General features: G+C 29.2%; 9 protein-coding genes and 1 long non-coding RNA gene across 27 annotated transcripts; 4 read left to right on the top strand and 6 right to left on the bottom strand.

The window, feature by feature from the left end:
* Positions 1–16,172: 16,172 nt before the first annotated feature.
* On the top strand, positions 16,173–93,897 carry LOC132934486 (CD151 antigen). Of its 2 annotated transcripts, none has more exons than XM_061000786.1 (7): positions 16,173–16,325; positions 59,728–59,814; positions 60,410–60,601; positions 90,354–90,524; positions 90,604–90,699; positions 90,851–90,985; positions 91,325–93,897. In XM_061000786.1, the coding sequence occupies exons 1-7, from the start codon at positions 16,209–16,211 to the stop codon at positions 91,370–91,372; spliced, it is 846 nt and encodes a 281-aa protein (XP_060856769.1). In that variant the 5' UTR covers positions 16,173–16,208; the 3' UTR covers positions 91,373–93,897. The 2 variants fall into 2 exon arrangements, with proteins under 2 accessions (XP_060856769.1, XP_060856770.1); XM_061000787.1 differs by lacking the exon at positions 16,173–16,325 and adding an exon at positions 18,749–18,978.
* LOC132934484 (uncharacterized) lies at positions 68,666–72,622 on the top strand. Its single transcript, XM_061000784.1, has 7 exons — positions 68,666–70,762; positions 70,828–70,938; positions 70,997–71,307; positions 71,361–71,670; positions 71,748–71,852; positions 71,909–72,383; positions 72,446–72,622. Exons 1-7 carry the CDS (start codon positions 68,917–68,919, stop codon positions 72,513–72,515), a joined length of 3,228 nt encoding a protein of 1,075 aa, XP_060856767.1. The 5' UTR covers positions 68,666–68,916; the 3' UTR covers positions 72,516–72,622.
* Positions 79,337–80,814, bottom strand: LOC132934485 (uncharacterized). Its single transcript, XM_061000785.1, has 3 exons — positions 79,656–80,814; positions 79,530–79,592; positions 79,337–79,471 (listed from the first exon to the last, which is right to left on the bottom strand). Exons 1-3 carry the CDS (start codon positions 80,355–80,357, stop codon positions 79,385–79,387), a joined length of 852 nt encoding a protein of 283 aa, XP_060856768.1. The 5' UTR covers positions 80,358–80,814; the 3' UTR covers positions 79,337–79,384.
* LOC132934488 (uncharacterized) lies at positions 82,658–83,765 on the bottom strand. Its single transcript, XM_061000788.1, has one exon. It carries the CDS (start codon positions 83,494–83,496, stop codon positions 82,780–82,782), a length of 717 nt encoding a protein of 238 aa, XP_060856771.1. The 5' UTR covers positions 83,497–83,765; the 3' UTR covers positions 82,658–82,779.
* Positions 93,898–95,767: 1,870 nt separating the features above from the next.
* LOC132933672 (uncharacterized) lies at positions 95,768–105,377 on the bottom strand. 6 transcript variants are annotated; one of them, XR_009662920.1, is made up of 8 exons: positions 101,370–101,614; positions 100,496–100,597; positions 100,185–100,423; positions 100,024–100,107; positions 99,103–99,367; positions 97,186–97,316; positions 96,992–97,111; positions 95,779–96,890 (listed from the first exon to the last, which is right to left on the bottom strand). It is a non-coding gene; the product is annotated as an uncharacterized LOC132933672 (long non-coding RNA). The 6 variants fall into 6 exon arrangements; XR_009662919.1 differs by having other exon boundaries at positions 95,780–96,890; positions 99,031–99,367; XR_009662922.1 differs by lacking the exon at positions 101,370–101,614 and adding an exon at positions 101,828–105,377 and having other exon boundaries at positions 95,768–96,890; positions 97,186–99,367.
* A 2,467-nt stretch (positions 105,378–107,844) lies between these two features.
* LOC132933669 (ribonuclease P protein subunit p30-like) lies at positions 107,845–120,112 on the bottom strand. The gene is made up of 8 exons (XM_060999950.1): positions 119,615–120,112; positions 113,170–113,318; positions 111,868–111,942; positions 111,707–111,775; positions 108,764–108,958; positions 108,640–108,707; positions 108,047–108,126; positions 107,845–107,981 (listed from the first exon to the last, which is right to left on the bottom strand). Exons 1-8 carry the CDS (start codon positions 119,688–119,690, stop codon positions 107,923–107,925), a joined length of 771 nt encoding a protein of 256 aa, XP_060855933.1. The 5' UTR covers positions 119,691–120,112; the 3' UTR covers positions 107,845–107,922.
* Positions 108,966–111,687, bottom strand: LOC132933671 (uncharacterized). The gene is made up of 2 exons (XM_060999951.1): positions 109,859–111,687; positions 108,966–109,793 (listed from the first exon to the last, which is right to left on the bottom strand). Exons 1-2 carry the CDS (start codon positions 109,862–109,864, stop codon positions 109,476–109,478), a joined length of 324 nt encoding a protein of 107 aa, XP_060855934.1. The 5' UTR covers positions 109,865–111,687; the 3' UTR covers positions 108,966–109,475.
* Positions 119,971–124,908, top strand: LOC132933668 (ubiquitin fusion degradation protein 1 homolog). 10 transcript variants are annotated; one of them, XM_060999939.1, is made up of 7 exons: positions 119,971–120,107; positions 120,464–120,543; positions 120,680–120,782; positions 120,860–120,974; positions 121,037–121,191; positions 122,543–123,100; positions 124,129–124,908. In XM_060999939.1, the coding sequence occupies exons 3-7, from the start codon at positions 120,780–120,782 to the stop codon at positions 124,201–124,203; spliced, it is 906 nt and encodes a 301-aa protein (XP_060855922.1). In that variant the 5' UTR covers positions 119,971–120,107; positions 120,464–120,543; positions 120,680–120,779; the 3' UTR covers positions 124,204–124,908. The 10 variants fall into 10 exon arrangements, with proteins under 10 accessions (XP_060855922.1, XP_060855926.1, XP_060855925.1 ...); XM_060999943.1 differs by having other exon boundaries at positions 120,624–120,782; XM_060999942.1 differs by having other exon boundaries at positions 120,613–120,782.
* A 5,890-nt stretch (positions 124,909–130,798) lies between these two features.
* On the bottom strand, positions 130,799–249,644 carry LOC132934327 (serine/threonine-protein kinase BRSK2). Of its 3 annotated transcripts, XM_061000622.1 has the most exons (16): positions 248,932–249,644; positions 216,068–216,162; positions 203,821–203,906; positions 199,465–199,605; positions 187,291–187,441; positions 185,455–185,670; positions 183,707–183,906; positions 182,825–183,040; positions 179,269–179,394; positions 178,992–179,194; positions 178,734–178,853; positions 178,081–178,250; positions 137,277–137,457; positions 136,980–137,152; positions 136,497–136,559; positions 133,656–133,797 (listed from the first exon to the last, which is right to left on the bottom strand). In XM_061000622.1, exons 1-15 carry the CDS (start codon positions 249,026–249,028, stop codon positions 136,518–136,520), a joined length of 2,217 nt encoding a protein of 738 aa, XP_060856605.1. In that variant the 5' UTR covers positions 249,029–249,644; the 3' UTR covers positions 133,656–133,797; positions 136,497–136,517. The 3 variants fall into 3 exon arrangements, with proteins under 3 accessions (XP_060856604.1, XP_060856606.1, XP_060856605.1); XM_061000621.1 differs by lacking the exon at positions 136,497–136,559 and having other exon boundaries at positions 130,799–133,797; XM_061000623.1 differs by lacking the exon at positions 136,497–136,559 and having other exon boundaries at positions 133,629–133,783.
* Positions 189,956–193,692, top strand: LOC132934992 (zinc finger MYM-type protein 1-like). Its single transcript, XM_061001426.1, has 8 exons — positions 189,956–190,644; positions 190,744–190,917; positions 191,127–191,309; positions 191,433–191,676; positions 191,765–191,960; positions 192,047–192,374; positions 192,445–192,697; positions 192,897–193,692. Exons 1-8 carry the CDS (start codon positions 190,567–190,569, stop codon positions 192,944–192,946), a joined length of 1,506 nt encoding a protein of 501 aa, XP_060857409.1. The 5' UTR covers positions 189,956–190,566; the 3' UTR covers positions 192,947–193,692.
* Positions 249,645–288,358: the final 38,714 nt, after the last annotated feature.

Genomic DNA, 288,358 nt, shown 5'->3' with positions numbered 1-288,358 from the left:
CAAATATTTGTTGAATCCAATTTTGATTTTTCTTTGTCCAGGCGTTTGAAACTGTAAGCGTCATCAGCATTTTTAATATGCTTATCACGCTCATTAATTAAATTTATTTTGATTTCAGCATTTTGTTCCATTTAAATTCTCATTTTAAACGAATCACATTTGTGACAGGTGTCGGCTTTTCTCACTTTAAAAGATAAATTGGTAGTTTTAAATTCTCTTTCATATATTGTTCTTCCAACTGGTTCAGATGTTGTCAACCGGTATAATTCGTACATTTTTTTTAAGATTAAGATGAGATGCTAAATACTTTTTATTATTTGTTTTACGTGTATAATGGCTTTCGTATGCTGGGAATGAAAGAATATGTTTATGTACATCTATGATAGCAGCTTCAGTTTTTTTATTTGGTGAAGGTCCAAGTCCTCGTTGATCTTTTTTTGCTATACCTGTAACTGAAAATTTGTGTACTTGTTTTCTAGAACTGTTCTAACAAATTTTTCTTTCTCGTCTAAAGTGATTAAAAAACATTTTTTGCAACATTTTTTACGATTACCATCAATAGTAAAGTAGTAATGATAAGTAACATTTCTTTCTTTTAATGATGTGTCGACTCTTTTTCTTGTAACTACAGTTTTTGTTTTAGTTACTGCTGCAGCGATATAGTCTAGTCTTCTTGTATTACAACCAAGACTCCAATACTCATTAAAAAATAGTATTTTTATGAGGTTCTAACCAACTTTTACAATTCAAGCGACATTCTTGTAAAGGCTTTTCATTAGAACGACCAGGTATACTTTTACCTTTTGCAGTAACATAAGGTAATCCTTTTTGACGGTTTGTTGTGCGTAACTTTCTAATTTTTCTTCCAAAAGGTTTATCAGTATTAATATGTTCATTAGCTTGTGTCACTATGTCATCTTCACTATCTAAAAAATATGATAATTCATTAAATTATAGTTTGTAGTTTATTTAATATTATAATTATTTAAATACCTACCTGTAGTATTATGGAATGGTGCCTCTTGCAATGAGCCATCATGTACTTCATAATCTAATAAATTAATTTTGATATGATATAAAAACTAATCTAATAAATTGAGATTACTTAAATTCAGTTTTACAAAACATATTTATAATTATTTATATTTACCTATGTCAGCCTGAATAGTTTCTTCAGGAGATACTCTGGTATCATCACATAATACTATTGGTTGGTCTGGACCTAATTTTAATGTTAAAAAAATTACTGAAACATACTGATCAAGACTTGACTAAGACCAATCAAGTACTTAAATACCATTAAATTAAGTATTTTAAATATTATTCAAATACTTTTAACATTTATTTTTACATTTTTTATAATAGCAAAATACTAAAAATAAGTATAATAATAGTAGAACTATTATTATTACTTTTAAATAAAATATTTTTACTAAAATATTATGTTTCATAACTTTTTAAATCATTTTTCATAACTTTATATAACTATTTCAAATTAACTACTCTCTTTATTATTATTGTGCTTGATATATTGTATCTTAATAAAACTATTTTTATACTCACTTAAGTTGTTTAAAAGTGTTAAAGTTCCTCCTTCTAAATTATCTTGTAGAAAACCTATTATCAATAATTAAAAATACATAAGTACATTTTCAATAATTTTCTTTTTCATAATAGGTACCTACTCAAAATGGTGTGATCATAATATTATTATCATCATAATTTAATTTTGGCTTTACAGCATGAAATTATATTTTAAATTGTAAAAATAAAATTTAAATCACTATTAGAGGATTCGTTGACCATATTACTTATAAATGAGTCTTGCATTAATGTATGAATTTCATCTTCATGCCCTGATAAATCTGATTCATTTGATACATATGGTTGTAAATTTGGATTAAAGTCTTTATCATTGTCAGTGTCATCCACAGAAGTATCTGTTAATAATAATTTTTTGAATTGTAATAATTATTATAATTTAATAGATAAGTATGATTTAAGTATGTTGTACTTTACCTGAATCATCTGAGAATATTCTGTTTTTCCTGTTGTAGTGTTGATTGCTGTCTATTAAGTATAACACTAATATTAATTTAATTTGTTATTATTATAATTTTATTATTTATAATATTACCTGGTTTACAATGCTTTGAAGAACTAGTCATATCGACCATTTGAATAGTTCTTTTCCTCATTTTGTTGTTTTTAACTCAAAAAAAAGGTTCAGTTCAAAACCAGAGTTATTAAATAAATCAAAATTAACCATAAAAATGTCAAGTGTCAACAATAAACTAATATTGGAACGCAAACTCATTATCATTCTATCAAAAGAATGAAATATAGACAAAAATAAATTGTTTTTTCTTATAAATAACTCTATGTAAGTACCACGGCAATGGCCAAATATTATTTTTTTTTCTGTTGGTATAACTGCCGTTTAAACTTATCATATAATATTATTATGAGAGATTAAATTCTGTAATCATTAATACCGATTATAATATTAAATTTTTATAGTAATAAATTAATTTTTATCATTGACTTATGCCATTTTTACATGAGATATAATATTACACTACAAAAGGCGTAAGTCATATTAAGCCTTATGTACCTGAGCAATAAAATGGTATAAATGGCATAAGTCAACATACGCCTTTTCTACCGAACGTAGAAACGATCATGTTGAGATATGCTCTATTTATTTTTTCAATAATATAAGTAATATTCGTCACTGACTTATGCCAATTGGACCAACAAAATCAGCAAAAATCAAGCTTTAAATCTACGGAAAAAAATTTTTTTGTGAAAAATTGACTTTCTACCCGGGACCAAAGATTTAAATTATTATTATAAATGTATAAACCATTTTTAATTTTTATTATATTGTTTATAATTTATGTATTTATTTATTACTTATTACCTTATACCTACTATACCTAAACCATGAAAACACAATATATAATTATTAATTATTAATATTTCGTTGGTTTCAACTATTAAACTATGCCTACAAATTTTATATTTCAGACATTCAGGTATAAGTAGTATATTAATAAAAGGTGGGCAATTTAATGAAAATAATTAAGTCTGGCTAGTTAAGTTAATTCAATTAAATTGCTTTCAGGCTTCAGTTAAATTTAAAAATTAACAAAAAAAAAAAAATTAACTTAACTCATTGAAAAAAATTAATTTTTTTTTCAAGTTATAAATTGCACTAGAATTAAATCTACTTATATAATAGTTATGAAATAGGTGAATAGATAAACAAAATTCGAGCGTAGCGAGAAAAAAATTTTTGGTAGGTGGCCTGGATAAATTTTAAACTCCCGGCCTGGATTTGGTTCCCACTCCGCCCCTGGTGAATGCTTGGTATTCAATCTATGATAATTATTAATCCAAGTAAGTTACATAAATGTTAAATATTAAGATTTTTACAATTTAAAATTTGTTTTAACTTTTAAATATTTGTTCTCAAATGATAATTAATTCTTATTAAATATTTAAATTATAACATCGAAAATTAAATAACTATTAAATGTTGGATAAAGTTTTAATTTTAAATATTTAAATTAAAATAAAAGTTTAATATTGATAGAATAACTTTCATTGACAAATGCTGTGTGGGTACGGATGCCCAAATGGAAATTCTAGCCAACTAGGCGTTCAAACTAGGCCTTTTTTAAAATTATTTTCAAAAAATGTTTTAACATGATCAAAAAAAATAGAAAACTTAATACAAGGTTCTTCGTAAGCTTTGTTTATGGTAATTTTAAAAAAAGGTGGCGTGAATTCGCAATAATTGTTATCAGTGTCTGAAGTTCGAATTTTGATCGAATTGAAAAATGTATTTTGCTGTAGGTACCTACTTATAAATTATGAAATCCAACAAAATAATTAAATTATTTGTAGGGTAACTTCACCAGTGAATGAACATTTTACGTGTTATTATTTGATCCCTCACTTCATAAAATCATTAAAAATACAATTTTTTGGCTGTATATTTAATAATGATTTTAAAATTCTTATTAAGAATTTTAATTTTAGTTTATATACTGAAATTGTAATATATTTGTAAAAACATTTTATTAATTTAAGTATAATTACATAAATCTGATTTACCAATGAATGAACACTAATATTTTGGGAATGAACATTCAAATTCCAATGAATGAACAGATAGGTATTTTAAAATAAAAATATTTGAAAACAACTTAAAGAATTTTAATTTTATTTCTTCTGAAGGTTACCTACCTTATTTAAAATTTAAAAATTTAAAACAAAATTAAAAATTATAAAACCGAACTAAAAATTATAAAACAGAATATATTTATAACAGTTAATAGCTATTAGGTAATTAACAAATAAGAAATTCTAATCTTAAAAATACGTTGTACCTATCACAAACTTAAAATTAAATAACTATGGGTAATAACTGGTACTGTCCTGGGTAGTTAGATTATATCTTTAGTAACTAGGTAACTGCTTTGGTAACTATTTTGTTTTTCTCAACTCTGTTATTTCAGGTACACAGAATATTTTTTCTTCCGCGTTCACTAAAGAGGGCTGTTCGATTTTCTGTATAATTGAACTTGTAGGGTACCACAACACATCTTTGATTTCTGGCCACTTCCACTCTGCTTCAACCATAACCATTGCACTTATTTCATACATTTGTATTTTTTTTTTTACTTTTCTAATTATACCGGGAAAATATTCTTTTTCATACTCAATAATAACATAGTCTCCGACTTTATAATCACATAAAATATAGTTTGTATTTTTCTTAAATTTTTTTGGCGGAACTACAGGTTCAGATTCAGAGTCAGATGTAGAATCGTTATCATTACTTTCCTTTTCATTTGCTGCAATTTGTTTTTCTTCGGCAAGTTTTTGTTTTTGTATTCTTATTTCTCGTCTTTTTTTAATTGCTTCTTCCTTTTATTTTTTCTCGGTTTCTTTTTCTTCTTGAATGTTTCTCCACTGTTCAGAAGTTATGGCATAAGGTACAGGAGGTTTACTATTTTTTTTGTTAGGATTGATCATTTCAGCACTTGTTGGCCACGGCATATGTTTTAGCTATAAGTCATCTAAACTAGTACTAACCTCCGTATAGCAATTTCCATTGGTTTCCTGTAGATCTAGTTCATTTGTCACATTTTTGTCGGTTGAATATGTAACTTGTGTTTCTGGGGTTATATTCAATGGATCAATATCGCTAGTGTTGTATAATATACCATCAATTTCAATTGGAATGTCTAAAATGTTTAAGTTTGATAACGAAATATCGGAATTTGATAGCATATTCTCGATTAGTTGTTCCACTGGCTCTGTATTACATTCAATCATTCCTATTCTTTCATCACATATATTTAAAAGTTGTTCTAAATAATTTGGCTCTTTTTCCAAATTATTTTTACCCATGTTTGCTTCTAATAAATAGAGTAAAGTTTTTTTTGTGGTGATAAAATCAGACTTTGTCGGTACCCAAGATGAAGATGCTACTGGTTGTTCATTGCTATTTAAGCTATCGTGTTCACTATTATTACTGCAGACCTCTTTAAAACGATTAGAAATGCATTTGTTGTAATTTACGGCATCAGGATTGAATGGGTATAGACCACAAACACGAAAACTATTTATAATAGATTCAATAGTAATATTATCAAATGCTTTTTTAAATAGTGTTCCGAAATTAGATTTAGTTATAATTTTCGCGTGTCTATTAAAGCGTTCTTCATCATTATCTTTTTTATTTTCACGAACAACATTTTTCCAAAATGATTTTAATGGCTTGAATATTGATACATCACATGGTTGAAGAATGTGTGTGGCATTTGGTGGTAGACAAAAAATGTGTATTTCTTTTTTAACACAATACTCAGATAGTTCTAGACTAAGGTGACTTTTATGCCCGTCAAGAAAAAGTAACACAGGAAATTTAACTTGTCTTTGATCCAGATTATGATAGAGAGAATTAGCAATATATTCGAAAAATGCAGGTGAAACCATCCAACCGCTATCAGAACGACCTATGACATAGTTTTCGGGTAATGTACTTGCAATTAATTTTGGTATCCTTTTATAGGGGAACATTATCAATGGTGGAAATTTATAGCCATCTGCGGAAAAAGTGCATAATACTGTTATACATTCTTTTTCTGAACCTCCACATATTTCGTAAAAATCTGGCATTTTTTTAGGACATGTTTGCATGCCTGTTTCATCACAATTGATAATTCTAGCAGGGTCATCAAATATATCCGTACAATTTTGTTCAGTTATAAACTTTTGAACCTCACAAAACCCTTCCCTTATCTTTTCTTCAGTGACTGCAGCACGAGCTTTCGATATAATTTCGGTATTTCGTTTGGTTATTTCACTATGTCTTTTCAAAAACAGCTCAAACCATTTAGAGCCAGGACGATTATTTGTAAAGGGATTAGGTCTTTTACATGCATTTAAAACAAGTTGAACAGAATCCTTTACTTCCTCTGGATGAACCGGAAATCCAACTTTAGCAGTGCTAACTATCCAGTTTACTATTCTAGTCTCTTCTTCGCAAGTTAAAACGGTTTTTGGCCCTAATTGACGACTTAAAGGTACTTTTTTATTTATTTTGTTACTCAGGATACTCTTGGGAATATTATACAATTGAGATGCTTTATTTAAAGACAAATCTTTACTATTCACTGCATTTATAGCTACTAACAAATCATTTTCAGTGTAATTAAATCTGCAATATTTTTTTTTTTGCTACTGGATCCATTTTAAACTAACCTCTAGGTATATCTGCCTACAAATTAAAAAAGAGACAAAATTTAAAAATGATTATATATATATATATATATATATATAAATAGCTACCTAATCAAAATTATTAATTACCAATAAATAATTATTCATAAATTATAAATTTTGAGCAGGCGTGTTCATTCATTGGAAAACGTAATCGTAATGATATTCCAATGAATGAACACCCTGTTCAATAACTGGCTAATCATCATATACAATTCTTTGTGCGAACACGCAAAAAAACAGTCAAAAAATATTTAAATCATTAATTTGAATGCAAATTCAAACTCTACGGATACAATACTACAAAATGGTATACTATTTCTTACCTTTAGTATTCAATTAACGGTAAATAATTACGTTTATTTGATAACAAGTTTCGATAATCCTTATAAGAAACGTTGATATGTGAAAGTGATAAAAATTGGAGGGAAAAAAAGTAATATCATTATTTCCCAAGGATTATTGCCAAAGTCGGTCGCACAGTGTTGCCATCTTTGAATATTTATTTATATATTTAAATTATCGGTTTATATTAAACCACTATGTACACTTAGTTATAACAAATAATTGCACAAGGTGTTCATTCATTGGTATTGTTCATTCACTGGTGAAATCACCCTATATACCTATTTTATTGTTTTACCTAAAAGTTTTCTAAAGTGATGCTAAAACTTTTAAATTTTACTTTGTTATTACCAACTAAGTATTAATAATCAAATTAATTATAGATGTATTTTGTATAGTATTAAATATTGTTCAATTAACAGTTAATAAAATAACTACTTGTCTAAATACAAACATTTATAAAATTAATTTTAATTATTGTTATTTATTAGTAAGAATGATAAATTTTATTAAAGATAAGCTATTATTTTATTTTACCATGGTTTTCGTAGACAGCACTTTATGATAACAACAGTATCAAAAATAAAATAACATGGACATTAACTAAGCTCATAATATGTATTCATACATTAACATTCATGAAATATGGCTAAATAAACAACTAACAACTAGGTACCTAACTCATTATATATTGGCTATTATTATACTTTATGATTTGTTTAAGAAAATTCAAAATAATAGTTAGTTGTAAATATTAAATACTGTTCACTGTTACCTACTGGCTACTAGCACACAAGCGAATTACTCTCAAATCACTCCGGAATAGATTTTTACCGGTTATCACTGATAACCAGACACTCAAACTGAGCTTACATACAAAAAAAAAATTTTATTTTATATGATTATTTTTATTAATTTTTCTGCTCACAAGATATTGCACACAAATAATGAAATAATTATTATAATATTTATAATTTATATATTATCATTCTTGATTAAAATATTTGTGAAACTTTAACAATAACGCTATTTCGAAATTGGTATCAGACATGGAACCCTTCTTCTGCTAAAAACCTGTCCTCCTGCACTAAACAAACGTTCAACATGAGCTGATGGTAGGCTGCTTTCAATGTTATTGGCAAATCTTCTGGAGATTTTATGTTATGGTTCAATAAATAATCAGAAACTATTTTTTTGTAAATCATAATTATTCTGGGATTCTTGCAAGTCATCTTCAAAAAGCAAAAAATCATCATCCTCCATCACAATTTGATTTGACAAATCATTTTGAACCAAAGGTTGTGAAGAAATATATGTACTGTCTGCATCCTCAGTACAAGTTTTTAAAGTTTCAACCAACTTTTCTCTAATACTTGTTTTCCTTCTGAGCTGGCCCAGTTCAACTTATAAAATTTAAATATTGAGAGCAACATAAATTTGTTATAACAATACAGAAAAATAGTGTAAAAGGAATAGTAAATTGTTGACAACACGGCCCTCACTATAGTCGACAGACGAATGCCTGCTTTTAAATTTTACAGTACCAAGTTTGTCAGGTCATTTAAATATAGACTATTTATTAAGTATTATTATTATTCGTTCCAGACATCAGCTGATTTTTAATAATAAATAATAATCCACCCGGTTTTAGTAAATACAATGGGTCACTCTCTCACTCCCAGCAAAATTATTCTTATCATTTCCATGAATGAATATAAATATAACAAACAACAAATTTTAATTAAAACTGACAGTTTACAAACGTATATGGGGTATTGGATTTGGATAATATATGTTTTTCTTTTCTAAATAATAATTACCCGCATGGCACTAATCTTTAATATCTAGACATTCTATATTCTGTGAATAAGAAATAATATAAAATATTATTCTTTATTTCTCATAAGTCGTTTCGTATATTTTGACATTTTAGCTTATTTTGACATTCGTTGTTCCATTAATTATTAGCATTGTTTAAATATACAGTAACTATAATATTATAGTATATTTAATCAATGGTAGGTCTTTACTTGTATTTAAATACGTTAATTTAAAATCCAGACATAGTGCGGAACACTTCGACAGTCTATAATATTTAGAATACTCGATACCTACATAATAATATATAGCAGAATAATTTATATTTAACATAATAATTATTGTTATTATCATTTTTTTTTACTACACAAAATGCTATAATAAATCTTTGGGGTTCGTACAAAGAAAAAAAATAACTTAACGTGACTATAAAATAAATTAACCCGTTAAGTTAGAAGTTACTTTAAAAAAAAGGTGGATAAGTGGATGTCGCTCTGCTGTACAGTAGGTTACAAGTGGGTCACTGTAATGGATGGTGTTAAATTTGAATTCAATGATATAATATCATTGTATAAAAAAAACGATTCTGAGCGAAAATGGTCTGTCAGCCTATGATATTACCAAGTATATTTGATGATATTATTGTGAATAAAGTAATTTATATATAACCTATTTACGCGGTGCCATGTTTTAAATTTTAAATCCTTAGCCATAAAAGTTAAACATTTTATACATTTTTAACTACAAAACAATTAGAAAATTATAAATTTGATAAATGTTGTCAAAATTTGAACTTTAAATACTTATAAAAAAAAATTGTGCCTAGGTATTTTTAATATTTTTCAACTGCTACTAGAACGAAATATCAGGAGCCTTATATTAAATTTTCACGCTTTTTTACCCAACAAATAAAATTTTATTGATATTTATAGAAAAAAAAACTAAAAAAATTGAAAACTGACAATGTCCGTAAAAGGTTCAAAAAGAGTCAAAATATTTTCAAAATGTTATGGTATATAGAAAATGCTAATATAAACATTCAGTGAAATTTTCAAGTATCTACAGTCATTCGTTTTTTAATTACAATAAAATAAGAAAATTGTTACATGAGAAATCGAGTGAATATCAAATGTTGTAAAAATATAAATATCAGACGCTCATAAAAATTTAATTTAAGTTTCTTGTAGATATTTTTTTTTTTGATAAAGGTAGACAAACTTATGAGTAATCTTATATTACATTTTAAATCTTAGATTTAAAAAGAAAAATTTTTATGAATTCTCAACTCAAAATAATTTGCTAATTTTCGTGATTTTTCAGTATTTTGTCAAAATTTGAACTTTAAATGCTTATAAATAAAAACTGTGACTAAGGATTTTTAATTTTTTTTATCTGCATTTGAAACAATAACCTAGGAACCTTCTATTAAATTTTCAAACTTTTTTACTCAACAGATAAAATTTTATTGATATTTATAGAAAAAAAAACCTAAAAATATTGAAAACTGACAATGTCCGTAAACAGCTCAAAAAGAGTCAAAATATTTTGTAAATTTTATGGTGTGTAGAAAATGCTAATATAAATATTCAGTCAAAATGTCATGTCCCTACGGTCATTTGTTTTAGAGTTACACCAAAAACCAAAATCGATTTTCTCAAAAACAGATTTTGCGTAAAAATTCCCGTTTTTCCTTAATTTTTCTTTTGTTTTTCACGTCGCTTTTGAAAACTACTGGGAAATTTTTACTTTTGTCCCCCCAAAGTACCAACTTGATTCACTTTTCTATCAAAAAAGTTACTGTTGAAGAAAATCCAAGCACTTTTACTGTCCTAAAAGGTGATGACAGACACAAAAATAAAAAAAAAAACACACATCATTGTAAAATCAATACATTCATCGCTTCGCTCAGAATCTAAAAAGTAACTGGTTAAGATAGAAGTTACTTCTTAGAAGAAAAGTAACTCGTTAAGTAACTTAGCTTCAACTTTTTAACTCGTTAATGCCCAGCCTTGTTTAACTGTACAAATTATGATATAATAATAAATTAATAGCTATACAGTAAATTATAGGCATAGAAGAAACGAAGGGTCTACATTGGCATTTGACATCATACGTGTAATAGGCTCATTTTAAAGGTAATTAGTGGAGGCGAAAGGAACATAAAAAGGAGAAACCGATCGGATTATATTAATTAGATGAGCATTTTAGTAATTATTGATAATTTTAGTTTTATAGCTCTATATTGTATTATTTAATTGCATGATTTTTAAATAATACTAACACTATAATATTATAATAAATAAACAAACAAACAAAAAACTATGTATTTATATTATATTGATATTTTAATTATGTGAGAAATGTGTCTAATCAATTGTTATTATTTAATGAATTTATTTTTCAAAATCTAACGCATGGGCCCATAGTGTGGCCCATTATCTTGAAGAATAAATAAAAAATAATAAATGTATAGCGTAAAAAATCTTACAGACAACAAAAAATAAATGTATGTACTTATACCCACAAAACTATAAAATAATAATTTCTTCGCTCGATTCAGTTAAAAATAATACTGAAATTGATTTAAGAAAATGATATAACAAATGTAAAATTAAATATTATGCATCAATAAATAAATTATGTTAAAATAAAAATAACCGTCCCAATTGTGATTTGTACTATAGGCTATAATTAGTTACAATACATTATAATAAGTAGGTACGTCTATCCACGTATTCATAGGCGTGTTTGCGGGAGGTGCCGGGTGGGCACTGTGCCGGCAGACTGTGCCTCCAACAAAATCATGCCAGGATAAAAAAAAAGTTGTGCGGTGTGTACCCTGCAGTACCTATAGATTTTGATTAATTGTAATTTTTTTAGTACACATTTATTAATTAGTGATTATAATATTATGTTCATCATATAATGGTTTTATCAGCTGAAAATATTCATTAACCGATTATAATTTCAAAAATGATTTTAGATATTTTACGACCTGTTAAAATAATTTAAATTTAGTCAGATACTCAAAATATTTATTACTGATTAGTTAATAGTTTTACAATTTGTATGTTGTTTACCTTGTATAATGGATGGGAAAAAAGTATTTTTATTGTTTTGACAATGGTTATACTTTTTGATCATAATTAAAAAATACTCCTACCATTGTGAATTTTGTAACATAAAAAATGAATGTCTATTCATTTCTAAAAAAATAATAGGTCTCACAATTTAAAAATTTGTTGTGCCCCCTCGGCCACCAAAGTTTGAACACGCCTATGCACGTATTATCCATTTAGTCCCATATAGGTGTTTTATTTTACTGCAAAAGTATGAAAAGCAAAAATATTCCCCAAGAATTTTATTTTAGCAACATACTTTTAAATATCCAAACATATTCTTCATGGACAACTAATAAACTGAAGAAAATTTGAAAAAAATGCGTGTGTTAAAAATAGCCGACTATTTGGTGGAAAATAATTATTTATTTATTTGAAGCTTTTAAAGGGGGCAAAGAACTTTTAACAAGTATGAATACCGCTGGTCACGCTGTGGTTGGATTGATCGTCCGGGTCTAAACGGACCGTTGTTGGGCTACCAAAAAACGTAAACACTAGATATTTAACTGCTAAAAACGTTATATAGTCATTTGCTTGTCAACGTATATCAGCATAGGACGTTTTTTGCAGAGCTGCTTTATTCATAAATATCCATAATATTTTAGGTAAGTAGGTACATTATGTTACTTTGATAACAAATAAAAAAAAATCGCATTTATAATAGGTATATTTATACATTATTTCAATGAGCTGTACTACGTATATTTACATATTTATTTTTATGTACCTATTGGATTTATACATTTTTTAATTAATTTGAATCGTTAATAGTTTTTAATAATACTAGATAAATATATTAAATTATAATATTTAATTTAGTTTTTTTTATTTTTAAAGATTACTTAAAACTGTTTGAAATAATTCTAAAATATGTTTTCTCTAAAAGTTTTATGGTAGAATGTTAATATTAAAAATAAATAATAATACAAAAACCGGGGAAGACGCTCTGCTGTATAGTAAGACGTATCGAGTGGACTTCGGTAATTATTGTGTAGGTGGTAGGTCACTGTAATGGATAAGTTAGATAGGTAAATTTGAATTTAATAATAAATCATTGCATACAAAAAATGATTCTGAGCGGAGATGACAATAGTAATTTAAACTAATTTTTGTCCAAATATGTTACATAGTAGGTACATATTATAAATCAATTATTATATTAAGTTGTTATATTAAGTTATAAGTATTCCGGTGTAAGTACCGTAGAACGGTGTGCATATGTTCATAGTATAAATAGATTAAAATGAATCATTGTTTTTAGTGAATAATAATATAATTTATATAGGTAAAAAACTTTAAAGTTTTTACGAAAAAAAAAACAATATTTTGAACTGTAATACAATTTGTAATTTTTAGTTTGAATAACCAATTTTGTTGAAATATCTAGAACGAAAATTTGTATTTATTAGACTTTTAGGTTATTGTAAGGGTAACTTATGAGAAATCTATTTATTACAATTATTTTCAATTTTAATAACTCAAATTTGAAAATATTTTTAGCATCATTGACTATAATAAATTGTATTTTAGGTATAATATATATTATTTAAATAATCATTTTTTTGTGTGTTAACGTTTTAGTATAAATAAGAATTATTGAGAAACATATCAGATGATAAACTTGAATATTTTATAACGTAGATATTTTCAAATAAGAAATTTTACTTATCAGCAGTAAAAACGATATAATCGAACAGAGCATAAAAAATGCATTAGTCACTGTCAACTGTTTTGAATTTTTATTAATGTCGACTCTAATTTTAAACAATACTTCATAGAGAAAGGATATAGATTATTGTTTTCTAAGGTCTACATTCAAATTTAGTTTGTTCCAGCAAGAAATATTTGCTTCAAGGGTACCTACTCACCATTCCAAGCCTATTTCATTGTTAAATGGGGTACCAAATAAGATTTAAAAACTACTAAAACCTTGTGATTTGTAACTGCATGGCTGCACCTAACGATAAATACACCGGGTTTAATACATTTATTATATGTGCGACTGCTCAATAAAATAGCACTTAATAATATGTAATATATTATTAAGATAAATATGTGATAATCATTTGTATAAATTGTAATAATTTCAGTAAACATATGACGGTATTTGATAGTTCTAGTAAAATAAATTATAATGATAATAACTAATAACATACCTAAATAATATTCATAATAGGTACCTAACTAATAACGACTGTATTAGGTATAACTTGCTGGTTTTTGTTATTTTAGATTCTGAGCGGAGTGTTGAATAAATTAGTTTTACATGGATGTGTGTGTGTATGTGTTTTTATTTTGTGTTTCATCTCCTTTGGCGTATATAGCACACATTTTCGGGGGTACCTATTTATGTCCTCCATAATATTAATTTTAAAAAGGTGGCCAAGTCGGTACCGGTCTGCTGAACAGTAGGTGTCTTGTGAATCACTATAATGGATGGGTATGTTAATTTTGAATTCAATGATATAAAATTATTGTATACGAAAAACGATTCTGAGAGAAGACAGGTCCGTCAACCAATATTACTAAATATATTTTATGATATTAAAGCTATTTAAGTAATTTGTTTTACTATTAGACATTAGTAATACAATAAATTGAATTAGTTTTTTTCAAAAAAATTATATTTAAAAACGTCATTGTGTGTAAAAAATATAATAATATAGGTACTTTAAAAGTTTCAAGTAGGTACCCACAAATAATATTTTTAAATTACAACAAAACAACTCAAATCGTATTTGACTTTTAAATATATAATTTCGTTAAATATTGAACGTGAAATATCTGTAAAATAAACTGTGTTTATATATTTATTTTAGATTTTTTGGTTACAGTAAAACTGTTTATGAGAAACCTTGTTTTAAATTTTCAAATTTAAGCTATAGAAATTAAACATTTTATACATTTTTTTCTATTTAATTGTGTCAATGAATTTTTAAACTGATATTATAACAACTTATGCGAAACCTTGTATTACATTTTTTGACCGAGCAGATTTATCCACAATACTTAATTGAAAAATCTTAAATAAATCCAAAATTTATCATGCTTATAAACAGCACAAAACGAATCCAAATATTTTGAAAAATGTATCATGTATGGAAACATAGCATATCAACATATTATAGTAAAAATTTGAAGTGGGTACTGTAATATTTTTTGTCGAAAATTAAAATCACCATTTTTCCATAAGTTTTTCCCGACGCTTTTGAAAAGTATTTGGAATATTTAATTACAACCACTCAAATAAATCACTAGTTTCACTATTATTTCGATTATAATGTCCATAAACAGCTCAAAACATGTCGAAATATTTTGAATATTTTATGGTGTATAGCAAATGCTAATACAAATGTTCATTGAAAATGTCATGCATGTATGGTCATTTGTTTTAGAGTTACGCCAAAAAACCAAAGTCGATTTAGTCGAATTCCGCTTTTGCGTAAAAATTCCCGTTTTTCCTTAATTTTTATGTTTTTTTTCCCGGCTCTTTTGAAAATTATTGGGAATTTTAAAATAAAAACACACATCATCGTAAATTCAATACATTCATCGCTCTACCCCCACCAAATACCAACTAGGTTCTTTGTTTACACAATCTTTAGATTATGGTTATCGACTTAGCATTTATAATAAAATCATAATTTCATTTTTTTTTTAAGTTTAAAAAGATATAAAGCAGTTTTCTCCACTTTACTCAATACTTTTCCCCCCATAATTCACACAATCTAAGACGATCAAGGAAGCTAGACATTTAATAATACCATCAACTTTATACAAGTACACTATATTAATAGAAATTACTAATATTACTTGTCCCCACTTTTCGCATGTTTTTCAACTAGACAGCAGGTACTTACTGCTTTGTGCTTAGTGCGTAATTCATGTAACAATATAATGTTAATAAAATAGGTATAGTTATATAATATATTTGTTATTTGTAATTACCCATAACCTATATAAATATCAAATTATTTAAACTATTTTCAACATAATTAATATATAATATTATAACAGGTTATTACCTATTAAATAATAAAATATAATAATAGTCGTATGGATAATATTTTAATTATTCGTTTAAAATTTAGCGTACTTTGGAAGGAAGCCCGGATATTGGCTATTAATATGAGTGCAAAAGGAGAAAAAGAAAAAAACGCCGAAAAAACCCTTCAATTGGAAATCTTAGAGCAACCGGAAGAAAACAATAATGAAGTAGAGGTTTCCAATGACGACGAACGTTGTGTAAGTACAATAAATAAACCTTTACATCATTTTCATATTCCACTTTGCTTATTCTTGTACAATGGCAATTATCATAATCTTTAAATATTAAATACTATATACGATGCCAGTTAATTATTTGCCTATTATACCTAGTTATATACTTATATAACTCAAAGAATACTATATTAATATGTTTAAAAATATATTTATTTTATCATTTCTAAATTATGACGATAGTATCGAAATCTTTATTTATTCTTATTGTTCTTATTTATAATTTGTTGTCCTCGTTGCACGAAAATGTAAATAGAAAATATACATATATAGCCATATAGGTAGGTAGTAATTATGTTTTTTTATCGGTCACGTAAAATCGTTTTTAGCGTATATTATAAACGGCATCACAATGGTCACCATGGGAAATTATCAATTTTCAATAGGTGTTTTAGATTTAATCGAACATGATAATTATATAACTACAAAACATATTATAATATAGTTGTAACTCGTTACTTGTAGCTTATAAGACTTACCTAAATTATTAGTTTATTACACTATTACAAAGTATATTCCATAGCGCATTTCATCATCACGCAGGTTAGTCGTTAGTATGTCTTAGGTACAATATATATTCAGTGCCTACTGCCTATATTAACTAAATATTAATTAGTAAGCAATGAATCACTGTATAGGTAAATAAATTCATGAATATACTATGCCTTTGCCGTTTTCCAAACCAAGTAAAAACAAAAATATTGTTTTATTGCTACGGTTTAACTTGATAAAAAAACAAAAAAAACTTAAGTAAAAATATTTTTACAAATAATTCAAATTCGTAATAATACTAATAATAAACCTACTATACCTCGTAATTAGTATAATATCTTTTATTGTCTTAATTTTGACCACGTTGCTCAGTCGTGTAGATTCAGATTAAACATGCAGACATTTTTATGAGTTGACAAATCAGCATCTTTTCTACGTACTTGCACATCTGTAAACAAATTAATTAATAAGGAAGTGTACCTAAATAATAATATGCACTGTACATATTATATACATGCCTTATATATATACATTGCCTCTAATCTATGACACATACATTTTTTGTAAATGTATAGTAAACATCAGAAATTGAGTAAAACAGTAGGTATATTATCTACTATATAATATATAGAACTCATATTAATAACTACAATACTAATAAACATGCAAATATTTTTGTACGAGTGGGGATTGTCGAATTCCACTTGGGTTAAAATCAATAATCGATAGGTACATAAGTATTATGTTTGTAGTCTAACTATACTTTATTTTCAATAAATGATTCTTAGTCGGTAAAATGTTGATGTTATAACAAACATATATATTTCCTAAATATGCGTTGTTATTTTACTGTATCATGCTTAATTTGATACATTTTAAATTGTTTTGACATAACTGACAAAAACCCAAATATCTACCAATGATACTTTGCAACATAAATCGTTATTACTCTTAATAATCTTTACAATGTTCAAGTGGGAGAAAAATTCGTGCAAACAAAATAACTAAAAAATACAAATAAATATTTGTTTGCACTTTTAGTCAGCTATTAGAATTAATATCTCAGCCGAAGTCGACTGATCAACCTGAGTGAAATTTCAACATTACCGTTTTTGAACCCAAGTGTAATATTATTGGATTCAAGTTTGAAATACCTATAGGTATATGGAGGCCGGGTCAAGCGAATTAATAAAGTACCTATAATTTATAAATAATTATAACAGTTAAACTAGGTACCTACCTAATCCATTGTCCATATAATAACGTTATAAGGTTGTACAGACTTGTATATAGATTCAATGGCTAATAAATAATTATACAATCCATATTATGTGCAGTAACGTTTACCTATATTCCTTAATGCACGTATTACATACCTATATAATGTATAACTGCACGAAACGATACCTACAGCGGAGTAATGACCAAACAACGAATAATATAAATAATTAGCCATCGATTACAATATTTATAAATAGTGTTATGTGCTTAAAATCCAAGGCCGTAACCGAAAAAAAAATTTGGGGAGGGTCAAAATTTTGTAATATGAATACCGGACACTTATCATTTTTACGTTCAAAATATAAAAACTCTCGTTCTACTTTTAAAAATTTCAGTGGGGGCCCTGGATCCCCTCTCCCCTTAGTTACGGCCTCGGTGAAATCCAGGCCCCAGACCTCGTTACATTTTAAGCCACCGGTAAAATATTAATACGAAAATATTATTTTGTTATTCGACAAAATCTAAAAACCGGAAAACGAATTTCCATTTTTCGTTTCGCGGCGGTAAGTTTGCGAATAATATTAGGCTGGTCGGCGGCGGTGACTGCGGTGCCTGATGGAGTGAAGGTGAGAGTGTGTGCGGTGACGGTGGAGGCGGCGTTAGGTGTTGGCCTCAGCGGACGACGCGCCAGTCGTCCATCCGACATGACCGCATGCGCGTATTCTTGTGCTCGTCAAACCTTCGCCGCCGCCGCTGTCGTCGTTCCGCTCACGTTCAGCCACCGCTGCCGATAACTCGTCGCTGGCGCGTTTCGTGTGTTTGTTTGGTGCACGCTGTATATACCAACGCCGGGGAGATTTTCCGCATGCTGTAACGTCACAAGTCGGTTTTTTTTTCACACGAGGTATATACACCGTTCACATGCACATATTATACCTATATACACATCACTACATTAATTATGATAACATTATGTAATACTCACCTATATAATAATATTATATTTGTGTTAAGTCAACTTCAAAGCAAAACTTTTCACTTTACTACAGTTAGTCTGATGAATTTAAAATCTTGTCTAGTGTAAGACGTACCCGAAATAACATAGGTTTTCCCGGTGATAATTTAAAAAATAATACGTTAAATTAAAATCATGTTTAGAATAGTATAATTTTAAGACATCTATATCAACATCATGGTTAAAATGTACTACTAACTTATAACTTACTATCTACATTGTTTTATTCGATTTTCTTTTTGAGGGGGGGGGGGGGGTGTTGGGTTTGTCGGGGGCTGCAATATTGTATAACCGAATCACAATACTCTCGATGTATAGAAGTTTTATTGTACTTATGTGTATGGAATTTGAAGATTTTTTTAAGTAGATACTCAACTGCAGTCGGTCTTTTCGTGATGGCGCATTAAATATATCTATACAACAGACATCAACGTCAATAATTAGGTTCCATAATACTAATATATAATCCTATTATAATACTACTATACTAATATCGATATAGGTACATGTAGGTTCCTAGGTTTTGGTACCTTTCCCGATATAGGTACAGTTAGTCTAATAGGGGTCCATTCACTCGGACATTAAAGGCCCATAATGCACACTGCACACCCTTATGCTCACCTATTTTTTCACTTTAATTTAATACATATATATATATATAGGTATATAGTTGTGCCTTTAAATCACTTGTACATATTTAAAAAGTCCCGATAGTCCTGTGATTCTCAGTAGGCATTTATTTTATTTCCTTGTCGATAAACTTTAATATAACCTAAATCCATAGGTGTGAATAGCGCTTGACAGCGTTTTGAACGAACAAAAACAATTAGTATTTCAATTGTTTTTAATCTATATACCGGCTCAAGACATGCACATTTTTTATAATAGGTATTTTGAATGTTGTACACTTGTTTGTATATTGTATACCTAATACATATTTTATTAAATATTTTTTAACTTATTGATATAGGCACCTATCCCATTGTCTTAAAATTATTCTAGCGATGAAATATCAAAGAAATAACAATAGTATATAAATAAATTCACACGAACCATAAAATATTCTTTAAGAAGTATTTATCAATCAAATATCAAGCATGAGACATGAATTAATCGAAAATCTACGTGTAGGAAGTAGGTTTTCTCTTAAACTTACAATTATTGTATATTCTGTCAAACCATAAATGCAATCAACTAATTTAATTCCACGTGTAATATCCATATTATTATTGAAAATTGTATTTAAAAAAAAAAACTTACTTATATCATAGGTACCAACTATACAAATATGTATTACTTGGTTTTCCTAGCTAATGTTTTTTTAGTCTATTTGTCTATAACCAAACGATTTTTACAAAATTCTAAAATATCGAGTATCGAATTGTACAGAGTTTGTCCACGTTTTTATGAGCTTTCCGAAGCTTTTGGAAAATCTAATACAGAAACTTTTTAGAGAAATTAAGAGATTCAACTTAACTAGATTTCAACTAGTTCTTTTCAAAGTAGTTTTTGAATGTGTTTATTATCATTGTTTTTAAAGTGAATAACATAGAATTAATAATAGATACCCGCCCAGTGCTGCACAGATCTTGTTTTTATTTTAATGAAATAACAGACTTATTGAATCTATTGAATGACAATATAATGAAAATTGCAATTTTAAATAAAACTTTAATAGTTGGCATAAGTATTAAATATCAATGTATTTTTATTATACAATCTATTTTGTATACTTCAATAACTTCTATCAAATATCATTAAATATTGTTTAACCTTCGTAGTTATCACACCTTGTCGAAAAAACAGTTGTTAATATTTCAATAATATCTGTTACATAATTATTATGAAGTATGATTTAATAACTATTAACTCTTAAGAATTCATAAAAATAGATGTATGGTTTATTTTATGCATATTTGGAATCATAATAATAATTTTTAATTTGTTTTTTGAACAAAGTATTTTATTATAAAAGGTAAAGACAAATAAATTATTATAGTAACATGTGCATGGGTCGATAAATAGATTATTTAAAATTATAACCACCTATTAAATTGTAAATGATTGCATTGAACACTAAAATTTGTCCATCTACATCATTACATTTGTAACGAGTACTTACAATTTATTTTAACGATCACTTTTACTTTTCATTACCATCTGATAACATGACATTGTAGGTAGGATATAAACTACGTACATTTTATTACAATGCACGAGAGTATGAGACACACCTGATGCTGTGTTTAAATGTCATATTATATTGTAATGATATTTACAACGCTCATAGTTAATACTTCTAAAACTTTTCACTACTGCTGGATAATCTCATAGGTAGATATAATAATTATTTTCATGATTCATTACTAGTAATTGTTTTTACATGAAAATTAAATAAAGAATTATAATTTTATTACGGAAATATAATATATAAATTTAAAAATTATAATTTCAATTGATTTGAAAAATTGGCAGTAATTTATTAATATAGTATAAAATAATTTCATAATATTTGTTTATTTACTTAGCTATACAATATTGAATGTCTTTAACATTTCATTTACTATATCATATGTACGCAATACATAAAATTATAAGTTATACGATGTAAACGTGTCAATAAAAACATGAATAGAATAATAAAATAAATTTTTATTAGGTCATAATATGTCATAATATATTGCACCTCTACTTATTCATTCAGTTATTCATCCAAGATTTATACAAAATATTTTTAATAAAATATTACACCTATTAATTAATTAATATTTTACAAATATTGCAAAAATTAATATTGTAGTTCGTACATGTTTCATAATAGTTTATATTTAGGTATACATCTTATTTTAATAATAAGATCACCAACGTTGGTAAAATACTAAGCTCTGTAAAGATAATTACTTACTACAATGGTACAGACGTCTAATGTATTTTTATGAACGTTTATTATTTCTGTACACTAATTTTCATAGATATAATTAATAAATAATAATCAATTGACGATTGGGATAGGTAAATAAACAATCACTAAACATTTAATGAATCAATAGTGAGCTAATGGTCCCTTAAACATAATCTAGTGGCCCATGATTGTTCCATTAAAATATAGTGACCTACTAAGTTAATCAACTTTTTAAGGAACCTGGCATAACACGGACCCTCAAAGCAGGATAGTCAGTTATTTATTTATTTTTGTGTTGGAGGGGGTGATACATGAAAACCATTTTAAGAGGGTGCATCGGTAAAAAATATTTCAATGTCTTAATATCTTATTTTTAAGAAAGTTATTAGTGTTTATTATTTTTATTAATTAGTTATTTAATAACTTTCTTAAAATGTAAAATATTAAAAAATAATGCTTCTGACAAAACGCAGAGTTCTTATGCAGCTATACGTTTATAATAGGTAGGTACATCAACAATAGTTTAAACATTTTAAACACGTATGCATATCCTGTACATTTTGTAATCACACGTTGTGGATTTAAACCTTTATAATATAGAGGAAACAAAAATTAAACCAATGAATAAATAACTTTTAAAATTTGTGAATGTTTGATCTAGATTGAGAAATATTTAATTATATTATTTTCAATATATTAAGTCGTAATATGAAACATGTCGTTTACTCGTGTAGTACCTTGATTATACAGACATACAGTTGTTCCTAATTATTATTATAATATTATAAATTATAATTTATTCATGGAATTGTATTATTATTTTATTATTATTCTTAATCGCATAGGACAATATTACTACACGATTAGGTTATGTGTATAGCCGTGCATAAGCTATGTATATGTTATGAGGTTCGCCGAACGTTTGGATTATATCACCTATATGTTTACCTTGTCCTTTGGACCATGAAATATTTTCACTGTTTTATATATTAGTCATTAGAATATAAATCAGAATAGACCGCAGAATGCAAAGACCTTCGTCCTGAATGAAGTCTATACTTGTAGAATAGTATAGGCTATTTAGCTATACTAATGTAGATGCACATTGCGACAGCGACGTGACGCATACACCACTCAAACATAATGCATAATATGGTGTCCACCTATGAAAACGTGCAGGGATAAAATAATCGTTTATTGTATTCGGTCGCATAGTTCAGCGATGTGGGTAATTAAATGCTGTTTATACTCACAAGTTATTACTGTCTATAGTCAGATATAATGTAGTAGTAGTATGAGAACGTATAAATATTTAAAATTAATTTTCCAATTATCAAGGCTGGGTAATTCGATCGATTGTTCTAACGCGTTAAGTTGAGGTAAAATAAAAACAGTATTAAATATTAAAAGAACAATAAAACAATTGAAACCTGATGAAAAATAACGCCATGTAGGTGCACTGTTGTAATATCAATATGTAGACAATTATCTGTGAAATAAAAACATATTTAATTGGTAAAAAGTAACTAAGTTTTTTAAAATTATTATTTAAAATTAAAATTATAATATAGGAGAAAAATTACTAGTTTTGTAACTCCTATATGACTTATATAAAATCAAATTTAACTTTTAAACTTCTTAATGTTCAGTCCTGATATTTATTAAATATTATCATACAATAATATTTATACTTTTCTATTTTATTAGTATTTGAGATAAAACTCAACATAATATTGAAATTAATATTTGACGACATAGATTAAATTAAAACTATTATTTCCATTTACTATTTGTTATATTATACTATACCTACCTGTATAAACTTGTTCAGTTGTAAATGTTAATATAACAATAAAATTGTTGTGTATATTTAATAATAATTACAATAGATTTTTTTACGCGTTGAAAATAAAACCATTATTTAAGAATGCACCATTAGTGATCCAATTATTTATATCCGATATCTAAAATGGCAATAGGGTAGAGACTTTCAGAACTCCTTTTTATTTCAAAGTGGTTTTAGGTTAGTAGATAAGTTGCTAGTTTTGCTATATACTACTTCACTGCTAATAAACTGGTAATCAATTTATGGCGAAAATGAACATTATTAATTATTATCGATCATACTAACATACAATAATGTATCATTAGCTTGCTTGAATATTTTTAAATAAGGTTTGTATCAAGAAAATATGATTAAACGTAATAATTTCTTCACATAGTTGATTATTAAATAATAAGTACCTAGGTACTATAATTCCGTTTTTGTATATGTGTTTATTTAAATCTTAATTATTAATTGATGCGTCAATTAATAACATACTTGTACAAGTATATTATATAGGTACACATATTTTCAATAAATTGTCTAATTATTTAAACTTTTACACATTATAATATTAGTCATTAGGGTATATTTATTTATTATAAAAATGTATTGTTTACAGACAAGTAATTGTTTTTAAACGGCTTGCTTATGAATGTTGTGTAATTTCAGCATAAAAAAAACCGGTAAGTGGATGTCGCTCTACTGTACAGTAGGTTACAAGTGGGTCATTGTATAATGAATCGTATTAAACTTGAATTCAAAGATATAATATCATTGTATAAGAAAAACGATTCTGAGCGGAGGCGGTTTGTTAGTCTGGATATTTTATACTGTTATTATTTATTGTATCATGTAAGTTGAATTAATATTATAATATTATTATTTGTTAATCGTTTCTATGGTAATAAATAAAGCGTTAGAATTAAAATCCTATTTTTAGCGATTTTTCGTAATTTTTCGGTGGTTTTTCCCAGGGCATTAAATAACTATTGATAAAATCGAAAATGACCTCTTTAAAGTACCATCTTGATCCAATTTTCTAAAAGATAAGGTACTATATGTTGAAATCAAAGCACTCCTTCTGGTAGACATTTTGTATACAGGATATTAAAAAAAAATAAAAATAAAAATAAACACCATTGTAAAACCACTAGCTTCCTCATCGCTTCGCTCAGAATCTAAAACTAACAAATAATAATTATAAATAAATTGTATATAATATAACATAATATGTACCTATATCAACTATAAATTATAAAATATATCAAATTATACAAAGAAATAATAGTTTTCATAACAATATTGTACCTATGACAACTTTTTTTTACGAAGGTGTTATTTAGTAGATAGGTACCTACTGATTGACATGTAATGCATTTTTTCAGTGATGCTGATGCAGAACATGCTTGACACATTAATACGACAATAATAGGTCCGATTGGACAGTCATTCTTTAATAGTAATATTTTGATGTATAGGCACCTGCCTATTCCTACCTATATTTAATACAATTTATCGGATATAAGTTTTGTATATATGAAGATACCAGTTTTATGAACTGAAAAACTGTTATTATTACTAGTTATAGAACCAAGCAAAAGCAAAACTTCAACTATATTTTTACAAATATATTAACATATTACGTTCGCTATATGATAAAAAGCATTGAACTTTTTGTGTTTTATAATATGTATATATACATATTATATTATTATCTACTACATACCGGTGTTTTAGAAAATGTTACTGTTTGACGTGGTATATATTTAAACCGTAATCCTATAATAGTAACAATATTATTCATTGTATTATATTATACAGCGGAACCTCGGTATCTCGAACTCCAGTATCTCAATGTTTCTATATATGTTGGTATCGAATTTTTTTTCTGGTCTCTTGAGACTTCAAGATACCGATGTTTTTTTTTCTGGTTTCTTGAGATATCGATATACCGAGGTTCCACTGTATTTGTACAGTAAAGTCTCTAAATACAGGACACTCTCAGTCGCTGCAATGTTGTCCGCTTTTCGGAGGTGTCCACCGTTAAGAGGGTTCAGTTTGTAGTTTGTTCCCAAAAAAGTCCACTTTTTTGAGATACCCGATATTTAGATGTCTAATTTGGGGAGGTGGTTTCCACTGTAGGTATATAAAATTTTTCTCCTTTTTATAACATAATATCTTTTAGTAAACTGAGTTATTTAGGCACTGCCATTAACAAACATGCAATAATAAAGGATAAATACTTATACTAACACTTAGCACATTTATATATTCATAATGTTTCATTTTTCACCATACAATTAAAACAATAAATTTACAAATAATATTTTCTAATATTTCGAAAAGACTAGTGCAGTTCATTTTAACTTAGGCCTCGAGAACGTAATATTATTTATTACTTATTAGTCAAGTACTCTTAAATTTTAAATAAATTGTCAACGACTGAATACGAAATACGAATGCATTTTCTGTATAAACGATGTAATTTACACAAATTCCTACGCGTAAAGGAGTAAAGGACAAATAATTAGCGTCTGTATTGTTGGCAATACTATTTCATTTATGATATATTGTATAATATCATAGGTAGGTACGTATGTGTCTGTAGTCATTGTTATAAACCAAACGTCATGTTAAATTCCGTGGTATTACCAACATTTTTATTTCTCTGTTTTCCAAAATATTTTGATACTAAGGTAAAGTATAATTTATACTTTATGAAAAAAAAAGTGCGTTGAATATGTAGGTATATTGTATAGGTCAGGTAATTTAATTTTAATATTATAATAATTTATCAGTTATCGCATTTGTACAGTCGCCTCGACACGAAGTGTCCGAACACCGGAATTCTTACAGATGAATCATTTCATTTGTCCGTTTTTCAATAATAATTACGACTATATCCGTGACGTATAGACGAGATATTTTTAATTTTCCAAGAAATCCGTTGAAATGTTACCACGTACGTGGTACTACATATATAGCCATATAGGTATCTATATCTCGAGTTAATAATACTTAATATTGAGTATCGAATTATGTTGTTATGCACTGTACCTACCTACCAAGGTACTTATTAGTAATAAAATTGATAACTTTTCTTTAAATCCTAGACATTCCCCCCACCCGCCTACTTAATCATTCTACCAACCACCTGATGACGCTCTAAGACAGTAGAAATGTTATTACTTTATTAGACATACCTATTAATTTCTAGTTAAATGCACTGAATGTAAAAGAAATAACATTTTTTATTGACGTAAAACAGTTCTATAACTTTACTATTTAAAATTTCTATTTCGAGTTAAGGTAAACCTAAAAATTCTACCAATTAACTTTAACGATACTAAGCCCTCCGCTGTAGTAATTAATTTTACTTTAGTATACAGTAATAAACAGAGCGTGGATTTGTATGGATTTGCATATTTCTTCTGGTTCATCGTATAATATATAATATATATTATACGATCAATTATGTTATATTTAAGCACCACATTTGTTTTTTGGCGTATAGAGATTGAAAATAATATTACCTATGGAACTTTTTAGCGCATATTTCGAATTTAAAAAAAGATTGTCGTAAGCAGAAAAAAAAATTTTAATTTTACGGTGGAACCCACTGTTACGATATATTTAATGGTATTTAACGGTACGGACATCGGGACGTCATGCATATAGTTGCTGCAAAAAAATCTTTGTTTCCGCCAAATACGCGTATTTAATACGTTAAAACCGACTTGAGTAAGTAGTTAAATTAGTGGTTAAAAGCGTAGCGCGAGACATTTGACTTCTGAGTAATGTGGAAATAATAAAACAACATTATCTTGCTTAAAAAAAAATTGAGCGCATAATATTATAATATTTTAGTGAATATTTGAAATTTTTAATACATTATATATTTGTATTTTCATATTTTAGTGCCTACATATAAATCCACGCCCTAGATCAATAAATAGTGATTTTATGAAATAATTTATTAGAAAGTAGAAACCAAGCATTATTGACTGCGGGAAATATTCAGCGTCTTACTGAAATTGGAGGCTCATTTTTCGAATTCGGGGACTACGCCTGCAGCTAGTAACTTTGGTAGGTACACTGAATAATACTTATAACTAAAGTGTTATATTATTAAGTGTATTATTATAAATATAACTCGTATGCAGTCATATCAATACAATTTCTACTGCAGTACGGTTGAAAGTATTATGTCTGGAAGGGATTGTGTGACTCCCCTTTCGATTTTCTTACATACCTATAATTATCCTAATATTATTTTTTCACACATGTATTTTATACGCTTCTCAGCTCTCTTTGGTCGTTGCCCACAAAATTGTATGAGCAGTTAGTATAGGTACACCGTAGACGTGAGCATCGGTGCATAGGTGTCCGTTGTCATTCGTCACTCGTTGTTGCTGCAGCAGAGAATCGCGATTTCGAAACCCAGAGTCATCGTCTCTTTATAATATATTATAGAGACTCGACTGTTTAGACGTCTACTGTACGGTTGTCTAATATTTCGTTTCTATCACGTTTTATCGACGGAGGCTAGTGTATAGAATATAGGGGAGGGATGACGAACGTTTAACACTATCGTTCGGTCATCTGAAGGTCTCCGAGATGACGTTTATAAGGTATATTTAATATATAATATATATATGTATACATTTAACCTGCCTATTATATTTTTTCATTTTTATTAGTCGGCGTTGTCCGCGGGCGGTTCAGTTTTTTTCGATATCTGCAGCAGATTGGCACGGCCGACGTCACCTTGAGCAATATATTTCGTACCTATGTGTATACACGAGTGCACTGTGTAGATATATACTTTTTCCTTTTTCTTACAATTGAACCTAGTGGGTTTTTTTTTTTGCGACATATCTAAGATTCGCATACGATAATAACAATGATCATTTTATTATCATTAACACGATGAATAATATTATGGGTCGTAATTATATTGTATTATACATAGGTAGGTAAGTATATAATATTATATCAGTGTTAATGATGAATGTAATTCATCATTTAATCAAATGATGGTTACGTACAGAGAGAGGTACGTCTATTCTCTACGGGACAACTAAAAGTATTAAGTTTTTTCCTATACGGTCTAATATGTAAAGGTGTATTTGAATCCGAATTATAGTAATTAATATTTATATACAAGGCGTGTATAAAAATATTTTACAGATAAATGGTCAAAAGTAACTTTTGGGAAGTTCCTTACAAAATCAACCGCTTAAAATGAACTTTTAAAAAATATTCTCAAAGTTACGAGTTAGGTTATGTTATAGCCTAACCATTGTCAGAGTGACCTGAAATCGTCCAGATCCGTATAATACCATACTTATAAGTCTATGGACTGTGGCCATTATATACACAGTATTATGTTTAAATATATTTTAGGTAATAACTAATAAGTATATAGAAATTGAATTATAGATTTTATTGTTCAATATTAAGTCGCATGTTTTTTATTTCAGATTCTGGGTGAAGCTAGGAAAGTATTGATTTTATAATGATGGTGTTTTGATTTGAGTCCTGTGAAAAATTGTCCTAAGTTTAATGTAATATAACGTAATATATATAACCAATAACCATAATATCAAATATTCGATTTTTTTCCCCTAGTTTTCTTATAAGTGTAATAAAAATATAATGTTATAATATATTAATATGTGAATAATAATATATAGTATAGTAAGAATAATATTAAATAAATAGAAAACTTTTGGATAGCACGCTGCGTGTTCTTAACCAAACTCATCACAACAAGCGAAACAATTTTTAATTAAGTTTGAAAAATTTAAATATAGGATCTTATTATCTTAACACAATTTTAATTACAATATAAAAACTAATGTCCACAATAACCTAGAATTGAAATCAGAGTAGGTATTCTAAGTATAGGCTTAATTTTATCGGGAATATAATTAGGTCTAAATCTTGAAATAATTATACAGCTTCCAATCGCCTTAACCAAAAGTTTTTCTTGAGTTTTACTTATCACTTAAGTCTTTAATAAAATTCATAGACGATACTTTCGTAAGGGAGGGCCGTGTTTGCGCCTAAATACCGTATATGCGCCTGTATGCAAAAACCTCGATTGCGCTTAATAAAATTAAAATACGTTAAATACTTATTTGCGCCTAGTTAGGTTACAAATAAATAAATTTGGCAACATTGCAGTAAAACTTAAATTTCTCGTCCCACTTTTTCAGACTTCGAACTGACAGAATAAAATTTATTGAATTATTCTGGTGTGGTTAAAAATTTGTCTTTACTGTTCTGTTGTGTAGTTATTATTTTTTATTGTACCTATTATATTTTTAATAAATTTAAATTTAAATTTTTCTTCACTGTTCTGTTACGTCGTTGTTATTTCTTATGTAGGCACCTATTATATTTTTAATAAAATAAAATTTAATTATTTAAATTTTTCACGTTACTTTGACTTTGTTACTTATATTTTTTATGAAGATAATTGTTGATGTTGATGTATCTCTTAATTCGTTGATAACCTGCTGTTTTTTTATAACTGCTTTATTATAAGTAAATCTTTAAAATTGTTACTCGCACCTTTTGCTAATATAATTTTATTTTCTGTCATTTTTGAAACAAAAATACACAAAACTGAAATGTGTAATTAAGTGAAGTACAGCGACGACTGACTATCTACGATCGAGATTTTAGAAATACCGCCGTATATCGAGTATCGACTATGTAGGTAATAAAAATTATCTATAGCAAAGATAAAAAGTTAGATAAGATTAAAGATAAGTACTTATCCTATGAAGGTATATCGAGTCACGACTGATATAAAAATTAAATTTCTCAATATTTCACAGTGGTTCAAAAATGAAAATAGTTGGAAAAACGTTGTTGCCAAATTTATTTATTTGTAACGTAATGGGCGCAAACAAGTATTTTAACGTATTTTAAGCGCAATCGAGGTTTTTTCGTGTATGCGCAAATACGGCATTTAGGCGCAAGCACAGTCCACCCTTTCGTAAGTATCTACCAACCTACCTACCTACTTATGTTATATTAATTATGATATTTATATTTATTTGAGTTAACGGAACAACAATGAGGTTAACCGACTAATATACTGGTAGAATATAATTTATGAGTACTGACCATACTTTAGAAGTACTTTTATAATGACAGTTTATTTTTTTAAATTTCACTCGATCAATCAACAATTTATTATAAATCATAGTAGGTATAGGTACACAAAATGAATATCTATGTAGAAATATTATATAGCACCGTGAATAAATAATAATATATTTACCAATCTATTAATATTAATATACCATTATATATTAAATATAGGTACTCTAAAAATCAATCAATTTAAATGTAATTAATAAACGCAATAATTATAATATACTGTGGTACCTATACAATGTAAGTACATACTTATGGTATATAGAACAACTTCTTCGTCTGTATACACTTGACGATAGTTAGAAAATAAATTATGTAGGTACCGAAAACGCTGTCGGCGGGCGATTTTTTGTTTTTGGAATATTGTAGGTACCTAAGCTTCTAAGTACAACGGATCTGAAACTGTCCACCGTCACTTCCCCTGCAGCTGTACATTCAAAGACAGCCTTGGACCCGCTTCTGCTGCAGATATAGATCATAGAACACACATTGTTGTATGTATACGTATTTATTATTATATACACCACAGTTGATGACCAGCAAGACCCCAGAGTGTGTGAGGGGGGGGAGATGATGACGAGGGGGTCTCGAGGAGTACATACGCGGGGGCACAGGAGATCGACTTTCTCGCGCCGAATGTGATATAATATTGTAACACTGCACGCCGCGAAATGGAATTGCGGTCAAGGTCGTCACCGTCCACCATTGGATTCGTCCGGCGCGCGAGTTTCCCATACATAATATATAATATAATGCACGTCATGTGACACATACCGGAGGAGCGTAATAGTATAATATATGAGATATTATATATAATAATATATTATTAATAACATACATTTTCCAATACCAACTACTTATAATCTATATGACCGCATGTACTAATAATGGCCAGTTATTATGTGTATTGTCCACGAAACAAAATAATATTCAGGCATTATTATATTTAAATGCCTATATTTTAGATCGCAAATAAACGATAAACTCAATTTACTGTAAGGCACTAAGATTTATTTCACTGCAATTGTTGGGAATTTCGAATTATTAAAAGTTTCAAAATTGTATTTAAATCCGTCATCCGCAGGGTTGTTATGTTTAAAACACGCTGTTTTAAACAATTAACAAAATATTGTGTTTTAAGCATGACAACCCTGCGGATGACGTTTTTTGTTTTTTTTTTCAGAAATGAAAAAATTCACTAATTCTGGTCATCCGTAAATCTGTTATCAGAGTTTGAATCTATAATTCGTAATCCTATGGTCAGGTTTGTGTAACAAACAAAACTGAGGAAATCCAAAGAATATTCCTTTGTATGATTACTCATAATAAAAGTTTGCAAAGTATTGTTTTCTTGGTAAAATGGGTATTGTGGAATTGAGTCACTAGCAAATAGGCGCACAATGGCCGATGTAAAATTAATATAATATATATTATTCTAAATGCTTATATATTTATATACTTATAATTTATATATGTATTATATATTAGGTATATATGCTAATATAACTTTATTAATACGAAATATTCGAATGTCCCGAATTATTAGAAAACATTGTTATTTGTCCCTATCTTTACGTCAAAGTCTCTGGCTTTCCATCAAAGCGTAGATGTATGTTAAATAATAAATTGTCCAACAAATCGTTAACGACTTTGATTTTTTCCATGACTCTGTATGGTCATTATACTTTTTTGTACCCATTACATATTGAGTGTATTTTATTAAAAATAATTGCTTAATAATTAATATTATCATAATATATTGTATTGTAGATACCTATATTATAATGTATAATTTATATTCTAAAATTATGTCATTTTATTTAATTTAATTTAATTATAATTTTAAACTGTTTATTTCTGTACTTGTACTCTTTGCGGGGTGTTAATAAATAAATAAATCTAAGTGCGCATACACTTCAATACAACTCATCTTCAATTTACTTACTCAATTTACAATTATAAAATACTCATATAGCTTGTACTTTAAATTTAATTTGAAAACAAATGTTATGGTATATTATGGAAATATTATGATTTAGTAAGACGGGCGAGTGTAACGTATTATTATACTAGGTACACCTAACCTAACCTAACCTACCTATCTGGCTATCTCTATAAGTAGGTATTTAGATATATAATAATTTATCAGACATCGGGCTGTAATCGAATAGTAGATACTTTTAACAACGTTGTACTTAATAATTTAACTAAACATATTATTTTAATACCTACTACTCCATTGCTTACTGAAAAAGTTGACATTTACATAGGTATATGATTTTTGTCAACATGCCTAAAATATGTTTATAAGTAATCTGAAGTAAACTATAAAATATTATAGTATGTGATGGAGACCAAATAAAATAAAATAATTATTGAGTATTGGAGCCCCCCCCCCTTAACATATTCCCCTGTAAGTCACGTTTGGGGCTTATCGTTTGTATTAACCACTATCATTGCGTTGTATGATGTTGTGGTGTGGTGTGTGATTTTGGTAGGAGTACCTACGATTATAAAATTAAGTGTAATATGTGGTGCTTGACTGGGATTCTAATTTTATAATCACGTTGTTTGTGAAACCATAGTTTTATTTAAATGTATTTCATTATAATTTAGCTTAAAAATAAAAATCTAACGTTTAATGTCCAACTGTTATTTAGGTATAGCAGTGTACGTAAGCTATCTATCATAGGTATTATTTCTTAATTAATGTTCATACAAACGTACCTATATACATCTAAAGTTGAAATAATTCGGTTATTATTTCAAATATATTGTTGAAAACCCGAGCATTTTATTTCCCGAAATTTTTCATAAAATAGATCGTATTTGATTTGATTAACTGTACCAAATAATAATGTGACAAATCATCATCAAATCACATCAAGATTTTTCGATCATTTTGTACAAAATAAAATAGTAGTAAGTATGGGACAAAGTAACGAACGTATGTTGTAAACCGTTAACATTATTTGTCGTGGACTTGCAGTGCCTTATACTCTTCATGTTGATTACATAAGACGCAGTACTTGTATCAAAATTATGGTGGTCAGCAAACGTATGCAATAATCGTTTTCAAAAAAAATTACGAATAGGAAAAAAAAACATTCGTTGACTTTGGCACGAGCACTCGCGATGCCCTGTACAACCTGCCAATACCTACCCCAAGTAGAATTTAATTAATTTTTTCCATCTTTTTACCTATACCATATCTGCAGGTATTCGCGTGACCATCGCCAATAATATAACGTGGTTACCGAAATCCGCATGGGCAATAACAACACACGTAATTTCATAACACACATTTATATTATGTTCATGTCGGCATACGTCACGAGTCACGACCGACTAGCTGTATATTATATTATATGTGTTTATGTACACCGACACTGTATAATAATGTACTTATAGGTTTCGTCATCGTATACCGCGCAAATACAATTTTATGTGTTGTGTTACATAGTTAGGTACGACTGTCGATGTACATCTCGAAACGTGTCCTTGCAATCGAGACGAAAGTCCCAAAAAATGTAATCGTAATCTAAAAAATACCTATATAATAATATGGTCACGTCCGAGAAAACAAAACACATCTCAAATTTTCTCAAAAATAAAGTTTTTATATGAAAAAGTTCAGAAACTCCTTTTAGTCATCAATGCAAAAATATCACGAAAAAAAAACAACCATAATAGTATGTTAGGTTAAGTTAAGACTCAAAATGTAATAATTTTTTTACTTCTCTGAAAAATTAGTAAACCATAGATAGGTATGTGTGTATACGTCGACGTATAACGATATATCATAAAACATATCTGCCCCGGCTAAACGGTCAGGCAACCGTAGCATTGATTAAATAAACTTAATTAATCAATTAATTATATATTTAATCAATGACCGTAAGATTATTATAATAAAATGTGTGCGATTGACGATATAATATCGGCGTGGCTAGGAGAAAAAAATGCCTGAACTCTGCGAAATGTTGATAATTTTTGTCTATATTATATTATTATTACGTTTAAGAATCGAATCGATACATTGCGTAAAAGTTAACAATTAATTATACTACAATGGCTGTCCAGTATAACTACTGCGGACAACAGCATGTAAAAATAACAACCTTTAATAATTTACCTTTGTTTAAAGGCCGAGTTTACTTGTCGTGTTTTTCTTACATATTATACCTTAGTCTTAGTGTATAATATATTTTAATATTATTCATTATTGATCGTCCGTGCAGTGGAATGAACCCGACCCAAGGCTCTCGCCGAAATCCAAAACGTTTATATATATATAGAATCGGTCAAATTACACAGTTTTATTTATTCATATAATATTATTTTGTTTTCTAATTTCGATAATTCGTTGAGTACCTACAATTAACAATACAATACAATGAGTTATATAATATTAAATGTTAGCAGAATACATATCAAATAATGTTATATATATATATGATGATGATGAGAATAATTACCTACCTACCTACGCATTTAACACGTCGAAGGCGCACTCGTTTAAAACGTAAACAAACTCTTATTGTGCAGTAAGTGTGTGAATTACAAACAATATGACATGGCCGACATATACCTACACATATTATTATAATATATGTATTTATCATATAAAAGAAAGTCAACGGTAACATACCTATATCATTTTAAACAAATGTTTTTTAACGAGCACTTGAACGTGTTTTTTTTCTTCCCAGCGAAAATGTCGACATCATCAAAATAATTATTATTCGTGTGCAGTGTGAAGTTTGTATTAGCCACAGCACTCGGACACATATGAAACCAAACATAATTATACGCACTTACGTATTATATCACGGTGAACGGTGTGTCCGTTTACCTGTACCTAACATGTAGACCTATTAGGTATTAACTTTTGTTATTTAACATTTTTGTGAAAAGTCTATGATGTCACTACAAGGCACAACAAGACACAAGCCCTACGCCTAATCAGCGGATACCAGCCCTCCTCCTATTATTATGAAAATATGCGCTGAACGGTAAACCACTATAACAATAATAATTGCCGGGAATCTCTGCAGAGAGTGTATAGTAATAATAATATATTATTAACTATTAAGTCATCTAATGGCTGTGTGCCAAATATGTCATCGTCGGAGATGGTAAGAGAGCGCGCGGGTAACCGCTGCAATATTATTATGCCGATAATATAATATTATTATACAACGAAAAAACAAATAACAATCAATAATTAAAAAGAAAAGAAAAATAAATTATGACCGAAGGGCGAAGAAGTTACGCGTGTGATAACAACACGATTTGTATAATAATAATTATAATAATAATAATAATTGTATACACAGGTTTATAATAATAATAATAAATATAAAATGATAATAGCACAGATATAATAAGTGGCCGTGCCGGTACTTTCATTATGTAAGAAAATATAAAATGATAATGATGGAAATAAAAATCTCAATTATAATTTTCGACGCTGTGAAATTGCCAACACACGCTCATTGTTAACGGCCAATGGGATATTTTTCAACCACGACGCAATGTTATAATAATCGTGTAAAATCACCGCCCTCTGACCCGAAGACCGCGTGCTCTGTAGGTATGCAGATATCTGCGTGACTGCGTATTATAGGTGTTAAGTGTTCAATAATTGTTATTATTAAAATAACGTGGATGAAAAGAAGCGACAACAGCCGATTGTCATTTTTATGCGTTTAAAAATGCGAACAATTCGGTGCAAGAGGAAGAATGTAAGATAAAGAATAATAATATATTCCTATACAACAGTGGTGACCCCAGACTTCCCCACCTCCCCCCAACAATCATGTCTCTGGAACCGCCCCTTCTATACAACGTACGTATAAAAAATCGGTCTATAGGTCTATATAGTATAGGCAGCTATAGTGTATAAGATCCATGGTTCTCAAATGGTTATAGTTAGTAAATGATCTAATATCGCTTGTTTCGATTCCAAAGTATTACCTGTATAACGCTGATTTAATTTAATATAAAAGGTTCTATAATTTGCTTTATAAGGTTAAATATTTATATATAGGTGATTAGGTGAGATTATAATAATAAAGTACAATATTGAGACCAACGAATACCACGTAATATTATATAATATTAATATAACTAGAGCACATTATCATTTGCGATTCGCATACATTTTCTTCGTGTAGATTTTCTTCATTTTATGTAATTTATACCACGAACCGTTTGATCTATAGTATAAAGTTAATAACAATGATATAAATATATAGTTTATACCTTATTATAAATTATTATAATAAAATATTAATAACATAATAATTAATGCAATATTTTCGGAAAAATAACAGCATTTTTGGAGGTCGATAAATTTATTTTATGAGTGTCTGAAGTTTAAATGTTGACGAAATTAAAATATATTTAAGCGTAAAAACCGAATATCGCTTAACGATTTTCTTATTCTGTAGTGATTAAAAAACAAATAACTGTAGAAAGTTAAAATTTTCAACAAATTATCCATCAAATTACCTATGTCTAGTAAGGCTTGAAAATTAAATACAAAGTAGGTAAGTAGTTATTACTTATTAGTTTATAACTGAAATCTAAAAATCTTCAAGGAATATTATATTTTTTTGTAGACATATTTGAAGTTGAGAGATATAATTGGGGGTAAACCTTTCCAACTTCCAGTAATTTTCAATATAATCGGGTAAAAATAACAAACACAAAGTAAAACATGAGCATAATAATAAAAAACGAAATTCATTAAAATTACGAAAGTATCTAAATTATTTGATTGCCATAGAGATAAAGTTGTAACTTAAATAACTTATTTCTTTCCTAATTCAATACCGAAAGGACAACCTCTGGCGGTCGTTGGATTCTATCAAGTTTCCCTCGACTCAGCCAGCGGTTTATTGATACGTGATTGGATGGGTAACCGTTTTTTACTTGTCGTTTTTTTTTAATTTTTTTTTATACAATTTTTGTTTATTTGTTAGTAAAAAATGTCGGATAATGTAGATAATTTCATTAAAATAACAATTTTTATCAACACTTGAAATTTAAAATGACTACAAATAGCATTGCCCAAGTAAAAAAAATATACGTTAATATTTGTGAAAAATTACATGATCCTTATTTTTATATAATTTCAAAATCCTTATGTATAATATTTATGGGATATAAATATAATTTAAATGTAATTGGATGGGTGACCGTTTTGATTGTCGTTTTTTTTTTTATTTTTCAATTTTTGTTTATTTGTTAGTAAAAAATATCTGATAATGTAGGTAATTTCATTAAAATAATAATTTTTTTCAACACTTGAAATTTAAAATGCCTACAAATAGCATTGCCCAAGTAAAAAAAACATACGTAGTGTCACAATATTTGTGTTCACAATAACCCTTATTTTTATATAATTTTAAAGCCCTTATGTATAATATTTATGGGATATAAATATAATTTACATACTTTCGTAGTTTTAATGGTATTTTTTTTCGTATAGGTTAATAACTCCTGTTTTTCACGCTGTTTTTGTTTTTAAATTTGTTACATAAATAATTTTAAGCTATATATTAAAAGCATTTTAAATTTACTAATTTTTTTAATTATTTTTTATGATTATTGATAAAAATTGTTATGCTGAAAGCTTGGAAATTTAATACATGTTTCCCGATATAAGTTTATCTAATAGATATTAAAAATATTATAATTATAATCTATACGCACAATTCTTTTTTATAAGCGTTTGAAGTTCAACTTTTGCAATTTTTCGAAATATTTTGCAAATGTATAAAATATTTTATTTGTATATAGCTAAAGATTTAAAATTTAATTTAAGGTTCCTCACAAGTAGTTTTTACTGAAACCCAAAAAGTTAAAAAATAGGTATATCCTAATCACGATTTTGTTTAGTAGACATTTCATTTTCAAATTTCACGAAATATTAGATATTTAAACAAAGAATAATGATTTTAGTTGTTTTGTTGTAATTCAAAAATTGTATTTGGGGGGACTTGAAACTTTTACGTACATTTTTATATTTTATATACACACAAATACACAATGATATTTTCTAATGCATTTTTTTGCGACCAACGAATACTACGTAATATTATATAATATTATCATTTGCGATTCGCATACATTTTCTTCATGTTCATCTAGGATGTTACGCTAAGTGACTTTACATTAAATTATTCACACCGTTGTGATTAAATATACGATAGGTACCAAGTACACTTTACGTTACTATTTAGCATATTTTGATAAAACATATTATTCAGTTATTAGACATTTTTATGAATAATTGAATATCATATTTAATTTGTTGAGTATATTTTGGCCCATATACTTGTCGACAAATTTTGAAATTTATAGTACCTAACTACATTAATTTAATATAAATCCATTGAAGAAAAAATTCTTAATTATAGTAATTACCTAATCTATGAATAATTTTTCATAGAAAAAAAAATTATTTGGGTACAAGCACCTTTAAAATGTTGTCTGTTTTAAATAAATATTTAAGATAAATGCATCAATTTTTTTATAAATTTCGTATTATAAAATATAAGTAACAATGTATCGCTCCTATTCGAATGTGTAAAAGTAGTAAAATATACTACTATGATAAATTTACCTATGTTTAATTCATTTATAGTTGACTTACACTCTGTAATAATATTGTTGAATACCTTATCCTTAATCGAATAATAATATTAATCCAATATAATAACATTATGTACAAGAACCTTAGAACTAGGTACTATGTCTATATTATAGTGTATATGAGATTTTATAATTTTTCTATAAATTTAAAAATGTCCTCATCTTGTACGGCTTGAATTGCATCTTGCCCTTTCAGTTATTATCTCCAACTTCCAAGTATATTCCGTGAAATATGAATCCATGAAATTTCGGTCCGATCCCCTTCGTTTTTTTACTAACACATTTCGCTCTTCCTCATTCGCTCAACGTTCTGTCCCGCTGATAGGATTAAAACAATTATATTTGTGATTCACAGTACCTACTTATTCAATATTATATTTAAAGTCTTATTTCTATATCCTATAATCGCCTTTAGTCTCATTATACAGTATAAAATCGGATACCCTCGAGACTCGAGTGGATGGAGGATTTTTTTTCGGGCCTTTGTGGGGCGGTTTACGTACCGCAATAGAACAATAAATAATTATATAACACGCTAACTGCAGTGCAGTATTTATATAATATTATATTATACCTATAGGTACTTGTAATATTTCGTATTTGTATCGAATTGAAATTAAAACATGACCCGTCGTGGTCGTCGCCGCGTTCTATGTCTCGACAATAATATCATAATAATATATATACAGTAACCTACCTATATTTATAATATAATATTATATCATTATTCATTATGTACACATTATACTGCGTTGCGCTCCACCGCGCGACACAGCCGAGACCTTCGAATTCCTTATAGTTGCAGTACCGCTGGTGCAGCAGTTGTGGAACTTACGATCTCGACGTTAAGGCTATATCGTACATTAAACATAATATGAATACGGCATTCCTATCTTCACTAAACATACACTTTTAGACAAACATCACTGAGAGAGAAACAAAGGTTCTCACTCGCACAGAATCTTCTGAGCAATAATGAAAGAAACATTTTAAAGAAGAAAGAAATGAGATGTAGAGCGATGTCACGGTTAAGAATTTTATCAGTAGTTGTATTGGCTCGCAGTTTTGTAAACAATGCCTCATCCATACGTTATTAATATCTGTACTATCATCGCAAAGGTATTATAATATTATATTTTCGTCATAACTTATTCATAATATACGAAAACATAATATAATATAATAAGCGCACTAAAATAAAATAATGCGATACTCAGTGGGCTGAATGAAATACGAATCCGTTGTAAATAGTAAAATAATCTTATATTTAGTAACTTTTATATATCTTATTTATAAAGTTTGGACGTAGATAAATGTAATAAATATGAAAAAGTAAAATTTCATATTATGTAACATTATGAAGACAATTTATTAAACATTTATAATTTTTAATGTTTTCACTTTTTTTTGCCCTAAAGGCCCAAAACCTTAACCTCGATATTATTTAAATTAATCGAAAAAAAAACTAAACATTTTCTTTGCACAATAATTATTGATTGCGTATCATAAAAAAATCCATCTTGGACCGCTTTTTCTCTTTGTCTATTATTATTACCAAACTATAATAATTATATAGCAGTATAGCACTATGTTAAATGAAAAGTCGTAAAATATTCGTAAAACAAATGTGAACGTAAAAAATGTGATTCTCTATAATGGACTCATTTTGAATTGGATCAATAATTATTTACTGTCCGATTACCACTTATTAGATTACCACACTCATGCATGCCGATCGCTGTTCCATGTCTATATAAACTGGTTTGCTTTTATATATTGTCCATTGTAAACTTTTTTTTCAATTGCCAACTATTCTCGATACCTATAAACTATAAGCTAAATGAACTACTTTAATACGCAAAATGTAGTTCATGTCATAAAACTGGTTCGCTAAAATGTCCACGTGAAACCAACCATTGAACTATATAGGTACATTATCGTAAACAAGAATTTGGACAGCTACAGTTTCTGACGTAATGTATTTGTTATACTAGATTCGAATCACGGTAACATTCACCATACCCGTCACACATATTGTATTATGTTAATGATTAAAACTAATATCAACAATATTTATATATTCAGGGATAATGTTCACCTATCGCCTTCACACGCGAAAATATTCGTTTGTTCATAAGCGTCAAGCAAATATCAACGATAAAAATATACGATTTCAGGTATTTTATAGGATTTATAGTAAGTCATAGCCCATGAGACATAAATCTAATATTTCACCGCATAGTAAAAACTAAAAAATTATTCATAGGTTCATAGCATACGGCGTATAATGTATTCTTAATCACTAGAATAAAACAAAACAGTTTATTAATTGTTTGAAAAATTAATATGTATTATTATTATATATTATGACATTATGTGTTAAATAATAGTGTAACGTCTTCGAAAATTAATTTTATCGAAAAAGTAGTAATGCCGACGAAATGTCTATATCATTGTCTTTGGACAGGTGCATACAATTTCTACAAGTGCGATGATTTCTAAAATGTCGATATCCATTGTATCTGTTTATGTTTGGTCTACAACACGGCACACGCTATTGTGTATATTATTTCTTTGTGTTTTACTATTTTAGTGTTTAATGTATAAATTGTATACTTTAACAGATAAAAGCCACAACACCAACCAAATATAGTACGTAAAACGATTAATACCCTATGTGTGAAAATGTAAATATAACGATGTTCAACACGTGTTGCGAAATAGATTAAAAACTACAATGTAAACCATAATATGATACTATATAGCGTGTGATGAACCAACAACGATGCGTATTATTCAATATTCAGATTAGAAGACAATTATTGTGCAAAGAAGTGGGTGGAGTGACGTGAAGTTGCTAGTCGTGGGTATAATATCTAACCTACGAACAATAATTATTATTCTATGCTGTTGACTTCGTTTTCGTGAGAGCGTATTATATTCATCCGATCGTTCCAGCTAGAATCGACCGACTGTTTTTCATAAATAGGAACAGTACCTATACCTATATAAAAGTAATAGTGACTATTGAAATTTGTATTGTTTTTAACCCAGGATTATTCATTTATACGAAGCTACGATTGAAAATTCAGACTTGTACCTATTTACATACATTATAATGAGTACTTATTGTACTCACTACTCATAGTATTAGTGTAATATTACCTATATACAAGAAGATTCTTATAATGGTTAATAACACTCATCATCACGAAATATATTAACGTTTTCTTGTACAATTATAGTTTATATTGTTTATTATTAGCACTAATCACGTTTTTTAGTTTTTGTTTGATTTCACATTCCGAATCAGAATATTTTTCTGAGGATTTATGTACCTAAGTATCTAGTATATATATATTTTATATATATAAGTATATTCATACTTCAAAAATTAATGCGTTATACTTATAATAGTTATAACTTATAAGTATGGGTGTTTACTGTTATAGAAGCTACATCTAGTGACCTTCAGTGTATATACCTAATAAGTATAATATACTATACCTACGTCAACATTTCATATCCACTTTGAAATCACTCTTTCATTCACTTATCTAATTCGTGAAAATAACTTTTTACAACGCAATATGGACATTATTTTTACCTTTCGACTTTGGTGAAATGTTGTGTTATCTCTTTTTTTAGAATTTGAGAGAAGCAATTATTAATGTAGATATTCCTATTAAATTTGTATTGATGTGTATATTTTTTGTGTCTGAAGACACTTTAATAGAAGAAAAAAATTCGATAAGATTTAAATTTTAATCATTTAACACAAGGTTCTTCACGTAATTCTTCGACAAATCATAAAGTATATTTTTTATAGACATTTAGAGTTCAAATTTGGACAAAATTAGATATTAAAATATAGATTTTAGTTATTTTGCAGTAATTCAAAAATATTTTTTAGGAAATTTGAAACTTTTATGTAGGTACTTACTATATATTATTATGTTTTATACGGTGAGTAATTTAGATTTATTTTATGCAATTTATACCACGAACCGTTTGATCTATAGTATGCACTCAAAAGTTAATAACAATGATATAAATATATAGTTTATACCTTATTATAAATTATTAGATAAAGTTTTAACTTAAATAACCTATTTCTTTCACATTTCAATACCGAAAGGACAACCTCTGGCGGTCGTTGGATTCTATCAAGTTTCCCTCGACTCAGCCAGCGGTTTATTGCTACGTGATTGGATGGGTAACCGTTTTTTACTTGTCGTTTTTTTTAATTTTTTTTTATACAATTTTTGTTTATTTTTTAGTAAAAAATGTGGGATAATGTAGGTAATTTCATTAAAATAACAATTTTTATCAACACTTGAAATTTAAAATGACTACAAATAACATTGCTCAAGTAAAAAAAGCATACGTATTGTCACAATATTTGTGTTCACAATAACCCTTATTTTTATATAATTTCAAAACCCTTATGTATAATATTTATGGGATATAAATATAATTTACATACTTTCGTAGTTTTATTGAATTTAGTATTTTTTTTTCGTATAGGTTAATAACCCCTGTTTTCACGCTGTTTTTGTTTTTAAATTTGTTACATAAATAATTTTAAGCTATTTATTATAAGCATTTTAAATTTTCTAATTTTTTAAATTATTTTATATGATTATTGATAAAAATTGTTATGCTTTGTAAAAAAGCTTCGAAATTTAATACTTGATTCCCAATATAAGTTTATCTAAAAGAAATTAAAAATATTATAATTATAATCTATACGCACAATTCTTTTTTATAAGTGTTTTTACTGAAACCCAAAAAGTTAAAAAATAGGTATATCCTAATCACGATTTTGTTTAGTAGACATTTCATTTTCAAATTTCACGAAATATTAGATATTTAAACAAAGAATAACGATTTTAGTTGTTTTGTTGTAATTCAAAAATTGTATTCAGGGGGACTTGAAACTTTTACGTACATTTTTATATTTTATATACACACAAATAAACTATGATATTTTCTAATGCATTTTTTTCGTCAAAAACTCAATCAACCTACCATGTTACTAATAGTAAAACCCTCTAATAGCAATATAAATATATCATAAATTCATAAAATATATTTAATAATATAAATGGACCATAATCTTTATCAATTATAATTATATAAGCGCATTTTTTATTAGTCATAATTTTTCTAGAATTTATTTATTCAATACAAAAATTATTACTTACTTCATTATATAAAATAATAAAAAACAAATTTTTATGACGTATATTATACATAAAAATAAAAATAAAAATTTACTTTGATAACATGATATATTTTATTTATTATTATTTATTTTTACAAGGTTGAAAGTTACGACAACAACAATTACACAACATTTTTATTTCATTAAACATGCATATCTTAATTTTTGACAGGGGTTTTTTTATTTACGAGAACAAGGAGAAAAAAACCTTGTCCATCTGTTGTGGATACTATAATATAGAGTCTCACAAATAGTGAAGAAATATGACGAATTATCTGTCCAACATAACCTCATCATAGACTCGTTAAAACATTTCTCACAATTTTTCAAACAATCCCCTTTTCCATTCTTTATGATTCCATATTTAGTCCTAACGCTTATAATATCATTTATTTTTATTAATTTTTATTTCGGCATTTGGAACAGTAAAAATACTTTATATAGATGTAACAAATTGAAATGTTGAAAAAAAATAACGATTTTTGTTTTAATAAATATTATTTTTAGGTAATTGAAACTTTTCAATAATATTGTTTACTAAACACAATTAAATTCTAAAAATATTTAGATTAATTTTAAGTTATTTTACTGTGAATATTTACACTATTCTACAGTACATCGATATTGGTGTATTAGTTAATAACAGCAAAGTTATATTATATGTAAGTACAACATAATATGAGATTTGTTTTTGTCAAAAATTAGTTTAACCTGCCGTAATATAAAAAATAAATTACCAGTATAGCATTATAAATACTCAAAATATCCTTAGAAATTATAGGCCGACTCTGCAGTTCAGAATCGTTTTTTCGTGTACCTATATACTGCGCGATTTATTAATGAATTCAAATTTAACACATCTATTAAAATGACCTACCTACTCAATGAAGTGGTACACTCGGCACTTACCATAAAGTATAATCTGCTAGACGGGCTGATTTTTTTTATAAACTGTATTAATAAAGTAGTCAAACTAATGTAATTAAAAAAAAATAGCGTGGAAAATGCACACGTTTATACCTCACAAATTTCACCGTTATCACCATTGTATATATTGGTTCCTCCTACAGGTACTTCAATATAAATTTAATGTATAATAATATTATGTTCCTTTGTAAAATTCACTGTCGGCGTCGATGGAGCAATTATAAATACACGGACACGCGTCGGGTAACGATTATCGTTTCATTAATGCGTGTAGTACCTATGCACGTAAGTATATATTTTTATTGTGGGTACTTACTTGTACTTTAAAAAGTTTAGGCGCTCCTCCGGAAGCAAAGCGTAAAATACTTTTACTTGTATGCGAACACAACGCGTGACCCTGACGGTGGCCTGCTGACTCGGCGAACCGATAGATTTGATTGTTTCTGCCCTGCAGCAATATAATAATATTATGAGACATTACGACGTTTTTATATATATTTTTTTTCGTTTTGATTCGGTTTTTCGAGCCGCGGCGACGACAATAGCTATTAGGTACTTATTATTATATAGAGAGACCTGCACCGTCGTCCCAAGGACTCTCTCGTGCGGTCGTTTGGCTTTTATATTAGATATTATTATTACGCCCATATAATATACACTACACTCATTATTATAGGTTACGATATTAAACTCAAAGTGTAGGCGAGTTAGAGCGAGTGACTTGGCATAAAATATACATTCGAAATATATATATAAATAGATTGTGCGTGATATCCGGCCGGCCGTCAAACCCTGTATTGACTATATTGGCATAATATTCGTTAGCGTACTTTCGGGATGGGGTCACGTGAGACATTTGAAAATGGCGTTTGACACCTGTAAACTAATTCTATTCAAATGTCTTCCAAGTATAAAAATCTAGGGCATTAATTATTGTTTACTTTGAAACGGTACCTAAGAACAAACTTCTTCCCTTACCCATCGCACATATCAGTCATCAGACATTGTCTGTTGTCAAATAATATTAAACGTGCGAAACGTCAAAGTTATTTTTAAAAACTGCGGCAGTCTTAATATATATATATATATATATATATAACAATTACCGTTTAATAAAAATATGTTAAAAAAATAATATAAACATTGTAAATTAACTTTTTTGTAAGCATTGTGGGGTAGAGATTTTTAAAAAAGTTGCTCAAACCATAAAGACCATTTCGATAAGGTCATAAAGGCATTACATTAGTACCCATATAAGTATAATGCTATATTGCATTATTGCCGGTGGGATACATAATATAGGTAATAATATGCATGCGAGTGCAGTATAGTATGGTAATCATAACACAATATACACACCTACGTCGTCAACAGACCATTTTGAAAGACTTGTGCGGCCGAACGGATACCAACATTTTATACTGCAGCTATAAATTATAATATTATAATAATCCAACATCGGCAAGGATACAATAATAACGGTCCATCGCGGTGCTGACATAGGTTTATTTGTTATTCAACAATAAAATATATTATTAGTGTTCGTCGACTTATCGTACAACGAAAATACACACATGCACGTGTATACAGAACGTCTGAGGTGCCGTACACGATAACTATAAAATATCTGCATACATATTATTGTTGTATGTACCTACCTATCCACATCCTGATAGAATACTTAAAAACTGACTACTTGCTTATCCATATAATATTTGAATATTTTTATGGAGACCAATAATCCAACTTTTGAATTTATTCACATAAAACGGTTCATTAATATAATATAATTTGACTGACTTAAAATGTTCGTATAACATACTATAAACACGAAAACGATAATAATAAAAAGGTTTATATTTCGAATTTCGATAAATCAAAAACAAATAATTGCAGTACCTACCTAACTGTGGTACTATACAGTAGTCAACAATAACTTTCCAAAATTAGTAGGCATAGTCGTCCTGCCTTAATATTATTGTATTGTAACAAATAATATTATTGTAAACACTGCACGCGCGATAGACGATGAGTACTATAAGCTATACAACACGCTAATAAAGCTGCATGCATAGGAAAAAATATAAAAACACAGCAATTTCGCTCTGAGGTGTGGCTAGAGTGACATCGTTTTTTAAGTATACGTAATTGAACAATAATCGTTAACATTTTGAAAGTTGTCATACGAATTCATAAAAATTACGAATGTATTAAAATAATATTGGTGTGAGACATTTTCAAAAATTCCATATGGGTGGGGCCAACGTGATGTAAGTATATATTTAAAGGTGAGTTGACCATACGCTAGGCAGACATTTAATGATCTCAGTCCTCGGGATATAAAATTAGCCAATTAATATGGTCTGATTGTCTAACGCAGGCATGTAAAACACGCGGCCCCCGGCTCGTTTTTTATGGCCCGTGGATATTAATGAACAGTTGATCATATACAAAAATTTAACATTAATAATAAACAAAAATATTATTTATGGTTAGAATTTCATTAAAATTTTTCTTTTTAAATCTAAAATTTGAAAAAGTAATACAAGATTCCTCATAAGTTTGTCTACCCTTATCATAAAAAAAAAGTCTACAAGAAAGTCAAATTACATTTTTATGAGCGTTTAAAGTTCATATTTTTACAACATTGGATATTCAATCGATTTCTCATGTAGCGATTTACTTATTTTGTTGTAATTCACAAACGAACTGTAAATACATAAAAATGTTTATATTTTTATTGTCCATACACCGTGAAATTTTCAAAATATTTTGACTTGTATTGAGCTGTAAACGAAAATTTTCAATTTTCAATTTTTTTTAGTTTTTTTTGTATTTGTTGGGTAAAAAAGCGTGAAAAATTAATACAGGGCTCCTGATATATTGCTACAATAGTAGTTCAAAATATTATAAATGCATACGCACAATTTTTTTATAACCATTTAAAGTTCAATTTTTGACAACATTTATTTAATTTTAAATTTTAAAATGATTTTGTAGTTGTATTTTGTAGTCTAAAATGTTCAACTTTTATGGCTAAGGATTAAAAATTTAAAACAAGGTTCCACGTAAGTAAGATATTGTATCTCCAAAATATAAAAACACAGTTTTTTATATAGTCATTTTTTGTACAAATTTGAATGAAATTACATATTAAATAACCAAGAATAACGATTTTAGTTATTTTGCTGTAATTTTATAATAATAATTCAACTTACCGGCTACCGTATTAATAATAAGTAATAACAATATAGGTATAAACATAATATAAAATATCGACATTGACAAATCGTCTCCGCTCAGAATCGTTTTTATTATATCATTGAATTCAAATTTAATACCATCCATTATACAGTGACCTAACCTACTGTACAGCAGAGCGACATCCGCTTACACACCTTTTTTTTTGTAATTAAATAAATTAAAGTAATAAATTAAATTCAAAATTTGAGTTTGAGTTCAACGTGCCTGGTCTAGCGAGTTCCTCGAAACAGTCGGTCAGTTAGGGTCCTCGTCGCTCGTCTGTATCGCCGTATGTATTTTAGTTTCTCCAGAAACACAAATCGCATTAGCACCGCCGTTGAATAATAACTAATTAAATTCGATTTGCCTTGTATACCTATTACACACTATAGGTACCGATGAACTTTCTAATAAGAAGTTGCTGAACTGCCCGAACTTATTTTGAGCAAAATTAAAGATTACCTAATTATGAAATCGATTTTATTGTATAAATTATCCATATAATATTTTACAATTTGTAGAATGGATAAATACAGTATAATATAATATAGGTACGTAATAAAATTACGTAAACAATAATAAATAATAAATAATAATGTACAACATATTATTATATTTAAATTCATGGGCACGTCAGTACGTGACACGTATTATAATGTAATACAAATTACGCATGTAATTAATCTAATTATTAGGTAGGTATATATTTATTATAAGCAATTTACAAATTATAACACTTTATTTTACTAACACAATATATTTGATAATGTAGTAAAAACTATATAAAATAAAGTATTTTAAATAATGTCTATGCTTAGATTTTTAAATACGTGAAATGGATATGGTTTCATTTTCACGATCCACACTGGGTAGTGGGTAGGTACAAAAGGTTCCGGGTAAGGAAAATTATTTTCTGTTCGGCTCCAGTTGGTAATTTTAATGAGACTCGACTTGTATTATTATCCTATTTTAGTTGGTAATATATACATTCGCAAACTATTTTATATGGTAATAAACTTAAGACTAATAACTAATAACTTGTAATATATTATGTAATAAAAATTTTCATACCTAAATAAAATTATTTTTTTTGTGACAAAAATATTGTCGTATCGAATCACGTGACGTAAACATTTATGTTTTGAAGGTATATATTTTAATATTTTAAAATAAAATAAGCATTAGAACATAAAGTCAAGTTTAATATTACGAGAACTCTATATTTTATTATTAGGCTATAAAACCTTTTTCGTGAAAATAGGCTATGTATAAATGTATAATAAAATAAGGTATGATGCAGTTTTCATACATGGCTGACGAACAAATTATCCATGTGAAAAGACCAAAAACAGAAAAATCAGGTCCATCGTGGACATTTTCACTAACTTGTATCTAAACGTATACATATGAAATACCATCACACAATTTTTATGATACATAATATATTATGTAAATTGTTAATATGTAATATATATAATGTATAAATTAGTTGTTAATATTAGTTGGAGATTAGCACAACGTAATATAATATATATATATATTGTAAACGTTCACCATTCATCGTCGTGACGTTTGTTCAAATATAAACAATGCACCTACCCACAATGCAATAAAAGTGAACGTGGCAATGAAAATGCTGTATGACATAAACGAACTACGATTTTTTTCTAATATTTCAAGGATTCGAGCGGTGATTGCAAACGCGCAAGACTTTTATCAGCGTATTTTATTTAATTGATTCTATCTTAATGATTAAATAGATATTGTTTTAATATAATGTGCCTACTCTCTACAGCCTACTATACCTAGTTGTATTGTTTTTATGGTGTTCATAACTGTAATAGCGTGAAATACCTAATAATATGAATAAGGTTTTATACCTAGGTATGTAATATATTAATAATAATATATTAAATTACGTTTATTTTAAATTTAAATTATAGCTATTTTTAACACAAGCCATTTTTGTCTTGGTCAAGGTAATCGTCTTGCTTAAGACACTTAAATTTTCAAGAGTTATCGAATTTGAAGTGATGTGTTAATTTTGTAAATTTAATATAATTATGTTTCTCAGTGAAATTGCACTTTCCTACTTTCGATATTTGACGTCTGAAGGATGTCTAAACTCTAAAGCACGTGATTTATGTCTTAGTGATGCATACAATGGAGGTTCTATGCTCGATATTTAGTCCAAGCTGTTGATTTTAAACCTACGGGACAGTAAAGTGTACTGATAGATATTATAACTATATGTATTGTATAAGTTGTGACTTTGATTTTGCTACAAAAGTTCAATTTCATACTATTTCACTGGTAATATAATCAATCACTGGACACTGGACAGTTTATGTACGATTATTAATGTATTAACGAAATAATATTATGTAATACCATGCGAATAAACGTTAAATAATAATACTATTATAGTCGATTGCAACAATTTATACTTAGCCACTTAGGAACTAATAATATTTGCACGCACGCACGTATAAATAATTCGTATCGTAAATACCAATAATATACAGTGTATCACGAAAACTGGGTACACTTATAACTCAATTACCAATATTACTCAGTACCCTATACATATTTTAGATTTCTGTCTGCGAAAGATTGATGATCCAATAGTCTAGTTTCGTGTCCAGCAAACAGAACTCAAAAACGTGCAGATGGTACCATGAGGTTGACGAGTAGTAAATTGAACTATTTAGTGTACCCTGAAGTTTGTGCGGACACACTGTTTATATATATATATATATATATATATATATATATATATTAACGTATTATATATTTTTATTAATTGCCATATTTCGTACCTACTCCCCAATTTATGAATTGTTTATAATAACTGTTCTATATAAATTGTATGCATATTTAAAACAGTCGATTGGTTTCGTAAATGTTTGCAAATTGTGTGTAACGTGTTTGAAAAATTCATCAGATGTCAAATTTCCACGCCTTTTAATTTAATTATTTTTGTACTGATTAATGCTTGAATTACACAACCAAACGATTCTGTAATGGACTCGCCATGTACCAACATGGGCATTTTTTGATTTCGTATTTTTTTTTATTGTGTGCCTTTTAAGAGACAGCTAGATTCATAATAAATTAGTACGTTGGCAGGTTGTATACTTGCACAGTGTAAGCTGTTAAGTATAAATTATTTGAATTTCCCAATGTTAATGTCCCTAATACGGCACTTGCTAAAAACTTGGCACTTTTCGTCATTCAAACTATTTTTTTTAGTTCGTTAAACATACACATGACATACTCATACAGTCATACTGTATATAATATTAATGTATCTTTGTAAACATATTTTATATTAATCTTAAATTATTATTTATTCTTTATCAGACAATCTTATATATAGTTTTTGTTATGTTTTACATTAATAATTGTAAAACAGAGACAACACATGCGGGTGCAACGTCCTCTTAAATTACAAGTACCTACAATAATGGCTTATGTATAAATAATAAATATTAATTGCCTACTTATACACGGTGATTCTTTTATCACGAAACACTCATTATTTAGAAAAGTAAATTAATGTTTTTGAAAATATTTTTTACATCGTTTCAAGTTGTTAAAAAACAACGTTTTTACTAAAAAATTAAATTTTTAAATATTTTTATCCTTATATTTTTTTAAGTTTTTTAATTTTTTGAATGACAACATAAAGTTTTAATTTCATATTCCAAAGCAGAATATTTGGAGTGGAGTGGTACGGGGTTACCCCGAAAAATGTTTGTCCGCTCACTACTCTGCTTGTCTAAATTTTAAATACTTATAAGTTATAACTCATAAACTACTCGTCCTAAATTCAATTTTTATGTATCAAAATACTTAAAAATATTCTGCTTTGGAATATAAAAATTAAAACTCTATGTTGACATTCAAAAAATTAAAAACTTTAAAAATAAAAATATAAAAATATTTAAAAATATATTTTTTTAATAAAAAGTTGTTTTTTAACAACTTGAAACTATGTAAAAAATATTTTCTAAACACTTTTTGAAATAATGAGTGTTTCATGATAAAAGAATCAGCCTGTATATCTATATTTTAAGTATACAATTTTAGGTATAAGCTATAAGCGTTTCACATTCTATATAATAAATAATAGTAGGTTAACGAGACATTTAAAAAAATGTTTAACGTTTTTAAAAATATATTTACATAATTTTAAGTCGTTAAAAACATAATTTTTCTAAAAAATAAATATATATTTATCCTTTTTATTTTTTTTAACATTTTTTAGATGCAACATCATTTTTAATTCCTTATTTCTAAGCAGAATATTTTTTGGAGTACTTTGAAACAAAAAAATCGAATTTTGGACGATCAGTTAATGAGTTATAAGTATTTAAGGTTTAGATCATTTATTTATAACTGATCGTTCAAAATTTGATTTTTTTGTATCAAAGTACTATAATTTTTTTAATAATGAGTGTCTCGTTAAATGGATCACCCACTATTAATTATTATATTTAATGTGGAACGCTTACCTATATAGCTTATACCCAATTGATAATTTTTTTTTTTAAATTGTTGTTAAAGATTACAAAGTATAGTATAATATATAATATTTTTTTAATAAAATAAAAATAATAAATAATACCTATATAATATGCATTGTGAAATTATGTTTTGAACTCAACGATATTACAAAAATTAAGCGCGTAAATTAAATCGAAAAAGTAACGAGATGACCTATAGAAAAAAACAAGTAACTTGGTGGTGCTTTTTAATAATAATAATTTTAAGCGCATACTGCACACGGATTGGTCTATAATTCTAACCATTGTTGTTACCAAAATGTAACTATTAGGCGGCTCACGTACGTTTCCCCAGCCCTCCACATATCAACTTTCGTGAATTTTCTTTTGCCAATATTTAGTACGTTATTTGTTTGGATTTGTTTGACTCGAATCAGAATTTGTTTGACATCAGGTACCCTGGAAAACTCAATTTTCCCATGGAGGGCTGAGGAAACGTTTCCCCAGCCCCCCTCATAAGTAAATAATGGACTTTCTAGGATTTTTCTTTTGCCAATATTTAGTATGTTATTTGTTTGAATTTGTTTGGACTGAATCAGAATTTGTTCGACATTGGGTACCCCCAAAAACTAAATTTCCCTGTGGGGCTTATAATTTGTTTAAATTGTATGTTAAATAAATTCAAATTCAATTCAATTTGACCTTTTAGGGCAGGAGTCACTCAGAATTGGATTTACATCTAATACTTAGTACGTAATTAGTTTGTCAGCATGATATATTTTTTTTATTACTCAATACATATTATTTTTATTAAACCTGAATTTTTAACAAATTTAGAATATTTGTTAACAATTGTCATTAAATTGAATTTTTTTTATAAAATATGATTTTTTTAATTAAACATTATTTTTATTAAAGTTTTTTTTATCAATTATAGATTTTAAATTATGGATTTCTTACCAAATAAATTTCTTATATTAAGATTCTATTCAAATTGTTTATATTAAATAGAGATTATTTATCAAAATTGATTTTTTTATCAAATAAGGATCAAATGAATAACTGGAAAAAAATATCTGTTACACACTCCTATGTTATGGTATTTTTAGTTATAGTTACCTAGTATATTTAACAAAATTATGTTCATTAGTATTTTTATACCACTTATAGGTTACATGGATAGGTTATAAGGATAAAATTCCATACATTAAGATTTTTTATTCCATTTAGATTCTTTTTATTATATAAAAATGCATTTTTTTTATTAAATATATTTTGTATATAAAATATTAATTTTTTATCAAACTAAAAAATTTTATAACAGATTTTTTATTGAGTTTTATCTAACAGAATTTTTCGTAAGATTTTTATTCAATTTACATTTTTAAAAATAGAGATTATTTATCAAAATTGATTTTTTTTTATTAAATGAATATTTGATAAAAAATCTATTGAATAAAAAAAATTATCTAAATGGAATAAAAAACTTTAAAATAAGGAATTTATTTGGTAAAAAATATATATTTATTAAAAAACTTAAATTTTTTTTTAAAAAATGTAAATTGAAAAAAATCTTACTAAAAATTCTGTTTAATAAATATCAACAAAAAAATCTATTATAAAATTTTTTTAGTTTGATAAAAAATCAATATTTTACATAATAAATATATTTAATAAAAAAAATGCATATATTATGTAATAAGAAGAATCTAAATAGAATAAAGAATCTTAATGTAAGGAATTATATCCTTTTAACCCATCCATGTAACCTATAAGTGGTACAAAAATACTAATAAACACAATCTTGTTAAATATACTAGGTAACTATAACTAAAAATACCATAACATAGAATTGTGTAGCACATATATTTTTTCCAGTTATTCCATTTAGATTTTTTTTTATTAAACAGATTTTTTATCAAGTATTTATTTGATAAAAAAATTCAATTTTGATAAATAATCTTTATTTAATAAAAAACAATTTGAATAGAATCTTAAAATAAGAAATTTTTTTGGTAAAAAGGTTTGGGGGGTTGGGGAAACGTTTCCTCAGCCCCCCACGGGAAAATTGAATTTTCCGGGGTACCTGATGTCAAACAAAATCTGATTCTGGTCAAACGAATTCAAACTAATAACGTACTAAATATTGGCAAAAGAAATTTCACGAAAATTGATATGTGGGGGGCTGGGGAAACGTACGTAGGCGGCTCTCAACTATACACATTTGCCGTGTACACGAAAAATGTTCAGCTATGTCCAACAACACGGTATCGTGGTTAATCGCGTGGTAACTTAACCTAACCAACCAATCACAGCAAAAGATTTGTATACAGGTACATGCGTACGTGTATAGTGGAAACCCACCTTTAGGTACGACGATTCACGATACCAATGATACCATAACACACATACCTATATTATTATCTACCCGATCCTGGGTTCTGATGTTGCATTAACTGTATTAAATATTTATAAATTCTACATACCTAGTTTAATTAAATGATGTCTAATTTATTTATTATTTTTAATGTAGGACGTAGATACATTTACCTTTACGTAATAAACTACAGGGGAAATCCATTGTAACGACATCGGTTCTTACGTCGGCACTGATGTGTGATAATGCGACTAAACTATGACAGTAATATTTTCTTACTATTTCAATGTTAAAGTACACATATAGGTACGGTTATAACTTAAAGTGATTACGCTATAAGTAACGACGAAAGTAATTTAACAGCTGTATTATATTATATAATATAATTATTATTGTTTTTGATCACGTAAATACCTATAACGTAGTCAATAATTCATCAGTAATCCGATAAGCATAATTTAAGAATTTAGGTAATAATAATAAAGATAATGGAGTTGATGTATCGCTTCGTCTTTTATTTAAGTTTAAGTTGGCCAGTTTAATTAACAAATGTGAAAAGAAAGTAACCAAAATATTAGTTTATATGTTTCCAAAATTTGTTAGATACTTTTATTACATCATACCGCTTTTGACGACCAATTTTTCTGGCCCCTTAAAAGTTAAAAATTGTTACAACTGTTTTCCACGGAATAATTGGTACTTTAAACGTGGCGCAGGATACATTGCCGATTGTCCGTAATTATTGGATTCCTATAGTAGTATATAGTGACTAATTATTATACTATTCAAAAGCGGATATCTATAGTTATTAAAAGAGGGAAGATAGAAATATACACATACCTGCAAGACACAAGTCATATTAATATATTAATCAAACACTGGTAATGATTTAAAGTGATATATCATAAAACCATATACCAAAAAAATATAGAAATTAGTAGGTACCTATATATTGTAATAAGTATACTATTATGTCCCCTTTTAATGTCTTTTAATTTAACTATTACTAATAAACGAGAAACGTATCTTTGAATTATATAGTATCTAAAAGGGATCTTCAGTCCCTTACCACTACTTGTATCTATCACTTGTTTCCACCACTTGATAACTCGAGAAGTTGTGTTATACTTCCGGCTTATCAAGTAGATAGGTAACGGAAGTTGATGACGTGTTTTTAATCGATGCGAAATTGTAGCGTATCTCTCATTATTAGATTCATAGTTAGTCTACGTTTTACAGGCTAGCCCCTGTAAATTACCATTGCACGATCGTCGACCAATACAGAACGGTGTTAATATTAATTATTTCAATAAATTCAAAGACCTCGAGGGGGCCATGAAAACGGTCTAGTAATTCTTTTTCTCGTTAAAACGTGTGACGCGGAAGACCGTCGTCGTCGTCAATTCGTCATTGCAGTCGTCGATTCGCGGCGCGGCACGAACTGTAATACTATTTTATACTTAATGGCTAACGCCGCTTTCTTGAGGAATGTCCCTGAACGTTATAATAATATTATTGTTGCTGAAGATCATGTTTTTATTTTTTTCTAACTTTGTTCGATGGAAAACCAAATAATCAACCGACCCGACAAACCTTGGAATTTCACAAAATATTACGTCTTTACTCGAGTGTATAGAGATAGGTACATGTCATTTATTACAAACATTATTAATATTAACTTTGAATCATATCGAAAAAGGTTAATTTAATCTGTTCCCTAAGTAGTACGGACACACTCCAATTGCCTCCGGATTATTCCTCGTTAATCCGGAGGCAATTTGAGTACCGTGGTTTTATTTTTTAAATGGTTAATAGAATTCCCACTTGATTTCAAAACTATCTATTGCTTACTTAATTTCCTCCCACATTACTACATTAGGTGACCTTTATTCTAGATTTTCCTGCGATCAATTTAACAAATCTATAGTTTAATTATATTGTTTCGCAATTCACTTTAAATATTGATTTCATATAGGTATAATCAAGCAAACCTCGTTATGTACTAAATGTAATTAATTATTATAACTAGAAACTCATCAGGTTATATAGTTATTCTATAGGCAGGTATATATTTTATACATATTATAATTTTAACTCAAATGAAAGCTGTGTTATTAATTAAGCTGTACATGGATTTTTCATACACGTCAGTCGTTTTGTCATTTGCTAGATTTTTTATGTAAACCAAACTTAAATCCGTACCAACTTAATTTCCAACAACAATCATTTATCGACGTCCGATTACGATGTAGGTAAAAAAGGTATAATATAATGTAGTACTTACCTTGAATGTGGTACCTATAGTGTTGTATGCCACTGTTACTATTGTATCTGTGGTTAGAATATCGTTACACTTACAAGAATTAATCGAATTAATGCTTAACGATATATTACATGAATTATTTGTTATAAACTTATAAAATATATAGGCATGTCGTATGTGTATATAATGTATAGGTACTTAGAAAATACATAAGTTAATGAGTTTATTTCATAACACTTTTATCAATGACATTTAACCTAAATAAAAAGTTTAACTAACAAGGCACATAATATAATACTATAAAATAGTTATTACAAGTAGACAATGTCGTAACAAAAAATGTATTTTTGAGATGTAAATAGGAGTTACTGCATTTCATAGGTTGAAATGCTTTTCAGATTACCTATCTACTAACTGGTGAAATTCACCAAATTTTACCGACTTACCCGCAAGTTAGGTACCTGCACTTTAGAAAAAACTTTTCCTACCTACCACAAACATGAATAGCTAAAAATATATTTTTTACAATAAATGGGTAGTTTAAAACATGATATTACGTATATCGTATTTTAAAATGTAATAACAAATAAAAAAATTAAAATTAAATAAGCATCACTGTTAACCTTATCAAACAATATTTAGTACCTACTTAAAAAATTAACCATACCTCTTCTTTTATGATCATCACTTGTATCTACCATTTTGAAAAATGATATACATTTTGCTAGTCCTTTTAAAAATTATGAGAAGTTAGTTCATTTGAATAAACCCAATAAACTATTAACTATAGTTTGGTAAATATTTAAATTATAGATATGAACATAAATATAATATCAAACAGTTTTCAATTATATATTTTTACCTTGGGGGGTCGAGGTAATTGACCTCATAACAGAAAGTCATTGTTCGAAACAGTTGTGAACATTTTATCAAATTACCTATTTAAAAAAATAATTACTATCTATAACGGTTTATATATATATATAATAATATTATATTGATCGTACAATTAATTTATTACTGGACATAGTTTTACCCAAAGGTCAGAATTAGATTAGTACTACAAATAAAAAAATTGTGATTTACCTAAACATTTTAATAAATAATAAATGTACCAAATGAGTTCCACTGCATCAAGTGACAATCTGACAACTAAAATATATTCTTAAGGGTACGCCAGTGCAATATTTGTTTTGTCTCTCAGACAGTCGGATCCGTGTGAAACTCACGTGAAATTGTCTTTGTTTTTTAGTAATAATTGTAGATCAACAGCATCTAATACCTATTACAACAATTATAGAGAAGAATATTAAAATAAAACATTGAAATTATGTATGGTTAAATTACCCAAATACACAAACAAAAATTAAACTATATTATATCCCTTAATTGAATACCTATATATACCTTAATACCTTACTTATTTATTTATTTGTGACATGTCAATTTTCATATACATATTATGATTGCATCAATAACAGATATTTATAATTGTGTAATGATTTTATATTTATTAAATTCAACAGGAATCCAAAATGGGGTTCGGTTCTAAAGATGAGTGGTGTGGATCCATCGTCAAGTACAGCATGTTTTTGTCCAATTTTATCATATTCGTAAGTAACAAATTATTAATTTTGGTTAGAAATTACAATAATGTTATTGAACGAACTATAAATTTGTTACTTTCAGTAAGTATTTTATTATACACTCTTAAGTATGACTTAAGTTAAAGGTAATTATGTATGCTTTTTTGAAGAAAAAATCAAATTGCAAAAATAAGACAACGTTTGTAATAGTGATAAAAATTTTAATGAAGATTCCTATTTATTTTGGTTTTGATTGATACAACTTCTGATATCACGTTATTGTGTTGTAATAAAAAAATTAATTAAAGTTTGAAATTTGCTCTCGAAAATTGAGTTACACCAATATTAATTCAAAATATTTAATTCTATAAAAAACTGAAATTAAATATTAACATAATAAGAATAATATTAATTTCTGTGTTCATTATACAAATTAATATTTTTTATTTTTTTAATATTCATATCTAAATACCTATTTAATACAATATGTCTACTGCACCTCATTAAATTAAAAACCAATCTAATAATTATACATTTATATTATAATATATAGTGTAATACTGTAATATACTTGATTATAGTCTATAGAAAATATTAAAATTAAAATTGTATTTGTTTGCAGATTGGAGGCATCGTATTGGTGGCCATATCAGTGTATACGCTGTACGACAAGTCTTTCATCAAAGAGCTATTGGGCACCAACTTGTTCACAGGTGCCGTGTATATATTAATCGTGGCGGGCATTTTGCTGTCACTTCTGTCATTTTTGGGGTGCGCCGGAGCCGTCAAAGAAGTCAAGTGCATGCTACTGACGGTATGAAAAATAGTCTCTTATAATTAAGACGCACACACCTTTTGGTTTTCAAAAAAATAAAAATAAAAACTTGTGAGGAACCACAAATCAGATTTAGAAATTCTAAATGTAATATACCTATACCTTATTCCTAGCATAATAAGTTATTATGAAGTTTTATTAGTTATTACTTATTAATAATAACTATAATAACACTTTATAATATTTATTTTAATGGTTGGTCAGTTATAGCTGAGAGGTGCCATCACCTATATTGTTTATTTACCCATACGAGTTAGTAATATATATTAATTTATATATTAATATTTAAAAATATTAAAAATACATATAGGCACAATTTTTTTTATAAGCATTTAAAGTTTCAATTTTGAAGAAAGTAGTATGTATTAGTATGTTCTAAATACTGAGCCCTTGAGCCTTGAGCCTTAAGCCCTTGAGCCTTGCTCGTCCGCTGGCCCTTCTCATCACTCGCGTACGTCCGCGACGTTACCCCACCCCACATCCCGCATCCTGCATCCCACCGCCGCCGCCTGATCCGCTACGTGTGTGACGTATATTTACCCCTCCACCTGAACCCGTATCACGTGACCGATACATATTTTGTATATTTACCCCCACCTCCCCACTACCTTACGATCCGTTATGTGAACTACATATATTTTATCAGTTATCAATAGGGAACGGATTTTATTGTAATAAAAAAATCAAAATATGTACATAAATATGTAATTATTTTTATCGAAATATGTAAAAAAAATATTAAAATATGTAAAAAAAATTTAAAAAAGTATATCGAAAAAACGTATTAGTAGATATTAAAAATTACAAAAAAAATATTTTATAAAAGAAAGTAATACAAACGACGTAGGTATATAAAACTAGTATTATTCTGGAACATAACAATGCGAAACAACATATTGTTGAAGGTTTGCAAATGAAAAATTGCGACGGTTTGGTCGGAGAATACTCTTATATTGACTAAACGACCGTTCTACGTCAACAGATGTGATCGGGGCGTAATTCATATTCACTATATCAGTAGGAGTGAATTCAATGTCCAGAGAGCCCTGTTGATTTTTACCAATTAAAATATCTCTGATAATTTTAATTGTTTGAAATCCAGAATTTTTTCCAATGATATCGGCAAATTTATTTTTGACGATTTCTCCCATGTGCCCTTGAGTTTTTTCTAATTTATCTGCTGATTTTTCTACAATGCTAATACTTTCTATCAAAGACATGTTTTTAGTTTCCAATTGTTTAATTGTCTGAATCAAAAAACAAAAATTTGCAGAAATGTATGTCAAGTTGTTTTTTAAATTGATATTTTGCATCAGTGAATTTGCTTTTTCTATAGCTGCAGCCGATTCAGTATCGAAATTTAAAATAACATTTTTTATTTTGTCAAAATGATCGCAATAGTATTGGACGGCTTCAAGCCACGTACCCCATCTTGTTATAATAGGTTCAGGAGGTAAATTAAGATCTGGATACATTTCTTTAAATTTTGAAACACGACTTGGCGCTTTTAAGAATATTTTTTTAATGGTCGCTATTAATTGATCAACCTCGGAATAATTGCATCTTATTGTTTCTGAGACACGGTGAAAGCCATGTACTAAACATGTCAAATGAACCAGTTTAGGGTAAAATGCTGTTAAAATACTACCAGCTTTAACCATATAAGGTGCAGCATCGGTCAAAAATAAAAATACGTTTTCATATTTTACACCATTTGGCCATAATAAGTTCATAGAATCATTAAATAATTTAGTAATAGTTTTATTATTGCATTTTTCTAAATGCACACAATTTAAAAGAAATGATTTAGTAGGCTCAGAACATAGTTTGCCGATGATTACATTACCAATATACCTGGCCTCTGCATCTGTCGATTCATCAATTGAAACTCATATTGGTCCATCTTGAATAAACTGTCTAATTGATTTTAATGTTTCCTCGTAAATTATACTAACATAATTCTTTCGGATGGTACTTTCATCTGGAATTTGTTGGCCGGTATATTTTTCTAAAAAATCTGTGAATTCTCGATTTTTTAGTTTGAAAATAGGAATATCCGCGCGAATTAACATACGACACAAATCGGTATTAAAAGCTGACAAATTATTAGAAGACGTAGATGGCTCTGAACTCAGAAAATTTTGTTGAAATTTTTTTTTACGATCTCTATTTTGTTGGTGCTTAGATGTAGATATATGCTGAGTAACTGAATAACGCTGATTTATTGATACTGCCTTTTCACAGCATGAACAGAATAATATTTCTCCATCACTTTTAAATGTCTCGTTAGGAAACTCTTTTAAATAAAAATTCGCTTTTGATTTCGATTTCACAACTTTTGGCATCTTAAAAATTAGAAACTAGACGTCAACTAGTACACGAGATTTCGCGTAAAAACTACGAATGCTACTAAAAACGATTGTCGAGTATGTAGGTACCACTTCCTTATTTTATATTTATATCGTCCGGCATTACCAAGATCGACATTAACTGAACTAGTTCTAATCTGTGGTATCACCCGTATTAGACAATACGCGGTAAACCAACTATCGCCTTACCCTCGTATTCTCTAGTTAATGACACTCTCTAAAGTTAATTAGAATGGCACTGTTAACTCGTTGAGGTACGATGGTAGGCGCTTGTCAATTCTTAGTTCGTTCCTATCTAGTTAAAATGACTCAAAGATTACATATACCTTGGCACTATTCAGTTTAATAAAACTTCATTGACACATAGTACGTATATCCCGGCGCTGTTCCTATAAAAGGTAAGAACGTAAGCATGACTAAAATAATGTTCAACTCGGGTTTTCAGGTCGGAAACACTTTTATTGTATTAAAACAAACATAAATAAAACACTTAGCAAATTCAGATCGCCTAGCCCGTACTACGATCGGCGTTTCACACGCACGTCGTAGTTACGTCCTCGCCGAATCACTCAGCGACAACGGGGGCCGTGCCTGCGCGTATGGCGGTGTTATATAGAAAATATTATTGTCACCTCAGCACATTATTGCTTCGCTGGCCTGACCTATGTCAATAATTTACAATTTGAAATATTCCCACCTATATTACATATATATTAAATAATATTATTTTGACGACTGTCTATAATATACGACAAATCTATATAGTGGCATGCCACGTGCCGGAAATAAGTACGTAAATGCCATTTAGATAACGATAACATTTGGTGGTCGTCAAAAATTATTAATCTTGTTAATTTAGACGAAGCAGATAATGTTTAAAGTCGTCGAAAATTAAAAATCACTAAAATACATCGTCCGGTATTTCCAAGATCGTACGTAGGTACGTAAATGTCATTTAGATAACGTATAATATTTGGTCGTCGGAAGGAAAAAATCAAAAATTACTAAAATATGTACAAAATATGTATTTATTTACCAAATATGTAAAAATATGTATTTATACCAAAATATGTAAAAATATGTAAAATAAATTTGGGTTTATTTTAATTAGAATGATCTAAATCGTACACATTTTTTATCAGATTAAAAATATCTCATTTCAATAAAAATATGTATTTACAATAAAATCCGTTCCCTAGTTATCAATTACACATTTATCCTGTAGACTCTTAGATATTATACTTAACAACAACAACAAATTAAAATACCTATTATTGGAATAACACATTAATAACCAATATATACTAAAAAATACCTTAATCGCTTACAAACAATAATAATTAAGTAAATATAGTATTATTGAATAACACATTAATAACCAAAGTAGGATAAAAAAGAGAGTTCTGGAACCCCAGCCTGCTGGCTCAGCCCTATACCTGATTGCTCAACCCGCGAAACCCGTTGCTCAACCCATATACATCTATACACCTCTGCTCAACCCATATCACATACGTACACGACATTCCCCCGCTACCCCGCTCTTCATATACCCCCACCACCAATCACGCACTTGTACGATATTCCCCCCGCCACTCTTCCCTATCAATTAGCCGCGGAAAATAATTTAAAAATTTTTTTGCCGAACCGGGATTCGAACTCGAACAGGTCGCTTCCCATACGACAACCACACCACTGCGCAACTTACTCGCTTATGATTACAAGTTATATTCTATCTCATTTAACTGGTGTTTACGACAATCGTTCACATACGTACGAGATGTATAATTTCCCCCACCACCACCACAGCCACTATACCTTACAAAGGGTCGCCGCGAACGCGCGCGAGCCCGCCACCGCGTTATCAGTTATCACAGTGACTTGAACATATAATATTCTACTGATATTTCTAACAATAAACATTCAACACACTGATATCATTATTTTGAAATATGACTCGCCCAACTGAATTTTTCCGGTGAGTACCACTAGTTTTTTTTATATAAATTATTCTGATACCTATTTTTTATAGGACTATGATATCAAACGAAATCGTATATCCATCCTCCTCCGAAGATGAAGAAGAAGAATATAGATCACCCATAGTATCATTAGCACTGACAATGGATGCATATCAATTACAGGATATTATGTGTTTTTATTTAAAATTAGCGAAAACTCACATTGAATATTTTAACCTTAATAATCATGAGGATCCATTTATTTTTGACATTAAATTGGTGAGACAGGTTAATAATTTTATTTCAACTAACAATGTACACGAAAATTTATTATGGTGCGAGAGAACCAATTGTCATAATAATTTCATTGCTACGACTCGTAAAATTATTAGAAAGTTGAGATTTAACCCCCTGTCAATAGCTTTAGGAATAGCCCGCACAACACGCGTATTACCGATAATTAGAGCAAATTATTTTTGTTATACATTTAAAGAGTTAACTTATATATTATATGTCACAAATCTAAATAAAAATGAAACGGAATTGATTTTAACATTATATTTAGAAACAAAATACGTCACAGAGACTGACGACTGGTTGGAACATACCACGAAATATTTCTGTAGTAGGATTAATAACCGTTGCCAGACAATCTTCAATTTTATGAACCCAAATAAAATTATGTTAAGTTCTGAAAAAAAACTTTTCCAACAGTATACAGGTCAACCGTCAACCATGCTAGGTATAATAAGAGAATTTAAAAAATGCGAAACTTGTGGGCGCCGCCTACAGATATGGGTAGGAACGAGTGAGTTAAAAAAAATGCAAGGTTTTATGCGTGTAGACTTAGATGCAGCAGAAATAGAATTATTAACGTCTCGAATATTTAACATGATAAGTGAATTGTAGATAAGTAAACGATGTTTATACAGATACTAATAAACGCTTATTTATAACTATTTACCACGCTTTTTTTTTTCTCCCCTTACGTATTTACATATTTATAATATTCAGGTATATATATATATATATATATCAACTTGAATACGTTTGTATTAAGCTAAGTACCAAAAATGTCTCGTATTTATTTCAAATGGAACATATCATATGGGAAGTACTCGAGATGAATAACGTGTGTAATACGACCTAAAGTTTTGCTACAGGTATACAATATTTCTATTTTCCTAGGACGTGCAATATACATAGCCAAAAATAGTGGTGCACATGAATTAGAGATTTATTTGAAAAACATGTATCCAAACACATCCTACACACCTGATAGGAAAATGTGCTATACCATACAACTGATACTATACACCACTAGTTTGTTGTCTAGAGGTTTAAGATCTTCCTCCGCATTAATATATATAGTAATAATTTAAAAAAAATGTGTGATCTCAACAGTTCATGAACTATTACTAGGTTTGTATCTATGTTTGATAAATGAAGGTGTTAACATAAGGAATCTCTTATTGTATTATTATTATTACATTTGTATGATAATACTGTTTCTCATCAAAAACATATCTTTCGAACTCGAATTAGTCGTATCCAGAGCTTCTCGTCGACTGTTCAATACGAGAACCTACACGAAACTTAACACTATGGACGCTGATTCGAGTAAGTATCATTATTTTTTAATATTTATATTATTTATATTTTTAAGAATTTTATTTTTAATTTTTTTATAGTCTTAGAAGTAATTGAGAGGTATTTCCGTACCTCTCTAGAAAGTTTAATGACACCTCACTGTGAGGTGCCATTAAACAATCACCGACATTTTAATGAAAATTGTTTTGCATGCAAGGAAAAAAAAAAAAAATTCCATACCATGTACCACATGTCGCGGAGACCCGAGTGGCGTGACTTTGTTTGGGGTAAATTTAATTTAGATTTGAGCTCGAATTTAAATTTTATTAAGTATGAATTAGTTAGATATTCTATTTGTGACTTTGAATATTTTTTCCGTAAAATATTTCAACAAACATATGAATTACAATGCGACCGTGGTCACCGGATCTGGAACAATAATCTGTTATACGGAAGTGTGATATGGCCACAAGGTATAATAAGACAATATTGGGCGGGTGTATTATTAAAAATTAGACGATGTAGGGATTACAATATAAAACATTTAGAATTAAGAGAGACGACTGTGGGAACAAATTATTGGGGGCTTTTACTGTACAAAATTTTAGAATTAAAATGTAGACCTAACTTAGATAGTATTATTAATAATTTAGAATATTTAGATTTAGCTGTAAATAATGTAAATAGTCATGCACATATTAATAGTGATAATAATAATTTAGCATATAATTTAGATGTAGAATTAGGTAATTTAAGTTTTAACAGTTTATTAAATTTAAGGGAGTTTACATTCGGGTCAAATCGCTTCGAAAACTGGAATAATGGCTATCCGAATTGAACCTAATTATGGTTTTTTTTTTTATGTCTAGTTCCTAAATATATTTCCTTGCATGCAATTTGTATACCGCATCTAGAAAAGGTAACTATACAATCTTTCATTATACGTTTAAACTCGATTTTATAGTATTTTTAAAACAGGCGGCTTGAACACTCTACCATAAGGATATTAACACACCCGATATATACAATAAACCGACGACCCTGTATTGCATTGTATAACTAGTATCGGTGGTGGCAGCGGCGGCGGCGGCGGCGGCGGCGGCGGAGGCGGCAGGTCTTAGGTAGGGATTTTTTGAATGAATGAATGAATAGTCGCTATTCATTACTCCCCGTAGTTGATGATATTTTGTCGTACCATATTAACCTATATCTCTCTCGATCGCTCTGTGTCAATACTACGCATGTAATATTATCATAATATAACGTTTTAATTTTTCTTGTTCATTTATTTTAAAATGTTTAAATGCGAGCAATGTTTTTTGAAATTCGTATACAAGTCAAATTTGATCGCTCACCGAAAAACACATCTCGAAATGTTTAAATGTCGACAATGTCCTTCGGAATTCACTTTAAAACGTAATCTAACTAGACACGAAAAAAATCACAACGCCGAGCGTATCCCGTGTATTAGGTGTGGTATTACGTTCAGTTATAAGGCCAGTCTCAATAAACATTTGAAAAATGCTCATGGTATGTATTTTTGTATCCACTTTAAATATTTATTATTATTATATTTCAAATGTTTTATCAGGTATAGTACAAATCGCGCCACACGTTTTTGTACCAGACTTACAGCCTGGTCCATCATCCGTTCGTAAAGATTGCGTATCAACTGCACGAGATAAACAAAACGTTCGCTTATCACCCATTCAAGATAACGCGAGGGACGAATTGACGAGTAACGCGAATGAATGCTGGGAGGTTCTAGACGACATTGATCTTTTCGGACAAAATGATCGCTTATCACCAGAACGAGATAACACGATGGACGAATTTTGGAGTAACGTGAATGACGCTGAATGCTTGGAAGTTCTAGACACCGTTGAGAATCTCGGACTTTATGATTCTCAAGGTTAGCATTTTTTTTTTTTTTATAAGCGTGCTATAAACTAATTAGTTTTTTTTTTTAAAAATAAAAGATTCATACACTACGCTCGTTAATGGCAAACGTGTCTCCAGTGCAAATACAACGTCGGCTGTTAGGCTAAAAAAATTACGTTTAAATCTCGTAAAGTCTTCGGGATTTACACAAATCTCTACATCATCTAATCATACAATTACCTGGTATTACGTGAAAAATACCAACAATATTCAAAACTATATCTACTTTCTTGATTCGATTAAATCCGAACTAATCAATTTACTAAAATCAATTGTGAGTAAAAATCCGATCAAGTTTAATTTAAAGCTTGAGGCGACATATAATATACCGAATGTGGAATATTCATCGGAAAACCGTGCTTTTAAAACATCGGCTAAGGCGATTTTCTGTGATACCGGAGTACAGGAAATTGTCGAAGAGGCATTCGCTAAATTAATGAAAGAGCAAGACGAGTATACAAGCAAGGGTAGTGGTTTCACATTACAATGTATAGATGGTTTAATGTTAGGTGTGTATAAATATAAACCTATAGGCGGCTCATCATACATACAACTACCAGGCGCAATAGAAAATAAAAAAGCTGTGATTAATCCGCAGAACTTAGACTCACAATGCTTCAAATGGGCGATCCTAGCAAAACATGTTACAGGAAATAATAAACATCGTGTTGGTGATAATTATTTTAAACACCAAGAAAAATATAATTTTACAAATCTATCATTTCCAACACCACTAAATCAGATTAAAATTTTTGAAAAAAATAATCCAAACGTCTCTGTCAATGTTTACGGTATCGATAAACAATTTCAACCACCGAAATTTCCGGAATATAAAGTATTTCCACTAAGAGTAGTACATGAAGAAAAACCCGATCACTTCGATCTTTTACTAATTTCAGACCAGGACGATAACACACACTATAGTTACATCTCTAATTTTTCAAGACTCATTAGCACTCTAAAAACCAAACATAATGGGCAGTTAATTTTCTGCAAACGGTGCTTTACATCATTCGATAAACAACAATACAAATATAAATTAAACGGAGTTGCAGGACTTGAACAACATAAATTAATATGTGGGGAACACAAGCCCATACTACCTCAGTTACCTGAACCCGGATCAATACTCGAGTTTACTGCATGGGATAAAACGCAACGTCATCCTATAGTAATTTACGCGGATTTCGAAGCAATTCTAAAGAAAAGTGATGAGAAAATTGGAGAAAAAACAACAGCTTTTCAAGAACACGAGCCCATGAGCTATGGGTTTATGGTTAAAGCAAATGAAGAAATACCAGTGGAACTGCTTGAAAAATTCGGAATTCCGACATCGCCTGTAATTTACCGTGGAAATGAAAATAATAAAGACGTGGCGAGACATTTTATAGATAGTATTGTGAATATAGGTCAAAAAATTGAAAAACTACTCAAAACAAACACCCCTATAATTTTCACTATTGAACAGCGGAGAACACATGAAACATGTAATACTTGTAATTTATGCAAAACCAAATTTTCTCATGAAAATCATAAAGTGGCTGATCATTGTCATTTATCAGGGAAATTTAGACAGTCATTATGCAATACGTGTAATCTTAAACTTCAAACACCTAACTTCGTACCAGTATTTTTTCATAATTTATCAAATTATGATGCACATTTTATTGTCACTCGTCTCGGGTATGATACAAACTCTATCTCGGTAATACCAAACAGCGAAGAAAAATTTATTACGTTTTCAAAATACATTAGCAACTTCTTCACATTAAGATTTATCGACACACTAAGATTTATGGCCTCCAGTTTATCAACACTTTCAAAAAATTTAATTACACCAGGATTTGAAAAGTTTAGAGACAGTGCAAAACATTTTTCTACACAAGATTTACCACTAGTTACTCGTAAGGGGGTATACCCGTATGACTACACAGATGAATGGGATAAGCTTGAAGAAACCAGTTTACCGGCGAAAAAATATTTTTACAGTACATTGGACGAATCACATATAAAACATGAGGATTTTGAGCATGCAAATACAGTTTGGAATCATTTCAACTGTCAAACACTCGGGGAATACTCTGATCTTTATTTAAAAATCGACGTGCTGCTGCTGACTGATGTGTTTGAAAATTTCCGAGATCTCTGTATAAGAACTTACCATCTGGACCCATCATTTTACTACACAGCACCGGGATTTAGTTTTGACTGTATGCTGAAATACACGGGTCAACAACTTGAACTGATTTCGGATTATGATATTTTGTTAATGTTCGAGAAAGGTGAGGTCAGGTTATTTATTAAAAAAATAAAAAATAATGTGATAAAATATCTGTTTTTATTATAGGAATTCGTGGCGGCTTGACCCAGGCGAGCATGAGATATGCAAAGGCGAATAATGAAAAGACACCAGATTATGATCCAACACAACCAAAATCATGGCTTGTTTATCAGGATTGTGAGTATAATGTTATATTTAATTTAATATTAAATTTATTATATTACTTAAATTGCAGGTAACAACTTGTACGGTTACGCAATGTCACAATTCATGCCATACGGAGGATTTAAGTGGGTTGAGCCGAAACTAGAGGGTCTAAATGATTTAAACGATAGATCACCAATCGGGCGGATGTATGAGGTCGATATATCATATCCAAAAGAACTTCACGACAAGCATAATGATCTGCCATTCCTACCGAAAAATAGTATTCCACCTGGTTCAAAAGTTAAAAAACTTATGGCGACTTTAGAATCGAAGAAAAACTATGTGATTCATTATCGGAACCTGCAGCAGGCTATAGCCAACGGACTCGTTGTGGAAAAAGTAGCATATTTATTTTATTTATTTTATTTATTGCATATTTTGTTTTATTGTAGGTTCACAGAGTTGTGCAGTTTAATCAGTCGGACTGGCTTAAAAAATACATAGAATTAAACACTGAGATGCGGAAAAAAGCGAGGAACGACTTTGAAAAGGATTTCTTCAAACTCTTAAACAATGCCGTTTTTGGAAAAACCATGGAATCTTTAAGGAAACGTTTTAAAATGGAGCTTGTTTGTAGTGAAAAACGTTTGCAAAAACTTATAAATCTTACTACATTCAAACACTGTACTACGTATGACGAAACCCTCAACGCTGTCTCATTAGAAAACAAAATTATCATGTTTAACAAGCCAATATATATAGGTAAATATTATATATATATATATACAACTAATTTACTATTATCAAACATATTTTAATATTTTTTTAATTTTCACCAGGTTTTGCAGTGTTGGAAATTTCCAAGACCGTCATGTATGATTATCATTATAACGTTATGCAGGCTCATTATAGGGATAAAATTGAGCTCATGTATACTGATACAGGTAAATGTTTTCAAACTATACTAATTTTCATATATTAATTTATATTGTAATTTTAGATTCACTGGTATACTATATTCAAACCGATGATTTTTACAAAGACCTGGAGAATAATTCCAATTTACTCGATCGAATGGATACATCAGACTTACCACAAGATCATCCATGTTACATTGCTGAGCGAAAGAAAATCCCTGGTTTGTTTTCCGATGAAACAAATTCAGAGGTTATGACGCATTTTTGTGGGCTCAGAGCAAAGTCTTATTCATATAAGATCAATGGCAAGGAGAAGATCAGGGCGAAAGGAATCCGCGGGCATGTAGTCAGAAACCATATGAATTTCAACGATCATTATCGCTGTCTGTTTGGTGATACAACTTTGGATGTGATGACGGAGAATGTCTCTATCCGGTCGTTCAATCATCGATTGAAGACTATTAAATCAACCAAATTAACTTATAATAGTTTCGATGACAAGAGGGTTATACTTGAGGATCAAATACATACCTTGGCTCACGGTCACTACTCTATAGAGTGAGTTAGAAATAATTGTATATTTTAATTTATTGTACTTTAAATATTTCTGAATTGTATAGGGACACCAGAACACTAGAGCAAGCAGAAGCCGAATTAATACAACTTCCGGAAGCCGAGATAGACAGATAGTTTTTTTTTTTTTATTTATTATAGATGATTTGTTTTTATATTGTAAAATATCACTGTAGATATTATTATTATTTTTTTTTTTATTTTGTAAAATATCTCTGTAGATATTATGTGGATATTATATTTATTATTATTATTATTATTATTGAATTGATTCTAGTTAGGATAGGATAGGATAGTATAGGATAGGATAGTATAGTATAAAGAAATAACTCATTGATATAAAAAAAATAAATAAATATGATATTTATTTTTACAAATTATTTACAAACCATTTTCTTAGGCTAAATACTTTATAAAATGAACATTGTTTAGGATTGAAATCCATATGAAAAATACAGCATGGTAAAGTTTCTTCATCACATATTTGGTCTAGTGGAGGGCACCCCATGTCGTCAATATTGATGATCCCGATGTGAGGAATATACTCTAAAAGAAGTTGTTTTTTCTGATCGCCTTTAACGTATATGAAACTGAACTTTAGTGAATTCAGTACTCTACCTAGTTCTTCATACTCAACATCCCCATATTCCAAAGATAGTTTGTGATAATTACGCTCCAACCACTTGTTAGTTTTCCGACTCTTGTTATCCTGTATTGATTTTGAATTTTTAAAAATCCAATGTTGAGTGGCCCATGTTTCTACATCTACTATAGACATTTCTTTTATCATGTATTTATTATCCCTCCCGAGAATGCAATGGAAATCAATGATGGCAGTAGACATAATTATTATTTGGACGACAGTACTTCAGGAATTTGTTTCAACTTGTCTGTATTTTCTTTGATATTTTGTAACAATGCTTTGATTTTTATAAGGTGCTCTTGTATATCATCACACGTTAATTGAAGTGTTTCAACTTGTTCTTCTTGTGTTTGAATAGACTTATGATTTTCCTCGAGTAAATTTCCAAATTTATCTAGTCTTATACAATATGATTTGATGGTTTGTTCGAGATTTGTTACAAATTTTCTCGTTTCACCAGCCTGTGAACATCCGAACACGTTCATACCTAGAGCTCGACTGATGCTATTTTCTAATGTCACTAGTATTTATCCAACTATTGTGCGTATTATCAAACCCTAGCCATTTTACGAACATCTGTTTTCCCTTCCTACGGATAATTTTCTCGACTAAATAATCGTTTGGGAGATTGGTCTTTTGAATTTCTTCAGAGTAGAAACAACCTAAAATCGGGTTTCCTGTATAATCTTGTAGTTGATAAGTAGTGGGGGATGTCTTGTTTATTTTGGTTATTTTAAATATTTCTGTGGACCAGCTCGGTAGATAACCTTTTGTAAATACCCCTTTATATATACTGATACGGACGTTATCACCAATGTTAAATTTAATTTTTCCATTAAGAATCGGACGTTGCTTTAATTTTACCGAAGAAGGATTGTTATCAGCCTGTCTGGGTGTCATAGATATTGTTCTGTGTTTTGAATTATTATATTCATTAATCATAGATTGTAAAATAGAAACCCATTCATGTGTTCCTCGTGCAGTGAACTCCCTATACATTTTTTCTTTAATTGATCTGTTAAGACGTTCAACGATACAGGCCTTCGTTGTACTATACGTAGAATATTTATGTATATTGTGTTTCTTCATCAACGCATCGAATGTCGCATTGTAAAATTCTTTACCGTTATCGACCTGTAATAGTTTTGGCGAGCGCTTGAGTAGTATTTTTGACATTGCATTTGAAACTTCTTTAGCCGTTTTCGACTTTAAAGGTATAGCGAAAGAGTATTTCGTGTAACAATCTATGATAGTTAGAAAATATTTATAGCCTTTATTCTTTTTAGAATAAGGTATCATTTCCACCAAGTCTGCCTGCCATAGATCGTTTTTACCATACACATTAACTCTTCGCCTTGTATAATTTTTTCTTGCTGGTTTGTGTAGTTCGTTTGCTATATCGCGTTTAGACATTTGGAATTCGTTTTATTAAACCCGTTTCATACAATTCTTCGTAAATTGAAAGTATTTCATTGGAAAGCCCTGTATTACCGGCAGCTTGTGAGGCTAAAAGAAGTCGTAACCTATCAACCAACTCGTTTGGATCATTCCAATATACTAAATTATGCGCTTGTAATTTCACACCCGAACCCGAGGTGAATAGCTTGCTAATAATTTGCTCATACTTTGTACCACCCTTCCTAATTTTTGTCCCGTCCTGTGTTAAATGTGCCGAAGTATGAATCAGTATTTCTTTATACGTATTTAAGTCATTAGCGGAGTATTGCATTGGATATCTGGAGCACAATAACTCGCTAAGCCCCTGTGTCAGTGGATAAGAGTTTTCTCTCACAACTATTGCACCGTTTTTAAATTGTATTACTTCTGTACCTAATTTGATAATGCCATTAGAATATTTTTTTGGGCCATATACTTTATCTTTTTCTTGGTCTTCTAATTTACGAAAATTTGTAAACCGGTTGTCGGATGCGTTGGAAACCATATCATTATCGACTTTGGAAGTCTGTAATTTGTTCAGAGGTTCGATTATTGGCTGAAGTGTTTGTGATACAAAAGATTGAATATCAGCTTTTCCATGTTTTAATGCAATATACTTACGTTTAATATTTTCTTTAGCTTTAATCAATTCTCCGAGTACCTCACCTTTAGACGACATATTTGTGAATGAAGTGTCTTATAAAAAAACAATAGTTTATATAACAACGAATGTATCAAATCCGTGACGATAGCGACCATTGTCACGTTCACTGTCTTTGTTTATGACAATAAATTCAAATCCTCCTTTACACCAACATGAAGTACAAAAGTTTTTAAACTCGGGATATGACACATCACCAGAGCAATGTTCGTTGTAAACATGCTTTAGGTTTGTCTCGTCTTGTTTAAATAAAACAATAAAATTTGCGTTATCACGTAAAAGTTGTTTAGGTACTTTTGAATAACTCTGAGCCAAATAGAAAACATCTACTAAATTATGGCGGCCTCTGGAAAAGTAAGTCCTTGCAATCTTCTGGTTTTCAGTAATAATATCATCGAAAATAAACACAGAGTTTGGTAAAGCTTTTTCAGGTTCGATAACTTGCTCGTTTTCGTAGAACGTGAATAATTGTATTCCATTAATACCTGATAAAATATCACTCAATAATTTATACTTTGGTTGATCCAATGTTTTTGAATATATGTATACGTTGTGAAATCGTATACCATTTATATGTGTTAATAATGTGAATATTAAATTAGTTTTCCCACAGCCTGAAGGGCCCATGATAAGCGCTCTAATCGTATTAGGTAGAAGCACACCATGTCTTTGTTTTTTATACGAAGTAGGTGGGTCCACGTTTTCAACTGTGAGTTGTATATCTTGTTTAATGAATTTCATTTTTTAAATAAATATCCCTGTAACACTAAGAGCGTAATCAGTACACGATGTCACTCGCTCGAAGAAAGACCAAGAATAAAGGTGCTGGTCTTATAAACACGCTTATAAATAAATTACCATTAGAGCTTCACGTACCTGGTGAGAGTAAATACACGTATATTAACGTGGTAATAGTAATAATAAAAATAATATTTCTTTATAGGTTATCAATATTGTGGACCTGGCACAAATTTGAAAAAACGATTAGCTCGCGGAGATAAAGGGGTAAATCCTTTAGACACTGCGTGTAGAGAACACGATATTGCATACGATCTTAGTAACTCTATCACAGATCGCAACGAGGCCGATTATATATTAGAGCAACGAGCCTGGGATAGGTTCAAGTCTAAAGATTCGAGTTTAAAAGAAAAGGCTGTAGCTTGGGGCGTGACTACCGCCATGAAAGTGAAACGTAAAATCGGGGCTGGATGTGGGTTTAAAGCAGCCATCAGAGCAGCTAAAAACGTAATAAAGAAAAATATCGGTGAAAAAAACCTGATGAAATTAAGTAAAAAGTGTATAACCGTCGCACGAAAAACATTCAAAAATAAAAAGACTAAAGTTCCAAGGGTTATATCAATACCAAAAAAGGGTGGAGTGTTGCCGTTAATCCCGATTTTCGCCGGTTTATCAGCACTAGGAGCACTGAGTGGCGGTGTTGCCAACGTTGTCAAGGTTGCGAATGAATTTAAAAGAAATACGCAATCTCATTTGGGCGGCGGATTATACATCGCGCCGTATAAAGGTAACTCGTATAAAATCGGATCAAGTCTATATCTTGCACCATATAAAAGTGGAGGGGATTTGAAAACGAAAAAAACTAGAAAAACTAAAAAAAATAAAAAAAACTAATAACTACGTTACCCAGAAGAGCGCTGTACGATTTCGAACTTATAAAATTTGCACGTTTGAATAAAATACCTCATTTCATCGGCGTGTTTACTCGAGATAGGTTACCCGTACGTCGTAAACGAGTAGAATCAGCGATTGTTAACTTGGATACGGAAAACGGTACAGGTACTCACTGGGTAGCGTATAGAAAAATCGGAAATCAAGTTGAATATTATGACAGTTTTGGAAATTTACCACCTCCATTAGAAGTACAACGATATTTTCACGGATGTGACATAAATTTCAATTACAGCAGAGAGCAGAAATATAATACTACAAACTGTGGACACTTGTGTTTAAAATTTTTATCATGTATACGATAACGTTAAACGGGAACTCGAGTGAATTGTCATGCGACATTTTTCCACCGCTAGAAGTAGAAAGCACAGCACAAATATGTCTTTTGAGTCTACAGACAAATAATTCGATACCGAACATTGAACCCGGTTGCAATACTATCGGTTTCCGTAATATGATTGGACAAAGAGAGGAAGTTATTATACCCACAGGCTCGTATGAGTTTGAAAATTTAGAGACTGTTATAAAAAAAAATATGCCCGATTATATCGACTGGTTTGAATTAAAAGCAGACAATACCACATTAAAGTGTATAGTCTCGTGTAGTCATGACGTAGACTTATCAGTTGAGAATAGTATAGCGAAGTTATTGGGTTTTAGAAATTATTTATACACTTCTGGTATTAATCATGAATCTGAAAGTACAGTTAAGATAATGAAAATCAATAGTATAAAAGTAGAGTGCAACTTGATTACTGGTTCATTCTGTGATGGAGCACCGAGCCAGATCATACATGAACTTTATCCAACTGTCCCACCAGGTTATAAAATCATCGAAGTACCTAGACATCTAGTTTTTTATGCTCTCAATACGACTTCAATATCTAGAGTATACATCGTGTTAAAAGATCAGAACGATTGTCTAATAAATCTGCGCGGTGAACCAATTACAATTCGATTACAAATAACGAGTGGAAATGGCATTAAAGTTTAATATAAAAAGATCTACAATCAAAAAACCAGTTAGTTTACCGACTGTCGTGAAGAAGTCAACATCTAGACCGAAAAAAGGCGAGATCAAGCTCACGAAAAATAATTTAAATTTTCTACGTTCGTTGCAAGTATAAAAAATAATTATGGACGACTCGTATTTAGACGTTGGGGTCGATTATGTCGATGAGTGTAAAATAACACAAAAGCATTATCATTCGTTCACTCCATACTCAAACATGTCTTTATCGAATAACGATGAAATTAGGATAAGTGTTTTAAATATGGATGCATACACTCTACCATGCGAAAGCTATATTTATATAGAGGGGAGAGTAAATAAACCGTCCGATGCAGTGGGAGATGTACGTTTTTCAAATAATGGATTGGCATTTTTATTCTCCGAAATGCGCTATGAAATAAACGGAATAGAAATTCAAAAATTAAAAACACCTGGAGTTGCATCTTGCTTGAAAGCATATTGTTCGTATACTCCAAACGATTTGAATACGTTGGAGAACGCTGCTTGGGACTCGGCGATGGATGGTGAAGATAATAAAAACTTTATGAGCAACAATGTATTTACCGGGTGTATCCCTCTAAAACATTTATTCGGATTTTGTGAAGACTATAAAAAAATATTACTTAATTGTAATCAACAGCTGATTTTAAATCGCGCATCTACCGACCTGGATGCGATACACGTTGTTGGCGAGGGCGCAACCGAAGCAGTCTCAAAAAATAGAAAAATTACAATTGAACTTACTAGGGTGGTGTGGAAAATGCCTATTATCAGAGTTAGTGATAAAGAAAAATTAAGGTTGATAAAAGTGGTAGATTCGTGTAAAACACTATCATGTGCGTTCAGAACCTGGGATCTCTGCGAATATCCTATTCTCCCTAGAAATACCTCACATTCGTGGACGGTAAAGTCCAGCAACTTGTTAGAAAAACCGAGGTTTGTGTTATTCGGATTACAAACAGATCGAAAAAAAAATATTGAAATAGACGCTGGACGCTTTGATCACTGTCAACTAAAAAATCTTAAGGTTCACTTAAATTCTGAAGTGTATCCATATGAAGACTTTCGTGCTGATTTTAAAAATAATACAACTAGTATACTGTATAAGGCCTATGCAGACTTTCAAAAATCATATTATGAGAAAGAGTATAGTGAACCTTTATTGTCAAAACATATTTTTCAAAACTATTCACCAATCATCGTTGTTGATTTATCGTGTCAAAACGATAATGTGAAGTCGTCAACCGTAGACCTACGTATTGAATTTGAAACTGATACCGTTATTCCGGAAAAAACTACAGCGTATTGCTTAATATTACATGACCAGATTATAAATTATAGCCCGTTTAGTGGCGAAGTTAGAAAATTGTAAAAATGTATATAATTTTTTTTTTTTCCTCTTATGTAAAATATTGTAACCTTATGCTAAATATATATATATATATATTGTAACCTTATCATTATTAATAAATAAAAAAAACTTGTTTTTAAATATCACGCTTGTTTTTATTTTACACAATAAGAAAAATAATAATACAGAAAAATTAATTATATTGTGGTCCAAATGGCCCATCGTTTTCCGAACGTCCTTCCTGAATGTTTTCGAGGTGGCTCTCTTGTGCTGGATTTCCCTGTAATTTTTTTTTTTTAATTAAAATATGTTATGTCGGATTTAAAAATGATTATTACCTGCGGATATGAACTGAAGTACGATTGTGGTGAAAAAGCTATGGAACACTCGTCATTGTATCCCTGTAAATAAAAAATATTTTATTAACATAACATAATATAAGCTAAAAGGAAAATTGCTAGTACCTCATATTTTTTTATTTTCTCCATCCATTTTTGAACGATCGAATCAGTTGCATATAATTTTAGTTGATTTGTGAAAATGTAGTCGTTCTCGCCAATAACATGTATTGAAAGATAATTATTATCGATGTTCCTCACATGAGTTCTCATATCAGTCTTAGAATTTTCTAACGCTACGTTTGATTTTAAGAATGAAGCGATTAGATCAATTTGGTGTATTACAATCGGTTTAATTATAATAGATTTTCTATTGATAATCTCAAAAATGGTGTATTCTAAATCTTGTAAGGTCAAAAGATCCGTTCGATTTAACAGAACACGACATCCGTCTTGAATTTTTGATTCTAAAACAAGTGTGTTCTCCGAGTGATATGTCATACTAGACATTGAAATTACGTCGTTATCCAAAAATAAATTTCGTTTGTATTTTTCTGGACGATCGAGTATGAATGATAGAATGTTCCCCATAAGTCTGAATATACTTTGTAGAAAATCGATAGGAATATTTACATACCGCGAAGATGTTATAATATGAATCACGGTTTTGAATTCATCGGTAGGATCTAACCCAATGTTTAAAAATTTACGAGCTGTGAAGTCGATGGTTAGATTACTGCAATCGATGAGCTTGGGTGGTGGTGACGGTGGAGTATATTTAAAAGTTTTCTTGTAAATATCTGCCATATTTTCGATTGGACCAGCCATTTTAATTTTAAACACTGAAAAATAATTATGATTTAAACGTTGAATACGAGACGAGCACACGGGCGGAGTAGACACTCGGAGCGATGTAGACACTTGGAATGATGAAGAGCGACTGATTTTATGAAGTGTAACTGTGTTCTTAGACGATTATATTAAATATTAATTGGTGGGGGGACATCGAATAGTCCCTACAGAGTTATCGTGGTAATGCATGCAGCTACAGGTCTGTTAACGCTGATGATGTTTACAAAGGAATGTGCCTTTATGTGTGTGTGTGTGTTTTAATATTAATGTATGCTATGCAGGAAGCTACATGTTCGTTAAAGTTGTTTACGTTTACAAACGGTAAACATTTTTGTAATAATTCTCGAATGCCATGCGTGCGAAAACATTTAAAGATTATGCTAACGTCAATGTGATAACTGATAACATAGATATGATAACGCGGTGGCGGGCTCGCGGCGGCCCTTTGTAAGGTGTAGCGTTGGTGGTGTTGGTGGTGGTGGTGGTGGGGGGGGGGAAATTATAGAATGTTTATTGTTAGAAATATCAGTGGAATATTATATGTAAACTATATTATAATATATGTATGTATGTGTGTTTGTACGTAAGTGCGTATGTAGGTATTTATAGATGTGATAACTGAAAACATAGGTATGATAACGCGGTGGCGGGCTCGCGCGCGTTCGCGGCGGCCCTTTGTAAGGTATAGTGGCTGTGGTGGTGGTGGGGGAAATTATACATCTCGTACGTATGTGAACGATTGTCGTAAACACCAGTTAAATGAGATAGAATATAACTTGTAATCATAAGCGAGTAAGTTGCGCAGTGGTGTGGTTGTCGTATGGGAAGCGACCTGTTCGAGTTCGAATCCCGGTTCGGCAAAAAAATTTTTAAATTATTTTCCGCGGCTAATTGATAGGGAAGAGTGGCGGGGGGAATATCGTACAAGTGCGTGATTGGTGGTGGGGGTATATGAAGAGCGGGGTAGCGGGGGAATGTCGTGTACGTATGTGATATGGGTTGAGCAGAGGTGTATAGATGTATATGGGTTGAGCAACGGGTTTCGCGGGTTGAGCAATCAGGTATAGGGCTGAGCCAGCAGGCTGGGGTTCCAGAACTCTCTTTTTTATCCTACTAACCAATATAATATACTAAAAAATGTCTTAATCACTTACACGTTAGACTCTTAGATAGCTTAATATTATATCTCCTACCAATTAATGGACCCATCCACACCCATCTTGCCTCCGTATGAGCCGACATTCATTCAGTCTGTTCTCAGTCTTACACAATTGTAATTCTCCTCTACGTTTCTACCAGTCTCATAAATTGTTCGGTGCTTATAATTTTTTCAAGTCTTATATTATTTTATAGTGTTTATTATTTTTCCGAGTCTTTTAAAATTTAAAGTGTTTTTTACTTTTTAAAATCATTTTTAAAACATGGTTGGTTCAATCACCGACAACGCTACATTATACAACGAGAAGAAGGCTTTCGCGTACGTTCCTCCATCACCACCGGCTAACCTCATCGAGTCTACCTGCTACACGTTGGACTTCACGGCGAGAAAATTTTTACTTGTCGGTATCGATCCGACAGAACAACTTCAAACAGTTGTTCTCTTATTAACATCATCACGTTATGTGAAAATAAGTACAGATTTTCTAAGACGGATATTCTCACTTATGGGTAACGTACTATCATTTATATTAGACACGCCGCAAAAGTATAAGCGAACCACATTTCTCGAAACCGATGCTTATAAAATATCGAGTATGGTGTATAACGGTTCAAACGTTCTGGTAATTGAATCCAAGACTGAAGACGGGTGTAGAGTGTTATTAAGTCGTTCAGGTTTAATAAAACTCCAGGGATTAGAATGGTGTATTACTGCTAGTATTAATGAAAAAGAAGAAAAAATAAAACCAGTAATTATTAAGCAAATTAGTGATTATTGCGAGTATTTGATGGAAAAATGCTTGCAATCGGATTCACTGCACAACAATTTGAGGGAAATGGAAATTTTCATTATATAAATTAATATTATATAACGCGTATATAACGTGAATATTTTAAAAATTACTTTAGCTATAGCTTTCTGTTTACTTGATGTATCGTTGTCTGGAGAATAGTTTGGTGATATCGCTGAATACTCGTACTGTAACTAAAATTAAAAATAAAACTTGTTTAAATATGTTTGTACATAATATTATATTTATGAATTACCTTAACTAAATCATTATCCTCCAACGGATTAATTTCATCACAAGCATTGCATTCTTGAGACAATCTGGACATTTCATCCATTACTGTTGAATAGCTGGGTGATAAAGATGACAGCAATTTGAAATTCTTATCATATACCTAAAATAAAAATAAGTGTAATTTAATATTTTATATACGTAATAATATTATATTTTTAAATTACCACTTCTGAGTTTTGTACGTTCCGATGAGCCATACAAAGTTCGGCCAATTGTGTAGTCGCAAACATTTTAATTTGACCGAGGTTAGGTGTCTTCTTACTCTGTCTGACTTCAACGTTCCGAATGAAAATTTCCATTTCCCTCAAATTGTTGGGCGGTGAATCCGATTGCAAGCATTTTTCCATCAAATACTCGCAATAATCACTAATTTGCTTAATAATTACTGGTTTTATTTTTTCTTCTTTTTCATTAATACTAGCAGTAATACACCATTCTAATCCCTGGAGTTTTATTAAACCTGAACGACTTAATAAAACTCTACACCCGTCTTCAGTCTTGGATTCAATTACCAGAACGTTTGAACCGTTATACACCATATTCGATATTTTATAAGCATCGGTTTCGAGAAATGTGGTTCGCTTATACTTTTGCGGCGTGTCTAATATAAATGATAGTACGTTACCCATAAGTGAGAATATCCGTCTTAGAAAATCTGTACTTATTTTCACATAACGTGATGATGTTAATAAGAGAACAACTGTTTGAAGTTGTTCTGTCGGATCGATACCGACAAGTAAAAATTTTCTCGCCGTGAAGTCCAACGTGTAGCAGGTAGACTCGATGAGGTTAGCCGGTGGTGATGGAGGAACGTACGCGAAAGCCTTCTTCTCGTTGTATAATGTAGCGTTGTCGGTGATTGAACCAACCATGTTTTAAAAATGATTTTAAAAAGTAAAAAACACTTTAAATTTTAAAAGACTCGGAAAAATAATAAACACTATAAAATAATATAAGACTTGAAAAAATTATAAGCACCGAACAATTTATGAGACTGGTAGAAACGTAGAGGAGAATTACAATTGTGTAAGACTGAGAACAGACTGAATGAATGTCGGCTCATACGGAGGCAAGATGGGTGTGGATGGGTCCATTAATTGGTAGGAGATATAATATTAAGCTATCTAAGAGTCTAACGTGTAAGTGATTAAGACATTTTTTAGTATATTATATTGGTTATTAATGTGTTATTCAATAATACTATATTTACTTAATTATTATTGTTTGTAAGCGATTAAGGTATTTTTTAGTATATATTGGTTATTAATGTGTTATTCCAATAATAGGTATTTTAATTTGTAGGAGATATAATATTAAGCTATCTATGAGTCTAACGTGTAAATGATTAAGACATTGTTTAGTATATTATATCAGTTATTATTGTGTTATTCAATAATAGATATTTTAATTTGTTGTTGTTGTTAAGTATAATATCTAAGAGTCTACAATATGTCTGCGATTATTATGTTATTCACTAATAGGTATTTGTTAGGTATGATAGCATTTCGTGGGAAGGTACAGATTTCATTATGTATATCAGTTATTATTGTGTTATTCACTAATAGATATTTTAATTTGTTGTTGTTGTTAAATATAATATAAAAGAGTCTACAGGATAAATGTGTAATTGATAACTGATAAAATATATGTAGCTCACATAACGGATCGTAAGGTAGTGGGGAGGTGGGTGTAAATATACAAAATATGTATCGGTCACGTGATACGGGTTCAGGTGGAGGGGTAAATATACGTCACACACGTAGCGGATCAGGCGGCGGCGGTGGGATGCAGGATGCGGGATGTGGGGTGGGGTAACGTCGCGTACGTACGCGAGTGATGAGAAGGGCCAGCGGACGAGCAAGGCTCAAGGCTCAAGGGCTCAGTATTTAGAACATACTAATACTGAAGAAATATATCAAATTGAGAATTTACAAATTATTAATTGTTAAAAATGTATAAAATATTCAACTTATATAGCTAAGGATTAAAAATTATACAAATTAATATTTAAACGAATTTACGAATTTTGACATTCAATATAAAACTATTTACCTATACCTACCTAGTACCTAGTTTTTAAAAGCACCGGAAAAAAAAGCATAAAAATTAAGAAAAAACGAGAATTTTTACGCAAAATTGGTTTTTCACAAAATAAATTTTGGTTTTTGGTGTGTGACATCCACTTACCCACCTTTTTTTTACAAACAAACATACAAAAATTGTATGAAAAAAAATTAAAAATTACGACGAGAATAACGGTCACCCATCCAACAACATGGCATAAAACCGCTGGCTGAGCCGGAGGAATCTTGATAGAATCCCACGACCGCCAGAAGTTGTCCTTTCGGTGAATAAATTGAAAATAAATATATTATTTAACTTGAAATGTTATCCTTATAGTAGTAATATAATTTCGTAATTTTAATCAATTTTGTAATTTTATTCATGATATATAATATTCCCGTTTTACTCCGTTTTTTTGTTATTTAACCCGATTATATTAAAAATTACTGGTCATTTTTACATTTAATCTCTAACTAGATCTTTGAACTTCAAATATATTATGTTTATAAAAAAAATATATAATATTTCTTGTAGATTTTTAGATTTCAGTAATAAACTAATTACTAACTCCTATTATGTACCTATAATAAATTATACTTCATAATTATATGAGTTGGTTATGAGGAGCTTTGTACCTATATTTAATTTAAAATTTAAAATTCCCAATAGTTCTCAAAAGCGCCGGGAAGAACAACATACAAATTAAGGAAAAACGGGAATTTTTACGCAAAATCTGTTTTCCAAAAAATCGATTTTGGTTTTTGGTGTAACTCTAAGACAAATGAACGTATCTGAAATTTTCACTGGTCGTTTATATTTGCTTTTTCTATACACGATAAAATTTTAAAAATATTTATATTTGTTTTGAACTGTTTAGGAACATTTTCTGTTTCCAATTTTATTAGCCATTTTTTCTATGAATGTCTATAAAACTTTATTTGTTGGATAAAAAAGCTTGAAAATTTAATACAAGGCTCCTACTATATTGTTACAATGACATTTGAAAAATATTAAAAATCCTTAGTTACAGTTTTTATTTATAAGCATTTAAAGTTCAAATCTTGACAAAATACTGAAAAATCACGAAAATTAGCAAATTATTTCAAGTTCAGAATAAAAAAAAATTTTTTTTTAAATCTAAGATCAAAAAAAAATCTCTACAAACAAATCAAATTAAATTTTTGAGTGTTTGAAGTTCATATTTTTAGTGATTTTCTTATTTTGTTGTAAATCAAAAACGAATAACCTTAGACATTTGAAATGTATATCATATGTTTATTTATCAATTCCTATACTTGATAAAATTTAAAAAATATTTTGACTTGATTTGGGCTGTTCACGGACAATTTGAAATTTCAATTTTTTTAGTTTTATTTTCCATAAAATTGTATTTGTTGGGCCAAAAAAGTATCAACAATTTACAAGGCTCCTAATATATTGTTACAATAGTAGTTTAAAAATATTAAAAATGCATATAGGCACAATTTTTTTTATAAGCATTTAAAGTTTCAATTTCGAAGAAATATGTCAAATTGAGAATTTACAAATTATTAATTGTTAAAAATGTATAAAATGTTCAACTTATATAGCTAAGGATTACAAATTTAAAACAAAGTTCCATGAAAGTAATTAATTTCGATACCAAAAAATCTAAAAAATACATCTTCACAGTTCATTTTCATAGTTATTTTAAGTTCAAATTTGGACGAAATTACATATTAAAGAACCAAGAATAACTCTTTTAGTTATTTTGTTGTATTTTTATAATATTAATTCAACTGACCGGTTACCGTACTGATAATAAGTAATAACAATATAAATATAAAATAAAATATCCACACTGACAAACCGTCACCGCTGAGAATCGTTTTTCGTATACAATGATATTACATCATTGAATTCAAATTTAATACCATCCATTATACAGTGACCCACTTGAAACCTACTGTACAGCGGAGCTACATCCACTTACCCGCTTATCTAGTACGTTATGATACATAAAAGTAAAAACGATAATAACCATAAGTATATGAGTTGCGATTTTTTGAGTAGTGAGTATTTAATATAGGTACTAATGAGTCATTAGTGATAAATAATAAGTACCTATAATGACACATTTATTTGTAAAATGATAATGATGATATTTTTTTTTTTTTACATTTTTAAAATAATGTACGATTACGATTACGAAAATTGTTAACGTAAATTGGATTTTGGAATACCCATGAACAAAAAATAGTATACAAACAAATGTACAATTTATATCAAATATTAGTGTGAGACTAATGTGAGTGGTTATATTAGCCAATAGGTATGTTAGTTATATACTCAATACTCATATAATATATTACCGTTACACATACTATATTTAATTTATTCTGTGGTATGACAGTGATAGATAGTAAGTATACAACAGAATACATTTAATCAGAATGGACACTCGAATGTCAGGAAAGCCTAGAATTAGATGTAAACAAAAACCAGCCATCATTCCTTTTTAGAGCTTAATTCGTTTTGATACTTATCAAATTAAAATAATAAATTGTTGTGTATTTTAGTGGATAATGTTGTACCTATATATAAAAGTAAAAGAAAAATATATGAAATAAAAAACGGTTGCCCATCCAAATCATTATTCTTTGTTTAAATATCTAATTTCCTCAAAATTTGAAAATGTAATGTCTATTAAACAAAATCGTAATTATGATATACCTAATTTTTAACTTTTTGGGTCTCAGTAATAACAACGTATGAGTTATGAGGAACCTTAAATTAAATTTTAAAGCCTTATAGCTAAAAAAATCAAATATTTCATACATTTTTAAACACAAAATAATTTGCAAAATTGCAAAAATTGAATTTTTGGTTTTTGGCTTAACTCTTAAAAAAGTGACTGTAGATACATTTCATTTTCACTGAATGTTTGTAATGGCAATTTCTATACAGCATAACATATTTTGACTCATGTTGAGTCAGTATGCTTATAAACATTTTCGATTATTATAAGTTTTTTTTAAAAATTAATGTTGTTAAAAAATTTTTTGCTAGGTGAAAAAACTTGATAAAATGTCCCTCATAAGTTCTTTTAAGTGGAAATTAAAAGAAAAGTTGAGCATAAATCCACAATACTTTTTTTATCAGCGTCGAAGTTCAAATGTTGACAACATTCGTAATAATCGTGAACATTTGCAAATTATTTTGAGTTAGAAATGCATAAAATAATTTCTTTTTATATCTAAAATGTTAAAACTGAATACCAGATTCCTCATAAGTTTGTCTACATTAATCAAAAAAAAAAGTACTGGAAAGATTCACTAGATTTCTCATGTAGCGGTTTTCTTAACTTGTTGTAATTCAAAAACGAATAATTGTAGATACATGAAATTACACCATATGTTTATTTTATCATTTTCTATCATTTACAAATATTTTTCTATAATTAAATGTCAATACAATTAATAATTGTTGGGTGAAAAAGTTGTAACTTAAATACAAAACTCATACATTGTTACAATATCAGTTCAAAAATATTAAAAATATATAGGCAAGATTTTTTTATAAGCATTCAAAGTTCAAATTTCGACAAAATGTATCGTATTGTAAATTTACAAATAATTTTGCAGTTAAAAATGTATAATATGTTAAATTTTTATAGTTAAAGATTAAATTTGAAATAAGGTTCCACGTTAGTAGTTCATACTGTAACCAAAAAATCTAAAAAATGTATTAACATAGTTTTTTTTATAGTTTTTTGAAGTTCAAGTTTGGACGAAATTAGATATTTAAATGAAGAAGAACGATTTTAGTTTTGTGCTATAATTTAAAAATATTATTCATAGGTGCTTGAAACTTCTGAAGTATATTGGTATATACAAATAATAATAATTCAATTTACTGTCTACTGCATTAATAATAATAGTTTAAATATAATATAAAATATTCTTGGCTGACAAACCAATCTCCGCTCAGAATCGTTTTTGGCATACAATAATGTTTTATTATTGATTTCAAATTCAACACCATCCATTATTATAATTGATATTAATTATACTAATTCATTATGACTCACTTGTCACCTACTGTACTGTTCTAAATTGATTTTTATAGAAAAAAAAACTAAAATAATCAAATATGTCGACGTGATTATAATGATTATATTATATAGCTAAACAATATTTCAAATATTTCAAAAATTGGATCATGTATTATAGATAATGGTAAACCTATACTATATTATTATTCATTGTTATACATTTCATATATCTACGGTTATTCGTTTAACGTTTTTGAGTTACACCAAAAACAAAATTGATAAAAAACTGATTTTACATAAAGATTCCCGTTTATCCATTTGATACCGACCGTTTTTAAGGAGTTAAATATAGGCAATTTTATATGTACAATACTTGTGTGAGACACTGTAGGTCGTGTAATGGGTGCGTAGAAAGTCATAATTAAGGCGCGTTCAGACGTAGTGGTTATTTCTGTGTGGCATTTGTTTTTCGATTATTACCTTCAGCATAATATGCATGCACCTGTCAATAACGTACTGCACGAATATTAATTTCACGTGTTTTTATTTTTTAAGTATTTAAATCTTTTGCTAATCATATTAACTTATTTATCCGATAAAATTTCTGAAAACATATTTGAATTTCTCATGTAATTGACTTGATAACGACATTCTTGCATTTTTCAAATTAATTTTTCTATTTTTCTATTTAAAAATCTAAAAAAGGGGTAGAGTTCTTCAGTTAAAAATGGAATGTTTTCAAATAAACATCATGACAAATCAAATATGTTTTCAGAAATGTTATCCAATTACTAGGATAGAAAATAAGGTACAACGAGCATAAGATATTATGGATATATTATGGTAAAAAATACCGTCGAGAACGAATCCCCTTAATTTTTTTTTCTTCATTGTTTTGATTTTTTGAAGAATACTGGACATTTTTAATTTTGATCTTCCAAAAGTACTGACTAGATCTAATGTTCTATCAGAAACAACCATCAAAGTTGAAGATCGAAACATTTTTTCTACTATATATCGTGTTACAAATAAAACCATACATCATTGTAAAATCATTTCATAAATCGTTCCGCTCAAAATCTAAAATTAATATAAGGAACCTTGTATTACATTTTCAAGATTTTTACTCACAAACAAAAATGTTATCATACATACATTGAATAAAAAGACTGATAAAAGTAAAACAATTAAAATGTCTAATATATTGATATGTATAATATATTATATTATATGCTAATATGTACTTGGTGAATATTTAATTCGATCATGAATTAAAACGAAAAAAACAAAATTTTTGTGTCAAAAACTATTAGTGTAATTATGTATGTGTTTTTGTTAGTTTTTCCTATTATTAAAAAAATATCTGTGATTTTTTTACTGCCCCCCCCCCTCCCTCCTCTGGTAAAGTAGATACCAACAATTTTATTGAGGTCTTTTATAAAATTAAAGAGGGCTAGAAACATTTAGGACCTTAGGGGGCTTAGCCAGCCCTAGTAACGGAATAAATTGTAAAAGTAAATTTTGATACAGCTGATATATAGTAGTTATATAGGTATATCATACTGTCTAAAATATTATAGTATAATATACCTATTGAAATTATTTATTCATTTTCGTTGTATTGTCCTATAGTATTTCATAATTCTGTTCATTATATTCATCGTGATGCTCGTTGGAGGGATATTATGTTACGTGTTCAGGCAAAGGGTGCAGACGACTATGCAACAAGAGATGCTCAGGACCATAAGGTTTTACGGCGATGACCGCGCCATAACCAGAGCGTGGGACGACCTCCAAGAAGGAGTAAGTCGAGATCGGATAAACATCGGCTACGTTTCCGTTTTTGTGTACGACATATTTTATATCCTTTTTCTCGTTTCAGCTACACTGTTGTGGAGTCACGGGCTACGATGACTGGAGGCAGCACAGGATCGGCGGAGTCATTCCCAGCAGCTGTTGTCAAGAGATCAACGGAAAGGTGAGTGTTACGTGTATTATAGTGTATCATGTAAATGTGTTCAAAATGAACCATTATATTAAAATAAAACAATGCATCCCTTGGCCCTCTCTCATCATAATTATACACATATATTATAACTGGTGACATAATCATGACCACTTGTTAATAGAAACAACCGTGCAATCTGAGTTTCCAAGCGAGCCTACAGATATACAATACCGGCTGTCTGAACGTGACCACTGCTTTCATGAAGGACCACGCGACTACTGTCGGAACTGTTGGTATAGCCGTGTCACTGTTTCTAGTACGTATATAATATTTTAATATTTAAACACATAGTGCATAAATAATATACATACAGAGTCGTTTTAGTTATGCAATATGTATAATTACATATTTCAACAAGTCACATATTATAAGCGAACGTGGGGCAAAGTGGACACATTTATGTTTTATAGGTTATAGGTACCTAAACTCAAGAAATAGGTACATGATAAATACTTTAAACTGATGAATTTATCACCGATTTATGACAAATGTATAATCGTATATTTAGAAATAATGTTATTGTTGTAATGATACTTCTACTATTCCTTTATAAGAAGCAAATGTAATTTACCGTTACATATTTATTTTGTTTCAGCTTTTCGGATTGGCATTTTCGTGTGCTTTGTTCATGATGATCGTTTAGAGTGGTAGATGAAATGTACAGATAAGCAAAGAGTTCAACGCCGTGGATAACAATTTTTAAATAGCCATTTAAGTAGGGAAACAAAGGTCATATAAATTATTTTCAACGCATTTGCCATTATCAACCGAATTGTCGTAGTCGATTATCTAGCGACAGTATAATAATATATACATAATATAGGTATTTATAATATCATCGACGTAGGTCTGAGACAAAATAATAAAAATTCAGCAATTTAATTTGCATAAAAATATATAGGCACATAATATTAAATACTATTTAGTTAATTAATTTACGTTAAAAACGAAAGAAAAATAATAGGTAGATGATACAAGTGGTTGATGTATATTTATAATATACTAAACCTAAACATGTCATAGGCGTACACAAAAAAGATCCTTTTTCCGGGTAGGTACGCACCCGTTGGACGTGATTTTAAGCGTTTAAATTCTGGTAGAAAAATATATACTTACAAATATTTTGTAAAACGTTTAATTTAAAAATTAACTTACTTTACTTTACTTAATAAAAATTAAAACCTTAAACCACACTCTATAAGCGGAATATAATATTATGAATTATGATTATATAAAATATATAAAAACCAAGGCTGGGTATTAATGAGTTAAAAAGTTAATTTTAAGTTAACTTTTTAACTTAACTAGTTACTTTTGGCTTTTCATTAACTTAACTGTTAACTTACTAAATTTCTTTCTTAATTAACGTGATATTAACGAGTTAATTTTTCATTTTAAGAAGTAAGTTAAGTTAATTTATTTTGTTTTTAATTTTATAATATTTCACTATTTCAGTCTATTTCGTTTTCATGACAAAAAATATGTATCGTAAATTGTTTAAAGTTAAAAATGTGTGTCATTCGAATCTAACTTATATGGAAATACTGTATGAAGTATTAACACTATGTCCTATAATTTAGTTTTGGTTTGGAAAAAAATTAAATACGCTAGCGTTGTATAAACAAATTAACTTTTTTTTAACTTAATAAAAATTTAACAAAAAGTGTGTATTAACTTTTAACTTAACTGAGTTAGCATATATAGTTAAATTAACTTTTAACTTTTTGTTATTGGTGCATATTAACTTAACTTAACTGAGTTAAAAAAAATCATTAACTTGCCCAGCCTTGATAAAAACCAATTACTTTTCTAGTTTCACGTAAGACACATGAACACGTTATCAGTCACACCTTCACTGAGAATATCAGAACCACACAGTAGGAACATGCGTCTTGACATTTTTTATATGATTTCAATAATCAGTAAGGTGATCGCCGTATTCCACTTGTCTTAATTAAGTATTTTAATCTTTATAGTTCGGATATAGTATGGACTTCGACATCCCAAGTTCTAACTCTATTAATGTCCATTAAATTTTGTTTGTACTCGAAGACAAAAATGCATTATGGTTTTTATTTATCTTTACTATAGATACACTCAGCTGTACATCCCTTGCGCACGCCTAAACGCATGTAATATATTATTATGTATACTTACTTCCCTAATAGTATGGCGTATACATATAATAAAGATTTAAAAATTAATATTATTCAACATAAATCAATCGCAATTTCGCTCGGCGTTCATATTATAATATAACTATAATACCTTACCTACCCATTTGTATACAAATCGGCTAGGTATCAATAGTTTTTTCTACACAGGCCAAAATGGTACTTACTTGCCATTTGGGCAATTAAGTATACATTATAAACACAAATGCAATGGTAATCCACGTTTAACTAGCTACTCTTATGCTGTAGTAGATTTTTGTGGTTTTTGAAGAGAAGAAATGTAATTAAACATAAACTGAAAACGTTTTTGCGCCATTTCCAGTTGCCACATCTTGTCCATTTACATTAGATACATATCAATTATAATTTATAATCACGTAATATTATTATGTTATAGGTTTATTATCACTTTGGTAATACCTCTGGCAGCATCATTGTTCTTTTACATATGCATCATAATAATATTCTATTTTAATACCTAATACATAATTTGCATTCGTGACTTATCTAGTTTAGTTTTTCGGATATATTTTTATTAATTGTGTTTACGAGTAAGATATCGTACCTGTTGTTTTTATATGGGTATTTATCTAAGTAATAATTAATATACCTTTTAAAAATTATAATTTTATTTGCCGATGTAGTAAGAGGTATAGCCGTAAGCTATGCATGTATTAATTATTTGTATATATATTCCCATTTTATGACGTTTTATTCGATTAATATTTTTGTGCAACTTAAATATTTTTACATCATCGCGGAGAAAAACTATGTATTTCATCCGTAGGTAAATGCCTAATTAACACACAATAGATTGTAATTGTCAAATATCAGTACACTATATTTTACCATGTCTATAATATGTATACCTACCTAAAATAATGTTGTTATTCATTCTTGTAATTTGTAAATTATTTATTAGTTATAACTTATAACGTACATTTAAAATAAATGATATATATTATATTATATATATATAAAACATACAAAAACATTGCGTGTCTTGATTTTTATTTATATTGACAACAGTGTTGTACTGTTGTATGATAATATGACTCACAGCAAAACCAAATCATTAGGTAGCCTGACTACCATATATGTATAATGTATAGGTATAGCCATATTATTATTACATTTATGTCTACTTATTGTTTTTAGATGCGTGTAACTTTTTTTATAAAATGAAAGCAACGATACAATAGGTAAAACACCTATATCGACCCCTCCTCGTGGTGTGTATCTACATATATTATAATTAATTCTGTAATTATTGTGAGGGACAACTATACTGTTATACTGTTAACTATATTGTTGTCGATGATATGATTATAATTATAATGTAGGGTTTATATTATTATTGTATTTATGATTGTTATTTACAGTGAAATTAGAAATTGGAAATTAATTAGAATTTAGAACAAATCCACCAAGTCTCTAAATCTCTAAATCATCTCAATATACAAAAATAATGTATAGTACAAATTTCTAGAAAAAAAAATAATAAATAGTTTTTTACAGCTTAGTGTATTATAAGAGTGGTTGAATTAAACTCTAAAATTACTGTATTCAACACTTTTTTTGGTTTTGCATGCCGTATTTGTGAATTCTTAATGATTGTAAATCAGACAAATGTGAAGTCCAAAACTAATAATTTAAAGTTCTTTTGTGAAGTTAGTAAACTTTGGCAGACTCGTGGCCCACTGTACGTATTGCCAATTGACAATAACTTTATATACGTATATATACATATACAATAACTGGATCAATGCATTAGTGATTTGTATGCAAATTATATGCATGTATAAGGATTTATAAATGTATAGTATTAATACATATTAAAGTGGGTTTTTCAATGCTTTGGAAAAGTTTGAAGCTCACTGAGATTTTTTTGAATAAATGTGTACCTTAAAAGTACACAATATTGTTAGCTTTATTTTTGCAGGTATACAATTTTTAAAATACCTATTAGGTTTAATATAAGCGTATAGCCTCTGCAACAAATATTTAATTAGCTTTCAAAAATGCCAGAACTCCAGCTCTTCCACTAACATCAAGGCTTAGTTATGTCTATGAAGGGAGTGAGAATCCCCATCATGGTACGATACAGAAAATTTCTTTGGCAGGTTAATGAGATGCACTGAAGCTAGCCTAATTTTAGTTCTTATTATACAATAGTTATGTTAATTAATTGGAAAGACAGTAGCACTAATTCCAAATATTACGCAGATATTGCAGTGAAGTTTTGAAATATGAGTTGCTTTCATTCATTCAAAAATGTTAATTCAACCAATGTCAACATTATTTTTTTCTTCATATTATAAATAAATATATCTACAAAATAACTATTTTCAGGTTAGGTAAAAAAAAAATTTAAGACCATGATGGTAAAAGAAAGGATCATTATACAACATTAAAAATCCTATACCACAATATCCATATATTTTGAATTAGTGCTGTAGACTTTCCAATTAATTAACATACAGTAGGTATAATAAAATGCTTATTTTTATGAAACAGTATAGGTATTACATACCTTAAAATCTGGGCATTTACTTAACATAAAAGTTTGAGTTTATTACTAAAACATGAGTAATTTATTGTAGCCTCTGGGTTAACTTAAAATCAATGTGTTTTTTATATAGTCAATTAATAAATAAAGTTTTTAGTTTTCATTAGGTATATAATAAATATTTAGGTAGATAATGATTTAGAAACTATTATTTATGTGATTAATAAACATATCAATATTTTGTGTTGAAATACAAATAATACATAAAGAAACGTTGTTTTAAATTTTCAATTAATAGTTATAAAAATTCAGTCTTATAAATTTTTAACTACAAAAACATTTTTAAATTTTCAATTTGATTAAAGTTGTCAAAAATTGAACTTTAAATGCATAAAAAAAATTGTACTTATGTTTTTTTAAAATTTTTTATCTGCTATACCAGGAGCCTTGTATTTAATTTTCACGCTTTTGTATCCAACAAATAAAATTTTATTGATATTTATAGAAAAAAAAAACTAAAAAAATTGAAAATTAAAAATTTTCATAAACAGCTCACAATTTTGAAAATTGTATAGTGTATAGAAAATTCTAATATAAATATTCAATGAAAATTTTATGTATCTACGGTTTTAGAGTTAAACCAAAAACCAAAATCTATTTTGCATAAAAATTCCCCTTTCTTTTAATTTTTTATTTGGTTTTTCTCTGGGTTTTTGAAAACCTTTCGGAATTTTGACCTCCCGAATGCACTAACAAGGTACTGTTGAAAAAAATCAGAGCAGTTTTATTGCCCCAAACAGCAAGATTAACAAAATAAGTAAAAAATAAAAATCACAAAAATTTGCAAATTATTTTGAATAGGAAATTCATAAAATTTATTTTTTTAAATCAATGACTTGAACATTTAATACAAGATTTCTCATAAGTTTGTCTATTGTTATCAAAAGAAAATTTTTACCCGAGACTTAAATTAAATTTTTTTACAGATATTTTAAATTAAAATTTGGACGAAATTACACAAACCAAGAATTACAATTTTAGTTATTTTGTTGTAATATTATTTGTGAATATATGAAACTTTTTGAGTATATTATTATATTTTATACACAATGAAATTTTCAAATGTAATTTTTTTGGCAAAAATGAATTTAACCTAATGAAGTAGATACTAAAATTAATTACTTTAACCACAGTAATATCATACAATATACCTAATTAGTAATATTATAAGCTGACAGACTGTCTTCGCTTTAAAATTTGCGTTGATGTTTAGACTATAGGAGTTAAAAACCCTATTATCCACTTTACATCATCTCGATCATTTGTCATTTTTTTTAAAAATAATTTTATTGTAAAATATAAAAAAGATTCACTCGTTCCACATGGTAATCAGCTTAATTCATTAAATTTTGACAATGATAGCCAATTTGATGTTACATTTCATATAATCGCCATGATTAGACAAATATTGGAAATACCTAAAAAAAATTAAATAGTAATAATAATTCATGATTTCTAAAATAAGTTATTTAATAAAAAAAAAATATTAATAGGTTTGTAATAATCCAAGTTCACGCACAGCTTGAAGTACATTGTTCAAGTTAGATTGTCCTTCCTGCAGTATTTGAGTTGCTAGTTTTCATAGTGTCAACGCAATATAGTAAATTATAACAGTATTCTGAAAAGCGACCCTCTGAGCCTGATAATAATTATAATGACGTTAAATATACCTTAATTATATACAACATGTATAAAACATAAACATATACTTACTTTCAAAAATACAGTATTAGCATCTTTGAATTGTCCAACTCTTACTCTTATAATATGCACTTCCAAGATATTGTAGAACATCAACATTGTCTTATATATAATATATATAATATATTTATATAATATTCATACTAAAAATAAAAACATTTAATAAAATCATGATAATCTACATTCATAATATAAATATAAATAAAATATTATTTACTAAATATTTGTATTTATATACATATTAGACTATCTGGAATAATTTACCATTTGAATACCACTAATATATTGTTTTTGTTCAATGTACCCATGTGCAATATTCAACCAGACATCAGAAAAGGTTGTAGTAACTTTTGTGGCTCGAGTAAATTTAATACATTTTTAGCCTACTTTATAAGATTTGGGTGAGCCGAAACACGGCCTTAATAAACAAAAAAAAATAAGAAATAAGAAATAAGAATATTAAATTTATATTTTTTCTACAAAGTACAAATTTTATAAATTAAACAAGAGGCATCCAAATAAGTATGAGAAGAATTTATAAATAATAAATAAGAATACTAAGTTTATATTTTCTCTATAAAGTATAAATTCTATAAATTGAACAAGAGGCTTCCAAATAAGTATGAGAAGAATTTAATTAACAAACTACAAAATCCAAGAGAATAATATTACAGACAAATTATAGAAATAATAGATTTTAATCATCTGAAGATTTTAACAAAGAATGGCTCTTTAGGAAGCTTATACTCATAAAAAAATATACTTAAATTATATACGTGGGAGTCCACATACATATAAACTCAAATGAATCATAAAATTATCTAATATAGCCGAGGGCAATAAAAATAGTTTCGACTTATGTACCTCGAGTATCGAGTTATATACCTAAAACACAATAAGTTTAAACAGTTCAAGGGGCAACAAAAAAATTTGAGTTATCGAGACTGAGCTGTTCATAAATGTATAGATAATAACAATATCCCACAGAATAGTAATCAAAATTTTGAAATATAGTTTTTAAAGTTTGTTATAAGAAAAAAATTATCATCAATAACCATTATGTCAAGAAAATAAATTTGACTATGAAAATCCATCGCCTCATCTGATCATCAAATCAAGTACCTAATTTACATATTATTGTGACATAGGATATATATTTAAAAATTGTATATAATACTAATCCCCATGTATATATATATATATAAAATAATAATAAAATGTTCAATTTAACTATTATAGGTTTTAATGCTTTAAAATGCTGATAATGAAGATTATCTACTAAAATTGTTATTATGTACATGAAGCTGTTATGTATATTTATAAAACTATCTTAACATTGTTGTGCATTTATTAAACACCATTACAGTTTGTAATCAACCCTTTAACAACTTACTTATCAGTATGTAGTGCATTAGTTATAAAAAATGCTAACCATAGCTAAAAAGAATGACCACAAGTGGGTTTCCTATAACCTATAGCTAAAATCTCAACTATCCAAATATACAAATGGTGAAAAATATAAGATTGATAATATTTGTATGCATTAAATTGACTGACCTTAATTGTACCCTGCATAATTCAAGACTAATAATAAAGTTGACAATTGTTAATAGCTTTGTAAATATTCTATAATAAAAAAAAGAAATATCGGAAAGGTGAAGTACCACTAAGATATAAGAATCATTCACTAAGAAGAAATTTCTAGTAATTAAAGACCTCAGTAAGCCCCAGATTTGTGTACCCTTAATTTTCTAAAATAATGTATTTATAAATTTGACTATATTTTAATAACATTCTTACTGAAATTAAATTATAAAAAAGAAAAAACTGATATTCTCCTAGTTAGTAAAATAGTACCTTTTTGAAATGTTGTAAAGTAATTTTTTGAAGGCAAGTAAAATAAATAGAAATTTAATTCAATTTTATTACTGATCAACTCCATTAGCATCCCAAATATTTTTTGGATCATGCTTCAATGCTTTTGTATCAATATAGCCAAACCTTGATGTTTTTTAATTAGGTCTTTCTTTCTATTTGGTTGTTGTAAAGTTTGCAACCAAATATGTATGCAAGTTTCCAAGTAATGACCAGGCATTGGGATGGACATTATCAATACGTAGTATTTCTGTAAAACAATTAGAAGCTTCACAAATATGGTTTCGATTTTGAGCCATATATCCCAAATGCAAATAACCTGTAACATACAATTCAACATTATGGCAGTTTCTATAGTAAAATAAAATCTAATATTCAGTTTGTAATCGATGTAATTAGGATGCTAGTTTAAGATTTATTTATTTATTTATTAGAGCGCAAGACATAAATAATATTAACATATACAATATGTTTACAAGTTTAGTACAATGTCGCTTAGATAATGTAAATAGTTGAAGTAAAAAATCGAAATAGTTTAAATGGTTATTTCAGTAGTTAAGAATGCAATTTATAGAACTATTTAGGACAACATTTGGCGTACAGGTTTAAATGTGGAATGTATTTTATGTTCATCAGTGGGACACAAAAATTTATCTTCTTTAGCAGTTTGGGACACATTATTTTACCGTTTAGTAAATTGTAAAGAAATATAACATCATTATAATCACATTGAGATAAGAGCGGTGAAAGACCACAATTCATTTCAACAAAAGAAATTGGTTGACCATTCATGTGGCATTTGTTGGCAATAAAACGTAGGAATTGTCTTGGACTTTTTCAATTTTATCGACTAAGTCTACTCGGAACGATAAACGTGCTTTTTCTATATTTCCCAGTTTCAAGAAACAATGTCCCAGACCCAATCAACAGGATAATTGGGGTTAAAACTCAATAATTTTTTTATAATACTCTTACCTAGATGATAGGTTCAATACAAAGTTGAACTGAATTTCAGCCTGGTCAATTTTATCACCTTCTAATAAATAAAAATAAATGATTCTGTAAAATGTAAAAATCTATAAATTTCACATGTTATTTTTAAAATATTTAGGGACTAGTAACAAACATATCCTTACCACATACTACATAATTATTCTGTCGGCTGTTGTATATAGTTCAGTTGGCTTAGCAAAGAGTTTGCAAGGTATATCTTTATTCTTATGCCATTGGCTGTCTGTACACAATATGCTGCTAACATATCTAGAGCTCTTATTTGGTATTTATCACTGTCTTTATACAATAAACTTGAATTACTGTGTGATAACTCCAATAACTTAACAAAAGCAACTAGAATGTCTATTTTGTAATATTCCAACTAAAAAAGTTTAAAAATATGAATAAAAAATTATTTTATACTCATGTTAACAATTTTTATAGAACATCATACTGCTAAATTGACCCATATAATATGTAAATTTGAATGTTCAGATTTTGAAATTTCACGGAGCTCATAAAATTCTGGCAGCTGATTTGTTTGTATTTCAGTGACCTAAAAAAAAAGGTAAATTAGTGATTATTAATTTTAAATCACAGTAGGTACACCTTCACAGATTCAATATTATGTTATTCTATTTACACTGTGTAAATGGAAGTTTAAATTGGTAGTTAAAATATATGTAGTGAAAGTGTCATCAACCCAGTTATAGTTAGGTACATAAAATATTAAAGGTCAAATCTTCAAGCTTATGGTTTTTAATTACTTGGTTATTTATAAGTACACCGTTGTTCTGTTTATTGTTAAGTAACATTTTCAATTTATAGTGAAAACATTAATGATTAGTAGGTACCCAATGTATTAAAAAATATATTAATAGTTATTAAATGATGAAATATCAAATTATTATCGTTGTTTTAATTTTAAGTAATTGATAACTAAAAAACCGTGTTCAGAAAATTGTATTTAATTCAAATTATTTAGCTAATAAAATTTAACTGTGAATAATCTATGACCCTGTTGAATTAAAATTTGAATCGTTTATCGAGGAGTCGCGTCTCGGACACATGTAAAATACCCTAATGACGAAGACAATGCTCGTTGCTCAATAAGTATAGGTACCTCATTCGTGTACCATATTGGTACCTGTTTCAATCGGGTTAACCATGTTTGTTACAACAAAGGTCAACAAACAGAACGCAAACTACACAACGACCGCAGGCGAAAATTTGGATTTAGCAAACTAGGGATAGTGTAAAACGCAAGTCTCGCGAATACTAGAATGACCAGAATTCCGAAAAAAAACACGAACACACTCGCAACTTACGAAAACGGCTCCCGCCCTCGGACAGTCTCGGCCATTGCTCGCATCGCCGTCTAATTGTCTAAATGTTGCTCGGTGTACGCCATGATTTAAAGACATGACTATATAAATATTATTTTAATTTAATCAGTCATATTCTAGGTTACACAATGCAGCACAATTTTAAATGACAAAATATAGTTTCTCACGACCCGGACGCCCGGCGTTTATCCTAGATTACCGACAGATAGTACTATCTTAAATCGTGATTACGGCCTGCGGGAAGCGGAAATTTATCAATGTAGTTAACCAATGTATATTTTCACAATAGATAATAATATATTTTTTTTAATTTCACTATACTTACCCAATATCTTTAATCGGGCCTAATATATAATTAATATGTACACTTAGAGCGGTAGCTTTTTTTGGGGATAAACTGTGAGCATCAACCTGGAGAACCATACAATTTTTATACGTACCTATCTATACGTAACCTGTATAGCTGTGTACAGTAGCGACACCAGATTTTTTGTCTTGAGTGGGCCGAGCTGGGGCTACCGATTTAAAGGGAGGGCCAGTGGCGTAACCACCACCACACAGTGAGTAGACCGGATTGTATCAAAACCCTGTACAGACACGTCGCACACAAAAACTAATCTTATAAATTTTAAAATATTATGATGTAATTCTAAGCAAATATACTTCGAAATCATACAGGGTGGGCCAGCCGGGGGCCGAGAAAATTTTATGGTACCTCGTGGCCTACCCCTGGCTGTATATAATCTTAAGAAGATGTCAGAGCACTATTTTTTTTTTCTCTTTCTGGCCCACGCGCCACATAGAAAAAACGCATTAACGCAAAATCATTTTTTCAATGTTCTTAAGTAATCTTAGAGTAAAATCACCCATTACAAAAAAGATTTCTGAGGGAATGACATATCGATTTTATATTTTATTGTTATTTGACTTTGTATTCGACTTTCAAAAGAAACAAAAAATGTTGAAATTGTAAACTATGTTTAAATTGTTTTGAGCAGTTGGCTATCAGTACTCCGTAATCGCGCGTGTTTTTTAATTTAAATTCAATGCATTCCAATAATAAAAATACTTCACCTCAAGACCTCAACCTTCCTGACACTTCAAAGAAAAGAACTTGCAGTGCCGCTCTTACACCTCGTCACAATAGCAAAAATATTTAACAATGTAAATATACCATGGAGCTCGACAGTAAAATACCTCGGCTTGACATTGGATAAACGGCTAACATGGCAGCCCCATATCTCATCCAAACTTCAACAGGCATATCAGCGCCTTTCTATGTTATACCCTATTCTCAATAAAAAATCTCCATTACAGAAAAAATGCTCTCTTCTGATATTTAAGCAAATTCTACGTCCACTTCTCACATATTTGTGTCCGGTCTGGGGGAAATGCGCGACCACTCACATCAATAAAATTCAAATTTTTCAAAATAAAGTGCTACGTATTATTGCCAACGCACCTTGGTTTATAAGGAACGTAAACCTACACAAAGACCTTCGGATCCAGGAAATCACAGACCACATTAAAACCTCATCAAAAAACTTCCATACCGCACTGCTCAACTCTCCTGGCTCACTTCATTATCAGCTCCATGTACATCCACCTCAACGCAGACCAAAACGTGGACGTCCACACGACCTTCTGGTTTAAACAGCTCCACATTATACAGCAGCTGTTGCTACTCGTAGCGTCAATATTAAGCTATACAACTTGCCATTTATTATATCTGTTATACCTTTATATTGTTATTATTATTATTATTGATATTATTATTATTATTATTATCATTATTATTATAATTACTTAAATTATCATATTCAAATTGTTAAAAATGTACCTTTATAATTAATATCAATAGATGTAGATAGCCATGGCTAGGAACATCTTATATTATAATAATAAAAAAAAAAAAAAATTGATTGAGACAATATTTAGACAAATCGATATGTCATTCCTTCAAAAATATTATTCTCTATCTTTTTTGTAATAGGCGAGTTTACTCTAAGATTACTTGAAAACATAGAAAAAATTATTCTGCGTAAATACGTTTTGTCTATGTTGCGCGTGGGCCAGAGAGAGAAAACAAATAGTGCGCTGACATCCTCTTAAATAGTGACCACCAGCCTTAGATCATGTCATTGTGTGTATAAAATATAAAAATATGCATAGACGTTTCAACTGATTCAAATACCTATCTAAATTCGTTATTCTTTGTTTAACTATCAAATTCTTCAACATAAAAAATTACAGTTTTTCTTTGTATTAAATTTACAAGCATTTTTACAAGCCATAATAATTTTTATCAACACTAAAAAAATGAAAATAATAGAAAATTTGTCAAAATGTTGTCAAAATTATTTAAATTAATATATACCTAAGTAAACAAATTATTGCTATTGTATTTTAATATACTAGTTCTTATATTATTTAAAATAATATTACCTACTAGTTGTTATTTAAGAGCAAATACCAACATAGGAATTGATGTGAATAGATTAAAATTAATCTAAATATTTTTAATATTTCATTATGACAAGTAAAAATAAAATTACGTAGAACGACAATCGGTAAAATACTAGAAATTCTCTGGACCAAAGAGGTGTAAAAAATTCCGGTGCGGGATAATGAACCATGTAAATGATATGGTCCAAACATCCAGGTTCATTATTTTTCACATCGGTTTAGTCTAGCAAAAAAATGAGTTTAAAATGTTGTCCTTTTTTTTATATGATTTTCAAGTCGTTAAAAATAATATTTCTGAAATTACACTTTGTGAAAAATGTATGAAGCATCCTGTAAGATTTTTTCTGAAGAATAAACAACGAACAAAAACTGTATCAAAAATAAAAATATAAACGACAAGAAAACGGTCACCAATCAAATACGTGTCATATAACCGCTGGCTGAGTCGGAGGAATCTTGATAGAATCCCACGATCGCCAGACGTTGTCCTTTCGGTGATTTTGACGATAAAAAATATGTTATTTAACTTACAATTTTATCATTATAGTAGCAAAATAATTTATTGCTCTTCAACATTCTTTTTTCAAAGCATACCAAATTTTATTAATAATTATCAAAAAAAAAAACTAAAAATATTGGAACATTGAAAATGCATACCCACTTTTTTTTTACAAACAAAAATTGTATAAAAAAAAATTAAAAATTACGACGACAATAACGGTCACCCATCCAACTACGTGGCATAAAACCGCTGGCTGAGTCGGAGGAATCTTGACAGAATCCCACGACCGCCAGAAGTTGTCCTTTCGGTGAATGAATAGAAAAATACATATGTTATTTAACTTAAAATGTTATCATTATAGTAGCAATATAATTCTGTAATTTTAATCAATTTCGTAATTTTATTCATGATAATATATAATACTCCCGTTTTACTTCGTTTTTTTGTTATTTTACCCGATTATATTAAAAGTTACTGGTCATTTTTACATTTAATCTCTAACTAGATCTTTGAACTTCAAATATATTATGTTTATAAAAAAAATATATAATATTTCTTGTAGATTTTTAGATTTCAGTAATAAACTAATTGCTAACTCCTATTATGTACCGATAATTAATTATACTTCATAATTATATGAGTTGGTTATAAGGAGCTTTGTACATATATTTTATTTTCAAGTCTTCCGTCTTACTAGTCATAGCCTATATATAGGTAATGATTTTATTTAGATTGTTTGGTTTCTATTAGATTACAAACTAATTCAAAAATTTAATTTGTGATTTTGATTAATACAAATTTGAACTGCAAAAGCTTATAAGAAATCTTGTAGGTATCTATGTAAATATTTAAATACAAAAGGGGGAAGGAGGTAAACGTCTTGCCGTACAGTATATCTAGTCGTATAGTTGATGTTGAGTGTATCTTTTCTTTGATTAGGTAAGTATATAAATAATCACAAACGAAAAACAATTCTGAACTAAGGCGCATAGAGCCAAAACGGCTTACCCCGCATAATAGGGTTTTTTGAGGACTAGCAATACAAGTTTCTTCTATTTTTCATTTAAATTTTTTGATCACTGAATTATCATAAAACATAGGTAATTAGAAAGTTACTTTTGAAGAACACATTTGTGTATTTTGAATTATATATAAGGCATTTACGAGCTTTAAGTTTTCAAAGTTGTAATGTGGGAAGAATTGTTTGTCAGAATTTTAGGAAATTAATAACTTGCAAAAATGTTTGATGGTTGGTCCATCTCAAGAAAATGTTATAATTCTCTTTGAATTACATTTTAATGGATAGAACACAGTTATATTATACAGTGTTAATTAATACAAATTAATTAAATTTGCATGAGAATTTCAAATTTATCAAATTTTACAAAACAAATAATTTGGTCATGTTATTGAGAATTAATAAAAAATAACTTTTAAAGAGGATTCTATGCTTATAGTTATTAGTTATGCTTATTATTATACTATTAAGAGGATGTCACACCCGCATGTGTTGTCTCAGTCTTACAAATGTACAACATAGCAAAACGACAACTTTTATCTTTCTGTGTTTGTAGTAGTGGCTCCAAAATTTCTAAACATATAGGGTGGAAAATTATCTATGCAACAGCGTGCCCATATTTTAGATAACATAAATATATTGAAAGTTATTTGCTTCTAAACATTTAATTTTTTTGTTGTTTTCATTTGCTTATAAAAAATGATTGGATAGTGCTATAAAAAAAAGCACGCTGTTGCACAGATAAAGTTCTTCTTTACGTGATGTGAAAATTTAGTAGTTCTACAACACATTAGGATGCGAGAAAAGTTGTCCTGCGCAAAGCAGTTTTTGGTATGTTGTACATTTGTAAGACGGAGACAACACAGTGTGCTTTTTTTTAATAGCACTATTCAATCATTTTTTATAAGCAAATGAAAAAAAAAAAACTAAATGTTTAGAAGCAAATCACTTTTAATATATTTATGTTATCTAAAATATGGGCACGCTGTTGCATAGATAATTTTCCACCCTACATGTTCAGAAATGTTGGAGCCACTACTACAAACACAGAAAGATAAAAGTTGTCGTTTTTGCTATGTTGTACATTTGTAAGACGGAGACAACACATGCGGGTGTGACATCCTCTTAAGTTTGAAAAGCACAAATAATAATAGATTTTTAAACAATAAGAATTTTTTTCGTATAAGTGATATCAAAAAAATAAAAACGATATTGCACAACCAAAGTTCTCTTTTATATGTTGTATTGTGGTGAAAATTTTGTTTCTTAGTCATGAAGCCTTCTCAGTTCTTTCCCGTACCTAAGCGTACGTGTGTGATACGGGTGCGACGTCCTCTTTTCAAAAATGTTAGTATTAGTCTGAATGAGGTTTTCAGGAAAATAAAAATGTCCTATTTCTCATGGGATTTATCTATAATTTTTTTTTCCTATATAAATAGTTTACATTGGTTACACAGAACAAGGCTTCCAAACTTTTTTATTCAAGGGCCACAAAAAAAATCAAATGCTCTTTGCGGGCCAAAAGTTTACTAACACATGATTTTTAATTTTATGAAAATATAGGTATATAAATATGTTAACTTTACATTTTTTTTATAAAATATTGTTTACTTTACAATATACTTAAATAAAATAAATATAAATAATTTTTTTTATCTATATTTACGTATGCGTCCTATGCGGGCCACGGGCCGGTTAAAACTTATTTGAGGGCCATGGTTGAGACCCCTGACATAGAATATAATAATTGGATAAAATAATATTAACAATTGGTCACTATATAGAATATCTGCGTTGGTTTATTCAAAATTAATAGACCAAAAAACTACTGGATCGTTTTCAATAAAAATTATATGAACATATTTTTTGAGACTTGGAGTGTGTTTATAACTTTTTTTAAAGACCACATAGTAGCTAAAAGATAGCTCAGACATGCATATTTTTCAGCTCACAAAAATAGAATATCTTATTTGTTTATTTATAGGAACTAGGGATGCCATACTATTATAATTAGTAAACATTTTAAAAATGACATAAAGCAAATATACAATTATATTTATAAATAATAAATAAATTGGCACGGGCAAAACTGGACGGAACAACTATATAACATAAAAACAACTATATAGTATCTGGTAATATGACTGATTTCTATGTTAAATTACTAATTAGGTTCAACATTATAATTATTGCAAACTGTTATTTATATTTTTAAAAATGAATATGTTTTGTAGTGTGTTTGTATTATACTCAGTATTACTACAATAGTAATCAGAATTTTACAGTTAAACTTCCATAATTTATAGCCAGATATAAGTTCTAAAAACCATTTAATCAAATCACGCATCAATGAAATAATTTGTGTTAAGTATTTTAAATAATTCGACCATTTTTAAGCATTAAGAATTAAATAGCATAATTTGTTGATTGAACTATTAAAATTATAAATTGTAAATAATAATACGTACCTAATCAATTAAAATTATAAATATAATACATTCAAAATTTAATATCGAGCAAATAATACATATAACAAATTGTTTTTAATATTAAGATTTGTTGTCCATAGGTTTCAAATGTATTGCAGACTTTCCTAATTTCCGACCATCTGTAAAACATAGCTTACGTTATTTATAATATAATGTTAATAAAATAGTGAATGATGAAACATACAGCTCTTTAAAATAATTGAATAACATCCTTGAGTGACTGATTTGGTTGATTGTTTTCTTGAAAGACCTAGTAAAATACCTCTGAATTCATAGTCAAGTAATATTTATTAAAACTAACGAATAACAATAAACATGCTTATTACACTGGGATATGTTTAGTTTAGTTTACAAAATATGGATAGAGATACCAACAAATTTGAATGTCGAGAGTATTTATAAAAATAAAATATTGACTTATTATAATATAAGTCATTGTTTTATTTTAATTCCAGTGCTCGTAATGGCAAATGTTACGAACTGCAAAAGTGCAACAATTATAAAATGAATATGCCTTATGTGATTATGACTAATTTATATAAATTTTAAATTTAAACTTATTTAATTTATGTTTACAATCAAATATAAGCACATATTCTAAGCAAAAAAAAATTTTATTATCTAAACAATTAAGCGTTAGTGACTTGACTCGCAGTTCCTGTGCGTTCCGGTCCATTTTGACCACTGTTTTATACTTGATAATTGGTTTTTAATTATCCTTTAAATGTTTCTACATTTTTAATTTATTAATAAATTTAAACTTCTATCAAAGGATACAAATTCATCACATCATGAGGATTGCGTATGTCCAGTTTATTAGCTGCCGCACTTGTAATTATTAAGTTCTGAAACAGGAGAAAAATTTAATTACATGAATTAAAATTAAAATTTTCTATTTTACTTTCGATTTTCCTTTAATATAAAGTAGATGAGCTAAAGTAAAAGTATCTTGACGTGTACTAGAACTAAATAACATTGGACAATAGGATATTTCAAAATAAATGTTTTTTTCAACTGCGATTGTGTAGTCCTTTGGAGTTATAGATGTTTTCATGTTACAAGTTATTATATCTACTGATGGTGAAGTGACTATGTCCTAAAAAATGAAAACAAATAATAACTATTAAAAATATGAATAATTAATTATTGAACAACACATAATATGGCAATGAATTTGATTTATTTTATGTTTTAAGTAAATTTCATAACTGATAATACTTTTATAAATCATCTTGATACATAATAATGTACGTAACATCTCCCCTTTTAAAAATAATTTTTTAAATAAAAAATGACATAATAAAACTATTAAATATAACAAAACTGATAAACATAAAATACAAAATGAATTTTGAAAACAACTAAGTAAAACAAATCATAGTAATATTTGTACATAATTTGCATAATAATGATGTTTACGTAATATACACAATACAAAGTATAATATAAAAAGTTAATATATTTGAATATAAGAAAAAGAAACAGTTTTTAATAAATGATTTTTTTTTTTTTTTATATGCATTAACATAATCATCATTAATTATATCTTATTACTTTTTTAATTATACATCCTTTTCTAGTTCTAGATACAAGCTCTAGATACAGTCTCTATTTTATGTTTTACTATCCTCATCTTCACATTTTCCCTCAGCATTGTTAGACTTGCCTTCACTCCAGTCACTGTATTTTTTATTTTCATCGTTCTTTACTTTGTGTTGATGTTGACTTCTTTTATATGCCTCCTGAGACTTGAAACGCCCATTCTTGTCTTTTCCAATTTGGTCGACACTGCTTTGTTGATTTTCTTTCTGCACAAAGCGACAATAGTAAGCTTGCTCTACTACTTGACAATATTGAATGACTGTTCTCAATGGTAAATCTTCTCTTAATAATTTAGACTGTAATTCCTTGTCATTAATTCCTAGAACTACCTGTGTGCGCAAGAGTGCATCTTCAGTTTCACCAAACGAACATGATTTAATTAATTCACGCAAACCTGCATAGTATTTGTCAAATGGTTCACCTTCGGCTTGTTTACGTGTGAAGAACTTGTAGTGCTCCATCACTTATTTTTCCTTGGGACACAATATTCTTCCAATGACTTGAAAATATTGTCCACAGTCACAACATCAATTTTAAACGTGTTGTATAGCTTTAAACCATCTGGTCCTAATAAATTTAGTAATCTTGCCACTTGAACTTCCTGTCTTTTGGTGTTTGTTTCAGTTGCCATAAAATATACTTCAATTTCTTGTTTCAAAATCTTGAAATTGTAATTTAAATTGCCTGTAAGTTTTAAATTTGCAGGTCGATTATATGCCATGATGCCTTATTTTAAGTTTTTATGTATATTTCACAACTGATGAAAATCATCTTGTTACATAATAATGTGCTTCTTACCACATATGATAATAATAATAATAATAAGTATTGTTACCACTATAACTAATAATAATGTAATTAATAAGTACACAACAGTGGCGTCCAAAAGGGGGGGGGGCTAACGGGCTGAAGCCCCCCCATTGCCGTATTATAATTACTATAAAAAAAAAAATATTTATCAAGTTTCAACTATCAACTATAGTAAGCAAGACGTAAATTTCATATACCTCTTACTAAAATGAATTCATTTTTAAAAAAACATTGTATTTGCATACCAATTTTCCAAAAATGATCTGTAATTTTTCGGTAAAAGTATGAACTACTTGTATGAAAGACCTTGTATTACATTTTCTAGTCTTAGCTTATACAAATTTAATATTTTATAAGTTTTGAACTACAAATTAACTGTGGTTTCGACAAAATTTGAACGCTTATAAAATATTACCATGCCTGTATTCTTATTACTTTTTCAAAAAATATAAGTTCTACTGTCAACTATAGTCAGTGTTGGGTAAATTACTTTTAAAAAGTAATGAAATTACGTTACTTGTTACTTCAAATATTTTTATTTAAATTACATTTGCGTTACCTAAAATTATTTTTATCACGTTACATTACTTTTTCATTAATAAAGTAATGCGTTACAAATAACATTACTTTTTTTATTTTTTTTTTCTTGAACCATATTCAATTCATATGATTCAATTTTTTTGTATATTTTTTACAATCATAGACCTAGTGATAAGAGATCTATTATAGTATTATGTACAAATGTACAATCATCTCACCTATATGGTCATAAGCCATAAATCATAATTAACTTTTATTAAATTTTATTTTTAAACTGAATTCTTTTCTTTCTGCTACTAAAGTGATAAAATTTATTCCTGGAATGTTAAATATGAATGTTCAAATGAAAAAAAAAAAATATAATAACTTGATTGGAATTCTCAAATGTAAATAATACATTCAATTAATTTTTTATATACATTAATTTGTATACAATATAAATCCAGTTACCTATTATCCATCAGGTTATAAATAGTAACTCTAAAGACTTATATTATCAGGCACGAATAAATAGGGGAGCTAAGGGGCTTTATATTATTATTTATTTATATAATAAATATATCATGTCTCAAAATTCATAAATTAAACATATAAATAAAACTGTTAATAATATTATCAAATATTGTTTGCTATAATCTTTTATAACCTATTATATTTATGCAGTTACTAAAATTAAAATTATATATTTTTTGAAAAAAATTTAGCCCTCCTCTCATTTCAGATGCATAGATCCAAACCAGAATATTATTAAATACAGTTGCTTTTATATTTGAATAAAAACTAAGTGCTTATTAATAAATATAAATTTCAAACAGTTCCTTAGGAACTGGTCTTAAAGGCAATATATTAATGAGTAATATAGTTATTTAATAATTATGACTAATATTCATACCTGAAAAACTTTATCATTTAACGGTTCTACTGCTAGAATATTATACAACTTGAAATTTGGAGAACTCAACTAATAAACAAAAATAATACAATTAGTTAATATAGTAATACTTAAGTATTTAATTTGTGTAAGTATATTCATTATTTTATGTTGTTACTTACAATTTTTTGCAGTTGTCCAATATTTGATATTTGAATTGTTAATCGATTCAGAATGGTCAATTTGGAGTCATTATTCTATATAAAAATGTAACACAATTAATTTGAATTAAATAAAAAAAAATATAAATTGTATTATTTGTATTATTATATAAAATCAGCTAATCCATTTGTAACAAAAATAATCAAACAAAGGTTTTTTAAAGTAAAACTTCTTTTTTGAGGTGTGGGTGGAGAAAAATTGTAACGAAAAATGAAACTACACGAAAATTGAAACCTTTGATGCTAATGTTCTAGGAAACTACTTGACTGATTGTCTCAATTTTTTTTCAATGAAATATTATATCACAGAGAAGGTTCTTATTGCAATAGCATTTGTTTAAGTTAATTAACATTTGAGTTAACTATTAATTAAAATAAACGTGTAAATTGTACAACTATATGTATAAAATGAAAAGACACGTTTGTTTATCACCATAGTAACGAATAAAAAATAATAATATTATAAGGACTACGCTAACAGCTCAGCATCGTTTTTCGTATACAATGGTTTATCATTGTATTAAAATATAACACATCTATTACAACTACTGTACAGCAGAGCAGTACCAACTTGTCAACCTATTGAAGTAAAACTTCTTTCTTGAGGTGTAGGTAGAAAAAAAATTGTAACAAAAAATGAAATGACGTGTTTCTTTATTTATTTATTTTGCAAGTCATGCACATTTATTTTTATTGTATTGATTTTTCTCACTCTTTCCCTAATTTACTTATAATTTCACAGGCCACAATACGTATGAAAGAAGTTCTACTTCCCTAGAGTGTAATATTGGGCTCACACACTCGTATTTTTTTTAAATTTTAATTCTAAAGGTGTTAATTAATTAAATATCTCTAAGCCATGTCAATAATTCATCAAACTAAGAAAAAAGGTATCTGTCGAAATACAAACGTTAAGTAGGGTAATTTGAGGCGGTAGATATGAAATTTAAATTAAATGTTTATCCTATCCATACACAATAATACTATTATACGGACATAAAAGTTCTTTGATTTACAAATTACAATGTTATTGTAGTACTTATTCAATCGTTCTTATTATTGTAACCTCCTGATTCACACTATGGATTACTCAATATAAATTTAATTATAATAGTGCTGTAAACAAATATAGTTTAATAAATAATGCCAATTAAGATTTATGATACAGATTATCAGTTCAGATTATTTATGACAAAATGACAGTAGAATCAGGCGCCTTAGTAAAAATTATACCATCTACATAAAATAAATCACAATACTCACATTAATTAACTTGGGTGTAGGCACCCAGTCTTTTTCTTCATCATTTTCTTCATTACATTCTGCAAATTTTCTTTTTTTTTTGTTTGAACTTCCATTGCCTAGTAATAAACAATTTACTGTAGTGTTTACAGCGATCAAAGCATACCCATCTGTGAATAAATATTTCATAAATTTAAAAACAATCATATATTGCAACCAATAATAACATATTTATTATTAGTGGATTATTTATAAAATATTAAATTATGATTAACCTATAGTTACTCATGTTTGAATCCAACAAATGTACACAGGCAATAATGGATGTTATACCTATGATAGTATGATATTGTAATGTTATGAAGTTAGGGAGAATTGTTATAATATATTGGTGGTGTATATATTATTCGAGATTTTAATAATCATCATAGGCGTAATTTCAGTTTTTGACTTGGAGCGGCTTTACATTTTTAAATGAAACAGGCCCATGTGTGGCTCTGTCCCATGTTAAAATTCCTTTGAAATACATTACTTTATATTTTTTTCTCGCCCAACCACTTTCCTACATTAATGTACATATTATTACTGTATATACTATATACCTATAACTAAAATGAAAAATATTTTTGCTAAAACAAATTAAAACATTTAGGTACTTATTATATTGTATTATAATTGTAACCCGTTGATTCTAAATAAGAAATTTATAATAAAAAAACACTACTATCGAGTATTGACTATATTCTGGACAAATTGAAATGTTATCAGTAATGTATTATAATTACTAATTTATAATACTATGATTAAACCTATATTATGTTCTGAGGGTTGATCCGATTATCTTCTATGGAAAACATGTAAATATTTAATTGTTCTTTAAACTATATAAAATAATTTCTTCAACAAACGTTTACTGTATTAGTAGATTAGATAATTAATACTTCAATTAAAATACAATTTTTTGGAAGTGTTAAATTTAATAATGGAAGGGCCGAGCCACTTTAAGTCCCCCCCAAATTGCGCCTATGTTAATCATAAAGTTAAATTATAATCGTAGAGTATCTACCCTCAATTCTTTCTCATTGCACAAAGATCATTAAAAGAACCACTATACCAAATTTCAAGTTCATACGTCTGAAAAATTGTTGCGATGAATGAGTGAGTAAGTCATATTTGGCTTATATATAATATAATATAGGTTAGATAATTATTATTTTCAGTGTTGGCCATTGATATATTGGTAAAAAAATGCTCACCACCTTTTTACCTTGAAAAATACATTTATTCAAAGTCTGATTTTTGGAATTTTTAAGCATACTGCATACCTAAAGACCATATAATCAAATTACTGATATTTTTGGTACTACTATTCAGGAGTGTCCTGTGGCTACACAAACTTCTATTTTTCAAATGAGAATCTCATTTTTTACTGCAAATTATTTAGCAGATGATGTTCTTGTAAATGTAGATGTATCTAAATATTTTGAATAAGTAGTTGCTGAATTATTAAAATGTTTATACTAGGGATAATAATCATTAAATATGGTTTTACAATAAAAAATTATAAGTAGCTAATATTAGATGTAGTATTGTAGTTATTACAAATAATTTATCTTGACGGATCAATGGTACTTAGTACCTACTGACTACTAAATTTTCAAATAATCAAAGCCCCTAAAGCTACTTAGCCAATTTTCATATACGTATTATCATTAGTACACAAAGTTATATTACTCAAAAACTACTATACTCTGTCCCACGAGAGATCATGCGGCGCACCGACCAAAACTGGTTCCCTACGCCACACCCTGTCATAGCGGAACCAGTTTCTACAGCAGGGTGACGTAGGGGGATGCGCAGAACCGGTATGTTCTCTCGTGGGACAGAATATAGTTCGAATTTTGATTTAGATGCATTTAAGTTCTTAAAAAAAAAAAAATACCTACTGAATAATAAAAAATAAAAAAAGAGGATTTATATTTGAAAAACAGAAGTTTGTATTGTAACACCATCCTTAAATAGTATGAAAAATATTCAAAAATCTTCAAGTGTATTTAAAAATGATAAAAATCAGAATTTGAATATAATATTGTAAAACTTAAGTAAAAAAATAGGGTGAGCATATTAAAAATTACTATGTGTAATATTAACGCGAAGACTGACAAGGGTTATTCATTTTATAATAAATATGAAATTATTGAAAAATTTGAAACTGTAAAATAATAAATAATAATTATTAATAACACAGAAACGAAATTACAAAAACCAAAATTATATTTATATTACTTATAGAATTTTAACTTTGAAGACATCCATAATCTATAGGCATAATATTATTCAAGTAAACTTTCAAAAGTAAATGTCCAATTTTCATCATTATTTTATATTTATATAATAAGTAGGGAACGGATTTTAATTTTAATAAATATTTTTATGTATTAATAGCATCGGAAAGTTTTCGATATATGTATAATATGTTTCATTTAATTTCAAGTTATCTGATGCTAATTTTATTTTAAATATTTTTAAATATTTTAGAATAATTAAATTTTTTTACAAATAAATACATAAATTATGTAATATTGAAGAATTTCCGTGTATATTTTAATTATTTTACAAATAAATATACGTATTCTGTATTATTGAAGAATTTCCATTTTTATTTTAGTATTTTGCGATACGATTAGGTCTCTGTACTGTACACCTTTGACATCAAACGACAACGATTCGATATCTTATCTAGTTATCTAAGTAGTAGGTACTAGGTAGTAATTTCAGTATACCAGTATTAGATTTCAATTTTCAGAAGTTGATTCGTTAATTTCCAACGTAAAAAAAATATTTTTAAAAGCGCCAAGTCGTGTACAAACATTTAAAGATATGTACCCGGATTTAACTCTACCTCCCGAGCCTATTATAACTCGATAGGGTACGTGGTTATCAGCTATTTAACAGTTACCGCCGCCACTTTACATTTGAAAATTTCAAGCTATATGTTGTTTCTAACTGTTTCCCATATGAAGACTATGATGATTCAGAATATATTTTTAATTTTTTTATATTTTTTAATTAATTTTTTAATAATTCTATGTTATTTTCAATTTAAATATTTAAATATAATAAATAAATATTTATTAAGTAATAAACAAATACATATTTAAATATTTTTAATTTTATACTAAATTAAAATCCGTTCCCTAATAATAAGGTATAAGTAGACGTATAGTATTAAAAATCATAAATATTTTTGTATTCAACATTTTCATGATGACAAAGCGGATCCTGTGCAGGGTCGGGTAAGTTGAGGCCTCGTCTGAGCCCATTTTTGAGATATAAAACCTAACTTAACTTGCAGTAGGTAGCGCAATTAATCCAAAAAAACCTCCTCCTACTTATTACTTATGCCCATGGGCGCCCATTGGGGGGGGGGGGGGGGGCCAAGACAGGGCACAAAAAATCTGATGAAGATAATGCATCTGCTGTGCTTGAGCCACACACATCGAAAAATACAAGTGTTTCTGCTCAAGTAAATTCAAACCCGGAATGTTCTATGTCAATAAATATGGTACCTACATTAACTATTAATTATACGCCAAATGATTGTGAGTCATATCCAGATTTAGGATTTTATATTAATAAATCAAATTTATCAGATGAACTTAAATATAAATTACTAACAAAACCATATGTTCCTTCTGATAATTATGATTTTAAGAATGACAGTATTGCACAAAAAAGGAATTTTAGAATAGAATGGCTTAAACAATATCGATGGTTAGTTTATTATAGACATTTAAAAGGCGGCTTATGCAAACATTGTGTTGTTTTTCGTCCTGTCGTTAAAAGAGGATTATTAGGAGCATTCATTGTAAGTGAATTTACCAAGTATAAAGATTTTCATTTTCACGCAAAAAAACATATGCAATCTGAATGGCATAGGGATTCGGTTTCTCAATCAACAGATTTCTTAAAAATTATGTCCAACAAAGAAAAAAGTGTTATAGATCAATTAAATATTGCTCACTATATTATACTAAATAACACTCACAAATTGAACAAAATAGAAAAAAGCTAGTCCCTATTTTGTCATCAATAATATTTTGTGCGACACATGATCTAGCAATTAGAGGCAAATTGAGCTGTAGTGGAAATTTTCATGATCTTTTAAAGTTTCGTGTTGAATCTGGAGATAGTGTTCTGTCTGAGCATTTATCAACATGTCATAGTAAAGCTAAATATACCTCACATCGCATTTAAAATGAATTAATTTTATTATGTGGAAATGTATTATGTGATCAAATTGTTCGAGAAGTAAATCGTAGCTTAAGTTTTTCACTGTTAGCCGACGAAACTTCCGATATTGCTGGCATTGAACAACTTTTGATTGGTGTTCGTTATGTTGATAGTTCAAAAATTATAAGAGAAGAATTTATAGGATTTAGTGCACTACAAACATTAGATGCAGTTGGTATAGCTACTTCTATTTTGACTTCTGTTGAAAAATACGGTTTGGATATGAATAAACTTGTTGGCTTGGGTTTTGACGGGTGTTCAGTAATGGCTGGAAAAGAAAATGGAGTTCAGAAAATAATTTGTGATAAATATTCTAAAGCAACATTTTTCCACTGTGCTTTGCATAGACTCAATCTCGTTGTAAATTATGTGAATGCAGTGACAGAAATACAAAATACTGTAGGAGTAATTAAAGAGGTTATTAATTTTTTTCGTGAAAGTGTACTTCGTCGAAAATTGGTTACAAATATTGAAATATACCACTTTTGTGTGATACTCGTTGGTCTGCTAAATATAAATCTATTCGCATATTTGCTGAAAACTTTATTAATATTAAGTCAGTTTTAGAAAAACTATCTCATAATAATGACTCAGATTTTAAAGTTAACACCACTACTCGCACAAAAGCACACCAACTATCATGTGCGGCATCAACATCACAATTTATTATATCTTTAAATATTATATCCAAATACTCAGCTCAATTAGAACCAGTTACAAATAAATTGCAGGCAAAATCTATTGATTTATACTCGGTCCAAAATCATATTCATGATTTATTAACTATATTTAATAATAATAGAGAACAATCAGATATCGTTTTTAATGATATTTTTAATAACTCCGTATTTATGGCAGAAAAAATTGGCGCAGATATTAAAATTCCACGTATTACATCCAAACGAAAAAATAGATCAAATTACGAAACCGATTCTGCTGAACACTATTACAGACTCTCTATTTTTATTCCGTACTTAAATTCACTAATATCATCTCTTTCACGACGATTTTCAAGTACAAATAAAATAGCATTCTCAATAAGTCTACTGCATCCTACATATATTAAAAAGTACACCATTAATGATTTCAAAGAAAAAATTAAGCTGATTAGTGATCATTATCAAATTGAAAATATGATAGAGGAATCTAATATTTGGTATCAGTATTGGATTGATAAAAGTTTGACTGACTCCCAGTGTGATGAAATTTCGTTTGTTGATTTATTGGCTCATTACGAATATTATCCTGCTATTTTTCAAATACTTAATATTTTTATATCACTGCCTCCGACAACGTGCACAATAGAAAGATCGTTCAGTATATTAAGACGAGTAAAAACGTGGCTTCGCTCGACTACAGGAGAAGATTGTTTAAATGGGTTGTGTATGATGAGCCTTTAACATGAAAGAGTTAACGCAAACAAGGATAATTTCATTCAAGATGTCATTAATATGTTTGGAATAAAACAAAGAAATTTGCAGTTCTTATTTACTGATACCGAATAATATACTTAATTATATTATTTAATTTATATTTCTTATAATCTAATATAACATGCATGTATACATTTATATGTAAAAAATAACATTAAATCTTTATTATCTTACATCCGAAAAAATTTTTATTTTAACCCCCCTCCCCCCTAAAATGTTACCTATGGGCGCCCATGCTTATGCCATGCTTACACTAATAGGCAAGCATCTGAGCCCTGTAAAGAAAAATTGCGTTTAAACTACGATATTTATTTGAAAATAAATAAGATGACAAACCAAATAGTTTCATTTATGTTTTAATAATTGAAAATCCCCTTACGTAAGTAGGGTACTGGGTATAGTATTAAAATTTTTTTAACAGATCAACTTAATACAATTTTAACAACAAAACTAGGAATCGATACACCTAACTAGCGTGTGAAAGAAGACAATAACTGTTAGGCTCTGGGCCATTCTGAAGGGGGGGGGGTCTCCGGATCAAAATGAACCCATGCTCCCGAGGGCCAAATAATCAAGAGGCCCTATTTTCTTTTAATATATTTATGTATATTGTAATAATTTTAAAATACATTTTGAAAAAATAAGTAGTGCCGACAACACCGACAGATGCGTTTACAATATTATATATATTTATCATGGCTTCTGTTCGGGCTGAATAAAATAACAATTGCTATACTCACGTTTAATGTATGCATCGATAATGTCGTCGTTCACCCTCTCGACGCGTAAGTCGCAGTATCCATAAGGTGTTTTCATTTTTTTTTCATGACATTAACACGATGGCAGAGCAATAACGAAAATAAAAATTACCACGAGACGTCGAATAGAATAAGTAATGTTTGAATAAAGCAACTAACTATTAAGTTACTAATAAATTAGTGAATAGTGATGACAAATGCCGGTTTGTTTGAAAAACGACCAAGCTAGCGATTATCACGTTATTGCGTTATCAGTTTATCACTTATCTGTCGTACACAAACCATGATATCAATGTAAACGATTGACGTCATAGCCGTATAGGACAGAGCATGGGAGTATGGGACAAAGCCTTATAGACGGAATACGGTAGTGGTTCCAGGCGTTCCAGCGGCGTTCGCACAAGTTAGTCTGAGTCGCCGAAACATTAATTATTAATAGAGAGACTGTACGATACATTTACATAATAATATATAGGTATTATTTTACTATTATTTTATTTATACAATAATTTGAAGCGTTTGTACTTTGTACCATTAATATTAAACTAATGGATATGACTTTGTATACAAATCTGTTAGCGAACACAACTGATATCATTGTTAACCTCAACGTCGTTGCATCTCTCTCTTGTTTATGTTGGTTGTTAGTTTCTTTGTACGACATAAAAACCGAGAGTCATCGTTTCTCCGCATTTTATTCGACAAACAGCGTATGTAAGATAGGAATGTCGTATCCATGTGTTTAATATCGATGGATTGTAGTTTGTACAATTAATACTGAAATACGATAATTATTTAACTTTTTAATGGTGTGATAATTTTATGTGATAGGTAGGTACCATAATATTTGTATACAAATTGTTTTCCAACATCGTTGGACCGCTGGGCGTACAACACGAAAACGTCGTAAGGTAAGGTCTATTATTTTTTGGATGATTTATTATCCATAATATTCGGATTAAATCTACTATTATCCATAGTAATTCTTCAGATTACTGTGATCACTACCATTTTGAGACTTCACATCACAATTTGTATTTTCACCAGATAATTGGAACTTATGTTGATGGTTGACCACGTGCAAAACATTCTATAATATAATAATATAATTCATTGACAATAGTCCACAAAAATCGACTGAAAAACAATGGTAAGGAAGCTGTTAATTTTCCGTCACAGTACGTGCTTTGAACTGTGGTTGATTAAACTAATTTAAATATATTTCAGTTTTCCCTGAGTTTATTCAATGATATACTCCGACCATTCAACACGACATACAGATGCTGGTCGGTGTCAATGCTTCCTGGAAGTGAACGAGAAGATGTCGAACGTGGAGGAAAAAGTAAGTAACTATTCTATTTTTTTTATATTATATTATAATTTTTCTTAACACAATGATTTCAGTTATAATGCCCCCGTCTGCTCTGGATATATTAACCCGGTTAAATATCAACTACCCGATGCTGTTCAAGCTAACCAACAAAAGATCCAACAGAATGACACATTGTGGTGTATTGGAATTCATCGCAGATGAAGAAAAAATTTATATTCCTTATTGGGTATTAGTTAAAAATATATATACCTATCTATATTTAGTCTTAAAAGTACTTAAAAAAAAGTATTTGTGTAAAACACTGAATTGTAAATATGAAACGAGCTAAAGACCGAAAAACTTGTTTCACTAACAGATAGCACCATATTGATACCGTTTTCACTATTCTGTATTATATAAAATAATACATAATTTCATTATTACTAAGAATTTTATTTTTTTTGATATGATTACAATAAAAAATATATCTAATGGGATTAACACTGCAGCCTCCAATAAAGATACTTTTCAATGTACAAATTATATACAATATATATATACAGTATATTATATACAGTTCAGCGGTGTAAAAATATTCAAATACTTTTTTAGCAGGTACTTAAATATATATTTTGAATACTTTAAAAAAAAGTAATTGGTTAATGTATATTAAATACTTGCTTAAAGTATCCGTATTTAAAATACTAATTCTCAAATATTTATTCTTTTTAGTTCATTCATTTTTTATTTTATTTTTATTTTACTCAAGTAAAATAAAAAATAAAATATGTATTGAAAATTTACAATAATATATATTTTTTTTTACTATAAATTATACTTAGCTGAAAATTTAAACACGACTGATAAAACAGATGAATATAATATTATAAACAAAATGATGCAATGTATAATTAATGTAAATCATGAAAATCATATAGGTTAATTTACAAGGTAAAAAAAATATTTATAAAAAATTTGAAAGTAATTACAAATACTTTTTTTTACTTAGTATTGACATATGTATTCAAAATGAGTATCTTAATTAAGACTATATTAATTATATCTCAGGTAATGTTATACATAAATCTAGTTGAGATTCCACACTGTTATTATTTTATAAATTCATAATAAATCTACACACAAATATGAAATCATAAATCTATAAATATTTCAGTGTGCAAATTAAAATAAATTTTACTGAAATTCAATAAAGACTTATTATATATTATATGAGCATAGGATTTGTTTTGAATTGAGATTACCTGTTTTGAGTAAAATAAGTTTAATTAATTTAAGAGAATGTCACCAAACTGTTTGTTTTTTCTCTCTTTCCCTCGCGTGACATAGTCAAAACCAATCACCTAAAATTATTTTTATTTTGTTTTTTAGTTACCTTAGAGTAAAATCGCCCATTATAAAAATAATAGAGAATAATATTATTAAGAGTATGACATGTGGCACGTCTGAGAAAGAAAATAAATATTTTGCTGACATTCTCTTAAAAAAAAGTAGTTATCAGTATGGAAATCAAACTAGATTTGCTTCTATAATAAAATTATTGTAACCCTCAAGTGTGTTGTTAACTGTATTTTATTTAGATGATGAAAAACCTACTGCTAGATGAAGGAGATATGGTGCAAGTTGAAAGTGTTTCATTAGAAGTAGCCACCTTTTCAAAGTTCCAACCTCAAAATTCTGAATTCCTTGATATTACTAACCCAAAGGCAGTTTTAGAAAATTGCTTGCGCAATTTTGCTTGTCTGACTTCTGGTGATGTAATAGCAATTAAGTACAACCAAAAAGTTTATGAAATGTGTGTGTTAGAAACAAAACCGGGTAACGCTGTTAGTATCATTGAATGTGATATGAATGTTGAGTTTGCTGCTCCAGTTGGTTATCAGGAACCTACGCATGAAAAAAAACCTGCTGCAGAAGATATGATGGTTGATCCTGCTGATTTAATGCCAGAACCAACTGGTTTCATAGCGTTCAAAGGGTCGGGCAATCGATTAGACGGAAAAAAAAAGAAAGACAACTCTGACGATCAATCAAATCAAGTTAAACCAGTATACCAGAGAGGTATTCCAGATTATGATTATAACATAGGAACTGTACAGTTCATAAGGAACATCCGCCCTGTGACTAATGACAAAGAGGTAAATATATAAATAACTATAATTCCATTAAATTAAATCTTGTAATCTGTTTCACACTGGTACTTCACTGCTCATGGGATTTTAATAAAGTAGTGCTCATCCAAAACAAATATAACTAATATTATTATATATTATAGATTGTATTAAATAATTGTATGCAGATTTTAGTACTTTACCTTTTATTTTGTTTATATTTATATACGTATGTACATATTAAATTCACAAGTAATTAATATTATATTATGACTAAGTACTAACTACAGAATACAAACTAATATAATATTAATTATCTTTAAAACAGAAACAATTGTTGTTTTGAATTTATGATAATGATCGATAAACATTATCAGCTAATAATCGAAATATAATAAATTAATGATAGTAAAAATAAATTATAATGGTAATGCGTGACGGTGACATCTAATCCAACCATTTCATTCTTTACCGATAGGACGTAATGTATTATCTAAGATTATAACGCGGTTTCATGTTTTGACTTGTTTTAATTTTTACACTGTATAGTACACTACTGCACTATTATACTTACGGATACCATTCCGGCGCTGACAACCGCCCGGCTATTTGGCCTTCAAAATAACCCAATCTAAATATTATACTATTTTCATATTCTGAATTTCTATATTTTTATTTTTTTATTTTGAAACACCATATTATTAACATTACAGGTACTTAGTTGTATTATTATGATTTATGTATTCAATTTTTCTTGAGTTTGGGTAGGTAGTGCACGTGCATTTATACACATATACTCGAGCCGGCAATGCGTGTGCTACATAAATACATACTTTATATTATGTTCTTAACGAAAACTGATTCAAATATATAGTGTCCAAACATACTGATCAGAAATCAGTCACCTTGATTACCATACTTATTTATGGAATTGAGTTGTTAAATTAATGGGTTATTCTTATCCTTAAAAAAAAAAAACAATTTAGCATTTTATTATATTGTAGTAAAATTTTATAACGCAAGTTATATTAATGACTTAATATTTTGAATTTCAGGATGGAAATCAAGAAGGATTTAAACCATTTGCCGGGTCTGGATCTGTACTAAAGACAAAGAAAAAAAAAAAATAACTTAATAATTATTTTTCGAAGCATGTACAAATTTGTTAATATAGCATTATTTCAATTTTAATAGGTGTATACATTTTTAAAAAAATTCTATGTTTAATTGTAAAATGGTTTTTTAACGGGGTTCCAATTTTTAATTGAAAAATAAGTATTTATACAGTTATTGTAAATATAATTCTCACAATACAATTAGGAAAGTTGAAGAAGTCTTAAAATTGTACAATACAGTGAAAACTGTTTATTACGGAATAGCATGGGACAAACAATAATTCCGTTTTAAACAGTTTTTTGCTTCATTGAATAAAACTGAAATTCCGGATTATAAATTTGTATACATTTTTCATATTACAAAATTAGTTTATAACATTTATAATTTTTATTTTTGAGTTATTAATTAATTATAAACTTAATTTATTACTTTACTTTATATAACTTATTTAAGATTAATTATAGACTTATTTTATTACAAAATTAATAATAATTTATACGTATTACATAAGTATGAAGGTTGAGAACTAAATTTAAACAGTTAGCTTTTTCAAAAATCAAGTAGAGTTTTTTGTTTTGTCACTGTATCACTCATCATGTACCTACTCATAACAAAGAAACATGACATATTTCCGGCTTATGCAAGGTTTTTACTTGCATAGGACCTACAAAATTGTTCCGTTTCCACGTTAGGAAGGTTCCGTTTTATTGAGGTTCAACGTCTATATAAAACTATAGGAACATTCCGGGACCCTAGAAAATTATATTAAATATTTTTCCGTTTTATTCAGGGTCCGCATTAGACAGTTTTCACTGTAGTATTATTTTCTATGCTTCTAATGATTTATTGTTTTTTTTTTTCACATAAGTTATCAGCGATTTATACATTTTAGGCAATAAAATAACAAAATAACTAGTTTGAGACAGTTATTTCATTAAAAATTACATTCAGTACTGAATCAATAAATAATAAACCACTTACTTCTAATAATCAGTCTTCCATCTACTCAAATTGCAGAAGAAAAACTAAATAAATAATTAATATTCAATCTCACATTTTATACGATCTATAAAACCTTAAAATAAAAACATCAGACGACTCAAACAAATTAAATTTAACCAAACAAATATTGTTTATTTCTTTGAAAAGATAATGGGCCCCACTGAACAGGTCCGTGTGGGCGCCCATAAGTTCACAATTTACAATAATATGTATTATATTAATATAAGTATTTAAAATATAAGTCTTAATTATAATATACATTCATATTGATACAGTATACATTTTTACAATTTTAAACTACAATATTGAATAAAACATACAATGTTGGTAACAATAATTAATATAAGGGTACTTATAGATAATACAATGGAATAACATACAATTATGATAAAATAAAGCAGTTAGATTAAAGGAATAAAATATGTTATGTTTGATTTGTTCTGATGAAACATTTTATAATAACATAATATTATTATTATTTTGTAAAGTAAAAAAAAATAAATATTCAATCATACCTGTGCCCAATAAGAGAATAATACATTTTTTAAAATATAAATTACATATAATGGTATAATTAAAATAGAACTAAATTACTAAAGATTTTATTAATATAGAATATTTTACATAATTTTTCTGATAGCGTGTAATAATAATATATTATAATAGTAAATCCTTATTAAATTTTCCAATCTGTAATATGAATAAATCTGTATCATTAATATAATATAATAAAAAAAAATACATAATTTAATTAAATATTTTACTATAGAACTAATTCTAATCAATTGTTGTTTCTTCGATCAAACGTATCCTACAATATTCAAACGTGAGACTGCTTAGTCACAGAATTTTATATTGTATAGTTTTAAAATTGCATGTATCATTGGACATTTTGATAAACTATTAGCATTTATTAAACTTTAAGTTAACAACATTTTCTGAGTTTGTGCATTGGTTTTTTTTTACAATATTTTTATAATTGATGTAGGGTTGAACACTTTTAAGTCACACCTTACCTTACGGCCTTAGGTATAAGCCAGCAGCACTTCATTTTAACTTCTGTAGTAACTATAAGATAATAATTGCATGCGCTGTATGATATAACTATTAGACAGTGGCACACCCAGGGGGGCTCTAGGGATGAATCCCCCCTAAAAATAAATATTTTTTACATTAAATTCTAGCATATCATTACAAATATAGTATTACAATGATGAATGATTATGGTTTTTTCCAAATTGTATTATTATGTTTGATACACATTAAGGATCCCGGTGCCAATTTTACAAATTTTCCACAATTCTAAAAAAATTGAAAATTAAATTTTATATTTTGATTTCCACCTCAATTATTATATGAAATAGGACATAATTTTGGGGGCTATCACAATATTTTTTTTTGGCTGGGGGGGATTAATCCCCCCCTCGATTTTTGCCTATGGTGGTATAAGATATGCAATGATATTAAAGGAAGAATGATTATTTAAAAATTAGTGGCAATTGTTTACTTATGTAGGGGGGGGGGGGTTGGAGGCAAACAAAAATCCTAGATGCGCACCTGCAGTATCAGGCAATGAGTACTAATACTGAAAGACATAATAATAATTATGACAATAGGTAGGCTTTATTATTATTTTGTAAAACTTAATCAAATTGGGGTTTCCCACGGTCGTTAGTATAATCTATTATTTGTTATTTATATTTATTCAAAAATAATAATTATTTACAATTTATATAATATTTAAAATTAAGATATTAATTTAAAAAAAATAAATTTAAAATTTAAAATGTCCAAATTTTATTGGCTGAAATCGATGGGCCGACGTTTTATAATTTAAAAAAATATATAAACGTACAGACTTTTTTTGGGGGCAAAACCATAAGCGTGTGGTTTTTGGATGGAACCATTTTGGCATCCTTTAAAATGCACCTAGGTCTAGTTACGCAAGTGTAGATTTTTACTATTATTCAACTACATATGTTTCAAAATTACTTAGTTCAATCAAATCTCGTCAACAGTACCTGCAGGACGTGGTGTGTCGTAATTTTGTTTTTGTAGGTACGTTGGTAGGTATAATATCGTACCTATAATATCTGTAATTATGTTGACAAACACATCAAACACGTCATACGACGTTATACAACACACAATAATTTATTAATATTGTGTTGGATTTACATATTAGATTGAATATGCTATATTATATTATTATGTATATTATATTATATACCTAGGTAGACGGTCTCCTGTTAATCGAATTGAATTAGGTCTAAGGCTAATTTTGAATACCAACTCACTGTGTTAAACAGTTCTGCAGGTGTCGTTTTATATGAATATAACGAGTATTTCAATATTTGTACACATGGTAGGTACATAATATTATATATTATATTATAGTCTCACATAAGTACATATAGGCTGTCTAGTCGTATGATGATGTCAACGAAGTTGGTACCTACATAATATTTCTTGTCTGCGGGTGCACTCCTACTGCAGCTGTCATAGATTACAATATTAGGTCGGTATCAATTAAACACCTGCCACCATTATAGTTATACTATTAAATAACATGTAAATAAATATTATCGTAGATTTTCCAACAGAAATACATTTCTTGTAAATAATACAACAACATTATACTATAGTCACACATACACACAAACACACACGCGCGCGCGTTTTATGCAGCTAGTGCTTGAATTATTTATTTTTTTAGACATTTTTACAAATTAAGAGAGATGGAAAAGTGATCAGATCTTGTTAACGCTCCCCACATCCCCAACCGACAAATTATGAAATTAATAATTATACATCGTTTTTATTCAAATTTAGTTAAAATATATTTAAGTCGTATATACTCATACTACTCATATACTACTCATAATATATACTCATACATTTAAATATTATGTCCACGTAAATGTTTATTTATTTATTTATGTTATGTATTAACGGGCATCTGCCCTTTTACGAAGTATATAATAAAACATATTCAGACAAATAACTAATTAATTAAGTGTAGTAATAAAAATAAAATAATAAATAATAAATAAATAAATAATTGTAGTAATATATGAATAATCCAGACTCATTAGTACATATTATGATTTATGGCAAAATAAAAACATTTTTTCTTTCGGATGAATGAGTATATTTTAGTAATATCATTGATTTCGTTTTAAAACTATAACGATAAAGAAGAAATATGGTCAAATATATACAAATTTTATTAGCTAAAATTAACGCTCGAGATAGAAAAGAATTGGTACCACTATTAGTTTTTATAATGAGGAACTTAAGATAAATCTGAATTACGTGTAATTTGATTTGGAATTCGAAAACCAATTTTAGGTTAGGTTAGGCGAGAGTTGGACAGCACATTTTTAGATAATTGGAGAAATACCATCAGGCCCAGTACTTGCATTTCCTTTAAGTGAATCAAGAAAATCTAAAATTTCATGTTCATAAATAATAAATAAATTAAAATGAATGTCATGTACTCATGTAACTGATTATTAAATAAATCATAACCATAATCGTTTATTTTATCAGTTGTGTATACTGAAGAAGAATATTTAACAAATAACTTTATAGTATCATCCATATTATTAGCACACATTTTGTCCAAAAATACTGAAAGGGGAATATTAAAACCATCAAATCTCAAAGAATTAATATACTTCGCCAGAACGACTTTGGGTTGATATTAATATTATTTTCAATTTTTAACAAATGATTTACATGAACTTAATAAGACAATTATTACAGGTTCTTCGTAAATTAGAATAAATTATGCAATCTGAATGAAAATAAGTAAGTTTATAGTTTTTATGCGCCTGTTTTTTAAATTCGATTAAATTTCTCAAAGTAGGATTGGACCAATATATACTAAGTGAGTTAAAACGATTCAATTTAATTTTAGGAAAAAACATATCGAACGAATGGGTTAGAATTTCAATTAGGATAAGATCGATGTTAAGATGAGTCAAATTAGACATTAGATCAATGCTATTAATTAACTAATTATTACAATAGAATTAGGATCATTAATTTCGGTATAATCAGTAAAAGAGAAGCCAAATACATTAAAACCACCGATAATAAGTGTATTAACTATACTGAATGAACAAGAATAATATTTTCGACTAACTCACAGTGTTAAATATATATTATATTTGTATGGGTATTAGGAGGAATATAAACACAGCCTAACAATAATTTCACATTATTATAACTAACCAATACCAATACAAATACCCGATAAATGCCACAGATATTATCAATAACAATACGTTTGTATTCGAAGTTATTTCTGATGGCAAATAACACTCCACATCCTCTACTAACGTTAGTACCAATTATATCCGCTCTAATAATGTTAAAAAAAATTAGGTTACGCTCATTAATGTCGGTAAAAATAAATTCAATAGAATAATGCACAGATGTATTACAACAGAGTTCATATTTTTAAGATTTTCCACTTCAACTAATAATTTTTTTTATTAATAGCTTTAACTCTGGTAGTTCTTTAAGACCTTGATCACAGCCATCGCAAAAATACTCAAGAGACCTATTTTTTAAGACACTTAACTTCAGTTGCAAAAAGTTCCGTTCATTTACAATGTGCAGATAGAATGAAGCTATATATTATTTCATCCACACTTTGCTTGCAACTTTTCGTCCAACTCTTAACATATTATATTCACGTGACAATGTGACATTAACAACTGATCTGGAGGTCCTCAAACACGTAACTTATAAATACTTTACCAAATAACGATGATAAATTATGTTCAGAAGTTAGGGTGTTAGTCACTCGAATGCATGTATGGCAATAGTCACAACATATATATATATCAATTAAAAGTGGACTTAATATGATGTTATATTTTGAGAAATGCCTTGTATCTTTAAATTCTCAAAATCTTCAAATTATAGATTTTTTGATCTAACTGAAATTATGGTAACAAGACGTATCTATATTCGAGCACTGCTAGTTATATCCATGTTGCAGTTTAACAAAATTTTTTCTCACCGGCTATTGGATTCTAACACGTTTAAATTTTAAATATTTTAGTTCAAATTTACATTCAATTAATTTTAATTTTTTGACACATGTCTCAAAAGATTGGTGAGAGAGATTGGACTTGTAAAGAATTGGTCATATTTATTGATTTTTTTTTTATTCTTTTCACTAAATTGTTTAAATAGTTGACAATAAATCGTATTGTTAAATATTTATCGTTTTTTTAAACTATTTAATTATCCTTCATGAAAATAATATATACTTTCATAAAGAATGAATATTCAAATTTAATTTATTAATTTAAAAAAAAAATTAAAATTAAATATTGCTATTTTAGTATTTTGTGATCAAATTGAAACGACAACGTTGCATGAAAGTTAGTAAGTAAAACTGTTCGCAACCGTGTAGATATTCAAAAAAGTCCTGCCGATACAAGGACCGTTATAAGAATCGTGTACTGCCTCGCTAAAATAATTAAAAAAATTATGAGGGAGTGTACACGCCCACGACCAATTCGAGCACTGTGACATAATTAATAATATGTGTGTTATGTAACATTATTGTACCTATTGTAAAAAAAATAGAACACTTTTGGTTTTTTTTTTTTATTAACAAGTATAATATGTATTTGACATTTGTAGTTTTGTTACAACCATATTGCCATATTGGCATAATAAACATCATATTATTATATTTTATAGTATACCTTATTCTGTAATACATAAAACACGAATAGTTTAAAACTAAAATGGACGTCGGCCAAATGTTACATATTATAATTATAGGTAACAGACAAAATTAACATAAAAACAGGGATTCCAGTCTGTGCTAGAAAGTTGACTTCTATGCACTATATTATATTGTAATAAGTTTTAGCTTTAAAAAGATGTTATATTCGTTCGAACTATAGCATGTATATTACTGTTAGTTAACACTCTTAAGGCACTCTGAAACATTAAAAAAAAATTTTATCTCAAATTCGGTCGTATGGACTTGGCTTGCTAAAAAACTTGTAATATTCATGTAATGTTGGCATAAGTGATCAACAAAATTTGAAAAATAACATTGTCATTAATATACATTTTTTTTTTGTAAACAAATATACAAAATATTTCGATGGAAAATCACATAGTGAAAAAAAATAGTGTAATTTCATACATTTCGTTAAGTATAATGTAACACCTATTTGTCTTACGTACCTCGCTAAAAATAAAATAAATTGATTGATAAAAGTCACGAAGAGATAATATTTAATAAGATCATAAAAAATAAAGAAATACATTTCAGAAGTCGATGCGATTATTTTTAAAAGTCGTTATAAAGCGTTCATAATAATATATATGCGTATATTATCATTTCTCAATTTCAACTGATTTTCAATTTGACTAATGTTAAAATATGATGTATTAATAGTACATTGATATTATGTATGCAATCAGTCACAGGCCACAGCTAAAGCTAAAATGTTAATAATATGTAATAATAATAATGATGATGATGATAAAATAGGTAGGTATATAACAATGGATTTTGAAAGCAGACAAAATCTATTATTATTATGAAGGAGGTCATGCCTTTATGTATTGCATATTTTATTGTTAAATATTATTATAAAATATTATATATTAATAGATGATATATACGATAATATACTATATTCTAGCGAATATGTCATATACGTAAATTTATTTTACACAGACCGTTTTACAATATTTTTCTAAAAACGAATATGCTATAGATATAATTGCAGTAAGTACAGCAATAAAACAATAAATAATTTTTAGTTTTTGTTCATATAAAATATATACCTATTATAATATTATGCTCATCGACTATGGAACGACACGCCTACAACAAGTACGACGTTTTGAAGGGGTCTTTAAATAATTTGTTTAAGTACACGTTTTTGAAACACTGCAGATTGATACAAGAAAGAAAAACGCATATCCTTCGCATTCAAGAAAAGCAGAGGATAGGGTGTGCCGTCGGGATAAGTGGACTATTAAATTTAAAATTTATAAAACGATATCGTTATCGTATTCAAACAAAAAAAAAGCATAAAAATAACGAAAAGTCGATACTGAGCGGAGTTGTTTCGGCGGTTTTTTTTTTTTTTTTTATTTATGTTCGAAAAAATAAATAGCAAAATATTTTTTGACATTATCATAATATACATATTTGTATTTAATAATATAAGTACAGCTAATAAACCCGAATCGTCATACATTGGAGTATGATCTATACAACGGACAAACGCGCGACACACAGTGTTAACTTGACTTAGTTTTCGAAACGCTCATCGCAATATAGGTAATTGCCCCGCCCCCACAAAAATAATTAAGCACATTTTACCCAAAACAAATACAAAAATAAAAACACAACATAATATATCACAATAATAAATTGTTACCGTAATAAATACAATAACCATACATAGTAATAATGATAATAATAATAATATACAGCAATAATAAGCATTTTCCCGCTCAGAATCTAAAACGACTACCTACGAAAACAATAATAGTATATAATAATAATTATGCTTTGCTGTTGCTCGTGCACTAAGCGTATAAATAATAAACGGTAAATACAAAAACATATTATTATATCTAATAACACATGCTAATATTATAGTATGTTCAAATGGCATTTGGATTTATACACATGTTTATGTAACAATAATAATTATGATATTATTATCACATCAACAGATTCCGTGTGACCATCGATCATTTTTTTATTTCATTAATTTTATCGACTATACAATAATAATAATAATAATAATATTTTACAGTAACCCGGTGGAATTTCGCTCTATACATTATAATAATATTATATACGACATGTACACAGATCCAAGCCCGGATTAAGATTTTTGAGGTCCCAGGGCCAAATTGTTTAGCGTCCCCGATGTGAAATAATAAAAAAAATGTCCATAATTGTATTTTCGTTTTCATAAGACATCAAAATATGTATAACTCATATTAGTATTCAAATGAAAATTGTTTTCTAGCTATTGTATCATATCGTCTACATTTAGAGAGTATTAGGTGTTTTGTTTTCAAAGGTTAAATTTAATCTTAAAAAAAATATTTTTATTAATATTATAAATTTTTTTTTACACGCAATATATTTAATAAATAGGTAGACGGCAATGATTACAATATCATAATTAATTTAAATGGTGAACAATTAGAGGGCCCTAAAAAAAATGTCAAGTCTCGTCCCCCACCCCTTAATCCGGGCCGATCCAAAAATCATTGGAATATAATATATAGTTTTATATAATAATATTATTTTCTGGTTGTCGGCCTCAAGACATCGACCCCGACACCGATATGTAGGCGCCGTCGGCCGGTTTCGTCTCGCTGTTGGATCTCGTCGGCGGTGGCGCCTCGTTGCGGCCGTTGGCTGCGGCCGGCGCGTTGGCCATGGAATTGTTGTTGCTGCCGTTGAAGTTGTTGTTGTTGGCCAGACTCGAACTCCGCCGCCTTTGCCGGCTGTTTGGGATGCAGTAACCGCCTTTGCCGTCCTGGTGGCTGATCAGTCTCTTATTCTTGTCGTCTCTGTCCGATTCGATCTGAAACATCGTTACGTATACCGAACACAATCGATCGATGACCGCGCACGGTATTTCGTTTCTGTTCACACGGGAATTATACCGGTGGAGCCAAACTATGAGTGGTTTTTTCGGTTGGGGGGGGGGGGGGGTGACCGATTTCAATAAAAATAAAGTTAACTATTAAGTTTCATATTGACATGTTATTATGCTCAAATAGTCATATCGCGTTCAAAGGTTTTCATTGGTTCGTTCTAAAGATTATCATAATATGTATCGCCCGACTTTATCTCAACAGACGATTTTATCGATAGGGTGCTAAATCCGCCTCGAACGGTAGAAATATTGATCGTTTCGATACTTTATCATTTTTTAACTTAAATAGTTTTAAGCCCAATTTATCAAAGGTGTCCTTAGTTCAGTCGGGGGCTCAGTACTACGAACACACCCCTTAGACTCACCCTGCTGAGTTGGAGAATATTATAATGACGCTCTTCTCTTGGCTATACAATATAAACCATTTGCACAATAATTGCAAGGGAGAAAAAAAAATTGTTTAATTGCGGAAAAATTTTCACTAGAAAAGGACGTCAAGTATGGGCACTACTGCTGCAGCAGTTACAGGTACAAACGTACAATATCATATTTTATAATCCTACGAGGGAGGATAATAATGAGAAGATATCTGAAAAAGTATGCAGTGACGAGAAAGATGAGTGTGACTGTGTGAGCCATTAATTTTCGGGTTGGTTGATCGTGTATTCAGCTATACTATAGAGGTGGTGGCGTTCAAAGATTGAAAGGTTGGCACAAATCTTAATGGTAAGCGAAAATATTTTAATTTTATTGTTAAATCTTGCATTTCACAAAAATAATAAAAAGTTCACAAAAATAAAAATTTTTTTTATCATTTCTAAATAATAATAACTAATAAGTTATGATTATAAAATGTTAAAAGTTTGGAACTCATTTTAAAAAAAGGGGTTCATTCATTCTATATAAGTACACTCAATATTCACGTCAAAATACAGTTCAGAAGGTTTTCCACTTTTCTACAATGAATACATAATATTAAAAGTTAAAACAATGGAATAATATACAACGATGGATGAGGCTATGACGAAATTTGTATTTCATTAAATCTGAGATTAAATCCAACAAAATACATACTGATATTCAAAAACAGTGACGGCGAATTTTAAAAAATTTAAAAAATTAATTATAAAATTGTGACACGTAACCCGAAAAATGTTTGTGATTCCTGAGCTATACCTACAATATTTATGTCGGTTTCTTGCGATTAAAACGTCAACTTGAGACTTTTGACTTATGGTATAATTTACTATTTATGTATAATGTACATTGTATTATATTATATTCATTATACCTATTCTGTTTTTACAATTGATTTTGAATGAAAAGTTTTTTAATATTACAAAGTGCGTATCTAATAAGTCTGTTATTATATTTTTTGTTTAGGTACTATATTATCATATTATATTTTAATTGATATAATTAATGTAAAATATTAAAATAATAATAATATCATCCCTTTTAAGTTTCGATTCGAAAAGATGAACCTATAAAAAAAATATTAAGAATTTTTACTTATATCCTGCTATCTTACAAGCACCAACTTAACTCACTTTCATTTCGGGAATTGAAGTTAAAATTGAAAACATATTTTCTACTATAAAAAGTGTCTTTACTCTTTAGACACACAAAAATAACACACACATCATTATACAATTAATATATTCATTTGGTCTGCATAATATATTTAAATTAATTATTATATTATTCGGGGTTATCTGGTTAGGTGTCATTTACATGCTTTTATATGATTGTATGTTTTTATTTTACCTCTATTAACTTTTGAAACCTGTAGTTACTACGGGAAATCTCATAAATTAATAAAAAAAAGTGGGTAAAAGGATGTCGCTCTGCTGTACTGTAGGTTACAAATGGGTCAATGTATAATGGATTGTATTAAACTTGAATTCAATGATATAATATCATTGTATAAGAAAAACGATTCTGAGCGGAGACAGTTTGTCAGTCTGGATAATTTATATTATTATTATGTATTATAGACTGCAAGTTGAATTAATATTGAAATTTTTTTTTTGTTTCTATGGTGATAAACAAAGCGTTAGAAATTAAAATCCCATTTTTAGCGGTTTTTCGTAATTTGTCGGTGGTTTTTCCCGTGGTATTAAATAACTATTGAGAAAATCAAAAAATGACCTCCTGAAAGTGCCATCTTGATCCAATTTTCTAAAATATAAGGTACTATGTATTGAGATCGAAGCACTCCTTCTGGTAGAAATTTTGTATACAGGATAAAAAAAAAATAAATAAACACTATTGTAAAACCACTAGCTTTCTCGCTCCACTCAGAATATAAATAATATAATTTGGATAATTTTTTATAATTTTTTTTTAATAAATTTGGATGTTAATATATTTATTTTTCATTAGAGATATATAGTAAGGTATTTCGTACAATAAGCAGTTATAAAGTATATTATATCATCATCTGAATTCATAATATTATTAAACTTACTTCAGTATAATATAGGTACTCTACTATAGTATTAGTAATACTGATATTGATAACATTGTTGTAATTTTCGGTATAATGATTATTGGTAGAACGAAATCGAATTTCTTATTAAAATGTTTTAATTAATAAATGGAAAAATATCTAAGTGGTTTACTTTCTGGCGTGACGCTGTCTTTCATGTCTTCGTGGCTGGAATTATAGCGGGATATAAGACCTCCTAAAAACAAAACACCGTCGATAAACGATATACCTAATAACACTTATTAACCCAACCTATCCTACTCGTATGTGGTATAACCACGTCGCCGCCGCCGTACAACCCGAACAAAATATATTTTTCGGGGCTACATAAACAACAAAATAGAATCCCTAGGTATATATAACATTATTATATTACATTGTAGTATCATTCGTCGTTATATATATCGAGCGATCGATATGCAGGCGCTCTTAAAATAGCAGTTATAAGCGTAGGTAGTTATCTCTCGAGAAATCGCGAACGCCCTAAATTATATTTCAACTCAGCCACGGTATAGTATAATAGGTAATATATATTATTATAGGACGCGCCTTGTGTGATTAACGGCCGTCGTACACGAACTACGGCAGCAGCAATAGGGTTTTAATTTCGACTTACGTTTCTTATATTTACGTATGGCGATAATCTCTCGGACGTGTCTGATCCGCAACTCGAGCTTTCCGATAAGTCCGTGTTAAACTTTCTAGTAGCCCGGGGCGAAGATGGCGCTTTCCGCGCGCACATTTGCGTCTGAATGTGTTCGCAGACCCTCCGGAAACGTCTTATATTACCTGTGTCGCGCAACAATAAACGCAGCAAAACGTATATTTACGTATTATAATCGAATCATAAAATATATCATGGGTAGGTGGTGATAACAATAATAACAATACGCGTTTATTGGCGGATACCTACCGGAGTGCAATGTGAATATGATGGCGAACAAATAGTCCCTGGGAGAATGCGTGTTCGTGACGTCCGATAAATCAATTTGAAATCGCACTTGCCTCTGAAACATGGCCGTGCCGCCGGATCCACGTCTGTATTCAACCCGGAACGACAGCGCATTAATTACGGTGTGGCTCAACTCGGAAATCTGTAAAAGCATACGCACATAAAAAATACTTGAACCGTTGACGACGACGACGATCGCTTGGTCGTCAGTGGGCCGATTTATCAAGCCCTCGGGTCATATAGTATTCATTCGAATATCGAACGACGTTACAACCGACCCGAGAAGTTATACACAAGTATACGCAGACCATTGACCAATGGTGAGACATAATACGTGTGTAAAAATATAAGCACGTTGTACCTGATTTTTTTTTTTTTAAATTTCATATTAATAATTTCTAAATTTTAATGTTATTAGTGTTTGAGTAAAAAGTAATACAAATGCATTTTTTAATGTAATATAATATTCAGGTCATTGGTAAAATTTGATAAATCCATCAGAATCAGCACCAAAAGTTAGAATTAAATTGAAGAAATATAATCATAAGGATAACCATCGAGTTAAAATGTTATAAAACTACAAACTCCTTTTTTTTTAGATGCAAACGAATAAATATTTTTCCCATTGTCCCAATATGAATATTAATTATTAAACAGTGGCAAACGATTTACCTAATATATTTCAAGGGGGCATCGCCCTCCAATGTTCCTACGCACTGGCTCTGCCTTGTACTATATAATATATATAAAGTTACAGTTGCATGATATACTTTTAGATATATAAATTCTAACTAGTGTATAGTGTTTCAAAATTCGATGATTCCCATTACAAAGTCTGCACCAGCTGCGGGTGGTCATAATATTGTAGTTTCCACCAAATCTAATACTATACTACCAGCAGGTTTTTAACATTATTGTTATACGTCGATCGGTTGTCTTTACCCACCGGGAGCGAACAATAAAAATATTATATCTTGATGTTACCGTTAAAGTAAATCAATAAATAAATGTATACAGGGTGATGTACCAAGCATGTGCCATACTTACTTTTTTTTCTTTTTTTTCTATAATGCAGTTATTCAAAAACTGATTTTTAGAATTATTTAATACACCTACCTAGGCACCAAAGACCATTTTTTCAAATACTTGAGAATGTTTGTACATACAACATAAGAGAGTGCTTAAGGGTGTGCTCTGTGGAGATACAAACTTTTGTTTATCAAATGGGAGACCCTCCTGTATTTAGTTTACCTTATTTAGTTATTATTTTTTCCGAAAATGAAAATAAATAGTTTTTGAGTTACTCAACTTCGTGAACTAAGGATAAAAGCTAAGCTGTGGGGGCTATGGTGATGTGAAATTTGTTGTAATTAATATTAAACTAACAAAATGTATCATTTGTAAACATAATATTCTAGGTTAGATAGTACACCGCAATTAATATCTACTAAATTTAATAATATATTATCTAATTTATATTTTCGTAAATCAATTTTTAATGATTATTATCTTTATTATATACATTTAAATAACTGAGAAACTACTCGTTCAAATTTTGAATTAGGCACCTACATAAATACATATTGATAACTTACTGTAAAAACTGAGGTTCTCGTTTGAAAAATAGAAGTTTGTATCACCACAGGACACACTCCTTAAAACTTAAGTATTACAATAAATCTCAACAGTGTGAAAATATAGTATTTAAGTATATTTAAGAATTCCAATAGTCGACATTTGAATACATTTTTCACTAAAGGAAAAAATAGCGGTGGGCATGATTGGTGAATGTAAGATGTAAAACTTCGGTCATATTAAATTTAAGTTTTTCAGTTTAAAATTATTTAAAAATTATTATTACTCGCAATAATGCCTATATGTCCTACTTAGCTATAATGTTTTTTTCTCATTTAAATTTAAATAATGTTTCGTCAACCTTGTATATTTTACGATCAAATATGTAGATCATAATGAGGCTTGACGATAATTGGGTTTTTAAGATTTAAAACCGTAACTTAATAAATTATGACGATGTATACTCATTACTTATTTATTAAGCATGAAATCCTAAAGAAGCGATCATCGAGTCATTTGGTGTTAAACTTAAAATTACGTATAAAACTCAAGTAAAATATAATGTTTGATGGAAAAGATAAGTACGTTTAGCTTATAGTGTGATTACGTATACGCGAGAACGACGTCACGGAAAATATTAATTATTCAAATGTGTACAATAAACGAAACATTTATTTTATAACTGTTTGAAGGGTGATAATAATAATAATGTCATATCGATCTAAACACTTACCTAACAATTAAATTATTAAATTAAATTGTATACAGTTTTTCTTAATGAGTTTATTGTTATAGGTATACAATGTAGTTATGTATAATATGTGCACTTAAATATGGAAACTAAACAAATGTACAATTAATGTTTTAATTATTAAATACATTTACAATACGTATTTGAGCAATCATATATTTATAAAAAAAAAACCAGTCAAGTACATAATATACCTTAATTTTGAACAGTCATAATTATAACCAAACAAGAGTCAGATATTATTATCAAAAAGATTTACTGTAGATATCAACAATGGAAAAATTATAATAATATGTATTATTAGGTCTGAATGTCTGAAAGTCGATAATATATTTTATGCACCGATTTGACGAATATAAAATAAAGGAAAATATATGATCCTATCATGTATGTATATCAATTTCATAATAGTTATTTAGATTTAGACATTTGTATACATTACTACTGTCCATACTACATAGGCAATAACCATATATTATGATTCACCGAACAAAAACGAATCGAATAGTGTTATATTATTATTGTAATGCGTTGTCGAATGTTTTTAGACTCGATCGATCGATGTCACGATAGGCGGGAAAGAATGAGGTTCTTTATTACAGATGTAAGATGTTCCTAGGATTTATCGCTTGAAGGGCTTATATAGTCCTCAATATTCTCCTCCCATAATCAACATAATGTTAACACGAGATTCCTACAGATATATAGACATCGACTGCGACTGCGTCTTGTAAAAAAAGGGTGTCAGCGCTTTATTGATTTCACAAAGGCTAATCAACACTTAAATTACTAATTACCAAATTAATACTAAGACCGTATACATAACATAATGATAAAGAAAAGCGAGAGGCTACAATCACGTTTTGGTCATTTGAGGGAGAGCAGGGGACGATGCATCTATAGCGTTGTCCCTTACCCTCGCCCTCTCTTAGTACATCACTGACGGTGCATAATGTCGATAGCAATAATTTATAATAAAATATATTATATTATGTAAATGCAGAGCGCTACACACAGCACTATTTATTTTTTATTTAAACAAGAAAATTAAGTTTCTTATCCGATTGTATTTGGTTGTTAAATTTTCCAGTGTCCACAAAAACGTAATTTTAATTTTTTTTGTTAGAACACGAAGCGTCAAGCGAGAAGCGACAGTGACGTAATTTCAGTATTTTGTTGTGATGGCGTGTAACATTTTTTTTAAAATTTACCATTGATTCTATTTATTTTATTTTATCATAAAATAAAAATAGTTCATTAGTCATACGATTCACTGTAAATGCTTGTAAATAAGTAAGTATATACTATAGGTAGTAGCGAAACGGAAAATCGTAGTGTCGCTCTTGCTAAACGCTATATTATACTGCCGATAAAATAAATCCGCACGCTACCTTCGTGGCTCCAAAAAAAGCATTGCGCTACTGCAGTGCTACACATACTTAAAAGCCTCTGAACACTGTTCGTTTGCCAAATAGTTTGAAGTTGAAAAAAGAGGGTGCTCATTCGAAAAAAATATCATATAGGTACCCATCGACACGGGACACTCTTTTGACACCAAAAAAAAATATCTGCATATTCGGATCTTGATTCTCGAGTATACTTAAAAATTCCAACGCATGATTAATTGAAGGATAAAAAAGGGGTTGATCGTGCTTGGTGAATCATACTGTATGTTTGTGTTTGAGCGTGTGTGTGTGTGTTATTATGTGACACAAACGGGCAATTAAATCCAATATGGAGAACTGCAGTGTTCGTGTGCACACGCGTGCGGTTGCCGTGGAAACGTCGAGATCGCAGCGGATATCGCGATGGGTAGAGGGCACACCGCCGTCGTGGTCTGGTCGTCGACGGCGATTTTCACTGGAGTCGGCGGACGGTTGTCGAGTGCGGATCGGCCTACCAACTACACCCTACAATTTGATTATCGTGTATTATATTATATACACGTTTTCACTGTATGCTGCCGTGAACCTATATCAGAATCCATTAGATTTTTCCGCTACGGGACGCATTTTCACGCCGTGGATATTATGGTTGATGAAAAACATATCATGGCATAATGCAATGATATTAATTAATACAGTTGTAGGCGCAGTTAGCGTTTACGATTTGGGGAGAGTTCGGTTCGATATGATAATATCATACAGTAGATAGGTATGGATAAATAAAACAAGTTTCCTCGCTCTGTTCGGATCGGGATCGCTCAAATTTATTAAGTAAACGAGTGGACTGGATACGATCGTAACCGCGCTTTTCACGTTAGATATAATATGATTTATTGCTGAAAAGATTTAAACTTTTTTCATTTGATTATACTTTCAATCAATAAGGAAACTTCACACCGTAACACATTTGTGTGTATTGAACTTAAAGTTTTGTAAGTAAAGTAAAAGTGGATTAAAAAAAAAAAATTACAATAAGACAACTTATTGTGCACAACTTTAATAGGAAAATCAAAAAAATCACTACCTATCTAAACTATATAGTCTATAGGTAACTTCTAAAATTATATATGTATCTAGGTAATCCAACCTAACTTACAACTCTCAATTATTAAAATTCATAGTTTATAATAGCATTTAAATAACAATTGTTTTTGTGGGCTGAGGTGGGGAAGGGGAAAGCCTATTATTTTCGTGTCTAGGGTAATACTGCACTTCAATCGAATCCTACCATAGTTAATAATGCAGTAAATATACTAAATAATAATTTACGATGGTTGCGTGAAAACGATTTTACCAGAAACGTGATAAAAACGATTATAATATAATTGTAAAACGTAATTTATAATATTATAAAATGTGTGAACATTAAAATTAGGATTATTAATAATTGGTGAAAGATTCAAGTCTCTATAATTATAGCGTTGATACTTACCATATAAAAATAACTATTACAAAAACCAAAATCGATATTAAAATAAAAATTTAAAAAAAAGGGTGCAGATATTGTTTATTGGAGCGTTTTTTCAGCGGGTTTCTCTTACACTATGGTATATAATATGCTGCGTTACACGAAAACGTGAGAAAAATCAAAATATAACCTCTCAAGTATACAATCGACACATGATTTTCCACGGGAAACCGGGTAAGCATAAAACCAGGTAAGCACTACACCTACAGATCTACCAGAAAAAAATAATCACACATGAAATAAAATTGAAATTCTCCTCGAATCTAAAGTGTTGGTACACGTTATATTTTATGTATTCTTCAAACATATTACAAGGAAAGCATAAATGTATAGGTAGGTATATCGATTGTCGTGGTGAAATTTTTTCCTCGCCATATAATGTTTTTGTATTCAATGTGCACGATTCACAAAACACAGTCTTCGTGATTACCTGTTACGTTTGAAATCAAAGTACGCCCCTACTATCGATATTGGCTATACGTTATTATAATGTATAATATTGAAACATGAACTTGGTCTCCGGTCACTTCCTAGCAGTCACCAAACAGACTGATAAATTGAGAACGAGAAGTTGTCGACTGTTTGAAATACTTTGAATCGCTATATCATATCGCGTGCAATCGATAACCCATATTAATCATTATATCTAATATTGTTGTTATTCGTTCGAATAATATTCTTATTTTGTGTCTTAGCTATAGACATAATATTAAATTATACACCTATTTCATGAAAACTGGTCGTCACGCATTTCGTTGATACGACCCAGACCCTTAATCTTATTTATTTATTTTTTTTAGTAATGAATTCAATCATATTCGTGACTGGGATAATATTTTAATCTATGATTATCTCGATGATTATCTTGTTGTCTTGTCACGCTTAAGTTTTGTATTGATGACAATAATCATTTTCGTATTACGTCTTAATTTAATCAACAGTGGTGTATTTTGGGCTTTTTTCTCCACAAATATTCATAGGCTCATCACGAATTCATATCTGATTATAATAGGTAAGTAATAATACCTTAATACCTTAAAAGTGGTAATTTCCTTTTAAACAAATCTTACGATTGCAAGTTGCTACTTTGGTACATTTTTGATTATAACTTAGACTGGAATAAAGTATAAATAATTTGACTGAATAAATTAAAACTAATTTAGCACTTAAATTTACTGAGTTAATTCTCGTATCAGTTTAATTAATTTTATATACTCGTGTAAGATATATATATAAAAATAACTTAAATTTAAAAACCTTCATCTCAAAGTATTAAAGGTATGGACGACTTTTTTTACTTCTTTTAATTCGTGCAATAGGTACTCGATTGCTTTCTATGCGATCCTTACGATTGATCGATAACATGGCTAATCCATTTAACCATAATGTTGAACTCACGTACATTTTACGCCTTTACGACGTAAACAGTCGGCATCAGTTCAACAGAAAATAAAATCGTTGTACTTCGAGTGTACTGTACATTTTACATCTCTGCTATAGTAGATAATAATAATTAATGTATTTGAAGAAAAGATAATAAGGCGATAGCCAATAATACAGTTGGCTCGACCATAGAATTATTAATATATATGGACTGCGCGTCTCCCATATCCTACTATAGGTTGCCAAGTTCCAATATTGCTTGAAAGAGATAGTCAATACCAGTGTCCCGACTACCTAAGGAGTGTGCTATATTTTTCGAAAAATGTTGTTATATTTGTTGTTAAACTATTTTCTCTCTCTCTCTCTCTCTCTCTCTTGCTATCAATGGGTGTAAATGGTACCTAAGTTGTATGCTATCTTTTTCTAACAATGTTGGCCCCTAGACCTCTTTCTCTGTTAACAGTCCATGTCTTTATATGTCCATGGGCCCGACCCGATAAAATAATTCTAAAAATCACGTAGTTCGCGGTTTACTGAAAGTTCAAATAACATTTTGCTAATGCCTAGTATGAGATGAAATGGTGTGAAATATACATTATTCAATTTTCAAAGCAGTTTTAAAATATTTCACCATTCATCAACAATATTTTTCGATACTTCAGTAATGAATAAAGCTAGAACACAAATTGGAGAAGTGTTAACCCACAGGAAACCCCCCTAAATATGCCACTGGACTGGTCAATGATTTATAAAATCAACAGTTTGTTATAGGAATTTCAAAACAAAAACTTAAACCAAATCTTATATTGTTATGTCATGGTAATACCAATATTAATTGGTATTTTAATAAAATCACGCTGTGTAGGTAATTGAATCACAATTGTATGGCTAAATGGCTTCAAGCACTCAAAATCAAAATTGATTAAATTATTATAATAAATCTAACATAACAAAATTATGTAATTTTACTAATTTTAGGCTAAAATGGAAATCAAATTACTTAATTACATGGCGCTAAAGTGCACTAACTATAATAATAGTTTAATTTCTTAATTATATGCTATATATTTCAATAATCATAAAATCAAATTTATTAAATTTGTAAGTATATATAAAAATATAAATATAAAGAAAGTCTGCTTCAAGTTCACACCGAAAATTTAATTTATTTAAATTTAGTTTCAAGTGTGACATATTATTTGACTGGTTAGCTTCCACTTAAACTAGGATACGCTCAATACCGCACATTTTTAACCATGCCCACCTAATACTTCTTAGGTTAACTGCAGCCTTGTTTTATTTTATAGTCCTTAACATGTCCAACTGTGGCTGCTCCCTTTTATCAGCCGTAGTAACCAGTTACCACAGTAAGAACACAACATCTGTTGTGGATGATAATAATCTTTAAATATTTTAATTTTTTTCCATATTATGTCTATGTGTACTACCAAAACAGATATTTTATTAAAGTTTTCATGTTATTATTATGTAAGTAGGTGCCGTTAATTGTGATTTGGAGTAAAAAATAACATTCTAACGTTATACATCTATTTGGAAATTGCCAATCGGTAACTTGATGCACATTTAGTACACATTATTATATTTATTTACAAAGGTGGCATCGGTAACTCGATGCACATATTATAGTACATATTAATATATTTATTTATTTATAAATATTTTTTTTGGTTCTCTACCATGCGGCATACCGGCTGGTACCAGCTAAACGGCCAACTATGATACACGGCCTCACGGGTTTTTCAAGAAAAAAAGTGTATTTGGTTATTATTATTATTATTATTATTATTATTATTACTGGCCTTGCAAATTTGGCTTGATTATCACTGTCCACAGATACGGTATACTGTGGACTTATAACATTCAAGCTATATTACTTAATTACATGGCGCTAAAGTGCACTAACTATAATAATAGTTTAATTTCTTAATTATATGCTATATATTTCAATAATCATAAAATCAAATTTATTAAATTTGTAAGTATATATAAAAATATAAATATAAAGAAAGTCTGCTTCAAGTTCACACCGAAAATTTAATTTATTTAAATTTAGTTTCAAGTGTGACATATTATTTGACTGGTTAGCTTCCACTTAAACTAGGATACGCTCAATACCGCACATTTTTAACCATGCCCACCTAATACTTCTTAGGTTAACTGCAGCCTTGTTTTATTTTATAGTCCTTAACATGTCCAACTGTGGCTGCTCCCTTTTATCAGCCGTAGTAACCAGTTACCACAGTAAGAACACAACATCTGTTGTGGATGATAATAATCTTTAAATATTTTAATTTTTTTCCATATTATGTCTATGTGTACTACCAAAATAGATATTTTATTAAAGTTTTCATGTTATTATTATGTAAGTAGGTGCCGTTAATTGTGATTTGGAGTAAAAAATAACATTCTAACGTTATACATCTATTTGGAAATTGCCAATCGGTAACTTGATGCACATTTAGTACACATTATTATATTTATTTACAAAGGTGGCATCGGTAACTCGATGCACATATTATAGTACATATTAATATATTTATTTATTTATAAATATTTTTTTTGGTTCTCTACCATGCGGCATACCGGCTGGTACCAGCTAAACGGCCAACTATGATACACGGCCTCACGGGTTTTTCAAGAAAAAAAGTGTATTTGGTTATTATTATTATTATTATTATTATTATTATTACTGGCCTTGCAAATTTGGCTTGATTATCACTGTCCACAGATACGGTATACTGTGGACTTATAACATTCAAGCTATGGGCTTTTATTTATTAGTTAAACAACTTCGAACAGAATAATTAATAATAATTTTACTTTGTAAAATACACATATCGTTATTGTGCTCGGCATGTCACTTATTTTGCGTCACTCATTTGACGGTTATCACTTATAAAAATTGAGGAATCAACTACACATTTTTAATAATGTTTGGCAAACAATGAAAAAGTGAAGTATAATAAATATGGTAGTAAGATAAAAATGTTTCCACTCTTACGGGTTTGGAAAAAAAAGAGAGTTTAAATTGCAAACAAACAATAATGTAAAATTGTAAAAACAACTTGAAGCTTAAATTTTTAATCTTATTTTTTGAAAATAATATTGTATATAGTAGGTATTAATATACTATCTATTAATATTTATTTATTAATTTCTCCGTGTATCTTATGTAAGATCATAATATAACACTTGAATTAACGTTACATTTTTTCTAGAATTTTTTTTTTTTAGAAAGACTGATATTATTTTTGATAGCCTTTACATTTTGCAAAACCCGGTGCGTTTCAAACCTAAACGGAAACTAATTCATCTCACCTTTTAAGATACGTAATTCAAAACGTGAACCAATTCCATGGCTCACATTTATAGAACCAAAATGACCGACACTAATACCTAAGATATCTTATGATTTCAATCAGAATGCTCTGCATTACCTATGGCATTAGTCATTACGAGACACACTTGAATAGTAAGTCTGTATCCAAACCGAAAATTTCGAAATATGTAACTGAGTGAAAATAATTGTTTTTTCCAATTTATTTATTCCCGAAACACGCATGTGAAAAAATACGAGAAAATGAAGTTCGTATGTTTAAATTATACGTTTCACATACTTGTTTTATTTTATTTTTTACATTTTCATGTGTCATTTCAGTTTCGATGAATTTCAGGTCGTCAGAATTACAGACCAAGGTAGTTTGTCTGCTTATATACCCGTGCATCCGATCGCATTTCCAATTCCGATGGTAATACGATAAATCCGATGTAATTTTTATCAAGTAGGTGTATCTCGTACAAATACAACTTGTATACAATTACGGGACGAATGTGCATTTGCTTTTGTCAGTATGTACATAAAATTACACAAATACATGTGGAAACCTACAGGGTGATTCACCACGCTCATCCCATTTGTATCTTCCATAAATTCAAGTGCTGGTTTTTGGAGTTTTTAACTATTTTATCTGAGCGACTGTGCCCTATCATATTCATTGACTATATTTTCAGAATTTCAGATATTTTGATTTGTGTGCTGTGGCTTTCCAAATTTTTTTATTTTCCATATGAGGACCACCCTTACGTATACCCAACTAGGGGGGAGGATTGGCCCCCTGACTAAGATTTAGCCCCCCACAAATATCCCTTATTGTATTAGATATAAGCTCCCTATAGTTTATTTTAAATAAATAGTTTTGTTAGCCCCCCCAGAATTTTAACCCTAGTTGCGCCTATGCATATACCTACATTGTTGAGTAGGTACCTATATGTACAACTGTTTTTTGGAAATGTTGATAAATTCGAATAAAACTCTTTAACTTTGTATTCCTGCTAAGGATAGTAAACCTTAATAATACTATTACATAAAATATTAAATGTAGGTAGGTACTTATGTGATACTCGGTCTAGTAGGTATACATTTATACCTATACTTGACATTATAAACATAGAATTCTAATATTTTTTTTTGTTAGTTCCTAAAATTTTAAATTTGTCATAGCACCGACATTTTCAGACCTCCAAATATATTATTATTGTGCATTATTATCTATACATATAAAAATGGATCCCTTTTTCCCTTGGTCATCGCAACGTCATTCAGCTCCAGAGCGTGAACGGCTGGACCGATTTCGTTAATTCTTTTTTTTTGTTGTGTTCATAATTGTTTGTTGATTTTTATTATTATTTTTCGTCAATAAATATATATATATATATATATATGAATATTTGAGTGTAGATTATAGACCTCCGGGAAAAAGATAGGCTAATTTAAAAAAGGTTAAATTTGGTTTTTTTTATTCATCGGATTTTAGTACGGTTAGGTTAGATTAGGATTTTGTATTAATTGATTATATTAATCATCGTAGGTGGAATTAAGAAAAAATTACAAACTTGGTATAACTTTGATACTCTAGAGCTAATTCATACGCTTACGTACAAACAGCACGGGGTCCGCGCGATCTACCACAGGTAGATTGCCTACCTGATAATATACTGCTGAAAATCAGAATTTTTATTCTTGGCAACGGAAAAGTTAAGATAAGTTTTGAGCACCATACACCGAATATTAAATAACGAATTGAACAAAGTTTGAGTCATATAGAGTTGGCACATTGAACGGGCAACAAAGTCGCGGGATCAGCTATTTTTAATAAAAATATATTTATCAATAATACCGCTAGAAACATTTCAATATGTTTTCATTAACCATTTTTTATATTTACTTGCCGATCCCATTAAACAATATAATTTGAATAAAAAATTATACATATCATCGTCCGAAGGCAAAATAAACAACCAATCTGTACGGGCGAAGCTGTGACGGGTCGGCTAGTAATATTATATTTTAGTATAATACATATTTTTAACAACTCAGAAACTTCTAGTTCGTATTTTGATCAATATTTAAAAAAAAACTGAGGAACTCTCTTTGCTGTATAGGTGTCGAGTGTATTACATTTTTGAGTAGTCACTGTAATGGATGTGATCAATTTGAATTTGACATTAATCATTGTATACGATGATAAATCATTTAGAACGGAGACGGTCTGTCGGTTCATATTATGAATATTTTGTTATTTATTTATATTGTCATAAGCCTATAACGCCTATAAGTAATTTTGTTTGATTAGTAAAACGATGAATTGAATTATTTTTTAACAAAACCAAATCTCATTTATTAAATAGTAGATACATAATTACTAACCTAACCTGATATTAACTTATAAGTCAACATCGGCGTACAGTAGAATACTATAATGGTTAATTTAAAATGCCAGTGAATAGCTTAAATCTAATCCAACTATTTAAAAAATGTCACTGTTTATAAAATTGATAATTTAATTCACAGTTAAATGTTAAAAGTTATTAATATTTTTTAAATTACAATAAAATAACAAAAATAGTGGCTTTACGTGTGAATATCCAACGTGAATATTTGAATTTCAATCACTCATATAAAATGTTCTTTACGTTAAACTTATTTTTAATTTCAGGTGCTTAAGCATAATAAGGTGTAAAGATTCAAAATGTTATGAATTTTTTACTATAAAATTATCAACGTTTCGTGGTTTGACCGAATTTTAAAAATATTTGAACTTTGATTGCTTATAAAAAAAACTGTAAATACCTAAGTATTTTCTATATTCCAATTTATGTAAGAACAACTTATGAGCAATCTTGTATTAAATGTAAAGGTTTTTTACGAAAATTGTATAATACATAAATCGAAAAAAAAGTAGCAAATTTAAAATATCTATAAATAGCATAAAACGAGCCAAATTATTTTGAACATTATCTCATTGTATAGTAATTAATGCTAATATGGATATTTGATGAACATTTTAAGTTTTTGCAAATATTCATTTTTGAATTATACAACAATAAAACAATATACTTTTTGTTAAAATCTGGTTTAGCGTAAACATACCATGTTTTATTTTTCTCGATTATTTATATATTATAAAAGGACCCAACATTTTTTACAATTGATCCCCCAAAGTTCCAATTTGCTACTATAGAAACCACTCTCAAAGTTGAAGATTGCATTTTTACAGCTCCAAAAGGTCATGAGTCATGACAGACAAAAAATACACATCATTGTAAAATCAATACACTTATCACTCCGCTCAGAATCTACGAAATAATATGCTTAACAAAGGGAAGTTTTACAAAAAAGAAGTTTGAATCGATTGAATGGCATCTAGTAAACTCTAATTATTAAGGAAATATTGTGTTTAAGGATCCGTCATATTTTATCGAACTAAAGAAATCAAAATTTATAATTTAAATAAATTACTAATTAAAAAAAAAAAATTAATGTTAATAATAGCAAACATATTGTGAGTTTACTTGTTTATATTAGACATTATCTTTTATTTTTAAGTCATTTTCTCGGTAAATAATTCTGAAAACATTATTTGTTTTTACATTATTTGAACTTTGAAGTCAATACCGCACAGCGTTTCAGTTAAGTTTATTTTATTGATAAAAATCAAAAACGGTTCACATTGTATTTTCTAAATTATGATGTGACGAAATGATTTGAAAGTTGTGTATTTGTGTAAGTAAGAACGTGTTCAGAAGCGCATAAATATATCTATAAAATCATTAATTGGCGATAAAATATCCACTCTGTATATTTTATGTTTGTTATTATGAAAGTTTCAGACGAACCAGGAACCAACGAAAGAAATTTTCTCAGAACGCGTCTTTCATATAATAAATGGTAATAATAATTCAACGTTTTCCAAGGTTATTTTTATGCGGCCGGAAACGAGAAAACCAGGGCGAAAACCCCGTTCACGGGTGATTGCTATATATTCGTTATTCATACGCGTAGGTAGGTCGTAGGAAGTTTTTCATTTTCATATTTCAGTGTGCGCGACTGCATAATTCCATTTTAAAATCGACGTGTCATCGCGATTCGCGACACTAAAGAATAACGTATTTTTGGAAAACCCAAGAATAATATTACAATAATATATTATGATATTTTATTGGCGACGAGAGTGTGTGCGGCGCAAAATAATAATATTATAATCGTTTTTTGTGCGTATATAGGACCGTACATGGTGTTGAATAATGTGCCGGCGTGACATCGCAAACGCGAACATTTGTGACACTTTGACGAGCACAGTGATAATGCGATAATAAAATACGTGATGCATAGTTTATTGTTGAAAATACTTATATTATATATATATGGTATCGATGTGTAACGTAATTTATTTTCTCGAGTTTCCGCCATTGTGCGCACAAGAGAGTTTATTTATCGACAGAATTACGCAGTCTTCATACCTATTATTATAATAATATATTTCACAATATTATACTTTCGGGTGATGTATTATCGTAATAATATTATGCAGGCGTATTGGTTCGACGAAAAAGTAACCGATAAAAATAGAAAAATTTAATAATGTTGAAAGTATAGGTAGGTACTGATGACTAAAGCACTTACTACGTTTTTGAAAAATAACAGTTTACACATATTATTATTACCAGGCTGGTTATATACACCTACATATTTACAATAAAATTATAACAAAAATAGGGCTTGAGCTTAAAAGCTGTACACAAGTATATAGGTACACCTATTAAATATGAATGCAGTATATATATAGTATCTACTCACTTAGAAAAGAAAAAACGTAATCTAAAAAAACCTAAAATTATGTGCACTTATTATGTTTTTTATATTCTTGCAGGATTTGCATGTTTTACACTGAAAACTAAAGTAAGTTTATTTTAAGTTGCTTAAGCTATTATTACGTTTCCTTATACTAATACGATTAAGTTGCAGTATATAAGGACTTAGTAAGAAAAATATACGGAGTGATTCACATGATGCTCATCCTCTTTTTCTTCTTCAACAATGCATTAATTCAAAATATAATTTTTGGAGTTTTTATACATATATGTACTTACTTAACTACCATATTTTCTAATTCTTGAGATTATTTGTACTATTTAAGCAATAAACTGTGCAGATATAAGATTCTGTATTTCAAATCACAACCCCCTTTTTATATTGTATTTTTTTTATTAGATAATTTTTCTGACAATATTGACGAATTAAATCAAAATTCAAACTAATCGTTATTTGAATTATTAATTAACTTCGTGTACTAAGAATAATAAGTAAATGATAAAGGGTTTAGAATATATGGGTCTAATATGATTTGAAAATTTGAGCACAGTCGAATCACAAAGGAAATAAAACTTAATTCCACTTATGTAGTTTTCGAGTTATATACCTCAAACGCAATGTAAAAAGACTTCAAGGAGTAAGGAAAAATGTAAGTTATCGATATTCGACTGTAATTCATATTATCAATATTATCAATATTTATGATTTATAAATTATAATAAAAGTGTTCAAAGTTTCATAAATACTACATCTGATTGATAACTAAACTAAATATCCAATATTATAGGTACATCTATTTTATATTTTTGTAAAACAATGTTTTAGAATTACTATCATGTTAATATAAACATTTTAATAACGGGAAAAATTACACGTTAAAATTTTGTGTTATGTATAACGTTTTCAGAAAAATGATCCACTTAATAATATTTTATAGTAGAACGGGTCAGCAGGGGGCTTTCATTTGAAAAAGTTTGTATCTTCACAGGACTCTCTAGATATAGGTAGGTTCTAAGGAATACAAATAATCTCAATAATTTGAAAATATGGCCTCTAATTTTTACAAATTCCGAAAATCAGATTTTGAATGTTTGCATTATTAAAGAAGAAAAAGAGGGTGCCTATACTTGGTGAATCTTTCTGAATAGGTATATCGTTGGTCATGCGACTCATGACGTAACCACAACTCACAAGATTAAAATCTCAAATCATTGTCTTTATTATTTTGTCTATATTTGCATAACTATATAATAAAATATTGTATTGGTCGTCAAATATGAGCCAAAAATAATCAAATACCCATGAACTAAAAATCGTTGGATCAGGAAATGAACCATTAACGTCAACAAATATGCAAAAATTAGCACTAAAAACTTTTTAACGTTGCGTTCGTAAAATCATGAAATTAATTTATAGCTCCCCTAGCAATAATAAGTGAAGAAAAAAAAACACGGAAATCCAACAAAGTTCGATCCTTCGTATAATATATTTTATAAGCACTCGCGCAGGTAGGTACATCACACCCGTCACACACACAGAGTATATTATTATGTTATATAACATGGGCATTAACCTAAGCCCCAATATTATTACGTAGGTACACAGAGCGACCGACGTTGTGTGTTATATCTATCTGCGAAGATTTTTTTTTTATAAGGTCGATTATTTGATTTTGGTGTTTTTCAATCGTTATAGCCTATGTAGGTACCTATACGGAATCGTTTAAGCTCTCCGATATAATATATTATGTTTACGTCGTTTTCAGACTTTTTTTATATTTCTTAGACGTTGCTGGGCGTGAATGCGACGGTAGAGCGAGAAATGTATTGGTTTTAATGTTTTCCAATGACGTATAGTTTTTTTTTTTTAGTTTTGTCGGTGTTGATTTTTTTCCATGTCGAACGAGTGACCCAAAAGTTTCACGTGACCTATCTTCCAATTTAAAACTTTTATTTTGTTCGGCGAACTTTAAAGAGGTAGTTTTTGTAATTATTATCCTTTATATACCATTTCTTCCGAGGAAAACTACCGACAAATTGTAAAATTCAAGACTCGTCCGTTTTTAAGAACATGGATTTTTGTCATTTTCGTTTCATAATAATAAACTTGTTTATTTCAATAGTTTCTTTATAAATTCGAAATGTACATTTTTGTCTTAATGTAACTTTGAAAATGTTTAATGTTTCCCCATAAGTATTATTGGTATACAAATGCATACATGCAATATTTGTATGTCTATATATAATCTATATTATATGATTGGAAAATGTAATATTCAGTAAATAATATTATAAGTAACACCAAGTTGGCAACACCAAAATAGTTAAGTGAAATTATCGGCTTCGACCATGTGCAATGTGCACTAAGCACAGATATCTATATACTAACTAGATAAGGTACTCCTATATAATTTAAATTGTTATCAGGTGAAGCTCAGCTGTCGACGGCCGCCATTTTCTCGGGGGGCGAAACATTTCATAAACTATACAAAATGTATTAGGACTAGGAGCAACATCGTTTTTAATGGTAAAATAAAATAGTAAATGTAAAATGACTTACATAAAATATTTTTTTTGTTTTTAAAACTACAGGTTTAGAAATAATAAAATACAATACAAAATAAATCGTAATTAATCTTATTTGTCATATGAAATACCATGCAATTGCCCCCCGACCTTGATGATGCTACAATTCACGGTGGGAGTGCGCTATCTAGTACTATATAAATGACTGTGGCAATAAGGTAGGTACTTCTATAGTTGATAAGCCGATTTAATATCAAATGTATTTTAATAAATAATTTTAAAAAGTAAAATGTATTGAAAAAAAATTGTTGTATCGATCTTTACAGTTTTTCTTTAAGGGAAGTATTTTTTATTTCATTACAACGTGTCATCTATCTTGTACAGAATAATATTTTATTGGAATTCTCTTTTTAATTAAAATAATTATTACGTTATAACTAAAATCGTTAAAGATGGCCGGTTAAGCCCAAATGTTACGGGGCAAACTGTTACTATGTTAGATATTAACTAAAACTTGATTATATTTTTCATTGATTTTTTTAGTGTTTATATACATTTAATTTACCTGTTTTTATTAAAAGGATTTTTAAAATTATTTTGTACTCATGTGATATAGTGAGTTATAGATGACTAGGGTACAGTGCGCACATGGATTCATTTAGTATCTATTATAAGTAACTAATGATTGGACAAGGATCATTTTCATTGATCCGATAATAATATAGGTATTGGTTTATATATAAAATATTATATATTTATTTAACTATAAATAATTGTTCGTAAGCTGTGTCTGGAGCACAATAAATTGGAGTGTAATAATTATATCAGCACGAATTTATAATCACTGACTAACTTATCTACATGCCAAATTCATGGACAATATTGATCAACTCCATATTAAACTTGTGGATTCAGTACCGTATACAAATCTGTGTGCCAACGCCCAACAAATCTGATTATCGTTACACATAATAATTTCTCTCTTTTTTAAATATTAGTTTCTCAAGTTTCTTTATTGCTCAGAATCTTCTCAGAACCATGGTTTCTTTCTCATTTGGACAATTATGTTTACTATCAGCTCCCTCTCAAATGCATTATAATCTGAAGGATCGCATCCACGCTTGCGTACAATTTGTTTTTGTTGACGACTTGACGTCATCTACGGGGACGACATTATAAAGGCGATTAACAAGTTTTTACCTAACTTATTTTTTTACGTTACTCGGTATTGGATTCACGTCTAATATAAAAAACGATCCATATATTATTATGTAATATCAACAATCAACTCCCTCTCAAATGCATTATGATCTGAAGCATATGGTCTAGAAGATATTATGACGTTTTTTAATTTTTAATATAACTTTAGTACTCATCTTTTAGACGATGCTTACAAAATTGCATTTACCTATAAACTTTTGCATACAATTTGTTCTTTTTGACGTCATCTATACGGGGAAGTCACTGACGGTGGCTAACAATTTTTTACATACCGTAATTTTAAACATTGCACGCCAGCTGATTCACGTCTACACAAAACGATCAGCTTACAATTCAACTCGACGTCGGAGCTGTGGTGTTCAGCTTAGCTGTTCCGGGAAGTATTATTGTTCTTAGTTCATCATAATATGCATCCGTCATTTTATCATACATAGGTACTACTATACACCGACTGGCACACACGAGCGTCTGACCTAATTCGACTAGAGTTTTTTAATAACGGTATTCAAACAGAGATTAGCAAAAGTCGATGTATTCATATAATGTTTTTTTATTTACTGAATATGTTTTTTCTCCATTTTTAATACAATACAACATGATGTTCTACTTTGGGATACCTACGTATTTAATCATTACATATATTATCAATCTAACTATATCTTCTATACAATATACTATATGGTTATATCAACTTATTCTATATACTACGTATATTTTAGCGAATTTTATTGTATTTTTGAATCCCCCCTTCTTTTTTTTCTAATTCAAGCAATAGTTGTACTAGGCCACTAGGATATATCTAATATACTATTTATACAGTTATAGGTATACCTAAATGAAAATGGCTTTATGTGTTTTATACAAATTCTAATGTGGTTTTCGCTGTTGGATAGATTTGATTATCCGGCAAGGTTTTAAACATAGTTTTATGAACCCAATTCCTGTCCCCGGATAATTGAGCAAATAAATATACTGTGGTACAGATGGATGTCTGGTGTATAAAGTGAATTTTTAAAAACAATTTCGATGAAACCACTCACTAAACCATGTAAAAAAAAACACAGTGTTGTTTACATTTTATTTAACATTTTTTCTCGGGCTCAAACAGATTTGATAATGGAGCTATTATTTTGAAGCTTAATACACTTAAACTGAAATGCTCATGGCGCTGTATCCAATCCACCATTTACTTACAACTCCGAAATACCCATAAACTGAGATGTATACTCAAGCTAAAATACACAAATACACCTATAGTGCCGTTTTGTATTTATTTGGTTCATTATTTTTTCCCGGACCTGCAATACAGCTGGATTAACTGATATTATATTTTTTAGAAATCTGCAATCCCATTATGAACTTACCTAATGTTTTGTGAATAATTTATCATCGCATAACATTGTTTGTACAAGTCGTTGAATCAATAAATGAATAATATAATACAAATTAATATTATGCAACCGCACAGGTGTTTATTGGGACTCGGACTCACAATTCTGAACAGCGGGGATGTAACAATCAATTTTTGTTGGGTAACTATAAATATTTTAACTTGCAACCGATTTTCTATATCTATTATTATTATTATCAATAAAAAGTCACAGAAGTATGTGTAATTAGAAAGCCCAACACAATTCACTCAGAAACCGCAAAAAAAATAAATAAACCTTCTAATAATATAATATTATCTTGTATAGCGCCATATGTTTCGACTTTCGATTGAAGTCCGTTTAAAATTATCGGCACTTTACTATTTTACTGCGGGATAAAAATGTTCTATACTATTTATTTTTTTAAAACCGTTACGATCGCATGTCCGCACATAACCCCCACGGCCTCGCATGGAGCACCTATATATGATATAATTTATACGTAATATTATTTATATTGAATAAATATATTATGTGGTCGACCAGTGGGCCGATAATTTGTTTTTATTATTTTCACACGTGGGTACTATATTTCGTTTTTGCCCGATGCACATGATGGAAAATATATTTTCGTACCTTCGTTATTTTGTCGTCACCGACCATAGGTCCGGAGCGTCGCATAAACGGGCACCGAAGGACGTCCACACTCCACAGGATTTACAAGGGGCGATAAATCCCTCAAGCTCGTTCACTCCCATTTTGCCTTGCGTCCAGGCGTGTGCTTTAAATGTCTAATTTTTGCAATCTTCACGGCAGTGCGTACACTTGGAGATCACATTTTCAAAAAAGTATATTTATTTTCATGGAATTTAATGTAAGTATGGTGTCCCGTATGGACAAAATAATATTTCTATTGGACTTATACAACCGAATGTATATCATTTAATCAGTTATAACAACGTGTCAATAAGTCGGCCAATAATTATTACAATTTAAAAATACCAGTACAATTTAATATTTATACGCATTAATGGGTAAGACGCCAAAAGTTTTGTGTGATACTAACATTAATTTCAGAGTCAGAGCTGTTTTAAATTTCCAATTTTATAAACTACAACTTATGTTTGATTTAGTACTATTTTTTGGGAACGTCAATAGATTATCAATAGGTATATTCGTATATATTATATATATAATTTTTAATGTTAACGGATTTGTTGAAATTATATGTTGTAAGTGGAATATTAGGTATATTTTTGTTTCCTTTGGATATATATTTTAAAGGACATATTCAAAATTATTAACTCCTTCCTATTAATTATTAAAAAAAAAAGATGCATACTGCTCTAGTGCTCTGCTATACAGTAGGTTACAAGTGGCCGTGGGACAGAACCAACTAAATACTAATAAAATTCATTTTCTCATCAGAAAAGATGCTGAAGTTGAAAAATGAAGCATTATTTCCATTAGGAAAAATGTTTACAGCAGAAAAAAACACACATCATTGTAAAATCAATACATTCATCGCTCAGAACCTCTAAAATACACACAATGTATAATAATAATTAGAGTATTAGATATACATACAATAGTCGATAAAACATAAATTCAGGGCTAATACCATTATAATAATATGTCCGGTCGTATTGTCTATTTTATTGTTTAATCATAAAACATTTTATTCCTCTCATACATTACTGCGAAGTTTGTTAGTTCCGTCGTTGTCAAATACGTAGGTACTAAAATTCCAAAAATGTTATATTATGCGTATGGAATGTTGTTATTATGTCTTCACCAAGGAAAATATTTTCCAAAATTAAAATTTTTTTTTTGTACGTTTGCAATGTGCACTAAAAACACGAATACCTAGATTAAAAAAAAGAAATAGAAAATAGTGGACTTTTGATATTTTGCAGAATATGGTAAAAATTTTAAATTAATCCGGCTTCAACCAAATTACTTATAAAACAATTTCAAGTAAAAAAAAATACAAAACACTTTTAATAATAATATATTATATTAGATTACATTTGATTTAAAGGTAGGTATTTGAAGGTATTATACTTAAGAAACCCAAAAATCAGAATTTGTTAGAACGGCGGAGAGCATACATGGTGAATTGGTCTGTACACAACACGTAGTGATAATTCACGTATAATTCGTTATATATTTAAATATTTATATATAGATTTCTTGCAGTCAATGACATCGTATTTACATTTCCAGTAGTTGTGTTGACAACAGCGTGTCAATCAAACCTTCGGTAATATCTCGTAAATTATCGCCATGTCAAGACCATTTCATCCACGACATTAATATATGGCTTAACTAGGTATTTATCGGCATACCAAAATAATAATTGCAGTAATCTTAGATTTGATGATCAGGCACGATATTAGGCACGATTGTGCCCGATAATATTAATTGTAATATTGAAGATATTGTACTATTAATACATAGTTAAGGACAATAATCACACGTAACGTCGTGTATGTTCTTAATAAAATGTGTGCAGTACAGTCGTGTGTAGTGTAGAGTTCTGTAAAAGATTGCTGTGCGCCTGTGCTCCAGCCTGCAGTATATCATAAACCTATATGACCTATACAGACCTAGGGGGGGGACTAATGGACTGATAACAGAATGAGAAAGATTTGGGGGTCAACATTGTAAGAAAAATAATATAGCACACTACTTAAGACCGTCTGTACAAATTAATAGCAAGAGAGCGGGAGAGTAATGTCAACAATAAAGATGACAAGATTTTTAGAAAAAGATAACATACACTTTAGATCCCATCATATTGGGGTTTAGGCTTGATGCCGTTTATGTTTAACTACGTTTTATGTCAATAAACGAGGGGGGCCGGAGGAGAAGTAATGCGACGCGGTTCCTCCTCCGTCCCTCCATAACTCGGAAAAAAATTATGTGCACTATGCGATTGATGTACCCAAGGCATGGGTATTGACTGTCTCTTTCAAACAATGTTGACTCTGGGAGCCTATATAGTGTAGTAACGACAGGGTACGGTGGGGGGGGGGGGGGGTGTAGTCAATCCCTATATTAATATGACTATGGTTTAAATAAATTTGAAATGCAATAGCAATATTAAAAAAGTTTAAAAATTGTATTGAAATACAAAAATGCAACTAACGCATATTCGACCAAAGTATTATAAAACATGTCTATTGAATAATGCAAAAAAACAATTATAACTATTGTAGTTTACATCGGCCGAGCCTGATTGCGCAATTCCATAATATACTATACAGTTCGGGCGATGTATAATTTTGCCTACTTTGCCAATCGGACAGTAAGTTGCACTTACATAATATTATTATAACGCCAGTACACGATGGTCCACTTTGCCCGTAACACATAACAATAATAATAATAATAATAATAATAATAATAATATATTATACCTACCACCGTGTCGAACCGACCCGTTTCGTTTTCGTGCGTAACGGTCGTTTTTATGTTTCGCGGGGCCCGGACCTCACATTTAAATAATATTATACACATACATTATAATATATATATATATATATATACATTATACCCATGTATATAAACATTATAATATATATATATATATATGTGTGTGTTGTAACCACATATATATTATATAGGCGCCTATACGCGTATTATAATAAAATGTTTGTACGAAAACTACGCGAGAAAAACTGAAAAACCACTCGCATGCTACGTGTATTATTATAGCGTGGCACATTGCACATAATAATATAGAAAATCGTTTGCAGCATATACACGATTCTGGAGCTGTGCCACCCAGTGTCTAGGGGAGGGGAGGGGAGGGTCCCGGGCCCGGGATCGGAATTCGACCCGCTGTTTTGTATACGTACACCTATATACATTTATACAGGGTGATTCACCAAGCATGTTCACTCTCATTGCTGAAATTATTTATTTATTGAAATTCTGATTGTTGGAATTTTTAAACATAAGTAGGTGCTTAAAGACAATATTTTCAAATTTTCGTGACTTTTCGTGCTGTTTAACCTGTGGCTATACAAACTTAATATATTTTTCAAATGAGAACGCCCCCCCCCCCTCATATTTTACTGTAAATTATTCAATAGACAATTTTAATTTAAATTCTGATGTACCTACCTACCTAATTTTAAATTCTAACGAATAGTTTCTCATTTATTACAATATGTTTATGCTAAGCATAATAGTCCTTAAAAACGATTTCTCAAAAATATAAATTAGATGTAATATTGGTATATTATTTATTTTGAACATTTACCATTTTTACAAATCATAAATAATATTACAACTTTCAAATCACCATACATGGCTATGCTTCCAAACCCGCATTATCAATGACCTAATATTCTTGGTACACAAAGATACAAAGTTAAATAACTCAGAAATCACTCATTCGAATTTTATGCAGATAGTAGAAGTTTATATCACCACAGCACACTCCTTGAGTATAGTACAAAAAATCTCATGAATTGGAAAATATGGCCTTTAAGTATGTTTGAAAATTGCATAAATCAGAATTTGAATAAATTTGTCGCTGGAAAAAAAAAATTGGGTGAACATATAACATCCTGTATACACGCGACACGAGGCAATACGTAGAGCAGATAGGGCGAAAAAAACACGGTCCGATCGTCGACCGGGACCCGTAAGAATTTTTCCATTACGGCTGTGACATGACGCCGCCGCCTCGGAAGTCGGAGGCCGACATTAACGGCTTGTACTTTTATCCCATCCACCCCGCCACATCCCTTCGCCGGGGCCGTTTTATTATATTATTATTATTGTTATGGTGTTTCGCGGCAGCTCTCCCATTTCAAAGGATTCCGTCGCTTCACGCTTTTAAACCCTTTTTACCTGGAAACCCCTTTAACACTATATACGATCGCAGCGCGCCAACCGAAAAAAAAGCAAAATCACAATTGTTCTTCCAGAATAATATATCGGTGAAAAAAACAAACGAAATGAAAAACAATAATAATATATCGTGTGTAAAAATAACCGTTTTCAGGCATTGAGACCATAAGGCCATGGTTTTTTGGTAAAAAGTTTCCATCTTTCGTCATGCTTATAATAATACAAATGTTACTATCTACATAAACCGTCAGAATGAAATACAATTTATTGGTACGATCGGTGCAAGTAAATTAAACTGTCGAGTAATGGCTCCGTTTTATTGTCGTCAAAAGAAAAATATTATATTATGAATTATTACGTGTATATTTTGATTAATTGACGCGAATATGGAGGGGGGAGGGTAGTCAAAACTCACAGATTACATCGAAGAATCGCACTGTAAAAAATATTCGACTTGTGAATACCAAGATTTTTTATCGTGTTTATTATTTTTCAATGAATCCGTATATTTTTATAACACACTTTAGTATGCACCACTCGTTGGCAGCGTGTAAACATTAAACGACGATTTACAGTTTATTCGACGATATAAAATATAAATGTTTAAATATTGGTTTTATTTTTTATTTATTTTTTAACATGATTTATTGATAATTGAATTATTGACTTGTTTATTGAATTAGGTATGTATTGTGATTTGAAAATGTTAATGCTTGACAAAATAATGTGAAATTCGGAGAAAGTCTTGCCGAAATCCTTGGAGGTTACATGTTCAAACAAAATATACTTTTGATGCTTAAACTCGGCCCCTAGAGGTTTTTCCTATTTGCGCCACTGCAGCATATTATATAATATATTATTCAGCGTCCGAAAGCGATGAAAATTACTTGTTAATACCCTATAGGAATGATTTGGTCCGTTACCTTATTAAGTATACATTTTATATTCGCGGTACTCATGTCGGAAAGTGCAGCATTCACAGATACCAATAAAACGATTTCCGACCGGCCGCCATCGTCAGTCCGATTTTTAGGAATACGCTGAGCACCTCGCATTTATTTTTGTAGATTGTTTGACTACTTCGATCGTAGCTACGATTTGGTCGGCCAACTTTGTCGTACATCCGAAATATGTTGGGCGCGTATTTCGCATTACTTTGCAATGTCGATTGCAATTTCAATCGTATTTTGTGTGTGTGTGTGTGTACTGCGCAGCAAAATCGATGTTGATGTGGAGTGACAACTATGAACTGACTGACAAGAAGAATGTAAGTGAATCGAATCGCGAAATTCGGTACTGCGAAAAAGACGAAAGAAACTTTGCTCGAGTATACGTGTTGGAATGATCGATACAATACGTACCTACACGAATACTAAATATTCTTGTGAAAATCATTGAGTCGCAAATTGTATATAATAAGGGGGCGGATTTACGATGGAGCAAATAAAAACGAAAAACGTGGATAGGTATTTTCTCAATAAAAAAAAAAAAGCTCCAGTCATATGCTACCTACCACAACTACACTGATAGTGATGTATGCTACCTGATAGAATACTGTTATCGACCTTAAATTGTAATAATTTTAACAGGAAAAGATTTATGTTTGTTTTTACTATGTAATTAATAATTAGTTGTTAAGATGTTAGATAATTAATATCATCGGAATATATTATTCTGCCACGTTGAATACTCGTGAGGTTTAGGAGTTTAGAGTTTAGCAACCTATTTGACAGTATATTTTATTAAGAATATTACATTTATAAGAATGATAATCAAACAAAACCATCGTTTGCCGTGATGCACAGAATCAAACGATCGAATGGTTTTTAGAACACATGTTTGAAAAATTACATTAAATATGAAACCAAAACAAGAGACAGCACAAATATGACCGATTGCCAACTGCACTAAAATCTGTGATGTTCTGTTATTGCATTAAAAGAAAATAAATGTCAGAAGTTTTCTGCGGCACGATATAAAAACAATATAATATAGATAATTGAGAAATTAGAAATTATTATTTATTAAAATTGTAAAATGATGAATATATCAATAAAAAAGTATGTTATAGCCCTGGTTAGGTTAGGTTAGGTTAGGTTGGCGATCCATGGGACGCGTGCCCGAGATGACACACGAAAAATTAAAATAAACATTACTTAATATATTATATTTTATTTTTAACAATAAATAATAAGACCATGTTATAGTGTAAGTATGATTTCGTATCGTTGAAAGTCTTTTAGAAAATCAAATAGTAGGTCTGTTAAAAACGTAGATAACATACTAAACGTGTTGCGACGAGATGGCTAATAGGTAGTCTAAAATGAATAATATTATAATATGTATACATTATATCATATTAATATCTACAGATAAAATTGAATAATTGTTATTGACTGATGAAGTGGCCTCATGATTATATATTATATTTTACTATGAAACGAATTGGAAGAAATTGAGCGTGATAGTGCCTAACCAAGTAGGCAGTTTGATCGAGAATACAGGAAACAAGATTTTGAAAGTGTGGAATGCTATTCTAGAAAATTATTCCTTTATAAAGATAGTAGCACTGGCGAATTTCGTCATATTACCTTCAACTTATTCATGCAAGTCATTCTTTTCGGAAATTAATTTTACCAATTCTAATCCAAGAAATCTAACAGATGAATACAGTGACACATGTAGATTCTCAAAAGTTACGAATTACGATAATTTAATTAATATAAATTAATTGGCTACAAGACTTGTACAACAACAAAAAATCATATCAAGCAAATTAATAAATCGTAGTAATCATAGGCGCAACTAGGGTAAAAATTCTGGGAGGGGGGGGGGGGGGGTACTACAGCTCACCTTTCAAAACTATTTGTTTTAAATTATCCATAATAAGCTTATACCGAAATCAATAAGGGATATTTACCCCCTACCCTCCCTCCCACAAGTTGCACCACTGTGAGTAATGTTATCTCTTATTAGTTTACTAAATAAATACCTATTGTAAAAACATTTAAATGAATACATATTATTTTAAATGTACCTATAGGTATACAATTTTTCATAATCTTATAGCAAATGTAAAAATCAGGTAATTTTTAGAACTGTAGGTAACGTTAGAAAACATTTCTAAGCCTGTTAAAGCCTATTATGGGTACCAGGGTTACGTATACTTAAATTACCTACTTTAAAATGAATTTGTAGGATGCATATATACAATACAGCATGTAACAGATATCCATAGGTAACATTTTTGTATGTACAAGACGAGTACCAAAGATTCTATAAACACGAACATTAATTGTTACTTACACAGCAAAATCATAAATCATTTAATCGCATTTTCAGATTTTAAACATTATTGAGTGTTTAGTGTAAACAGACAAGGAGTCAATGAACAGTCATTATTGTTGTTATTATTATTATTATCATTGTTCAATAATGCAATTTTAGAGAAAAATGCAAAATATAACAATATTTAAACTTTAAAGTCAACAATATTTCAATGAGAACGACATATCCATTATTTAAAAGAACTCATAACACTAAAAGTTACAGCTACTGGTTATGGAAAGAGAAAAAGTATTTTCTAACACCTCTATAATATTATAAAATAACTAAGTAACTATTGTTACTAAATTATACTCGAAACATTCTGTTATGCATTTTTCTCTAAAATATAATCATCAGATTTTTAGCTCTGAAATTACACTTGTTGTAAACATTAAGTTCGTTGTCGACTAATTGCCGATCTGCGTCAACACGTTTTTCATGAATTTCCTACACGATTATTTCATTCCTTTTCACGTAACAACCAACAATCACTCGTCGTGTAAGCTACTTTAAATTAGTAATCAAGTATATTTTAATATTGAATTTTGTGAACATTTCGTATAATATAAAATGCTTAAATATTATAAAAGGTACTCTTTTAAAACGACATTGAACGCTATGGAGTGGAGTGTGGGCCGCGTTTTAATGAGAAAATAATAAATGGGAAATTTGATATTGCGGTATTAAAATATATTTCGTTAGATTTTATGGTGACTTGTGACTAATATTTTAACAAGTATACCTATGAATAAAATGAAAATGTTGATGAGTTGATTTGGATATTGTATCGTCACCTGATCGCGTGAATGATAATTTATTTTTAATCGGTACTCATGCAGGCAATAGGTTTACCCCAAGCTGAATTATGTCAAAATATGATGTCAATCGATAAAATTATACAGCATTTTTATTTTGATGGATTTGAATTCCGAAAACGTATTCTGATTCGGTATAAATGTCAATGATAACGAACACAATTTTTTTTTCAATTTTAATTATATTTTTTTATCGCTCTGCAAAAAGTTTCTGCAACGTCGAAAATCGCTCCGATTGAATGCATAATATTATAGTGAGCTATTGTAAATAAATCCAAATACGTTTTCAAAATTAAAATCTATCAAAGCGAAGCCTTACACAGTTTTCCATCTTGCGCATGACACGTCATCATCGAATGCGATTAGGTCTAGAAACTGCTATTTTGTTTAACTACGACTAGATAGACACATATTATTATATTATATTATAACACCATGTCAATTTATCATTCGCGATCGGCAAAAAAATTTCGAAATTTGTCCCGTGTAAGTAAGCTTAGGTCTGATAAACGTATTTTATTTCCCGCCACGATACATAATACAACAAATTGATTCGCTCGACTAAGCGCCACTTCGAAATGGTTTGTGTTAATCCAATCACTATGTGTTACAGTGCTTGCGCATTTGTGCAGTCGAGTGACACAGTTGTCGTTCAGATGTATTACAATTTACAATATTATTATATTATTATGTGATATCGATGGGCACAAAAATCGGTCGTTTAATTTCCAGAGATGATAATAATAATAATAATAATAATAGACATGCTTTGCACTTGAAACAATGCTCACAATAATAATATACGGTCTAGTCGTCTAGACGCCGAAACTTTAACACTATATTATTATAATATGTATACCAACAACGATCAATACATACTCACACGGCGGCACACCTAAGCCCAATGGCATATTATTTTATCGTTGCACCCGTCGTATGTACAATTCGTTGTTGAATAAACGACGCGTGTCACGTGGTATATTACAACCAAAATAATTGTACAAAAATATAATATGTTACTGTCTGAGTATGAAAACCGTTTTGAGACGTCAAAAACTTTGTGTGCGTGAAGTTAACCCAAAATTGCACCGGACGAATTTTAAGTTCTAGGTTTGTAATAGTACTTAAATGTGTGTAGATGTTTTGAAATTAGGTATTTGTAAGTTTTTCAGAGCCGATAAGTACCTACTGACTCAAGTTAACTTAAAGGAAACACCCACATTGTATAAATTATACTAGACGATCAATTGACAATTATTACTTACAAAGTAAGCTCTAACAATAATAATTTGGACAAAGTGGGGGCTAACTTCACTTCCGTGGAAATGTCTATGGGAAAACAGACGCTGTTATAGGTATAATTATTCAAAAACTACATAGACATTATTGCATTAAACAAAAGACAAACGCATTGGGGGGGGGGGGGGGATCGTTCCTTTAGGTGGCTTACTGGCCAGCAGACGCCTAGCCCCTCTTTGGAATGGGTCTTGGTTTTATCGTGTATTTATTATTCTGTGACAATAATAAATAATTACATAATCATCAAATTATCTTTGAATAAAATAAAAAATGAATACAACTGAAAATAAGATAAGTTGATCAATTCAGGGCGTCTGTATTAAGAATTGTATAAAATAAAATGAATAGCCAATTTCACTTGAACAAGCTTTTGCAAATACGCCACTGCTGTACTGAAATTACATCTTTCTTATTCGTTATAGGTGTTATAATTTATTATATTCGTTCTCGACGAAAATTTGGTTCAGTTCATAGCATTTTATTCCTCAGAATATTATAATAATTTTACCTAACCTAACCCGACGGTCGCTCGTGTGCGGTGACAATCTCAATCTATGCTAAGTGCTTACAATAGACGGATTATTATAAAATTATTCACAGCTAATATTATATCATCTGAATAAACAGTTGTTGTGGTTGTATAATATTGTTATTACATAAAATGTATTATTATATTATTACGTTAAGTAAAAAAAATACAAATACATTCGGAGAGAAGAAGACAATTTATCGAATAATCGATACGTACCGAACTACAATGTACCTAATAACTTATAATTTTTATTAAATCTGTAAATGTATGATAATTACTTAATAAAAAAAAGAAACCTTTATTGCAGGGGTAGGCAATTTAATTCTATGGCGGTAATCCAGATAATTTGAAAAAAAAATGTTCAAGGGCCAGAAAAAACTTAAATATTAGTTAATATACTGAATTTGTTTATTTTTGTGTTGAAAATACAGTTTAAGCTATTTAAAGCAAACTATTCAGTATAACATAATATTAGCCAGTTTTTTAAAATTTGGTACTCTTGGAGAACAACTAATGCGCAGAGTGTTTTTAAGGTGGATATCAGTCAATCTTTAACGATATTTATTCTTTAAAAACGTCATTTTGGAGAACCAAGTTTCCCATATTATGTATAATATGTGGAGCCAAAATACATACAAATAGATCAAATATCTATTATGTGCGGAAAACAGTATTAAAAAAAAAAAACTTGGCAGTCCAGATTTTCCCCTCCACGGGCTATTTCCCTGCTATATTGCATATAATATACGCACGAGCATTACGGTGACAGTTATAATTAATGTAGGTGCACATACTATTAACTAAATACAAGCTAATGTAACTATACGATAACTACCTACTGGATGATTATTAATAAAATAGAGTATCCATTGTCACGAACGGTAGAAAGTTTTTATATTAATACAATTATTTTATTCGTAGTCGTAAATAAACCATAAAAAATAATATGATATAAAACAGTATAATATAATATCATATCATTGTTGTTTTATTGCACCCGTGATGGGTGGTGGGTATATTAGAATAGGTCGTCAGTTTTATCCCATGACATAAACAACATCCAATTAGCGTAATATATATTATTATTATTATTATTTCTACGAGCCATAAAATGTAAAAAGTCACTTTTAGTTGAAACGAAATCCTACATTTTAACCTGTAGACATCATACACTATATAAATTAAAATGGTCATTTAAGCACTCAGAGCGGTCAGATGTAGCGTGCACTTTTCGTGTATGACTCGTGAGTAGTGTCTGCGCTTTAATACTTATTGTTATTGCAGTGAATTATCAATTACGGTGGTACACTACGACTACTATGGATATAAAATATTCGATATAATATTATTCGTAAATAGACTTGGGTGCCAAAGATATTAAAATTAAATAATATATTATAATAGTATATTAAAATAGGTCGTCAGTTTTATCATCCCCTGACATAAACAGCATCTAATTAGCGTAATATATATTATTATTATTATTATTCATCGACCTATAAAATGTAAAAAGTCACTTTTAGTTAGAACGAAATCCTACATTTTAACCTGTAGACATCATACACTATATAAATTAAAATGGTCATTTGTGCACTCAGAGCGGTCAGATGTAGCGTGCACTTATCGTGGAGGACTCATGAATAGTGTCTGCGCTTTAATACTTATTGTTATTGCAGTGAATTATCAATAATTACGGTTAACACTATACTATATAAACATTTGATATAATATTATTCGCTATAAGACTTGGGTGCCAAAGATATTAAAAATAAATTTAATTTGCACATATATTATTAATATTTTAATATATTAAAAATCGTCTATAATCCAAAGTATTGCATATAATCGTCGACATCTATATTATTTCTGTTCATTAAATAAAATGCATAAAACGCCCTATCTTCGTAATTGTTTTGTAAAATTAATTTTCTCTATGGGATAGAATATCACGTAAATGCATAAGTATAGTTACTTACAATGTTATAAAGTTTAATGTTATAACACGAAACTTTGACGTCCTATCTTAATTAGATAATACGCGTTATTCATATTTTGTGGACTAAGATTATACGTTTAACGTTTGACTTTTTTGAACAATATTGTTCTAAATTTAAAATCTGGAATAAAGCACACAAATATCTGGGAATTCGGTACTTTAGTATGATATGATTTATTGTTTTTTTTATCTCGTTTTGACGTTTATGTCTTCCACCGATATTATTAAGAGCTCTTAGAGACGTCTTTAGGATGTCAGCGCACCGTTTGTTTTTTCTCTCTGGACCACGCGCCACTTAAACAACATTTTCACTCAATATGATATTTTTTTTTTATGTTTTTGAGTAATCTTAAAGTACCCATTGTAAAAAGTATAGAGAATAATATTTTTGAGGATGTAACACATCGAATTGTCAAAATATTATCTCGAAACAATTTTATTTTTAAAGTTCAATATAAAGTCAAATAATAATAAAAATATAAAACTGATATGTCACACCCTTAAAAATATTATATTTTATAGTTTTTTTATTGGGCGATTTTACTCTACAATGACTCAAAAATCATAAAAAAAAAAACGGTTTTACGTGAATGGATTTTATTTATGTTGCATGTGGGTCTGAGAGAGAAAACAAGTATAAGGCTAACATCCTTATAAGGGGATTCGATCCCGTCTGTGTTTTTTACCAAAATAGACCTATTTTATGACAACTTTACCGTCTATCCCAGTCATCGGATAAAATTTCTCTCAAAATGTCATAATACATTATAGTAATATTAAAGTCCACTGATTTATGTTTAACCGTTCACTGATAAAGCTAATACCTTAGACATGACCGGTCTATGCTGTCAAGCACAGCACTATATTATGGAGTGTACTAGAGCATCAGGTGCATTTTTTCTGTAACTTGTTTTTCTGGAAAATCGATTTTTTTCAAAACACACAGTGCAACAGCAGTCGAATGAGAAGAAAAAATAAGTCACGATCATAAGTATTTTGCTCAGAACTAGTACTTTGATCATTGCTGTCAAATAAATATAATAACAACGTTGCACAACGTCGATGTGAGTGCGAATGTACAACACAAGGTTAGGATATAAGATATAATAATATTATAGTTTCCGTTAGGTTAGGTTTCAACGAAATCTACAATTTTTCTAACGATAAGATGATATCCACGTTTGTTGTTTGAATGTCTCCGTCATATTATAACAAATGTGTGTTTATCAGTTTCGTTATAGCTTTAAAAATATAGTGAATTGTTCTATAGGTATTATCGAACTAAAATATTAATGGGATTCAAAAAACCGAAACGCACCATTTATAATGAGTTCAATATATTGGCAATAATAAGGTAAGTGGTATATTATAATAATACAAATAAAATTTGGATATAAGAGGGTTTCTGACACTTGTACGCACATGTAAACTATTATATATTTATATACGTAGCGTATAATTTGATTTAAATGTCTTAATATGTTTACTTTGGACTCATTATTCTGAAGAAGCGTAATTTAATTAATACTCTGGTACATACTCAAATTAAGTGTATTTCGGTTTTTGTGTATACCTCATTTCATGGACAAATCGGTGTCAATGTACCTCGTTGAACTAATAAAATAATAGTAATAATTAATTCGATCGAGATAATAAATCCACCTGTGGCATATTGGGAATAGCACTTGGTAAAATATTAAATATTTTTTTATTTTATTTAAAAAAAATTCTTTAACAAATGGCAAACATCTGTATAAACCAAAAAATATTCGATTTTCATTTACCAAAACGAAGTTGAACCATTCAATAGTAACCTATACAGATTAAAAAACGGAGCTAGAAATATGAATGTGAAATTTTATGTCAATTTGTTCAGTACATTCCAGTTCAATAAGTCCCACCCAAACGTGGATTCAATTACACCGAGTGTATAGGTACAACAATATATAATTCACTTTTACATTTCTATAAGTTTGCGACGACATTTTATTAAAAGTCGTTCGTAAAATCGTTTGTTTTGTTGGAGATGTCTCTTCGATATTTTAATTTTAAAGTGAGTTATAGGTAAGTAAGTGTCTAAAATATTACAATTTAAAAATGTTTAGCTTATAGGTAACGAATTTGGAAAATGTGGAAACACCTCCAAAAAAACATGGCCGATAACATTATTATTATTTTGTTATTATTTATAGTAACAACTATAATATAAATTATTACATTGAGTTTTTGATTTCGATTTTTTCTATAGGAAATTATATTTATGGTATATATTTATGATAATGGAATAGTTGCGCTTCGTATAGATTTTCTGGGGTATTTCATTTCTGGCTTCGATGAAGTTTAGACAGTAACGAAGATGTGCTTGGTGGAGTTATTTGAATTTATTACATGTTGTGCATGAATGCAATGTGTTTGAATAATATTGTTACCTTTAAGTTTGATAAAATGTCAACTCACTGTAATATTAAAAGTTAAAAATACCTTACGAAACTAATAAACACAAGCTGCTGAATGCAAATTTGTTATGTTACACGCGTCTTGTAAGAGTGTAAGTTGGAGACGAGCAGACAAAATGTGCAATTATCCTCTTATTATTATAAAAATTGTGGATTTCGTCGAGATATGCGTTTGTATGAAATACGGAAACGATATTATTATATTATCTTATATAACCTAACCGTCTGTACTTCCACGCTCACATCGGAGTTGTGCATCGTTAGTATTATACTCGTATTTATTCCTAGTCTGTTGTTTCTCGTTTTTATAAAAAAATTAAAAGACATTATATTAATTAAATTCTGTAATTTATTATTATTTACTGATAATTTTTAAACTCTTAGCTCGAGTAAATACCCCAGATGACTTTTTTTATTAGTTGAGAGCGGTATTACTGTCTTAGAACGGTATATACATATACCTAAAACCTACTTTAAATGCGCAAAAATAAAACATTTCCAAATGTATATGCAAATAACCTTTTCTTGTAAAAAACGACCATGAACCTTCGAATATCCTAACATTAATAATGGTCAGTCATTATAAGTCATGTCCAAGAAATAAACGATTTAGGTATTATTCTATCCTAGGACTTCTATTTTAAATCTCATATATAAACTCTATATTTTATGGTATTACATATAGAACATTAGGATTTATGAAACTAATTGTTGGCAGTTCTCAGATATTAGATGTTTAAAAGTTTGAATTAGTCACTTCGTTATTAGACTTTGGATCAATAAATTGGAATGCGGTCATTACATATTGCAGAGGATTGGTAATAAAAAATAATATTTACTTAACATACTATTGCATACTTTTATTGTATCTTTGATTCATAATTTATATTCGTAATTGTGTCTTTATATAATATCTTTGATATATTATTCATATTTTTTTATTTCTTATTTTTTTTTTATTGATCTTATGAACAGCACTCACAATATAATACCGACCACCGAACCACACCAGACCCTTTTTCATATTTGTAACTGTGTAATTTAGTTGATTTGAATATAAATATTTGAAACTGTAAGCTCTGTAGTTTTTTACGCTGTGCGATGTTTATAACGAATATTATAATAAAATAAATAAAAAATAAACGCGAATTGGATCGTGTTTGCGCACTCGTAAGACGGAGGCAACAGAAGTGGCACATTTCTCATAATATAAAAACGTCTCCGATCGGTCGGAACCAAATAACAAGTCCACACAGCAAACACATAATAGGACGTATTTGTTTTGCACGATGTCACTTTTGTTTGCCACAAATCTATCGTTTGTCTTCATCGCAACGATGATGGCTTGTGCACGCACCAAAGACGTCAACGGGTCACGCGAGAACGTGACATTCTCGTCGCGTATAGATAATACGACGAGCAGACATATTATTTTCGTCCCGCCTTAAACCTCCCCCCGAGAGACGTTCCAAATATCTATGGAAAAAGATTCTTTTTTTTTTTTTTTCATTATTATTATTATCATTTATTTTCGCATGGACGTTGTTGTATACGTTTTTAATATAAGAGACGTGCTCGGCGTGAGATTTAAATCGCTGCTAAAAATATATCATATTATTCGTTTCAGGCCGACATATTATTATTATTTATTATTACAGCGATTTTTGTTGTTCGTTTATTTGACTTGTATATTCGGTTTGCTTTACTACGCGGGAAATTTAAATGTCACACGTACGCTGTTGTTATAATATTCTACATCGATACTAGCTGTTTGTGTACCTAACTTATATAATAATTTATAACCTCTGAAAAACAGCTGTATAAATAATAATATTATATTAAACAGAAATTACGTTTGCAGTGGCACATTTATGGCCCCATATTCGAAAATTTGTAATTACATTTTTATCTATAACTGATTATTATTTGATAGTATACCTACCAGTATTAAAAATATTTTGTCCAAGGTAAATAGAAATACATTCAAAATACATGTTTGTAATATTTGAACAACAATTATTGAATACGTGTTGATGTATTCGCGGAAAGAACAGTTTTTATTCAAACATTACTAAAATAGTAAGGTACATACAATTATTTAGGTAGGTACGTATATATATAGTATAAACATAATAATATGTTATATTTATATAGGTACAACACACGAATTACACAAAAGTATATGGAATCGGAGCTTTGAACGGATTCTGGTAGTTGGTATCCGATTTCAAACGCAACTCGAGAAAATAAATATAAAATCAAAGAAACTTCTAAACAAAGTCTGGTTCTGCGTAGGCTACAAACTATATTATATATTAGATTGGATAAACATTTATTATATATATATATATCAGCTGATGAGTATATCCTCTGACGTTTTGAATTTTATTTGAAGTAGGAAATTCTAGCGAACACATCGTGAATATATATATCTGTATATGGCTTTCGGTAGCTTATTAGTTTATTTCGTTAGCGGAGTTGTTTAAGATGAAAGGATCACTGTACGGCGAATAAAACTGCATCAAATAAAATCGAAAGCTGTGCAGTTCATCACGCATTACGTGGTACAGACATCTGATGTATAGTATAACAGCAGTTGACATAATAGAATCCGTTCGAGTTTTTTTTCGTATATTTTATACCCCGAACACCACCACATGAGCCTACATACTAAACACTAAACGAATACGGTTATGAACATTTTTCATACTATTTTTTGACGCGGGTTGTATATAATATATACATATTATGTATAGGTAGCGAAGTGATCTATAACAGTTTAAAAATTACACTAAAATGATACGGCAAAAGCAACGAGTGTTATTAATATTTATTATTTTTAGTATTATTCATCGACCTATAAAATGTAAAAAGTCACTTTTAGTTAGAACGAAATCCTACATTTTAACCTGTAGACATCATACACTATATAAATTAAAATGGTCATTTAAGCACTCAGAGCGGTCAGAGATATTGTGCACTTATCGTGTATGACTCGTGAATAGTGTCTGCGCTTTAATACTTATTGTTATTGCAGTGAATTATCAATTACGGTTAACACTATACTATATAAACATTTGATATAATATTATTCGCTGTAAGACTTGGGTGCCAAAGATATTGAAAATAAATTTAATTTGCACTTATATTATTAATATTTTAATATATTATTATATAGTATTATGATTACAGCAAACACGAAAACGACAAATTTTCTCGAAGTATAACAATACTGCGATCATAGGGGATGAAGGGGTGGACAGAAGGGGGGGGGGCAGTTTCTATAGTTGTTTACTAAGTAATACAGTACTTTGGTTTTTTACAGAACTATTCTTGAGCTTGGTTATTATTTTTCTGTGTGCGTTTTACATGATTATTGGACCACTGTATGACAAAATATATAACTTCAACAAATAAAGTCAATAGCTGTGCAGCTCAAAGCACATTTACGCCATAGGTACAGACATCTTCTGTATATAGTAACAGCAGCTGACATAAGAATCTGTTGAAGTTTTTTGATGTGTTAACATCTTAACGCCCCTCCCCCAAAAAAAGAAAGAAAGAATGTGTGTAAAAAAAATGGTTCTAGAGTGAATTGGTAAATTCGATGTCACGAAATAGTGTAACGGAAGTTGCGCAATCGTTCAACTCAGTAGTCCAAGTAGAGTGTCCGTGGAAACGTATACACCCATGTATTATATCAAATTGTTATTAGTATTATTATCTGTATTAATTTTGATTATATAAATTATCACATGATAGAAGTAATCATGCTATTATTAATTATTGTTATATATCATAAAACGCTTAGATATTATTATTATGTACATTTCATAAATTATAATACTCGTTATTTCTGCACCCATAAGTCAACCTACATTTTATTAACAGGCGCAAGTCGTCGGACTAACTTCTCACCCAGTAGGAGTTCGTCGGCGCAACAATTATAACTATCCTTTCTGCATTTTCTTTCTTTCTAGAACATGGCCAAAACTAGCTTCGAAAGGGTGAAGCCATATCCGGGAGCTTCAACGCACAAAAAATAAGACTAGCCATGTTGACATATCAACATTGAACGTCAGATACAAAATTTGACACACGCCACTTTTTTTTTCGTATTTTTGATACGCCGAACACCACTAAATGTGCCTACATACTAAACACTAAACGAATACGGTTATGAACATTTTCCATGATACTTTTTGACCTAGGTTGTATATATATGCATATTATGTATATGTGACGAAGTGACCTATAAGTATATATACAACAGACAACAGTTTAAAAATTGTATTGAAATAATACGGCAAAAGCGACGAGTGTTATTAATATTTATTGTTTTTAAAATTATGTTTGCAGTAAACAAGGACAAATTTCCTCAAACTATAACAATACTGCGATCATAAGCACAATCTAGGTGGAGAGGGGGGGGGGGGGAGAAGAGGGCAGTTGCTATAGTTGTTTACTATTATAGTGATAAGGGCAAACATATACCGTTTAGGCCTCCTATTTTAAACTCTACAATTCTATGAATACGATACTTTGGTTTTTTAGAGAATTATTCTTGAGCTTGAATATTATTTTTCTGTATTACACGATTACTGGACAAAAATAATATATAACAAATAAAGTCAAAAGCTGTGCGGCTCAAAGCGCATTACGCCATACATCTGCTGTATATAGTAACAGCAGTTGACATAAGAATCTGTTTGAGTTTTTTATCCATATTTTTCATACCCAGAGGACCACTATAATAATATGAGTCTATACATACCAAACGAATACGCTTATGAACATCGTTCATACTCATTTTTTTTACGTAGGTTGTAGTATAATATGTATATAGGTGCGCCCTACTGTGACGAAGTGACCTAACTATATAGGTATACAACAGTTTAAAAATGACATTAAAAAAATACAGCAAAAGCGGTGAGTGTTATTAATATTATTTTTTTTTTATAATTATGACTGCAGCAAACATGAAAATGACAAATTTCCACGAACAATAACAATACTGCGATCATAAATGTATACGGGTGAGGGGGGGGGGAGCGAGAGGCAAGGGAACAGTTGTTTTCTGACATATATTACTATAGTTGGGGGTGGGGGACATATAGTTTTGGCCTCCTGTACTAATTCATTAAATATAACAACACTTTTGTGTTTCAGTGAATTAGTTAATGTTTTGTAATTAATTATAGCTTATAAAATTAATAGCTACTGGATAGTACCAACTAACTTGACATATTTTTACTAATTCTACAATTCTAAAATACATAGATGCAACATGTAGGTACAGATTAATTATTGGGAAATGTTTGAGATGCAGAAAGGGTGACACTTCCTCCTTATTACCTATATCTTTAGACACGAAAAATATTTAAGTATTACATTTTGCCCTCCCCTCAAAAATAAAAAATCACTTAATGTTACGCCACTGACTGTGATCAATATATAATAGTCAATAATTATATACTTCATATATTATTATAAATAATTTTCCACTTTTCTTTCAATTGTCTCGGCGACGTTGGCGATAAAAACTTTTTTTCATACTACTTACCGAAAGCAATGCATGGATTAAGTCAGCCTTTACTGTAGATAACGGTTTTCCTGTTATCAAAATAGTGAACGTCTCGTCTTTCTCAGAAGCCATCAAACTTCCGAACCACGATTTTTTCGTTAGTTCTGGTGAAGATTCCGGTGTCGGTTTATACGGCGTGTCCATGTCCACTGTTTGCATAAAGAAAAAGAAACGCACAATTTTATAAAACGTGTTATGGGCAATCTACAAAGTTCAAAATGATTAAGTTCGCAATAAAAAACTAAACCGAGTCAACGTTTATTGCCCAACACTCATTCCGGAGGTTAGGCAATCACATGATCGAGCGTCTACTAAGTTCGCACCGAATTTTAATTTCACGATTATTAATTATTATACGCTAATATCTATAAACACGACTTAAACTTGACGTAAAACGTTGTTAATCAACTGGAAAACGCTAAAACTACATTATTATGTACAACGGTAATTTAAACTAGGTAATAATTAAGTCAATTAAAAAATCAAACATAAAACTAACTATTTTACTCAAATATTAAAAAAAAAAAAAATTTACTGGGAAATGGGGCGGCCCATCTTTGTGTCCCGTTTAATCTATTTAAATAATTTACAATATTATAGCAAGCACATGTATCACGACAAAACGCAATTACTTTGAGGTTTACGCCTGTGAAATTTCGGCGACCCCAGTACGCTATTGCGTATCGACGTAAGTCTGGATTTCCAATGATTAGACAGGTGCTGAGGCGACCCCGGAGGCGTGCAGATGACCACTGAAACAATAATCACACGTGCGGGTTATAATCATATGTTATTGTGCGTTTATTAATCCGCTCGTTTCCGTCGATATTAATGATATATTATATTAATGTTATTATTTATTATATTATTGTATCGGTGTTTGGATTTACTGTGGTTAGGAGACGAAGGTACTTCGACTTTTGCCTGCTTTGCGTGGTGCACGGGCGACGGGGGTACGGCTGCCGAGCACGAGCTGTTCGTGTCCAACGTCTGGTTGTGCGCAGAAATGTAATTGCCGTGCGGGGAAATCGATGAGTTCTTCGACTGCTGGCTCTTGTGGTGATTGTGGTAACGATAGTTTGAGTTGTTTGACCTAACAGTCGTAAAACGCCGGCGGGCCCGTTAAAACCGAAAATGAAATCGTTTTCCCTTTTTCTCGTACGTTACCTTTGGGGAAGAGGTGATAATATACCAGCTAAGGTCGAAGAACTGGCTAAGCTCGAACCGCTGCACATGTTGCCGCCCGCAGAACTTACGTTGTTGTAACTTCCTCTCCTGTAGTAAATGCGATTTCTGCGGTAGAGAACAAAAATTAACGTTACAAACCTTAAGTTACAAAGTTTTACGCGATTTTCCAGGCGCTATTAGTTATAAACCGTACACGAGAACAGACCATAGGTATAATCATTGTGGTACGCAAAGGATTATATTTTAATTTATTAAAGCAGTTATGGTCATCTTGTGAACAGCGTATGATATCATTAGTCGCATAAATATAATATTATAATAATATATTATTTTCAATTTTGTATTAAAATAAACAATATCACATAACAAGAAATATAATTTGATTTCGTTTTAAAGTACGATAAAGTTTAAGAAAGATGGCGTTTTTGCTATGTAAAAATGTCGCACAAGGTAATAGGTATATCGATCTTAACTTAATGTATTATAAATTCTCAGTGGTGCGAACAATTTATTGATTGAACAATAATGGTTAATGAATATTCATTTTTTATGTGTCGGAGACACTTTTTATAGTAGAAAAAATGCATTAATTTTCAACTTCAGTAAATTCCCAATACTCTTCTAAATAATTAGAAAAAACAAAAAGAAATAGGGTAAAATTGTCATTTTTTTGCAATACCAGTTTTGGATAAAATCAATTTACTTATTTTGTTGTAATTAAAAAACCAGATATAGATTTTATATTTTACACTCACAAAATGTCAATATTAGAATTTTTATGGGTATATAATAAAATATTATGTAGTATGCAAAAAAATTTCATAAATTCAAAAAATCTGTTCTGTAGAAATTGTATATAAGTTCTTCATAAGTTGTTATTATAGCTATTGGAAATATTAACGATAATTACTTAGAAGCACATAACCATTTGAAGTTCAAATATTGTGATCGGTTGTCTATTAGTATACATTAGGGTAGTCCTCTGGTATAGATGAAGGAAAAAAAATTGCAAAATGTTCAAATTGCCCCCCTCAAATCGGTTCCAATACTTAAAAAAAGCATAACGAAAAAATTTCAGACAAATTGATCAACCCGTGCCACAAAAGCTATAAAGTTTTAATAATAAAAAAATGTAGGTATACACTAATCCTATACAGTATTATTTCAATCATTATTTTATGTATTAGATGATAGTGGTGCCAGTGTCTTAGTGCGGTGTTAAATTTTTTAAATTTTTAAAATACTTTAAAAGTAATATTCTGAAGAGGTGGTGTCATGCGAGTAGTGAACTCTATGTAAGTACTATAAGAAGAAAACCAACTCACAAAATCTGTGTACCTATATCTTTTTATTTTCTAAAGAATTTTTTTCTATGCTTGCAATTTTATAAATTAATATTTGAGCTAATTTTATTAGAAAATATTTGAACTAGTTTTATTAAAAATTTAGTATTATCTACTAATCTACGTACCTAATTGTATTATTTTACATTTTAACATTTTATTTATAATAACGTTTTTCTACATTTTTAAAATTGGATATTTTTTCCATGGATATTTTGACCGTTAGTTATTTGGTCCTTGGATATTTTGGTTTGGAGACTTTGTCTTTGGATATTTTTACTTAGATTCGTATATTATAGTATAAGTCATGGGTGGGTGGTCAGTCACAAGTGTTCGGCCCAACGACGTCACATGACTGTTTTCAATTTCTGAACACCTTTTAAAATGTTTTACATAGGATTTTCACCATATCTTAAATCAAATTGGATAACATTTTTTAAAAATTTGCGTTGGGTGATTTTATTTAAAGGCGGAAAACTTAAGAGAATAATGTTTGGTAAAAGCACACATAAAATTATGTTAAAAAAATTAACCTGTAAACCAATTGGTTAAACAAATAGAATTATCGAGTACATTAAATGATGCTATTGAATTTTTAAAAATATAAACAAAATTTTGTATTCAATATTAGTTACATTATTTTTGCAAACAAGCGATTTTTCCATATGTTCAAAAAAATTATGATCTAAGTATAATAATATTGTATCTAAATTGATAGGTCGTAATGGGAAATACGTGGATGAAGGTAAACCATGGGCAATAAGATATTTTTCAGTTGTTGTAGTAGGTAGGTACTCGGAATAATAAATATAAACGAAAACAACATCGTCGTAAAATTGATATTTTATTTTTCGCTCAAAACGTTTAAAAAATAAAAACAATTTATACCACTGCAATCATTTCATCATTTATAAGTGCAAGCTGTCTGTTTGTTGTCGCTACAACGATCTCTTTTGGTAATAAAAATTTATAATACCTACCTAACGTCTATTTTATACCAACTACAACAACAAACAAACAAACAAAATAATAATAATGATAAATAAACATTTACATGCACAGTAATGACTAATGGATTGATATTTTCGAAGGGGCTTTAGTCAATTCTGTGCAGACTCTATACATAACCACCCTCGGTGCCACTCAGCCCCACTCCACAGACGCCTTTGACTATACCGCTACAATGGTTGACTACTCAATACGAAAAACAATCAAAACATTACATCGGACGATAAGTTTTCGTTGCTACACGTACACTACGGTTCAATAACGAACTATAGATAATATCCAAACAATAAGTATCAATAGTATGTATAGATAAGAGGATAAGAGGTAGGTACCTATAATTTCTGTTTTGTTTCATGCCCCACATAACTATGTACATATTTAGTTTTAGTTGTCATAGAGTGCTACAAGAGAGTCTACACACCCTTTCACTCTTCCACCAAAGTCCTTGTTCACCACGATATGTCTATTGAAAACCACTCATGATTTTGCAGGTTTATACGTGTTGAAACCGTCCTGAAGATTGTTCTGCGATTTTCAGTACCTAATTCGAATTATACGTTGTGCATCAATCGATGATGTGAGAGGGGGTGGTGAAAGGAGGAATGTGTCCCCTGACGTTCCCAACTAAATTTTTAACGTATTTTTAAAAAAATTAAATGCTCATAGTGTAGGACATATTCTATGTTGGTCAATTACCTGATGACTGATGCCTTTTTAGATTCTTGAAATAGTCTCCATTTATAAGACCATAATTATCTAGTGTTTATTAGGTCGTGAAATTACGATGAAGTTTTTACAATGTTTTTAAAAATATTTCAACTGAAATATAATGTTATTCTTATGAAGCCTTTCCTAACCGTTGTAGCCCCACCCCCACCCCCCCCAAGAACCTGAACATTTTACACCCCAATATTTAATGAAATGTTTATCTCTATATAAAAATCTTCCTCCCCCCCCCAAATTTCAAATACTATTTGCACAAATAGTCAATATTTATTTGTAAAATGTTTTCAAGCTTTTAAAACATTTTTCGGGCGGTCCAAATACCAGGTCCTTGGAAACAACGTAGTAAGTTAAAGTCTTGTCAGTCATACCAATTATATTGTTATAACGTCCTAAGCCATGTATCTATTTACAATAATATATATATACGACTCTTGATAAAATTAATTTATTTTACTTACTGCAACATTTGTTTTCGCGGCGTAGCAGGAGATCCAGCACTGATCTGAGAAAAATTACTATCGATGTCGTCGATCATTTTACACGTATCAACTCGCTTTTTCGGCGGATCGAAGCTGTTTTTGGTGTTTTTTACTGCAACCGTGTCGTCCTCATTAGCCGGTCGTCGTTTTTTGCGCTCGAGCAATAGGAAATATATCACTTTTTCAGTGTTATGACTATTCGAAAAATAACAAAATTAACATTAAAATCCCCAGCTTTTGCCCCAAACACATTTTCCAATAAACGTATCAAACAAATGATTAAACGAAAACACTGAGAAGGTACCTATAATATAATTCGCATTATAATGTATTTATGTGTTTGACAATATTTGTTTGTTTGCGATCGTCATTACATTACGCGAACCGAATAATACATTTTAATGTACACTTCACGTCGACTGTAGTTATCGGAATTTCATTCGAAAATGTAAGTAGGTATTATTATTCATATTTTGATATTATTTATTAATTTCGGATTATCACTGTTTAATCGATTTCACGACTGATTATATTATAGCGTGACAAAACAAACTGATAATTTACTACAAATCGCTCGTACTCGATTACGTTCCCATTCAAACACAATCATATATAATATAATGACACCTCGACTAAACATAAATATTACGTTAGTCGCTTTTATGAACCGAGTTCGTTCAGTGTACACATAATAATGTTTGCACATAATATGACATTGATAATAATAGTTTAATATAAATATTATATACTGTGGAGGTTCTAATAAACGGCGCGAGAATCAGTGGTTGTTTGTGTGATGATTTTGTTTCTCTTTCGGTTCAGATTTTCTGAGCGCGTTCAATTCAATAGCACTATACTTACTCGACGCTCAACAAAGCGGCGGTGAGTTTTTCTCGGTCTTTGAAACAGCCTAAACTTGATATGGCTTGAAGAACGTCGGTGTCTAAGTCATTTGAGGACGGAATTATGTGGGTTTGTATGACGTCTATCATTGACATACCTAAGTGCACTTCTCCTTTACCTCCGGCGATAACCCATGAGTGTTTGTTTATGTCTTTCAACTGAAACGCAGGTAAATACATATTTATTGGTTTGTACAAAACAAAATATTATACAAAATGTGTGCCGGAAAAATGTTTGTATAACAAATTAGATAGGCGGGCATGATAACATAATCACGAATGGTAAAATATTTGTAAAGTTATAATTATTTATGGCCCATTATGGTATTGAAATGTGAAATCCATCGAATGTCAATCTTCATCATTGTGTAACAATAAAATATAACTACCTTTCCAGGTTATTACGCGAAACCGATTTCAGTGTGGTACTGAGAACCCTTATTTTTTTTAAAATAAGTACCCGCGAAAATGTATAGTAGGTAATGCTGTTATCACATTTTCCTTATAAGAATATTAAACAGAGTAATAACTGAAAATAGCAGTCACGGTTCACCGGATGGGCCATCACCTCTATAATGGATAAGAGGAAAAGAAAGAAAAATATAAATATTAAGGTGGTTGGAAACAGCGTAGGCATTTATTTCATGATTTAGGCCAACTAAATAAGCCTGACAAAATTACGCCCACTAACAACAATTGAATTTGAATTCTGTAAAAAGATTTAAGTTAATTGACATATTTTCTAAATTATTCTGGGAATTTATTTTTTATGTCTCTTTTAAAATTAACCTTAAAACCCATTTTAATTTATCTTGTCTTTTTAAATTTTAGATTTACGTTAATGTATTTTTTTAGAAAGTTAAACAGTTGTTCATATTTTATAAATTTAATTTGAATAGTATACATTGGCGATTTATTTAAACCATTTAATAAAACAATATTATAAGAATATATAAACGTAATTTGGAAGGATCTTCGCTGTAGGTAGCAATTACGTATGTGGGTAATCAAAAACATAATATAGGTAATCAATCAATTTGTATGATGTAGAGACAGTAGAGTAGATAATAGACACAATTAGAGGGAGTGGGATATATGATAATAAGTTTAAATACGCAATAACTTCTTTTGGTAAGAAATTTGAGAAATATCTTGGTATTTATTTACACTTGTACACTTGGCATTCTAAATATTATGAAGGTTGTGTTTTCATACTTTATAGACACGATAAATATAAGTTCTTGCTGTACATGTCAGTTGTTTGTAGTTAGTACTAATTATTTTAAAGCGTTATGCTACACCTTGAATATTATTGTCTGTGTGCGTTTTATGTAATTACTGATTTGTATTTAAATATTTATACTATAAAAGGTACACTTCAAGTTTTGCTCATTAGTCATTACAATATAAAATATGAATTGTAACTTTATATTATATTATTTTCACTAATTTCAACGTTTTACAAAACTTCAAGGACTGCTAAATATATGTATAGATGTATTATTGGTGAATTATCATTCGAGGGGTAGAATTATGTCAATATTTCTCCTCACTATATTAATTGTACAAACAATATGTCATTACATTTATTTTATTTCACCCTCTCCCCCCACAAAAAAATTACTCCAAATTACACCACACTGCCTAATTAGATACGTCGAGTACGATTACTCCACGCTGAATATTTTATAGTTTCGGAACACTTACGGTTAATCGTTTTTCCGGGTTGACTTCGATCATGCCACGGAGCAAGTTTTGACAATCCGGCGGCACGAAATGTGGTATGTGAAAAACGCCCTTTTTCACCTTTTCCAACAGTTGGCGTAAGTTGTCGTCGTCGAATGGCAGCGCGCCGACAAGCAGTGCGTACAGTATTACACCACACGACCAAACGTCCGCTTTCCGCCCGTCGTATTTCTCGCCCTGGAAATCATGTTAGTAGGTACAAACCGACGTTTAAGTTTGTTAGAGTAGTTGTAACGAAATATTTTGATAATATTATTATAAGTATTCAAAAGAATCATCAATTATTGAATATTATTCAAAATTTTTTTACAAAAAATCGATATATTTAAAAAAAAATACATTAATTTATATATTATATTATATTGATTTTTGAATAATCATTATTTTTGTAACACTCAATGTTCTTTACCAAGAATACAACCAATAGATCAATATGATCAATGGTAAATTAAATATTTCCATATTTACATTATAATTAATAAAATCAATAAACCATTATAAACCAACTCGATTATTTATTGTACTATTGTTCGATTGAAACTTTAAATACACGAAATAATGATTGAAAAAATAAAATAAACAATGAGCCACCAAAATGAAATGTATTTAAAATTAAAACATTCAATATCAATGTAAAAACTAATAAGTGTTTAAGATAAAAATAAAAATGTAAATACTTGATATCAAAAGTATTTAAAAAATGATTTTATAATGTGTTTGCGTGAATGGTGAATTTTCTTTTTACCCAAATAAGATAAATTCGATAAAAATATATATGTTGTATTACAACTATTTCAAATATAAAATGTAAAACAATTAATACCTATAATAATTAAAATGATTAAATAATACGTTTTTTAAACTTGATTTGAGATTTTTAATAATAAAAAAACACAAACAATTTTTAATCATACCAGTAAAATTCATAGACAGTAACGAGACTATTAAAACTCAGGGGAAATGCATTGGATAAAATAATATTGTTATTAAAAAATTGCCCAAAAACATTACAATATGTTTGCACACTCGCCCTAACGCAAACCGTTTCAATTTAAAGTATTCATATACTTTTAGTCAAATACTTAAATGCGTAGGTTCACTAAGATGTGTAATGGTAGCATTGATGCTTTTCCTCTGAAAGTGAATGGTATCGATGTCGATTTTTTTTATAAAAAACAAAAACCACAAGGTTTTAAGTACATAATATTGCACGTAAAGTATAAGTACTTAGGGGACCAGACAGCTGAATAAATTCAAGTATTGTGGTTTAAATATATGTATCGTCACTCATAAGGAATTTTACCACAGTAAATTCTTTAGTATGATATTCCAATAATTGTGTTATTATAATTATTATCATCAAAGGAAAAACACTCCAGTATCTGAGACTTATTAAAAAGGCGGTGATCGCAATAATTGTATGGATTTTTTTTTTAATACTCATTTCACTGTTATATTGTTATATATAAAGATGCAATTAAAATACATTAAAAAATAAAAAACAAGACCCGAATTCAAAGAGAAGAGGGATCTCAAAGGGCCCCTCAGACGATCCGCCCATCGCACACTTCAAATATTCCAACGAGACTTCCCTCGAAACAAAGAGAGAAAATCGTCACATTAATTATGTATTGATGGTTCATTAAAAAGTCTCAAGTTTTATTTCTTATATATCTGGAACGCATAACGTAGCGCCGAAATTCATTGGAACTATAGTCACCATTGTTGCTGTGTAGTGTAAAATAATCATCACGCTTTTAGGGTTTGTATATTATGTACGTCGGAAAAATAACTTACTCGGATGACTTCAGGGCACGCGTAGTGCGGAGAACCACAACTGGTCTCGAGCATGCTGCCGTTGGGTTGCAAGGACGCCATACCGAAGTCAGCGATTTTTATGTTGGTCTTTTCGTCTAGCAACAAGTTTTCCGGTTTCAAATCTCTGTGGCTGTGGAAATACAAATCGAACACAACTGATTAGTCAAATATAACTTACTATAGTATATTATTATACAGTAAACTGTAAAATATATATGGATTTTTAACATTGTGATAACAATACGCATTAATATATTAATTATTCAGCTGATTTCGATTGCCATTTTTACATTCGAGAAATTACGATCGACCAATTATTATTGTTATGCACTGGGAGTAGAATATTTATTTTGCGCCCAATTAATCATTTTGGTGCCATAGTGCATACTTTAATATCTGCGTGACAGATAAATCTCTTTTTGACACGGGAGGTGACTAAAGAGTTTTCTTACAATTATCGAATAAAATGTGACAACCGATGACTTAAGTACATATATATTCTCTCGGCGCACGATTTTGACACAACTTTTTTATTTTTATGTCCCATCATTGTGTCAATTTTTATTATTTTCATGGTGTGTCATAGTACGTGTGATGATGAAATTATTAGAATAGTGTTTACTTAATGGGTGTCAACAAAAAAAAAATTACGATCACACGGCATTTTGGATAGGCAAATCGGGTACACCGCTGTCCTGCACTTCCATCATAATAAAATATGTTATTGTACGAGTTCATATTTTATCTACCAATCATCCGGCTAGTCTTACGACATCAGGGATATTTTCTAGAGCGTTATTCTAACGACAACGACAAATAATAAGAAACCGATGTTCGAGTTCGAGTAAAAACAAAAAGTGTAATTTATTAATAAAATTAGAAATTTAAATTATTAAGCATAGTTCTATGTTTTTTTTTACTACTAAATAAAATAAGTATCTAGGTATTCTTTTAGATGAAAAAATGTTGACTAACCTAAGTTTATCCAATAATAGCATCATATTACTAGTATCTAAATATATGGAAAAAAACAGGAACTAATGAAAATCCAAGTAGCTACAACAATTATTTTAGAGCTGCAATAGGTAAGTAGAGAAAAAAATTAAATTTTTATGCAATCAATATCATCTATAAATCCATGAATGATTTTATAATAGCGGTCGTATATATATGTATAATGTTTTGGATATCCGCCACAATTACATAATATGTAAAAGTGTGGTATCTATTCCGCTTCCATAACCACCACTGGTGTTAGTCAATTAATAATTTAATATAAAATTTTTATTTTTATAGTTCAACAATATTTAAATATCAAATATAGGAACACGAAATAGGTCAAATTATAAAAAAGAAATTTTCGTTCTGATTCTTTTTGGCAAATTTTATAAAATAAACTTTACAATTTATAGACTACTATTGTTAATATTATTTTCACCAACTAGTATTTTCAGAACTATTTTGTTTTTTATCGATATTTTTCAAAAGTATTTATGAATGCTTATTTATTTTGTGAACCGTTTTAAGAAAATTAATTTTATTTGATGTACCTTTGTCCTTTATTATAGTTTATATAAGTGATACAAAATACGATGTACTACCTATAGTATAGTTATTACTTATTATGTACACTGTACATTGTACATTGTACAGTATAATAAATTACTATACTGTATACCTACTATACATATGCATAGTTATAACTTATAATTTTGTCTAATTTGTAAAACTCTATTGTGTGCGTACTGTGTGGTTTGTTTACTGTTGGTTATCTTGGTAAATATTTTGTTTTGAAATATAAAATAATACAAGATTTACGATATTGGTTTTAAGTGAAAATGATACAATCGAATAGGTAAACAGTAAAATATACTAAACATAGTTGTAAAAAATACGTACTATATTATGTAGTTAATTTCTATAAAGTTATGTCGTTTTGAAAGTTTTGGTGTTTCTTGTAAGTTATTGTTCAACAAAATATATTGTTTAACCATAACAGTTACTTACTCACACTTATACTTGCATGAACTAAAAAATGCATCGATATACACGATTATCAATATATATTTATTATTATTATTAACTATATTATAATTTGTAAGTTATAATCAGAAATAATTAATTTAAAAAAAAAAACTATACCTACATTTGTTAATTATTGTGTAACACATTTGTATAATATCGTATTATTAGCTAGATTTTCTTTCATATACGCATTTTACAAGGTCGTAACTCAAAACCAATTTCTAAAGACGAGGGTTATAAGTCATAATCATCAGTATAAAATAATTCACCCACCTGCTAATAATGCACCTAAGTGCCTGGTTATAAATAAATTATAATTTTTTACAAAAAAACACCTGTTTATAGAATATAATGATCCTAGTCCAATAGGAATGATAAAATTAGTTTTGTAAGTCCTATCGCTACATCTACGATTAATTAAAGCTCCCTCTCCGAATTTGAAACGATATATTTTGTGCATTATATTACGTGAGTCCATCACAAGAGTCAATAGCTAAATACCTAGGTAGGTAACCGCAACGAACACTGTAACCGTAGCATAGGCGCAATTTGGGGGGTGCTTGGGGGTGCTTAGCACCCCCAAAATTCATATTAGCACCCCCAAATTATTTTCAACAGCATCATTTAATTGTTATTGGTTATACACGTATTATGTCATAGACAACAGGATAAATTAATGTCTAAGATTTGACTTATATAATAATAATAATAATAATAAATAATAATATAAATTATGTTACCTACTTACCTATATAGGTAGTATATATTATATAATTATAGTAATAATACCTAGGTATAATATATTGTATAAAATAAAATATCAAATATGATCCTGATACACACATAGATAATAAAGATAGATATCTCTATACTAGCCCGTATCCGTAGGTCGTAGTGTGGTCGTAGCCAGTAACAGCTTATCAATGTCTTTCGCTAATCTGGTAAATAGAAATAACCGTCTAAAAATAGAACGCTCATAATCAATTATTGTCGATTCGATGTGACCATTCTGATTGTATTTTTTCTGTGAAAACACACAGGCCGCACCATCAGACCATAATCATATTATACTCGTATTTTTCGAATCGTTAAGTCTGTGCGAGTGTGCGACGTACGTGTAACGTGTTTTATTGTTTATCCTCATTAACTTCCTATATTTTATTTTATTTAAATTATATTTAATTTTATTTTAATTACCTACTCAAGTTGTTATTGTTTTTAAATTTTATTATGGAAAATACTAAAAAGATTTTTAGTATTTTCAATTTTGAAAAAAAGTCAAAAAATGATAATGATAAACACCAAGAAGTAAGTTTTGATATTTATTAAATGAAGAAAAACCATCTTTATAATCATCATAATGTTAATTTTGATTTTGATTCTTTTTATATTTTTAAATTTATTTAGTTGAATTCTGAGGTCGTTGATGACCCTGATATTGAAATTATAGAAAAAAATGTTATAGTGAATCAAACTGATGCTAATCTTGTCGAAACATTTCCATTTCAACACAACAAAAATGAACTCCAACATTCTGATTTAGGAAATCTTGCAACTGGACCTTACCGTCCTGTTTTAAATGTAAGTTAACTTAACACTAGGTAAAACCTAGAATAGGTACTAATAATAAATATACCTCATTTAATAAAAATATTAGGTAATTTTCAGTTATTGATATTATATTTATTAGGTATTTATAGTTGCTGGTAAGGTAATTTTAATACCTACCTATTTAATTTAGGTACTTATATTTGTGTATATTGTAGTATAATAATCATATTATCATGTAGGTGTATAAACAAACTAGATTTGGTTCGCAAAACAGATCGTTTAGTAGCGAATGGTATAAACAATATACTTGGTTGGAGTATAGTATAAAAAGCAATGCAGCATTTTGCTATGTATGTAGAATGTTTGCTGATGAACTTATTGACGAAGTTTGGACAAATAAAGGATTTTCGAACTGGCAAAAAGTAAGTGTATATTTTTAACTATTTTTGACAATATTACTAAGAAAATATATCAAACTTTAAAGGATAGGTATTTATTAAAACTTTATATTTCATAAGACATGCATTTAATTTTTTTTTATTTAGCTTAATGAAAAACTGAAAAAACATACCAAAACAAAGCGACATTTAGTTTGTCTATCTAAGATGAATGGCTACTTAGCTTGTAAGAAATCTGGTTCTGTTATGGTGAAGCAGTGTAGCGGCTATAAGGAACAAGTGGCCAAAAACCGTGCCTACATTGGTACGCTTATTGACATAATATTATTTTTGGGAAAACAAGGTATTGCTTACCGAGGCCACAGAGAAGATGCAGATTCTCTAAATCAAGGTTACTTATTAAACTTATTTTATACTGCATTCATATTTAATTAAGTTAATTTTTTCAAGAGTATTTCTATATACATAACAATTTTCAGGCAATTTTAAGGAATTATGTGGACTTTTATCAAATTATCAGCCAGATTTCAAAAACAAATTTGATGAAGCAACAAATTATACGAGCTGGTCTATTCAAGATCAATTAATTAAATTGTGTGCAGAAGATATAAGAGAAACTATTGTCAAAGAAATTGATAAGATTGGTTTTTTTGCTTTAATGTGTGACGAAGCTAGGTTTGTTTTATGCATTTTTTTTTATAAAACTCCTATTTTTTAATGCATTCTAATTTATAAACGTTTATACAATTGTATTATTGTAGATGTTATAGAGAAGAGCAATTGTCAATTTGTGTAAGATATACCATTGACTTGGATGTATATGAAAGATTCTTATGCTTTGTTGATGTTTCAAAAGGACAAACTTCCAACAATATCGTTACTGCACTGTTTGAATGTTTTGAAAAACAAAAACTGACTATGTCCAAAATCAAAATAATTGCACAATCATATGATGGTGCTAGTGTTATGTCCGGACACTTACGCGGTGTTCAATCAAGAATTAAAGAACACTATCCATACGCTGTATACACTCACTGTATGGCACACCGCCTTAATTTAGTAGTTGTAGATACATGTAAGACAATAAAGGTAATATAAAAACAGATCAAATTTATAGATTTGTAGATATTCATTTCATATGTGTTATTATATTTTTCAGAGTGCAAAACATGTTTTTAATGTGCTTGAAGCAATATATGTACATTTTTCACAACCATCAAAAAATAAAAAGTTATGTGAAATGCAAAGCAATCTAGGATTAAATAAAGGAAATTTATTAAGAATATGTGACACAAGATGGGTGTGCAGATATAAAAATTGTGTTGCAATGTTGAAAAATTATTCCAGCATTCTTAATATTCTTAACGATGAAATTGAGGAACAAATTGATAAAGATGTAGCACGTGCATTAGGTATTATTATAGGACTTTCATTTAAAATAGTTATTTACATATTATATAGGTTCATTTATAAAACTAAATAAAATAATAATATTAATGTTCAATTTTTTGATTTGTAAATTGTAGGTATTTTAAGTTCTATTAATAAATTAGAATTTATAATAATTCTTCACATATTGAATGAAGTGTTAAGCATTATAAATGTTTTAAGCAATCAACTTCAATCTAAATCTGCCACCTTGGGCAAATCGAGTAGTGTAATACAAAGTGTGATTTCTACTTTTGAAAATCAGAGGAATGAAGATGGTTTTTTTAAGCTCTGGGAACAGATTAAGGAATTTGCACAGTTAAACCAAATAACATTGGAATTATCAAACTCTAGTAAGAATTAATAATTTAAAAATGTGTCAAGAAATAATGTATATTTAATATTTATTTTTAATACCTAAGTACTAATGGTTTTACTTTTATCTACCTAGGAGCAAAATCTAAACGCAAACGCCAAGAGCCACGTCACTTGCAGAGTTATAATCTCGAGACATTAACTGGAACACAAAGTGAGACAGAATGTAGAACTGTTGAAGAGCATTGGAAAATCATTTATTTTCAAATAATTGATGCTGTTATTGTAAATTTAAAATACCGTTTTTCGGATGAAAGTTTAGTTTTAGCTAACTCATTAGACCAGTTTATGAAAATGGATTTTGAAAAAGGTTCATATTTCATCAATCATTACAAGGTTCGTAACTAGTAAATTATATATAAACTAAATAATAATAACTCATTAATTGAATTCATAATAATTATAAATAGGTACCTAACAACCATGTATATAATATATTGTTGTGATTAATGTAATGTAGGTTAATTTTGTAAATAAAATAATCATGTGAGGATAATATAATTTCAGGATGTTGTGGATATTGATTTAACATCATTGAAAGCAGAAATGTTGCTGACAAAAAATTGTTTACATAATAGAAATTTGGATTTTGATATACTTGGAATAAAGAAAGAGGTGACTGAAGATGTTTTTCCAAACTTGTTTAAACTTATTCAAGTAGGATTAGCTATTCCTATAAGCTCAGCTACTTGTGAAAGGTCTTTTTCATCTATGCGCCGAATAAAGAATTGGCTTAGGACAAGCATGGAACAGTCAAAATTTACAGATTTGTCAGTTATTAATATTGAGAGAGATCTAAGCAATAAAATTGATAAAGATAAAATAATAAATAATTTTGCTATGTCTCAAAGGCGTATATCTTTAGTATAATATTTAATGAAAATAAAAAACGTATTTACCTGTATTATATATTTATTTTTCAAATATTAATAATTATTGATTAATCAGGTATTATTATGAATGCATGAATGGTGTTATGAGGGGGGTGTGGGGGGCGAAGCCCCACACGGGTTTCTTTGGTCCACATAAATCTAGCACCCCCATAAATTCAGCCCAAATTGCGCCTATGAACCGTAGGTAACCAAAATGTGCGCATGCAGCAATATAGCACGTGGGTAAATTATGTATATTGTATACGGTTTAAACGTCATCGTCGTCAACATCGTCTTCATTAATATTCGACGAAAACTTTAGAAAATCACTGGAGCTGACAGCAGTGGTCATTTATTAATATTCTGAGTCGGCTCGTCACGGTGTTTCGGTTAATCAGATTTGTAACCAAAATGGCGCAACCTGGGTAGATGGCCCACCTGGGTTACCCACAATTATAATGGAAAATATGGTATTGCATATTTGAGAACTTTTTTAAATAACTGTTAAATTTCAAATTGTATTTATTATCACACTATCGACGTTAAAATTAATTTTAAAATTAAATACTGTGTATTGCGATGAGATAATATCGATTATTTAATATTGCGGTATTAAAATATATTGAAAACGAAAAATGTTACGATTTGCATACATAGAAATATTTTGTTTTCTCTGACCCACAAGTTACCTTGATAAAATGCGTTCACGCTAAATCGTTTTTTATTTTTTTTTAAATAATCCATTTAAAGAAAATCAACAACTAAAAAATTATAAATAAAAATATTTTTAAGTGTTAGAATTATTGGTTTCTTTATTATTAAATTTTGAAAATGAAAAATATTTTTTTTAAATTTAAACTACATGTTTCGCAACCCCTCCCCCCCCCCCCCTTAACACTATTCTCTACACTTTTTGTAATATATGATTTTACTCTTAGAGTGTAAGGATAGTCTTAGAGCGTAAGGATCATTCAAATTAGATGGAAAAACCATTTTTTTTTTGTGAATGTACGTTTTTTCTATAAATTATGCATGTGGATCAGAGAGAAAAAATAATAATATTAATAGTGCGCTGACATCCTGTTAAAAAATTTAAAAACAAGTTTAGAACTAGGATCATAACATCCATATTGTACAACTATGTACGGTCGTACTGTCTGACTGCAGTTATATATAATATTATAGTGTACAATAAACACCGGAGATTTCATTTTATTTTTTAAAACACGCATAATACTGTTATTGTCTTCGACTGACGATAAATGGCTGGCCGCGTTGCTCTAACAATAATAATATTTTATACAACCGTATAATTATTTCTGTCCCGTTTTCGAATAGGAATTCGTGCGCGATTCGTACGCTATATGAATGTTATGCGGTTCACAAAGGCCTGGGATTAAAAGTCCGCAGAGAAATAGCAAAACGGTCTCTCTCTTTTTAAACTTTATTTGAATTACCTTGAAAAAAAAAGAACTAAAAATTTTAACGTATTATTATTTTATATACAGATATATACAAAGAATACGGTTCTATATTTTATTGAATAATTTAACCAGAACAATAATGAAAATTGCAATAGTCGACTAATTTATGCATTTTTAAATATTTTTTTCGCTGCAAAGTCTTAATAAAAATTCAAAACCTCATCAAGTATAGGTACGTGATAGTTATTTTCATATATTTTGCAGACATAATAATGGTGGTTTTATAAAAATTTTATATTACGTTTTTAGCTAGATTTAAAAATGGCAATTACCGATATTTGTGAGGTATAGTTGTGTAAGTGCTTTAACAAGTCAAAAATGCTGTAACGTAAAAAAAAAAACACAAATATACGAGGGTAGCAGCGTCCTTAAACAAATTCGTTTAGTTATGTCCACAAATCACCTCATAATATTATTATAATGCTACAAATGGTCTATTTTTATACTGTAAATTTTTGCATATTTTAAGTAAAATATGTAAAATTATATTATTGCATATTTTAACAACAAAATCACGAAGAATGTATCATGTTTTGTGCTATACTTAAACACTATAATATATCTATACATATCGTCTTTATATCATAGGACGATTATTTATTATTTAAATTTCATAAAATCAGTAATTTTAATCTGGTAAGAAATATGTACCTATAGGTACTACGGATTTACTTAAGAATTAGATAATAATAATGTCAGGTACACATATTACATATATTTATATTATATTATATATATTTATTATATCCTGTATATTTCACTAAGCATAAAAATCAAACACTAAAGATAAACAGTAAAATCTCCTTATAACGGAATGACTGAGTATCAATCGATTTTTTATCGTTATAAAGGAATTTTACCACTATAAGGAGTCTAAAATATAAGAGATATAGGTTACATAGAATCGTTGTTATTTTCCGTTGTAAGGAGATTTTCGTCTTTTAGGGAATCCGTTATAAGGAGGTTTAACTGCATATGTATATACTTAATAAGATGGTCACAACTGAATATAATTATTTCATATAAAATGTCATCAATATGATGAATAATAAGTTGTTGCAGCTCAATTTCATGTAAAAAATTGTATTCGATTATATGGAAATAGAATGCGAGCCCAAATTGTGGTGACATCTGCTGCGTAGGAGAATTGCCTATTCCGAGAAGTATATCGAATTGGACATTGTCATAATAAGAGGGAAGAATGTACATAATTGATCTCTTTGACTGGACTACATAAATAGGTTCTAAGACGGGGAGCATTCAGAAGTGATCAAACAGAGTTGGTGAAAGTTCCTTCACCATAGACTATCTGAAATTTTAATTGTAAAACTCTTAGAATATTTTCAAAAGTAATTACATATTAACGTATTTTAATATTAACTATTATTTCAACTTCAAAGGTAAGTCTCATACTCACATCTGTTCAAACTGATTTTGATATTGGTTTGCAAACAATAATGTATGATATAATTTTTAGTTTCGATAAACTAATCTATTCACATTCACCCTCAGGTAAAAATACTGTCTTACCATCATATTGGATATTTTTCCTCTTTCTACTGTTCAAAACATAAATTTTTTATGCATACATCTATACCGTGGATTAACATGGGCAACCCTCATACACAAAAAAAGCCTTGCTTTCAATAACCACAGCTCTTGACAATTACGACCTCTATTGTTACATCTAAACATATATTAACTTGAAAAATAAAACTCATCTTTATAAACTTTTTTAAAGCCAATATGGACCCATGAAATACAACTCTGGGGCTCAGCCAAACCCTCGAACATTAATAAAATCCAAATGTCTCCGTCAAATTACTAAAGCACCCTTTTATGTCTCAAACCACACTCTACACAAAGACCTCTCAATTTAAACTGTACAAAATGTAGCTATAAAAACTTCTACAAACGACTTCTGTCCAACATCCACAACCATAGCAATCCTCTCTCATCTCCGAACTATCTGCTCTTACCATTCTATGTGACCCCAGATGACCCTGGAAGACGACTAAATGGAAAATGGGGCAGCGATCTCCTAATTGATTGAAATACACACATATGCCATGAAGTTTTATTTTTAGATGTATTCTTCACGCAAGTCTAAATAACCACCTGTTTAAATACACCACTTTTGCTTATTGTCAACATTTTAACTTAGGTACAGATTGTGAAATATATATTTTAAAATGAACAAAAAAAAGGTTTCGATAAATGACAACCCTCCTATTTGAGACGATTTGTGCTTTCGCAATAATATACTATAAATACATACCTATTCGCGTTTTAAACCAAGTGGAGAATTCGTTTTACTCAAAATAAAAACGTCACATCATCTATCCACTGTTCGTTACGATAATTATTTAAAGTCACTATTCATTTTTCGACTGTATGCCTGTAACTATTTAACGCCGCAGGTATAACTAGGTAGGTACCTATCAAAATGAACCCACTCTTATTAATGATGCATCAGTTTAATGCGTCGCAGTAACGATAGTGTCTGGCGTCTGCAGTAATATTTTGTTACAAATCGATTATTGCGAGATGTTATTTAACACCTAGTCGTATCATTTATCATAACGTCTCACTAATAATACGCTACTCTTCGTTATTTTAAATAATACCATCTGGCGCCCACAAACTGACCTATTTCTATATATTATACGAGTCGCACAAAAATGTAATCTACGAATTTGACTAAAAACGGTTTGCCGAGTCGTACATTGTTTTTATACTGCAGGCAATTATTATTCAAACAATTATTTAGTTTGTACAGAAGTGACGTGAACTTCTGCGGTTAAATGCGTCGATTTAATTAATCTAATTAAAACATATTACATGCGTCTTTTGTATTTGTTTTTTTACCATGTAATATAATTGCAATATCATTATTGTACGATATAATATAATTCATGGTAATATATTTAATGGGCTTTTGAAAGTTATTAGGTTGCAGGTTGCTTCTGCACATTATTTATCTTGAATTGTGTTTATGACCAGAAAGAGCAATGTTTGAGGTAACATAATTAACAAAACCTAAGGTGATTCAAATTTTTTTGGATGAATTTAAAATGTATGTATTGCCGGTCAACTTAAAAATTCACAGGATTTGCACTGAAAAATGTTTGTCAACGCTTACACATGACTTAAAAACGTAAATAATTTTAAAATTAATTCTTATATAGGTGTAGATTAAATTTTACGCTACATAATTAATTTATAAACATATAAAATACATAAAATATGTGATACACACTACAAACACTTAAAGTGACGAGAATTTATTTTCTGGGTGATCTAACATTCGAAGGATCTTAAAGCCGATTTTTTTTTGTTATATGTAGTGGATAAATAATTTATTGAAATTAATTAAATATCCAAAACTTACACTAACGAAAACCTAAGAGTTTGAATGAATTTCATTATTTCAAAAAGTTTATTATTTATTCACATTTGATTTACTTATTTTTATTTTTCACAGAACATATGTATAAAAAATGTATATGCTATTTTTAAACTCAAATTATTTAAATATAATTTTATTGATTGTTTTACGCTACAATTATTTTCTTTTTACAAGTTTTGGGACTTAAAACGATATGATACTATTAGATTATATTTAATATATAAGCCATGGCATAAAATGGAAAATATATCATTGCTGAAATGTAATAACTCTACTATACAATTATATAATTGAGTATATCCAATACGTTCTTCAATTATAAGAATATATAATATTCAAGTATATTAAGTACCTATATTATGTCTTGCATTAGACAATGGCTCAATAAATTCTAAAACCGAATAATTAGTGCAAACATAAAAATATGTGATATTTAAATTTAAATTTTAAAAAACTGTTTAGCAATCAGCATTCATATATTTTATAATGTAATTAGTATGTAGTTATTATAACTAATAAATATAGGACAGTTTACTTATATATGGCTAACTACAAGATAAACTTATTGCCATGTCTTAGTATTATACGAAACGCATATTTATTAAACTTACCATATTAAATGACTGTGACAAAAGTCTAACGCAGAGATGATTTGTCGAAAAAATCTTCTAGCTTCTTTGGGTGTCAGCCTCCCCTTTTTAACCAAGTAGTCAAAAAGTTCGCCGCCGGACACGTGTTCCAGTATCAAGTATCTGAAATCGAAATTAATATAATTATTAAGCAACTGCAGCTGTTATCTGCAGGCTCTTTCGCTGTAGGTACAGTCGAAAATGTAGGTAATCACTTCCAAGAGGAGATGGTATTATTTGCGCCAAATTTAGTACTTTTAATCAAAACGAAATGGCATGGTATGTAAAATGGTATGTTCACTTTTAATTTCAATTATTAGAATAATTTACCTCATACATTTACTGAGCTCACATCAGTTATAGCACATAAAACGTGAATAAATAATAAGGGCTATTGCCTATTAACAACATGTAAGATTGGACAATGAATTATAATATTCTTGGTTCTTACATAATTTATTATTATCTGAAATATTGCCCATTTAAGTCATTCACAGTACGTAGGATATACATTATAGATACCTACAATTATAATAATTACTAATTAGCTTACATTTGTATACATTTTCTTGAAATGTATACCTACTATACCAAAGTATAAAAATTAACTTGATTTATGAAAATAATACAAAATAATAAAATACATATTAATAAGTTAAAAAATAATTAATATTAATTATTTTTAAGTGCCGCAAATTACAAATTTGATAAGATGAAAAATGTTGCAAATTAAAATTATTGTACCTAGTTACAAGATTACACAGAATTAAATAATTCTCTTTTATCGAGTTTTATGTGGCGCAAATGACCAAAATTGATTTTTCGATTAGGAGCAAAGTTTTTATTTGAATTTTGGTTGTTTTTGGCGCAAATTACACCCTTCCCAAGAACATATAACAAAAACGACGTTTATATAAATCGTGTCTTCGAAATAAAATAAGCCACGGCCTGGATGTTTGGAGTTTAACTGCAAGATTCATTGGCCAGATGTTGGCCATTAGTGTCGTTTCGCTCAGTCATCGTAACATAAATATCATAGAATTGGAAAAATATATCATCAGATAAAATATTTATTATAAAAAAAATATTTTAACGGTTGTCGGCTTACTGGGCCGTTCAAAATGCTGTTTTATCGTGCCTTGATTATAGGTGTATAAATAATGGTGATTAACTGAATTAAAATAAAATCTAATGTTATTTAAGATTAAAAAGTAATTTTGTCAAATAATTTTCAGTTAAAAATTCAAGGAAACTAATTTAATCCGTATAGTAAAAAAGTATCGGGTTTGTAAAAAATGTGTTATGTGATTAACCTCGCGTGTTGAACTGCACGCAATATTTAATCAAATATTTTATTTTTTAATTTCAATTTGATTAGCCTAAGCCTTAACTCCTAAGGTAACTGTGTATTACATATTCAGTTCAAATATATTCTTAATTGTACAAGTACAACAATGTAAAAACAAAAATAAAACGTTCAATTTTAAAATCTACATTAATGCTAATACAAAAATTAATTCTCGTGTATATCAACTTCAATTGAGATTTGTTGAAAATTTTAAGTTTTGATTATTATTATTCTTGAATTACAATCGAGGTACCACAATCGATTTCGTATTAAAAACGGTTACCTATTTGTCATAAAGTTCACTGTAAATTTTAGACTGTTTTGCAACTCTTCGGTAGTTTTTCTTTACGCTTGACGAAACCATTGAGAGAATCGATAAATCACCTCTTCAATGTACCAATTATATTTTGATTTTTAAGATTTAAATATATTTTTTTATAGAATGAATATAATAGTTGGTTTTTGTTAATTTAAAAATAACATTGTTAATGTTATAAAGCTATTTTTTCATGTTATATAAGTGAATTGTTGGAGTGATATGTAGTAACGATATATACTATGGATGGCTGTGTTTTCTACTGTTTTTATATACTGAAGATCTGGATTGATAGTATTTTGTTTGCAATATAAGGGGCGTTATATATTAGACGAAAGGTTTTCGGCTGAAATATTTGGTTTTATTTGCAGAACAACACTTTTGCATTCCGAATTATGCATCCACCAACAAAATCTGTGTAAAAATTATATTTACAAATTGGTTATTTTGAATTTTAGCAAAAAAAATTTAATAGTACAATGTAAATTTTTAAATTTTTGCTATTAAAAATAAAAAAATGTTTTAATATGAATTAGAACAGAGTTATTTTATTCGTCAGGTTTTTCAGTTATACTCAATACTTCCATAGATGGGAAGGTGTTTAGTTTTTTGTGGACAGGGTGTATGATTAAAAGTTGCTATTTTTACTATTTCTTAATGAAAAAGTAATGTGTTCGAGATCATACCAATCAGTCAGGTTTTATAAATACACCTGTGTAGATTTTTAGTGGCGATTAATAATTATAGTATCTTTATCTACATTACGAATCTTCGTGACCATAAATAATATTTTTCGTATGAGTTTTGTTTTATTTTTTATTAACTAGGTTGTTTAGGTTTTTTTTTAAACTAGCTTAATAACATCACATCGCTGATAAAATATTTAACGACGACAATTGTTCAGCAAACGTTCATACATTTATAAGCCATTATGACATTTGATTGATAAACAAATTATAATACCAACAAAGATATCATATGTACGTCTATACATAATACATATTGTACCGCACCTACTCGACAATATCATCGTTGAAACCGTACACCGATGTTTACTTTTTTTTACATGCCTTATATTTGCGTTATTTCATTCATTGGACAAATATTAATGCACATCAAGTCCGCTTTTCGGACGGTATTGAATGTCATTATTTACTTTATCTGTAAGCTGCGTTCGTTCCAAAAACAAAAACCATTATACTACCAGCTGTATATACGACCCATCGCATTTGTTTTCGAATACTCTGTACCTAATATTAATGCATTTTTAAACGATTAATTAACATTGACGCGTATACATATTGTATACAGGACAGAATGAAAATAAATGGAGTCGTTTTTGTTCATTGGACCACGTATAATAAATTTGTTTTTTTTTTTAAATTTAAAAACCTCATATTTCATAATATTATCAGCTTGGGTGAAAATTTATAAAAAACAAGTTAGGGAATACGCATCATCCTTCAAGCGTGATAGATCTCCAGGTTTCTATATACGTTAAGAAAGAAAACATTGTGTACCTGCCAAATAATTATATTAAATTAATAATAATTAAAATGTATAATCTTTTATTTAATAAGTAACTTTATCTTTACGCTATCATTGAGTAATAAAAAAAAGTACTACTAAAGTAATTAGTGAACGTCTTATATTGGTAAACAAAACGAGTAAATATAACTGTTTTATTTATCAATATTTAAATATTGCATATTGACAAGTGACAACCATGGAAATAAAAATATCGTAACCAGAATGAACCACCGATTTCATTGTGAAAACCTTGTATACAGTAGTAATAAATAATATGCTTAATACCATTGTGGCGCTGTTGTTATGATGCTGAATGCTTCAATGGTGCCACTATGGTTAAATCCACAATTTTATGGTAGAATTTCACATGCGATTTCTCAGTAATAATAATATAATACGATATTTGAACTATAGGATTGTAAGTCAGATAAGTTATATAGTTATTGTATTTCCTTTTGTATTTTATTTATTGCTCAAAACCCGATACTGATTTATTTGTATTTATTTTTCCCAACCCTACAAATAATATAAATATAACTTCCGGTGAAAAAGATTTAAGGCTGAACCTTTTTCAGACAAAATACATCAAAAGATCAGTGTTAAATACATCATTCCAGCTTTAGACCTTAAATCAATAAGTTAAGACTTAAAATACAAAATAAAATAAAGTAACTAAATGAAATTGTTCTACAAGTATATATTGTCCACACAACACCCATAATGGGTGATGGGTTACTCGATTTTTATCATAAGTTTGCATTTAAATTCTATGATTATGATTAGGATTTCACATTGAATTTTCAGGTGGTAGATATAATCAAGCCTGGTCAAGTTAACTATTTTTTTTTAACTCGTCAAGTTAAGTTAATATGGAAAAATCCTATAATGATATTTTTGGTACAGTTACATCAATCGTTTAGAATAAAGAAATATGTATACTGTATAGGTATTAGGTATACTATTGTTATTATTACATGCTGGTATTTCTTCCCGCACATATGATTGTGGTTAACTTATTGAAAGCAAATAAATATAATAATAAAATATAATGACTATAAAATATAATATCGGCATCGATTTTAATCGAATACCAATAAAATGAAATGCGAGTAAGCATTCAAAATATTTAAATAATTGAACTCACAGGTATCGTTTGTTTTCGTAGACGTCTGACAAGCCCAACACGTGCGGGTGGTCTATGAGTTTCATTATAGCAATCTCCCTTTCCACCTGGAACCGAAAAAAAACAAATATTAATTTTTCAATAGACTTCGAAAAAACTCAAACAGTATAATATATAGTTAGTATAATATCTGTTGGCTCTACGACGCACGTCCGAACATTTCAAGTTTATTAAAACTAAAAAACCAAAATCGATTTTTGAATACATATTCGAGTTTTCTTTAACTTTTTTTTGTTTAAAGATTATTTTGTTAAGTTCTGGAAATTTTTACTTTTGACTCCAAATACCAACTATATCCAATTTTCTACCAGAAACCGCCCTCAAATTTTAAAAAAGTTGTAAAAAATATTCCTCCGATCAGAATCTAAAAAATCTGCATACATAATTAGAGTATAAATGACTGAAGTTCTTATACATAGATAACGTTTAGATTTTTGTCTAAATAGCATATAGGTAGGTACACTATATACTATTTAGTGTCCTATGCTCACAGATAATAAATACTCGAAGCTTCAAAAATAGATAATTATGAATTGGCTGAATGTTGTAGTAATTTGTATTTTTTTTTTCTATTACCTAGTCTAATATGAAGCTTATTATAAGCTTTAATTCACTTAATTAATTAAATTATTATTTAAGTCTTTTTGACTTTTTTTTGTTTCTGATGAGTTGCTTATTACAAAAATATGTGCATTATTGTATATTTTTCATAATAATTTCTCCTATATTTTTTTTGAATTTCCAACTACAAAACCACAGATATACATACAAATTTATAAATTTAGAATTTTTAACTATACAATGTAAATAGTCGTGGTAGCTGTGATTATATTTGTTATATGTTATAACTTAAAAATAATTGTACGTTATTGTGGTTTTTTAATATAATTTTTGCTCTTTGTGTGATTTTTAGCAATTTTTTGATTCATTTCAATTGATTTGTTTAGGGTCATACACGGATTTCTACAACATTAGAACTTAAGTAATAAACCATAAATATCAACTATCAATCGTCATAATATTGCCATAGACAAAAGCGTTATGTTCACATTTTTATAAATCAACTAATAAACGAGAAAGGTATCTCTGAAATAATATAAAAAGCCTCTCCTGCAGCTTTGGCCATCGTACGGTACCCCTTATATCCCCAGACAATTGCGCGTATTATTTACAACTAACAAAAATATCAATAAATACGATATAACATGAAAAGTTTTATTGCGGGTACATGTGTTATGAATGATATTATATATATAGGTACCTACATCATGTATTAATATCATTAAAATGTGTACCAATATCTGTTATAATATAATTATAAGACAGGTGAAGTCGTTTAAAACGGCGGCTGATTAAATACGAAAACTACCCCTCAAATCCACTTGTGTTCGGTGTTGTTTTTCTTATTATACGGCCAGTGCTTATCACAATTAGTATTACAAACACCTCGGTCGAACACGTAACCTCTATGGTCCTATATAAGCCGTATGAACCTTGAACTTATCTATCTCATATGACTTTAGGTATTGAAGTTCGAATACATCGTATGTAAGGACCACGGTTAAAATATACGTATTACAGGGTTGAATTCAAATACCCAGGGATAAAAATGATATACGCCCATTCTCATTGAAATTACCCGAGGTGCAATAACTTTAATATTTCATTTTAATATGAGACATACCATTAAAAAGGGAGATTACTTAGCTCCTGGTTACATTTTATATTTGCATATTATCTACTACAGTACTTAATATACAGAAAATAATCTGACAACGAATACAAGAGCGCCTGCAAAATACATTTCCACTTGGGGCAAGATTAAAATCCAATGGCCAAGTATAAGTATTAGTATATTTTGGTATTATATAAGACGTACCTATATCTCTATTCTAATATAGCGTACCTACTACATCATTGTTACACTTTTTAATTTGAGAAATATTTTAAAAACCATATGATATGGCATATCATTAAATTAAGCGTAGTTGACCAAATTTTTTTTTTTTTTTTGGGGTGGGGGTAGCAAACAGAACTTTTAGATCCACTCATACCTGTGGGTACCCTTGCAATGAAAAATTCTTTACACGCTTCGTATTCATGAAAAAGTAATTTTTGTTATGTTCATTGGTTAATATTTAAAAAAATGTAATTAGTTTATATTATTTATAATTTTATATTTTAGATATTCAATTATAGCCGTTAAAAGGATTTCCATTCGACTATTGATGCATAGATCATACCCGAAATAGTGTTGAGAAAATATTACGCCCTGGTTCCCCCGGCAATAGGTATTCTGTCCTGTCGGACAAACGCTTTTGAATTTAAGACAGTTAAGTACACGGAGATCGTCTGATGGTGCTCTGGGAAGATGGAAAATAGTACCGTAGTTCAACCGGGTGTACCGGAAATGGTTACATTTACATATTAAGTCACCGTCGGCTTTGTATTTATGTTATACGTCTCGTGAATCGAAACACGAGGAAGAAGCTACTCCTAAACAAATTAAATACGATGTACGCATGTGGTGTGCGGGTGCGTGGGTGCTTATGTGTGGGTGTGTCGACCGTGTTATTATTACGTACTATATAGTATACATCGTACCTGCATGGAAATAAATATAAATTATTACGTTCCGGGAAATTATACGACGGAGCTCGTGCTTTGTAAAACAATCAAAGTTACTTTGTTGCCGCCGGTTGACAAAACTTCAATGGGCTTTTCGCGGTTACCATAATAATCAAACATAGATTAATTAATTAGTAGACAAAATATCGTAATACCGCGTTTCTCAGAAAACCTTCCGGTGGTATAAACCTTCCAAGAATATATTATAATATCGCCGGTATTTCGTGTTCCTCTTGCGCGACGCAAATGTAAATGATATCCGAAAATATTACGCACGCGCATACGACGCTTTGATCATTATTATTGTTATTATTATTATTATTGTTATATGGTTTTAACCGCAGACATGAACCGAGTTATTAAATATTAATAGTATAATACTACGACCACGCGAAACGATGTTTCGGCGGTGGCGTACATCGCAGACAAGAGCCATTAGAGGGTGCAGCGACTGCTGTTTTTCGGATAATATTTTGTTTTCGGCAATTATAAGACGGTACGAATTGCGAGGTCGCAAAAAATACAAAATACAATAGCATAGACATTTTACTGGGCGCAAACAAATTAAAAGAGTTTCTGCCTAGAGATGATTATTATAATCATATATCGGTAACAGCTGCAGCAGACTACTTCAATATTATTACCGTCCATATTTCTATGGGATTTATTGCACACAATTAAGTATACCTCAATAGTTTATAGGAGCTTAATAATAACATAATATTATCATAAAGCCGGAAAGCTCTAAACTTATTATTTGCCGTGTGTGTGAAATGAGTACAGAAACGAAAAAGTGAACAACGATTCAAATTTAATCACAGAACTAATGGAATATAAATATAGAAACTATATGAAAATAGCTCAGCTGTATGTTGCAAATTTCGAGTGTACCTCATCATTCATTACTAGGTCACGAATGTGAATTTGATTTGAATTCAACGATAAATCGTCGGCAGCTTCAAAAGCTTAAGTATAGTAAAAAGTAGGTTACCACTTTGCTGTACAGTTAGTAGGTGTCGAGAACCTATCGACATTGAGAAGTACCTATCTGTAATGTGTGTGTTAAATTTATTGTAATTCAAATGATGCATACGAAAAACGATTCTGATCGAAGACGGTCTGTCAGCCTATATTACTATAAGTATATTTTATCATATATTTCATATTACTGATATGGTAATTTATTTTACTATTATAGTAATAATGTAATATAGTAGGTTAATATTTGATTTTTCGTGGACATTTTTAGAAACAAAAAATCAAACATTTCGAATGCCTATAACTAGCTCAAAATATTATTTTAATTATTTTATGAAACTGTCAAGTATCTATAGTTAGAAAGTATATTCGTTTTTAAATTACAACAAAGTATTGATTTTGTCAAAAACTGGTTTTTTAAAATTTCGTCTGTTCAATGTTTCAACTAGATTCAACTTGGTAACAGAAACCACCTCCAATTCAAGTAGCTGGTGGAAAGTTATCGTCAAAGATTCCCGAACTCTAATTTTATTTTTTGTATATATAATGTTGAACTGACGTATTATAATATAATATACCTACAATGACACAATGTCTATTGTATAACTTTGAAATTTATAATTTTAACCACCTAATATCAAAACTTATTTGGCTACCTTGAAAAATCATTTTAAATGTTTCAATGTTGTATAGTCTTATCCGGGTATGGCATATTATTATAAAAAATGTTGGATTTACATATGTATTATATTTAAGTTGAAATTATAGTGGTGCCCTAATAAAATGTATATGATATATTATTATATTGTAGTAACTAGTAACGACTATAGTATTGTATTATACTATTATTACGATAATTATAAAATTAGTTCACAGTAAGTTCATTTACCTATAATAAATGTATCGTCAACTGACGCTAATCATCTGCTTTTTATGAGTTTGACTTCATGAGACTTTAAAGAATATTAAAACTAAAATATATTTAATTAACACGAAACTATGTAAATTATTTTTACAAGTGCCCTGATGTCCCATTATGTTGTTATTTTGTAGGATAAATTATGAAATTATTTCGTTTATCCAATTAAAACATGTTAACGCATCTGTGGAATTTTAGAGCAAAACACTTAAATTCAGAGAGGTTAATTTTGAGAAAATGTCATCTATTTTTTAATAAATGTAGTACTGGTTTTTGTAATATAATGTACAAAATGATTGTTTCTATATTTGTCGGTTGGACTATTCTTAAGCTTAGTTGCTTAATTAAAGAGAAAATTAAGAGTACAAATTTAAAATTGCTAAATAACCAATCTCATACTAATTTGTATAGTAAACTAAAGTATGTTTTTATATTTCATTTTACAATACAAAATAGAAGTATGTTATCGTAAAAAAACTGTCTATAACGAATACACGGAAGTTTGTAGTTGAAATATTACGAATTTACCAAGAAGTTTTTTTGTTTTAATTATTTGGGATTTTCTAAGTAACAATTTAATACGAACAATTTTCAATCCCGACAAATCCTAATCATTGCTTCCATTCATTTTTCAATTTACTAAAGATACGTCTTATTATTGGAACAACATATTTGGCCCTTCGTAGGTAAGTAGGCATAAGAAGTTAGTAGTGTGTTTTTTTCGAAAAAAAAATAATAATCATATTAAATCTAATTGCTTGCTCGCAGAAAATCTATAACGACCAGTAACTTTTTTAAAAGTTTGTTTTCTTAGTGCATATTATAAAGGATTTCGAAATAAAGTTTTTTTTCTCGATGTTGTAGTACTTTTAATATTCCACGAACCGATTTCCTATACACTTTTTAGAGCTTGAGTAAACTTTCCAATGGAGTGGTTTTTAAATATTTTTTTCTTAGGACGATTTGGAGCAGATTCGATTCAATCATCAACGTTGATCGTGTTATTGTTGAAAAAAAAATTCATCTATTTGTTACTTTAAACTTATGTCCAAAATAGAAAATTCCCTGTACTTTTAATATTTATAATTAAATAATAATTTTGAAAAACTTACAATAATCAGAAAACAACGGAAATATTTATGTTTATGAAACACAAGCATTTGAGAAGATTGATTTCGTTTTTTTTAGTATAGTTTAATAAATATAAATCACAACAATTTAAATTCCACTATTCCACTATTATTAATACTATAATTTCCTATAAACGGTGACATTAAAAAAATATTTAACTAATTTAAAGCTATTTATAGACACTTTAGATGTTATAAATCGTTTGATTTTTATCGGGTTATGTTAGACAACATTTTAAAAATATCAAAAGTATTTTCGGACAATTTTTTTTTATTAACATCCAAAGTTCAAGTTTTGACGAAATTGGATAATATTCAAACCTACAAACAAAAATAAATTATTACTTGTCTTGATGAAACGAGAAATGTTCGTATAAAGACATACAGATATCATATTACATTTGCACTTAATGAAATACGTAAAACATTATATTATTTATTAATTTCTGATTAATTTTGTTGACTAGAGACAATAAATATTTCTCAGAATCAGTTGGCGTACCTATGTCCTATATATCACGAGTTGTTTAATTTCTGCGGAGGAGTAACAAAGAATTTTCCCTGCAGTAATGCGTCTCAAACCCGATTATTAATAAAACATAATATTTCTAGAAACACAGAAAAGTGTTTCATTACAGTAAAAAGTTGAAAATTTTAGCGCACAACCATAGTCATTATAACAGCGTATTATATTGTTGGCAAATAATATATCAACCTCTCAAATGTCAAACGGGGGCATAACGTACTATTTTAGTTAAGAGTATGTAACGCCCTAATAAGGTAGGTAGGTACTATACGACGCAATATATTATTGTTTTGAAGATGAGTTATTATATTCCGCATTTTCTAGTTTATTTGAAAGTAATTAATAAATTAATTGTATTGGTTCATCAATAGAACATCCGCTTAATATGGTGAAAATGATTAAAAGTTAATTAAGTGAGGCACTAGACAGAGTAATTTTGTTTCAAACCGAGCCCCTGCGGTTTTTAAGTATTACATACAGTGCGTAGTATGTACCTAACAGACAGTGTACATATATATTAGTTTAGAAATTGAATCACGGCCCGTGGTATACTTTTCATTTTAATTATAAAATTTTTTCGCTAAATAGTAAATTAAAAAAATATAAATTGTTTATGTATCCCTTTTGTATAGACCTTTGCATCTCTTGCCATTTTCTGCGGTTCAAATTTCATTATAAATATAATTTTATAAACAAAACATTTCATATTCACCGGGACGCTTAGGTAGGTTATTATAGGTGGTTGGGTTGTATTATGGAAATAATATTATAACGAGGGATAGGGTCTGAGGAGAATGGGGTTGGGAGGTCGGCTGACCCACAATTTTTCCTCAATATTATGTAGCCTTATTCAGAATATTTTAATTTGAAAAAAAAGGAGAAGACGTTTTGCTGTATATATTAGTAAGTACCTATATAGACTGAGAAAATCAATTTTTAGTTGATGACATTGAATAATGTTGAATGATCAATATCCAAAGGTGCAAAATAGCGATCGCTGGGCGTGGGGCTAAGCCCCGCTGACTGTGGTAGTCCCCAATTTTTGGAACAACATATTTGTGTGAATAACTCTATTCAACAACGAAAATAATCAAGTTGAAATATTGTTCAAATTTAAGTATTTAACTGATGATCGTATCAGAGCTGATCAATGCAACCAGCCGCCAGGTCTTAAGAAACTAATTAAAACAAGAGACACGGTAAAAATACTTCAACCTAAAAATATTTATTTATACAAATTTGTTTTTGTATCTACTACCTACTCGTATTTATTTGTTACACGTGTACTCGTTTATTTGTTCTATTAAAATGTTTGTATAAATGTATACGAAAAAATCTAAATATTAATAAGTAAACTTTTGTTTTTGTAAATAACGCACGAACCGCAAGTTGGCCAACACTGATATAGAGTTTACCTCATCACGGAAGTCACTCAGTCACCGTTACAAATGTGTTAAATTTTAATAATAAATCATTACACACAAAAAAAGATTTTGATTGGAGACAGCCTCTATTTCTAAGGATATTTTAAAATGTAATTATAAAGTAGCTTTTTTTTCTATTACTAATGTAGTAGGAATTCATTTTTGCAGAAAATGTAAATACTAAAATATTTATAAAAAATTAGGATATGAGATTAATATTAATAATTCTAAATATTTAAAAAAAATATTATTGTGTATGGAAAAAAATATACCTACGTAAAGTGAGAAATTTAAGTCCTTGCGATTAATATTTTTTGGATTATCTCAAAATAACTAAATTGGTTTTTGAGTATTTTATTTAAATATCTATTCATTTTTTTTCCTGATTATTTTGAAATCTTCTTAGAAACTCTTACGCCGAAGTGCTAACTAGATCCCATTTGCTACCAGAAACATTTCTATTTTAGACTTAATATTCAATAATGTTCTTTAGAGGCAAAAACCACCAAACTACCCTTACATCATCGTTATAACATAATACGATCAAATGAGTTGTGGCGATATCAAAATATGAAATATTATGTTAATTAAACAGAAAGCAAAGTGATACTAAGCTTTGCATACACATTTAGTTGGTTGATGAGCACATAGAGTATATTATGATGATTTTCGTGAGCTAGGTTGACCCATCATACTATCATATACTGAAATTCTGGGTTCGCCACCGATTATAATCATCCACCCATTCAACATAATATAATATTCTGCCCTTAAATTCATAATACCTATTTAATATCCCACGCACTTATAACAGTCTATTGAGAATTGAATATAACCTTTTCGAGGTTTTTATCCCCATGGAATATAAACCAGCCATTATATAGTTGTAAATATATATATATAATATATGTATAACGAGTATATATATATATCTAAAGCACGAATATAATCAAAATGATTTTGCACCACTCGTGTCGTAGGCACATTGTATATAGTGTTATTTGACGTGGCGCAAGGGACGTGCCAGCATTCGATTTGTTCATTAGTGTTTAACGCAAAACAATTTAATTTTAATTTGCATATTATTATCAAACCATTTAAAATTTCGTTTCCATTGTACATTATAATAATATATTATATTATAACGAAATACTCGCGAATAAATGGCATAAAATATTTATTACCCCCCACTAAGTATATAGGTTTCACCTATACGTATTTCTGTGGAATATGAATTTAAGACTTATCCTTCTCACTATATTATAATATGTATATTGTAAAGCGTAGTGAATCAACTGATTCGTGCTTATATTATTATACTAGTACCTAACTGAAAAATCGGACGATCCCTTTAGTAAATAATATTTATTAAAGTAGATACCTCAACTATTTCCTTCCAATCGCGGCTGACTCACGAGTTTTGATAAAATAAAAATAATGTATAAAGAGGTACTTCGACGTAAAGTAGAATATTTATTTGTTGTTTGAATCGGAGAAAAAATGTCCGGACGGTATATAAACACCGTTGATGATCGACATTTATTTTCGCTCTGTGTACTCGTATTTTATATTTATCACAGATCGGCAATCGATACAAAATAATACGTTCGGAAAACTAATCTGAGCGGAACTTGATTAAAACCGCACTTGCTAACAATTCTCTTCAGCCCCCCAGGGCTGCAGTGGCTACCGAGAAGAATGAAAATAAAATAATAATCCCTTCCCTATAAAATAGCTACCTACCAACAATTGGATGAAATAATTTATATTAACGGACGTGACTAATTGAGACTATAGGAGTAGACTGAAAAGAAAAGCGATAAAATGAAACGTCATTGTAAAAGACATTTTTCCCTTCTCTCGGAATCGCAAATACTTAACCCCAGAACGGTTTCCATTTGTCGACTCCACGAACGCTGATCATTTTATACTGATTTTAATTCAGGGCTTGAAAACGTTATTAATTTAATCGGTCTAATACGTTAATAATAATAATATTTTTTTGGATACCGGTTACCGGTTTTATACGCCGGTCATGTTGTTAGCGGTAACCAATTACCGGTACTATATTCAAAATTACGGGTTACCGTTAAGTGATAACCGCTTCCAAAAAATTTCGATTACCGATTGAATACCGGTTTTCAAAAAAAAAAAATTGTACTACACCCATATACTTAATACAATATTCGTGTTGTTATAGGAATCAAGCTATTTTTAGATTTCCCAGTACAATATATGATGTGGAAGACGGGGACTATCGACTATTGAGTACCATCATTACCAACCAACGATATTTTATGTTATAGGCAGGTAGGAAATAGAAATGTAGAATACCAATTATTTGAGTAATAATTATTACAAGAATTTAGACTAGGGAAAATAAAACGATAATAATATCATAATAGTATGATTTAAGAATAGTTTTAAGAAGTTATTATTTATTAAACCATTAGTAGCTACGAACGTTTAATCATTTATGTAGCTAAAATAAATTAAACATATTATTATTATTATAGTTCATACGTAGAGGTAGTCAGTATTTATAAATACCGGTTAAAACATATTACGTTATTATAACGTTTTATGTTAGCTGAAAAATTGTCACGGTAACCGGTAACCGATAACCGGGAACACAGATAGGTTTATAATAACGGTAACTGATTATAGGTTCCTGAAAATTCCGGGAAATGACCGGTTTTCGGTAAAAACCGGTAACCGGTTTCAAGCCCTGGATTTTATTCTTATTTTAGAATTTTTACTGTAGGTTCGCTTGTTGGCAACATCTAATTCCAATCAGTTAGTCATAGACGTCTTCGTTTATTCTGCAAAATCCAAGTCCTAGCTCGTTTCAATCACTGATAACTCATAAGTAATGCACATAAAATTTATCAGAAATAGTCTAATACAGTAATACTTAAACAGGATGTTTATAGAAATATAATGTGATGTAATGTAGAAATATGCCTGACAAATGAAAAATGTATACTAAACGTATGAACAAATTATGGAAATTATATGGATGATAAATAATTTAAGATTTACACATTATGTCTAAAGGTTCCCAAAAATAATATTTTGAAAAGAGTTATTATACGTTTTTAATTAATTTTCTCCAAAAAAATATTGACATTTAAAAAAATGATTTATCTATTAGTCACATTTATAAATTTGTTTGCAATTTTTTAAAACATTAATTTTTCAAGAAACATAATCAGTATATAATAAAAATGACTAGGTGTTGTACCTAATTGTTTAGGATCTATGACAACCACGGATTGACCAGGGGGATGGTCTCGAGCACAATATTTCAACAATTTTATTATTGTGGTAATTGATGAAAATTTTCAAACCACCACTTTGAAAGAAGTAATGACATTAAATAATTACATAAATAGACGGCATACGTATAATAATATGTGCTATGAAAAATGAGTTGCCTCTATTTTACCAGCATTTTGCGAAAATATCATTTTTAGTATTTAATTTGTGTTCATAAGTTTATTGTACAAACTTTTTATATTTTTCAATCAATAAACGAAAAACTATCATTATTATATTCAACTTGAATAATAATATTTTTAACATATTGGACGTATTATGCATAAACAAAAAGTAAAACAATAAAATAATATTATGTCATGAGAGTTTATTTTATTTTAAAATTTAATACGTATGACGTATATACCTACAATAATAGGTATTGATGTGAAAAATGTAAATTAAATAACAGTATTTACGACAACAACTTGGTTTTAGGTAAGGATATAATATGAAAAGTAGGTAGGTACCATTCCGTTGCGTACTTAATCGAAAAATGTGAAAGATAATTTGTATTTTGTATCGAAAAAATTATTAATTTAAAAAAAATATATCTTCTATGATGCCCCTAAATCCGTCGTCAATCGCGGTTCTGTAGGCTACACTGCTTAATGTTTATGCTTTAAATTCGGGCCATATATAGACCATAATATACCTAGGTGCATGCTAAGCATTGATTATTGTTTAGTATATTAAATTTATAGTAAAAACAAAATTTCTCTAATTATGTTACTGACGTAAATTGTTATTGTTGACATCCGAAGCGCAACAAAAGACATTTTAATTTATCCGTATTTAATCAATATTGTCATTTAACCAACTACTGCATGGTTCGAAAAGATTATAACCTTTAGGTCAGTATACTGGCTGACGCCAAATCCGCCACGAAAATTCGTAACAAAGCTAATTTAATTACAAGTTTGCTATAAAGTTGGTTTTAGGTTTTATGATATTGAAAAATACCGAAACGCATCCAACAATGTAGACCGCAAGTTTCGCATTAAAATACACGTTTGGTCGTTGAAGTGAAATTAATATTTTAAACGTACCTATAAAAATATATTTATACAAAAGTTGTATTACATTAAACTATACTTGAAACATCGCAAGTACTGCGTAGCTATATCATTAAAATGACAATAACTGAATGCTCTCTACACATTCGACCATCGTATGAATGATGATACGATGAATATTGATTACGTAATAAAGTTACGTTTATAAATAATATTCATTATATATATATAATATAGGCATACGTTCAATACGACAAAAAAATAATTACCTTTAATAACACCGACTCGCTCAGCTTCTCGCGGTTAATTATTTTTATTGCTACATTTCTCCCAGTGACGCAATGGATGCCGAGCTTCACTAAACCTGAAATAAAAAAATTAAAACATTTCGATATTATCGACACCGTATAGTGTTGTAGTTATTTAAGAATTATTTCTAGTATTGATCATATACAGCAAACAACACGTTTACAATATAATATTAACATCTGTCGAGAAAACATAAAATTACTATTGCAGTCGGGTATGGCGCGTGGATATAATAATAATAATATTATGTACTTATACTTTAGAGGTAGGTCACCTGTATGTGATTGTAGTCGGACGAGTGCTGATGAATAACGAGGGAGATATTTTATCAATAATTCAATTGATTTGAGGTAGGTAAGTTTTTGAAGTCTTACGCCATAATATTATATACCCACTGATAAATATTTCATAAAAAAACGTTAAAACATTTATTCCATCAAAATGAAACATAATATATATAATATTTTTTTTATTTTCAATAATTTAATAATTTTTATAAAATATAATATATTAATAATATTTTTTTCATTTTTACCGGAAACTCGATATGGTTTCTTTTCATTAAAAATTGATCAAGACGTATTATGTAAGAGCATTTTTTCATTTACTTTTTAATAAGATTCATTTCGAAAATCAAAGTTCAACTCACAAACATTATTCAATGACTAAATTGAAACGAATCAGACTTTCCGCTACGAAATCGGAAACTTATGTATCGCTTCACTTTCCACGGTAACAATAATGTATTATACAATAATATAATGGCGTTGTATTTTTTATATACGATTGAAAGTAATGGAAACCATTCTGAACAAAGCTCAGTTTTCAATAACATTGTAAATTATTTATTTCCATAATTATTGACGAGATCATAAAAAAATAAATAAAATATCTCTGATCAATGACTTTTGGGAAATGTATTTAAGTGGCAAGAGTATAACACAATATTAATTTTAAATTGCAATATCTGTAATGGATGGAATATTTTACAAATTCAATACATTTTCCAGTCTAATCAAAAACGTATTTTTTTAAACCATTTTTATTTAAAACTAATTTATTTACTTCGTACGCCGTCTTCTGATTTGATTATAATATCATATACAGTCTATGATCTTTATACACGGCACGATTATAGGACACATTTAAAGTTAAACACTCATTATTTATTGATAATATTACTAACGTTTTTGGAAACGTTTCTTTTTTTCATTTCAGTTTTTACCATAATCATCATCACTTTTTAAGTATTTTATTTTTTTTAGACGACGAGGAACATATTTAATTTCATAGCTAGAAATTAAAACATTAAAACCACTCTACATTACAGTACATAGGTGTTCAGTGCACCTCGTTATTGAATATTTGAATATGTCACTGTATTGTCGTATGTCAGCAGTGTTGTATCTATTATAAGTATATAGGTGGTAAAAGCATATATTTATTTATCTATTTATATAAAATGATTATCTGAGATAAACTATCTAGATAAGATTTTCAATTTTATTTTCATAAAGGTACCTATGCAACCTATTTTGTAGGTTACTGTATATATTCTATGTAATTTGTAAACACCGAAGTTAAATCGTATTCCACACTCATGTATTTGGTAATTACGAATGTAAAAATGTAAACTTAATTATAGCAGTATATTATTATGGCAAAAATGGTATATTACTAATGCAAGTTTTAAATTAACTGTTATTGTTCTAGATAAATTTAGTCATCTACTATCTAGATAAATATTTTAAGTGTTATCTTATATGACTTTATTATGCAATTTCAGTAAGTTATTCGTTAACTTATTTAGATAATTTTTGGGTATTTTCGTACAACACCGTGTTTGTCTTATAAATTTGAATTTAATATGATGAATCATAGTATACGAAAAACGATTTTGAGCGAAGACAATCTGTCAGCCTATATTACTAAGTACATTTAATGATTTGTTTTTGATATTTCTATTAAAGTAATTTATTTTATTAATATATTATTATGGTAGGTAGGTTATTTAATTTTTGCTAAAAATGCGAAAACATTGAATTTAATATATTATAAAATATATTTACTGGAGGGAATAAGTACTACCAAAATATTCACGCGATGGTCAATATTAAAACTAACATAATATACGAAAAAATGTAATATGATTGATACGTATTTATATTTGCATAGCCCTGTACAATTCCACTCTATTCATATAAACTTTAAATACTTAGAACCAATAAATAAATTACTAGGTACCTAGGTTGAAATTCAAATTTTATATTACAATGAAATTCTCAAAAAAATGTTCTGCTTCAGAATATGAAATTAAAAATATGCGCAGTAAAAATATTAAAAAATATAAAAGTAAAAATTTCAAAAGCAATAACGATAAAAACATAATTGATTTTCCAAATATGCTATTTTACAATGACTTCAGATTATGTAAAAAATAAGTTTATTTTTTGGAAAAAATATTAATTACCTTAAATGAATTGAATTTTTTATATTATAATATTTATTGTTACATCGACAGTAATAATGACTGAGATTTACGGTTACATAAAAATTCAGTCGGTAGGTACATCCAATTTTTTTTATTAATTGTCAAGTTAATTTAAACGACACCTGAGTCACCTTCAACGTGTGGGAACATCCTACAAGAAAAAATGGATGATTGTTTTATTCTCCACTCGAATTCAGATTTACATAATTTTCAAGCGCATACACACACAACCGTCATAAATACAAAGCAGTCATATTTTTCATGTAAGCTGGTTTTAATAATGACCATCGATTAATATTTTGCGACCCATTTTCCTCGGATCCGATTGGATGTTATTTACATAAACAGTTTTGACCGTTTATAATATATTAATTGATAACCATATGATATAAGCAGAGTTATGTCTTATGAACATCTATAACAAAATATTTTGTAATTTTTAGATTTCGAACCGAGCTATGAATGTATTGATTTTACAATGATCAATGAATTGTAAGTTTTTTTGTGTTTGTCCTCGCCTTTTGGAGCAGTAAGAAGATTTTCAACTTCATTATCTTTTCTGGTAAGAAAGTGAATATAGTAGATACTTTGGGGAATCGCAAGTAAAAAAGCGGGTAAGTGGATGTCGCTCGGCTGTACGGTAGGTTACAAGTGGGTCATTGTATAATGGATTGTATTAAATTTGAACTCAATGATATAATATCTTTGTATAAAAAAACGATTCTGAGCGTAGATTCTGGATTTTTTAAATTTTTATTATTTCTCATAGCCTTTAAGTAGAATTAATATTATAATATTATAATTTTTTATTCGTTGCGAACAAATCAGTAGAAATTAAAATCCCATTTTAAGCGGTTTTTCGTAATTTGTCAGTAGTTTTTCCCGTGGTATTAAATAACTATTGAGGAAATCGAAAAATGACCTTTTTAAAGTACCATCTTGATCCAATTTGCTAAAAGATAAGGTACTATATATTGACATCTAAGCGCACTCCTTCTGATAAAAATTTTGTATACAGGATATAAAAAAAAAATAAAATAAATAAACACCATTGTAAAACCACTAGCTTCCTCGCTCCGCTAAGAATATAAAAGTTCCCAATAATTTTCTTAATAATTGGGAAAAACTGGAATTTTTTACGAAAAATTAGTTTTTGACAAAACTGATTTTCAATTTGATATAATTCAAAAACGACTAACCGTAGATACTTGAAATCTTTACCAAGTTTTTGTAGTAAAATTTTCTATATAATATGATAAAATAATCAAAATATTTTGACTCTTTTTTTAAGCTTATACACACATGTCAAATTTTAGATTTTTTTTCAATAATTGTCGATAAAACATTTTTATTTAGTCAGAAGCTTTAAAATATAATATAAAGTTTCTCGTAGTTGGTAATAATGAAATTAAAAAAAAAAATTGAGTGTAAATACATATGAGACTTTCATGAGCGTTTAAGTTAGAATTTTTTCGTCAAAATACCTAAACATTGACAATTATTTGGTAATTTAAGATTCTCAAAATGTTTACCTAAAACTAACATCAAATATTTTAAAATGTAAGAAAAGGTTTCTCATATTACGCTGTTATTAGATGAAATAAAAAAATGTGGAGCGTAATTCCACAAATACTTTCTACAAGCGTCTGAAGTTTAAATTATTTTGAAAAGTTCTAGAAATTTTCACCACTGACCCCACAAAATAACTAGATCTAATTTTCCACTAAAAGCCCCTCTCAAAGTACAAAGTTGATTTTTTATAAATATTAAAGATACCATAACACAGCCAGATTTTTTTTATAAGTATTTGAAGTTTAAATGCTGACATTTCTTACATGGCTGCAAAATCACAAACATTTGCAAAATATTTTATATTTAAAAACGTATAAAATATTAAATTTTTATGGAAAAGGCTTGAGAGTTTAAGACAGTTTCATTTTAAGTATTTTATTATAAAACCAAGAAATCTAAAAAATATATACGCACAATTTCTTTTTATAAACATTTAAAGATGACATTTTGATAAAATTCGATATTTATACGAAAAAAAAACAATTATAATTATTTTCTTGTAATTCATAATTATTATTTATGGGGACTTGAAATTCTTACGTTTATTATTATATTTTGTGTACAACATGATATTTTCAAACATTTTGATTTATTTTAAGGTACTTTTAGGTATTTATATCACGAACCTATTCAACACCGTTCTTTGCCCTTTGATAAGGCAGTATTAGGTTTATTATATCAAGTTAATAACAATAATAAATTACATAGGTAAATAATTATTATATACAATAATAATAATAAAATGTTAATAGTTAAATAAATTAAGAGGCTAAAGCTACAACCAGATTTTCATTAATTTTTTGAGAAATAGTTAAAACTGTTTTAAAAAAAATGATTATTATAATTTTATTTATTTTGTTAATTTATACATTTACGATATAGATATCTTATTATATAAAATATAGAATATAAAAATAACCACTATATTTTTTTCTCCATCCCTAGAAATAATTTAAAATTTAATGACTCACTGGCATTATTTAAGATGTTATTTGAAACATTATTTAAAAGTTTAAAAATGTATACATTATTTAAGGCTAAATAGTTCCATCTATGGGTCACTTCTCTCAAACTCCCCGTTAAAGTGTCTCTAAAATATTGTTAATTTAACTTGGTTTAGTTTAATTTATTTCGTTTTATTGTTATTTTATATAAATCCACAACATCGTTTGTGCTTGTTGTAAAAATGTTTCTTTATTGATAATCACTAGATTAAAAATAAATTGAAAATTAAAAAAATTAAAAAACTAAGGCACTGATATATTATAGAATATTATTTTATTAAATTTAAGGAACTAAATCAACCAAAATAACATCTCCATTCTCCAGAGTTATCTGTTTGGTATAGTCAATTTAAAAACAGACAACTCAGTTTTTAATAATAATTAGGCTAAAATATACGTCATATACCAGAGTAGGACGTTTGTTTCACCTATTTGTGTTTTTTTTTCTTTATCATATTGCTGAATACAATATATTTATATGTAGGTATTAGTTATTACTGAGTTATTACCTTCAAATGCAATGTTCTCGACAAAAATTAAATTAACCTATCGTAATAACTTTATTAGGTAGCAATATCAAAAAAACATAATATCTTGATAATATAATATAAAAAAAATGTTTACACCAACTCGCATATTATTACCTCGGTTAGTGGTCCATGCGGGTATCGGTGAAAACTTACAACACGTGCCCACATCAATGAAATAATTATCATTATTGTACCTAATATAATATTTTTGTCAGCTTGTTCCCGTTTTGACTTCGAGCTAGTCAGTAATACTACACAAGTACCTACACAGGTACACAACGCCATTGAAGGTTATTAAATATACAAAAATAGTGATTAGGTAATAATAATATGATCAATTAAAATAACTATAGAGCCTGGAATTATATGCATTAAAAATGTATGAAAATTGCATGCATTTTATGTACTTGCTATCATTAAAATATGCAAAGAAGCGAAAAAAAATTGTTGTTTATTATAAATTGAAAGAAGTTTAAAATGTACAATGTATTAAACAATTTAAATAATCGAACTGTACATTGGACTTGTACAGCTCAAGCGCATTACCCGTTGTATTTTGATTATTTTGAGTATTCACTAATCGAAACAAAAATGTATGTTATTTTGTTATGTGACATAGGTACCTAACATCCCACCGACATCCCGTCTCTCGAGAATGACCGACTACAGTCTGCATCCTAACGTACCACTCAGTCCTCATATGTCATGGTTGAGGACATATTGCGGTCAAAGAACTGGACGAGAGAACAGCTGAGGTCGAGGCAAAGGCCAATCTATGGGTGGTATCCATCAGTGGCGTATTTACAGGGGGGATCAAGGGGATCAATCCCCCCATAGGCTGTATATAATATGCAACATTTTTCGGATTTCTGATTGAAGACCTCTAGCTTTAAAAGCGGGGCTACTGAATAAAATTATATCCCCCCCCCCACCCCTGACAAAAACCTACATACGCCACTGGACTATACACCCGACCGACTGAGCCCTATTTATTTAATTTTGATATTCATCTCTATTGTGTAAGGTGATACAGCATAACCTGCTATTTCCCGATGATGTATTTGTTTGTATTGTATTGTATTGTATTGTATGGTATTGTATTTAAATTTGCACAACAATAAACGGTGGCAGTAGAGGAGTAGTATTGAACAATACTATGGCCACACAGGAGAAAAAAAAGCATTTAACATCATTGCGACTAGGCGATTATTCGAAAACTTATGGTTGCGGCTGTTACAGTTTTATGGGCATATAACTATATTATAACACTGCTTAATATATAATACATACCTAGGTGATTCTTTTATATTACTATAGGTACCAACTGTAAAATATCTTGTCAGATGCCGGTAAACTCGTGTAATCATGCGTGTCACAAAAAACTTTTTTTTTTACAATTATAATATTTTAGTTTAAACTTTCATACTTTTCTAAATGACAACATACGTTTTTAATATCATATGCCAAAACAGAATATTTCCCTGATAATCTTGACCAAAATAACTGTAGTTATAGTAGCTATCCTTATGAGTTATATTTTAAGTTTAGATGGTATAGGCATATTGGTGAACCAGCATTTCGTGAGATGGCCATTCCATCGCTCGTCTAAAACCTAAAAGCTCGTAACTACTATTATAATAAGCAGCTATTTATGTATACAGATATCATATAGGTATAAGAACTTTTGCATTAGACATGGTTGTGATCGGTGATTTTTCAATATCCCACTGTCGGGCCATTATACGAGCGCATATCGTCATCCGTATATCGTGCTTAAGGTAATTATAATAAATTGTCATCATACGAATACGTCGGATTCAGATAATGCGCTCAGGTATACAATATTGTTATAAGTACTTACAACGGAAAACGCAATCGATTTCTGTTTGGCGGTGACGAAATATTTTAATGACTGAAATGGCTGACGTGATGACGTAGTCTATCGACGATAGAGTCATTATCAACTATTACCTGTTGGGCCCAACGTGCTAAAATAAAGCTTAAAAATACATATTTAAAAATATTTTAATATAATATAGGTATTTATAGTATTTACTGTGAAATATGTAAATTGAAAAGGCCGCTAAATTTGATTTTAATTTTGTTTTAATCAGAACGTAAAATCGATAATAATGGCGGAAAGAGTGTAATAAACATATTAATCATATTATATTATAACCTACCTAAATGTTTTTTATTTAAAAAAATGCATATTTTAAATATTTTTAAACAACATTTTCTCCCCTATTTATTTAAGATACATATAATAATACATATAACATTTAATCGGTTTTGTACTGAAAATATGACATTTTAATACTTAAAAGTCCTGCGAATTTCTTACTCCAAAGTCCAAAGTACAAACTAAATCTAATTTTCTGCCGCAAAAATAAGTATTTTTACTGCTTCAAAAGGTGATGACAGGCGCACAAAAAAAAATGATAAATAACAGACATAATTGTAAAACTATAATACTTTCATCACACCACCCAAAACCTAAAATAGATTACCTACCTACCGTATTTAGTGCGAACCGTTTAAAACTAATGATAGACGAGCATAAATAGTTAAACAAAGACTACATATGCGTGTGGTGGGGACTGGGGGGAGGGGATTGTTTTGACATTTCTTGTCGTATCTAGACGAGATCAAATTGGACTTATTCCGTACAGGTCGTAAATTCACTGGTACACAATATGCAAAAAAACAACTTTATATTTTGACTAATTTTGCATTTTTTTCACGAACAATTTTACGTGTCAAAAGTTAACAAGCTGCAAACAGATTGCTATATAGCAATATCTTATAATAAGACTATATTATTATTACATTTCTCGTTTCGCTCAGGGCACATATTATAATAACTTTTAAATATGCGGCCGAGACGAGAAAATGCACTAAGCAATAAATCATGCAATAAAATAAGATGGAATTTAAACTTTAAAGTATGCAAAACAGACTTTGTTTTCTGAATCCATGATATTAAGATGCATTCAGGTATGTCTATTATAGGATTTAAGAAAAAACAAATTAATGCTAAAACAGCTCTTCCCTATAGTATTATACTGTAAGCCAGCTAGACAATCATTTTCTAAAGGCACTTTTATGGATACAATTATTCTTTTTAAAGCTCTTCGCGACTTCACACATTATTTTATTATGTTATGTTTCTTAAATTGTAGGTCACCATAATGTATATTAATTGCATTTACTAAATACAGTTTGAAAGTTGAAACTATGAAAGCGTACTTAAAAAGTGCCTGCTTATCCGTTTTTGTATTGTTTTAGGCTTTATGATTATTTATAAAAACTTGAATCAACTTGTACATTATTATTATGTTTTAAAAATATTAAAAATCATAAAAACTGATTATACTTTTAAAAATATTAAAATCCTCTATACAGCAGACGTCTGCAGTGTATCAAACACTCTGACCTCGCCCACTTTCATTACATAAAATCTTTTTACACTATATACCCAACCATTAACATTATCAAAAACATGCTTCTATCAAAAATTCCAAGATCAATAACTATGAAGAAAGTACTTAAAAGGCCACATTTTTTATTTTTTAATCTCTACCTCTACATTTTATGTAATTCATACAGGTTTTAGGCCAAAATATAGTTTCTTAATAATACGGTGAAATGAAATATATTATGTCCAAAAACAATAAATACCAAGTAAGATATAAATTAATGATAAATATTATTAGGTACCTATATAAAATCTGTCCCACAAATTTAATCAATCACATACTATTTTACAATTGGTTAAAATAATAAATAGTAAATTAATCAAATCTATGCCCTATCTAATATAGAATATTAATACACTTAATTTTTTTTTTTGAGAGAAAAAAAGTGTAGAATTGTATTAAAAAAATTATATTTTGTGTTGGATTCAGGTTGCTTAATTGGGATATGATAAACCAATGATTTCCTACAAGATTTTTTTCTTATATCATCCTGGTTTTAAATTTGTTTTGTCTTTTAAGGATTTCGGTATGCTTTTTTAAATGTTAAATGTTCTTAGATTGATACAATTAATTATATCATTTGTTCAGTTATTATGATAGGTTAGGACAAATTTTCACATGAACGTTGAATTAGAACCCCCATATCATTTCCCAATTTATTTGTATAGTCTTTAGTCTTTACCATGTATTAAGTAATCGGGAGAACTTCTTGAACTGGTTAATGTTGCACTATGTGGTTTTATATACCATCCTTTTCTCCTATCTATTATTTCTATATTATTGAATATGTGCGTTTGTATGGATCTTATGAAAATTTGTTTAATTTAGGTACAATTCATAGATAGATAATAATTTTGTGTGGCTATATAACTTGACTGATGGGTACGCCAACGTAAGCTACTTTTATTATATTTTTTTGGGCAATTTGTACTGTATTAATTATGTCTGTCTATTTGTGCCCCCCAGCATGTTATAACATATAATAAAATTGAATTACATAATGCCATATATACTTGTCTATTATAACCATTTAATTTAGAAAACGAATTTTGTAAAATAGAGTAGTTAAACTTATCATTTTATTTTTAACATTTTGTATATGATTTGACCATTTCAGATCGAAATCTATCGTTATTCCTAAATATTTGAATGATAATACCATATTAGTTGGTATACAGTTGCCACTGGTTGAATTAGTATTACATTTATGTATTATACATCTGTATCCATCAGGCAGATGTGACTTGTGACTATTAGTATGCATACTGATTTATTCATGTTTAAGGGATAAAACATCTTTTTCCATCCAGTTATAGATATGCTGAAAGTCACTTTGTTTTAATTCTTCCCAATTATCATCGACATTAACTAGCGCTATATCATCAGCAAACACGAACAACCTACCTTTTAATAATGACGGCGGTATTGAGTTAATATAAATTAAGATAAATAATATAATATATATATAAAAAATCTCTTATCGTAATAAGAACAAAATATTGTCAATAGATACCAGTTTAACGTTTATTCAAGCACAGCATTAACATTTAATCGGTTTTATAGATAATAATATTATATTTTATTATGCTGATCGACACGGGACGGTTTTCTACTAACGCGCAAACCGTTATTCGGTGCTCTCTATTCATGTCATCGTTGTCCGAATGCTAATCGGCTGTACGACTCGACCCAAATCAGCCAAACTTTTTACAGTTTCAATAATAATATTTTACTGCGATAATAATATACGACAGTCACGTATCGAAACTTTCGGAGAGGCAATAATACATCCTGTCCGGATATGGTTTTGTGTCGTCGGAAGTTTTGTTTTGAGATATTTTCGCGGGAAACGTCGTTCGGAAATCGTTGTCTGAGACATATCTGACTTAAATACGATAACACAGCTGGACAGCCATATTATGATAACGCCATCGCTTTCGGATCGGATTGTGTTTGTCTGTGAGTTGAAAATATTATACTTAATGTAATGTTATATCGGAACAACCACAATAAACCACAATATTATATTATAATAGTCTGTAGCCGTAAAATGCGATTGTCATAAATAATAATTTTGTGATGTGATGTATTTATGTTATTATTATTACATTAACCTTGAGTGACGCGCGTGGTATCACACCGGTAATCGGAATAAAAATCCCCAGGAAAAAAATCCCCGGAATACAATATTACTCTTAACCACATGCAAATGGTTGAACAAATATTTTTTAACCGTTAATTAGTATCTATAATTACCACATTATTAATATTTAATTACAAATACGTATATTATATTATACTATACTATATTATATCATTAAGAAAATGATGTATAGTAATAATAGAATATTAATGATAATATAAATACTATTTTGTTTTAAATAATTACGATAATATATTATGAGTAATTCAACTTAACTACAAAAATTTGCAAATTATAATATTGTAGTTTAAAATTGAAATTATAATGAATGGATAATGTACCTACCTACTCACGTTTCACCATTACAAATACAGCATATAAAAATATTTTGAATGATCGATACGTCGAATAATACAGTTAAAAACATAGTATACAAAATATAGGTAGGTTATAATGATAATAATTACCTATCAAACAATAATGTATTGAATGTAGGCACCAAGCACCTACTTACAGTAAAAACAGCGTATAAAAATATTTCGAGTGATCGACTTATTTAATTGGTCAACAAGAATGTTTTATTTTTTTTGTATATGTTAATATGTACTCATCAGATAATAGATATAATATTCTATTATTACTATATATAATTTTTTTTAATGATATAATAGGTGTAGTATAATATAATATAATTTACGTATTTGTAATTAAATATTAATAATGTGGTAAATGGTAATTATAAATACTAATTAACGTTTAAAAAATAATTGGTTGTGACTAGTATAAATTGTAGTCTGGGAATTTTTTTTCCGGAATTCATCACACCATATAGTTGTGCAAAGGGTCGGGAGGGGGCGAGTAATTTTTGGTGTTGAAATAATAATAATAATATTTCTAATACAATTTTAATAATTACCAAGTGTTTATTATCATAAAACGAATTTCTTTATTTATATACTCTATATTAAAGTATATAGATATTTATAATACCTAGTTATTATGTACGTATTAATTAATGTTCATGTTATGTAGAAAACATAATTATTACATTTTGATATTTTTATGATTGTACTAAATGATAGCAACGGGGTACGAAAAATTCACGAAAATAACATAAAAATCATATCAAAAATAGACTGGGGGTTTGCCCCGCGCGCGTCACAAAAATATGTTAACAGCAGTATTTCTACGCATGTCATGTGTCATAGGTGTTATTATAGGTAGGTACGACGAGTGCAGCACACCCTTAAATAGATTTCACGTTATTGCTTATTATTATTACTGTCGAGGTTCCCGAAAAGTAATTCACTTAGTGCATCGTCGGCAGAGGTATTATAAGGTGGTAGCTTTACACGGTGACAAGTGTATATATACTTATCCTGGCGCGTTTTCCAACCGGCAGCGGCGTTGTCATTATTAATACGTTTTTCGTTTGAGTGCCTTTCCCGCGTTTAATGAGTTAATACTTGGGGAGGGGTTAACGATATTATGTTAATCGATATTGTTACGTCGTTAAAATAATGAAACAATAATAATAAAACGATAAAGAAAAAAAACTGTTATTATTATAATATTAATATTTTTTTCGGACCCATTTACAACGGTAACCTTTTCTTCGAACAATATTGTTACGGAGCGTTGGTGCGTGGCTTAACACGGTCGGGCCTTTGAAAAATGCATGTGGTTATCGTAGACCACAATGTCGACGACAATGATAACGACGACGACGACGACGACGTTGATTTTACAGATCCTATTATTATTATACGTACAACAATTTTAAGTGTGCAGTGTCCTATTATTATTATCATTATGTCTTGTCATTGATTTTTGAGCACGAATTTACAAACTGTGATCCTATGGTAAATAATAGCAATAATAATAATAATATGTATCCAGAGTGTTTGCACCCGTCAATAAACATTGTATCAGCTACCAATTAAATAATATTTTGAAACTTGATTCCGGAAAATTATTACTAATCCGATAAAAGTAAATAGTATTAATCATAGTATTTATTAGTCAACTTCAAATACAAAATAAAAGTTGCTTCTGTAGTTTTTTTTATAAGCCGAATTACTAATTTCCATTGAGTATTCGAATTTTGAATATATTCATACGTAGGTAATATTATGTTCATTTTAAAATTTAAATTGGTTACGCGGGCGAACATGAACGAAGGCAAACATGATACGTAGGCCGCCCCCTCTGGTGAAATAAGAGCTACATTTAAGCGTTGCAGTAAAATAATGAATTGCAATTATTATTCAATTACGCTAATAAAAAAAAGTATCAAGTTTATAATAATAAGTCAACGATTAATGCTTATTTAAAAATAAATTAAACAATAATAATTGGAATACTGGATTATCTATCGGTATCGTTTATTTTGTCCTTCGCCCCCTGGAAGAAAATTTTCTGAAATTCACTCGATGTTTACACTGTTCGTCTAATACCATGTTTGTATGAATAAGTTACGGTGTTATAGTAATACACTGAATAAAGTTATATAACACTCGTGCGTAGATATAATAATCGGAAAGACAACAGACATAATTAAAAATTCAAACAGTTTAACAATTTACAATATTTACCTCCAGAGGCATATAATTTATCATAATAGTTTCTGAATAATATTTTATCTGAAAAACTAACTTACCAACGCACCTGTCTTTTATTAATTTCAAAGTTCCTCTAAGGACTCGTAGATTTTTTGTCTCCTTTACCATTTCATTGTCCTCACCCAACTATAATATGTCACCAAATACATTTCAAAAAGGCTCCTAATTTTCGTTGCCGATGTGGACCACTCTTTACCTTTTAAATTAAATTTAACTGCACTATATTATACAAAGTTTTAGTGTACTGTCTTATTGTCAAATGAACTATTTTTTATACAATAATATGTTAGTGTATACACTGTCCATTTAATCAAAATAAAGAAATTATAAGGTGTATTTATTTTTTTAAATGGGTCACGAGGTGTGCTAATCTGCTTACGGGCACGAGAAAAAAATACGTTAATCCATTTCCGAAGGTGTCAGGTGGATTATGTAAAGTATAAATCTAAAAATCAAGCGAATACTACAAGAGGCTTAAAAACGTGTTAATCGTCGACACGCGTACCTGAGTAGGTGCATTTGTTTCAATCAAACAATTAGTTAATGATGTCGTTCTTATGTCAACAACGCGAAATTGGTTTTCTTTTGTTTTTTGTGTTTTTAAATTTCATCTACTTCGTGGACAAAATAAATCGATTTTATAGTAAGTAATGGGTTTTTTTTCCTGACATAAAAACTCCCTGCTATTACTTTTTGGAGCACTAATATAAAACGAAATAAGAATAAGATCCGCGTACGTAATGTTCGACGCACTGGAAATCGGTCGCAGGTGATGGCATTCGAACTTTTCTGAACTTACAAAATGTATAGTTTTTACTATATAGTTTTCTAAAAACAAAAAATTGATTCCAACGAAAAATAGTCGGCAACATATTTAATAAACTCGTAATTAAATCAACTCCATTACACGTTTACCAAAAACCAATAACATGGATTAAATGTGAATTTTTTAAGTCAAAATTATATATTTTTGGTTAATTAATCTTACAAAATATGAGATGATGTACAATAATCATAGAGACTTAACATTTTATTTTATTATTGTAGTTGACAGTTGTATAATATTATTATCATGATAAGTAATAAATATTATAAAATACATGAACTCGTCAGTAAACGCAGTGATGTACCTATTTTGCCTATCCATAACGCCTGATTACAATTACGCCAAAGTCACATTTTTCAAAGGAATAGAAGAATAAAATATTATATTATAATAATGAAGTGTTGAAAAAATAAACACTGCTCTGATGGTAATAAAACCGAAACGAAATAAAAAAAAAGTTGTGGGCGGTAAGTTAGGTTCGTTTTCAAAATTTAGCGTTTTATTAAATATGTGCAATTTGAGGAATTTGTTTTTGATTTCAATTAATTTATGTACACAATATTAATTTATTTCATCGTCAGCAAAAAAAAAAAAAAAAATGAGTATACATTTTCAATTTATATTCATATTTTTAATGCTTAAGGTTATGTAAAATAAAATCTGGTTGCAATAAAACTTTGAAATTATTATCATTACAATATTTCCGTGACTAACAAAAAAAAATATATTTTCTCCGGCAATCAATAATGTTGAGATTTTACAAATCGTTTGTATTTACTTTTTATATTCATTATCCAATACATTGTTTATTTTAATAATAAATGATTATCATGATTTATCTTATAATGTGATTTTACAAATCGTTCAGTTTTAAATATTATACAACAATAATATAATAATATTATAACAGGTGAGATAACAATTTGTAACAAGCATTAAACAATATGTAGGTAATAAAGTCCAAAAATAAGGCATAAGAATGTTGTACAATTCACATGGTTTAGCAATATTTTAAGTGTTCATATGATATGTTAATATTAATCATGCTTGCATGATTATTGTTTAAAAAGTTAGTTCTGTTTTTCTTATTCCAGTGGTTTTACGTACAATTTAATGCACATTTTAATGCATAATATATTTTATTAAAAAGTATTCCTATCATGTAAATTATGTTATAAATTGCAATATATTTCAAACTACTTACAGCAGAATATATTTTTTTTGTTATAAAGTATTGCAGTTGTCACTTATGTACGTACTTTACATTTCACATTAATTTGTAAAACCTGTTCCGAATATTTTTTTTTATGAAGTGTTGTCTGTATTTTAATTTTTTTTAATTGACGGAAAACACATTTTTTTTTATTTCTAAAAACGACAATTATGCTTAACCTTTTAGTCTATTATTTTTTAAGCTCCTCCGTGTATTTTCGTTAGTAGGTATAATTATAGTTTTATATCTTTATTTGATAAAATTAAAAGTTTCTATTAAAAAATACATTTTCATACATTATATATATATATATATTACATATACATTTTATTACATTTTCATGAATTCATTATAGTTAATAAACATCAAGTGTCAAATATAGGTCGATTGGTAGGCAGGAAGGTATAAGTATATCGAAACATTAAAGACATTTTTTAGGACCTTATAATATATACCTTCAATATAAATGTATAATATTATGTATAAATTATAACTGTGGTATCGGAAGACGTTTAAGATAACTTTTGAAATTAAAAACTGTCGGCAAATGTTATTACTTCTGAGATCGATAGATCGTTCGTATAATAATTGCACACAGCTTAGTGCGTTTAGGATTGTATATCTCTTAGTTGATTTATATTGTACACTTTAAAATAAGATGTAAAATATAATAATATTATATAAGTACAACATATACCTAAAACAGTTTAATTATTTTCCGGTAATAGAAAACTATGCAATACCTACGTCTATAATATTATAAATCAAACCCGGTTAATAATAACGCAATAAATTGAGCTGTGGACGTAGGGACTATCTATATAATATGTATAATCCTTAGCGGCCCCCCGAGTGTACTAATATTATTATACGCTGTGCGTGTTGTATGGAGGTAGGTGTGGCCGCAGATACTGTGCAGGACTTTGGCTGTATTAATATTTAAAATTATTTCAACAAATCCGATCGCTTGCAACACAAAACGACTATATAGGTACCAGAAACGTCGTTTTTTTTTCCGCCTGAAAAATAAAAATACAAACTATTCGGTCGTAAAATAATAATATTATAATGTCACACATCGATCAAATGCGCACACCATAAGGATGAAGTAAGTCAAAAGAAAATAATACGTCGTGGACGAATACGTCATATAGTAACATGTTGCTCTATTTGGGACGAATACGATTTTTATAACAGTCCAAAAATTAATTTGTGTGTGTACGATATTAATAATATGCTGTTATTGCTGCTTGTACCAATATTATGTCTAAAGATGGGTATACAAAGCACAATTATATTATATAAAAAATTGGCACGTGTTTGGCGAATCGGTTAAAATTTAAAAAAAAAAATCCAAATAGCTGTGTTAAATATCATAGGAATTATAACCATATAGTTAAAATGTTAATTTTTACTAAAGATTTCTTTTGCTAGAATATTATTATAGTTAATGCAATTACTAATCAATTTAATAACTCGACTAGTGATCATAATATTTTAATGACTTGGCTTTTACCGGTGTATTTTAAAAAGTTATTCGTTGAGTTACGTTGTTTAGCCATGTGTAAATAATAAATATGTATCTATACATTCTACAGCTCAGTTAAAATTAAACTTAATTAATTTTTTTTTTTGTTTAATCACGGTGTTTACACTAGGTATTTTGTATACGATGATTTTAAATAAAAATAAGCTGACAAATTAAATTTATATTTAATAATACTGTAGATACAAATATAGTACTTATGTATTATTATTATTACCTAACCACTGTAATGTAAGTACTTCACGATGAATTGGATGAATTATACAATGGTTGACTATATTATTTAAAACATTTAAGTCACATAATCACTACGTATGACCCAGGTCGTAATTAAAAAATAATATTATCTTAATAATAATAATGTATTCTTTATTAACTTATAAGCTTTTTGTTTTAATTATAGTATTCGCTAACGTTGACTTGACTTAACTAACGCAAGTTCATTTGCTTAATTCACTTGTTCACCTTTGTTTATACGAACGTATATACAGTTTATAAATTATATAAATATTGCACACGCGCGACGATTGTATTATACGTTGTTGTGCACTTACTTGTTTATCGCTCGTTGGTATTAATTTTTCATTGTCGACCATCAATTTTATTATTATTATCGGCTTGAGCGAGCACAGTTAGTACCATTTTACATCTGATTATTACAACTGTGGGTACACTTTTCACAAACTATATTATCATAATATAATAATATTATCGTTTTGATAAACGTTCGTTACAAAACGTTCTCCCCTAGCCGTCGACCGTATACCACGCATGGTATACTTGGTATAGGCAGCGTACGTAATGCATTTTACAGCTATATACAGTCAGCGGGAATATCTCGGAGCTTATAGACCAGTTGTAGGTATTTAGAAATCCCGAGCTCCGCTCATATTCGTGCTGCGTTCACAAATTATTTCACCCTCTGTTTACACTTATCATTTTCGCGTGGTGGGGTACCTACCCGGTGGTGGGGAGCGCTTCGCTCAATAGTTAAAGAGCTTTTAAATGGGTAACCTTTTGGTGGCTTCCCTCACGCTATGTATACGCTGCTCTTACGTCAATCAATAGTTTTTTTTTCTCTCCCCCTTTCCAGTTTTGTTAATTTGAAATTAAAAATGTATTAAAACGCACACAAGACGCATGCATCATAAAAAAAATAATTACTGAGTAAATATAAATGTAAAAAGTAGACGGTACCTACCTGAAATATAATACGAGTATTCCTGCTATTTTCTACCATAATATATTAAAATGCAATATACGAATATACTATATTATACACATAATATGTATATTGTGTATGATAGATTGTTATTCAAATATTGAGTAACTGTGGAGATGACATTAGTCATGAAGTATTCTTATAATATAACGATATTTATTGAATGTGTGGAAAAACATGTACCGAGTATTATCCCAAGTAAATAGCAATTTATTTCGAAAATCTAGCTACCCCATGTTATTTTGCAGATGCACACGTATTGCGAAACTATGAGTGCTGGAGCGTTTAGAAAGCAAATAATCGCTAAACGAAATAAATCATATTTTTTTTTAGATTCCAAGTGAAAAGAGCACTGTATTGGGTTTAGAATAAAGTGTGTGTTTTTTTGTCCGTCATGGTGTTTTGAAACGGAACATTTACTTTAAATCTTCAAAATGTGAGTACACCTATGTGGTTTGTGGTAGAACATTTGCTCAACCTAGTTGATACTTTGTGTCGGGTGGATGTCAAGAACCATTACGAATTCACACTATTTGTAATAATTATAAAGAAAATCTAACAAAAACTGTGGAAAAATGAGAATATATTTTACGCAACACCAGTTCTTAACAAAATCGATTTTGTTCTCTATTGTTGTAATATTCAGAAAGGAATGACCTTAATAGTGACTTGAAACTTTCACCAAATGTTTATAATATTCTGGAAATTATATAGTCTTAAAAGACGTATGCTAGATCTTTCTGAGCTATTCATAATAATATATGTATATGTGACATTTTCCACTTTTTTTTATCATTATTCCTAACGGGTGTTTAGTCAAAACTCAAAAAGCTTGAAAATTTAATAGAAAGTTTGGGGGTTCCTATTAAGTTATTCTTACAGCATTTGAACTATTTAAAAAATGCAAGGCCTCAATTTTTTTTATTTGCGTTTGTACTTTAAATTTTGAATTAATATTCAAACGTAAAATGGTTGGTGACGGTTATTTCTCAAACCATTTGAGAAATTTTGTTGTACCTCATTAAAAAAAAATCAATCGTACTATATTATGTATTATTCTTATATAACCATTTATCAAACAGTATATAAAATACATGCAACATTACAAATAATGAACAGTTGATTTATCTATACTTTCTGTAAGCAAAGCTTGTGTTGAAGGTCGAGACTTATTTACCTATACACTACAATAAAATAAAATTATTTACTTAATATATTATATTAATATAATGACGAGACAATTTTGTTTCATATTATTATATTTCAGATCAATAAAAATCGCTTTAAGTTTTATTAATGTTAATATTATTTTTTATTTTTAGATATTTCTTAAAATGATTATTGAGTCAGCTTAGAACGACTTGTCTCGGTCCCAAATAACCTATACATTTCTGGTCTATATCCATTTTTGCACAGTTTACATTAAGATCAAATTTTTAATTTTCACGTTTTATTAAAATAATATTATAAAGGGATATAATTATCGAAACTAGAATAATTTTTTTAATATAAAAGTGTATATTTTATACAACAAATTTAACGGACGTATAGCCATTTTTTTATATTTTTCTTTAATTGAACTGACCCGATCTATCTTATAAAGGCAAATACGAATAATTATATTTTGTAAAATATTTAGTATTAGGTATAAGTGTGTTTTCAGTAGCACCGCCCCATGTAATTTTATTGTACCCTTTTATAGTTTAGACTAATGTAGTAACGTATACACAATTTTAAAATTATCCGTGGAAATAATATTGTTCAAATTATACTATTTATAAATTACCGTCCTTAAGCGCATGTTAACATGTGATACATGACAATTCCATCTCATTAATATATTAGTATAGTACGCAACATATTATAAAACCTAAAAATTGAACTTTTTGTTAATTAATTTAAAAATAGTTTATTCTATTTGAATTATTGTAATCATTACAGAGCAATATTTTATTATTATCCTTGGGTAATAAATTACATTTATATTTAGAAAATTTAATAAAAACTGTTATCATGATACAACTTGTATCATAATCAATTGTTATTATTTTTAAACTAAGTTCTTATATGAATCTATTTAATTCAGAACCTGCTTCACAATGCACTAAATCCGATGTATTGTCAGAAGATAATAAACATGTATCTTCCGCATATCATCAACATAATATATAACCATAAATTTCCATATTACATTAACTGTTAATTATATATTATACATAATAAATAATATAGGACTAAGAGTAATAACTTGAGGTACACCAAAATGTATACTATTCATCCAATGCTAATATGGTACTTTATTAAAACATATTTTGAATTAGTTTTTAAATAGTTAGTAAAACTTTCATCGAAATAGGCAAAAAATGTAATAATTGCTTATGATCGACAGCTTTTAATACTTTTGTTAAGTCCTAATAAAACTTCGATATTAAAGATATTAATCCTCTAACTTTAATCAATACCATTTAAACCACAGATATATATTCTAAGGTTTTGAATTGGTATACAATATAAGTTATGGAATGTTTCGGCTAAAATTTAATCAATCTACCAAATTAAGAAAATAGTAATAACAACGTAAACTCTCTTTAAAAATAGACGCTAATTGCTGATCCACCCGTCTGCTTTGCTAATTGCTAAGAGCCCACCCACCCACACGTATATGTCGTTGACACCTAATCCGGCCTAAATGGAAAACTAAATGGGTGTTTATAGATAAGGGTAAAGTTATATTATGTATGTATGCGAATCATATCATAATACGGTCCGTTGGGTAGGTACATTAATGCCGTTCTCGAGGACTACAAAAACCGTAAAATAATAATAATTATTATTATTATTATTGTGTTGGGACTCGCAAGACGCAAACATCATAACATTCTTTTGTACCGCAATAAACCTATAGGTATATACCACAGTGCACAGCTGCGTATATTATATATAATATAGCTATTTCGTTCACAATGCATTTTCTCTTAAAATCAATTCACTGGCGTAGAAGAAGCGACATAAAATATATATATTAAAACACTATAATATTGTATACAAGCTATAGCGGCGAGTGGCGCACCACTGAACACATATTGACTTTGACGGGGTTGACAGCGCAGTAAATTCTTTCCACGCGCCGCCCGGTACGATTTAAGCGTCTTATCGTGTTCGAATTAAATAACCAAGTTATCTATTATTTGAACTCGATTAGCCGCGCGACTGAGATGGAGGGATTGTATTCGACTATACATTATGGGGATACACCACTCACAATGAAATCGGGGGTATTGATTAATTTCGTGTCAGAGACGAACTCACTGCGGTCCTACACAGACATTGCGACTCCGCCGACAGGGTGCCGGTTTTCTTTCACCGACATCACATAATATATATAAAAACATGTACAATGGTTTTATATGAGGGTGATAACAATGGTTTTAACTAAATAACTGCAGTAACCGACTGTCTAAATTTAAGCGATTCTATATATGGCCACGAATCGATTTTTCGTTTGTATTCGCGGCTCCTTGATAGAAACAAAATTAAATCGTTTCAACTACTACAATATTGTATTTCATAACCACAATATTATTATCTGAGACGTTATTTAAAAACAAATTTTTGATTTGAGTTGATTATTTCGTAGTAATAGTATAACAGTAAAGGGAACGTCGATTGATCTCTTTTTCATTTTTACTGTAAAAATTTATTCAAAAGAGATTTTTCGTAAAACAGTTGCTTATTAGCAGGGCTCGGAACTTTATGCATTTGCATCTTTCTCAGGAAGCTGCATATTTCAAATCTGATTCGATACAAATTCGTTTCATGAACCATACAGTTGAAATACAACAATTTATGTTGCATATTTTTGCATATTTTACTAAATTTATATGATTATGCATATTTAAAGATTTTGAGTATATAAATGCATTTTATGGTAAAAATGTATAAGAAATCTACAACAAATAAGTTTTTGATAGTTGAATATTGTAAATTAAATAATTTAAAAATAAATAGCTGCCGCACACGGTTTCCTAGTCAATATTTTGAATTATACTATACCGAGTAATAGTTGAAATATTGTGTAAATGTTTATAAATATTATAAATTTTAATCGTCTTATTTAATTAAAATGTTTTCAAGAATAAAATATTTATTTTTACCAATAGCTGTCACTATTGCCGTCGGCGACGCTCGCCCGTATGGTTATAGTGTTTTTACTAGGAAATAAGAATTGGCCTTTAATGACCGTAATGACCGGCCAGGTTTACAGATTCAGTATTATCAAAAGAAAAATATAAATAAAATATTTATGATTCAAAAATAATTTTTTTTTCTCTATAATTATGCTTTTAAATACATTTTTTTTAAAATAATAAATGCATATTATACCGCATATTTTGGTTTTTTTTAGTGCATACGTATGCACATATTTCATTGTTTTTTAGCGCATAAAGTTCCTAGCCCTGCTTATTAGGTACCTACATCCTACCTACCTTTTTTTTTTTTATCTAATTAAACACCAACAATAATTATTATGTGATCCAGAATCCTGTTTACGAAGTGTGCCTATGAATATCTATATCAATATCAATCGAATCTAAAGTAAACATTAAATAGATGCCTACTGATAATTAAAGGTATGAGAGTGATAATTGAATATAATAGATGGTATAGAAAATTAAACAAGACAATATTACAACTTAATTTAGTTAACCTAGTTAACAACTATTATTTGATGTAAGTTTAATGAACTTGAAATAACCTTCTATGATATAGTTTCAGTAAAAGCAGTAATAGACGGGATAACTGTACCTATATATTTGTTTTTGATGATAAAATAATATTTAATTAGTTATATGATAGTTATATGAGTTATAGTTACCTATATGATAATTACCTTTATTGGTACCTATATTTACGGGTTTCACGGTATTTAATTCATAATAAATATCCTATAATGGTGTTTAGCTAATATATACCTATTTGTTAGTATTAATTGTTAAAGTACAACCGACTAAAACTCTGTATTAAGTTACGATATTCGCGGTGTTGATAAACTCAGTAAAATTCTGATAAATTTGTCTATAAAATAAAGTAAATTATACAAACAAAAAACAACCGCACGTGCACTATAAAAATGAGTGTTTACATATGATTATACATGAATGATTTTGAGTATAATTAATAAGTTTGTTTAGCGTTCAATGACAGTTATCAACTTATTAACAAAGTATTATATTCACATTAATGAAAATGAACAATCGGCTTTTTAAGCCTTAGGAAATTATATATGCACCTACGTATATAGACGGTTAAATATAAACTTAAATAGAAGTTTAGTACTACCTACCGGGTACAACACATAAATGTTGGTTATAAAAATGAATATAGTCTTAAAACAATCTAAACATATTATAAATTGTAACTGCCTACGTAGGGTTAGGTTATAAAATATTTTCTTCTAAAATATATATTATATAGGCTTCCCCAAGGTAAAGTTCAAAATTAATAAGAGGACCAAAGTACGGAAATATCGAAATTTCTAAAAGTTTCCGAAAGTATTACTGTGCAAACATTAAGTAGATATACTATAGTATACTAGTAGGTGCCTATGTTAGTTTCAGGAAGCAGCACACCAAGTCGCTAATATTTTTTAGAAAATCAAAATCAAATCATGAACGTTGTAAAATATTATTATTATTATTATGAAATGCGCATAAGAATGATAATAATATTTCCCGATATCTAAGATTGATTCCATACATTATATTCTGACTTTTATGAAAAATGATGGTGGTGTTGAATAAAACAAATTCTGTTGTTTGTTGTGCCAAGTTGTTTTTAAATCCCGTCTTTTGTGCGTATTTTTCTTACTGAGATGGTAAACTTTGATACAGTAGATGGGCCGAGGTCCCATCGGTTGAGAAATTTAAAAATCATATTTTTATTCCCATTCCTTTGTGTTTTTATTTATTACATTTGAACCTTAAAGTATATTATTGGAGCGATGTTCCTTATAATGTATACGGAAATTAATTAATTTCAATACTAAACATTTTTTTTTTTTTACAAATTTGGTTGCACGATTGCGGTTTAGTTTTATTAAATATTTAGGAATGATATTAAATTTGAATGAAATGAGAAATCGGTGGATTAAATAAACGAACTAGATTAAATAAGCCAATGCTCAGATTCAACATTTCAAAACTATTGAAACAATAAAGAAATTACCTCTTAAACGTACCAAATATATTTGAATTTCAATAGGATATTTGTGGGCCATACTAAAAACTTTTAGTCTTTATTAAAGCATTTATTCGGCTCCCCAAAAAAGTATGTTTACAGAAAGACAAAATAAAATTGTCAAACCAATTTAAGTCCGTAAAAGCATGAATACCGGAATAAAATAAAAATATATAGCTTAACAATGGTCGATTTTAAAATAATATTTGCTTGTATTTATAACCAAAAATTTAACTAAACCTACATACAAATTGAACAAATATTTAAGTTTCCTTCTTTTATTTCGTGGAGTTTAAGGGATATAAAACCTATATAAATCTCCCGCGTACTCAAGTACCTATATTATATACATGTTTATAAAAACTGTGTGTAACAAAATACCAATAATGATTTCTCGATACCTACTTTTTATTTTTATCCTGTTATTTTTAGATATTATTTTACCATTTATATATAGACTGACTATACATAAAAAGTTTATAAAAAAATATTGATTTGGAAGAAAACACAATAATTCCATAGAGTAAATAATATATCAAATTGTATCCTTTATAGCAATCTATTGTAATTTCCATACATAGTCCCCACGTTATAATTAAATGGTGCTTATACGAAATACACCTTCTTGATTATATTGTTATATTGATATAATTAAAACATATCTATAAAGCTATCGAGTTTATCGAGTAAATCTTTTTAACATTTTCGAGCTTATTTTCTACAATAAAATCCATCGCATTGCCTACATTAAAATTACTGAACATTTAAACTCATTTGTAAGACTACGATGTAATTAAATAATTTCATTACTTGCCTAAATTCATGAAATATGGATCTTACTTCTTAGTTTACCCCCATAGTAATGAGGAGTATGTAATTTTTTGTGTTTTTTACCATAAAAATTATAAGATAGTTATAGGTTGTGTAGACACTATAGACACACTAAGCTTAGGAACTTACATTAAGTTAGGTATACTAACTGAGACTTAGGTAGGTACTCAACTTAACTAACAATAACTAAACAAAACCTAAAATTAGATTTTACCTTGACGATTAATCTGAAATTTCAATGTTTTGATCGTATTTAAGAGGTTATTATCATAGTTAATACATTACTATACAGGTGACTACGCGGTAGGGTATGTTGGATAATTCAAAAATAAGTTTTGGACTTATAGAGGTTCAAGAGTTATGAAGGATTATTAAAATAATGCATATTTAATTAATAAAACTGAATAAACTACCTAACTTAATTGAATGTGTTAGTTATTTTTCGTAATTTAATTATGATGAAATCAAAAAGTAATAATCATGTTGGTTTGGGAATTATTATACAAGAGGTTGTATAGTAACGTTTTGGAAGTTATTAAATACTCAAATTGTTTAAAGAAGCAAAACATATTTTAGCCTCATTTTAAGAATGTATAAGGGGAATTCAAATCAACCGACCACTTTAATGAAATTACTATTACATTGACCTCTCTGTAAGTACAGGCCCTCTAGGCTTTACAAACAAATAAAATGAAATGAAAAATTCGAGAATTCAAAACATTCCATATTATGGATATTACGACCACAATAATCATAATTTCGTATACTATAATGTCTGCACATTGAAGTAGTAAGTATTTGAGCTAAATGTTTGTATCCAAAATGTGAGGCTAAAAGTACTGTAATATTTAATGACTATAAAAAATTATCTTCTTGTAGTTCACTTGTATTACCATTTATAATACCAGCGTTATGCTAAATTACTAGTTGAAATTACTCAGAGCAATCTAGCGACCGGGTTATAACTTAATAATATGATACAATATAATCAAATATAACACGATGAAAAAAAACAATAAGTTAGAATATTCATTTCTTTAATTTAAGTTTGGTTTGGCGTTTCATTTAGACTTTCGGCTCAGAACTTTCAAAGTTCATATTTTAAAGATCAGCCAACACCCATATTATTAGATTCCCAATCGTAAACATTTTTTAAATCCTGCATTATTGGGTTGTCACTTCGGAGCTCTTTCAAATCTGATATATTATACTGGCGTTTTACTATCGCACATTATAACTCGTTTACTGTATGATTGAAAGTTCAGATAAATTTAAAGTTACCAATCTCATGACCTATATTGGAATATAAATCATGGCGATTTATTTTTTGGTTTGTCCTTATCTCATTCGTGCTCTATTTCAATAATTTATTTCAATATTTTACTATTTTTGCAGGCTAGACAGTAATTATTTGTATCCGAAAACAAAATACGGTTGGCGAGATTAATAGATCCCTACAACAGCACTAAGTCTTTCTCTTCGGAGCAGGTTTATTCGGGTAGTTGGACAGGAAATGGGAACTACCCGTATCATGTCTTGGGTTTCTACTCGCAGTGTTTGACCGTACTGATGAATGACATATGTCCAACTGTCCGAGGCTGGGTTGTAAATACAATAAGTAATAGGTTAGTGTAGAATTGCTTCCGTTTACTGTCGGTAAAATTTAAACAGTAATCCTATTATACTGTTCCGAAATTCGTTTCATTTACTTTCCACGTCCAATCAAATTACCCCCCCCCCCCCCCACACACAAGTTGGGTCATCGATATTTTTTGGCAGGGATCCACTTTTTATCTTACGCACAAGACACAAGTCTAGAAATGGCCGCACAAAATAATACAATTTAAATATTAAATATAATACGTAAACCGTATACGAAAATACTGTTTACGTTGTTGTAATTGTATTATTTATTATGACCGTACTATAACTAGATGAACCAGACTGTTGTAGGAAAACTTTTAATGCAACGCATGCACTCGAGCCAACCCATTCGGGATCAGTACGAGAATTGCGCGCGGTGGACCGATGTGCTGTCGGGGACGGATATTATATGTTATACGTGGCTTTAAACTACATTTTTGGAATGCACTAGAAGGTATAATTTAACATTTTTCTCGGGGGACTAATTGAATAAGTAAACAATGAACTACATATGGGTCATTGGACATTCAACGTGTCCTTAACCTAGTAAACCTTGACAATTTGAGCATCGGTAAGGTTTTATTAGTTTATGTACAGAACACGTGACACGTCCATTTACTTTATTCGTTAAGTACCTATAAATGATAAATCTTCGATCAAAGGTGTTTTCATAAATTATGTTACGCGTAGCATTTAGCTTGTGCGTTTAATAATAACATCATACTATATTTACCTATCCTGCGCTCAGTGCGCTCTTGTAAATGTTTGTTTAAAATCTACTTAATTCAGCAAAAATGTTGGCCGAAGATTAAATTTAACTTGAATGAAGTCACTAATCGAATATTATTATTTTAATTCAGAAGTCCGTAAATATTTAAACGTATTAATTAAAAACTTATAAGCCATAATAATATATTTTCACCTTATCTTTGAAATAAATACACGGTTGTATTGAAAAATTATAATGAATTTAAATGATGTTTTAATTTTTTAATACCTTTAAGTCCATTTTATAACAAATTCAATTAAGAAATAGGTACTTTTAAAACACTTACTAAGTTTTCAATTAAAAACGAATTCAAGTAATTTACTATATTTAGTATGCAATACCTACTTAAAAATGGCGAGTACAAGAGTACCTACCTAACCTGTATTGTGTTTCAACTTTCAGTGCATATTATTTTAATTAATTTTATACCTACATTAAATATCACATTTCTACTTTAATTATTTTAGTTACCTATACCGAAGATATAATAAGTGTATTGTATGAAGGTATATTACTGAATAATGAAATAGAATGTAATGCATATTTCGTTTGGTTTAATATAATGCGTTGGTTTCTATTTTTCCTTTAAACATACTTTATCGTGGAGGTTATTTCCACGGTTTTATTGAACTTTAAAGCTTAGCATTAATGACAATCGATTACATTTCTGCAAACATATCGCAAAGCCACTAAAGAGTCAATGGAACAAAAATGCCAAAGCTTATTTCCTCTCCCTATGAAATCTCTAAACTTTGTAACAATATGTACCTTAGTGGTGTATGACAATGGGTATTTGTACTCTTGTAGGATTTGTTGATGGTGTATTGTAGAGAATGAAAAAAATGTTTAACGTAAAATACCTCTACCTATATAATGTATACTTATATGTATAACAAGATATCGATCGTTTGCGTAATCTACGGCGAGGTTACTTTGTACAATAAACAAACGTGGTCACTTAATGAGACGGAAAAGGCGTTTTCGTGATAAAATTTTATCGCATGGAAATTTATTCAAACGAGCCAGCAGGAACATACAATTTGGAAACGAGCAAAAGAGAAGTTCGATATAAATGTATAATGCGGTAGTAATGAGTTTGTAAAAATAACTGAGATTCCTGTGCACTTTATGGGTACGTTGAAACGCTTAAACACGTAACATATTTTATGCCCACGTATATAACATAACAACACATATTTGTATAAGATAAAAGTAATTTACAATCTGAGAGGTATTAATTGAAGTCAAGCGTAGGTAGGTATATCTGAATTTCGTTACAATGTTTACAATGCCTCAACCATTTATTGTACAAAGCATGCCACATTATTATAATCATTTCCAAATACGTAGATATTGACCTTTGTGTGGTTTGGATCAACAAAAATAAGCTTAGCTAATTAAATTCAAAAATGACTCAATCAATAAACATAACAATTAAAAAAATATACGTTTAGTATATATTTAAATATAATTTATAGGCATATTGCGACATACGACACACTGCTAGTTCTTATAAGAATATTATAATATTTGTCTTTTATACGCGCCATGACATATATGAGATTCAGGGGAAAAGTTTTAAATCTATAAATCAATGTATGTATATTGTTTGCATTATTTTATTTTCGTTAAGCTCCAGCCGTTATAATTTATTATTTTGGCAGGTTTTGTGAACTACCACTAAATATATTTTTAATATTATTCATATATTTTTATGACATTATTTTAATAGTAATTTTTTGTACACTTCGTGTAAAGTATAATTAAATTATTTTAATTGATCGGTTTAAGTAAATTGTTGTCAAATACAATACAGAATTAACGTCCATACATTTTTCAGAAAACTCTCCTAAGTGTTTTACATATTATATCATTATATAGTACATTACATTTTACTAACCCAAAATTTAAGGAAGATAAAAATAAAGTAATTCGTTAAGATGTTTTTTTTTCAATGTTCTTATTTATATTAACAGCCATAGGCCACATGCAAATTAAATGTCCTTTAGGTACTGAATAACGAATTATATGTAAGACGTAGACTCTACTTTGAAGTTTGGACACAATTTATACCATTTATATTCAACATACCTACTATATAATATTATGATTGCAAGTTACAACAATAACTGAAATGGTCATTACTCATTAGTTTTTTTCGTACATAATATCATAAAGTATTAATTATTAATATGTAGTATTATACACCTAATATATAGTTTGAACAAGTTTCTCCTAAGCGTAGATTTTTAATATACTTACAACGAATTCGAATAAAGTAACAATTTATAAACATTTTAGTGTGTTTCCAAAGGCCATGATGCCGAGGGTTTTTAATATTAATAAAAAGATTTTATTCTTATACATATTTATACATTATATAAACGAATAAAACGGATTAGAGAACAAATTTGTCTTGAGTAATAGATATGTTTACTAAAATCTCCAATGTACACAATATAATATTTTCTAAACGTATTACAAGAAATATTATTATGTTTTTTTAACGATTTTAGTTTAAAAAGCAATTTCTGAACTTTCAGTAATCGAATTTTGTTAAAAAGTTCGTCAACATAATTTATATCTATTACCTACGATATTGTTTTAAAATTACACAGTCAATTTTTCCCTTTTATTACATTTCCAAAAAACACTACAAACACATCTTTGTAAGTTTGTTTGAAATTTCATTTCCAAGAATCCAATTAAAATGTACTTGAAGCTTCACTGTGTTTAATATATAATACCACCTATATACCTAAATTTATTATAAGTTTATTATTATAGTTTATAATTTATCATATTATATTTGTAGGTACATCTATAAAATATTCAGAGTTACATCACAATAAAAGAATAATAAAGTATTTTTTTAAAGTAAATTTATGTAAGTAGAACGAAATTACTCAGTTTTAAAATTAAATATGTCATAGACAGTTTTGTTAAATATAAAACCCTCATTGCGTGACATAACACAATATTATTGAATAATTCAAAGTTAAAAATTTAATATTTCCCTTGTGAATGAATAATACGTCTATTTGTGTAACGATACATTTTTAATACAGTCTGGTTGATGCTTATATAATATTTTTAATGCAGCTAGGTATATTTATAAATAAATCTGCGCGGAATAAATATTAATTATTCTTACGGTTAATAATAATTTATTATTATCGTTAGTTAAACTAATAATAGGTAGGTAGTTATATTTATAAGAAAAAATACTAAAAACTACTACTACCTAATAATGCACATTTTAAAGTTAAGGTAAATACTAGTTATGCAGTCCACGTACATTTTTTTTAGTCCACAATGCTATACTAATAAACAATTTGAATAAAGAAAACGTTTATTTAGACTTAGTAAAAATGCAGAATATTATAAAAATATACAAATTTGATGTCACATATTTATTGGAATTCATATAACACAACAAAGTCGGTTTAGAGTAAAAGTATGTAAATTATAAACAGTTAATCTTATGTCCCCCAAAACGATGTACCTACTGCATTTTTGTTAAACCATGTGATTCATAAATAGAAAGTACATCACAATAATATAATATGTTTTATGATTTGAATTCAGATTTGAGTTGGACAAAACATAATATAGTTCACCGTCAAATTCAAACATTAAATTTATTGTAAAAGTAAAATTCAAACTTTTCAAAATAATTAATGACTGAATTGTGGTTCGTTCCCTTATTCTATGGAATGACATCTCTTCATTCACATATTTCATCCCTCTTCTTAATTTTCCTTAAGAATTCCATCCCCCTTGTAATCAATTTTATACACCGATAATTCATCTTTGAATCATGTTTTGTTTTTTATTTCGTATAAAATATTTTTTTGAGACATATTATTTTTCATAATACAAAGTGCAAATAATTTTGATTAATTTTGTTAGTTTGCTTTAAGCAATACATACAATATTTTGATTATCACTCTCTAAAAACTTGTATTAAGCCTCTTCGGCCAAAAAAGATTACATGCTTTGTACGATAATACGATAACAGTTTTTATAACATGATATATTATATTATATTACATTGTAAATGATATACCTACCGAACGAGTTAACGAGTTAATGTTAGCTAAAAAAAAGTGGTTAAAAGTTGGGTATTTTAAGTTATTAACTTATTGAGTTACATTTTTTTTATCAATTTGACTTTTTTGAACGACGAATTATGAATTAATATCTAATCGGTCAAGTTCAATGTAGGTAAGTGTAATTGATTTGTTTTTACTCCTCTCGCATATTTTTCGTACCACCGTCCACTAAGTTAAACCGTTTGGATAAAATTGTTACAAGTTAATTATTTAACTAAGAGAGAATATTTCAAAAAATTTCATAGATACATGTATATTGTTTTACTTGGTTAATTTCAGCTTACAATTTAACTCGACTTAAGTCGTACAATCATTTAACACCTAGCCCAACCGTTTGAATCCAAGCATTTCTAAACGCTATATATATATATACGTTAATAATAAACATAAGTATTAATTATTAAGTATATACAATTTGCGGTTATAGATTATTCTAATAAAGTATGATGAAGACTTAGAGAGCCTCTAAGTCCAGATCCGATCGCGCTTTCGTCGTTAAACCCCGATTGCAACATCACTCGTCCAAACCTACCAGACCTAACCCAGTGTGACTAGTCACCCACCTCGTCACCTCGTTTTACCTGTTTGTCCTTTGCCCAGAGTCTTCTCCAACCTGTACGGGCCAACGTACTGCTGGACGTCCACGGTCGCTGAGTACACGAACTGTTCTTGGTGCATCGCGACGGTGTGCTGTTTCAATGTTTTTAGTGCGACAATAACGGTCGTCGTGGCTGCGGGACCGAGCTGATCAGTGACCGGTGGGTGCCGTCGCCGCCGGTGGGACGCGGACGAGAAGCCACATTCGGAGAAGCATCTCGGGTACGGCGACGGCGGCGGCTACGTCGTCGACGGTGTGCTTCGGTGAAGTCCGTGCACATCGGACGGAAAATATTGGTGAAAACGATACGAGATGAAAAATTACCGTTTTCTCCGGCCCAGTGGTGTGTAATTGTCGGCAGCCGGCAGAAGTCGTTAAAGAGAGGTTGGCGAAAAAAATTATGAAATCGTCATCAATAATAATGATGATAATAATAATACAAATAATACTAATAATGATAACGGGTAATAATTAATATTATAAATACGATAACGACGACGACAATAATAATAATGCGGTTATTACAATGATCGCGGAAAACGCGTGTGCGAGTACGACGCTGATCCGACGACGACTGCTGGCGACCGTCCCTTGCGCGACGCAATACACATGGTGCGCGTGCCGAACGTTTTGCCTAACTGCTTTGGTATTGCGTTTTAAACCCGGGGAGGGACACCACGGTATACACAGCACGTAAGCCGCCTCGAATACATCTGCAACGGGCGGCGCGGCCGGCTATCGATAGCGCGCACGGGAAAATTATTGACGGACCGCGCGCCACTAGCGTGCGCACGCGATAACGTTATTATTATTATCATTATTTTATTATTATTGTTTTCGTTCGTCTCATTATCTATACGATATTATCATTATTGTATTTATAATATATTATTATCATTAAGGTATACGCGGTCGTCGCATTACGCGGTCGACGACCCCCCCCGCTGTCACCGAAAATCCACGATTACTGTTTTTTTTTTTTTTTTTTATTTCAATGTGATCACATCGCTTTTACTATCGCTTCGCCTATATTATATTCATTGCGAGACGATCTTTCCGCGCCACACCCGCGATTTATACCATGTTCATTATTAGATACCCTACCGATGTACCTACGCCCCGGGAACCGATCGTCGGCCGCGATTATATTATAGTGGACGTGGACTAACATGCTAATACCGTCTCGACCTGTGTGATCGAAAGAAACATATGACATAAAACGATGATCGATTTGGATCATCGGCTACGGTCCTGTGTGAATAATCGACTGGTCAACGATCGCACAATATTTAACTACACAACGTGTGCGTGTGACGGGTATAATGGTATTATATGCATGCGGTAAGACGTGCCCGGGTGGTTTATTAATTTATTTTATCGGGAGTTGTAGAGGGAATTTTTGGAATTTTCGGAATTCACTGAGCGGCCACGCTGTCGTGAACACCGGAAAACATCGAAACCTAGTCCGACACGCGTCTCTCTATAATATATACAGCAAGGGGCGAGCACGCAAGAAAATCCAACGAGTCCGCGGAAAGACGAAAACGAGTGGAAAAATTATTATAAGCCAAAATTCGCAACTCAAAGGCGAAAAATAGAAACAATGAGACGACGACCGACCCGCGGGAAAATATATTTTCACTATCGACCACCGTGGTGATGCCCATCATTCGGGCGGCGCACATGGATTATAATATAGAATAATATTATAATGATAAAGATACCTATGTAATATTATCATCATCGTTACTACGACTTGTTTTGTTTTCCGTCATATCCACGTTTTAAATTTTCCAGCCCCTTCCCGCCTGCACCCGCCCACACGGGCACTCTGTGAACCCCGCATAATATATAAACCCGCACGTATTCCGCGGTGGCCGATCGCACCCCACACACACACACACACGCACTGCCCTGACAACAACGTATAGGTAAACTACCCCATCGTGCGCGAGCGACGTACGTCGGGTCGCGGTATATATATATATATATATATGCAGTACACGCACGTACGCACACACGCAGGGTGGGTGGGGTTAGGGGCGCGGTGGGGGGCGAGAAAAAAAAACGCACCGCGTCGGGCGTGTGACGCGTGTGCGTGTGTGCGTGAATATACACACAATCGCGAAAAACGAAAACCCGCGGCAAGTATCGATTCGAGAAAACAACGCGATGTTTGGTCGATAGCCTAGCGGCGGCGGCGGCGGACCCTTTTCGTCGTCGAGTAGTGTCGGCGGCGGCGGCGCCAGCATTGCGCATGCCTCCTTCCACCCCCACCCCGTTCGTCCGGGGCAGTAACGACTCCGCCGCCGCCGCCGCCGCCAAGTCGTCGTCGTGTCCCCTTTCGAAAACACCCCGTGAAAAATGATCGTATACGGCGGTGGTGGCGGCGCCTCTTCGAGGCCCGAAAGTGGCTCACTCGGTTTTCGCTCCGTTTGCACACCGGCGGCGGGTATTGCGTGCACGGTTGGCCGGGTGTGGGTGGGCGAGTGGGAGGGGGTGTGGGCGACGCCGGAGGGGAGATCTTGGGCCGCTGTAAGGGACGACACGACATATTATTATTATTCCTCGTCGTGGAATAATACACGAGTACACAATATATATTATTATCTATTGTAATTTAATAAATTATTTCATAATGACTTGTACACACGTTGTCACTGAAATTATAGTACGAGAGTATAGCGTACGATTCGTGGTACCACCGTGGATACACGTGGATCGGCATTCCTATCTTCACTAAACACACACTTTTGGGCCAACACAAGTACACAACGGAGAGAGAAACGATGGTCCTCACTCTTAGGAAATAGTTTCTGAGGGATAACTGCATGCAATTAGGTACCGCAGTTATTCTTCACTATAATTTGAAGTTTATAAATGGTTCATGGTTGTTAAAAAAAAATCGAAGAAATTAAAAAATCGAGAAAGACATAATATTATACCGGTCTAGACAAATAACACGTGGGTTCGTGTTCGAATCCATCACAATCCATGTTTGGGTACGGTGTTTCTTGTTTACACGAAAATATTTGCATTTCAAAATTTACAAAAACAGCTGAAAACGTAGTAAATTAGTTTATTAAGTAAACTAAAACGTAGGTTTACGAGTACCTACTCGTTTTAGTATATTAAATATTAGCAGGAAGCCAATGGTGTAGCTAGAATTTTGTTTTTTTTTAGGGGTGGTGGGGGCTAATATAGGGGACACTTATTTACATAGATCCATAAGTTTTGTATGCAGGGTATACCAATAACATTTTAGACTTTTATAGTAACCTACATACTAATCAGAACTTTAATACATGATTTCGTATTTCGTTTTATTAGTTCATAGAACACTGAAAGCATTTTGAAAATTTCCAGAAATTTTTTGGAGGGGTGCAACCCTTCAATTATTATATGTCACCTAATTATATGTTTTTAACCCCTCCACCAAAGTTCTTAACATTATTTGATTACAGATCCTATAGTATGGTGAAAATACTAATAAACTGAAAATAACCGACAAGTGATCATAAAATATACAATATAATATATACATAGGTACTAACGTCATAGTGTACTTCTATTGGATTCTGAAGTACCTACCCATATTATACATACTACCCTTTATATTTTCCTCAGAAATTGATATTACCTAGTTATAAGTTATATAAGTATATTTTCACGTTATTATTATGTTTTATTTAAATTTCGAAATTAGTTAGAGTTATATGAGTTACAAATTGGCACAAAATATATTATACATTACATAGGTACTATGTAATATGACTTATTTATATGATAAATGTACGCCGTTTTCGGGCGATGATGCTTTATACCCTCTAAATCCCGACACTATTGTAATATTATATTCATCGCGTCCGTTAGTGTTTCGTCGTCGAGAACAACATCGTATACGTAGACTAAAATACCTATTTGGGTAAATATTATATATTATAATATCATAGACGATCGTCCTAAGATTGTCGCAGGAGTCGCACGTGCCTAAAGGAATGTTATCGTTATAGTATGTATTATATATATATTATTATGACAGTAATTTACTTGGGTGCTCGTTGAGATCGCGGGGGTGCATGCGCGTGCACAATTTCCCCGCACGACGGGTGAAAATGTCGGAAAACTGCTGCCGCCGGGCTTAGATATTTTATTTACGATAACTTTATTTATTTGTATCGCTGTTATTACCGGTTTTTCGTGGTATTTTTTTTTTTTTTTTTTTTGCTTTATCGCGTCTTCCTTTGTGCGTATAGTAGTTTGCTCGCGGGGTCACGCGCGCGCACGCTCCAAAAAAACAACAAAACAATAATAAAGCATACGCGGAGAGACATAAAAACATAAAATTTTTTGTCATTGTTATTGCAGCCAGTGTATTTCGTATTTGTACTGAGCGACGCGACGAAAAAACCTGACCAATAAACAATACACACATAATAATTATAATATTCTAAAATATATGTGTCATCACTGCTGCGTGTTATTTCAACCTACTGCGACGCCCCGACAGACTGGCTCTCGACATATTATTATAATAATATCATAATACCCAAACTTGCTTTACACGGCACCGTACATATATAAATATTATTACGAGTATTTGAAATCCTCGATTAAAATTAGTCACGTAACGCGCCCGTATTTGACCGTCCAACATGAATTATATTATTATTTGTATATATACCCACACGATTGTATTAGGTATGCGAGAATATTAAATGTATCACATGGTACATAGTGTGATCTACATAATTTATTTTTGATAAACCCCGCTGGTATAATATTACTATGGTTTTTGATGGGATAATAATATCCAAGCGACCCATTATAGAGAAATATTATCATTAATTTCATTTATATAATATGTTACGCCTTATATAATATTATTATATCTGCATTGTTATCTGGACCACGGTGCAGCTCAACAAGGATTTAAAAATAAATCATAATATTTACAGATCATAGATAAACAATGACATTTAGTGTACGATGGCTAATTGAAGATTGAAATTAGATATTTTGTGTCGTTTAAAAAGTAAGGTAGGTACCTAGTAAGTTCATAACTATAACACTTTTGTAATAGTGCCTATACCAACGTTTTTAGAATTATGAACTTTATATTAATAATATATTATTATAATTCAATATTATGCATCTTAAGTACTAAAGTGTGGTGACCTGGCCATAATTTAATAAATTCCAGTCTTGAAAGTTGATACTATTGGTATCTGTGTACCGATTGTGTATTATATTATATTCTAAAGAGTTATAATTATAAATGTAGTAAGGATGAATACCTCCTAATTCATTTTTATCTAAGCAAAACGGGTACCTACCCATTATTTTTTCTATCTTTATTTAGATTATCAAATTAATGAACCTAACCTAACAACAATATACAAATTATCTTTGCATTACATAATTGAGTCTATTCTCCATAAGCAAATCTTTTATACAAATTATGAATATAATAAAACGTGTAATAATATTTGGCGAGCTACCAACGTTAAAAAATACATAACATTGGACCCAAATTAACTTCCAACCAAACTAGAAAATTATTATATCCAATTTGTAATAATTGCTACCTCATTACCCAAAATTAAAATGTCTGAAAATGTTTTCTGCATCTTATATTGAACGATCTAATATTATGTAATACAAATTTGTTTTATACTTGGGTAGTTAATTACATACAAATTCATTGTTTGCATTTAATTGAATTGTGTTGCAAAATGTTAAATGTTCAGTGCCATTTTGCCGTAGGTAAATATTTTCTTAACTCGTATGGAAATGATCAAATAATAATACAGTATTTAACCTGTGTAATAATGAACCAGAATAGCATGGAATCGTGTGTTTTATGGAAACATTATTCATGCCCGGTGGGCATAATATATTTTTAAATTTATTACTCCCGGAATCGATGAACCATGTCCACGGTTATCTAGTAGATAACCGTACCATAGTATTATGTAGAAACGGAAATGGTAATAAAATGTTGTCATTCGACCTGCTTATCACCCAAGTCAATGCATATGCTAAATACCAGTTTTAGAACTATACTTATCAGTTATGTATTTATATAGGTTACTTTTAATGTAATGGTTACGATATGGGTAGTTACGTTTATTTTTTCGGTTAGTGTTGGGTTAGTCAACAAATGACCTTGTTATTGATAATGGCTTTAAATCATTATAATGGCTATTATATCTTGTATTCACATATTCGTTTATTATACCTAATATAAAGGAAAATTAATAAATAATTTATTAACTATTGCATTTATTTTAGTGTGTATTACATTTAAATGTAGGTACAATATTTTTTTAAACAAGTGACATTTCTTTTATATTTTAATTAGTGAAGACTGAACAATTAATACTTCTTTTTATGTATTTCTTTATTATTAAAACAATTCTTAAAATAGTACCTATCATTAAACATGACAATTTAGTATTTACCTAGTTTTGTAGAGCACAGAGTCTTCTGTGCACCCACAGAGGCCACCTTGCGTATAGTTTAAAACCTATAATGGTTACCAGTAATGGTTATCGATGACTTTGATTCAGGATTTCCATGTTGTGTTTTATTTACCTTACAATATAATATGTCTCAGTTGTAAAAGATGTCAAGGGTAAATTAGTTGTATAATGTATGTTTGTTATAGATACATTCAAAACGACTCGACCGATTTTGACGAAAGTTTCAAATTGTTCTTATAGTTATCTGGAAATACACATGTGGATTGATCATCTCCGTTGAGTTAGATCACAAAGCACATCGACGCCGATTTTCTGAGGTACACTAGTACCCGAGACACACATATATTATAGCACTGTATTTTATTTTTGTACATTTTTTCACGGGTGAAGACGTGTTCTACAGCTATTATTATATATGTTAATATTTTAATAGTATAAACGTTGTAATATATATATGTGCAGTGAAACCTCTAAATACCGGACACTCGGTAACAGTATTTTTTTCCGTTATTTGTGTCCACTATTTGGAGGGTTCTGTTGGGGGAATTTGAACTGAATTTTGTAGTTCATAATCAATATCCATCCATCTAAATATATTTATCAAAATGTCTATTTCTTTGTATAAACTTATCTAAAATAGAAAACATATATCCGGTCCCAAACGTTTTCATATTAAACTGCCGGGTTTACTATAATAATGAAAAAGAAAGAATTGATTTTATATTTTAAGCTATAATCGTAAGTGCTTATATATTATAAAATATAAAATATATATGGCACATATTTTAGTATTTTTAAGGACATAATATGAAAGCACTATAAAATGCTGATACGTATAATATATGAGTAGGTACCTTTTATATGTACATTTTTCTTATAAATATAACTTTAGTGACCTCATCGTAAACTATGTGTATAGCTATTAGCTACTACGGAAATCATTGAACTTTACTTAACGGCCAACATTTTATAGATATTTATATTGACAGATTTCTACAACATAGTCACAATTCACAAGACTAATTTTATATTTTTATTCGGCCGTATTTGACATCAAAAAAGAAATATCATTTATTTGTTTACAAATATGCGTACTAGGTACAATCATGTAGTAATATATATATATATATCGTGTTAAAAATGTATGTATAAATGACATGCCAATTTGTATTATGATTTTCCCGTTGAATAAAAAATGTATGAAATCAATTTATTCATAAATTATGCTGTTTGAAACGCGGTCATTTGGCCTTCCCTCTGGCTAAAACTTGAGCACATAAGACTTATATATCTCCAACAACACCGCCGCCACCTTAACAACCGTATATGAGGACTTTGACCCAAGTGCCAAGATGTATTCTATTCCATATTGTTCGTTCGATGTACCCAAAGCCGCCGTCGCAACGTGGCTTTAATTATAATACTGTACAAAGTCCCATAGTTGCGTCTATGTTCCTGCAGAAAGTCTTAGATAATATATACTAGATAGTGTGACCGCATTATCGTAATACTGTCCAAGGTCCGGGTCAAAATTAAAACTAAATCAAATGCAAATAGATAATGTATCTCTCTTTGGGCAATGCAATTAAAAGATAAAAATTTGTCATGTTTAAACATTTAAAACTCTTATGCCGGGTTGCATGAAAAATTAAGTAATTTAATGGTTCAATAAAATTTAATGGAACAATCACAGTCCACTAAATCATGTTTAAGGGACCATTTGCTCACTATTGGTTCGTTAAATGTTTCGTGAACGCAACCTGGCATATATGTGCCTATTTTATATATACCTAAAAGTTAATTCATTAATGTAAGTATTAAAATAGTAAGTGTAAGTACATGTACCCACACACTAAGATCTAAGATTTATGTATTTTTAGATATGTTAAGTATACAATATTATTATTCTGAAACCATAATAAATAGGTATTTCTAATTACAGTCTAGTCCCAAATCACGACAACTCTAACGTTTATACCTCAAAAAACTTGACAACTTGAATTTTTTTTATGACTTGAAATTCTCGTAATTCTATAATCATATTATCAGTGTCGTTATACCAAAGATAACATTTTGATAAATAAGTCAAAGTATGTTTAGAAAAAAACGACGGTGGACATTATTGATAAATTGTGGCAGAAGAACTATCTATAATTCAAACAATAAAACGTAAGTGTGCTAATGTTGTAGGCAGTGGACTATTAACGGATGATAAAATGTTGTGTATAAATGTATCAAATAGTAGCGACTTAAAAAATTATGAAAATTATGAAAATTATGAGTCTCAAAGAAAATCGATGTAGGTGTTTTACATTTTTATTTTCATAATTTTTGAGCAATGCAATAATTATTTTATAACATATATTTTTAGCGTCATTTACATACTTGTATTTAAAGAAAAAACTTTTAACATTTTTATTATATTACTCGAAGTTTGAACTTAATTTTGATAAATTCGATTTAGTTATCTTGAATAATACATTTCTCAAAACGATTTTTTCCCCCATCAACTTTGAATTATCGTGACTCTAGTACTCAACTAAATATGCAAGTATACTTAATTACGTCTTAATGTTTAAAAAAGTTTGTAAAAACGCTATTGAAATGAGTAACATAGTAGGTATATTATATACTCTAGTAACACTAAACAGATCTACGTTTTATAAATAAAAAATAAACTTTTATAGGTGGTGAGGCCTTGAGGGTAGTAAAATGTTGACATTCATTATTTTTTGAGCTCAGATGTAATGCATTTCTAAATATCAACATAATCCCATTGTTTTAAGTGGTTCGTTGTATTTAATTCGCCGATTATTGTGCACTTCGTCCGGGATCAATGTAACAGTATAGTAACCATCGTAATGTATATATGTATAACAACTACAATTTCCTGACACCAACACCAATCTTCAATAGACTTCACAGCTCACATTAATAATCCAACCACCCCAAGGATTTCTAATACAACTCGAGAAAATTTCAGGTTCAACAGACACGAATTAATTGTAACAATAATTGAAAGAAAACGGCAAAGGTTAAAGTAAATTACGTTAAAGTGGGCAAATTAATGATATCAATTAGGTACATCATAACATCAGTTAGTTGTTAAGAAACGTTAAGAACGTTAATTTACTGGTAAGTACCTAATTAGCTGACAAACAATATATTATTATTATGCTCTAAACAATAATTATGTCAATTTATTCGTTTTGGCAACAGAAATGTACTTACTAACATAATTCTAACTACAGATATGTATTAATAGTTTTTATTTAACCTACCTATTATTTTTTAACTAAAAAAAACTATTTTAATACAATATACTTATATAATATATAGTTTAACTAACTACTTAAGTACTGACTTAGGTAAGTTTAAAAGTTATAAAAGTGACTACCCTTAGGTCACTAGATAAATAGTTCTTACATCTATAATAATTATACGGATAACATTTACCTACTGCACCCTTCTGGATATCAATACATCATATAGGTAACTGTAACTCCATAATATATGAGAGAATAATCCATATTTCAATAAAATATTTTTGACGATGTAAACTAAAACTAATAAAATAAATTAGATGCCATAATTTAAAAATCAAAACTTCCTAGATAGAAACAAATACAAATTTTATAACTATTAAAAAATGTGGAACTGAAGAGGTGTGATTAAACTTTTTCAAACAATATAAAACAATCAATTACAAACACAGATAATAATATAATATTTATATTATACCTAGGTGAATCTGTAAATAAATGAAATATATTATATTTCAAAGAATCGTACACTTATAAATCCTAAACAAAAAATAAGGAATAATTGGGCAAAAATTAAATTGTTAGTTATTTCAGAGATAAAAATTAGGCGAGAATTCTTTTGTTTTTATTTTATCTAAGAAAGATAAGACGAAATTTTATGTTTTCGTATTAAGTTCAAAAATGCTTTTAGATCGAGTTTTAACGATGTTATTGTACTTACGTAAAAAACCAGACCTTATTTGAAAAAAATAACTCTTCAAAACAACAAAGAAGTACCCATTGATAAAGAATGCAAAGTAATAACAGTAGATAATTGAATTTTATTTCAGAACCCTGAAACATAATAACAGAACGTCATAAACACTACGAACGGTAAAAAAGTTATAAAATCTTTTGAACACTCTACAAATCAAATTCAGAATGTTGATACAATAATATATATATTCAAATTATTAGGTAAGTACAAAGTAGCTATTAAGAATATTTTGTAGGAACTAACTGTAAATAATTAAAATTGATAATCAAATGAAACGTGATCACCAAAAATAAAATAAAATTTTGGACGTCTTCATACATTTGTAACATTGAAGATAAAAAAAACAAAAGAAATATAGTATTATTTTTTTTATTCAATATAATAGCATTTTTAATCACGTTTCATTTATTTCAATAATCTTATATGCATATTTTATTAATTTTCAGTCAGAGTGCGGCGTTCATCGTAACAGGTAGTGTGTACACCTATCCCGCTCGCTTATCTTTACCGTCGCGCGTGTTTATAAATCAAAGTTCAGTGTATGGTGCAACATGGCAAAAACCAATACTTCCCAACATTCGGGCCACAAACGTACTAGTAGCGCGGCCCTGTCTCCGCGGCTAACCAACAAAAATAGATACACACCAATCGCAAATTATGAAGATCAAAATGTTGATAACCTCGAAGAAGAGGACATAGATCTCGAAGAGGTAAAACAAAAAATTCCTCCACTGTATATATATGAAATCGATGATTACATTAAGTTCCTTGATAAGATCACACCTATGATAGTAGACAATTTTAACATAAATAATAAAAATGTATTCTTGAAATTAAATCTAACAACTGTCGACGACTATCGTACAATCACCAAATACCTATCTGAAATTAAAATAAAATACCACACATATCAACTTCCCGAAGAACGAAATCTATCAGTTATAATCAGAAACATGCCAACTTCCATCCCTGAAGAAACAATATTCAAGGCCCTTGTTGAGCTAAAATTCAATGTCACATCGGTCACTCGTCTCCAAAACCGTCACAAATCCCCTATCCCAATCGTAGCTGTCTTACTAGACAAATCGGAAAAAAATATTTTTTCACTTGATCGCCTACTACACTGCGTTATCGCAGTTGAGAGCCGCAAAAGCGATTCGTCCATACCACAATGTAAAAACTGCCAACGCTTCCAACATACAAAAAATTTTTGTAATCTTCCCCCTAGATGCGTCAAATGCCTAGAAAACCACCATTATTCTGAATGCACCAAAGACATAAACACCCCACCTACATGCGTCAATTGCAATGAAAGTCATCCTGCTAATTATCGAGGTTGTAAAATTTATAAGCAAATTAAAATTAAAAATAGCTCCAAACGTTTCAGGAACGCTCCTAAACATATAATGAAATCGAGCAATGTAAACGATAATAATAATACCAAAACCCCAGCCTATACTGTCGATCACATAAATACCCAAAATCAAGACCCAATCCAAATAACTCAAAACTTAAGCAACACTCCAACCTACGCCGAAAAAACAAAAAATAAAACTAATCAACATCAAAAAGAAGAAATCAACAACTCAAATATCACTAACGAGCTTATAAAGTCATTAATGCCACTAATCAGCTCACTCATCTCACAGATTATTAAAAAAGTTATCGAAAATCTACCAGCTCTATTAAATAATATCAATGTCGTTTAATAATTTAAATAATATTAAGCTAGTTATCATAAATTGGAATGCCAATGGAATTAAGCAAAATCGTAACACATTTGCAGCGTTCTTATCAGCACATAATGTCGATATCGCGTGCGTAAGCGAAACACATCTAATCGCTAATGACAAAATTAAATTTAATGGGTACACCACTTATCGCAAAGATAGGCTAGCGGTACGACCATCAGGTGGTGTCGCTATAATAATTAAAACAAAAATTAAACATCAACAATCATATCTACCTACATTGAAAACTCTTGAAGCAGTAGCAATATCTATTTCAATAAATCACTCAATCACAACAATAATTAGTGCTTACCAGTCACCTAGCTTTCAAATGTACACAAATGACTTTGACAAAATATTAAATAGCTATCAAAGAATTTTGCTAGTTGGTGATCTAAACTGCAAACACACGACTTGGAACTGCAAAGTTACAAATGCAAACGGACGTAAATTATTCAATTATCTCTCAAACAGTTCCACGATAATGTGTGCTCCAGATACACCTACCTACTTCCCATATGATCAAAATAGAAATTCTGATATATTAGACGTAATTTTACAAAAATCGATTCGTTTTTCCATTCACCAAGAACCACTATATGAACTCGATTCAGACCATTTGCCTGTAAAAATTACAATAGATGCATCTCTATCATTTTCAACACCCACCCGTAAACTTATCACCGGCAAACCAGATTGGGAAAAATTCAAACAACATATCACTCAAAATCTAATTATTCCCAAAAATATATTGAACATTCCCAACGCAGATAATGCGGTAAAACATTTACGCGAAATCATTTGCCAAGCGGCCGACACATGCACAGCAAAACAAAACACGATAACAAATTACAGTCCTAATCAACTTCCCCATACAATATTAAAATTAATTAAATCAAAACATCAAATGAGGAGACTCTGGCAAATACATAGACTACCGCAAGATCGAAAAAAATTAAATTATCTAACAAAAAAGGTTAAAAACTCACTCGAAGAACACAGAATTAACTGCTATCAAAAATATTTATCTACAATCCACCCTGCTGACTCTAATTTATGGATTGCAACCAAAAGATTAATCAAACCGAATACCAATGAAATCCCCCCCTTAAAAGCGGGAGATGCTTATCTAAATACAGAAGCTGATAAATGCGAATTGCTTGCTCATACTCTCGAAAATGCATTCACTTTAAACAGCTCACAAGATAACTCTACAAACTATCTAGTCCAACAAAAACTTAATGAGCCTGATATTCAACCACAAAATATTTTACCATACTCAAGCCCCAACGAAATCTTAAACATAATCAAAAAATTACCAAAAAGAAAATCACCCGGACACGATTTAATCACTAATACTATCCTAAAAAATATTCCCAAAAAAGCGATAACATATTTGTCCATCTTATTCAATTCCCTAATAAAAATTGGATACTTTCCTACAGAATGGAAATTGGCCACAATAATACTGTTCAAAAAACCAGGTAAAGATAATTCTAATCCCAGCAATTACAGACCTATAAGCCTACTGTCCTCAATTTCAAAAATATTTGAAAAAATTATTCACTTAAGGCTTACTAATTACTTAAATGCAATAAATGCTATCCCTCATTTCCAATTTGGATTCAAATCAAACCACTCCACTGCTCAACAACTTCTGCGACTAACGGAGCATATAAATGATGGATTTGAAAAAAAACTACATACAGGGGCAGCCTTCTTAGACATAGCCCAAGCCTTCGATCGGGTCTGGCACGACGGACTTTTATATAAATTAAAAACATTAAACACTCCAACCGCATTATATAATCTAATTAAATCCTACCTCTCCGATCGCTGCTTTAAAGTTCGAATCAACGATACTACATCGGGAACAAAACAAATTAACGCAGGAGTACCACAAGGTTCAAAAATTTCACCTTTACTTTTTAACTTATACGTCTCGGACTTCCCTACAACAAATAATACTGAAGTAGCACTATACGCTGATGACAGTGCTATATACTCAAGCGCCAAAGACACCGAAACAATAACCCAAAATATTCAAGCCCACCTGAATGAAATTCAAAAATGGGGAGATAAATGGAAAATTATGTTAAACCCTCATAAGAGCACTGCGGTACTCTTCTCCAACCGACGCCCGAAAACTCCTGGTAACTTAAATTTGTGCGGTAATAATATACCTTGGTCACCTAAAATAAAATACCTAGGTGTAGTTCTGGACAGAAAATTAACTTGGAATCCTCATATCACCTCCAAACTACAACAAGGATACCAGAGGCTAAAAATACTATACCCATTGATCAACCGACAAACTGCTTTAAGCTGGAGATGTTCTCTTTTATTATATAAACAAATACTACGACCGTTACTTCTATACGCAGTCCCTGTGTGGGGAAATTGTGCAAAAACCCACATCCACAAAATACAAGTCTTCCAATCAAAAGTTTTGAGAACCATTTCTAATGCTCCTTGGTTTGTACGAAATGATGCACTTCATAAAGATTTTCAGCTACCCACAATAACAGAGTACATAAAAAAATTAACTATCAACTTCTTCGATCACATCAATTATGCTCATAGTGCGAAATTCTATAAACTAAGTGACCCACCTTCTGTACGCCGACTCAAGCGTGGACGCCCACACGACCTATTGTTATAACTATTATTTATTAATATATTATTATTTTTGTTTTTTTTTTTTTTTTTTTTTCTCTTCCGTTTTGTAAATATTTTAAAACGTAGTCGATAGTTTCTATTTTTACTAATAATTTTTCTAATTATTACTAATTGTTATATTTTTTCCAAATGTTAAAAAAAAAAAAAATGTATCTAATCACACTAAGTTAAGATGACATATGTCAGTAAAACTTTATTTTAATAAAAATAAAAAAAAAAAAAATTAATTTTAAATCTGAAGAATGTATTTCAATCGTGAATATTTAAAAAAAAATAAAAAAAATATGGACATTTTAGCATTTAAATTTTTTATTAACGATTTTCATCACGTATTATTTTTGAACGATTTTCTTTAATAGTAATTAATTACAGCAAAAATATAATGTACTCAACTGTAATTTTTAGATTCTCAACAAACGATGAATATATTATATTGTTTTTAAAATTATGGGTTTTTTTTGTAGTTTTATTCATTTATTTATTCATCTATCTCTCATCACTTTTTGAAACATTTATAAAATATATGCCTCGATCTTCTGAAAGCAAATTACATTTTATTGGTACTTAAAAAAATTAGAAAAAAATAACAAGCTTTACTGAAAACCAGTTTTTGACAAAATCTATTTATTTTTTTGTAACTATAGATAGTTCTTTTTCCGGGCACACTTCATCAATGGCTTATTGGGTAAACTTTATCCTTTAATTTATAATTTATACACCTCAATTTCGGAAACATAATACATAAGTATCTCATGAGATTTTTCTACTGGAGTTTAAAATAAAAGTTATGTATAACATTTTGTATAAGGGATTGAAGTGACATTAGGATGTTCAAATGTATGAAAAGAATTTATACTGAAACAATTTTATATTTTATATTTTTTATATTTACTTATAATTTTAAAAAAAATTAATAGTTAAAACTAGACTTATTCCGTTTCGTGTTAAATTATTTTTTGTCTATGTACAATACACGGTGAGTCTTAAATAATTTTTTGACTAATCTTAAGCAATTTATAGGCATTATAATGTTTTTTTTAAGTCTAGATAAAAATATTTATGATAGTTCAAAAAGTTTGAAAATGATCCTTCATACATCGTTCTAATAGCAATTTAAAAATATCTAATAAATCACAAAGGTACAATCTTTTTTTATAAACGTTGTGAAGCAATTTTTTTATAGGCACCTATGCAGATATTTAATTTTCAAATTCAGACAAAATTGGATATTTAACCAAAAATAACGACTTTAGTTTTTTTTGCATAACTCAAAAAATTTTATTCCTAGAAACTTTAAACTTTTTGCCGCTACGTATATAAATATTTAGTACACACGATACAATTTTTAAAATATTTAGATTAATTTGAAGCAATTTATACGATGAACTTATTCGTATCATTCTACAGTAAGTGTATATTGACTTACTAAACAAGTAACATATTAGGTATACAATATAATATATGAAATAATATTTTAATAATATTAGATAGGTACTGCGTGTATGCGATTTGCTTTCGATAGAAATTTAATTCGTTCTAAACCATTCGTATAAATGTAGAAAAATAAATAAGCGATATAAATTTATAATAAAATATTCTTAGAAATATAGACTGAAGAACCGCCTCTGCGCGCTCAGGATTATTTTTCGTCTGTAATAATTTATCATTGAATATTTGAATTCAAATTTAAGTTTTAACACACCCATTACACTGCCCTACTAAATTATGAAGTGCACTTGACACTTACAACTATACAGCAATAATTACAATTGCAATTTAATATTGTAATACATATTTAGAAACCAGATAACTTGGTCAAGTGTATAGTACAATTATTGTAGGTTTCATGCGTACTTCATCATTGATCAAGTATTCAAGTCACTGCGTTATGTAAATTATTGCATTCAATAAAACGATTCTGAGTAAAACTTCGATGTAATATTCAAACCTACCTAACTATTAACTATTGATGATGTTCATATTATATTAGACATTCGGTAGGTACCTAAGTTTCATCATATGAACACAGGCGTAGAATTACATACAATTTAATGTGTAAATGTAAAATATCTAAAAAAATAAGGCCCATAATTGGTAAAAGAAATTACCACTATTATTTTTGGAAATACGAAGAAATTATAAATTATCCAATTCAATATTTGCGCTTTTGTCATTTGTAAAATAACGCCTTTTACATGGTTTGAAGTTGAGACGAGGAGAATAATATGGCAAGATTAGGTATTATTGACTTGTATGGCTGATCAAAACTTTAAATGTTTATCATTTATTGATGGAAATTATAATATTGTTCAATATCAGTTGTTTAGAAATAACATAAGAAAACGATTCTGTTTCTACCGATTGTGGAATTAAGAATACCTATCTTAAAATATAGTCCAAGTATAAGTATAGGTATTTTAAAAAATATTACAATTATTAGAAATTCAATAAACGCAATATTAAAGGACAATGTATGCCAAGCTTGGTGAAACACTCTGTATATTGTGAGTGAAGTTATACGCCTGAGAATCTGCGTAGAAACCAATGGTGCAAATAGGGGGGAAAACTTTGTGCCCGAATCTCGTCAAAAAATCATAAAACCGCACATAAAAATGTTTATGAAATAAAAAAAAAATGAAAATATTTACACATTAAAGAAGTTGATATAATATGATTAAATAGAAGGTACCAATATATTCGTTTGTAGTTTTTTATAGTTTATACCGTAGTTCTACCATTAAGAGTCACGCCTTAGTTCAGGCGAGCATCATACCTACTGTTAGCGATTTGTATGATAAATTTCATATTAATTTCTACTAATTTCACCCTATATGTTGAAAGGATTTTCAGAAGCGGAAAGAAAAATTAAATGATTACAATTATTAATTGTTTAAGTTTATACTTTATAATGCGGGCAGTGGTTATATGGACATATTTTTTTTTTCATTGTAAATTAAAATTGTATAGATTGTTATACAGACAAATATAGCAGTTGTACTTACAACTTCCTAATCATATTATTATTATTCCCAAAAAAATATGTAGGTACCTACTTTTGAAATATAGTGATTTTAATCCAAGCAAATCGAGGTAAACGTTTTTCAGTTGTCCTATTGTTACTTCTATGACATATGGGACTTAGCTCAACCCCCTCACCACTACAACTATCAAATTTAAAACTTTTCTTATTTGATCCCATTGTTGCAATCCACTCGGCGACTCAGCTTTATCTAATGTATGTTTAGTATAAAAACGCAAGTTTTAATCTATTGTGAACATTATTATTATTATTGTTTTTTTAGGTCCACTGCAGCAAGCAACAATCATAATGCATTCCGAAATTATAATAGACGACGCGGAAAACTGGTGAAATTTTCACTGGAAGTTTTTCCCAGATAAAACAAGTTACATAATATTGTTTTGCGAAATAAAATATTATGGACTTTTCTGTTGCCTCACACCGCGATGATTTCTGCTCACACTCGTTAAAACGCCGCTCTTGACGTATATTATAACAAATATACGAGTGGGTACTAGTCTCACTGACTCATCATCGTCGTAAAGTTTTTGTGTTTTTCACGGTTTGTGCGCATAATAATATATTTATTGTGGAATAATGACCTATGTGTGAGTATGGGGAAATGTTCAGTGAACAAAGTTTTTCAACAAACACCATTTTCTAAACAGTGCCTGCGGCTTAATAGATCCCAATTAACGTTTCCACATTAGTGACTTTGGCGTTTGTATAGACTTTAATTACAGTACAACTACTATTTACTATAATATATTTTGCTCCCTCAATTAATCTTTTACGGATGTATAACATAATACATATTATAAGTACCCATGTGTGTTACCTACATTCTTCACGGGACTTCAAGAATTTTAATTGCAAACCGAACATTAAAGTAGGTGCATCTGGCAGGTAAATTGTCAAGAAACACTAAAACATGCGTAACTAAATACTAAGAATGCCCCTTATTCTTAATACGCAATTGTCCGTGTCCAAATAAATGTAATACAATTAAAAACTTTACACCAGCACTTAATATTTCCATCCAATTTAAACTTTTACGGAGCAAAGTGCATCTGCGACCGTCCGTATCCATATTATATATACGACTACAGAGGATGTCGTTAAATTGAATATTAATATATACGTGATTGTAAATAAGTACCCATCATTGAAATCAACATTAATAAGTTATCACTTGATTAGAATTATTTTTATTTATTTAATAATTTAGGTAGGTACAGTTGAAGAGCGGTGAATAAAATATTTTTCGTCACAATCGTATAGGATCATTGATACAATACTAATATGTGCATATACGACGATGAAGCCGTAAAGTTTCATGTTCATGCGATAAGCTAATATTTTTTTGAACTTTATGAATAATTATTATAATTTGTTTTAAACATCTAATTTCGTAAAATATTAAAGTTTTCACTGCTGAACAGAAAAATCAGAAGCAACTATATCCTGTGCTGATTAATGTCCATATGTAAGTTAAACCAACTTGATAGAAAATAGAAATACTCCTTAAATTTAAAAAAAATTAAAAACAAACGTATAATCAAAATGTACTAGTTAGTTACAGATAATTTAATAATATTCTTGTTTAGTGGTCCTAAAAATATTCGACCAAATAAATTAAATTAAAAATCAAACCAGGGTTTTACCATTTTGATGTATTTCAATTATATTATTTTAATTATTCCATATAATTATTACAGAAAATAGAAAATAGTTATATATTTCCATGATTAATAAATTAAGATTATAGTTCATATACCTAGGATACCTATATAATTTAAGATTCATACATTTCAATAAAATGGTAACGGGTTAGCATTGTATATTTTAAGCACATCATTTTAAGATGGTCAATAAAAATATAACTTATCTAAATTAATTATAGCCAATGATTGCATTACGCATTATAAGATATTAAAGTGGATTTTTCACTTATTTTTTTCATACTCAAATTTGATTTATTTTCACGTCAACAATATACGTATCTTTAAGTATCTATTTAAAATTCAATGAATATTTATTTTATTGACATTTATCAGTTTCATAGAAGTAATTTTTATAAATTTTAACCACCGGTTTATCATTGTAGTGTTCTCACATTGAAATATTCATAATATACTGCAATATCACTGTTTTTCAATGGCCTGAAATCACTGGGCAGTTTTTAGGAAAATTACAAAAATAATAATATATATGATACAACGAAAACAATAACAGTATATTTTCTTTTTATCTACTGTGCATATATACTCATTTTTTATAACAAAAAACTTATATTTTATACATAAATATATTTATTTTTGAACTTACCATACGTAATGGATTTACATGACAAAATGATTTATACATATAATATGTATTGTACTGATTTGTTTTGTCGTGATCGTTTGTGATGTCGACAAACAAAACTACAGTAGAAAAAACAGAACATATATCCTGCACTGCACTGCACCAGACACACTGCCTACACGTACCAATATAATATTTTATGTCGCTGAATTATGTGTAAAGATCGGCTGTACAATAATATAGTGACAGCTCGTGACCTTTCGCGTAGTGGAGAACGCGCGTGCAGTGATCAAAAAATTTGAAAAATATTTCTCTTGGATAAAAAATGCATTTATAGCTATACAGGAAACAACATCACATTATCTTGAGGGTGCGTATCTATAATGCACACGTAGGGGTAGCACCGTGTACAAAACGATTTTATGGATCTAATCATTTATTTATGGTAGTGTGTATCTATGTGAATGTATATTGTACTATAGAACGTATCGCAAATAATAGACGATCGATAAAATATACAGGTATATCGTACATTCCTTTTTTGTGTGATTTGACGGAATATGATATTGCACTTACGTGCTTTGTCAATAACTATAGTATAGGTATAATAAGGCAAAGGCTCGAACATTGTAGGAATGTTTTGTTTTTTTGCTCATTAGATATATTTCTGCGGGTAAGCTTAATATAGGTACATTAATTTGATTACTTTATAATATGAATGAATAATATATCAAACATTTAAAGCACACATGTCATTATGGTTTTAGGGCATATTTGGTGACAAGTGCAATTTTTAATAGTAGATACCTACCTATATTATTATGCAAATAAGGAACTTTGTAAATTAAAAATAAAGACTTTCTTTAAAATTGTTGTGGTCGTGTCATGAATTCATGAGCAAAAATATTCAGACTTTGACGAATGTATTTATCTATAATAGGTACTAATAACATACACACATATGCATACATACATACATACATACATACATACATACATACATACATACATACATACATACATACATACATACATACATACATACATACATACATACATACATATTACATATGTATATTGTATACATCTACCTACACATTATCAATGTTATAATGTTGATTAATTTTAGATGTGGAGAGTACACAATATTACATTAGTGCTACATATATAATTTAAAATAAACAAACTATAATTTGCAAAGTAAAATGTACTAAAGAATTTATTCAAGAATAAAAAAAAAAATGCAATATTTATACGTTTATATATTTTTAGAACATCAACGTTTGAGCCTTATAATAATAATATTATTATTTATTACTAGAAAACCAAATTAACTAAAACATTAATATAATATGGTAAGATATTAGTTATTATATACACCAATATATTCCTAATAATGATGATGAATTATCAATTTATTTACTATTTACTATTTACTATATTATTATTAATTTATTAACTCAATTAACGGCCATGCACGTTATGTCAGGCGACCATAATTATTATGCTATTGTAATCAAATATCAATACATCACGAAATTATGAATCGTCTAAAATGTGTAGTCATCAGTGCTCGTAAGTTCATGCACTGCATATCAATCTTGTGGCCAAGTTAAATTAAATGCTATGTAACATAGAAGGTCGCTTCACGGTGTCAGGATTGAATATATTAAATTAAATTTTGTATGTGCTTGCATAATTAGATGTTTTCGGCATAATTGGCATATTTTGGATTTGTTCACATTTAAAATTCTTAAAGTTATTGTTAATATACGTTAATAACTGATTAAACATAAGCCGTTAGGTACTAATAATGTACGATCCATTAGGTCTAATAATAAACGATCAACAAACGCGTGAACAAAAAAATGTATTTACAAGTAAGAAATAAAAAGAATAGGATGTAATTAGGTTATGTTAATAAATGGAGAAAATTAATTGAAATAGTATTTATGAGATTTTCTAAAAATTTAAGTGCATATAATATGAGGATTTTCAGGAGCATAATATTATGGTTACTTACATATTCAAGCGTTGAACTTACGAGTCCTGGTAATCATAATTACACAATTTTTATGAAGAATTAGACCAAATAAGGCTTGGGATAAAACCTGGGTAGGAAAATATATTTTTTTTAATAAATACGTTCCTCGTTTTCCCCTATTTTTACATATTTTATTTTTTGGCAAATGGATTTAAAAAAACCAAAACCTTGACCTGTAACCGACAATCTCCCTCTATATTATGACTTTTTCATCAGATATAGGTACATTGTACATTTTTCTGGCACACTCACTGTGAACTGCCAGCTTCTAACGTGTCATTTTTCTTAAAAAAAATTCGATATATATTGTCCGAGACCAATACAAATGTATTATTGTGTTTTCAACACGCCAAGTTTTAATATAATGTCATACACATATTATTCTGTACCACTACCTTGGTTCAGGGGCGGACACATGATTTTCTCATGGTGACGCGGGGAATGCTTATAAATCATGACAAAATAACCAATGGGGCAAAATACATTTTTCATTTTGTCTATGATATAAAAACAAATATCAACATAATATTTTCATAGTTATAGAAATTCTTAAACCTACACAAACGCACAACTTAGGTACCTAACTCTATATTTTTATGATTGCTGTTTTATTTATGTGACTTTTAGAATAGGATAAAATAGTAATTTGGGGTTAAAACATTGTTAAAATAGTTTGTAATTTTAGACATTTTTAAACTTAATTTATATTTACCAGGGATAGTTTATAAAGCTAGAATAAAATTAGGTAGGGATCTATCTTTTTGACAAAAATCAAAAAACAAAAATGATAATCAGACTTCAGAAATAAACTTACGACAATATAAAATATTATTAAAAATTAATTGGAAAACTTTATCATATCATATTTAAATATTTAATATTATCATAGAGTACGTTCATCAATGACCGTGGCTCTAAAAAATAAGTTGTTAAAAAAATGTATTTACCCACACCTTGCATATTAATATTTAATGCCCAACGGCCAACAGTGGTATATTTTTGGGGATATCGAGTTACTAGACTGTTTTAAACAAATGTAATATACCTAATACTTAAGTCAGTGCCGTAGAAAAGACTTAATATGGTGGGGGGTAGCATAATAATTATACATATTATAAACTTTCCATGTTGTAACCCCCCTCCACCCTTGTGACTACAGACATACTAGCTATAGTCTATAATAATAGTAAGTTATATAGATAATATTATAATGCTATAATTTATTTTCTTTTTCTCGATAAAAAAAAATGTTTTATATAGATTGACCATTGATACAAAATACTCTTTACGTGATCCACGTACTTTATCTACATCTTTACGAGTCCGATTAATATTGTTTTCCATTTTAAACTTGTCGAGTTAAATGTATGGTCTGTGAACTATTAATTTTCAATATAACGATCTTGTGTTCACTTAATTTGAGTTAATTATTTTCATTACAACCAAATACCAATGACAATACAGTGAAAGTTACATAATATAACAAACTTCTATTCAACAGAATTTACTGTTTGACGAAATACTTTCTAGAACCAAATTTATTCAATTCTATTTAACACAATTCTCTATAATAACTTTTTTTTTGTTGCTTATGTGACTTTTTGATGTGGGTAGTTCACTGTAGGGAGTGTTGTACCTTGCACCATTTTTATAAAAAAAATTCTATACACCTTCAATTTTGAATATTAAATGTTCACTTTTACTATTCATTTAGACAATATACATAAGTATATGATCATATTTTTTTTTAAAGCCAGAGTATCAATTATTTTTAAATTAAAATTTGATTTTAAAAACTTAAAAAATGGCCCAAGGTACAACATATATTGTACCTTGGTATTTGGTGTATTGTACCTTGGTTTGCATTGAAATATGCATACTTCATTTCAAAAATAATTTTTCATTATGTATTTGATTAGTAATAAATATCTAGTTATTATTTATAACAATTATTATAGTTAGTAAATATATTTATTATTATTTATAGATAACTACCTATAACAATACACGATAATTAGAAAGGTAGATAATAAATAAACTTCAGTCTCATGTATACTCTTTTAATACCTCGTTTGCTTCTAGACATTTTAACTGTACTAATCTACACAAGCAATTAAATAATAATTCGTAATGAAATATAAATTTATGAACAATTAATGGATGGTCTAAGGTACAATTTTTTTTTGGTCCAGGGTACATTCTAGTTCTATTTTAAGAGGACGTCGCACCCGTACATGTTGTCTCCGTCTTAAACGTGTACGACATAGCAAATTTTACGCTCAGCAGATCACGTTTAGCCCCGTTAATTTTAAAATTAGAGTGAATTGACCTCTTATAAAATTTAAAGTTATTAATGTTATTTAGGGCATCTCATCGGCTTTTTGTTAAATTTTAATTTGAAATCGAGTTATGAGCATTAAAAGATGTATAAACAATTTACAATTTTAAAATACTCATAATTCACTTTAAAACTGAAATATAAGCCGATGAGACGCCCTAGATAACATTCCTAACTTTAAATTTTATAAGAGGTCAATTCACTCTAATTTTAAAATTAAGGGGGCTAAACGTGATCTGCTGAGCGTAAAATTTGCTATGTCGTACACGTGTAAGACGGAGACAACATATGCATGGGTAGCATCCTCTTAAGTATCGTCCTCTTAAATAATTGTTCTTTTGGGCATTTTGTACATTTACCTATATTGTAACAAAGGACCACACCATTCAATTAAATATAATATTTAACATAGGTTAACACTTACCTTATTAATTTGAGTTGAAAAATCAGAAGATAGCAAATGATTAAAATTCAAAAGTTGTTTTTTTTCTGATAAGAAAATGGTTTGCTGCTTATCAAAAAAATACGCACATTTTTCTTATCAATATCTAAATTATTCATTGTAGTAGGACTAATGACGTAAATTTCATCCATGAGATTTTGTTTTCCCCCGATATTTTATAAAATATTTACATTAGTCCAAGGTATAAGCGGTCCAAGGTACAACACTCTTCCTATATAAGCTAAATATAGCACTGGGATTTCATACGTTTTCTCGATAACTGATAACAACAAGCAAATTATATTTATTTAATTCCATATAATACGTTTTTTTTTTTTGTTGCCCACGAGACTTTGTTATATAGAAGCGTATAACTGTATGTATCAATTATTGCCATACGAAGAAAAAAACAGTATATAGTACCGTGTTTTTATAGATTTTCTCAATAACCGATAATAACAAGAAAGTTATATTTGTTTAATTCTATTAATTCTCTATAATACCATTTTTTTTTACCCATGAGTCTTCATAATATGGTAGTTTCACAGTAAATATTTCCCACCGAGAGTTTATAAATTTTCTCGATAACTGACAAAAAGAAAATAATGAAATAAATTTAATTATATTTAACAAAATTCTCTATAATTATACGATTTTTTTTTGTTGTCCATGAGACTTCATCGTATAAAAATTTCACTATATATTATATAGCTCCAGGATTGTATACAATTTCTCGATAGCTGATAGCAAAAAAAAAAAAAATAATGTTTCCTCGGGGGGATTATTCTCCCCATGTGTACGGGTTTAAACTTAAAAACAATCGCTGGTACGTTATATTCTTGCAGTGCACCCTTTTGTCTCTCCCTATGTCGACCACGAGATAAAATTCAGTCAGCTTATTTTATTATGTACAGCGGCGTTCGATCGGCTTGGCATGAAGACATCGCGAGCTTAGAGCTTTTTATTTCTTGATCGCCTCTCCGTGCTGTCGACGTTCGGTTTTCGTGGTTTACTTTGGCTTACGCGTTTGTCAATAACAATCGTTTTCGTTCTTTTAACAGACGCGATAAAAGACGTATCTCGTCGTAGTTTTTTATAGATACTAAAATGCTGCTTTGGGGTATTGCGATGGGTATTATATTTTATAATACCAAGTCCATATACATGTTGGATATTATATTTAATGTTGGGCCCGTTGGGGCCATAGACTAGTTAGATAATTGTCTATAATTAACTTAATATTTAACTAGTTCATTTAAATAACTTAGATTTTTAAAGTTGGTTTGACTTATTATGTACCTACTAATTTTAAGTAGATAGCATGTTACATAATAGTATATGTATATAACACACTGTGCATACATTTAAATTAAATCTAATTATTTGTGTTTAATCTCACTGTACATGTTTTTTTATTTTACTAAAAAATGATTTACAATCTATACAGTACAATAAGTATAATGAGTACATTTGATAATTAATGGTTGATGACAGAAGGTTAGCATTTTATGGGTAAGCACACAGCAGTGCCACCCGATACCAGTTAAAACCCAACAATTTAAACATAGAATACCTCTTGGTCGTTAACATATTATTTACATTTAGTTAAAACTTTTTTGTTCCTAGATAAATTTAATATTTCCCAGGAAATAAAATGTAGTTAAACGTAAGATATCGTGATGTTATAACCAAAATAATATGATAGTTATATTATTTATAGAATTACTTAATAATTTATGATTACATAATAATTTCATCACGTAGATAGAACCTATATTACTTATAACACTACAGTTATGACCTAAAAGATTCCATATAGATCACTATTGAATAACAAATTTGTAAAATGTATTGATTTAGCATTTTTTAATTCTGGGGAGCTTTTGAAATAATGAACCAACGCGGGGTGAGCTTGAATTATAGAGCATTGACAAAACTAAGCATAGAAGCTATTACCAGCTATGTATACAAATGTGGATTTTCAAAAAAAAAACTATGTGTAGAAAACATTTAGCTTCTAAGCTCACCCATTCGATTATAATATTTTAGTAGAAACAAATATTATGTAAAATCTACAACCATTACTATATAGTTAATGTGGTGCATAATATGAATAGAAGCATATATTTTGTACAAAACGGCAGTGGCAAAGCATATTATGTTATAGGTTGGTGATGTGTTGAAAAAAAAAATCATTATGACAATATTATTGTATTTATTGAAAGCTATTCTCGTATTTACAAGGCTGGGCAAGTTAATGATTGTTTTTAACTCAGTTAAGTTAATATGCACCAATAACAAAAAGTTAAAAGTTAATTTAACTATTAGTTAACTCAGTTAAGTTAAGAGTTAATACACACTTTTTGTTAATTTTTTATTGAGTTAAAAAGAAGTTAATTTGCTTATACAATGCTAGCGTACTTAATTTTTTTCCAATCCAAAACTAAATTATAGACTATAGTATTTATACTTCGTACAGTATTTCCATATAATTTGGATTCGAATGATTTAAATGTTTAACTTTAAACCATTAACGGTAAATATTTTTTGACATGAAAACGAAATCGTCTGAAATAGTGAAATACGAGTATAATAAAATTAAAAACAAAATAAATTAACTTAACTTATACCTTATAATGAAAACTTAATTCGTTAATTTCACGTTAACTAAAAAAGAAAATTAGTAAGTGAACAGTTAAGTTAATGAAAAGCCGAAATTAAATAGTTAAGATAAAATGTAATTAACTTTTTAACTCGTTAATGCCCAGCTTTGCGTATTTAAGACAATAGCTATCACATTAGATATAAATAATTTATATCTGATCTATTATCAAATCTTGCCATTTTTTAATTGAAATAGAGTCTTCACTATTCAATTGAAGAATTATTCCTTTAATAGTTTCCAAGTTTTCACAATAATAAAAAGCTGCGTTTAGCCATGTACTCCAACGCGTTAATATATAGGTTGTGATGGAAGTGCGAGATTAAGGGCCATATTTCGGAAAAGTATCGCACGCGATGGAGCTTTTAAAAAAACTTTTTTGACGTTAGAAATGAGTTCATCAACTTGAGGGAATTGATTTCTTATTTCTTCGGCAACCCTGTGTAATCAATGTGCTACACATGTAGTATGAACGACTTTTGGATAAAATGTTTTAATAGATTAACCTGATTTAATCATATAGGGTGCGGCGTCACTTAAAAATAACAGTCCCTTATCGTGACGAATACCAGTAGGCCATAAAATTGATAGCGCCCGATCGAAAAGTTGAGCAATTGTGCTATGGTTTGCTTTTTCCAAAGCCTCGGAATGAAGTAAAAATGTTTGACTTAGTCGATGTATTTCTAATGTACCAACAATTACATTCGCTACATAACGTCCCTCACAATCGGTGGTTTCGTCGATTGAAATCCAGATATTATGATCCCCAATTGAACTTCTTATGTTGTTCATAGTTTCAGAGTAGCATTTTTTCACATTATTTTTTCGTAAGGTTGACTCATCTGGTATGTGTCGTTTAGTATATTTTTCTAGGAAAGTGCGAAGAGATGAATTTTGTAATTTAAATAAAGGAATATTTGCAGAAATAAAAGCTTGGAAAATATCTTCATTAAAGTTATCCACGTTCATATTAGAAATGAAAGTTTGTTTTGTATTTCTTAAATGTGTTTCTTTGAGTTTTAAATTGTTCTTGTGTTTATCACGTGATAAATGTTGGTCTACCAAAAACTTTGTAGTCGCGTTAACTGGAATTTCACAAATATTGCAATACAAAATTGAACCATCGGTTTTAAAAATATCTTTATGATCGTTTACGTATGTCTGTAAACGACTCCTAATTGGTGTTTTTACTTTAGGCATTTTAAAGTTCTGAATTAAAATTATATCAAAAATCACTGGACGCACTCGGGCACAATCTTAAACATAAAACGCAAGACACGGACTGCCGTCGAACACTTGAATTCTATTATATGAGCAACGAATTTATCTATATGTTGCATATGACTATAATGAAGTATGTAATCTTATCTTTGGAATTGACGACCGGTGTCAGTTTTATCGATATTATGTGGCTGTGAACGTGAAAATACGACGAAAAACGAATATATGTGTTATAAATAATAATATGCACTTTAAAACTACAAATATGCATTCTCAACATGCATTTAATAGGTAAAAACGTTGAAATATGCAAAATAAAATTAGTGTTATGTTAATTAGAGTGATCGAAATCGGGGACAACTTTCATCAGATTTCAAAAAGCTTGTTCCAATACATATATGCATTTGCATATAAATCCGGTCCCTAGATATAATCTATCAGTAAATTAAAAACCAACTACGATAGCGAGTTTGTGGCGCTTGAGTTTATGTGATGATGTGACAGCGGTGACTGCTTAAAAATAAGATAAAAAACAAACATATGAACGGCGAAACCATTATATCTAGGGTTCTGAAATTTCACGAAACTTTCATGAAATATTTCATATTAATGAAAATTAAAAAAAAACAATTTTTAATTTAATAAGCTATAGTAGAAAGTACAGTAAACATCTCTATTTTTTTAAGTGTTCATTACAAATATCTAAGAAAAATTTCATACTCATAACTCTAATTATATCACATAATATCACACCAGTTTCCCGATTCCCTTTACCCACCGCATCCGGAAGAATGGGACATCGTTTCAAATTTATTTCACCTATTTGTATAATGTATTTGGATTGACCCGTATCAAAAGGCTTCGACGCACGCGACCCACAACTAGTCGTCAATTCGAAGAATACTTAAATAGTGTATATAAAAAAAAATGTTCGACAAATATTATATTATTTTTATATATAAAAATTATGATATTCAAATTTGTAAGATAAATATTATATTTAAATATAATAAAACCCAAATTATTTGTCCGTATTCCGAGTGGGTATTGAGTGTCTATAGACGTTGTCTCATTAGTCATTGTCTCCTTTGACGCTTCACAACTGCAAAATGGTTAGTTACTATCAGTGTTAGGAACAGATAACAAAAAAATCATCTGGATAAAGATAAAGATAACAACATTACATTTTATCTAAGATACAGATAAAAGATAAACAAATTAAATTCATCTAACAAAAAGATGAAAGATAAACATATTTTATCTAGATAAATAACAGACAATTATAGAAATTAATATTAAAACAACTAATTTAAAAAAATATATATACCGTCATGTAAGTACATGCCTATATAATATGTTTATTATTTATTAGATAGTTTATAATCCATAGTAATGGACTATATAATATATTTATTCATATAAAACCCGAAATATATAAATAGCATCTCACGTATTGCTCGACAGACTTATCAATTGTCATTAATATCAGGATATGTCAATGTGAATTATATATTATTATTTATATAAATTTCAGAAATATAGTGAATACGGAAAGAATAGACGGCTGGTTTATCTTTATTTCTCAATGAATAATAATATATTCTATGGGATCTTGTTTGGGACGGCAGTGGTTACAATTCGTCATCTGTTCTATTATTCGTATTTTAATTATAATTTAAAAATATTTATAAAATTCTGGGAAATAACACTGGTTGCGATAGTTATATACTAATATAGGATACTCACATAAATTAATTAGTATATTATAAACCAAATACAGAATATTAATTACTAATAAGTAATAATAGTACTAAATAGGAATAATTTATAGTCTTTTCAGAAAAAGGTCATATATTTTTGCCCTGGATGTTATTTTACGTACAAGTTGTGCCTGAGATAATGAGAATAAAAATTAAACATTTTGGAACAGATCTAGCTAATTTTCACCAAAAAATTTATATTGTAGAGTTATCTAGATAAGTTAAATTTTTATCTAAAATAAATACTTAGATAACTTATATTTATTTATCTAGATAAGATAAAAGATAAAAAAATAATTATCTGAATAATTTATCTAGATAAGTCCTAACACTGGTTACTATTTGAAAAATGTTAAAGTTATATACCTAATCAATTTTTGCGAGTTCCAAACGCCCGCAAGTATTTTAACTTTTTGAACTATTTAGATAACCTAACTAGATTATTCCATTTCTTTTAAATTTTAAACTAGGTACCTACCATGACCATGTGGTTTTTATGTTTAAAACATAGACATATTAACCATAACCAGAAAAGTTATGTCGTGATTACTTCTTAAATATACCAGTGAAGCAGCGAACGTAAGTGAAATGCTAGCAAATGTTTTTATAGAAAAGGATCTACACTTAATTCCAATATAAACGATGTTGAAGTATAAAATATATAGTAGGTACTTATATTTCCACTGTAACGGACACAGTTTTGTCACGACTTGTAACGTGAATCTACGAAACTCACTAGTTTGAGTACACATTTATAATTATAATATTTTTATCTGGAAAATCTGAATAAGATTATATTATGTGTCATTAAACCCTCCGATGACTTCGCTCAACGATCAAGCACTGCAGATTAAACGGAACAAATAATTATATGGCTTTTAATCGTCAAACACTTTTCTCGGGGAAAACAGAACTAGTAAATTATCGCGGAAATGATGAATCGCATATAAAATAATATGTCTGCAATATTCAGTATCGGTAGATCCGTTGCTTAAGTTTTCGCTGAACCGCATTTCAAGACAACGAACTGGATTAACTGTGAAACTTCCATAATATTATTATCATGCAATTTCGTTTAACGAAATTTTCTGCTCGATGAATTAATATTGTTAAGGGTCGTAATGAAATTGTAACCAAATTTTTTACGTGATTCTATTCAACGAATTTCTCTGCGGTGCAAATTTTTTTTTTCTGTTGCCCGTCAGGCTTCGTAATAATATGAAAGTTTCACTGTATTACCACGTTTAGCCACAGTTTCGGATGGTGGCACGAGAAATCTAATTATAATATTAATTTACTGAGTACACATTATTTACCAGCGAATTTCCGCTTATGTATACAACACGACGTGTCAAAACTCGTTTTATTTTGCGTAAAATATATTAACTACAAATAATACCATGACGTGTGCTCTGCAGCGTATATTGTTGTAAAATGTTTTAAAGTTTTTAAAAGTTTTTTCACTGACGTTCGGCGGTGACACGCGAGTGGTTTTATTTTAAACGTAATTAATATTTTCGAATTAGATACTTCCTACGATTAAAAATAATATTGATATAGGTACCGCTTTGCGATAACGTTGCCGAAAGGAAGATTTGTTTTGTGCATTTTACATTACAGCGTTTATAATATGCACTGCACTTTGGTATGTTTTTTATTTCTGCGTATGTCGTTCGATGGAGATATCGAGTCCTAAACCTAAAATATAATACAACTGTGATACAAGTTGTGTTAGTTTTTTTTCTTACATATCATTAGGTGAAAGGCTGGACATTGCTCAGTGAATTGCATGACGTAGTCTTGTGCACACAAATCGGCGCAGGGCGTATATATAGATGGTATTTGTTATTACTTTGAATTTGAAAGCAATGATTGATCGTCATTTCAGAAAAAATATATCCTGATAGGAGATCGGTTTATTTATAGCGTACTCAAAGTCTCAAACTTTAAGTGCTTTTAAAAAAGATATTACTTACTTCTCGAAATATTTTAAATATAAAAGTATAGGAATAGTAGTAGGCAGGGTTAGTTGAATCAATTTGAATTATTAAAAATTAAAGTATATCCACAACTACAAAATATCCTTTTTTTAAATGAAAAAAAACATTATGGTCAAACTTGGTAAAATTATTATTATTTAATACAATTTTAATAATATTAAAAACATCTATAATTTTAGACATAATAATATATACAACCATCATAGTATAATTTCCGTGTACAAATTCAAAATGAGTTGTTAGTTTGTTACTTAAATTTAAAAACAATAGTACTACTATAAATAATAAAGTTGTACACCTACTATTCATGAAATTATTATTAAATGTCGTACCACAAGCAAAACTTTTATCGTTTAAAAAAAAAGTTGCAAAAGTATTGTATTTTGATTAAAACGTTATGCATGTCATGGTGTATATTATAATATTATAGTAGTTAACCCTGTCTTAAAGTCTTGGGTATAACATGCATAAATACCGCTAGGCTTATAACAAAAAATAATGCATAATAAGTTTCCTAAAATGTAGTGATGCATTTTTTATGAACTTTTACATTTTCTCGTCACACTTTCCCCACCTGACTACAGCGTTATTTTTATATTTTTTTTTTTTATCTTCTTTCGCCCGCTAACGAAAATATTTGTTTTGCACCAAACTTGGAGACAACAACACCCTCTCCGATTGGTCACGTGCGTCGTAACCGAATACAATATAATATACACCACCATCAATCGTTCGGCCGCCAAATCAAAATTGTTAATATTTACCGCGGTCGTCTATATATATATATATAGGAAGGGTATTAAACATTACACCCGTATGCCATAATACACTGCGCAATGTACAAAGTGTATACGTAATACGCACGTGCTGGACCGGATAAAAGGGGAGGCGAAATTATATATGAATGTGCCCTGGGGCGTGAAAATTATAAAACCTAACCCAGCAACGTTTTAAAAATCGGAAAAATTAATATTCGTTTTCACTATTACCCTGTTCTTTCGATAAAACTGCAGTACATTGCGAGTACAATAGTATATTGTCATCGAGTCGTTAAATTTTTATTGTTTTAAACATTGACCGTTTCGCGTCAAAATGCAGCAAATATGCATATTATTACAATGAATAAACCAAATTAGGTTAACAAATAGACAAATACCTAATAATATTGTTACAAATAATCAAATTTAATTTTGGTTTATAAGTTACACAATATAATATTTTATCGCGTATGATTATTTGTGTAAAACACTACATGCAGTATTGTAAATATTAACATTTTGTTTTTATTATTAAAAATTATGAAACACAGTCTTGTAAGCTGGTTTGCCATTATTATGTTTATAATAATATAGTTATAGCCATTAGAACAGTTTTTGACTAATCAATAACCGTTTGTTAATAATATCTACCCATGGTACATTGTATGAGTACCTACCAAGTGATTATTTAGTATATATATGAATGGATAATTTGATTTTAATTTATATAAATACGTTTTGAATATTTTTAATGGCAATAAGTATCTTCATAATTGCATGCATAATATGTAATTTTTTAATGCATTTTACGACAGGCCCTAACAATAATATTCTCACCGACACAGCACACCGATTGAAGCCTGAAGGTGTGACACGTCACAGTGGACAACGTGCTTAAATTTCTTAAAAAAATATCTTCCGTTTGATGACATGGTCTGAATATTTTTCTTTTAATTTCTGACTGTCGACGCGCTAAATAAAGTATAATTTCTGATTATTTATGGTTCCAAATCTATAGCTGTTTTTTTCTAAAATATTTTAAGTCGAGATTTTTGTCTGACTCTTGTTTTATCGATGTCAATTGAAAAATAAATGGAATTGGAGGAAAAGGTCGTCTCGTGTACGAATTCAAGACTTTTGCTCGTATAAATCGTTACGAATCGGCTACTAAAATCTTAGTACTGTTGGAAAGTCGTTTAATTCAAGAAGATACCTGTACGGTCGGCACTGTGTTAACGGCCCAGTGTTTCGCTCACACAAAGCGCACGGACGGACAGTAAAGTTGATTACCAGTGAAATTGAAAAGTTAAGTTTCCAATCGAATTCTTTTTTGAAACGATATACATGTTACGGCACAAATGAAAAAATAGTAAATGTAATTCACGACCGGGTATCGTAGGTATATACAATGTCCTAGTTTTCAAAGCCACGTGAATAATAATCATAGATCGACAATATTGTATACAATTTCCAGTAGGTACTGAATGTACCAAGTGAAAAAACTAGTATAATATTAAATTTGGATTTTTGTGATTTATTGAAGTTAATTGACATTTAAAATGTGAATTAAATAATTGATTATTATTTTTAAAAAAAAACAAAAATTGAAATTAATATTGAAATATTTGAAAATTTGAAATATTATTTTACCATTATGGTATTTAGAATTTACATACAATTCCAGCAGCTTAACACTTGCATTATTCTGTTTCATATTTTTGGACACAAGTGCTGCAGCTAGCATAACTTCAGCATCCTAGATTCTAATGCACCCTATAGCTACAAGCCTAGAGAACAGCCCAACTTCTGTTAGTGACGACTGGATTTCGACAGATAAATCATCAATACTCAAAAACTTCTACTTGCAAATTTATTTTCACTGTAATATAATGCTGCTGTTCACCTTTGGTTGTGCTTAATTTTCAATTTTTGAACTTATAAACTTTAAAGCCCACTCCAGTTTAATAATTGTATACACTAACTAGTACATAATATGGAAAATACATATTATTAACAATTAGCTTTGCCCAAAAATTGCGTTCATTGTGTAATACCGTAACAAGTGAAAAAAGATAACATAATAAAAACGAATATGATACAGTTTGTGTTTTTAAATTAAAGTGTAATGGTGGAAGCTGGTTAGTGATTTTTTACGATATTATACGAAATTATATCTTATTCTTGAATTTTTCGATGAAGTTACAGGATCGTAGATCCGAGAATCGATCGGAACGATTTCATATAATATATAAATTAAAGCAGTATTACTGTATTTTCGAAATTAGTTGATTGAGTAATATAATTTATCACATATAGTTAGGTTACGGTTAGGTTATACACTTTTTATTATCAGTCACCGAATCGGATGCTGTATCAGTTACCTATTAAAAGTTGAGCAATATGATATTATATGGGTGATATTTCAATTAAAGCAGTATTAGCATATTAATATTATTCATTTGTTATGAAAATATATTGAACAGTAAGACGCGCTAAAGTTGATATTTTAAATCTTATAACTGATGGTACATGGAAACGGATATTATATTACAATTGTATACTGACGTAATAATATTCAAAAATTGTGTACTAACTTATCTTATTACTATGATCGATTTTTTCACTTGGACCGTAACATATATATTATTATGTATGTATAATATAACACTATAATGATCTGCTCACCCCATCCCCCACCATCAGTACAAGTCTTCAATATTCTCGATACAGTAAAAAAATCACTTAGTTAGAAAGCGTCATATACCTGATCGGTGCCGTGTTGTTAAATGTGAGTTTTACGCGTGTATTATTGTATTTTTGCCATTAAAAAAAAGGGAAATCCCTGGGGAAGTGTGATGTGATCCATCAATCGTCCCCCCCCCCCAAAAAAAAAAATATAGCACCACGTCATACGACATCATAATATATATTATTTTTTTAATATTACACCCATTATTATGAAAATATACATAAGGGCAATAATAATAAAAGCACTCGCTACACTCTCTATTGTTTATACGTACGCCAAAAAACATTAAATTATCATTATGTAATTGTACGGCAAAAAAAGAATTATTGATGGCTGTGGCTGCGACGTTGAGATGTCAATTTCCGTAAGGAATTTCGTTTGTAATTTCGCAAATTGCTTAGCCGCTATACGATGATAATATTGCTGCCGAGTTCCGGCTTAAGCTTAAATCATTAAATATTGTTGTGGATTCTGATTTCGGTTTCGGTTATTAAAATTACAGAGTAAAGGGTTACGGTTTTAGTTTTGGTGATTACCGGTATACCTAATAGGTACAAATTGGTTTTTAAAGCGGAAATAAAATAATCAATAAGATTTAATACTATCTAAGAGATAAAAAGCAAAATAAATGATAATATAGTTATTAACATTGAAGACGCTATTACTGCAGTTTGTACTAAAAATCATTACACAGTGCTAATTAATACTAACTTAATACTTGTTTTTAAATATTAGAATATTTATTTTATAAAATAATAATATACCAAGGAATAATATAAATTAAATTAAATTTGATTATACCACATTACAACCGGGTTACTGTATTATATTGGCATTCGTTTTAATTTTGGTGTTTACCTTAACTCTGTTCTTGACAAAATTAAAACAAAATAGTTCCGGTAAAGTTCCTATTTGTTCAGAATTCTCCAAGCCATGTGTTTTCTGCAGCGTTTAAGTAGTTTTTTCTATTTCTCTATACAACAAGTATTGCTTTTTTCAAACCCATGTTTTACGTAAAGCATGATAATAATGGTTTTTGGGCACAAGACAAGAAATATGAATTAATCGCATCAATTTTAAGTGCAAATTACAAATGTATTGCAACACATTTTCGTGTGTTAATAAAAAATTAGGTACCTAACTTAGGGCCGAAGAACGCCGTGTAAGATGATGTGATGACTAAATATTATGTTGATAACGATATTGCTATTCACACTTCACACACTTCTATGAAAATTACAATTTTTGTCGTTATTTTTTTTGACATCGAGAAGTGACTATATCAACTGGATAAATGGTCTCTTAAAATAATTAGAATAAAAATTATTCTAAAAGCCAGACGACAAACAAATCAATATCTAATGTAATTTATTCATTTTACATACCTACCATTGTATTGTTTATTATAGTTGTCGGTCCTATGTAAACATAGTTTTTTAGGGCAAATTGCCTAAACAATTTTAGGTGGTTGGGTAATTTAGTTAAGGTGTAAAAATATATTCATATTTAACTATCATTATTGAATATGTAGGTAGGTAATGGTAGGTAATGTGTTGATTTTAATTCAATGTGATAAATTAAAATTATACAATATAGGTATATTTTACTAATTTACTTTAGCAGTCAGCACATAGGTAACAAAACTCAATCTGTGTTATTGTATATATAGTTGGAAACCTAGGAAGATAATATTACCTATATTGTATATTTGTATTTGTAGCTGCTTAGGATATTTATTATTGAAAGACTGAAGTTATAGGTTACTTCAATGCTATATAATATATCTAATAAAAATAATATAAATATGAATTTAATAGTAATAAAAAAATACACATTGGCAGGTAATAATTGTATGTGTGGGTGGGTGGGTAGCTTTTACATTTACCCTTTTGGATAAAAATATGTTCGTGACGCCACTGAACTAGTTACTCATTTAGCGTGACGAAGCATGCAAAAAATCTCGCAAATTTTCTCGGTAGACCCTTATAGCCATGAAACATTATCATATTATATTGTTAGGTAATATTAATTATAAAATACTCGCAATGAAGGAACTGTGTGCGGCCGGCTACGTGACAACAATCTAACGAAACACTTGCACACTAATACAATATTGTTGTGTTATTGCGTACCTACGTTAGCCAGCACGAACCAAGTGCGAACTCGAGGGGTGAAAATATCTTTTTCGGAAGTAATTTTACCATATATATTACGCGTAGAATCCGAATTGACCACCATACACCGAAAATAGTTGGGGAAAGGTATAAAAAAAAAATAGGGCGTGGTAATGCGTCGGTTATTGTATTTGCAGCAGTCCCCCTCTTTTACAGTACCTACAACAGCGAGGGCAGAAATTTTTGTTTGAACATATTTTATGTATACATCAAACAAAACGGGTTTTTTTTAATTTCTTAAATGTTTCTTGAGAAGAATTGATACTATTGAAAACTACCAAAATATGTCGAAAAATGTACATGTGAGTCAGACCCATTTTTATTTTTTATACTCGAACAGTTTTGTATAATATTTTGGTTGTGTTTTTTTTATGTAATTCGGTAGTTTTAATTTTTAATAACCTATGAAAGAGGTTAAGATAAGTGATTCTTAGCTTAGGTATTTTTCTTATAGACGTAAATTAATTTTCCAAATAGTGTGTCCGTTTTTCTGAATAGACTGAATAGTCACAGAACTTTTAATATTATGTGTTGTATTTTTTCGAAAATAAAAACTCAAAATAGGCAGTGTCATTAATTTACTAATGGGTAGCTTCTTCCCTTAAAATATTCAAATGTAATATTACTCATTCATATTTGCTTATTGTTCTAGTCAAGAATAGATTGTAAATTTCTTGTAAAAATAAAAATAATATATATTCTTTCGGATTAAGTTCAATGAAATGTCAAACCGTACCTACCTATATATATATTACCAAAATTATTAACAAACTGGACATTAAATACAACTTTAACCATATTATCTTATCTTATTAAAATTGTTTGTTGGTTAACATTATATTAATAATCGCTAGAATATATATAATTATTTATGACAAGAACTATTTAAATGAACAACTTAAAAAAATGGCCTACTAACAATATAGTAAGTGGTAACCCTATACAAAACCTCTGCTCACTAGTTCTTTAAATTCTTCATAGTGAATGCTTAACTAATTAAATACAACTGTACAAGTCACAAG

This window comes from Metopolophium dirhodum, chromosome 1, assembly GCF_019925205.1.
Source record: "Metopolophium dirhodum isolate CAU chromosome 1, ASM1992520v1, whole genome shotgun sequence".
In the NCBI taxonomy this organism is placed as follows: domain Eukaryota; kingdom Metazoa; phylum Arthropoda; class Insecta; order Hemiptera; family Aphididae; genus Metopolophium; species Metopolophium dirhodum.
Note: the sequence above shows the minus strand (reverse complement) of the source record. Positions and strands in the feature narration are given on the sequence as shown.

What these genes read in the sequence shown, in the direction of transcription:
- LOC132934486 (XM_061000786.1), top strand. Translation starts at nt 16,209, where the DNA reads ATGAGTGCAAAAGGAGAAAAAGAAAAAAACGCCGAAAAAACCCTTCAA. An exon ending in TGTCCAATTTTATCATATTC is followed by an intron (nt 59,815 to 60,409) that starts GTAAGTAACAAA and finishes ATTTGTTTGCAG; the next exon opens with ATTGGAGGCATCGTATTGGT. An exon ending in TAGCCGTGTCACTGTTTCTA is followed by an intron (nt 90,986 to 91,324) that starts GTACGTATATAA and finishes ATTTTGTTTCAG; the next exon opens with CTTTTCGGATTGGCATTTTC.
- LOC132934484 (XM_061000784.1), top strand. Translation starts at nt 68,917, where the DNA reads ATGAAAGAGCAAGACGAGTATACAAGCAAGGGTAGTGGTTTCACATTA. An exon ending in TTTGTTAATGTTCGAGAAAG is followed by an intron (nt 70,763 to 70,827) that starts GTGAGGTCAGGT and finishes TTTTTATTATAG; the next exon opens with GAATTCGTGGCGGCTTGACC. An exon ending in ATGGCTTGTTTATCAGGATT is followed by an intron (nt 70,939 to 70,996) that starts GTGAGTATAATG and finishes CTTAAATTGCAG; the next exon opens with GTAACAACTTGTACGGTTAC.
- LOC132934485 (XM_061000785.1), bottom strand. Translation starts at nt 80,357, where the DNA reads ATGGCTGGTCCAATCGAAAATATGGCAGATATTTACAAGAAAACTTTT. An exon ending in AGAAAATAAAAAAATATGAG is followed by an intron (nt 79,593 to 79,655) that starts GTACTAGCAATT and finishes TTTTATTTACAG; the next exon opens with GGATACAATGACGAGTGTTC. An exon ending in ACTTCAGTTCATATCCGCAG is followed by an intron (nt 79,472 to 79,529) that starts GTAATAATCATT and finishes AAAAAATTACAG; the next exon opens with GGAAATCCAGCACAAGAGAG.
- LOC132934488 (XM_061000788.1), bottom strand. Translation starts at nt 83,496, where the DNA reads ATGGTTGGTTCAATCACCGACAACGCTACATTATACAACGAGAAGAAG.
- LOC132933669 (XM_060999950.1), bottom strand. Translation starts at nt 119,690, where the DNA reads ATGAAAACACCTTATGGATACTGCGACTTACGCGTCGAGAGGGTGAAC. An exon ending in TAAATGATAAAGTTTTTCAG is followed by an intron (nt 108,959 to 111,706) that starts GTATGAATATTA and finishes TTCATTTTTTAG; the next exon opens with GACATAGTCACTTCACCATC. An exon ending in TTCAATTATTTTAAAGAGCT is followed by an intron (nt 107,982 to 108,046) that starts GTATGTTTCATC and finishes TATGTTTTACAG; the next exon opens with ATGGTCGGAAATTAGGAAAG.
- LOC132933668 (XM_060999939.1), top strand. An exon ending in TGTCGAACGTGGAGGAAAAA is followed by an intron (nt 120,975 to 121,036) that starts GTAAGTAACTAT and finishes CAATGATTTCAG; the next exon opens with TTATAATGCCCCCGTCTGCT. An exon ending in CTGTGACTAATGACAAAGAG is followed by an intron (nt 123,101 to 124,128) that starts GTAAATATATAA and finishes TTTGAATTTCAG; the next exon opens with GATGGAAATCAAGAAGGATT.
- LOC132934992 (XM_061001426.1), top strand. Translation starts at nt 190,567, where the DNA reads ATGGAAAATACTAAAAAGATTTTTAGTATTTTCAATTTTGAAAAAAAG. An exon ending in CTTACCGTCCTGTTTTAAAT is followed by an intron (nt 190,918 to 191,126) that starts GTAAGTTAACTT and finishes ATTATCATGTAG; the next exon opens with GTGTATAAACAAACTAGATT. An exon ending in ATACATGTAAGACAATAAAG is followed by an intron (nt 192,375 to 192,444) that starts GTAATATAAAAA and finishes TATATTTTTCAG; the next exon opens with AGTGCAAAACATGTTTTTAA.
- LOC132934327 (XM_061000621.1), bottom strand. Translation starts at nt 249,028, where the DNA reads ATGCACCAAGAACAGTTCGTGTACTCAGCGACCGTGGACGTCCAGCAG. An exon ending in ACCTTCGTCTCCTAACCACA is followed by an intron (nt 178,854 to 178,991) that starts GTAAATCCAAAC and finishes TTATTGTTTCAG; the next exon opens with TGGTCATCTGCACGCCTCCG. An exon ending in CATACGTAAATATAAGAAAC is followed by an intron (nt 133,798 to 136,979) that starts GTAAGTCGAAAT and finishes ACGATGTTTCAG; the next exon opens with ATCGAATCGGACAGAGACGA.